This window comes from Pseudopipra pipra, chromosome 3 (assembly GCF_036250125.1).
Source record: "Pseudopipra pipra isolate bDixPip1 chromosome 3, bDixPip1.hap1, whole genome shotgun sequence".
Classification (NCBI taxonomy): domain Eukaryota; kingdom Metazoa; phylum Chordata; class Aves; order Passeriformes; family Pipridae; genus Pseudopipra; species Pseudopipra pipra.
The window spans coordinates 22,850,165-23,111,632 of NC_087551.1; the positions used below are offsets into that span (position 1 = coordinate 22,850,165).

At 40.7% G+C, this 261,468-nt stretch overlaps 5 protein-coding genes and 4 long non-coding RNA genes across 12 annotated transcripts; 6 read left to right on the top strand and 3 right to left on the bottom strand.

The window, feature by feature from the left end:
* The first annotated feature begins 29,529 nt into the window (after positions 1-29,529).
* On the top strand, positions 29,530-32,728 carry LOC135412491 (uncharacterized). Of its 2 annotated transcripts, none has more exons than XR_010429686.1 (3): positions 29,530-29,787; positions 32,261-32,374; positions 32,483-32,728. It is a non-coding gene; the product is annotated as an uncharacterized LOC135412491 (long non-coding RNA). The 2 variants fall into 2 exon arrangements; XR_010429685.1 differs by having other exon boundaries at positions 29,537-29,718.
* Positions 32,729-38,033: 5,305 nt separating this feature from the next.
* DTL (denticleless E3 ubiquitin protein ligase homolog) lies at positions 38,034-62,068 on the bottom strand. Its single transcript, XM_064648298.1, has 15 exons — positions 61,741-62,068; positions 61,480-61,605; positions 60,490-60,588; positions 60,102-60,163; positions 59,890-60,010; positions 59,354-59,419; positions 58,073-58,188; positions 57,322-57,395; positions 56,273-56,376; positions 55,191-55,295; positions 53,241-53,353; positions 49,559-49,648; positions 47,670-47,808; positions 43,057-43,919; positions 38,034-41,628 (listed from the first exon to the last, which is right to left on the bottom strand). Exons 1-15 carry the CDS (start codon positions 62,066-62,068, stop codon positions 41,539-41,541), a joined length of 2,496 nt encoding a protein of 831 aa, XP_064504368.1. The 3' UTR covers positions 38,034-41,538.
* INTS7 (integrator complex subunit 7) lies at positions 62,015-105,898 on the top strand. 2 transcript variants are annotated; one of them, XM_064648296.1, is made up of 20 exons: positions 62,015-62,152; positions 62,287-62,429; positions 63,216-63,362; positions 66,200-66,337; positions 66,809-66,855; positions 67,351-67,550; positions 68,937-69,059; positions 71,526-71,643; positions 72,577-72,711; positions 73,284-73,381; positions 74,030-74,269; positions 74,948-75,085; positions 75,803-76,009; positions 79,561-79,755; positions 80,554-80,657; positions 81,050-81,118; positions 82,208-82,340; positions 83,612-83,710; positions 84,498-84,683; positions 85,638-105,898. In XM_064648296.1, exons 2-20 carry the CDS (start codon positions 62,401-62,403, stop codon positions 85,923-85,925), a joined length of 2,694 nt encoding a protein of 897 aa, XP_064504366.1. In that variant the 5' UTR covers positions 62,015-62,152; positions 62,287-62,400; the 3' UTR covers positions 85,926-105,898. The 2 variants fall into 2 exon arrangements, with proteins under 2 accessions (XP_064504366.1, XP_064504365.1); XM_064648295.1 differs by having other exon boundaries at positions 62,021-62,152; positions 62,287-62,416.
* Positions 105,899-110,603: 4,705 nt separating this feature from the next.
* LPGAT1 (lysophosphatidylglycerol acyltransferase 1) lies at positions 110,604-176,362 on the top strand. Of its 2 annotated transcripts, XM_064648302.1 has the most exons (8): positions 110,783-110,841; positions 111,753-111,975; positions 137,628-137,746; positions 144,200-144,295; positions 147,318-147,591; positions 156,268-156,394; positions 166,012-166,118; positions 170,599-176,362. In XM_064648302.1, the coding sequence occupies exons 2-8, from the start codon at positions 111,948-111,950 to the stop codon at positions 170,748-170,750; spliced, it is 903 nt and encodes a 300-aa protein (XP_064504372.1). In that variant the 5' UTR covers positions 110,783-110,841; positions 111,753-111,947; the 3' UTR covers positions 170,751-176,362. The 2 variants fall into 2 exon arrangements, with proteins under 2 accessions (XP_064504371.1, XP_064504372.1); XM_064648301.1 differs by lacking the exon at positions 111,753-111,975 and having other exon boundaries at positions 110,604-110,841.
* Positions 175,243-200,963, bottom strand: LOC135411107 (uncharacterized). Its single transcript, XR_010428990.1, has 3 exons — positions 200,655-200,963; positions 197,817-197,880; positions 175,243-178,760 (listed from the first exon to the last, which is right to left on the bottom strand). It is a non-coding gene; the product is annotated as an uncharacterized LOC135411107 (long non-coding RNA).
* Positions 200,964-201,748: 785 nt separating this feature from the next.
* Positions 201,749-209,684, top strand: NEK2 (NIMA related kinase 2). Its single transcript, XM_064648281.1, has 9 exons — positions 201,749-201,916; positions 202,090-202,307; positions 203,395-203,632; positions 204,321-204,403; positions 204,647-204,773; positions 205,565-205,784; positions 206,754-206,808; positions 206,891-206,961; positions 209,404-209,684. The coding sequence occupies exons 1-9, from the start codon at positions 201,821-201,823 to the stop codon at positions 209,628-209,630; spliced, it is 1,335 nt and encodes a 444-aa protein (XP_064504351.1). The 5' UTR covers positions 201,749-201,820; the 3' UTR covers positions 209,631-209,684.
* Positions 209,685-215,374: 5,690 nt separating this feature from the next.
* On the bottom strand, positions 215,375-217,730 carry LOC135412492 (uncharacterized). The gene is made up of 2 exons (XR_010429687.1): positions 216,154-217,730; positions 215,375-215,960 (listed from the first exon to the last, which is right to left on the bottom strand). It is a non-coding gene; the product is annotated as an uncharacterized LOC135412492 (long non-coding RNA).
* Positions 217,731-229,427: 11,697 nt separating this feature from the next.
* On the top strand, positions 229,428-235,080 carry SLC30A1 (solute carrier family 30 member 1). The gene is made up of 2 exons (XM_064648282.1): positions 229,428-230,206; positions 233,601-235,080. Exons 1-2 carry the CDS (start codon positions 229,573-229,575, stop codon positions 234,509-234,511), a joined length of 1,545 nt encoding a protein of 514 aa, XP_064504352.1. The 5' UTR covers positions 229,428-229,572; the 3' UTR covers positions 234,512-235,080.
* An 18,242-nt stretch (positions 235,081-253,322) lies between these two features.
* LOC135411091 (uncharacterized) lies at positions 253,323-259,633 on the top strand. Its single transcript, XR_010428982.1, has 3 exons — positions 253,323-254,009; positions 254,558-254,727; positions 255,751-259,633. It is a non-coding gene; the product is annotated as an uncharacterized LOC135411091 (long non-coding RNA).
* Positions 259,634-261,468: the final 1,835 nt, after the last annotated feature.

Genomic DNA, 261,468 nt, shown 5'->3' on the forward strand with positions numbered 1-261,468 from the left:
CACCGGGAAGCGGCGGTCTCTGCTCCGCGGCGCTCCCGCCCGGGGAAGGCACCCCCTCCCTGTGAAGCCCGAGCCCGGGGATGCTTCTCACAGCGACACCGTTAAAGGGGTTTTGGAGCTGGAGCCGCGCGCGCCTGGAGTCGCGGCGGCGCGCGGATGCGTTTCGTGCCATGTTCCGAGTGCTCCCGACTTGTTTGGTTTTTTTTTTTCCCCCACCCTCCAGACACCTCATCGCTTTAGGTCTGCCTTACATCTCCGCGTGAATTTGGCTCTCTGAAGATCGGTGTTAACGCGGTGCTGGCTTTCTCTCACCGAGCCACGGTGAGAGAAAGGTCTTGTTTTGCGGGCTGGAGGCACAAAGTTACCTGGAACGAGCACATGCTGAGCTCCCAAGGAGTGAATATGTATGGGAGTAACTAATTCTTCTGGTTTGTACGGTTTATATGGTCCAGGCTGGAGGTGGGCCGTGAGAAATGAGAGTTGTGGCTGCTGTGGTGTATAAAAGTCGTGACTGTGTGTGCAGTACGTGGTTGCCTTAAAGTCTGACTTGCACTGCCCCATTTCCACGTACAAATAGCTCCCCCCGCCCCGATTTGAACTGCAAATGTGGGATGCCTTAGCTCGTAGTCATTCACCTAGAGATAAGTTTTATGCACATCAGCACATTTCTTCTTACTACGTAGTTTTAGGTATCAATTCAGCAAATAATTTTTTGTAGTGTTTTAGATACACACTCAAGTTTCAGTAGCTGTGGTAGGACATAAATACTGTCAGGTAACCATAAATGTTTGTCAAATGCCTTCATGACTTGGACTTTAATCATTGTATGTATAAACCATAAATCAAAAGCCAAAGGTAGATTATGGCTTTATGTGAACATAAAAGAAGTCTAAGACTGTGTAAGCCTGTTCAATAGAAACTGTTTTCTCAGTTTCCTTCTGTCTTTCTTTTCCTCTGTCAACACAGCTTATACTTTAACTTGCACACCTCTGGTCTTTTTTGCTTTTGGTGAGATAATCTTTCCTGTTTGGAAATAGATGAAGAATACTCTAAGAGAATTCTTTTCTGTATACTTTAGATTCTACTCTGGATGCAACATATCTAGAAATTATAGGTACCAGTGTAATACACTGTTATCTTTCTTGTAGGTGTGTAACTTTCTCTTTCTTTTTTTTAAAATATATTACAAAATCAATTTTACAGACAACATGGCAGTCTTTAAGCATTTCTCCTTTAAACTGCTAGCTCCTGTATTCATTGCAGTAAAGAAAATCCTTGCATTCCTTACCTGGTTAATTCACATTTAACTTCAAGGCCCACAGCTCCTGTTGAGAGGTCACTAGGGCCCAGCCCCTGGATCAGTGTGTCCCTCTGTTCCTGCCTGCCCTCCAGCAGCTGTCATTTTCTTCTGCACCCATTTTTAGAAACTGACACTGCCCAGTGTGTCCTGTATCCTGTTTATTGGCAACTCAAGCCTTGCTGCCAGTTCCCAGTATAAAAGAGTCTACCATAAAGTTTCATCAATTAAATATTGCAGAGTTTGTTAAGAAAGCCTTATATAAGCTCTAAGTAACGTAAAAATATTTTTCTGAGGTTTAAAATATTTTCTTCGAGGTTGCTTAGACTTTGGAATGGCTTCCATGCTGTTTGAAACAATGCTGTAAAAACCTGTTGGCAGTTGTAATTCATGACACAAAGACCTCCGTAAATAATACTTGCAATGATGGGATTTTCATGTCAACTGCACTGGAAGATATTTTCAGACCATATTGTCATATACTGTCATATACAAAAAAAAAAAAAAAAAAAAAAAAAAAGTGAAATCTGAGTCAGCCAAACAAAAAGAAACTGTTTTATTCTCTCAAATAAATAAAAGGAATTTTTACCCATTGAGTGTTGGTTTGTCTTTTTAATATAACTCTTCTGTTTCAGAAAAGAATGAGCAACATTGCTAGAGAGCAGCTACAGTTTCCAAAATGGAAATGGTAATGTTTGAAATAAGGTACACTTGGAAGTCAGTTGAATTACATAGATGTATGAAACCATTGGAACGTACAGACCTGCAGGACTGGGGTATTTGGAGAAAAAAAAGATGAAAGTGAGAGCTCTGACTGGCAATCTGAAACAACTACGTTTGAGAAGGCTGAAGATTTCCCTTCCCTGCTTTCTGCACATGCTGCTTCCTACACAGCTGTCTGAGCTGCTCTGAGTCAGCTTCTGAACCCCCTGGTTTTCAGAGTGTATTTAAAGGCATACAGTGATGATGCCAGGTTATAAGCTGCTGGCTCCAAACCCAATTCATAGAAGTCCAAGGTGTTCGCAGAGAATGTTGTGAATAGTAGTTTTATGCCAAGTTATTCCCACTCCTAAATCAGAGCCCTCAATATGCACCAAAGCATTGATTCTACAAAACCTCTTGCATGTGTCTAACTTGACTTGGAAGAAGGCTCATTATCATTCATGATCATTATTCAAAATGGAGAAGCAACATTCGGGAGCAGATTTTACTAAAAGTCACATTTGCAGTTCTTAATATTCAGTCACAGAGAATTATTTCCAGAAGTAGGAAATAATTAGCTTTTTTTTATCCAGGAGAGAAACCTTTGGAAAGGTGAACAAGAATATGACATATCATTATCTTGCAGAATCCTGACAAACTTGGCTTGCAAATGCAGTGCTTCCAGTAACATGTTGCTACTTGGTTTTTGCTTCAGGGAGTTACCTGGCTGCCAGCAGATGAGGAGTTAACTATAGCTCTGCTTTCCCATTCTTCTGTACAGATGCTTGGAGGCCAAGCTATGATCCAGCTCTTCTCAGAGAGAGTGGAAGAATATTTTAGTGAAGGGAATGTCCTAAGTGGGTGAACTCTCAGTCAAGAAGCTTTGTGGAGAAAACTTTATTTCCCTCACAAATTTCACTTACAAAGTGAAAATTTGTAAGGAAGAGCCCTGTTGGGGCTGCGACCATGCTTTTATTTACTACTGCACCACTGCAGCAGTTCTTCAGGGTATTTCATAGAATCATAGAATAATAGAATGGTTTTTGTTGGAAGGGACCTTAAAGAGCATCTAGTTCTAAATCCCCTGCCTTGGGCAGGGACGCCTTCCACTAGACCAGGTTGCTCAAAGCTCCATCCAAGCCTCTTCCAGGAATGGGGCATCCACAACTTCTCTGGGCAATCTGTTCCAGTGCCTCACCACCCTCATAGTGATGAACTTCTTCCTAATACATGATCTAAATCTACCCTTTTTCAGTTTAGAGCCATTGCCCCTGGTCCTATCACTACATGTCCTTCTAGTAAGTCCCTCTCCAGCTCTCTTGTAGACCCCCTTTACATACTAGAAGTGCTATAAGGTCTCCCCAGAATCTTCTCTTCTCCAGGCTGAGCAACCCCAACTCACTCAGCCCGTCTGCAAAGGAGAGATACCCCAGTCCTAGCTTAAAATACTTTCTGGGCTAAGGCTGTGCTCTTTCAAGCATGCATGGAATTAAGTTTAAGCACTTGGACTGTCCCAGTAAAACCAAGTGAGCTATTCACCTACTTCAGGTTAAATGGTATGTTTACATGTTCGGTGGTCTGCACTGGCTAGTCATTATCTACTGTAAGTGTTCCAAGTCTTAGTCTTCTGCTTGATAAATCCTTAAATAAATACAGCATTAGTTATCTCATGGCCATCTGTCACCTTCCTCCCAGAGCAGAATTCAAAATTCTGGGATTGGAACTCAGAGATTAGTTGGCAAGACCATCTTTGTAAGGGTCCTGAGTTTGATTTCCTTCAGCATACCTATGAACATGTCATTAAGAGTATTTCCAGGCAAAACTATATGTATGGGTGTGTGGACGCAATGGATTGTTAAAACTAACTCTGATTCATGTTGTCATTTTAAAAGCCTTTTAATTGAATCTTCTGTCAGACAATCCAATGTGATCGTGTTGCAAATAAAAAATGTATTTTATTAATTTTGTACACGCAGACAGATGTACACTGATTATTGTAACCAACAGTCCAGTAAAAATGTATCCCAATTTAACTCCGTAGTTCTGCCTGTGTCTTGAACTGCCATTTTGGGTGGGAACAGTGCTGTCTGAAAACTCAACAGTCTTTCTGACTCAGTAAGAAGCAAAGGATCCCTTAGGGGTACAGGTTTACAACCAAGCTTTCAGGATCAGTTAGCGTCTTTGCCATAATGACATTTCCTTAGCAAGAATCTACAGAATATGAGCATATGTGTATTTACTAAGCTGTTCCCAGTCCTGAAGATTTGTTTGCATTTTATATATAAAATGGGGAAAGATCTGCAGCAAGAGGAGTGGATTCATAGTATTTGTAAATATAATAAGTGGTACCTGTATTCACTGAAATGCAAAAAAGACACCAAACCGCACCAACCAACCACCACTGCCAACAACAAAAACACTGTAGCCTTTCCACTTTCGAAATGCTTTTGTCTGTGGCAAACCAGGCCTTTTTAAATGCCAACAAGAACTGTCTTCAGCTTTACAGTCTATAAAGAATGTTGAACACAGCATGCAGGAAATAAAAAGGAACTACTTCTGTTATGAAATGTTTGCATGTAAAAGAGAACACCTGGAAGCCTGAGTTCTTTCAGAAAAAATTCCTAATGCTCAGTGAAGGGAATTAAACAAACAAACAGCAAGGTTTATTCTGTCAGCTTCTCAGCAGGCTAACAAGAATTACTGCATGCTAAGAATCAGCTGCTCTTGGAAACTTAATGAATGTGGCAACCAGAAAAGTACAAAACGTGGCCAAGAGATGCAAACCAGATATACAGGCTGCAGTGAAGAGAAATGAAGAGGACTGGCAAAATCTATCCTTAAATCCAAGGTGGAAAGGCGTTGCTGTACCAGGGTTTCCAAGTACTTTGACAGTGAAGGATACTCACTGTAAGGAATTGAGTCTGAATCTAGCATTGTAATTCTGTTCACTTGTAATTCTATTCTCCTTGGGGAATAATAGCAGAAAAGTATTTTTATATTTACATCTGTCTCTGCTGTGATTTAGCAACTGGAAACAAAGAGCCAAGTCAGCCGAACAGGCAGTTCTCCACAGCCTGCTAGCAAGTGGGCTGGCACCCTTCGTCTGCAAATCTGCCCTCTCCAACCAGGCTTAGTTTCCAGCTATAGCTTTTCAGGAGCATTGTTTAACCTTTTTTTGCAAAACCAGAATGAGTGCTACTAGTGAGGAAGCGTCCTAAATATTGATTAATTAAAATCAATCCTTTCACTCCCTGGTTAATGAATGAAATGAAGTCACATGCCCTTCTGGATACTACTAACTTGTTGTATGGATTAGAAAGTTTTGTGTGCACTGTTTTCACCTTTTTAACTGTTTTCAGAGCTGCAAAGGAGACATTAAAAAGACTGCTGTGGTTTTTATGTAATAACATGATTTGCAGAGCTCGATCTTTGGGAAAAAGATTAAAAAGTAAGGCTTGAAATAGAGTCATATGTGTGAGTAAGCACACGGAAGAGTCTGACGTGAGCTTTAGAGAAATAATGTTTATAGTAATTTAATTGTTTGTCCTTTTCTCTGTAACATCCAGAAATATCTCTTTTTGCTAACAGATGCACTAAATGGTCTTTCTGGGATTTCAGAAGCATCTGCCTCCATGTTAGGACTTGTCTACCTTGGGGAAATGTACTGCCCTTCCTACAGCACTACAGCCATAGTGGTTGAATTAAAGCAGCACAGTAATGCCCATGATTTTTCCTTATGTAGATGTGCTCTTAGTCACGATGGTAAAGGCAGTGGAGCTTGTTTCTGCTCCAGTGAAACGTGACATTACAGCAAAAGCTTTCTCTCAGAAGTCACAGTCTAGAGCAGGATCCCAGCGCTTCCCTGCTGAAGGATGGAGCACCTTTAGTGACCTGACTTGCTCTCCTTCCAGTGGATCTGACACCACAATCACTAAGCACAGACCGTGCAGCCAGCTCACTTAATCCTACCCAGCGAACACGAGCCACAGTTTGCGTTTCAGTCTGTAAATTGTTCTTTTGTTTTGCAGGCTTTACTGAACACAGTTTTATTTCATGTGACTGTGCTATTTATGGAGGAGTAAATATTGCCGGGGGTCTATTTAAAAAGGCCAATGACCTGGATTTTTTTCCATTTGAATTATCTCCAAGAGTCAGACATGTTTAACAACTGATTTTTTTTCCCCGTGTTGCTGTAGACTGCAATCATTTCTAACATCTTAGATCAACACCAACTAAAAAGACAAAGATTTTGAGTGAAATAAAACTTCATGTAGTATGAATGTGATCAGACAGTATGCGACCTTACCATTTTTGGAAGAGATGAATTCCACCCTGATTTACCAGCTAAGAACACAGCATGGTTTTAACCTCTGATATTAGCCTTTTCATACTGCTGTGGTAATTTGAGTTCATAACTCTGGTTTGTTCCTTTTATTATTATTTTTACAAAACCAATTACCAACTGTGTTTTCACAAATTATGAATAAATAAATAAACAAAATATTTTCTTCTGTTTTTCTTGCTGTTCCTGCAATCTAAATAGCAGTACTCCTTTGCTATTTAAGAAAGATGAAGTTCAACTTTTCAAGGAAAGTAGTGCTGTATTTTCACTTCCAAGAAACAGCTTTGTGAATGAAAACAGGTAGCCAAATGTCAGGAATATTAGATAGGTTTGAGTATTCTTTGAAGATGAGCCAACTATATTTTTTAATATGTAAATTTTTTTAACAGTATACAAAGCTGAACACAGGATGTGTAATGGGCATCAGTCAACCTGGACTTTTCCTGTAGACATATTTGTCTTTATCCAGTCCTGTAAAAGCATGAAAAGTACAACTTTTTTACTGAATGTTGTTCAATACACTCTCTAGAGTTTGTGGTGTTTACCATGTCATTAAAAGGCTGGCTTCAGTGCAAAGCTGGCTTCAGGAGTCATAACCCACTTCTCCCCTGGAGAGGTGAAGCAGGTGGACAGGGATGGGATTCTCTCAGGCTGGACTTACTACCAAAACTGTCATTACACTTGATTGCATTAATTCAAAATTTTGTCTTTACTGGAGAAGAAGCATTCTGGACAACACTTAGATAATTCAGTGCTCTGATGATGCAGATGATGAACACAACTTTATTATTATTCTCTTTTGAACCACGCTACTCCATGGAGTACCTTTGCTATACAAGCTGCCATATATATATATATACATACACACACACACATACACAAATCCTACCAGTCCTGCTTAACCCATTGGGAAAATGCCAAGAAGCAATGGCAAATCTTCTTGTCCTGTTGATGTCTTAGGAAAGACAATTATTTCAAGGTGTCGGGAAAAATATTCCACATAGCGAGTCAAGCTAATAGAAATTTACATTGGTATTTCTTCAAATGAAACAAAACTGATTCCTTGGAAAAGGTGTTTTATGGAAAATAAAGCCTTTTTTTAAGTTTTTCCACTCAAGCCTACCACTTATTATTTCAACTTTCTAATGTTTTGTGTTCTTGTTCAAATATATGAGTTTACCAGTAGGTTATTTCACACTTTAAAAAGATTTTGTCTTCCTTGTGTCGGAATCGTTACCATAAGATGAACTTCTGTCAGTGACAGCTACAGCCTCCATTAAGATGAGGCATGCCAGTGCTGTTTCATTCTCAGTTGTAACATGTTTTCAGTTCTTGCTTGTATTACTAAACAAGAGTTTTCAGATTCTAACTGAAACCATCTTTCAAAATTAAGTTAGCTAAAGCCTTAATTAGCCAGTACCGATAAGAACAGATTGCAATGACTGCATATCATACTCCAGTCTATCTCTTTGTTAAAAAGCTGAAACCTTATAAGAAAAGAAAAAAATTCAGACTGTTTTCTGTCTTAATAGACCTCAGAACTCTCTGAGGTGAAGCAGAATAACCATAGGATAAAATAACCAAGCACCTGCTGTAATCCCTTTATAGATTATTAGTTTATATGCATGTCCTCCTACATGGATATCTCAGATTTCCCTTCCCTTTTTCCTTTCTTGTAAAGTCTGGTGGCCTAGATATTCTCTACTCAAGTTTTTGGAGACCATAGAACCACCAAAGTCATCAAATTTACATTAACATAAAATGTACTAATTTACATAATTAAAGACAAACTTCTCAAATGAGCCTGAAGGTCAGATTTTATAAATAAAAAACATAGATTTCCATTTTCTGAAATTAAGGTTTCTTTTAAAATATTCAGTTTCCCTTAAAAAAATAACATTAAAGAGGGTTTTTGGAAAGCAGAGCCAAGGTAGATGGCAGAAGTATGAGCTGATGTGTGAGTAAAGCTCAATGCTGTTCTAAGAGGATTGGATCTAGGCAACTCTAGAGGCAACTCATGATCCTGATCTCCCTGCCACAGTTAAAAGCATTAAACATATACTGGGAAAGGATTGGACTAAGATGATTCATACATACATACATACATACATACATACATAAGTATATATTTATATATTCTGAAATATGTGTACTTTGGACCAGGAAACCTCTGTCTCTTTGACTGTTCTATCGACCTGTATTAGATGTCTCACTGATTGCAGCATCATCATAGAATCATCATAGAGTGGTTTGGGTTGGGAGGGATCTTAAAGAGCATCTGGTTCCAAACCTCCTGCCATTTGGCAGGGACCCCTTCCACTAGACCAGGTTGCTCAAAACCTTGTCCAACCTGGCCTTGAACACTTCCAAGGATGGGACATCCACAACTTCTCTGTGTAACCTGTTCCAGTGCCTCACCACTCTCACAGTAAAGTAGTTCTCCTTTGTCCTGTCTGTAAAAAGAAAGAAACAAACCCAAACCAAACAAAAAACTCTATCAAAAATCAAATTAAAACCCCCAAATGCGTAGAAACTTATGAAATAGGAGAGCATTTCATAGCTGATAAATTAATGCAAGATCAAAGGAAAAATGATTGGATTTGTACCGGTTTGTATGAATTACTTTGTAGGCTAAAGACATTTCCCATGCATTTCTCACAAATAGTATCAATGCACCTGAGCTGAAAACTGATACAGTGTGTTAAAAAAAGGCAGAAAAATGTTAGATGTTCTTTCAACATAAGACTTGGTAAGACAGAATCTTCACCGATCCCAAAATACTTTGTCCCGTAACAAATTCAGCAGTGTGACCAAAAAAAAAGATGTTGTTGCACAGACAACCTTGTTGCTTGTCTCTAGCCTAAGATTTTTTTTGATTTTTGTGGCTTTTGAGAAGCATCACTAGTAAGTTCGCAAAGTGAGAGGTCCATTTTTTTAAGAACTGTAAGTACTCTTGCTGTGCCCTGAATTTCTTGTATACTATGTTTTTATTTTGTACTGGGCCCTGCATCAGGCAGTGCCCTGTGAAACCCATGTCTGCTTTTCCAGGCAAATTGAAGTGTTCAGAAAAAGAGAGGGGTGTAGTTAAAAGATGTCTTCCAATTTTATTCAATACAGGCATAGTCAAGTATTTTTTTCTAGGTCACTCTAATGGATAGAAGAAGGATCTCTTCTTATGATATCTTTTATTAATATTCACCACATTTCCAAAATAATGAGGACAAATTGATATACTAACCATATATATTTGATTTCTGTGATTGGAAATGACCCGTTCATACCTCTGAATATATGTCCTAGATCAAAAACTGTTTTCTGTCTTCCCCAATTTTTACCACAGAGGTTTCAGAGTATAGAAGTTCTTGGCTTTTAAAGATAGAAGTGTCTTCGCAGAAGTCCACTGTTCAATGTACTGCTGTCTACACATATAATTACTAAACACTACAAAACTACTGTGATTTGAATGTCTTTAGTATTTGTTTTCTCTGTCCAACAGAGCAGTAGGGATTTCAACCCCTTTCATTTCTGCAGCTTTATTACTTTTTGTAGGGAAAAATAGGATAAAATTTCAAAGTCATTGTCACCAAAGTCTTACTTAAATATCCATGTTAATTGACTTGCCTGGTCAGCTGCTGTTTGTGAGGTTAAAGTAGGCTCAGTCCTGCACTCTATCTTAGAAAAAAACCTAGAACAACTTTTTTAAACAACATTTATACTCTATTTGATCCCAGACATATGGGGTAGCCTCCAAGTTCTACACATCTAATGAATTTTGGACAATGTTATTATAAATGTCATATTTTTAATGTGGAACAGGCTGCTTGCTGACTGGGTCTATACCACATACTTGTCAGAGTGATGAAGAGCCATTAACCTTAATGGCTGTACCAGATAAAGTGGAAAGTCCTCAAACAGAAAGAAGAAACAGAAATTAAAAGAATGGAACTTCCAGAGGGTCTCACAGGGGGGAAAAAGGGGAAGATTTATGCATTCTTCAAAGGTTTTCAGTTGGGAAGAAAGACAATTTATTGATGCGGGAGAAAAGGGTTTTAATTATGAGACATTACAATGACAAAGAAAGTCACTCTGATTTTGAGGAGACGAGGTGAGATGAAAGCAGCCTGTAGATACTCTACAGGATGTCTGACCTATTACCAAACAAAACTGTGGAAATCGAGGCTGGGAAAATATGGTTGAAGTTTATTATTTTGTGCATGATTGTATACTTCTTTTATGAACTAAGTGCAGAGTCTCTTGATTTAGAATTCAGTACAGTCTGTATGGCTATGAACCCTGCTCTGCACAGACGCCCAGAGACTCACATGCAGCCTGATCCTACCCAGGCACCTACCTGAAGCACATAAATGTTAAGCCTGATAACCAAGTCTCTCTCCCTTCAGGGGAGCAGTATAGGCACCCTGTAGTGGAAAGTCACATCTCAAGTGAGCTGAATTGCTCTCTGGAGGCTGCCTGTCCCTCCAACACTGCTGGAGAAGCAGCTTACCATGACCAGAATCTGAGGTGCTCAGGTCACACTGGAGTGTGACTTGCTAAGAGGCCTTTGGCTTCTAAAGGCCAAAACACCTACAAAGCTGGAGCTATACCAAAGGATTAAGGAAAAATTCTTATCCTGAACTTCAAAACCTGTATATGCTTTGCTTCTCTGTGTCTGACTGCTCTGCCATTAGGAAGGGGTGCTTCCCAGACACTGGCTCTTTGTTTCTCACACTCGAGAAAGTGGTTGCAACAACCTAGCACCTTATACTTTTCAGAAGTAGTATAACGGGTTTGAAGATGTGCAGATGATGAGAAGAGTCTATCAGCAGCGCTTGGAGGAGTGGGATTAATTGGTTTATAAGTAGAATATTATAATGTTCTGTTCATCTGATTAATAATAAGCATGTTATTTACAGTATGTTTCTTTTGCTAGATAATGCAAAATGTTTCATTAATTTCTATATTTCACACACACACATACACACCCTTTTGTGACGATCCTGATTTCTAGTAATTGCTTTGGGACACTTTTTTAGCTCTGTCACGTTAAAGAATTTCATCACCTTCACCAAAGATGTACTGATTGACATCATTTGAAGATCTGAAAATTTCTTCAGTCTTTTTTGCCCGCCAAGGTATACTTAGTGTTTTACATTTGCTGTTTTCACTGATCATTGAACTCATTTAACTGCAAAAACTCTGTCACTGTAGGAACTGTAGCACTATGTGATTTAGGGTTGCTTTTACCTCTGCAGACCAGAGTTGAAATTCTTTGTAATACTTTCATAGGCCAAGTCATAATGGGTGTCTTTATTCAGATTGCATGCTGCTATTGTTTTGCTGCATCTGAACATTAATTTGGCATTCTGAGGAGTAAAGAGTTTTAATACATTAAGGTAAATTTTAATAACCTGGTAAGAAAGGGGATCTTCTGTGGTCCAGGTAATGGAAGCAATAGGAACTACTTTCCAATATACAAGCATATGCAGGTAAAGAGATTTTATTGAGTGCAGTTTGGTAAAAGTTCGTGGTTCTTTGAGGAGGGACAGAAAAAAACCTGAGGAACTGTGACAGGGCAGTAAGAAAGAGATCACTGCAGCTGCAAAAGTACCAATAGTCTGTCAGTGTTAGAAATAATTAAAAAAAGAGGAATTTTGGCCAGATTGCTATCTATAAAGGGGACTGGATTTGAGAGCAAAGTCTGTCTCTTCTGCTGCTTGATTCCTTTTGTGTTCAAGGACACAGGATGTTTTTCCTTCTTTATAAAGAAACAAAACTGAACAAAGTAATATTGGTTCCAATTTCTTCTTCTACGGAAAGTAAATTGTACATTACCAATTCTAGTTAGGAAAAGATTAAAAGAAGCAGCATGCTATTCTCATGGTTGCTGTCCAAAATCAGAATCTTTCCATTGCCCTTCTTCCTCAACCAGTCTAACAGGAATTGGTGATTCTGGGCTTTGCCAAGGGCACAAACCACATCCTCTTGCAGTCAGTACCATAAGGTGTGAGGCTTTCCTGGTGATTAGCTCTCTGCAGAAAATACTGGTGGGTAGGAGGAAGGCAAGAAAATACACATTTTTATAATGGTTTTAAAGTCAGAAAATGTTATTGTCAACTAACTGCAAATTGGTGCTGGTATGCTCATCAGATTTCTCTTACTGCTCCCTTCAGTGCTAAGGATTAATGGCTTCCTAAGATGTGTGTTCATCTCCACAAGAGAAAACACTGGAAAACTGCTTACGCTTTTCAGTTTTCATTTATTGCTACGTGTGACGTACAGGCCTATAAATGTCTGGTTCAACATAAAATTCCAAATAATTATAAGGCAGTAGGATTCTTTTTAAAATGTCTTTCAGAATGGTAATCTCCAGATTATATGAGCATCAGAAGTTATGTAAGAGTAGTATAAAGTTTCCACGCTATAATGTCAGTGTGATGCACTTGAAACTATCAGACATTAAATTATTGGCTTCTTGGCAACACTTTCTTGCAAACTTATCTCTGTTGCTGTGACCTTTAACAGGGATTTTTCTTCTGTAGATTAATTTTAAGAAGGGAACAACAAGCTGCACAGCAAAATGAATGGTAGGTGTCCCATGTCCTGCTAGTTAGTACCTCACTAACAACAGATATCACCTGTGAGTCCTTATGACCTCCCCTGTGCCTCAGTGTTCCTGTGGGCAGCATACAGATGGTGCCCCTAGTGATTCCTTCTCGTGCTATGGGTGTCCCCATGACAACCCACGTGCAGATTTACATGACATCCAGTAGAGCTTTTAACTTTAAGACCCTGTGGTTAAAACTGGCCAACAGACTCAGGATTTGTCATAGAGGTACATCTGACAGACAGGTCAACAAATGGTGTGATTGCATAAGTCTCATTTCCTTGAGAAAGCAGGAAAGGATTAGCTGCCATCAGGTTTTGCTGTGAGTAATAATAGGACCTGCATTTTGCATACTAGTACATCAGTCCGTGTGGAACTGGGGGTGGCAGCCGTGGAGACCTTGAGAAATGCCATGCTGGGACACAGCTGAATATCACTGCCCCATTCAGCCCCATAAAGCCCTAGACCTCCAACTTGACTGCCCTGTATGCTCAGCCCTGGCCTGAGCTACGCCTCACCCCTGCCACCCCTGGACACCATGACTGCCCTGGAGCCAAGGAATACCATGGGGCCTGTCCCTCAATTGCGCAGGGTCTGTCCCCATGGCTCCCTTGCAATTCCAGAGTCACATACAAGGCAGGTCCCAGCTCTGCTGGCTTCTGTAACCCTCCTAGTCTACACCCCAAACTCCTCCGTGGCGGCCAGGAAAGGTCATTAGTCTGTGGTTAATCCTTACTGTGTATCCAAGAGATACTGACTTTTCAGCATTAATAATATCCTAACTCTCAGATTTATCCCAGATTGTGGGACACAATCCCTCTGTGGAGCACAGTGACCCTCTACTCCAAGGCAGGGTAGGGGCATGGTTTGCAAAATGAAAAGGCATTACCAGTGATGGTCACAGTTTGTCTGCTTTACTGTAGTGCTGCTTCTGGTCTGAGAACAGAAGAAAATGAACATGAGATACAAACAATGCATGATGTATGGGGAAAAAATGTAGCATTGTTTGGAAAATAAGCTTACAAAACTTGTTGCTCTACTTACATAGTTAATTTAGTTTATCAGTTAACAAATAGATTTTTCAAATTTGCTGCTACAGCCCTTTTGCTTGTTATAAATTCCTATGACTCTTCATCAGGTGAAGTGTTCCCCTCGTAGTGAGCACAATTTTATTGCCATCATGAGTTTTGCAGAAGTCTTCTCTAGCAAGATTTGTTTTTAATGAGCTAGTAGGGACTACTTTTTCTAATGGACAAAGAATTTTAAAAATATAATTGTGCATGTTTCTTGTCAAGATGAAATTGCCAGCTAAATGAAATTGTGTGTTTCACACAAGAGGCACCAGTGCTCTGAAAAGACTTGTTTCACTTGCAAGGAATGTGTGCTCTTAAGTCAGACCTGCTAGTTATTTTAAACAAATGCAGCTCATTTAGGAAGATACATACTCTGGATACTGGAGATATCCCTGGTTTATGGAGTTGCTTTATTTCCACTATATGCATTGCAAAATGTATTGTAAGATTAGCAGTATTTGGTAAAGTTTCTAAATAACACAGCTACAGTGACTAGGTAAGAATCATTGTAAATGTCTATGCTCGACTTCTTGAACGTGGATGCTTGAATTTGCCTTTATGCATGACAGAAAACCACAATTCCGTGTACTAAGGGGTTGGTCTACATGTTCCACAGAAGATTCCTCAATCTAAACAGCCTCATCTGCATAGTATTATACAGTTGCCTACGCTAAACTAGATACAGTCACATATTCATAATTGTCAGTTTATCTTTGAATGATATTTCTGTTAAATCAGTGTGGACTTCCAGTGTGGAGCTTTATATCTTTTAGAGAAGCCATAATATATGTGGTAATTTTGATGTAAAAATCCACATTTCTTTTCTTTCTCTTACTTTATCTCTACAGGTAGCAAGAAGATAACATCTTTCAGTGCTTGCTACTGCCAGTGCCATTCAGGACCAAACACAGGCAGTAGTATTCCCACGGTAGCAGGAGCTAGAAGTCAGTCTTACAAAATATTTTCAAGGAAGGAAAATTGCGAGGTAATTAACTTTTAGATTCCTGTCATCGTGTCTGGGCAAGGCAGAAGTTAAGAACTGATAGCTCAGAGAAACTGTTTGCTCAGATATCCATCCACATCGATCAGTAAGAGGTTGCATCACATCTCTTTTGAAAGGAGAAGGTACTGGTACCTTCACAGCAAACCGTCACCATCTGTGAACTATAAGGATGGGCAGAAATGGGAACTAGATAGTATTTTTAGCTCTTAGGTCAGTTTGTTCAAAGTCCAGAAAATTTAAATGCAGATAGAAACTCACTATGATTCATGGTGTGCAGCCAGCATTAGTTCCTCATGTTCTAACAAGGAGCTGCAATGTTTAATATTAGATCCATTTTTATAAGAGAATAATAAAGCAGCTGGACAATAGTGATGTTCTGTAGTTTCCACTGAACACTGCTGCCCTTATCAGAGTATTTTTGTGATTTGGAAGAGTGATGTGAGTTCTTTTACCTTTTTTTTGCTTGTGTTTTTATTTGTTTGTTTTTGCTTGTGTTACCACCTTGCACTACTTTTATTTTGCTTTTACAGTGGCCAGTTTTTCTTTGTCGTTTATTTTATTTTGTGATATATCTCCTTCTGATAATCAGTTGACCTCACTTTTGTGATATGTCATTCCAGAGTGTCGCTTCAGCAGTTGAGAAGAAGTGTGAATTTCAACACCTCATGGCTGCAAGCAGGTTTTAAACAGACAAAACAAAACCCCTGTGCTGTGCTGGCTGTCTTAGTGTACAAGAACTGTACAGCAAAAAAAGAGCAGATGTGACTTCAGGGACCAGAAATGCAGATGAAGGTAGTGCACCTACTCACAGTGGTGAAAAGACTCCATCATATTGAATGAATATTGTAATCTTCTCACTGTTGATAATGTTGTGTAGGGAACAGTCCTTATCAAGTGCTTATCAAGTCCTTATATGTTTGCTCAGGTAGGAGAATTTAAGATCCAAAGCTACTCCTTTTAAAGACCTGGTAGCTTTGTTTTCCATGCAGCCTGCATCTGATGGCGGGGTTCTGAGATGCAGAACTCATCTAAGCATGCCAAAAACCCCTTGCCTGGGGGGTTTCTACTAAGGCTTTAGACTCCTGCACTTGTACACTAGTCATGCAACTTCTGCATGTGGTTATTTTCATCTGTATTCCAGAACACCTGCAGGCCCATTCCCCTGGGTGCTGGATAAGCCCACAAAAATATATTAATTATTAAATAAGATATATATGTCAGACCTCAATGCTTGTATCAATTAATACACATCTGCATGGATTCATACAAACTAATCCTGGACACAAAAGGTGCCTGAATTATGGATCTATGCTCCCTCTACAGTCAGTGGAGAGGCAGTTGATAGATGTGTTGAAGTTGCATTCTTGCAGCCCCTCAGTGTGGGGATGATTAAGTATTGATGCTTAAAGGCTCAACTAAACGTTTGGAGTCAAATTGAGTTAAAGTTTCCTCCTCTGAAATATGCAGTAAAAAGAGAGGGAGAAAGGTAACTGTGTCACCTTGGATGAAAGGCTAATTTGCTTGCATTGTGCAGGCTGTGTATGCACAGTCATGCTAGTGCAAACCAGGAATTTCATTGGAAAACTGGGAGAGAAGCAATATAGGAAGGATAAATGGGCACATGATTGTGTGACAGGCCTCCTAGAGTCACGGTCAGATGAAGGCAAAGAAAAAGTCAGCATGTCAGAGAAAGCTGTGGTCTGGGTTGTTCAGCCAACATCATGTTTGAGGTAAAAAAAAGGGGTTTGGTGCTGCTGTCTACTGGGTTTGAGAGGTGATAACTGGAAAATGGTTGGAGGCCGACTGAGTAATGAGGATGGAAAGGCCGAGTCCGTGCAAGGACCAATGGGGGATCGCCGGTTTGGGACAATGTAGAAAGATAAAAAGCAAGTTTCTGTTCTGAAGCCGGGGTGAGGACATGAGGATGGAAAGCCTCCCATTTCTGCTTGTGCTGGGACTACTGAAGCAGCTGGGGAGTCTGAAACTTGTACAGACGCTGCACCTCAGCCCATTTGTGAGGTTCCTGGGGCAGGTGAGCAGCTCTAGAGCACTGTCAGAGAGGCCAACAGGACCTTGGTGGGTGTTTGTTTCTGCTGTAAATACAGACAAACACATATCATGCCTGTTTTGAATTACCAGAGTACCCAAAATGTTTGCAAAGCCGTTGCTAATTGTATTAACTGAAAGCAACACATTTGATAATTGCCAAAATTGTAGGTAAACTATATTTTTTGGTTATAGTTTTGTTACGGTTTGTTCTGCTCAAATTTGAAAGGATGCTATTTTTAATAAACTCTTGAGAACAAATGAGCACTATGTGAATATAAGAATGAAAGAAATGAGTCATAGATTTGGAAGTAATCTTCTGCTGCTCGGGTCTGTTATTGATTTTTTGTATTCTTAAATATTTACTGTTTTTTGAGGGGCTTCTCTGCTGTGTGTGCTGAAGTCCACTGCAGAGGAGTGATTTATGGGGTCCAATGCCTTTGCACAGAGGAACATCACTGGCTGAACTTTCTGAAAGCTCAGGCTCTTTGTGTCTTTCACTGCACCAGCCTTTATCAATAATGTAAGCTATCTCAATTTTTTACATTCCTTAATTTGAAACTCTGAATAATGTTCCCTGTGTCTCATTTCTGAGCAGCCATTTATTTGGGTGACTTGGGACTACAGTGACATTCTGTTGGACATTCAAATCACATTCAAATGAAGTAGATTTCATATCTGCTTTAACATTTTACCTCTTAACCTCCTAAATCCAGACTGCAAGTTGTTAAGGTGAGATGAACCATTCCTGTATCTACTCTCATAATGAATTTCTATGGGTACAGCCAAGGTAAGGCTTCCCTCTAGAATGCCAGGTCAGGTTAAATATTCTAATAAAATTTCCCCTGCTCAGGGATGAACACAAACCGTGTGTAGAACTTATGTGCTACTCACACCCTCAGAATTTGTGGGGTTTTGCCGCTTAATGATACGTAAGATTCACAAAGCATGGTGGATTTAGTTCCTAAATCCTTGAGGTCCATTTGTGAATTGACATATTTGCAAAGAAAAGGAGGCTGGTGTCAGCAGCAGCTGGAAGAGACCAGCCACCTTCAGGCAGTAAGTTCACTCGTGAACATAAGGAGGGTTCTCTTGGTTTGTGGTTTCTTCTAATTCAGACTCTAGTTACCTTTTAAAGCTCAGCTTTCCTTGCAGCAAGGAAATTTTGGGTTAAAGTCAGTCCTGATCCATCTGACCGTTATCATAAATAACAGCCCAAACCACAAGTGTGCAGCCAGGAAAGTAAGAAGAGCCCAGAAATAGAGAGCCCCATGGTGCCAACAGCTCAGGAAGGTGCCTTGCAGACCCCTGGTCATGAACTGTGCTTTAAGGCATGGCCTTTAAATATGACAAAGTGCAGGTTCCTCCGTAAAAAGTCATGGCAAGGCCCATGCAGACTTTTCTCTCTGTATGTACAATAAAAAGAAAGGATGAAATCGCTGAAATATGAAGTCTTTTGCTCTGTGACTTGCTAATTTCAGTTTCTAGGCACCTCCAAGTTAGGAAATGAGTCATGTGGTTATTATTTACTCATCAGCTCTGCAGTTTCTGGTGTCTTAATCATTTTGGTTGTAGCTTGGAGTGTTACCTTCTTCAAAATAAAGGCTTGAAAGATGAGCAACTAATTGCAGTCTTCACTCTTTCGACTGCAAAACAGCAGTATGTACAGAGCTGGCAGCCATATTAATGCCTAGGATGAAGTGCTTTCCTGCAATGTTTAGAGAGATCCCCAAAGTAATTAGCCTGTAAGGAGATTTAGAAGAGATGCAGTCAGTAATACAGGGATATCCAACTACAAAGCCATAACCCAAGGCCTTCTAGTGCCCCTGTGCCTGGATGGACCTCAAGGCCTGACACCTGCAAAGCTCCTGGGGCTCAGTGGTGTCAGACCTGGTCCACAGAAGTGCTCCAAAACTGCCATCCTGTCTCCCAAGGGTTAGACGGCCCTGCTGTGATACATCATATTCTGTGATTTGTCTCTTTCTAAACAAAAAATGAAAAAAAAAAAAATTCCACTTTCCTGGTCCTTTACTGGTCTCTAATTTTGACAAGAAGTGTCTCTCACTGCATGACATCCCTTGCAGTCTAAATCAACTCACATGAAAAAGGAAAAAGTTTCATAGTGGCAACTACCTATGAAACACTTTCTAAGCTTGACTAAGCCTGTGGCAGCCATCGTTGTGGTATCTGAACACCTCATAAAACCTTGCCACAAGCTCTGATGCTTGCCTAGACATAGATTTAAGAAGTGTGATATATTTTGGGGCTATCTACAGTGTGAAGTGACCTACAACAATCTCTGACTTGCTTGTGCCATCTTCCTTCTTTATGCACCAATTTAGGAGCTCAGTGTCTTATTTGCTCTCATGTCAAAGCAGTGTGGTAGAAGTACACGCTTTTTTACAGAGGTTTCACGTTCACCCACAACTGCTGGTGCTGTAACTGTTCCTTTGTTAACAAGTGCTGTTAGCACACTGTTTGCTCTCTCTGTCACTGTCACATAACTGTACTGCATGTCGCTTATCCTTGGACTACTGCCCTTTCTATATGTGGGGTTTTTCAGTAACCATTAGACTTTCTCACTGCATATCCCAGTGTAATTTTTCATTCTCCTTTTTTTAATAGCAACACCTAATTGTCCCAGTGAAATTTAAGAGCTGCAGTTTGAATCCAGCATGCAAATCCATAAAATTAAGTTGTCCCTGCCCTACTTAAACAGCTTAAAGTGTAAATAAAAAACTAGCAGAGAAAGTTAAGCCATTTCTGTATTGCTACATTTCTGATGCTACTAGCATTTAACATCCCTCTCAGAACTGTTGGCAAGATCAAGAAGCTATGAGAGTGTTCATGCTAGTTCCAGAGCATCTGAGAAAAAGGAGAAAAAATACATTCATTAGTTAGCCAAAGAGTTTCTCTTTATTGCAAAATGTACACAAACTGTAATCCAAGTATCACACCATCATTAAGTCCTATCCACTTACCTACTTCATTAGTTCAGGGATTGTGTTGCTTTTAATCTTTGTGATCTGGGTCATCGCAGGATTCAGGCTGATGTTTGAGCCTGTACAGGGCTTCTGTTTCCTGCTGCTACCACTGTTTGTTTTGCAGTCTGTCTGTTCTCACTCAAGTCGAGTAAATATGAAGGAAGTCAGATTTTGAAGCCTGGCTGTTTTTTTCTTTAATAGTAACATCAGTTAAGTTCTTTCCTTGTTTAATCACTAGGTTGTTTAAATGACTGGCATGAAGTTATCAGGGATCGGAATCTCACCATACTCAGCACTGTGAAGCCCTTTGCTTCCTCAGCTTCCAGAGATAAAAGCTTGAAAGTGTTTCAGGTGAAAGCAAGTCTTCTTGTCTGGAGTTGCAGGTTAGTCCCCTGAGCAATGTTTTGCAGCAGCCTGGTACCTACCCCATCTGCAAGGAGGACATCACGAAGTGCAGGCAGCTCTCCAATCTCCTTCTGAAAATATAAATGCTCCTGCAGCTAACATGACCAGCAGAGACATCATCCTGAAGTTTACAAGGCCAAAGTGTTGCAGGAGAGTAAGGCTGTAGTTAACATAAACAGACAGTTCTCCATACTAATTTGTAAGAGATGATCCTGAGCTCTCAGACCCCTCTTCAAACTAACATTGCTAACTGTGGCATGAAGACATGTATTAAGAGGTGGTGACCATCTTCTCTTCAGATAGAAGATTCTCCACATTTGTGCCTCCAGCTTGTGACTGCCTCAGAGAAGGACGTGTTGGTGCGTCCACAGAGGCTGAGGTGATGCTGATTCCCTTCGAGAGGTGTGGAGGAGTTATTCCAGTAGTGATCTCCAGTGGTCAAGGGTAATTATGTTGCTGCAACTAGAGAAGAAGTAGGGAAGATAAATAAACATATGTAGGTACCTTATCCAGTTTTGTGGGGTGGCTGCTAATTTCTAATTCAAATGTCTGATAAATCTGAATGTGCAAGAGCCTCAGAGAGAATTTATGTGGGGAAAAACAAGGTCTGTACTTAGGAAAACCGTTTTGCAATGGAAAACAGGCTGGTGAGATCATCTGATGGTAGGAAGAAAACTACCTCTCTCAAACTGTATTAATTCCCTATCTTTCTATATGAAAATGCAGGAATAAACAGGTAACAGTATTGCTTAACACCCACCTGTCCTGCTGGAATAACTGGGCTCATGTTGGCCTTCTGCTCCAGCTGGTTTGTTAACCCATCTGACAGGAAAGAAGAGGAAGTGAATGTTGTCAGGAAAAATGGAATTTAGATGATCATACCTGTAGGTTTGATCTGAAAATGTTGCAAGAGGGCTGAGAGGAGTCCAGGCTGAAATCAAACCTGGATAGAGGTTTGGCAGCTGCAGCAGCAGACACAGAAGTGCAGCAGGGAAGGCAAAGGGGGATCGTGATAAAGAGATTCTCAAAGAAAAATCTTGGAAGAAGTAACAGAGAAATAAGCAAGTTCAAGTAAAGGTGAATTTAGTTGGGACTTACACCTAGCTGACACAAAGATTTTATTAACAAGCATAGGATTATTCTGTTGATATATATGTATCTATATAGAGCTGGTAATGTATGCACTCTGCATACAGAGCTGTAAAAAAAAGTTTGCCAGTATACCCTGTTTCACTGTGTGTAACTGGACTAAACTGTACCAGTATAACCTCTACCGTGCCAGAAAGGCACTATGCTACTCTTTGTTAGCATAATTAAAGTAGCAGAACTGGTAAGCACAGATGAATCCTTGAAGACCTTGGAACACTGTTTGGAGTCAGGTGGAGTTGCTGGCCTCATTTGTATTACATTGCTTTTTAAAAATATTTTTCTGTTTTGGTTTCTTACCCAGAAATATTTCCTTATTGCCATATAATCCCACTGAGAGTACTGTATGTACTTAATGGCATATGTGGATTTGTTTCTGAAAGGTTTCTTTTTTAATGTGCAGGGCTGCTGAAGCTTTGAAGAGAAATCCTGAATCACTTTTTTAATGAAGTGTGGAAAGCAAACTGTGGGAATAAGTGGACTTGGCTGGACTGTAACTTCCCTAGATCCCCTGGGAGTTCTGAGTGTCTGAGAGATGCAAGAGTTCAATGTTAAGAATATCTCAGAAACATGAAGTTCCTGAAGGAAATACTGATCATCATCACATGCATCCTAAACCCTAGCAGCTCCTGAGTTTTGAAGCATTTACACTGTACCTGCTGCCTCAAACGAAGTATGCCTGAAGGGAGTAGGTAGTAGTTAAAAGGAAGGAGTAGTATTCACAATAAAGTCCATAAATATTATAAGTAAAAATATGTTCTAAACCAATTAATAACATCAACGGTAATAACCTGTCTCAAATACTTTAACTTCAACAAAATGTATGGGGGAGGATTCTGACCTCCCTCATCCTTTGAGAAGGGCAGAAGCACCATTCTAAATACCAGGGAAAAGAATAGTGAAGGATTGTCATGCCTCAGCCCTTGGGAAAGATAAGCTAGATTCAGAAAGTATGAGAGGCATTTCTACGCACGTCAGTACAGAGAGAGGACATTTCTCTGAAACACTTGACATATTTTATCTGTTTAGGAGTTATAGCAACAGTAATCAATGAGATATTGGCTAAGAAACTTGTGAGTAATCTGGAGGATTTTAGATGGAGAAAAAAATATTCTTGGGGGCCTGCATGTGTGTGTGCAGCCATCTTTCTTTGAAGAGAATGAGAAATGTTTTTTTTCTGTGCTCCAAAAACAGTGCTGAAACAAATGGACCTTGTATTTGCTCCAACTAAAAAGGATCCTGCTTCTCTAAGCGAGAATATTTGGATTCTGCCTGGGAGACATGGCATGGCTTTGCATTCTCCGTGTCTGCTGAGTGCACAGCTGGATACCTGTGAAGTGCTGGGTGACCACAGACTCATTTCCATGTATACTACAGCATTCCTTTGGGAGGAGAGGCTCTTAATAAGTCTGTTCATAATGGACGTGTAAGCATGCAAGCTTTATTACCTGCCCCTGCCAACTCACCAGGAAAGTATGCCATTCCTGCACCGACGGATATGTAACCAGGGCTGTCTAATTATCATGTGCTGTGCTGCCAGAAACACTGGCTGGCTCTGTCCTTGGGCTTTTCACTGATGTACACAAAACAGGAGCCTCTCGCTCTCTTCTCTGAATTACTACTGATATTATTGCAGCCTCTGGAGAAAGGCAAGGACATATCAGGAAATAGTTGTGCTCACTGCTTATGAAGAAAATAGAGGAGATGCCGACCTACAAAGTCTGTGCCTGCAGTGTGCATGACATTTGAGGTATTCTAAAAGAAAACATATTGAAAAGACTTTCTGCAAACACCGTCCATTGTAATAGTTTAAATGGTAGGATTTAGACACAGAGGGTTTTTCTTTGCCTCTTCCCATGCTTGCAAACTAATGCTCTGAGACAGACCTGCAGTGTTGTCTTTTCAGTGCTGTGCAGAAGAAGTCTGATTACCAGCTCAAGAAGCAAAAAAAACCAAAAAACAAACAACAAACCCCCAAAACACAGCAAAAGAAAGCTGAGGGATTTAGCAGGAAAAGAGAGCACAAATTGCAGCCAAACCAAAGCCACAGGAAATGGAGTCTCAATGTAAAAGTAAGATCTAGACAGAAAGGGATTTGGCAGGAGAGAAACTGCTGCAAGGACTTCAACGAGAAATATAAGGCCCAGTCCTATGAAACTGTGCTTGTGATGAGTCTTTATTCTGCAAATGAATCCATTTGCATGACACTACTATAATTTTGTAGGTCTAGGGTCTCAGAAGAATATCATCTCTTATGAAATGGCAGCAATGCCAAAAACATAACAAGAGGTGAGAAGAGGGCAATGTATAGGGAGGAGGGATTGCGTACTTAAAGCTCTCTTTGGCTGGGCAGCAAGGATCATAACCACAGTGAGAGGTAGCAACTGTTCTTTTCCAGATGGATAGGGTGTTTGTTGGGAAAACAGTGCCTCTGGTTGTGACAAAAAGGGGTACGTTTCACATATGGTTATTTGCCAGTTCTTCTGTTTCCGTCAGGATACTCTTTGTGATGCTGGATTCCTTCCCAGCCTCCTGTAGATTTTGGAAAGTCTCCCATTCAGCTGCCATGTAGAAGGCTTTGAACTTAAAATGGGAAAAACCAAAATGCACCCAGTGCTGGGGGGACCCTCACAAATTTCACTTCATTTCTTTATTTCCCCATCAGGACCACCAGGAAGTTGACAGGTGTCATCCTGGGATTAGCACTGCTGACAGTGAGAAAAATGGGGTTTGCAGCCCAAGGTGAAAACTTTTGAAGATGGAGGTTTGGATGTTTAATTGTAGGTCAGCAGCTGGTTAGTTTTTAGGATGAAATTAAATCTCTTTGTGGAAAGGGAGGCACTTGCCCACAAGAGGTGTTTAGCTGTGCAGGGTCTGATGAAACGACACCTGTCCCAGAGCCATAAAAGTGTGTGGAAAGGCTGCAGAGAGACATACTCCATTACCATGGAAAAACAGTTATCACTAGAATTGTTTTTGTAAAAAATCAACCAACTACTTTCCCTTCAAAGAACACACACACTGCTGAAGAAAATACCATCTGTGCATGAGCTCCCCTCTGACAATAAATGTGTCTTAGGTCAGGAGAAACAGAACTGCAAACTATGTAGCTGAGAAGGACAAGCAATTAATTTAGCTCTGGCATACAGTAGGTAAGTCTTATATCAGTGAGAGTTGTGCGCAGCTAAATCTGGCTCAGAAAACAAACATAACTCTGGGCAGTTACTCGGCAAAGTCCTATCCTGCTTCATCCCATTTGGAAGCATAGTCATGGCACTGATATGTAATGTATTTATCTGTTGGTGTGTCTGGTGTTTGCATATAGGGTCTGAACTAGAAAGGCAAAGTGATACCCTGGGATATGATTAATATTGCCCGCAATATCCTTGCTACACCCAGAGCTGTGTTTACGTATCATAGCACATTTGAGATCCCCTTCTCTGTGGCCTGAGGAGCTGCAGAAAGTTGCTGGTGTGAGGCAGCACAACAACCCACTTTCTTCACTTCCTTCCTTACACTCTTGTGTAAGGTTGTGGTCACCAGCACAGGAGAAAAAATAATGCATGCTTTTTTTTGATCCCTCCTTTAAGGCTTTATAAGCTTTTTGCCTGATGTAATAGAATTAGGCTTAAGTTTGCTGGAGGGACCCTCACAGTTGCATGGACACTGCAGAGCTGCAGAAGGTGATGCAAAGTACTGCACCTCACAAGGAGAGGTATAGCCAGTCCCATACGTACCTCTCACAGCTTGCCTTGGGTTGCAGGTTAGAACAGCAGATTTCAGTAGTGATGTAAAAAAGTGTCCCATCATCTTACAGGGATTTCTTGCAACTTCAAAAGTGGCTGGCCCATGATAAAGGGTATCTCACTAATGAGGGGTTTGAGCCACACAGGAAATTTAGATGTCACCGGGCTGAGCACTCCATTGTTGTTGGGTTTGTGGAATTTAAACATTCAAGATAAGAGCTTTGTTCCTCTACAAAATAGGAGGAGGGAGGGCACGATTTTACAGGAATACAGCTATCCACCTTTTTTTCCCTCCAGTGCATTTGAGAAATAGATTCTTTCAGTTTTGTTTAAAAATCAGGTTTGTTGTCCTGATCAGAAAAGTGCCTTGTTACTAAAATTCTACACCTTGCACTGAGATAATGGGCTAATTTACAGACAGAAGGTAGTGATCTTTAAAAACTCATCCTTAAGAATATATCAAGTTTATTGACCCAAACCTATCTTAGGGAAATATGCTCTAATCTGTCTTTTCTTTCAATAATGTAGAAAAATTAGTAAATTTTTAGACTTGAAATGTTTTATTTTTTTCCTTAACAAGACCTGTCTGAGTATCTGAGTGAGGGAAGTATATTGCTTAACTTGACCAGTCCCAATGTGTTGTTCTGTATATATCTGACCTCAGTTCATAGATGTTCCTGAGAAAGCACGCACACTCTTGGCTAGATGACAAACACAGAGCTTTCCAGGAGATTTGTGGACTCATCCTCCATTTTGAGGATGCATCTCAGTCCATATCCTTTAGGAAACCTTTAAGTACTTGTTCTATCTCACCCACCCAGGGGTAAGCAATGCTGGCACAGCAGAGATGCTAAAGCAACTCGGGAAAGGGGTATCACCTACAATAAAGCAAACAAATTCATTAGATTATGTGGGATTTTTTTTCTGCTGGAATCTTCTCTGCTGAGTCACTTGTATTTGTGTAGGTATACAATATCCAAGAGTAGAAAAAAATCTCCACTGAAGAAGTTTCTGAAATATAACAGTAGACAAGAGAATTCACTCAGGGCAGTCATTGACAGAGGTTGCAATGTAGTACCCTGGCTTACTGGTATTTAACTTTCAATAACATGCATGGACCAGGTCCTGGTAAATGCAAGGATATCCTTTTGCTACACCAAACTGGGAGTTGTTTGAGTCAGCAGCATTGATTTAGCTTTATATAAACGCAGCAATATCAGGTGTTACGTCATGAGGGAGAGGATGATTTATTGATTTAATATTTTGATGCATTAACCAGAGAGGAGAGCCAAACTGCTGCTGCCTCTGGACAGATGTGTCAGAAGTGCCCTTTGCATTTTCAGCACATCTGTCCAGAAGACAGCCATTATGCCTTATGTCAACTAATCCTACCCCCTTCTCAAGGTTTTGTCTTAAACAAAAGTATCAGTCATGTGAGAGGTTTGAATACTTGTATTAAAAAAAGTGCATAATTAAGGACTTTCTGAAACACGCAGTGTGTCTATTTCAAACTACAAAGCATTTGAAAGATCAATGGTCAGGGATTTATGAAATGATTTATTGTGTCAGTGACCATTTAGATACTTCATATCAATGGATTATTTTTCTCTGTCACAGGGAGATTTGTTTTTATCTATGGCCAAAACCTGAAGTCATTATTAATTTTATTACTTAGGCAAAGTTCTTACTAAAGACTTAAGCATTTGGCTCAAGGCTAAATATTTCAAAGGAATATTTAGGACAGAAAACAGAAGGAAGATCTTTGTAAACATCTAAATGTCTCTTTAAATGGATTCAACAAACACATTAAACCTGTTACAATGCAAACAGAGAAAGGTAATTCTAATTCAGCTGTAATTCCCACCCTTCTTCCATGCCAAGCGATGGATCTGTTTACTCTTCATGAAGACAACTTCGTTTATGCTCTCCCAAGCGAGCCTTAGCATCTCCCCTCTTACCACCTTCATCAGAGGTCAGCCCTGCTAGCCTGCTTTACAGATCTGCTGTGATGCTTCTCATCTTGGCATGGGAAAAGATCTTGAATAGCCTGTATGTAAAAACAAATAGAGCTGTAGAGGCTTTCAAGTGTGCTGTCAGTGAACAAATGATGTGGTCACTGAGGGAGGCTAAAATGAAAATAAACAGTGCACAGATTTGAAATTGGCCTGCGGGCCCCTAGAGAAATATTGAAGGAACATAATGCAAACCTGTCAGCAAGCATCACTGATGTGTACTGGGCACATATATTCTCACCTAATTTAATTAGAGAAGTCCTATCTGTTTAAATACAGGGTACCAGCTGATTCCACAGGTATATTTGCAGGTTTAATTGGATACTGTTAAAATATGGAAGCGGCTTACCTGCAATATATTATACTTTCATCAGTCTTTAAATAGATTTGATAATTCCTTAAGGCAGGAATTATCCTTGGTTATGGAACACACATGGATGACAATTAAAAAGTTAGTAATGCATAAGAGGAGACCTGGAAATGATTGTAATTTGTTTTTCTGAAGAGTCTTAAAACTTACTTCTGCATACTGAGACCACAGAAGCTCTATGTTTGTACGATGGTGAGCTCTCAGATTTCAGAGGTAGGTTTTCGGTGTTAGAGTTTCCTCATGTAAATTACACAACCTTCCATCCTGAAAACACATTTACCCTCTCCATCCATATATCAAACCATAGAAAGGACATTATTCTCTGAATTTTCAAAATTAAAATAACGAACGGGAATGGTTTAGGAAGCAGCGACCTAAGTTTCACTCCATCCATGTTCTTGATAGCAAACCAGATGATTTTCTTGTGTATCTGAACCAGCACGAGGATGAAGCACCTTCACTTGATACAGCTTTAAGATTTTGAATTCACACTGTCCAATATGATCTATTGTCTGATAGCTCAGAATGCTGTTTTATTATTCCATGGTTGTATTCCCCCTAGTCAAAACATCATTACCTGAAATGACACTCTTGGCTGTTCAACCAGAGAACCAGTGTAGAAATACTAATTTAACTTCAACTGCAGCATGAACCTGAGCAGATCTCAAACACTGGTGCACAGATGTGAGGCAGATTCATCATTCAAATAAAATATGCATTTGTTAGGTAACCTCCTACTCAGAACAGTGTAAAGGCTATCAGCTATGTTCAGATGAGAATTTTTTCCTCTCTCATGTTTACCAAGCAGTTTTTATGCATATGGACAGTTGATTTGCCCATAATTTATTAACGTGGACAACACTTGCATATTTCAGGTATTCCAACATAAGTCTTTTCCATGTGATCTGAGAAAAATGGGTAGCAGAGAGAGATTAATGGTCTTCAACATGCAACTGCAATATTTAGTATACACTATGTATTGAATATTTTATATCCTTTTTCTCCCCTTTATAAGTCACAAGAGCAGGGTGTTGAAATGCCAGATTTAATTTTTTTTAAACTGCCTGTAATGCATAACTTTATTTCTATGCATCTATTAGCACAACTGCCAGTTTTTGGCAAGTGACTGGACCTATTCACAACATACAGATGCACGGAAGGGATTTCCCCACTTGAGCCAAAGATGAGCCTTTTGGGAACAGGGCAGGGGCTGCCCAACTGCCGTGTGAAGATGCCGGGCTTGCGGCTGCTCTTGGCCTGGGAAAGCAGTGCTGGCAGCAAGCGGTTGACCTCTCCATGCAGTAAAGGCAGCCAAGTCGAGTGCCCTGCCACCTGGGTTGGGTCCATAGCACAGTGATCCTATAGCTCCCAAGCGTGCTGTGCCTGCCCAAACGCACGCAGCCTGTGCAAGCAGCACCAGCCCGGCTGGGAGCAAACATGTCCAGCATGCTCAGTCACTGGCTGTACTGAGGTGCTTTCACAAGCTTGGAGGAGAGATAATAAATGAATTTGGTTTCCAGGGCAGCCTCTAGGTCACCTGTAATAGGTCACTCTTAACAAACAGCGTTGACACAGAGCTGGAACAGTGGCAAGTGAATGAAACTTAGCTCTCTCCTATTTGAGCAATGGAATTTATTCCCAGCTCTGACCTTGTGCAAACTCTGTTACCATATTTATCACATGGAAAGAATGACCATGGCCTCTGCCAGCACCATGGGCAGGAGGTCCCCTCAGCCAGGTCCTGGACACGAAGGAGCCAAATGACACATGGTGGTGGTGGTGGCAGAGGGAGGGAGGAGGGATGTCCTGTGGTCTCCCACCTGAATCTGAGGATGTTGTCACAAAAGGCTGCTGAGCCCAAATGGCACATTGGGCACAGAGATGCACAGGACGCTGGGCTTTGCTGCTCCCCGGGGTTTCTCTTCCCCCTCCCCTGGGTGCCTTTGGGTGCAGGAAGGCACTACCAGGAGCTTTGCCTCCAGAAAAGGGTGAGGAGAATGGGCCCAAAGCATCTCCCTCCACAGCGGTGCTGTTGCCCTTGAAGGCAGCAGGGCGAGGTGATTGCAACTTTCATTTCACCCTCACACTTCAAATCAGCAGCTGAATCTCTGATGCACCAGTTTGCAATGAGAGATGCTGTGCTCACTCTGCCAGCTTCTCAGAAGGCCTGAAGGAAGGGAGATTTCTGCACGAAAAAAAGTTCTTCCCTTTGAGTCCCCTGTGCTGTTGGGGGCTACTTAGCTACTCACACAGAAACTGCTGGCCCTGCACTCCCTTCTCTCCTCTCTTGCCCCTCTCTTCTGGGAATGTACTTTACCAGAAACAGTGACTGACCTCCCTGAGCATACAGGAAGCATCGTGCTAAAAAAAGAAAGCAGATCACGTGAGCAGAGCTAAACTTCCCACAAGGTGTAATTTTTCTCCATTTGTTACTTTAAAATGCAAATACATTATGGCAAAAAGATACAGAAGAAGTGTAAGAGAGCAGGGGAAAGCACTCTCGGGACCTGTCTGCTTTGCATTCGTCTGTCCTGAGCCTGAAGAGACATCTGTGCTAAAGGTTATTTCAAAGTAGCTCAAAGGGAAGGATTATTCTTACTTAAGGATTTTTGTTGATCAGATGTGATGCACCTCAAATCATTCACCTCTTTGGGCTTTATCTGAAATAAGTCCATGTTTTTCCAAGTCGTTGCAATGGAGGAAGGAAACCTGTTTTGGTCCAAGTGTAGGTTCTGGTAATAGCAGTGAGACTAAAAGCAAAGCCCAACATGCAGGCAGAGCAGTGCTGACACTGCTGCTTGGCAGCTCGCAAGGGCCCTGCTAGAGTCAGATGGTCTCCTGGGAACACCAGGACACAACTTGCTGTGGATGAGGATTGTGGAGAGGGATTCCCTGGCCCAAGCCTGCTTTTCTGTGTGGCTTGTGGCAGCACTGCAAGAACATGCAGAGTGAGAGGTTTTTTTAGTGATTAGGTACTTGTTTATTTGGGAGATATGACTTTTTCTAGAGAGCTTCAGCAAGCCTTAGCCAGTATAATAAAACATCCACCATAAAGAAGTCATCCTCTGAAGCAAACTGTAGTGATCTTTCCCTGGGTTTCCCCCCCCCTTACCCACAGTGAGATGCCAGAACAAAGGAGAGTTCTCCACTAAACACTTTTTTGGCTTCCCCAGCTCTGAGCCAGAAAGCCTCTAATTAATTAACTTTTCAGATTTGGGGGGCAGTATGTTTTCTTCTCATTCTGACAGTTACCCTGGAGAGGAAAGTGCATCTCCACAGATGTCCTTTTATGCAATGATTTTAAAGCATTCTGCACGTGGGAGATGCCACTAGCAGTAGATGAAACAGAGAAGAATAACTTTACAAAGGAGGAGAAACAAAGACAAAAATGTCAAACAACTTGCTGCTGGCCAGGACAGGGTTCAACTCCAGCCTCTTTTCCTGCAGGCATCCACAGGTGTATGGCCACCCTGCTGCCTTGGCTCCTCAGGGTGTGCCTGGCATGAAGCAGCACACGGTGTTGTGCTGGTGGATCTAATGACTCATCCACAGGCTTACCAAGCAAAATCACTACCTGTGATAAGGCTGAATGCAGATGATAGCTTCCTGCTACACATGATAGACACAGAAATGTAAGAGACTACCAAAAAATTGCAGCCACGGTAGAGGAAAATTTTGTTTTGTATTATGGCTTGGTGAGCAAGCCTTTCCTTTTTCTGTGGGTGTTTTGGTCTTGTTTAAAGGTGGGGCTGGGTGCTACTGCAAGATTGCACTTCCTAGCCATCCGCTTGCATCGTGACTGTGTCAAAGCTGCCCAGAGAAAGTAGAATTGCAGCTGAGATACAGCTGAGCAAGATTAAACTGCTCTTTTTGTTTGCACTGATGATCTTTTCCCTTGCCAGTGCACTTCTCCACATTCCTCTGGTGCACTTTAGAACGAGTAAGCCTTTTGAAATGATTCTTCTAGCACACAGAGAAACCACCTCAGGCAGTCATCAAAAACCCAGGCTCGATTTAAGTGAGGCATACTGGCAAGAAAGAGCAAAGGTGAAGCATTTTGCCTTGAAAAAGTGTGAAGCTGACTGTTGCTGTCTGCTGCAGAGATCTTGTTTAGAAACACGCATAAATACGGTCATGTAAAATATCAGAGAGGATGTTCATAATTCTACTAGCAGCACTTTCTTGCTAATGATGGTTTGAGGCTTAAATTGAACAAGAATAATATGTGGTTATTTATCTACTGCTTTTCTGCCTGTCCATTGGCTTCACATAACATTAAGTTCATCACTCCTCTTGGTATCAATTCCCCTCTCCATAATATGGCCCTTCCACTTATGCTGTGCTCTGGCCCTTCAAAATGCTTTCATAAGAAGTGCTATAGGTCTCTCATATTTAAAGATGAATATTGATTGTAGATGTATAAAAAATACATTGGCACTTAGAATTGAGCTAGAAAAATATGCTTCTAAGGTATCATTATTTTGCCATGAAAGGATGCTGCAGAGACTTACACATGAATGTTTGATATAGCACAGCATGACTTCGGTGGTGGAAAATGAGCAATGTGCAAGTGCATCAACACAGGGCACTGAGAAAGCAGCAAATGTTTTCATGCAATGATCTGTCTGATGATTTGACAAATCGGTAAGTTCTGCCTTTAAAATAACATAGAAGAATTTCAGAGGCTAAAATTTGAAGATGCTAGTATTTTCCTAGGTAAGATTTTTGGTCTCATTAATTCAACCTTCACAGTTTCCTTCAGTGAAAAAGTTTCCAGTTTGATGACGACAATGCCCAGACTGAATGCCAGGCCAGGAAGGCAGGTGACAGCAGTGGAAAACCAGCTACAGTTACACTAGGAGCTGCCATCAGTGGTACCTGGGATACAGAGACCCTATGAGGAAATGATCTCTCCGTGTGCTGAACCTGTTTGGAAGTGTATGGAAAATAAACAGCTTTGGTCATGCCAGGTTTAGTTGGGCATGCTTTCCCTTTCAACAGCTATTCAAATGCCAGTCTATTTTTAACATTCCAAATATTTTTACAGCATGGTTTTGGTGCGCGTTTTCCTACGGTAATTTGGAAGGACTAAGTTAAGGTTTTGCTTTTGGTTTTTAAAATCAAACCAGAGGCATAATGCAATACCCTCTTCAGCCAAGAGCATGCCAATGAATGTGATTTGCTTTATCCTAGTGGGATAGAGAGTGAGTATAAATTAGAATCTAACACCTGAAATACAGTGAGCAACACCTTCCGTTAGTGTAAACGAGCAAAGCTGTGGTGTCGGTTGAGCCTGGCTGATTTATACCTCTGGGAGTCTAGCCCGTTGCCTGTGCAACTCATATTGGCTGTGGCTGGCAGGTCCCAAAACAGCCTCATTTCCTGCTTCTGGATATAGACTTTCCCCTGGCTGCTCTGTGGGATTCAGTGGATATGTCCTGCAGAACCAGAGGTAACCCATCAGGGGAGTGCTTTCCTATTCTACCTGACCCTGTTTCTAGCAGGTCACCTTGGCATGAAAAATCACTCATCTCTGCAGGGATGTGTAGGGCCAGATTCTCATTTTGGCTCCCTGCAATTAACCCCAGTTCTGTTTACTGAGTCAGGCCTTAATGCTGAAATGTTCACTGGTGCCAAGGGTGCTTGGAAGACAAACTCCTGCTTTCAAACATTGCTGCAGAGCCTGCCTGGAAGCTCAGGGAATGAAGGCTCCTACAGGATTCAGGCACTCTTGAAGATGAGTGGGAAGGTGGGAACCAAAAGCTCCGATTTCTGATTCTGTCACGTCTTGTCTGCATTGCAGTGGTTGATGCTCCCCTACTTTGTTTAATGGTAATGCTACCATTTCGTTGTTTTATTTTTCACCAGGGTATAATGTGAAGCAGAGGTGATTTGGGTTGTGAGCTGTCAGTGAGCTGTCTGTCAGCCGTGATGGAGATGGTATGCCTTGCTCCCTGTCAGTTGATATTGCAGGAGCAATTGTGATGCTTTATTGGGGTTGTTTCATTGCGACACCCAACCCAGAACAGGAGACTCTGTTCTGGTGTTGACAAGTTTGATGAACCACAGTGATTTGATGGTAGCTCTTTCGCCTGGTCAATATGAGATTGAATTAATCTTGCTAAGGGAGTGGAGGTCACAACACTCGAGTGTGGCTGAGCAATGGAAAAACTGTCAGATGTGAGAGGGGAAAGAGGCCTTTCCACCAAGAATAAATCATCAGCAGGGTTATAGCATATTTGGTAAAGAGACTGAGAAGTTGAAGCAAAGCTAAAATACCACTATAGAACCAGAGGCGTTAAAGAAACCATTGTGTGCTACAGCTTTATATAATTAAATAGATGCCCTGTTTTGACCCAGAGGTGGTTAATCTTTGGCTACAGATGAGCCACTTTGTTTATAACACGCAAAGGCAGTCTGCAAGGGGCTTCAGTTAGATGTAGAAACCCTACTGTCGACATGAATAATACCTAATTACTAAGAGCTGAAGTCCTTACCAAGAAGAACATATCTTCAAATTTAATTCCTTTTGATCAGAAGGATGATCTATAGATAATCCAATTTTTTTTAGGAAGAAGAACCGGAAAAGCTGTCTATGAGCAGCTGAGAGTGCATTTTGTTGGGCACTGGTGGTGAAAGGATTTATTATCACAGTCCCAAGCACTTAATCATTGAGTGGAGTACACAAAAATAGCCAGGAAAGTTGCAGGCTGCACTGAATGGGTTGAAAGGTTGTGGGAACATATTCTGGCACACCCTTGTGCTGTGGCGAGACACATGATGAGGGGGAAGGGGAGGGTGCATTTCAGCGAGTCTGAGCAAAGGGGAATATACTCTTGTTTCCATATAAACCCTCTTCACTCTTTCACTCAGCATCATTTTGCTTCCTGAAGCAGAAATAATTTCCATTAGTCATTCAGGGTAACACGTTCCTAATGCATATAATGTGGAAATGTCTCAGCAGCTAATCTATGGTCCCGTTCAAATGCTGGGGAAAAGATTTAGTATATGACACAATTAAGTATTTGTAAACACAGACGACTTGAGTTTAAGAGGAACTTTTGTCAGCTGGAAAATAAACCAATACAGAATTACAACATGACAAAAAATGAGCCAAGCAGGGAATCTGCCTGTGGCTCTTAAAAACCCACCATCATTACAAGAAAAACCCACAGCCCATTGTTGGAACGTGTAGGAGAGCAAGTACCCCAAGGAAATTAGGATAAAGAGACACTTGGTTGGCTACCTGTGATATATATTAAGAAGCAGCCCATAAAGCCCAGTCATTGTGCCACAGTTAATATCAAGTTAGCCGCCTTGCTGCCAGCCCAGCCAAGGCATGAATACTAATGCTGCCCTCAGCTGCCACAGAAATTGTCTCTTTGCGTAAGAGGAACGAAGACCTTTTGTCCTTAGCTTGCTTGTGCCAGGACTAAGCCAGGAGCTCCAGCTGCATCTGCAATCAGACAGGCTCTGTTTAGCAGCATTGAACTATGCATTATATTTAAAACTCACTCTTCTCTGCTTCCCAGGGAGAAAATGAAAAAGCAGGCTGCACGCACGCCCTTTGGCAGGGGTGGCCCAAGGTGGTGTCCCTGCTGGGTGCACAGCAAGCAGATAAAAGCACAGCCAGAACATGCTCTTTGGAGCATTTCAGCTGTGTGAGCACAGTAGGGGACCCACAGGCCCCCCGAGAGGGGCCACGGAGCCACGCTGGAGACATAAGATGGTGGGAGGCAGAACAGGCAATGCGGGGCTGTGCTCAGAGCAGTGGAGGTGCAGGGATGCAGGCACGGCCTGGGAGAACCACTGGGCCCGAGAATACAGCGACTGCGGGAAATACCCCGATACCGTGGGCTGTGTGCAGTGGGAAAGTGGAGCAGCACAGTTTTGCACAAATCAGCAAGGGACAGAAAGGTGAGGAGGGCTCTGCCACCAGGAAGCAGGTGCAGCAGCAGCAGTCCCTCCAGCCTTGGATGGGCAGAAGCACGTCAACAGCCAAACCACCAGCTGTGTGACCCACTGCCAGAGCCCCTCTTTATGTCACACTTTCTACCTGATATGGCTGGGGGTGTTGAGACAAGAAAATCGAGAAATTAATTTTCATGCAGAAAATTTTTCCTGCTGCCTTCATGCTTGAGAGTACCCTTGATTTTGTTATACCACTCCCTCAGCAGCCTCACATCATTTTCTCGAAGACTCGCCTACTTGATGGAGTTACTGTAGAGCTGTTACTTCAGAATAGCTGTTTCTGAACAACTTAATGAAAAATAGGCTTATTCTGGTTAATCTTAATACTTGGTCAAAACTGACTTCTTTCCGGGAGCAGATTAGGTGAAATCAGAACAGGTGGAAGAAGAGCATTCACAAAGAGAAGGATCAGGAACAGCCTTCAAACTCACACTCTCTCTTAATCAGAGTGAATTGGAAAGCATGGACAACTGTCCCATTGCACAGAGGAAAAAAATAAGAGTATAAAGGTGTGGGTCCGATAAGAAGGTGTAGCATGGGCCTCCCAAGCCCTATTCTTTCTTCTAAGTAGGTAACAACTGAATGAATATTAGTTTCTCCTGTCAGTTGTATGTCTTACGCAATGCACTTTGTTCTTTTATACTTACGGTGATTGCTTTTCCCCTACTAACTTGTGCAAACATCAGCTTTCTCTTTATCCCTCCAGTCCTGCATCTTTAAAAATTGTATGTTTACAAACAGCCAGTTCCTTATGATGTAACACTTCCAATTTTCATATAATCCCTTTGTTGTCAACTACCTGCAGCAAATCAGTCTATTCAAGCAAACAAGCTCTCATTGCATTTATGTCAGCCCCATGTTGTTTTTAAGAATCCAACACATCTCTTGATCTCACAGTATACAAACTGTCACTTCCTCCATCAGTGAATCCATGAAAATCAGCAGAACAAAAATACCGGTGACACTGAATAATTCAGTAATACACCCTGACAATATCTGCTAAACTTCTGTCAACGCAGCCTACCTTGCTGTTGCTAGAGTGCACGGTGAAACTGGCTTTACAGTCCCATGGACTATTATTAGTCTGGGTTTCGGATACTTAACACCTTTTGCAAGAACAGAAATAGAACAATGGACCGATATTTTTATCATAATGATGTTACAACTAGAGGGATAAAGAGTATTGTGACATTTCATCACACTTGATGTAAGAATGATCAATTCCACTAGGTCAGCCTTGTCTTTGCTGCTTGGATTTATGTCCATCTCCTCTGCCACACTCACAAGACTCTGTGAGAGCACACTTACGAGGTAACCAAGGAGTTATATAATTTATAACCCAAATGAAAATATTCAGGCATGGTACAGAAGTGGGTGGTTGAAGATACTTTGCTGAACGATTCAGTCATTCCTTAGACAAGAGAGGAGAAGTAAACCATAAAGCTGAGTCCTTGAGGTGAAGGAAAGACACAGAGCAGCTCATATAAGTGGAGCTACTGCTGTAGCACCCTAATATGAAGGAATGAAGCACTTCTTTAGCTGTTTTACTCAAGTTTGAAAAATATTTTGGGTTTTGTATGTAGGATCTCCTTAGCTTGTGAAAGAGGATAACAAGAAGTACTTATCTCATGTTTAGGCTTTCTACAAATTGGATCTAATGTAGCAGAAATATCTTTAACCCAGATCAAAAAGTGAGTAATCTGAGCTAAAGGTAAAAGGCAAAGCTAAACAAATTCAAAAAGTCAGTCTTTTCACAGTATCTCAACACTAGAATAATTTATGTATGATTATAATGTACATGTAATCATGCAAAGCCTTTGAATCAAGACTGAACAACCTCAAAAATAAGAACTGCTGTACCTTAAGCAGAGTTAAAGATACCATACTGAAAAATTAAGACGGTATTTGGACTTCATTATACATAATGCTTTCTGATCTGTGAGTCTTTGTCTAGTTGCACAAGACTGGAATAATGGGTCTTCCTGTTTTGATCTAGCTGTACTTTTAGTCCTTGGAATTTTTCTGTAATGCACAAATTAAGATGGAAAGTTAGCTATTCCCAGTAGAAGAATATATAATTCAGACTGAGGCTTAAAAATGAAAGATGATCTTTGATTATAATTTTCCTCATAGCAACTGTGCATTATTCTATAAAACAATTGGCATGAAATGTTTTAAGGTATTTTAAAAGAAATTATGTACGGTCTCTTTCATGTTTGCTTTCTCCTCATCCTTGCTTTGCATTGTATTTGGCATTTTGTGTGGTGCAGATGGAGAGCACTTTGTTATGGGCAAAGCTGTTCTTTGAAAGACAACACATGGACACTCTAGAGTAGTAGGACGTATTTTATTTATTGTAGACTGGGCCATACATAAATCAGAGAGAGGAAAAACTGTGAACCTTAAGGTTCCGTTTTTCTGTGTAGAGAAAGTGATAATTTCCACTCACTTGGAACACTTGACATCAGGAGGGAAAGAATGAAATTTGCTTGTAATGGACCTGAAGATGAATTCTATTTCCCATTTTCTGCCAAAGTATTAGTGATGAAAAACTCTTAATATTTGACCTTGAGGAACCTCTTGAATACCCAGCTACCGAATGCTTTTGGCAAATCCCTGGCTGAAAAGCATCTATTTCTAAACAAAACTTAAGGAATTATATGCCACATACAGATAGCAACTAGAACATTTTTCAATGCCACAAGAGTGTGGTTTTCTGTGATCTCAGTAGTTAAGCAGTTTACAAGGTGGTGTGGACACTCAAAGGTAAGATGGTCCATACCGGAGATTTCAGCCATGTTCAGTGGCTGCAAATACAGTGGTGCCAGAGGAAGACTTAAGCACTTCCTGACCGACAAGAAGTGACCAACTCTACACATCAAGAGATAGTTTGACAGAATAGTCTGTTGGTGGCAAAGTTGTCCCCACATTCTCACTTCTGTACCCTCAACGGTTTCAGTATAATTAGCTGCTGATTCAGGGAACTGAGGCAATTAAATTTAAGAGGTTTTTTTGAGGTTAGCTTCCTCAAGGGACTCTTAAGTCAGTGCTGTTACCAGAAGAAATGCTTACCAAGGCTTGCTGATCATGCACCTGTACAGATCCTGGGAGTGCCTCTTCAGTTTTGCAAGCTAGGTTAGCTCCAGCTGCTATTGAACTAAGCTGGTTGACTGCTCAGAGCTGAGCAGTGAGAGGCATAACTTCCAACAAAGCAGTAATAACAACTGTTGGAAATAGCACCATCATTAACTGGTGTGGTTAGTCCTAAATTCCACTCAGCAGGGAGTAAGCACTGAGGACAGAGACAAGACGACAGGAAGCACTATCATCTGCATAGAAAAACCTACAAAAGGTGGGATTTACCTATAGACATAGGATTTGAGAATAATACCTTTAAAGGCTTAATTTGATTATAAAACATGGAGGTCAGAGTTTCTGTAAATCCTTTAGAAGGAAAGAAAAATTAAGAGGTATAGCTTGCTGACTCAAAACAAGAACTCAGTTCCTTGAATGCTTAGTTAATCAAGTTTCTCAGATAAAGACAGTACTGGTTACCTTGAACCACTTGGTGTAATTGTATCAGCAATTTTTCTATGCTTTTGCAATTTGATTTTATCACAATAAGATCAAGGCAGTTGGACATAGAAAACATGTTTCAGTTAATTCTCCTAGACTCTGAACCAGGTTGACATCAGCCTAAAAGGAAAAAAGAAAAATGCCTGGTGGTCCATAAAACAAGTTGTTCCGCTAAACAGGTACTATTTGAAAGGAGAAAATCTCACATCCCCACAGAATATTATTCATGCAAGTGGTAACCCATTAGTGTAAATCATCTCTAGACAGCTATTTATGAGATACAGGAGATAATGGTTTGGCTGCAAAACATTTCTGGAGAAGGAAAATATTATGAAAGAATGGAGAAACATGAAATCCTATTGTTGTAGTGTCTGATGACTCTCATGTACTTCAGTAGGGTTCACATCTCCTTATTCTGTAATCTGTTATTTACAAATTGCATGGAAGAATCCTGCATGAAAACCTAGTTGTAGGCAAGGGAAGTTGTACCATACACAGCTGCTCTAATAATTAGAACAGAATTAAATACCAAACCTACTTATTTTAGGTGATGTTTCTACTACTTCCATCTACTTTAACATCCAGAAGTAGGTTAAAGTTAAGCTAGTGGATTTTTTTATACTCTTGTTTTGCCTAAAATACTAGATATATTCAGATAATCACTTTTTAAAAATCCATTTTTTTACAAGAACTATTAAAAAAAATGTCTGAAGCACTATATTACCTTTCACAAGATGGTGGCTTGTTATTCAGTAAACAAGGAAAAGTTGTTCTGGCCCCTATTTGTACTTGAGTGCTTCTGCTAAAAGATGTAACTTAATAATAAGTACTTTTCTTTTTTAAAAAAAGCCCACTACATATTTACTTTCGCTTTCTAGCTGTAACAGACCTTTCACAAAAGCCATTTGCTCTCAAGTAATTTATTTCCTTGCAAAATACAATCTACCACATAAAACACAAACCAGCATGTCTCCTGATCGCTTGCAGCTACTACACGATTTGATGTTACTGTAAAGTAGGCATGAAAATCTGAGGTGGAAAACATAAGGTAGTTGGATCATATTCCCTTGAAATACCCCAATTCTTCTGCAGTAAAAAAAACTTACTAGGGATTCTAAGGTTTTGCCTTGTTTTGAAGTTCATAGGAACTATTACACCAGAACACAGAGTAAATGCTCCAACCTAAGGATCTTCTACCAGTTCCCCTTGGGAAAAGCATGGCTGAGGAGTTAGTGTCATTAACCAGCAGGACAGTGATCTCATTTCAGCATCAGGGATGACTTACAATGGTAAAGCATTTAATATTAATATGTAAACTCTCTCAAGTGCTTTCTAAAATGTCAATTGCCCCTCCCCCAATTTACAAAGCATTATTTTATAACTACTGTATTATGCAACTGTTACGAAGTTATGTTATAAGCAGTTACAATGCCTTTGCTACAGGCTGAATCTGTAAGAGCTGACTGAGCAATGGGCTGTTATGGGGTGCCTACTTAGGATACATCAAGCTAATTTTTCTAACACACCTTGCCAGTATCTTATTTCAGATAAACTATCGGTATCAAGAGTTGTAGTGCTGATGGTTCAAGAGGAAGTAAAGTAGGTAAATACAGTAGTTTCCAGAGTGGGAGAAGAATGGGGATAGCAAGGCAAGTACAGGCATTACATACTTGTTTATACTTTGTCTCTTCTTAGACTACAGTCACCATCAGATGGACATGAGGTGTTTAAAGTCTTTTAGATTTAATTAACATATTCCTAATTTCCCTGCTGGAAGCAGGCAGTCATTGCAGTACTAGAGGAATAACTAGAAATGCCATTCAGCATGAAAATGCTCAGATCTACCTCCAGTAAGTTTCTCTACATACATTTCAACACTTACTTTTCAGGAGAGTGTAATGATTTACACGCTATTCTTAAGTATAGGCAGTTTCAACAGCAGATTAGTAACAAACTGCCAGGCTATATGTGCCTGTCAACAATAAACAGCAGAGCTGTTGCTGTCTTTGGACTATAACAGTTGCCATAAACAGTTTAATAAACACTGTTTATTAAAAAAATACATATCTGAAGTCAGTAAGAGACCATGAGTAAGTATTGTATAGATTTTACACATTCAGCTGACTTCAACTGTTAACAGCTTTAAAAACAGGAAGACTAAAACCTCAAGTCTATGAATGTCTGACAACAAACTGTGTAATCCCAGTGCATCGTTTTTGGCGTTGTTAAGTCTGGTCTTGATACCTCAGTGTCAACATCCATCAGGTGCAACCGCCGCATGCTCCTTCATTCTGTGGCTTTCTGTGGAAGTATGTGCAGATCTTCCTCATGGAAACTGAAGTGGTTGCAGCCTAGCAAGAAACAGAAGCAAAAAACAACATGAAACATTTCTAGGTTAACATTCATATGCTGCAGGAGTCTCAAAGTCTCCCCTCCATCATTGCTTCAGTTTGTTCAGCTTCCCAACTAAGTTAGTAAATGAAAGGTTCTTTGCTACAATCTGTCTCACAGGTAAGATGCTTAATACCTACAGGAAACACTGTCTAAATCCTAGGGTTGTCCTACTGCCACGAGAAATGCAGTCCAGCTGCAGTTTCAGCTTCCCTATAGCAGATAAGAGAGCTGCAGATTTCCAAGATACAGGAAATTCAGTGAATGCTGCTGGGTACTCCCAGCACCTTCTCAGGCTATGAGCACAACACAGGAGAATCCCAAGATCTGAACTAGAGCATACTGGGCAGGAAAGGTAATTATCCTATAGTAATCTCTCTCCAGGGCAAAACTTTCTGTCTTGTGTTTAAACACATACAGCATAAAGCACAAGTAGTTGTAGGTTTCCTATAACCAAGACTTGGTACAGCCACAATACGAAGAGTCCAGCTGCTAGGAATAACTTAAGGACTAGTGGCTTAACCATGTCATATCTGATAAAAGTGTTGGAAAAGGTGAAGTCAGGTAAGAAATGAGATATCAAAATAAGCCTTAACTTCTAGCATCAGATATTCAATTGAGAGTACAACTAAAATTTGATGACTGAAAATTTACCTGACATTTACCAAAATACGACTCAAAGTCACCGAGACGAGCCAAGTTTGGTCTGTTTCAGAAAAATATAATTATAATTTCCTAGTTTGCATGTTAAAACCTCAAGCCAACTTTTTCAGCTGCTTTATAAGCTTAACTTTCATTTCAGATCCTAGGATGAGCTTTGTGCCAGGCCAAATCCTGCCCTCTCTTGTTTTCTTTTCCTTTGTTTTCTAGTTTTCCATTGAAGAAACCGAAGGCATTATTTAACACCACAGTTATAACATGGGTAATAAATTCTTTTGCTACCTGAGTTAGAATTTAGCTCTTTCCTCTGATGCTATAAGTGGCTTTCCAGTAACATAAACAGGCAGATGTGACTGTGGACACATACATAGCAGATCTGCCAGGGAAGGTGATGTCATTATTGTGCCTCTTAGAGCTGTGGTCAAAATGATGGAGACATTCTTCCAACATCTAGCTGGGGACTGCAAGGATCTCTGAGCTCCTGTGTGCCCTAAGTCCCTTTAAAATAGGGATACCACTATCCTAAAAATTCGGTTCCTGTATGGAGGGAATTAGCAGATAACAGCATTAATGTACCTGGTTTATTAGGCCAGAAATCATCCCTTTTGTCCATAGTCAAAGGGATCAGATAATTCTTTGAGTGTCCAAGGAAGAGAGAACAAACAAGGGAGGAGTGACAACTAGGGATAACTTCTTTCATGACAATTGTTGCTGAATGCCCTACTTACAGTTTTTGGTGAAGTGGCCACTGCCACAGACTCTTGTCTTTTGGCAACAGGACTGCAAGATGATGGGGAGCTGTCTGACGTGCTCTGGCTGCCAGGTCTGCCAATCCGTAGCTTCTCTCCCAGAGCAGACAACCAATTTTTTCTTTCAGGAGAACTATTCTCTTTATCTACTACCTCAGTGCCTTTCCCACATGGGGATCTGAAAAGATGGGGGGAAGTTTGAACACCTGATGGATTCATACGGCTTCCAGAAAAGGAAGGCTCTTTTGGGCTGTGGCTGGAGCCTTCGTAGTCATTACCCAAGTCAGCCTGGCTGAGACAGTCTTCATCACAAGCTTTTTGGTCTGGAATCAAGTGACACAAATTCAGTTTGGATTTCTTAGTTGCATGGTCCAGTTCAGTCACACAGCTACAGGCCTGCAAACACTTGTGCCCCACATCATCCTCCTTGCTGCAGTCAAGCCTTCTCTTGGCACGCTTTTCAAACTGCGTGTGTGGTGCTTTAGGAGGGCAGGCAGCTTCCAGGAGACCTTGGGTGACTTCTGCCAGGGCTTTTCTAGGAGAAGGAGCCTTTTTCCCCACTTCTGGAGGAGAAGAGCATGGAGTCCTTGTAACCCAACGTTTAATGGACATTTTGGAGGAAGAGATCACTTTGGGAGACGCACATGGGCTGGCTTCAGTCTGCTTGGCTGGGGTGGAGGTTGTGGCCGTCTGGGATTTGAGAGCAGCTGTCGGAGTGTTTGTTGACAGCGGAAGGTCTCCAGAATAAATGGGAGCACAGGCAGCCGGCCGTGGTGAGGAAATACATGCGCTGCCCACTGTGAAGGCCTTGGCAGGAGTATTCTGTGGGCTGGCTGGCTGTCCTGATAGGGGAGAAATAAGTAGTCTGATGAGGAACGCAGAACAGCAGATTAAAGACAGCCCTGTTATAAACCCCCCTTTCAACTAGGAGATGAATTCAGTGCTGACCCTGTACCTCAGACACACCATTTTTAACTATGAAATTGTATAAAACCCTCTAATTTCAGCTAGAATATAAAACCCTATATCATATTGATAAGTATAATAAAGTACATTTCTGCAATGTTTGACATCTATCCCTTCTGTAATGAGCACTCTTACATGAGCTGCAGCCACAATGAACAGAAAAAACAGACCTTCCAAGCCTATCTAGCCTTGTTGGAGCCTTGCACTGATTTGGTCCAGAAATGCTGGTCTCCACCTGCACTGCCATCTTTAACTGCTGCATAACTGAGTTGAGGGACAAAGGTACTGTAAGCAGGTCCTACAGCTAATTACAATACCAAGGAAGCCTTACACTACGATGCCCTACTATATGAATAATGCACCTAGTCAGGTGTTAATAGTTGCATATTTTAAAAATGTTAGAAGCGTGAGAACTTTCATTTTCTTGTCTTTTTGCTGGAGGATTTTCTGCAATGCTACATTAGTATGGACATGGTAGTTATTTACCACATCAAGGGAAATGTGAGAAATTCTTCACCTCATGAACAAGGACTTAAATTCCAAAGGAAATAAAATCTGTCACTGCAGTAAGTTATTTCTTTAAAACAAATGATACCCAAACAGATATTTCACAGTGGTTTTTGAGCTCATTAGCCAAGATGTAAACACCTCTGCTTGTAAAAAAGAAGTTCTGAACATCCAGCTTCTTAAAACAGTAGTCATAGATAGGGCCATAAGGACCTCACTAGCAACAATATGAATCATATAAAGCAAACATCTTGGTCTGCAGCAATATTAGAGGGGATTCTTCAAATTTTGCTTTTGGTTTTTTTTTTATTTCCAGCCCACTCCAACAGAGAACACATTAGTGGGTTTGTTAGATGCTTACTTTCTCATTTATCTAACTTGCAGTGAAATTAAACAGCATAGTGCCTTAGTTACTTTATGCTCTTCCACTGCTGAGCACAAGAGCACTAAACATTTCCTGTATACCAGTCTGAACTCCTCTTACACAGCATTTGCACTGTACTATAAAGCACTTCATTAGAACAACGAGAAGTCTAGTGTGAATAACCTGCCATTCTCTTTACGGTGCTGGGCTGTCTCACAAATAACATGTTCAGTGAGAGACTCTTTGATTATATACCATACTAAGCCTCTTTTGATCCTTCCTTTTACTGTATTAGCTAGTATCCAAAATACAAGTAGTGCTGCATCAGAGCAAAATTAAATAGGATCCCATATTAAAAGATCCCACATTAAAGGATCCCACTACAAATAACTTTAACACTCAGAATAGAGTTAAAGGCTCTTTTCCTGATAAACTATGCTACTTTGTAACAACTTGCTTCAATCTGGACTAAGAGAAAGTAACTGCCAAGATTGTTTCTCTTCATCTTTACTTTAATGAGCACTTACAAGACAATAATAACTCAAATGGGGAATTAGTTGCATTCAAAAATCTAAGCTCCTAGAGGCAGAAGAAAGTAGCAAGCTCAGCAACTCTTGACCCACAATGACCATTACAAATTCATATAGCAGAAATATTGCATGACTAGTTGAATATAAGCATTTTCAATCCCAAACCAGTCTGAAAGCTATGCTTTGGTCATGTTGGATAATGGAAAAAGAGCTACCCTGGGAATTGGATTAGTGTCATGGCAAGAAGCAAACACAAATTTGAGATAAAGAATATGAAGATCAGGCTTTTCTTTCCCAGACTGCGTGCATGATTCAGGCTTCTACTAAGACAGGTTCAAGCTGGTTCCATTTATGCTACCACTACACGTATTGTAAATACCTGCAGTCAATCTGCATCACACCAAAGCAGGTTATTTCAGATATTTCCTACGTTCTCTGCCACAAATCTCCTAGAGTGCTATTATCAATCTCCAGATTGATAATCTCCAAATTGTCCATGTACAGGTCTGCTCCAGAAATTTGGGTACTCAAAAATATAGAGAAAGTAGTACACCTTAGAGAAACCACAGAAGTATTTGCCAAAGCAAAGGAAACTCTGCTTGCTACCTTTGACGATATAGGTCAACAGTCAATATCCACCCTAATCCTCACAATTTGTTCCACAGAAATGGGTGGGGAACTACCTAGATTCATTCCAGCAGGTCTGAAACAGTACTTTGCTTGCCAGCTCTGAATCAGTCTCTGCAGATAACTCCCATATTCTAACAGCACGTGCTTTGTGTTCAGGAGCCAAGGTCAGCAGGAAGCCTGTTGTTGTGTTTGCAGTGTCTCTGTTTCCTCTTCCCTCCTGAGTTACTTTAATGCAGCAAGAGCAAGGAGAAATAAGTCATTTTTCCAGTATAATTGACAAAGGTGACTTGTAAAGTTTTAGTGTACAACTACTTTAGGTTCCATGCTTCTGGACTAGACCTATGCCTACCTCTCTTTTGCTGAAACTATCACACAAAGAGATTTTTGAGCCTTCTCTGAAACAGAGTGTGCGCACACACAAACCATTTACCAGCTATGAAGCAGATCTGGCACTCTCCCTCCTATTGTCCTGCAAACTTCCTGCTAGACTTGTTACTCACTGGCAAAAGGTTAGAGGTAATGCTATCCCATTAGTGGGATTTGAAGACCTTCAGCCTTTATTTGTGATAGCCAAGCTGAAATTCATTTGGAGCGTGGCTAGAAAAGATAGCTGGAATGCAGGAAGTCACACCAGCAGCTGCTGGGAAGCTATTGTATTCTTAGTTTCAGAGCTACTCTACAGAGAACTTCATCTTATTTCACTTTGGAGGGAGGGTGGTTATTTTCCTTTCACCTACTCTACTGCAATAAAATGCAGGTTTCAGACAAATCAAAGTAGTATTAAGATCCAGGATTCCATTCTTCTGGTCTAGGGTGCTACCCACCTGGTGACTACTTTCTCTACAGAGCCCAGATACATTTGCTAGCTGTGAGAGCATGCTGCATAGCTTGTCTGATTGCCTAGGCTTTGAGGAGAGGTACTGCATTTGTTCACTAGCCTTAACATGTGGATAGATGAACTGACTAATTATGAAACACTAGAGTCATATCATGATTGTCTATATGCATTTTTAAGTACTTTTCACTACACAGCATTAGCCTGCATACAGTCAGTACCACTGACTGAAGCTGAAGAGATACAATACCAGTCTCTGCAGCAAAGAAATCTATGCACAATTGAACTAGTGGGCAGGAGGAAACGGTTCAGAGTTCCAAGGCTATATGTGTGCTGTCAGACCTTTACTGGAAAAAAAAACCTGGAAAAAGCATATGATCTTACTGCTCTCGGTTATTAACTGACACTAAAAAAAAAGGTGTGACTTGTTGCTACAGTGACATCTCCTTTGGCTGTTCCATTATTGAACCCTATTGAAACCCACTGAAGATCTGGCTGCCTGAGAAACTGTATCAATGAATATTTGCCTTGTGGTCTGGTCATACAAACTAGGCCATACTTGTAAGCTCTTTCAGCCAGCTTGTCTTGTTGATGGCAGAAGTATTTACAAGTAGAAGTGTTTGTCTGGCTATATGAATTATTGCCTAATATGAAAAAAACCCCAGAAGAATAGTAAGATAAGCCAAAGCCTTTTGTTGGCAGAGAAAACAGCCAAAACTCAGAAGCCACATTGCAGAGCAAAATAGCTCAGGGACCTTACCTGCTCCATGCTGTTCTTCTGTTTTTTTCTGAGTGACCCAGCCCACCAAATTGATTTTTCTGGATGCTGATTTCTCCTCCTCAGGAAGACGTCGTAAGCGCCAAATCCTCACAGTGTTGTCATCAGAGCACGTGGCAATCTATGGTATAAATTGGTTTATATTAGGGTATCCAAGGCACATCCTATAGATGACTGGCCAAGTGAACTACAACAGCTATGTTTGACACACCATGCCAATATGAACGATGCTGAAGCCTGGTTGAGGGGGCACAAGATTTGACCATAAAACAAAGAAAATAACTCAGCTTTGTTTCATTAGCATACCAGAGAGCAGGATTTGCTTTAAAACACACAAGGCTGCCGCATTCATATCTTTCTGCTAGAGAAATCTCAGTCACCATCAATAGTTTGCCTTGCAGTGCTCTGCTCAGGAAGTCATGGCACATTTTGAGTTTTCAATCACTCAGAAGACAAAAGCAGCCATGCTGGTTTTTGCACATGCACCTCGTTCTCTGTCTGTTGCTCAGGACCTCTTCTGCTCAAGGACAAACATTTGCAGCTGAGAAGGTGACACTGGAAGGCTGTTGCCCTGGCCTTAAGCGCTATCTCTTCTGAGTCAGATGTCAGGAGTATCTGGCAGAGAAACCAACTCTGCTAGAAACATTGGTCTAGATTCCTGCCGCAGCACCACGCTCTCCAAAAGGATCTGTGGAATCTCAAACGAAGAAGCAGTAGGACCAATCTAGCCCACATTTTATGGCTCTCTTTAGACAGATTAGCTGGTGACTCAATCGGGAATCAGCAGAAAGTAAAAGGAAATGCTGTGGTGAAAGTTCACAGTAATCTCAATGGGAAAGTGACTCTACTCTGACCTTTGTCACACCGATGTTGTCCCTACAGAAAGCAACTTTGCCTCTCAAATCACTCCAAGCAGCTTCCTGACCTGTCTTAGCACCACATTTTCCAATTCATGCTTTGGCATCTGAACAATGGCTGACTATTTCCCCAGTGTGAATAATGATTTTAAAGGCTTAATTGGTCTGCCTTTCCAACACATCATGATCAGGATGCTGGGCTATCTCTAGATCACAGATTTCATCTAAAATGCCTGTTCTCGTATTGTGCGTCTTACACAACCAGAACAATTCCACATTTGCCTGCAAGACTTCCACCCTCCTACACTGCAATGCTTTTCTGAAGACCTGGTGCTGCCATGCAAGGTAGGGAAAGTGACTGACTGGCTTAACACTGTAGGATGAAAGAAACTCTGGCTATTACTACAACACTGTCCAGGATTTTTCAGGGTTACTTCTCGTTTTGAGCTAGGCCGAACATTTGAACTGATCTCCTACTGCAGTTGTTTTCCTTTTTGTAGTACCTGGTGAATAATTACTGACCCAATTTCACTGTAGGTTTTTTTGTCATAAAAACAGCTCAGATTTTGAAAAAAGGTCACAAATGAAAAGAGTTTTTTAATATGTTTTTTAAAGGGCATTCAAAACTTCTTGCCACTCTGTACAAGACTAGCAGATGTATCAATGGTCAGAAGGAAAGCAAGATGAAAAAATGGAACAACAAAACAAGCTTTTGGCTTACAGTTTTGTCTCTTATAGGTAGTATCATAAGCTCTCACTAATAGAGGTCTTTGTTGATTTGCAATTTTCTAGGAGTTTTCAAATAGCCTAAATTATTTGAAAATAATAAAAAAGCTCTGATACGCTGTAGTCATATGACAAGCTTGTATTACTGTCCCACAAAATGAACATTTTTAAAAGTTATTGACTGAAAATTTTCTCCTAAATAAACAAATACTGCTGCAATTTTGAAAGCGGATGTTACCACATCACATGTATTGTTTCATGGGAAAGACCATTTTCCAGGAAACAAACCTTAGTGTAGTCTGAAGGACACCAAGCAATGGAGGTAACTTCTTGAGAGTGACCGAGGAGTATCCACGGAGGAAGGCTGGGCTCAGAAACCTTAAAAATTCCATAGAAAAACAAGTATACAGTCAGAAGGCATGCAGCCTAATATACATCTCTAAGACCACCTGTGAAGCATGTAAATACTTTACATCTTCCCTGTATGAAATGCATAAATCAAACGGACTCTGGCTGTCATCATGATGCAACAAGTGTCAGAGCCCTAAGAATCAGTTCATGTTTCATTTCTAGAGGTGAAGCAGCTGGTCAGCACTGAGATGTACTGACTTGCCTGGAAACACTTGTTCAATTCCTGCTACACACAGGATTTCTGCCTCCAGAGTTGTCAGCCCAAAACACAACACAAGCATTTTAAGGTATTAAGTACCTCTACTTGTTCTACATAAGATGCCTAAATTTTGGGAAGCTCATAATTTGAATCAGGACAGGCAAATACATTCCCAATCACAAGTCAATGGATTAATAATAAAATGAAACTGCCACAAACAAAATTCTACAGATGAACCTTCACTGGCTTTGCACTAGCATTTGTGTGACTGTGCCTCCTCCAGCCAACCAGTTGCTCCAGAGATCCTTTTAAGAGTTCATAAAAAAGCTCTCTGAATTTTGCTCATTCAACTGATCTCCATTTCTCTTAGATTTTTATGAAGAATGTTTCTCCTCTTCTACAGTATTGCTACTTATCTTTGACTACAGCTCCTGTAAGTGACAGACAGAGCTGAAGCCAGCATTAAAGTGGCCCAAAGAAGAAAACACATGCGTACACACACACCCCTACACACTCACAGACATTCTATCCAAGTTTTCCTTGCTTTCAGCAGGCAATCCTTTCTGGAGCTATGAGTCACCATCATTGATGTGACATTTTAAGGGGAATTTATCAAGGAATTTGAATAAATGACTGAGTGAATGAACAGATCCTTTACTATGTGGGAAAAGGAGTAGACATTACATACATACATAGGTTTCAAAGGAAGATGCAAGACGTTGGGAAAGGCTTTTGAGTTACACACAAGTTTTTCTCTTGTGGATCACCTCCAACAAAAGCCTGCAAAACTGCAGTTGAATATCCAGCTTCAGATCTTAGAAGTTGTTCTGATACAAAGAGGTTCATCTTAATAGGACACTTTTTTCCCCTGGCATAGTAGACAATCACTGGACCAAATAGCCACTAAATGCCTTTGTTAGAGTATTCTCTTCTCTGCTAAAACATGCAATACCATGGAAACAAAATCCCTGTGTAGGGAACAAACAACAGGATACCTTGGTGCAGAGAACACCTTCATTTACATTTAATAGCAGTCTTGCTATACACCCATAACAGCCACAGTAGCTGTCCAGTAGCCACTGATCATTGAAAGGAATGCAGAGTAAGAGAATTACCCTTTTTGGGATGCAGTGGTTTTATGCTATACTAGTGTAAATTAACCAACTATCCCCAAGATATATTATTGTGAAGTGAAGAGGGACGCATAGTTATAGCTGTGTCCACTGTGTTTGGCAGAAGACAGTTGGTCAGTTTGCGCATGTCAAGTCAGGATTAGTCACAGCACATGCTGCTTTTTTTGTCTGATTTGACAGGATATTGTTGGGGAAGTGAGACCTACTGCAGAAAAGTTAAAAAGAGAAACCAAGGAAATGAGACTTTTTTTAGTTACTCTACTCACTGAAACAGCTGTTATATCCATTTTCAAGATTCAGCATAAAATGGCATATCTAGTTTTATGCACCATGATACAGAAGCACGTACATTCCAGTTCTGAGACAGACCAAAGCATAAGTTGATCACCTTGGAGTGATCTGTATCAAAGGATTGAAAGAACAATGAAAGTACACATCTATAAATGGTATTGTATTATTACCAGGAAGGTATCTCAGCTAGGTACCATCTTTGCAGAAAAAGCTCTGCTCTTTGCTTTTAAAATCTTATGATTGTTCAAGAGTCAGTTCATTAATCAATGAACTTGTAATTTACAAAAACCAAACCCAACACAATAAAGCAAGTGTGCATTGCCTGGAAGTGATTTATATATGAAAATAGACTGAAATAGCATCCTCGTCAGCAATAACTTCTACCCACAGTGTTATTGCTCACCCAAACACAAACTTAGCACTGCTGCTGCAAAAGTTTCTCAAAGAAATAATTTGAGTGGACAAGGCCTCTGCCTTTCATCCTTCTCTAGATCTGGAAAGCTAGCCCTCTTCATTAAGTTCCTTCTAACATTACCTGTTAATTGCACATGTAATATCTAACCGTGTTTTTTTCACAGCAAAATAAGTCCTCATCCCATGAAAAGATATGTATGTTTCAGAGTCAGTAAAATCTATCAACATTTACATTAAGAAGCCTGGGATAGGACAGATCTTGAAAGAGACAACTTTGCTGGAAGTCCCACTTTCCGACATGGCTATGAGATTAAAATAAAAGTAATCATCTGACGATTAATTTTATAAATATGTAATATGATCTGTCACTCACATGCAACAGCAACAGAAGCCTTCTGTATATTAATGCATTTTAAATGTGCTTAAATGCTTAAATTTTGAGATGTAATGACATCCTTGAATACTCTCAACTGTGTCCCAACGTGTGTTCCAAGAAAGTATCAAAACACTCGAACGCAGAATGTGCAAGTCAAGTTTGCACAGGCATTTTTGCTGAACTTGCACAAGAACATGAGGAAAGTTAAAATTACCCCACTTGGCATAGGAATAGTCATGCTACCACACTCCTGCTCCTAATGAGTAAGCAACCCAGCTACTTACAAATGTTCTTCAAATCAAAGAGGCTATATGCTCAAACTGCAGTCTCAGCAGGCTGACATTCTCCTCTGCAAGATTTGTATTTTACTTTCAAACTCATTGTAAAATGGGTAAACAAGTCAACATTCCCTAAAAATTACCCCAAACCTGAAATAGGCAGTCACCTGTGGTTTCTGTCTATTCTGCTTCTATAAGAAGTCTACTGTGTTCCCATATGGGTGTCCAGTATGGAGAACAGAACTCAAAGCATGCCTTATTCTGAGGTCCCTGCTATTATCTTGGTGACATTTGCATTTCCTACACGTCAGTGCAAGATGTCAAGTGACAAAGCCTCTCAGCTGTCAGACAGTGTTTTGGAAATTTGCTGAAGGCTCTGGCTGAGCACTTGCTGCAATACGAAGGCTTTAACTACTGTAAATTAAGCATAAGAAAAAGCTATGTCTGAAGCAAGACCTGGAAAAAGGGGAAGTGGGGGGAAAAAGTGCCCTTTAAAACAATTAAACTTTTAGGTTTCTGCTAATGAGTTCTATTGCTAAATATGAACCAAGAACTGTCTGTCTACTTGCCATAGCTGGCTGTATCAATAGGATTGAAAGAGGATTTTAATGTCCATTAAAACAGATTAAGAACAGCAACTTGCAATAAGCAGCAGCAATGAGAGATGTACTGATGGCAGGAGGCTACCTCTGTTTTACATTAAAGTTACATCGAGCCTTGACAGCAACATACACACTCTGGGCACAGTGTGCCAGGGCTAACCCCACGCTGCTTTGAGGAGGACTGGGAGGCAAGGAGTGTCCTCCGTGAACATGAAAAGCAAGAGCAGCTCCAGGCTGCATGCTTGGGTCTCACCCAATTGCCTCACCTTCCAGATGTATGCGTTGCAGTCACTCGAACCACTGACCAGGAACTGGTCGTCTGGGCTGGTGCTGGATTTGATGTAGAAGGTTGAATTTTGGTGCCCACTGAAAACAGCCACTGTGAAGAGAAAATTAAAAAAAGATGAATAAAAGCCCCACTCAGTGCACAGCCCTGGAGTCAGTTGCACAAGGAGTGCTGATCTTACAGGCTTTTCCTGTCTAGCCATGAATCCTTTGGAGAAAGTGGTTGCATTGCTCCCTTGCTCTGGGGCTCCTGTGGCAGGAAGTTTTTATTATTCTGCGGGAGCCCTTCAGGGTTCCCAAACAAAGCAGTGGCAATTTAATTAAAGCTTTAGCATGACCTGGATCACAAGCAGACTCAGACATCACTTGGGCTGCCTCACTACTCTGGTTCAGGGTCCTTGTCTCTTCCTCCCTCGGCTGCCATCACCAGTTCCGTTACATCAACAAGGGCAGTCACAAAGTAAGGGCCTTCTTCCACGCAGGTGGCAAATTGCTGACATTCCCCCCACTGGGAGGACCTTCAGAGCCAGCAGCTGGCACAAGACTCCAGTGTGGATCTAGAACACTTAGCCGCACCATGTCCTGTTCTCTCACTGGGGCAGGAAGGGCAAATTTCTCAGCGTAGCACCAGGTGGGGCTGGCACTTCCTCCTCCACCCTTCTTTTAGCAGTAGTTCTCATGAAGGAGACAACCCACAGACCCGAGGACACGTGGCTGCCTTTGTCAGTCTTTGAAAAATCCCTTAATTTTTTTTGCCCACAGATCTCTCAGTGCAGCAGTTACCAGACAGCAAATCCCCTCCTAAACCAGGCAGCAAGTCCTGTTACAGTGAGGATTTTCTGACGTCCCCCTCTGCAAAATAAAGCTGCTTCAATACTGGCTAAAAGCAGTTGGAACAGTGATTAAAGCTGGCGAGGGCGGAGGGAGGCACAACCTGCGGGCAGGCGCTGCCCTCTGTGGGAACCACCGCACACCGAGAGGCTGCACGTGTTCCATCCAGCTGGATGAATGGAGGTTGCTCCCTAGGTTTTATCGGCTGCACACAGAAGGCAAGAGCTCTGTGAGGAGGCTGAGGAGTGCTTTGGTGAGAGCCTGCTCCCGTGAGGGAACAAGCCAGTGAGCCCATTTCCACATCTTGGCAGTGGCACCCGGGGTTAACCTCAACAACCAAGCTATTAATATTTACTAGTTGCACCACTTCTCCACTCTGGAAGCATTCCCACCCACCAGACCACCTTCCTGAAGAGCAGACAGAAGGATACACTGTTCATTTAATTTCAGATAACTGAGAGACTGAGAAAAGGCAATGGAAAATACGTCATGTGTCTGGCTGGAATGCATGTAACAAGTTTTGCCACTTTCTGAAAAGCAGTCACTGGCCTATGACAAAGCAGCTTAGTGTATCAAAGGCTGTGGGCAATATTGTACATGTAAAGGTCACAGCTGCAGAGCTGAAGGAATCTAAAAATGCTGGGGATCCTTTCTCCCAGGAACTGTGGTAGAAGTTAAATTTAAAAGGCACCTTAAAATACCCAAATACAATGTATCAGGTGATCATTTTATGTAGATTCATATCTAAGAGTCTGAGAAACCTGTGACTGCCAGTAAGCAGAAGATTCAAACTTGCTTCAGGTGGGTAGCAGCTGGACACTGGCCATTCCTCACCAGGGAACTACAGCCAACATGCAAACTACCTTCAGTCTCTGGGTGAACCAGTATCTGCACTCATAAAAGTTTTTGTGCTGTTAATTTTGCGTGGATGGCTTAACACAAAATATGAATCTCTCCCATATAGCTTTAGGGATAAGAGCATGGAATAGGTTTCCTAAGTGTTGAACCTGGTCTCTGTCTCTCTAAGTCAGAGGGATAGACTTGCCTTTCTATGCTCTGTAATATCTATTTTTTGCAGCTATTTCCACAGATATGCTTACCTGGAGCGGTCTTTAAACTTGTCATATTGAACATGTAGATACTGTCATCAGTGCAGTTAGCAAACAGATTAGTACCAGTGGAATCCAAAACTAGGCTAGAATATCCTATAGACAAAGAGAGAAGTTCTTTGTAAGAAAAAAAATTTGGAAAACAGAAGTTCTCAAAGAAATGCCCAGAGAGTGAAATTTGGAAAGAATTTCTAACATGTATGAGATTGTCATTGGAAAGTGTGTATGTTTGACAAAGCACTTGCTGAAGAAGGAAAGTTTCTAGAATAACATCTATGTATTCTCATAACAATTCAGGGTGGTATTTAGAAAGGAATCACACCTTCAGAGCAGGCCAGTGATTTATTTGATGGTTTCAGAGAGATAACAGGAACAACCAGTTGTAGAAGCAGAGATGAAAAATAAATGGAAACCCTTGTGCTTTGATACAATAAGCTATCCTCTGATTTGCTAGTGATTCAGATTCAAGAAAAATCTTTCCCTGCAGGCAAATTATTTCACAACCAGCTCTTCGAGGATTTCCCTCATGTCCTCGGGACTGACACTGACCATTACCACATCAAGACAGTTGATTAGACAAATCATCAGGAATTACTGTGTGGTATCAGAGCACTGTAAGGCACTAAAGATACAAAGAAGACAGAAAAACATGTACAGGTGTGCTATCCTTTTTATAACAAGCAGCTTCAAGAATAGTTTGACTCTGGATGGTGATAATGTAAAAACCCAGTCCGGTCTGTTGTCTTTGGAAGATATAATGCAAAGAAAGCAGTTCAATTTGAATTTTACTCATGTATGAAAAAGATTAGCTAAATTCCTTATCAAGAGCTCTACTGTTCCCTTATCTCCATTTATGAAAACGTACTACTGAAGCCTTTGCAAGTTTTTATCATTGGTGCAATATAAAAGTGGGGCACTTTCACCCTTAAACTTGAAAATTTGGTATTGGCAATCAAAATACTCTGAGGAGTTTGCCAGTCTGATCAATAACTGGCTTAAAAGATAAGAGATGTCACTGTCACTACTTCTTCAATTCACTTTGCACTTCAACAAATGCATCTCCAATAACTTACCAAGTTTGCGAGTACTGGTTCCAGGGTAGCAAAAAGACTTGCAGGGCACCGGGTCCTGACGGTAAGCAGCATAGTTCTTACGCAAGTCCCATACTTTGATCACACTGAAATGGAAAAGCATGCACAAGTGTCTTCAACTTCAAAATTTCTCTTGCAATGCTGACTGGGCCTTCTAAGAGCACAGGAAGTCAAGTTGCTCATTCCTGAGGGGTGTCCAGTGCTAAGGAGACAAGAACTGAGCAGAAGCAGCGCAGAGATGTGCTGAAAGCAAAACAAGCGCTCTGCTGGATATGGACGAGGAGGCAGCACTGCCTTCTGTAACTAACACAAGATAAAACAAGAGCCTGCAAGCCAACTTTCTTCAACTAGTAAAAGGTAATACAAGGATGCCTTTTACTTCTGACATTTGTGAGAAGTAGTTTTAGTCTGTATTTTTAAAAATTAAGTCTTTCCCTTTTTCCCTTGCTCTTGGGGACCAAGCCTCTGCCATGAGCAGAAAAGTCAATGTTATCTGCCCCAGAAAGGCTCTGAGCACATGGAACCTGCTAAAGAATTGAATCCAAGAGGGTAATTTCCATGCTTATCAATGAGACAGTTTGCTTGAGCTCCAAGATGTTGCAATGGATCTGGCACCCAAAAGAACGCATCTTTTGTAACTCAAGGCAACATTTTCTCAAGCACGCCTACACATATCCAGGCACCAAGCACCCACTCACATCACAAAACAGCTGTATAACAATAGTCTATGTGTGGTCTCAGAAGTCCCTGAGAACAGAGAGAGAAAGACAAGAATTGCTCTCATTCTGCCCCATACCTAGGACACCAAAACGAGCATTTACCATATATGCACAATTTGTCCAGTGCTGCAGTCTCCAGTAAGGAAGTAAAGCAGCATTCAGCTTTGCCAATGCAAACTGACAGCGTAGCTGTTGATTTTACCTAGCAATAACTCTAGCCTTGTGCACCGAGTGATCTTAGAAAAAAAATCTCCTAATCTTTTTATGCCACTAAGAAGAGCACACAGACAAGGAAGCATCCTCCCTCCTTACCCATCAACAGCTCCTGCAGAGATAAGAGTGTGCTCGTCCTGAAGCAGCACCACAGTTACACTCTGCTGGAAATCCTTAAAAAAAAAAAGAAAAAAGAACTTTATTTTCTTTTAAGGTCAGCAAGATCTTGCTGCTTAGTTGAAGGCCAAGTGAATACTGAGAAAACCTCCTCCCTCTAGCCACGCAGGAGAACCTGGAAATACCAGATGTCATTAAGGACACAACAGTCCTTCAAACACTCCCACCAGGGAAATTGCTGCTGAGCAGTGAGTGTCTGGGCAGAAGTTTGAGGTTATACCTTTCAGGTCAGAGATAAGAGAGCTGCTTTTATCGCAAAGTTTAATAGATTAAATATTACCAGGTCTTATTCCAATAAGGCAGTAATTCGTCAGGTCACATTAGGGGGAGAAAAACACAGAAAAAAAATAAATATTACAACCCTCGTCATTTCCCCCCCTTCAAAATGCTGGCTATTCCTTTCCTCTCTGGGAAGAAAAGATGTATTTTCACACAGCATTTCACACAACAAAGTTGGCTTTGATGGCACATGGGTTGTTAGGCAACTAAACAAAGTCTAAAATTAGCCATAGCGAGTGACCATGACACAAAAACCTACTTCTGCAAAGATAAATGGAAGCATTTACCACATACAAGCCACATATTTCTCGCTATGTTTACTTAGGAAGACTTCTATGCATAACAGTGTCCCCAGAAGAGAGGTTTATGCTTTGTTTGTTCCCCGGATACCTACCACCAAGGGAGCAAGTCCTCTTAAGTTCTGCCTCTTCTTCTTAGGTTTGGAAGGAGTCTGCTTGTCAGCCACATTGTGTGCACCACTGATTTGTTTCACCTGCCTGTAAAATCCATCTGAAAGAAATCAAAGGCGTCTCAATTAATAGTTTCCATGCAATTTCCCTGTCACTTTAATAAAACAGGCATCAGCTTGGAATTAGTCCTAAGAGGTGGCTGAGACAAACCTTTAAAATCATTCATGTATTCTGAAAACAAAAATTGTTAGTTATATATGAAACTGGTGAGAATACAGTAAGCACCAGGAACATATAATGCAAAAAATTACAAAGGTCAGTGTAGCATGGACTCTGAAACTAAAACTGAGCAGGCTGCCTTTAGAAATCATTACCCCTGGTTTGGTTTTCAGCATGCATCTGGTCTGGAGCATTCAACTCATCCCAAGCAGAATTGCACTCACAGAGCTTTTCTACTCTATTTTATAATTTTCTATTTAGTCTTTTGTCTGCTACTTCTCACTTTATGAAACTTACTGCTTTACCAGAGTAATGCAACTTTCTTACTTTTTTTTCCCTACACGTTCCACTTCAATCATGTGGAGTCTCTCTTTTCCCCCACTTGTCCTTTTGAGGAGCCAGGGAATCTGGGACAGATGGAAGATCAAGACATGTTCTGGCAGTGCAGGCAAGGAAGCTGCTCTGACAGAGCAGAAAACTGGGAAAAAACATAAGGGCATAACCTGACTGGGGAAGGAGAAGCTCCAGGAAACAGAAAGAGAGGAGCAGAATGAGCTCACCCTTACATTTACAGTAGGTCTTCCCACAATATATTCAGTTGCTGCCAGCACTCACAAGCTCCTTTGCTTCTGCTGTTCTTGCCTTCTTTCCCTCTCTGGCAGAAGCCTTTCCAGCTTTTCTTCATCCCTCCAGATGGCTCTGACCTAAGCAGTCTCTCCCAGCTCATCTGTTTTTTGTGCTGTCCTAACAGGGATGTATTCTGTACCCCCTTATCTCCTTACCAACACACAGGGTATTATCAAGCCAGCATGTGTATCATGCAGCAAACCTGAGACTGTTACAAAGTGGAAAAATGCATCATACATAGAAGAGATACCTATTCCATCCCTTTACGGTACCAAAGCAGTAGTTATGTGACAATCCTTCCCTTTTACTGAAGTTTTGCCTATATCATAATCAAAAGCATTAGTCCAACAAGTGACTCTGAGCAGTACTTTTACATGAGATACCCAGCTTTTTTCATAAATATCTGAAAGTTCATTTACCTTTCTTGTTGCATCTGGTATCCCAAACCATGATGTTTCCATCTCTGCCTCCAGTACAGAAGACAGCTGAGAGGGAGAAAAAGAGTGCTATTAGCTTCCAAAAGTGTTAATTTAATTAACTGAATCCAGTACAATGACATCTATGCACTCTGGCTCTTCTGCCTCAACACTTGGGATACCAGTCCTAGAAATACGAAAACCAGGCCATTGTTTCGCCATGCTTTTTGACTAGTTTTCTTACTTTTCCTATTCTTTTTTTTTTCTAACACTCTAGAGAAATCTACTTATGAAAAGCATATTCACACACTTATGTATGGAACTAGATATTCTATCTTAACTTTGCCCAAGATCGGAAAAGTGCAGATGTCAGCATCACAACACCATCGAGTTCCAGCAAGTTAGTTCTGCTTCTCTGGCTGAGTCCCTCCTCAGTAGGCCTGTGATATCTGTACCTGTCAGTTTCCAAAGCCCTTTTTTAGCCCTTAAAGTACTTTGCCAGAGAGAAAGAGGAACAAACAGGGAATATCAACATTTACCTTTCTCAAATCTAGAAAAAGCAACTGACTTGAGGCTACACTGGTGACCTTTGCATATGCCAAGAAGCTCGCCAGCTCTCACATCCCACACCTTGGCTGTCTGATCTCCTGAAGCAGTGACCTTCAGAAGCAAAAATAAAAAGCTTTAGTCTTTTTCTGTACACAGTTGCCAAAGCATTAAAAACAAAGTTAGAAGGCAAAAGACTGCTTACAATCCTGTGTTCCCCTGGTACCCAGGCAAGGTCAAATACAGCATTTGAGTGAGCCTGCCATTCTAACAAGAAAACAAAAGTCAAGATTAGTTCAGTGCATTGCAGCACAATATTTTGCAGAAGACTAAAGGACATCAGACACTGAAATCAGAAATCTTGTCAACAGCTTGCTTAGGCATGAAAAACAACATAGAACAATTCACCTACTACTGCTGTTGTAAGAGCACATTCATGCTCCTACTCTGTTAAGAAGACTCAACAAAGTATGTGAAAGGATTTAAATACTGCCTACATTTATGTTTTAATGACTTGCAAAAAGCTTACTTTGATTCCAGTAAATCCCATACTTGTTATACCAAATGAAGATTACCTTCTACTCAACACTTACCTTTAAAGATGAGTTTCCTGGTAGCTTGAGCTTCAGTATCATAGAGTCTAACAAATCCTTCTTCATTTGCAACTGCTAGTACATGCTCCCAATTTGGTGCTGAAAATAAATTGAAACATAATATATTATGTAGCTAATTCATACTCATACCCCTGTTCTTTGTGAAGGGACACAGACTCTTTAAATAGAGTACATAGCAAATAGATAGCTGCAAAATAAACAGTATTTAGATAGCAACTTAAATATTCAAAATGCAGAAATATTGGCAAGCATTTTTTCTAGACGTTCCATTCAGGAGTAACTGTACATGGGCAACCAAATGGCTCCAGGAGAAACTTTTGAGATAGTGGCCTCTTTCACCAGTTGTAATCGTTCTCTAGTTATAGTTTTCTCTGTCTATGCTATGTATCATCTACAGCCTCCAGCAGTTTTCATGATCTGAGTTGGAAAAGCAGGAAGCTGCCTTGGAAAAACGTAAGAGCTCACGTTGAAACTAGAGTACTAAGAATGAAACAGTTTTGCCCTAAAGATCCAGGAGCTTCCATGTTTACTCCACTCAGTACATGCTCACCGTGGAGAAATGCTGTGTGTTATCAGCCTGGTGACATGCATCCACCTTTGGTTTCTACAAACTGTTCTCCATGCATCTTTTATCTATTTTGAACAAAGCCCAGTTTTTCACCTACGTTTTTCACCTCGCACTGTTACCAAGAGGACATACCTTGAAACAGACACAGCTGAAACAAAGAGGTATTAAAATAAACGCTTTGTAGCTGCTTCTTTAAGGGAATACTTTCCATCAGTATATATAGGAGCACCACGGTCCAATGTATATCACATCTAGAAGCAAGTGCACTTTTACCAGCTCACTTTAAAACAAGAAAAGTCTGAAACCAAATCGTGAGACAGAATCAAACAGGAAAAACAAAAAAAGCTGACAGCAGTGCCCACACCCTGGCCTCCAAAAGGGTTTTCAGAAGGTGACTTTACCTGTAGAAAAGGTGCAGCCGAAAGGAGGGACCGGCAATCCCGTTTCCCCATAAGACAGGTGATCATCTTCCTGGCTGCACTGGTAGCCATCTAAGAGATGCTGCAGGGGAAGCGGCGGGGAACGACCTGCAACGGGACAGACGGACCGTAAGCGCACCAGACACAGCCGGCTCGGGCGCCAGGAGCCCCGAGGCCGCCGCAGGGGCTGTGGAGGGGCGCGGGGGCAGGTCAAGATGAGAGCGGTCGTGCCGCGGTACCCACGGTCGGTGGTGGCGGCGGCGGCGGCGCGGCGGAGCAGCGCGCGGCACAGCATAGCCGGGCGGACGCGGCCGGTGCGCGCCAATACAACTCCCGCCAAAACGACCGGCCCGCCAAGCCCGCGGCGCGCCCTCATTGGCCGGCGGGGAGCGCGAGGCGCCGCGCCCTCCTCCTCTGATTGGGAGTTGGCGGTGCGGGGGGCGGGGCTTCCGGGCTGCCCTTTCCCGCGGCTGCAGTGGGTGGGGCGGGCACGCGCCTGCGCGGGAATGGCGCGGCTGCGGGAGTGCGAGTGCGCGTGCGCGGGGCCGGCGGCGAGGGGCAGGAATGGCATCCAGCGCCAAGTCGTTCCTGGCCGATGCGGGCTATGGAGAGCAGGAGCTGGACGCCAACTCCGCACTGATGGAGCTGGACAAAGGTGAGGCCGCGCGGGCTCGGGGTTGTCGCAGGGCCGGGGTGGGAGCTTGTCGCTGTGCCGCTTTGTCCACAGCGAGGGCGGAGGGAGGATCTGGGTCTGGAGGTATCTGCGGTAATTCCTGTTGTCTCGCTTAGGCCTCAGGTCTGGGAAACTGGGGGAGCAGTGCGAAGCCGTCGTTCGTTTTCCCAGGCTCTTCCAGAAATATCCCTTCCCTATTCTCATCAATTCGGCGTTCCTAAAGCTGGCTGATGTCTTTAGAGTGGGGTAAGTGCCATCGGTGAGTTTCTTTCCATTCAAATCTCCGGTCGGTAGGACTCGCTCTTGGGGACAGATTGTGCTCGATTGAAGTTTGCTTTCCCCATCTTTCGTGGGCTTAAGTGGCTGTGAGTGATCAATGACAGAGTTCCTTTTCATCTGTCCTGATTTGAGGATTCCCTTCCTGACTGATGTAAGTTCACTGGTGTAAGGTCTGCTTCACAGGCACATTCAGATTTGTAATTCGTAAAAAGATGAATGGTCATGTGTGTAAATTTTGTCTCTAAGTCATGCAATGTTAATAACAAAGCTCAAAGTATAGCTTTTCCAGGTGTCTGCTGTCTAAGTGATGTATCTAGTGGAATCGGAGCTACTTTGGAATAAGTTACAAAGTTAAATGTTAATGTGGAATCTTCACTGCTGTCTCCAAGAAGGGAAACAAATTCACTCACACCCGACATTGGCAATTAAGTTCTCTTGCCTTAGTCTTGGATTTGTTTTTCTAGAAGAACTGGATCCCTAAGTGTGCACAAAACAGGCATTTGCTTACACCCCTCCTCACTGGTGCCAGCTGGTTCATTTCCCTGGAATTGGGCCTAAATCTGACACTACCAGAACTAGAAAATAAAACACTAGTGTACTAATAGTCTCTTTTGTATTACATCAGTCTACTCAAACATTTCTGAAGCGTAGACGTTACCTTGTTTTAATTTTCTTTCAGAAGTTGTTTTAAAATAATTTTGTTTTCAAGTCCTTGAATTTTTGTTATAAAATAACCTGACAAAGAAACTTTTGTATTTTCTAATAGGAACAACTTCTTGAGGTTGTGTGTGCTGAAAGTTACTCAACAGAGTGAGAAGCACTTGGAGAAGATCCTAAATGTGGATGAATTTGTCAAAAGAGTTTTCTCAGTAATTCATAGCAATGATCCAGTTGCTCGGGCTATTACACTCCGGTATGTATTACATAAATGATCCTAACTTACTTCATATCTGTAGCTAATTATCATTGTGCTTGACTGGAACAACAAGGCCAAGTGCAAGGTGCTGTACCTGAGCCGGGGCAACCACCGGTATCAACACAGGCTGGGGAATGAAGGGGGTGAGAGCAACCCTGCTGAGAAGGACTTGGGGGTGCTGGTGGATGAGAAGCTGGACATGACCCAGCAATGTGCACTGGCAACCCAGAAACCCAGTTGTGTCCTGGGCTGCATCCAAAGCAGCCTGGCCAGCAGGGTGAGGGAGGGAATGCTGCCCCTCTACTCTGCTCTGGTGAGACTTCACTTTGAGCACTGCGCTGCATCCAGCTGTGGGTTCCCCAGCACAGGAAGGACATTGACCTGTTGGAGAAAGTCCAGAGGAGGCCACCGAGATGATTAGAGGGATGGAGCACCTCCCCTACAAGGAAAGGGTGAGAGAATTGGGGTTGTTCAGCCTGGAGAAGAGAAGGCTTTGGAATGACATATTTGCAGCCTTCTGGTATCTGAAGGGACACTACAAGACAGATGGTGAGGGACCTTTCACAAGGGCGTCTACGTAGTGATAGAACAAGGAGGAATGGCTTCAAACTGAAAGAATAGATTTACGTTAGATATTAGGAAGAAATTCTTTTCTGGGAGGGTGGTGAGGCACTGGAACAGGTTGCCCAGAGAAGCTGTGGATGCCTCATCCCTGGAAGTGTTCAGGGTGAGGTTGGATGGGGCTTTGAGCAAGCTGGTCTAGTGGCAGGTGTTCCTGCCCATGTCAGGTGCATTGGAACCAGATGATCTTAAGGTCCCTTCCAAACCAAACTGTTCTACGATTCTATGAATGAAATATAGAAGGCTTTTTATACATTGCTCATGGAGTTAAAAGCAAAGACATCTGTCTTTAAAGGGGGTGAATGATAAAGATCTGTGATCAGAAGAACAAGGTTATTAATCATGTGCGATGGTGAGAATTTTGTGGATGGCTTCAGGTAAAACAGAATTTGTGGTGTTGAAATTTTGTGTACTCACAAGAAGAAAACTGAACCTTGTTGTATGGATAACCCAGACAGTAGCCAGATGCAATATATCATATATTGCCTATGATATATTTAGACCAGGACCAAAAGGAAAGTGCTTCCTTGCATGTCAAAATAATTTTTGTTAACTAGTAACCAAAGCTTATGCGAACTTTGTTATATTTGCACCTGTTTTTCGTTCATCATTGTCCTAGAAGTTTACTACTTGTTGGTCTGATCAATAACTTCTAAGGAAGTGCTGTTGTATTGTCGATTGCTTTGGGCTTCCTAGGAATCAAATGGGAAAGCAAATAAAATAAACCTGTCTTTAATGTCATTGTCCTGCTGCTTTGGTGTCTGTGTCTCCAGCACTGTCCAACATCCTCATCTTAAGTGCATCTTCCAACCCCTGTGCAGGTGAATGTGAATGTGAAGAGCACTTCTCTTTTTCCCTTTATATTCTTTTTTTCTCTCCATTTAGAACTGTTACTGCTTTCACTGCTGAAAGATGGGGAGGCATTAATGGGTTTGATTGATTAGCTCATATGTCCACTTCTTTTTTCTTTTGATATTTCATTTGAGATTGTGCTTTCATGCTCTGGTCTCAGAAATCGTTAAATACAATGGGACTACATGTTTTCTTGTAGTTCCACTGTAGTATTCTAACATATGCTTGCAGTTGTTGGCTGGCATTGAGAGTTATCTTAGCAGATTGATAGAAGTCCCAGGAATCCAGTCTGTTTGAAAAAATACTTAAATTACTAATAAATTCACAGGATGCATCAAGGGAAACATCAAAATGGCTGTTGGTTCAGCAGTTTCTGATTAAAATCTTCTATTGATTTGGTTTTGTCCTCCTTGAATAGTGTCAGTAAGAAAGAACACGTAGAAAGAAAGATGTCCTAAACCAAAACTTTGTGAAATTTTATTGCTAGATAAGTGTGTGTAAATACTTGCACAGAACTCTTGCTAAAATTGCCATCAGTGTTACCATCTTGCATTCCTTCTCCTTTTAACTGGATTATGCTAAATATGTCTGAAGGGTATCTTTTCATAACAAAGTATAAATTGACTTGCAACTTTGTTAGCAGTTACACAAAAGGTATTGCACTATTCCTACTAATAACCTTATCCCACATCAGTGAAAGATCTTAGATAAATTATGAAAGTCAGATATTTGATTACTTGATCATAGTAACTACTGTAGAAACTTCTCTTTCATAGCATGTGGTTAAAATTTATGACTGTTCAGACATTTACTTCTGTACTTACTTCTGCAGTCTTAATTAGGAAGAGGGATAGAAAAAGTAGAAATTAAATTAGTAATTCTCTAAATGTGTTTTTATATCGCCCTAGACTACCACATTTTTGAATTTATATCTCATGGTGTTCTTTGTGTGTTTCTGAAAATAGCCATCAGTACATTTTAGCATTAAATCTGTTGTATTAATATCAGAGCTTGAATGTAAAAGCATCTCAAAAATGCTTATTCCTGGTGCCATAGTGCACTCTTAATTTTAAAAGAATTTTTGGTAAGTTTCTCACTGTACAATTTCAAGATAAGAGGTATCATAATGTAATTAAGTTTTTATCAAACCACTGACATAACCCTCATGACAAAATTTGTTACCATTTAATTATATGCCTACTTTTAGCATTTGCTTGTTTCTGTAATAGGTGTGGAAGAGCACACATACTTATAGAAAAAAATAGTGTTTTAACCAGTCATTTTACATTTCTATTTGGTTTCATCTTACGTTTCTTCGTGAACATCGTTCTTCCTGATTTTTCTGTGATTTGTTTCTGTAGGATGTTGGGCAGCATGGCATCTATTATTCCAGAAAGGAAGAATGCACATCACAGTATCCGTCAGAGTTTGGATTCCCATGATAATGTGGAAGTGGAAGCTGCTATATTTGCTGCTGCCAACTTTTCTGCACAGTCTAAGTAAGATTTTTTTTAATTTCATTAACTCATTCACAAACTTTACTATTTCCTTCTCTAGTGATAACAATGTCATTTACAGCAAAACATTTAATTATGTGCAATAATAGTATTGTAGAGAAACCTGAATACAAGTTTAACATTAGTTTTTTCAAAAATGGAAAGCTCATAAATATGAAAATTCAAAGTGGAATAGCAGCTTTAATCAAGGATTATTTTTCAGAAATTATATTAGAGACCAAAATGTAGTGCTGCTTGTCATTTTGCCACATTTTTTTGAAAGCTTCCATTTTATCATTTGATCATCCCCTTGTGCAGAGTTTCTGAAAAGACTTAGGTCTTGGCAGGCACTTTTTGGGGAAGGTTTTTATTGTTAAAACACAATGTTCAGTTGATTTTTAAATCTAATTTTTAGAATTTTCATTACTTAATTTTTGATTTTTCATTTCACCTGGTACTTTCTTTTCTCTACAGGGATTTTGCTGTCGGAATATGTAATAAAATCAGTGAGATGATTCAAGGTACATGTATATATTGAATGATAAAAGGGAAAAGCTTTAATTTCTCTGAAAATTCTTTATTATTCATATTTACATATTAGATACCAGAATGCTGTTGCCCTTGTACTCAGATAAGTCCAATTTTTAAATTAAATTAGCTAACCAGTAATCTAATGTCTGGCTCTTGTGTCCTCTTAAAATCTAAGTTCTCGAAGCACCTGTTTGGTACAGAATAAAAGCTTATCTACAGTAGGTAAATAAACTTACATAGACTTTCACAGGTTGCTTCAGATGAGTTAATATGTGTGCTACCTGCACTGAATCAAGGAGCAGCTTTCTCAAACAGCCATGAAAGTGCTTGATACTGCTGTTGTTACACACCTGTCCCAGAGATGAGCTATTTGAATCCAATGCATGTGTCTGCACAGTCTGTGTTCAGCACTGATAGCAATGTAGACATATTGTGTCCCTCAGCACAAGGACTGACACTCTGCCTGTTTCTTTTCCTTGTTGCAGGTTTGGCCACACCCGTGGATTTGAAGTTGAAGTTGATCCCTATTCTGCAGCACATGCATCATGATGCCAGCTTGGCCTCCAGCTCCCGGCAGCTGCTCCAGCAGCTGGTGACATCCTACCCCTCTACCAAGATGGTCATTGTTACTCTGCACACCTTTACTCTGCTTGCTGCTTCTTCTTTGGTTGACATTCCTAAGCAGGTAATTCTTCCTAATGCATTAAGTACCAAGTTCATTTGAAAAAAATTCAAATTCTAGATGGTTCTGTTTCCAGACAACCCCATCAAATACATTAACCCTTTTTTACAGATCATAACTTGTCTTTCTTTAAGTCAATTGGGATTGAAATCAGCTAGGATCAATCAGCATTCAGAAAAGCAAACACCCTGACTTTCTGAAAACATTTCATTGTGGCTGTAGAAGCCAGACTTCACTTTTCACTGCTGTATATTGCCTTGTGTTGTGGGGGTGCCTTTTGTCTTTCTTTCATGCAAGCAAATGAATATTTCAATAGCACGGAATGCATTTAAAATGTATTTCTTGAAGAACTTTGGGAATTTGAATCTGTTGTTTAAATTTAGGACTATACACCAAGTAATGGGAAAGCAGTGATGGAAAAGTACAATGCTTTTATGCTCTGGTAATGAGCTTTGTGGATGTGATTTATATAGCAGATCTGAACACAGTGACACTTGAGACTCATCTCACTAATCCTTGTAAAGTAGTCATGAAAGTCTATTTGCTTTATTTCAGTCCTGTACAGCTGTGGAAAGCTGGTATCTATCTAGCATTGATCTGTCTGAAACTTTTGGTATGGCTCATTTCTGTATTTCAGAGGATGCTTTTGATAGTACCGAATCTCAGTTTACTGAATTACCATTAGAACACTTAATGTGCTGCTTTTTTTTTTTTTCCTTTTAAATGGCTGTAAGCATGGAGATTTAGGCTGTGTTTCTGCAGCACAACAGCAGCCAATACTGCTTAAAACTGATGTAGTCATGGTGGGGAGGTTCATGCTTTTTCATGTCCTGGCTTTCCATGGTTGTAAATTTGCAGTCAATGATCGCAATAAAGGACATGCAGGCAAGTGTTGCTTGAATTGAGATAAATGCTTCAGAGGGTGTGGGTAGGGATTGGTTTTGTTTGGTTGGGGTTTTGGGGGTTGTTTTTGCAACTGCTGACATACAAGGTATGTCTGTCTTGCTATCTGTTAAGTGCAGATCGCACAGATGCCCAAATTAGCATCAAATGCCCAGAATACTGGTTAGCAGCATAATTACAACAGTATAAGGTGTTTACTGAGTTTCTCAGGGATGTTTTATGGTATTTCTGAGCATTGAAACATATCTTGAGGCTTCTCAGTTACACAGGGTTATGTAGAGAAGGGTACATGAACTAAGAGAGCTGGATGGTAAAAAATGCCAGACTGTTTTAGCTTGCAGTGGCTTCACAGCCACGTGGCAAGCAATCAGACAGATAGGGCAAGTTAATTTTGGTTGAGTATGCTCAATATTTCTTCAATAGTGCTTTTGGAAAGACTTCCTTCTAGTAGCATATCTCTTAAACAATGAATTTATTTCGTTGTAGATCCAACTTTTGTTGCAGTACTTGAAAAATGACCCCAGGAAGGCTGTGAAGAGGCTTGCGATCCAGGATTTGAAGTTGCTGGCCAACAAGACACCACATACATGGAGCAGAGAAAATATTCAGGTTTATACATTTTTAAGCTAAAGTTAATTATGAAACTTTCCAATTAGTTGTAGGGTTCTTTCTAGAAGAACAATTTGGGAGGTAAAGGAAGGAGGAACATGCATCTCCATATCCTTAAGTTAGGTGCCAAGCAGAGTGGCCAAGTATTAATGAGCGGTTCGTAGAATATCTTTATTGGACAAGTTGACACATAAGGATCAAAATTGAAGTATTAAAGATGAGGAAAGGCATGTGTAATGTAGTAGGCCTTTTTACAGTAAGGAAATAAGTTTTCCATCTGACAAACTGATCTGAGGTAATAGACACGAGAGCTGAATGTTTATATTAATCTTAAAATATAGAGTAATTATTAATGCTTTCATGTAACACAGAGTCTCTGGGATTTGTCAAAGCCAGTCATCCAACGAGATATACTTGAAAGGACAAGTGTCATTTTGACTTACTTTCTTAGGATTAATGGCTTATTTTCAATAGTAACCTTGTGACTCCCGTAGTATGAATGAGACCCTAGATGGTGTTTATAGTGCACCTGTGCTATTTGGGGAAACTATTGTTATATTGTAGATACTGTCACTGCCTTCTTTCAATCACAGTTGCATGTGAATATTTTTTTCCTCCTTGTCTTTCTCTTTTTCTGGTAGAAATGACTATAGAAAATAACTTTGGGTTAGATTAATGGAAAAGTAAATGGCAGAGGGTTACAGCTCTACTTTTTTCTGGGTCATTTTTCTTTGCTTTTGCTACCCTTGGAAGCTACTTTTGTTCTATGTTGTTGGAGCATAAGGCAGCTGGGAGGAAAAACTGTGTGGGTTTTTGTTAACAATCATGTGAGAAATAAAGCATGTTCTGCTTTGCCCTTGATTCTTAGAGATGATGATTTGGAGCGTGCAGAGGTTTTTGTTTAAGCTAACTGTTTTGTTCTTCATAATGTGTTAATACCAGAAAGGTATTTTTAAGGAATTGTTTTATGGATTGTTTTATGGATTCTTTGCAGTCAAAATGGTACTCTATACCATTATGTCTGGTCAGGAGTAGACATGGATAACATGGCTTTTGTTGTCACGTAGTGTCTTAGAGTAGATGTCCCAATGTTTGAAATGCACAGGGACAAGTTCCATCCATGTCAGAACTAAAACAGTGGCAGTTTGATATCAGAACTAAACCAGTGGCTAGGTTAAAACAAGACTAATTGTCTGAATTATCTGCTTGCTGAATGGCGTGCAGAAATAATAAGAATTTTTCTGCCTTCTGAAGTATAAAGTCAACATTTGGAGTTGGGAAATTTGTTCTCTATATATTAAAATGACTTAGTAATGTTTATAAAACAGGGACTGGAACAAACTCTCCTTTTCTTGTGGCAAGACCTGCTTCTTGTACCTTTTTACCAACAAAAGTTGGTTAGTTTCTTCAGCCTTTTGAGTCTGTCAGATGGGAAGTTTGGTCTTTGAGTTGTGGAGACTTCACTAATTGTAGACATCAGCTTTAGAAGCTGCTGCTGTTGATGTCTAGAGCAGTCCTTCTAACTGCAGAGGTAACCAGCAGTCTGTGCTCCATCCTGCTAATTCTGTGCTCCTGGCATTCTTCGAAGTTCTGAGAGGGAGTCTAATAGCACTGGAGTAAAACATCAGTGTCTTGGGAGACATTGAGACTCATTTTCAACACTAATCATTGTCTCTTCCTCTGTCTGCTGATGCCATACTATTCAATGGATTAACAAAGTACTAATTGGTACAAATTACAGATGTATTTAGAATTTAACCCTTACACCATACATATGCCTGATAAGAACACCACTGAGGTTTTTTTGTTCTGTGAAACTAATTCTGTGTTGTTGTTTTTCTTTATTCAATTACTGGATATTATCATTCAGCTTTGACACTCTCTGAGACAGAATGTACTTATATTTTCCATTTGTATCTCATATAACTGTCCCTCTGTTGACTAAAAAAGCAAGGCACAAAAGTATGATGGCACATTCTACTATAATTGAATTAAAAATAAAATACACTTTAGTATTTTTATCAAGGAACTTAAACTGTATTCTGCTGGACACCAGTACTGGTAAAGGAAATGATTTTTGAAACTTTGCTCTTCAGAGGTGTGTGTTTACATAAAACCCTGCAGATTGGTACAAGGCAAAATAATCAGTATGCCTCTAAGACTGGAGAAACTGTCTTAAAATCTTGTGTAGTATTCGATCAATGAGACCTGATAATATTTTTGCCACTGATTTTTAATTAGTAAGTGACTTATAATTGATGTTTCATACCATATAAGAAAGACCCACTGTCACTTTTCTGCAAGCCAGATCCTCAGTCTTCTAGAACAGTTGCTTGATTTTAGTATAGTATTTTCTGTAGGAAAATTTTGACTCTCAAAACTTTTCAGAGAAGTGGAACTACATTTTTAATACAGGTTGCTTATGGGACTTCTTATCTCTGTATCTTTTTTCCTGCTGATCTTTAGGCACTCTGTGAATCTGCTCTTCACACTCCTTATGACAGCTTGAAAATGGGCATGTTATCTGTTCTTTCCACATTATCTGGGACCATTGCCATTAAACAGTACTTCAGCAGTGCTCCAGGTAAGAAAAGATAGTTATCTTTGGCATTTCTAGTAGATTGGTTTTCTACTGATGATCAGTTGCGTCTAAACACTTTGTAGCATATTCTTAAACTATTTTTGAACTTCAGAATACTAGCTGAGAGTCAGACTGTGTTTATCACATGTAAACTTAAAATAGGATGCTGTATACCCTTGAATAATCATGGTCTGAGATTTTGTTCTGTTTTCTGAGTCCTATAGTATATGAAATGGGTTTTTACCTTTGAGTCTTCAACATTTCTTCATTTTACGATCAGTGTGTTGCCTCTCAAATGGCTGACCTGCATTCTGCTTGAGGTGCTTTGAAACCATAGATTTGCACAGTTCTTGAGTAGCAGGGAGGCTTCAGGGTGGGAGGGTGGGCTGGCATGTTATCCAGGTACAGTGAAGCTATGCCACCCTCATGGCAATGACCTGCAGCAATATCAGGTGAACCTTTCTGCCTTGTGACAATATTCCGGAGAAATAGAGTAGACATTTAAAAGTGATTCAAGGTATCTTGTTCTTAGAATTATCATCATACTGTTTTCTTTTTTCTTCCTGAAAGCCAGACAGCCCTAATGAGTATTATAAGCCCAACTACATCAACTGCAGAAATGGGAAAAAAAAAAATACATTCTCTTCAGTCATTTTGGCATGTCTGAATAATTAATATGCTCACCAGCTTTTTTAATCAGACATAATATTTTCTCTGATTCCTGAAAATTTCTCTGAGTCCTGAAACATCAGCCTTTAGACCCAAATGTTCTTTCTTATGCATGTCTAACTGCTGTAGTGTACTTTCATCCTATTGTTTAAACATAACAAAAAAATCTGTAGTCAATATAGTTGTTTCGTAGAAATGTACTGAAAGATCTGTGGTATGTTTATGGACTGTGCAGTTTTGTGTTCTGTTTGCCTTGTCTTTGTTTAGGAACAGCAGCTACAACTGCAAGATCATTTGATTTAGTAAAACTAGCGCAGGAGTGCTGTTATCATACTAACCGTGGCATTGCAGCTCATGGTGTGAGAATTCTGACTAATATATCAGCCTCTTGTCAGGACAAAGGTAAGTGAAAGCAAGGACAACAAAGTGGGTCTGTTTACAATCACGCTTATGCACTTAGCACGTATTAACTGGTCCTGTCTGTGAACCTGTCTGTAAATCTGTCTGATCCTTCATACTGGTTAGGGAAAATAAGGACTATAAAATAGTAGAAAATACTCTGTATGATGTTATGAATGATTGGGAAGATTCCATCTTTGTCTAATTAAGAAAAAATTACTGGGCATAGTAGAACTGGTCCTAAATAAATGCTTGTTTTCCCTTTTGCTGTAAGACCAGTGAATTGTTTGTCAACCCTTGAAAACAGTTTGCGCAAAATTCATTGCAAAAGAATAACAGAGCATTTAGAAACCTTAGTCCATAGGTTTATGCATGCTTTACAAATATCACAGTTGCTGTGACTGCTGAATAGTTACCTGAGGCATGGAATGGCAGATTTGTTTCTAAAGTAAGGTAAGGCCCAAGTATTAGGGAGATATTTATCTGTCATGACTGCAACAGCACTGCAGGCATTACACTGACTGTGGTAAGAAAACAGAATAGAGAACAAGCTAACTCTCCTTTTCTTTTTGTAGATCTTTTGCCTTTGGAGCAAGATGCAGTTTTTGGCTTAGAAGCTCTTCTTGTTCTTTGTAGTCAAGATGACAGTCCAGGAGCTCAAGCAACCTTAAAGGTGACATTACTCTTATCTTCCCCTAGCACAGCTGTAAGCTACAGTAATATCTTGTGTAACAGAGTGGCTGATATGCACCAGGTCCTTTCTGGTGGAAGCCTAACAAACTGGAGGGAAATGAAGATTTTTCTGGTTTGCCCATAATCAGAGTCCAGAGCTCTAGAGAAACTGAGCACAGCTATAGTGCACCATCTCTCAGCTCTAGAATAAGTGAATTGTTCTCAGAGGAACAGCTGTAATTAAACATGAACAATGGATGGAGGTGTCTCTGGAGGACAAAAGGATCTTGGAGAGAACTTGCTTTATGGGGATGGAGATGCAACGTACATGATTGCAAGGCTTTTATTATTTTTATTTTCCCACTTCAGAAACTGCTGTCAGTAGTTTTTCTAGTTATTTACCTGTAAAGGCTGGTGGTCTGACAAAGACTATAAACATTTCTTGAATATGTGATGTGTTTTTGTGCTGTGAGCTCAGGGACAAAGGCTTGGGCTCTTAGAAAAATCTTATCTTTTGTAGAGTACATGGTTTTGAAAATGCCAGATCTATATTTCTGCAGTCATAGTTGCAGAGAAGTAAGCATGCCTGGCTTTTTTATTTTTGAGTAGACATCGTGTTTGTTGTACCTGTTGAATGTGTGAATTGCAGATCACGTTAACTTGTATGGTGAAGCTGGTCAAGTGCCGTCCTCACCTGAGCCAGTCGGTGGTTGAATCCCTGCTGACGCAGCTGCAGAGTGCCCAGGACAATGCCAGGATTCTCATGTGCCACTGTTTAGCAGCTATTGCCATGCAGCTGCCTGTCCTAGCAGATGGGATCCTAGGAGACCTAATGGACCTCTATAAATTGATTGGACAGTCTGCCACAGATAAGAAACAGGAACTTTTGGTAAGGCCTCCCTTGTAGATAAATGTCTGTATATTCAACTGTAGATGAATTGTATTTAAAAAGGCAGCTAAAACATTTGTTATGTCCAGGTCGATGTGCCAATCTATAGCCACTATTTTCAGTTTTGTTTTAACTTTTGACTACATACATCAGCGTTTAGTGTAGAACTATTTCCTAGATGGAGCTGAACTAAGCAGTGTATTCCATTAGATTTTCCAGCAGGTGGCACTGCTTAGACAAACCTGGCTATTGAAATTATTGGGGTATCTCTAAAGTAATGGTTATAGGCAAAATGGCAATTAATCTCCATTTATATATGGTGCTCTGATGCAAAATGACTTAATATATTGTAAGTGAGAAAAATGCTCTCATCACATCTATTTGGAAAAGAATTTGAATTTTAAAAAAGAAATTACAAGCTTTCTGTTAGTTTATTTGGAGCATTTGAAATATCTCAGTTAAAAGGGAGAGTAAAGATTCTTTAAATGAAAGTTACTTTGATCTACAAGAAATACTGGGATGGCTGTAACTACTTAAAAGATTGGACTCTTGCAGTTAAAATTTATATGTATTCTTCAATGTAGTTTTGAGTCCAAAATAAAACAGAATTGACTTTTTTCTTCTTTTCTTTAGTTACTGAAATATAACTTTCTCCCTCACTCCACCACTCTCTATTAGGTTTCTCTTGCCACAGTGATATTTGTTTCCAGTCAGAAAGCTTTGTCCACAGAAATCAAAACTGTTATCAAACAGCAGCTTGAGAACGCCTCCAATGGATGGACAGCCTACAGGATAGCCAGGCAGGCTTCCAGAATGGTAAGTGAAAATATCTGGAGGAAAATGGTTTGTTGTGGTTGGAGGGATGCTAGTGATTTCTTTGAATTGGATGAGAAAATAAGGAAAATGGTAGGACTTGGGAGGAGGAAATGAATGGGGGTGGGGAGTAGAAATCGCTTTCTCTCTTATTTCCCTGGAAAGCTGATTCAGAAATATGCCATTTAGGACACTGATCCAATCAGAATGGTTTTTCACTTGTGTGTTTGAAGTATTTGAGAAGGAATTAAGTAATGGCCTGGCACTTTCTTGAGCACATACCTAATCTGTATTGTCTAACTGTTCTTTAGAAGGTTATACAGGTCATCCTGATGTGTGCTTCTCTTTCTTCAATATGAAGAAAGGAAGAAAAAGATCCTGTTTCCCTTTTCCCCTCAGTAAATTAGCAGCTGGGATTAGAATTACACAGAACCTAGTATGAGATGCTGAGGTAAAAGTAAATTTCAATGTTTGTTTCTCATCTTACTGAATTATCTTGTGTAAATAACTAGTATATACAGGCTGATATTTCCATAAAATTAGATTTGTGCTTTTATTTATTAGGATTGTCATGATCAAAGGTTTGAAAAAACTTTCACTGTCCTATTTTTAAGCTAGGAGTAGTTCTGGAGAGGTTACAGTTTTGTTATTTGTATTTGTTTTGTAGAAATCCACAGCCTTCTTTCACATCCCCATTTAGAAACATTCTTCTCATTACAGGGCAACCATGACATGGCCAGAGAACTGTATCAAAGCCTGCTGACTCAAGTAGCTTCAGAACACTTCTACTTCTGGCTGAACAGCTTGAAGGAGTTCTCCCATGCAGAACAGTGTCTGACAGGTTTGCAGGAAGACAACTACAGCTCAGCACTTTCTTGCATTGCTGAAGCTTTAAAGTCCTATCACAAAGGAATAGCATCACTGACGGTCAGCACACATCTACTGTAGTGGTGATGTTTGTGTGTACTGCAGCATGTGTTTGGTTTCTGTTCTTAAATCTCTGAAAAGTTTTAAAAGATGTATAGCATCTGCCAGACTCCTTTTGAGATGACTGCAGAGGTAACACTGCATCTTCAGAGAAAAGATCCTGTAACTCAGCCAAGTGTGATTAGCTAGATTTTACTTTGTTTTTCCTTCTTCCCCCCACCCCTCATTTCCTGCACTGATCAGATCACATGATATGTGACAGATCTTGTTTAAAGTTACAGCACTTAAAATTTTCCACTCTTTGTCTTGGCTGAATAAAAGCTATTGTAATAGTCAAGCCTGGGAATTTGTCTAAATTGGCTGCTATCTTCTAAAAATATAGAGAAGAATTTAATTGTCTTCCTCCCTCCTGTTGAGTTCATGTTGCCTTGTATTTGACAGTGTGATCTTGTGGAATCCTAACAACAAGGCAACACCAATTTAGAAAGAGAAGAGCAGACAATTCATCTTCATCAAATTGGCAGAATTCAGATGATACCTGCTTTTATGCAAATACTTTTCTGCTTCTCTGAAGTGGTAAAAATACCACATCTGTGAATGTAAACAAAAAAAAGCATTAATGAATAAGGACCTTCAGTTCTTACTGTGAAGTTGCTTCTTAACTAAAGATGATCCAGGTTCACACAATGCTTTATTTCATATTTTAGTTTCCATGAAGAAATCTTTATAGACAGTTTTCTTTGTGTATCTTCAGTGAAGCTGCTTTTTTTTCTCTTTTTTTAGTTACTGGCACTGTCTGGGTCATGACAATTCATATATAAGTGTTTAATAAAGTTCAGATATTACTATTTATTAATAAAATGTCCCTGAATAAGCAGAAAGGACATAAATTTTACACTGTTATCCTCTGAAAGACCCATTATTCCTGAAGTGTCTGTCTTTAACTGTTGGCTGAGTGAATAAGGCTTTTCATTCAGCATTTCAAGATTTCTCTAGCATGGAGAAGACATTGAGGGGAGGACCTCATCTAATTAGATGTAAATATTTAATACAGGCAGGAAAATAACTTGCTTGAATAAGTCATTCTGTGATTCAGGAATTTAATTACCCTCTCCCTAGAGTTTGGGACTGTTTCTCTGTTGAAGGGTTCCTGTCTTCGTCTCTGCTGACTTCGCTTCCTGCATGCTGCACATAGTGCTCTTCTGGGTGCAGTACCTTCCTTTTGAGTGGTTGTGGTCCAGAGGAGAAAGTACAGGTTTTGTAGGGTTAGAGGAGAGAAAATTTGGGTTTATTGCTGGTTGTTGCTGACTCGTTGCATCATTCTGGACAATTTCCCAACCTGCTTGAGTGTATCAGCTGTAAAAGGAGCCACTCGGTGTTTGCATCTGTAGAAGTCAAAGGGGAGCAAAGTGCACAGAGTGCACGATAGTCTTGCTGCTGAAGACTTGCTGTCTCTCCCCCCTGACTTCAGATTTACTGTTGCTGCTGTTTCAGTGCAGAGCACAACTCAGCACTGGTGATACCACAAACCAGTGGTGTGTATGATGAATCCTGTGTAGCTGTTCCTCTTTGTAGCTGGAAAACACTGCTGGAAAAATCTGTTGCAGATGTTTAGTCAGCGCAGTTTTGCAATGATGAAGCATTCAGACAGTGTCTGATCTTGTCGGAAAATTTCTCAATTCCTCCTTGATACACATACAACTGTCTTGCATTGCTGCCTGCAGAATGTTCTTACATCTGACTTAGTGTGCTTGAGGGAAAGTAGTCCCATTACTTTATGGATGAGAGTTGTATGTGGGAGGACAGGGACTTGTCATGAAACATATTGACCTCAGTCCTCATCCATCTTGCTGTGTATTTGCTTGTAGAGCTATCAAAAGGTTTGAATAGGACCTGCTCTTTCTGGCATGGAACATGTGTCTCATTGGAAGCTTTGTGCTTATTTTACACTGCTGGTAATCTAGAGAAGATACAAAACTTGAACAAAGCATTCATACAGCCATTGGTTAAGTGGCACTAATTCCAAATATGTTGATAGCAAGTGATGGTGTTCAAAGAACTTGGCTGAGCTAAAGAACTCTGTCAGTTTTGAAAAAGAATTGTGACTCATTTATTGCCCATGGCTATATGAGTAGCAGATAAGGTAATTGCAGTATTAATGAGACAAGCTTGTATTTCCATTTACAAGAATCAAGTCCCATTTGTGCTACTAAAAATGTCTGGATTTTCTGATACAAGTACTGGTACTTTACTCTCTTTAAAAGCATGTAGTCTCTGTAGAGCAATTACAGTGCAGTGGACCCTCTTCCACAGAGGGTTTTCTGAAACTACCCCTGCAGAATAAACTGAACGTTTTCAATTCAAAAGGGATTTTTTTTGTGCAAAAGCAAAGTGATAGATAAGAGAGGCTGAGTGGCTCAAGTGATGAAATAATCTTATTTCTTCAGTTGAAATCTAGCTCAATAGTTTAAAGTGGCTGCAGTCAGCTATGTTTCCTCACTTTAATCAGTAGTGGGCCAGTTCTCAGATGATGTGATGTTTTGTGAGCCACTAGTTAGCTGTTTCTCTGCCAGCAAAGAAATGGTTCTTAGTAAGGTTTTGGGATGGCTTATAACTTCTTGCTTTCAGAAGTGATATGCTGAGAAATAAGAAGCACTGGGGAAGATATGCATGAATTTGACGTACTTTCATTCTCTGAGTAAGAGAAAGTCCCAGTGCTTTGTTTTGCAGATGACTTTCCTCCCCCCCTGCAAAGAAAAAAGTGTATTCTTCTCAAAATCCAAGAGTTTAAGAAAAATAAGTAGTGGATTTTTGGCTTAAGTAGTATCAAACCTTGAGTGCTCAAATTTAGCCCCTCCTGGGTGTCCTAAGCTGTCACAGATGCTTCTACGAGTCATATAAGCTCTTAGGGAGCAAAGTTTCACAGAACTGTATTTTCTAAATAACAGTGGCTTGTCTACCCTCCTGGAGTTCTGTTATTTACTGTCCTTAGTTATCCCTGGATCTTGTCTCTTGGCCTTCATCAAATGCAGGGTTCAGGGCTTTCATAATGTTCCCATCCATTTCACAGTCCAAAAAAATCAAAGGTTATCACCCCTTCCTCTTGCTCTGGGTAACTTTAGCCAATTCTTTCTCTTCTGGCTGATGTAGAGAATCACTTTTTCAGTCCTTGCGTTTCTGTTTGACATCCAGTTCAATGTACTTTCTCTTACAGTAAAGACTATCTGGGCTAATGTCATTTGAAGCCTTATGACTTGGCCTTGGAAAAAGAGGAAATACGTGCCCTAATAGCATTGTAACAGCTTAAGTCACATTTATCACAAGGGTGGGATGCTTGCAATATGACTTAGGAATTATGTAACTTCTGTGTCATTTATATTTAGTATGATTTAAATTGAACAAACCTGTTAAATGTAGTTTTAAAAAAAGCTTTTAGAATTTGAACTTTAGGTTTTAGTTGTCTGATGAGACAGTTCAGTGACGCTGCAATGTTATTTTATCATTTTTTGCTTTTGACCTAGATTGCCAACATTGCTATTACTGTGTTTCAGGCTGCTAGTACTCCACTTAATCCTCTGAGCTTTCAGTGTGGATTTGTGAAACTCAGGATTGACCTTCTGCAAGCTTTTTCTCAACTTATTTGTACCTGCAACAGCCTAAAAACAAGCCCACCACCAGCTATTGCCACAACGATTGCTATGACATCAGGAAATGATCTCCAAAGGTGTGGACGCATCTCTAACCAGGCACGTGTTCTTGTTCCACTCTCACGCAGTTCTGTTTGGGACTCGGGTACCAATTTTGCTTCTCAGCAGTCATATCTTTCAAAAGAGCAAAAAGTAGCAGTGAAGTGTTTTGCTGAATAGTGGGCCTTGGCTTTCACCTGTAGCTATAAAAATGCCTGCCCTGTTAATATGACCTGCCTGCAGCGGGTCATACTCTGAAGCTGAGTGTGTGTGCATGTTTCTTGTACAGTCACATGCACAGCTTCCAAGGATGTGCATGTAGTGAGCCGCTCAAACTCGCAGCAAGGCCTTTCACACCTTGTCTTAAAACACCTCAGATACTGTGATTACACTGCAGAAGAATATATATACCTTAGGGTCGTACTGCAACTCCTTTTGGTGAGTGTTGGCAACTGCCTCGATACCATGAAAAACACCAGGATGGTTTGCTTCTAAAAAGCATGTAGTCTACAAGAAGGAATCAGTGGGTAGCCTTTGAAAGCTAAAGCAGTTTGATTTACCAGTAGGGAATGGAGGAGGTTGTTGCTGGAGTTTTTTTGTTTTGCTTTATTTTTAACCCAAGGAGTGTATGTTGGTGTTCTGTTACAGGAGAAATGTCTGTTTAATGCGTGGATAACAGTCTGTCATTTTGGTAATTTTCATCTGTGTGAAGAAGCAAGAACTTTATATTTTTTGGTGGAGTGTGTTACCTTATTCCTTCAGTGTTGTATGTTATAGTGTGCTGGTATTCTTAATGTGTAGTGTTTTGTTTGTTTTCCTTTGACTGGTGTTTTTGACTAGTAACATTCATCTCTGTAGATGAAACACTCAATGGAGGAATTCCGAAACTTGGCTACACGGTATGGAGATCTGTATCAGTCATCTTTTGATGCAGACTCTGCAACTCTAAGGAATGTAGAACTGTATCCTTTTAATATCTTATAATTTGTCCACTTGCCTTCTCATGTAGACAGCATGAAGCTTAACAATCGTCTTTTCTGTAGACTGCCACAAAGTCATTTTGAAGCACTTAAGAACATAAAAATCATGTACCAGTTGCTTAAACCTATTTGAAAATAAACATTACCACACTATTGTTTGGAATTACTTTATGAACAACTTATTACACAAAAATTGGAGCAGCACAAGACTTGGTAATTTCATAGTTCTTGCTCCATGTTTACTTAACAAGTAATGACTGTAGGATTACTTCACAAAAGCTAGAGAAACAAGGAAAAGTGCCACTAAATACACTGGCTTTCTTATTTTAGGTGCCAACTTTTTAAGCCTTTCAACTCCTTAGTGTTAATATCAGACAACAGCAGAGCTGCCTTTTGATTTCACATGCAATAGAAGCTCTGATTTTGGATCCAGAATCTGCAAGGTAGGTTTGATAGTTACTTCATGCTCCTTTTCTGATTATTTCTAAATCCTTGGAGCTTTAAGCGCTGGAATTGGAAGAATGTTTGGAAAGGTTTCTCAGTAGACCCTTCTAATTATACTTTGGGCAGGCTTAAGGATCTGTTGCTTCTGTGCTATACCTGGCAGGCTGGGGACTGTGTTTTGAGTTCTGCATTTTGCAATGATTTTGCTCGAGAGCACTATACTGGACTTGTCTTGAATATAGTCTTGCATTAAAGTAAAAAAGACTTTTAATCTCTCCTTTAACCAGCTCATATTTATCTTGTGTCATCCTGTGTTAGCTCCCCTACCTGTTGTTTGCACTTGTGAGTGCACCTTAGCTTCCTTCACAGTTGTGAAAATATATGCACTAAATTAGTTCAAATTTCTGATGTAAATCCATCACCTCTGATTCTTTTTCTAACAGTGAACTTATGTCCACTAGAAAATCACATTGAAGTACCCATGAATTGAATCACTGTTGTAAATCTCCCAGGCCGAGATTAAATGGAAAATACTGTGGATAAAACCTCTTAGTGATTTTGTAAATCACAAAGTGAGCAATAAAAGTGAGCATCCTAAGTGACTGTACTGCTCATTATGAATTAAGCGTTGCTTAGAAGCTGTATTAATCAAACTCATATGAAACTGGGTGTCTAGGAGATGGAATTGTATTCAAGTTGTGAGATTATAAACTTCCAGGTTTAGTCTTAATTCTGACTGGTATTCTTGCTTTTCTTTGTGTTTAAAAATGTTATAAACACTGCAGGCTTAAATAAAAGCCAGGGGAAGTAGGCATGCTGAGTCTGTTAGACCTGTAACTCCTTCAAGTGAGAGAGGGTGGGGACAGAAAGTGGTGGCTAAGCTGTAGTTTAGAAGGGTTTAAATGTAAAGAGCAAGTCTTACAGTGAAAAAAAATAGTAAAGAAACAGAGTAAACAGTTTGAAAGATATCCCTTAATGGATTTCAAGTTGTAACAGAGGATGGTCTTGTTGGGTCTGTTTGGTAGTGTGCCTTCCAGATTATGATGAGGAAAGTAAGTTAGACACAGTAAAAAGTTTTATTTTTTTAGTTTTCAGGAATATAGCTCAAATGGAACAGCTCATGTTGAAAGTGAATATGAAAGAAGAATGATGTCTGTATTTAATCATGTACTAGAGGAGGTGGAATCCCTCAACAGGAAGTATGCTCCTGTGTCTTACCTGGCAAGTAACAGTTTTATTTTAAATGTATATTCTGTAGGCAAAGGTTCTAAAAACCTGGCAACTCCATATATCTATGGGCATATGGCCAAGAAACCAAAAAGCACGCTCAGTTAATTAGCACAACCTCTTACTAGCACAAATGGTCTCTACAAAGACACACTACTTCAAAAATACTTCAAAAATGTTTTTGATAAAACACCTGTAACCTTACTGGTATGATTAAAAATAATCTTTTAAAAATTCTGATACTTAGAGCATAGCAGATGCTGACAAGATAACTGAAAGTACTGTCAGCTCTGTCAGACCTCTCGCCACACTCACATTCAAACACTGAAGCGCGTTCTCTCTGTTCATGCTCTTGTTGTGAAGGAATTCTCCCCCTACCACACACAGTGCTGGAGGGTCCAGCACTAGCCTAGCTTTGGTCCCAGAGCTGTTGGTTGTTGTACATTCACAACACTGTGTTTCGTGAATGTATCCTTTCTCTTATCAGTGTAGGTCATCAGAGGACACGACCTAAAGTGTGCTTAGTGCAAACAGCCAGGTGATAACGTGCCCATTTACAGGGCTGCAGTGGTTCTGTCTTTTACTGTTAGTGAACATCATAAAACTGAAGTGCATGTTAATGGGAACCAGGTAGTTTATTTATCATGCCTGGCTTCTGTTTGCCTTGTTTCTAAATTCAACAGTCCTTACCAATTCCAAATAGAATTGAAGAATGAGTCCCATAAACGGTAGCAAAGGTAAACCCTGTAAACTTAGTTGTCACTGGCTCTGTACCAAGGCAGCTGCGTGGCTTCAGCAGCTCGTGCTGAACACACTGCTTGTGTTCATCTGAGCCAGAAGGGTGGTATAGTGCAGCAGGGAAAGAAAGAGTGGTCAAGAGGCTTAAAACTTAATTATTGTATTAAGTTGTGATAGATTCCAGTCTTGTTTGCTTGGAGGGGAGTTTGTGTGTAATGTTTTTGTGTACGAGTGTTTCAAGCAGATCCTGCTCTGCTGACTCTAACTCTAGGACTGGAAAGATTTGTATTTTTCTTTTTCTTGGCCTCCTTGTTTCCAGAGCAGAATACCTTCTTCATAGAAAGCAGAACATAAACAGGCTGAATGTAATCACTATCACCATAGTGGCTGTTATTCTGTGACTGTATTAATATATTTCTGGACTTCTAGTGGAAATTACTGCTGTTTCAATACCTTGAGTATGTGTATTTTTTCCTATGCTGTGAATGGTATTTTCTTCTCAATTGTTCTGGCTCTGTTTCTTGCAGCATACAGCTTGTCTGTGCAATGCTGTCATTGCCTTGTTGAAGGTGCCCCTTTCATTTCAAAGGTACTTTTTCCAAAAGCTGCAGTCTACAAGTATCAAAGTAAGTACTGTTCAAATATGGCCTAAAATTTCTCTTTCCAGAGTCTTTATTTCATGAGAAAAGCCCTACTGAAGGCACAAAGCTTCAGTACTTTAGTGAAGATACTTAACTGCAAATAGCATTTGGGTTTATCTCTTAGGAATAAATTGAATACTACCATGTATGGTCCTTGAGAACCACTAGGCTGGGACTTCGATAAGTAGGATTCAGTTCTTTGGTTGCAAAGCCTTAAAGGCAAAATGTTGCTGGAATTTTTCTTGATTCTGAGTCTGCAAAGCTAAATAATGTTCTGGTCCCAGGAAGGCAGCTTTTCCTTTAAAAAGCTAGGTTTACTATTTTGAAGAAAATTGTGATATGTATCAGCTGACTGACAAGAATGACTATATATGACTATGGTCATATTTTTTTGTTTTACTTAAGTGCTCGGTTTTTTTTGGGGAAAAATGAAAGCCTTAAGTTTTTTTATATTTATTCTTATTGCATTTCACTTCTTTGTTCAGCTTAATATACTTACTTGCAGCTATTTTGGGGGAAGATTTTTTCCATATCTTTTGTGGAAGTATAGTAAATGAAACTGATATAAACACAATATCTGGTATTGCTGCTGATGTTTTTTAGTTAATATAATAAAAGGTCTCAGATAATTTCTGGTTTTCCATTTGCTGGTTTTCTTACGAACCTCTCCTTGGAAATTTTTCTTTAAGAAGGTGTCCTGTTTCATCCTTCTATTGTGTTTGCTTCTCTGGAGGCTTATAATTACATTTTGGTCTGTTTACTTGTGTTTCAGCTTGCTCTGTCCCCATCTCCAAGGAACCCAGCAGAACCAATAGCAGTACAGAACAATCAGCAATTGGCCCTAAAGGTGGAAGGAGTGGTTCAGCATGGATCTAAACCAGGCCTTTTCCGCAAAATCCAATCGGTCTGTCTAAATGTCTCTTCAGTGCTGCAGAGCAAATCTGGACAAGACTATAAGGTATGGATAGAATAGAGCCAGGAGGAGTCTGAAGCTCTTTTGCTGTGTTTTCACGTTCTTTTGTTTGACTCTGGTTAGCAGAATTTTCAGGTTGAAACAAATGGGTGGTTCTGTTATTCTTTCACTCCTGACAGTTGACATTCGAGCACTGGCCAGAGCCAGGCATAGCATCTGGAAGGGATCTGGGATTTTCAAATCTGCTATATGCCAATACCATTTTAAAAACAACTTTTCTTCCAAAGAAAGAGGCTTTGTGATGTTCAGAACAAGTCATAAGGCATCTGCTTGAGATCAGGAATACTCAACCTAGGTATATATCATATGGAACTCCACAGGACAAAAAAAACCCAGGAGCAGATTATTCTCTACCACATAGTCTCTAGAACTTACTCATCATCATTTTAAGGTTCTTTTATTTAGTTTATGGAAATCATGAGGACAGACTGTCCAAATTAAAGAGCATCTAAGGAGATACTAAATTTATTAATTATTTAATTTAAGGATATTAAATTTAACTCAACGGTTTTATCGAAGATTGCATGCCTGGAGTTTAGGTTCTGCTGATGTGTGGTATTTGGTGAAAGGCCTGTTCTGGTGGGTTTTGGGGTTGGGTTTTTGTTTGTTTGTTTGTTTGGGGTTTTTTGAGGGGGGGAAAAGGGGAAGGTTTGTTGCTTATGAAAAACAGAACTAGGAAGTGTGTAATGTTTGACTTGCATTACTCTGTGGAAAGCTAGAACCTCAGGTAGAAAAACTTGTTGGCTACCTTGCTTCTGTGAGTAGATGTAAAAACTCATCGATGAAAAGGCGTGTCAAGCTGTCTCAAACATGCACTGGTCTAGGAAAATTGAGGACAAAATTTTCTCTCTTTTTTCTTTCTTTCTCTCAAATGGAGAGCAGAAAACTTATTTTTGACAGGTTTATATGAAGTGACATTTTAACCATCTCTGTTCTCAGATTCCTATTGACAACATGACCAATGAAATGGAGCAGAGGGTGGAACCACACAACGACTACTTCAGCACTCAGTTTCTGTTAAACTTTGTGATACTTGGCACCCACAACATCACAGTAGAGTCCTCTGTAATAGATTCAAATGGTATTGTCTGGAAAACCGGGCCTAAAACAACTATTTTTGTTAAATCTCTTGAGGATCCGTACTCCCAGCAGGTCCGTCTCCAGCAACAGCAAGGACAGCCGCCGTCCCAGCAGCAACAGCAAAGAACTGCATACTCACGATTTTAATCCCCAGAAGTGACTGGTCAGCTGGTATTGCAGTTTTTCTTGGAAATTTTTTTTTTTTTTTTTGGAAGACCTACAATTATAACCTTCTCCTAGAAAGCCCCAGATGCCAATTTGTTGCTTTTTAAATTATCTGGGGTAAATTTGAACTCGATTCAGCAGAGGCAGCTGTTCATATTTGGAGTTGTGCTCTTACTATAAGAACTTCTACCTGATCTCTTAACTTCTGTTTACAAACCTGTTCCAGCAGGCTCCACAAACTATGATAGCAGGGGGCACTTAAGAGCTTCTTTGACTGTGTACTTTCTGTGCTGTCATTTTTTGAAGTACATAGGTTCTAATGTTAGGCTTACAGAACATCAGTAAACACTTTGGCTAGTTATACAGAACTGAGTGTAATACCAAGGTTGTATCTTTTAATGTGAAGGAATAGGCAGGAATATCCAGAGACTTTTATTTCTGACATTTCAATAGCAGCTTCCAGTATTTGACTGTTGTATGTGTATTATTACAATTCATCAGCACTACTTAATGCATGCATCTGGAAGAAAAAAATTTGTAGCTCACTTCTCATACCCAGTCATTGAAGAGGGAGGAGACTGCTTGAGGTGTTGCTGTCTGGAGAGGTCTGCAAGAGGCAGAGTTTTACAGGTGGGAACAGTGACTGTTTCTGAGATGATAGAGAAAATATTACTACATTGTTTTTAGATTTTCATGCATCTATATTTCTGAAGCCTTTCATTTAGGTGGGGAGGGGGTATTCTTTTAAGAGGGAAATTAACTGGCAAGTGGTCATTCATTTTAACTGCTTTGTTTTTTAAAAGGAATCTTCTATACCAAAGCCTTGTCATCTTGTGTACTCTTTGACCAATTTGCTAATCTTAATTGTTACTTTTGCACTTGACTTGAAAGAGGTTTTTGCCACTACTAGAAATTGATTCACAATAATTTTGGAAATACACTGCTTCGTACATAGTTTTCATGTTGAAACTCTGTCTGTCTTCAGACTCACAGGCAATAGATCACATAACATGACCTTCACCTGGTCCTCATAAATAATCTCTGCTTTTCGATCAGCAGAAAAGTAGAACCCACTTGAGTGAAGAGGAGGAGGGATGGCACTTCTTATAGACTTCACTTAGTAAATTGTTGGATCCCCCTCATTGCAGCAGAAATTTTCATTGTTATTTTCTCGATAAATTCCTAAGATATTTGTTATATGTTATTTGTTCAAATTGACTACACTGTAGAAGCTGGCTGGAGCTTAGAGATTTTGCCTGCTTTATATTCAGAGAATATAATAATGAATTTTGTAAGCTAGGGTTTCCTTGGCATAGTTGAATGTAGAATTTTTTTCTGTGTTTTCCCATAGTAGTTACCTAAGAAATCAACTTTCTTCCTTTTGGCTTGAGACTAACCAAAAAAATTAAAATGGAAGGGATCACACTAGATGTCATAATATCTTGGTCAGGCTGTAATCATAACTAGAAAAGATAATTGAGATGCAAGGTTGAAATAGAAGACTCACAAAGTTGGTGAAAAATTCACCAGCATCGTTCTTAAATCTGATTTTTATTTTGGGCAGGAGGCAGAAACTACCACTGCCTTTCAGGCTGACTGGGGAAAGTGGTGGTTTCTGTCCCCACTTTTGTGGCTCTATGCCTATAGTTTTGTGTGTGTGTGTATACATATACCTGTGTATGCACACATACGTACATGTAACATCTAACATCTTCATAAATTACTTGGATGCAGAACTGGAGGAGATACTAAGGAAGTTTGCAGATGACACAAAACTCAGAGGAGCTGTTGACTCCCTCAAAGACGGGGAGGTCCTGCAGAGAGACCTCGACAAATGAGAGGACTGGGCAGTCACCAACTGTATGAATTTCAACAAGGAAAAGTGCTGGATTCTACACCTGCGATGGGGCAACCCTGGATGTTTGTACAGGTTAGGGAATGGAAAGGGACTTGGGGAATATGAGTCAGCAGTGCCCTGGCAGCCAGGAGGGCCAACCATGTCCTGGGAGGCATCAGGCAAAGCATCACCAGCTGGTCGAGGGAGGGGATTGTTCTGCTCTGCTCTGCACTGGTGTGGCCCCATCTTGAATATTGTGTGCAGATTTGGGCACCACAATGTAAGAAGGATATTAAGCTATTGGAGAGCGTCTGGAGGAGGGCATTGAAGGTGGTGAAGGGCCTTGAGGGGAAACCATGTGGGGAGTGGCTGAGGTCGCTTCTTCTGTTCAGCCTGGAGGAAATTGAGGGGAGACCTCACTGCAGTCACAACTTCCTTGTGATCTCTTCTCTGTGGTGACCAGTGACAGGACCCGAGGGAATGGCCTGAAGTTGTATCAGGAGAGGTTTAGAATGGATATTAGAAAAAGGTTCTTCCCCCAGAGGGTGGTTGGATGCTGGAACAGGCTCCCCAGGGAAGTGATCACAGCACCAAACCTGACAGAGCTTAAGAAGTGTTTGGACAATACTGTCAGATACATGGTGTGACTCTTGGGGATGGTCCTGTGCAGGGCTAGGGTTTGGAGTCAATGATCCCTGTGGGTCCCTTCCAACTTGGCATATTCTGTGATTGTATAGCTACATCTAGTTGGATGGTCCAGAAAGAGAGATTCACCTGGTGTTTGTGTATGCAGTCTGTCAGATTGAAGATCTGAACTTTTTGTGGTTAGTTGGGTTTTTTCATTAAAGCTGTAGATCAGTGTCTTAACCACAAAATCCTCAGTATTGTAATGCAAAAAAACCCGAAAACCACAGAACTTTTCGTTCTGCATAATGAATGTGTGTTTCTTCCTCTCTTATTGACCAACATGTTGCTGGAAACCTGTGAACTCAGAAATTCCAGGACATTTCCATGCTGGGGAACAACTTTCTTGTAAGTCATGTGACATTCACAGTGCATAGCTAAACTTAGGAGGAGCCTAGTAGAAAAAAAACCTTATCTAGGGAAAGCTCTCCTCTGGCCTGAGGCTTAACTGTCTCTGAGCTGGTAAGATTAGCCCTGCTACAGTTGAAAAAATTGTTCCTTCTCCAAACAAGTTTGCTTGCCTGATCTGAGAGGCCTCTAGAACTCCAAGAACTTGTATCAGTTTTTGAAGCCAGGAAATAACAAAGTCTGAAAATCTGAATGTTAGATATGGGAGATTGATTGCAGGATGAGGGTAAATGTCTTCTGGCAAATTGCAGGTACTATTTATTGGAAATTAGCTTGTATAGGAAGGTCACTTGCTGTGCAAATATCTGTATTTCTAACAAACTCTGAAGGACTTCTTATGCTGGCTCATTTGCAGGTTAGTTATTTGTGTGTGCTGATTAGGAAAGACCCTGGACCTGTTAATAAATTGTCCTTTTATGTAAGCACAGTGTTTCACTTTATGTGGGGTTTGTAGTGAGGTTAATTCTTTGGGTGTGTGATTTGTTTGTTTTCTGACATTGTGTATTTTTATTCCTAATACACAGTGAAATACACTTGGCAAACAGAAACCAAGATTTGTATAGCAAACAATGACTCAAAATACCTACAGAGAAGTCAGGAAGGGTGTTAGAGTTACAGCAATATACAGAAAGCTGCTGTTGCAGCTATCAGCAGTGAATGTGATCCTTGACTATTAATAGAAGCAGGGAGGTTATCTTGCTTGAATCCTGCGTTCTGTTTCTGGTGCCTGTACTTGAAGATGTGCAACAAAGTATTTGGAAAGTACTTCTATGATGCAGACCCAAGTTAAATCTCCTTAGTGTTTCTCAATAAACAAAACAGTCGCTTCATCACTACGCGTAGCTGCACCCTGATAATGGAAGACAATTCAGATCCGTTTCACTTATTGGCAAAAGAAAGAAAATATTCAGTGGCTAGACATTGGTCTTGAGGCAGCTGCTAAGAATACAAACAACAGAAAGGCTTATGCAGAAAGCTGTGTCGTGATCTGGTCCTAATCATTAAGATATGCTTTCATCTAGCTTTGATAAATTGTTGGGCTGGGGAAGGGTGGAGGTGATTGAATTAAAATGACTGGAGGTATTGATAAAATGTGCAGTTCTGCATTAAGACAATAGTTACTGGTGCTTAGGCTCTATAATTTGACTTGACTTCTCCATGGGTGATGTAGCCAGTTACTCTCTGAAGTACTTACTACTCACATTCTTGTGAACATGTGCTCAGGCATACCAGAAAGTGTCATTTCTAGATTCCTGGCTAATCCCTTGCTCAAGGCAATGTGGAGCTCAACACAGAGTGAGGAAGGAATTTCCCCTGTCAGATTCTAACTTCCTCTGGAATTCAAAGTGTAATCTCCTGCTAAGGTCGTTCAAGTGTGTTTCATAAGTGATTCCCTGGAGTTGCACTCATCATGGGTATTCATGGCATCTTAGACTTCCTTTCCTGTTTCTGTTTCCTTGGATATGCCCTCATTTTACCTGAGTACTGAAATGCCTTAATTTAGCTAAGTTTTTTATTACTTGATAATGGATGTATGTATATATTTGACTTTAACCCTTTGAAACTGTGCAGGAATTGGACAGGTCTAGAAGCGTATTCAATATTTCTTTAAACATACACATAAACTTAAAGAATTATTTTATTTAGTGATGTCACAACTTTAGTTAAAAAACATAGACCAGTCTGTTGAAATAATTTATAGAATGAATTATATTGAATTCCTAAAATATCCTTTGAATAATATTCAATGTGTATGCGTATAGAGAAAGAGAGATCTCATGCAAGAGGTCGTACTGTCTCATACTTCTTCCACAGTATGGAAGCATCTTGCCTTCAAAGTAGCTACATTTCTTTTCTGGCTGTTGTGTTTCTGTTCACCTACAGTGCTTTGCTGTCTCCTTGGTTAGCATATTTACACGTGTCCTTTTAATTCTTGCCAGCATCTTCTCTGAACAATCTGTTCGTTTTTGTGCAGGTGTATTCAGGTATCTGCACTGTGCAGACCAAGAAGAGATGGGGAAAATCGAGGGTAGAGGGGGGAACCTAGGAACCCTGCCAGCTCTCAAAGCAGTTCTGAGTGGAACCCAAGAACTGGTAGTTCTTTCTGCTTGACTGCTGTTACTCTGTGTCCAGCACTGCTGGAGCTGCTCTTGCCTCACACATGTAGATGCCTTCGAGGACACAACCTTAAATGCTAAGGAAAAAGGGGCTTATCCAGAACCTTGGCTTATTGATCTCCCCAAGCAGAGCATGATAGAGACAAAAGCACTTCTTGAAATCAAAGGAAAACCAAGTATTATATTGCTTTTCTTACAAGGCACATTATGGAGTATCGCAGTTACCTTCTCCCCATGTGGATTTTTAAGCCAGGTGCTGCTTTGCGTTACCAGGAAACAAGCCTATCTTAGTGGTGACCCTAGATAGTTCATGGGTTGTTTGCGCTCCGAGGGACGCCTCTCTGACAAACAGCAGCTGCTCAAATTCACTGCTGAAATCACAGATTGTGTGTATTTCAGTGAGCACTCATCCCACTTCTGCACACTTTGGAAGGTTGCTCTGTTCTGCTGACAGCCAGCTGAGGAAGTATTGTCTTGGTGTTCTCATTTGCTTTTAGGATAAAGTCTTTACCTCTTGCTTGCCCACCTCAAAGCAATGCTATCAAAATTAAGGGCAGCTTGGCTGTATGTTAGTGAAGTTTACACTTAGCCTCAGCCTCCTGATCCAAGGATCTTAGCCAAGGTAAGAGCAGTGTTCAGACTTTTGAGAGGAAAAACTTTCTGAGATTAGAAAGAGCCTGTGACAATGTCTTAAACACTTTAATCTACTGGATACCTAAATAGAAAAAGCTGATTTTTCTTTTTTGTGATTTTTCTTTTCAGTGCTAAACAAGTGACCCAGTAGAGCAGACAAAGAGATACTGAAGCTCTTTTATTGTATAGATATATAACGTGGGCCAGAGCCATTTCACAGACTTGAAAAACATCCCTTCCTTCTTTTTCAATAGATAGGGAACATTCACATTCCCTCAGATTTGAGTGTGGAGTTCTCAAGAAGTCTTTTAAAACTGTGATTAATAAAAGCAGTTGTTTTGAAGGTCTTTTTAACGGGTATCAATGGTGACTACAAAGCTCCAAAGAAGACAGGATAAAATAAGAGACTCATTTAGGTTGACTGATTTAAAATACCTTTGTTTAACAGTTTAAGTATGTGGCTTGTTGGCAATCCATTTTATGGAGCCCTTCCTTGCTTCCTAGAAGCACTAAATTTAGGAATGCAGTTAATGTGAAATTAAGAGGCTTAACACACAGCTTCTAACTACAGGACAAAACCAAGGAGTAGCAGCTGAGCTAGAAGAGACTGTGATAAATATAAACTGAATGGTATGTGGATGGATGGACTCTGCCAAAGATGGTAGGTGAATCCTCAGGGTAGAGTTTCATGCTTCACTTAACACAGTCTAGGTGTGTGGCATTGCTGAAAGGGACTCTCTTGTGCTTATTCCCGACTCCATCTTTGCTCTTTGGATCAGATCACAAGTTTATCCAGTTAAAACAGTTCCATTTGTCTAGGGTGTTTTTTCAGCTGAATCACCAGGTTTGTCTTGACTGACTGTAAAGCAACTTGACCAACGAAATCAGTATAAGAAAGGCACTGGGTAAGACGTATGGTGTATCCCAGAGGTAATAATCAACTGTTGGACCGACTGACCCTACATCTGCTGTGTATTTCCATATTTAACACGAATCTGGAGGCAACAATCTGTTCACGTACATCTGAACTGTGGCATTTCTGCATGGCCAGCTCGGGAGGGCAGGGATCACTGCAGTGGTTACCAGCCAGCTGTCCAGCCTTCCTGTCTGCTGCGAGTCGCCACCCACGAGGGAGGTGACAGAAGGGAAGGAATGCCCTTGTGGAGCTGTGGCTGAGGCCAAGCCTGTGGTGTCAGTCTCTGCTCTGAGTAGGTGAGGGGTGCTTGAATACCTCCTGATTTGCCAGCAGTGCATGTGGGCAGCAGCTGGCAATTGGGAGCGATGACGGCTGTCCAACTTATCTTGTTTCACAAAATCCTGAAGCGTGCAGATGTCAAGGTTCTGATTTCAGGTATTTTAATTTTTCCTACGTGAACATAGTGTTATTCCTACGTGAACACTTGGAAATTTTGGCTAAAGCTAGGCTTTTATCACTTAGCCTTCAATACACTGGCACTAGTTTCATGGGTACATATTTGCAGAAACTGGTCTGTGCAAATGACAATGTCCAAACTAGATCATTGAGTAGAGTGGAAAAGCAGCATGGATGGACACCTCTCAGAGCTAGTCATCCACTTCAGAGATACAGGAAATTCAGGAGTTGTAATAATTGACAAAAAATGTTGTATGACCTCTTCAGAAGGTCTTTCCCTCATTTAATGAGGGAGGTACAAAAGCAATTATAATTAATTATGCTAATTATTGCAACTCATTAGTGAAGTTGTTGCTCTGACATGTTTTTTCCTAAGCAGTAAACTGATCCTGCCTGCAATGTACAAACTCTTATAGTGTGTTTCCTTTGTGTCTCTCTGTCACCAGTAGTGAATTGATATGCATTTTCACTCTTGCAGAGGTAAAAGTTTGCCTGACAGTCTTCTGTGCCCCGGTAGAGAGACACAGAACCTTTCCTTCTTTCTCCTGTTGTAAGGGTTTGCATGTTAGTGTGGACAAAGTCTTTGTGAATTGGGTAGGAATTTCTGAGAGCATTAATTCTAAATGCATCTGGGTAGTACAACCCACATAATAGATCCCCTGGAGAGGTTTGTATTTCTGTTAGCCTGAGTAAATTAGGTTAAGAACAAAAATATGCGCTGATTTTCATTTTTAGAGGGAGTAGGGCAGTACAGGAGAACCATAAGAATAGCTTGAAGGCTGTATGTTTAGTTCTATTTCTGATATTTCAGCCTGACTGTAAAAAGAGCACTTAGTTGTTGTGTTGGTTTTCCTTTTTAAAACAAAACAAAAACAGGTAACAACAACAAGCTTCAAAACCCTAATTCCTTATGCTTTCAGAGTTTTAGGAATTCACTGGTCCTATAAAAAAAATATTGTGCTGTTTTGTGGAGAGATATTTTTTCTTTTTGTATAGGAAAAAGGAGGACACAACACATGACTCTTGACTGTGCTGCAATGCCTCCAGTAGTTCAGCTTGGCAAGATAACAAAACCAGATCAGAACTTAGATGGCAATTAATGCTTTTGAGGGAAAAAAAATAAAATGTCATGCTGATTAATCGATCTTTTAAAACAAACAAACAAACAAAAAAAGCCCAACAAAACTTTTCTCAACAAAAACCAGTATTGCAGATCAGGTACTCATGTTCAGGTCTGTCCCTTAATGATTGAATGTACTAAATGGCAGATGGGAATGTTGATGATTCACTGAATATATTTATGTATATATTAAACACTACCTCACCAGAAAACAGCTTACCAAGAGGGTTATGGAATTTAAAATTTGTTTTCAGTGGAGCCCGTTCTGTAGTACAAATACAGTGAGCTCCTCCTGTGAAAAGACAGATGGGAGAGCCCTCTGTGGTGCCCTGCTTAATCACCTCAAATGTGCCTTTCTGCATCCCTTGGGCTTTGTGCTTTCTGGGCACTGCCCTTACAGTCATGGCTAATAACAGCATTTGCACAGGCTGTCCTGATTTCAGACATCTACTGCCAAGTCAGCCACTGTTTACCTGTGATGTAGTTTTTCTGATTCATGAGTTCTCACCTATGTCTGACCACTTACCTCCTGCTGGCAGAGATGAAAATATTCTTTGCTGTGAAAAACTGCTGGGAGATTGACATCCTCTTCCTGCTGTAAATCTTTGACCACTTCCAGCAGGTCCAAGGCAGCCCAGGGAGAAGTTGGCATTGACTACCTCAAATACTCTGCTGTGCAGTCTGAATAAATTTGAAAAATGCCACTTTTAATCTCTTGAGCTTTTACTTTCAGCTGCTTCTCTACAGTCATGATAGCCATAAATCATGTTTAGCATAATCTCATTCCTCATTTTTATTTCTAGTACTTGACTCCAGGAAGTGTGGCTTAAAAAAAATAAATTAAAGAACCAAATGTTCAGTAAAATATGTCCTTCCAAAAAAAATTGTCCTTTCAATAATATTGTTAGACAATTCAATTAGCTTTGATTTGGACTTTAAATACCCAGTCTTGGTGGACTGTGCCTGACGTATTTGGCCATTCAAGGAGTAAAGGAACAGCAGCATAGGAACTCAACAGAAGATTTACAAGCCAAGTGTCCACTTAACCTGTGGGTGGGAGTTGGGCAGCACTTGTGTGACTTGCAAGTTGACAAAAGTTAATGGCAAGTTAGTGATTTAAAAATGTATCACTGTAATTATCACTTGTTTTATTTCCTCATCTCCACCCTTTGGAAGTGGGAAAAAAAAATCAGCATCCTCTGATTGTGTTCACAGAAATTATTACAAATAATAAAGTTTCTTATTTAGTAAACTACAGTATAGCAATATTGAGATGACTGGGAATAAAAACATAATTGATTTTGTCTTCTACCTTTACTTCAGGAAAGACTCTTGAGTAGTGTTCTAAAGAAGCTGTGGAGCCTGGGTTAGTCATAGGAGTTTACCTGTTTGAGCAGTGATTCATTTGTACCTGCTCTTAGTTCCAGCTGTGCTGTTGGTAATGAAAAATTGACGGCTGAAATTACAGGAGAGAAGTAGAAAGGCCTTTGTCCAGCAAGAGAGCAGCAGTGCTGCCTGAGACATAATTTATTCACCAGTGATTTGGTTACTCAACAGTCTACATGGATTCATAAGCCATTCAGGAATCAGATTTCTAAGCAGAATGTGGACAGAAGTTTCCTTTAACGTAGGACAAATGCCCTTAAGACTGTACTAAGGTTGACACAGGGCACAGTATCTCTGCCATGGTTCTGTATTGGACTTCTGGTACATAATTCATGCTCAGCAGAGGCAGTTGAGACCATGACTCATTTGTGCCTCTCTAAAATATTAAACTTTCAGACCACTTCAATTCCAAGCCTGGCAAGATACACAACCTGATACAGTAAAATATTTATCTGTGTTGTCCAGACAATGGCAAAAGAATCTAGTAATTGCAAAGGATGCTACTTGTGATTAATGTCATTATTTAATTATTTTACTTATTATTTAAATATTCTACTCTACCTAGGAGTAGAAGGGACTGCAGTTGCATGGGCATTCTACTTACTAAAGTATGTTGGAAATGCATGAAAGTTTTGTATCTTTTCTTCAAGAATTTAGGCCTTTAAAGTATCTGTGCATGTATAAGCAACTGACACTCTGAAGGGGGATGAAAGAAAAGAGAAACTGGACAAACTTATACTTCTGTAATAGCAAAGATTAAAGATGAATTCTAAAAGAGAATTTGAGAAGGGCCTTGAAGTATTTGAGTTTTGGTGGGGGGGTAAATATTAACCATGCATTTCATAAAAGCACTCAAATAGCACGTTAAGTAATGAAACTACTGATTAAAGACTAATTTAAATGTTCTTGATGATCGAGTCTAATTTAACAGAATTTGTTCTTCTGAATTGCTAAAACTAGAACCTTGTCCGTAAGCATTCTTTTTAATCTAGCTGGTAGTAATAGCTGGAATTTAAATGCTTCTGTGCTTGTTTGTGTGTTACTTTCTTTAATGGCAAATCCAATAGCATTGTATCACAGATTCAAAATTTGGTTTTCTTGCATTTACATAGGCAGCTCTGTTGAACTCTGTTTGCAGACAACGGATGTACTTAGGAGTGGACTTAGCCTGGAACTGAATGCATGCAAATGGCTCTATATGTGAAACTCTAGACTGCACTGAAAAATCTGAGTATTCCAGCTCATGTTTCCCTGCATAATGAACTCTCTGACCAGTATGATCAGATGATACAAAAAGTCATCTTTGGTGTATACACAATACCTAGGTTCAGATGAACTGTTTTTAATGAGTAATTCATATTGTTTATCTTGTACATTCATTTCTATCCTTTCATTATGCATTTGCATACATTGTGATGGCCTTTTGTAGAAACACGGCAGGATTTTTGTAACAGTTCAACTGAAATTCAATGTGGACTAGATCAACTGTTAAGAGGCTTGGTAGGATCTCAGCAACACAGCTCACAGGGTAAAGAGCTTTTGTGAACAAGGGTACAGAGAGTTTTTCTGTGGTACTCAACACTTTTTCTATTGGAGCAGACTATTAATCCGTTGTATTTTGTACAGTTATTTCATTTGTCATCTGTTTTTAAAGATGGCGACCAGAGACAGTGTGAGGTTTTGGCATCTGCTGATCTCTGAGCTACAGGATTGCAAGACTCAAGTTGCAAGTCAATGTTTTTTATCTTTTTGTTTTGATCATAAAGTCAAGGAGTGGTGTTTTCCAAGGCCTCTGGCAAATACTGGTGAAGAATGACCGCTTCTGGGTGTGTTGGCTACAGCAGTGATTTGTGAATCTTCCTGACTTCCTGCAATGGTCTAAACTTCTTCAGAGTGTATTATTTAGTGTGTTTGAGCAACCTTATGTGAACACTTTGTTAACTTTTTTTCCCAGCAATCTACTGCCTTCATTCTGCAAATTCACAAGTGGATTCTACTCAGTTGTGTCATCATTCAGCTGCTAACTTGCACCTTTTCATCCATCTCCTTGAGACATAATCCATAGTTTCTAACGGGTTGTCCTGCACATCCAGTCCTTCCAAGTATACCTAGTGATTCTTTCTGTAGTTCACTTAAGTTATCTCTACAAAAGTTGTGGTACTTAGGAGTTTATGTCAGAGAGAAGGAGGAGCAGAATGAGCTACAAAATCCTGTGGCTATGTGTGGAGGGGCAGCAGCAAGGATCACCCTCGTTGCTTTACAGTCACTGACAGCCTCTGCCTGACCAGTCTGTGTTAGGGCTGCTCTCTTCCTTGCTCACATTTCACTGGGAAAATTTAGTGCCCAGGAGCAAGTGTTAAGGTGCTTTGGCAGCATAATGAAGAGCAGAGATTCCTCACCTGGAATGTAAGCCTTTCTGCTATAGATTTGGACACGTGTAATTTATGTTTGCTTGCAGTCCTAGATACTGCTGCTGCTGTCCAGGAGAGTGGAGCCCAGGGTATGTTTTTGTGGACTCATCAAATGGCTGATGTTGGTTTGGGTTGGTTGGTTGGGAGTGTTGTTTGTTTGTTTGTTTCTTAATGTATACCACATCCTTAGGGAGGAGATGATCAGTATTTAAGGAATGTAACTACTCCTATACTACCTCCACTTGGAGACAGAAGTTACCACAATGAGTGCGTGTTGCAGGGAGTGGAATGTGCAATATAATTTACATAGTCCAAATTACTGGCCTCCACCCCAATTTGAGACAGCAATAGCTGATGTGGAACTGGAAGGTGTCAAGCCCATGCTCCCACTACTCCCTCCCTTCAGGGAAGGAAAGAGTTTATCACTGGGCATGGTAGATACTCCTGCAGATGCTTGTGTCCAAGACCTTGCCCTGGCTAGGGTTGCTGTCTACTAGGTTGTCATCTGGTAATCTCAGGCACCAAAATAGTCTGGAATTATAGTACCACCCCATGGTATGTCCTGTTTCTTCACCAATCAAGCTTGAGAATCCTTATTAACATGTTGTAACAAGTCCAACATAATTTGTTCTTCAATTGTTGGTAGATTTTATTTTTGTGTTCATCTCATCTTCAGTAGCTTTGCTTTAGTAAGGGTCTAACTCCAGTCATCACTGAGTATTAACAATGGAAAAGAGGATGTGAAGGTGGTTTTGGGAGGCAAGTTTCCCTGCAATATACAAGTACAGAAAAAGAACATTGAATAGTAGGTTAAATACTTAATCCTACACTCTGCTGTGTCTAGCTATTTTTCCAGCATATTATTGCTTTGATCCATACTTATAGCTTGCCAATCAAGACACATTTTATGACAAGATAACATTTTACATTCTGGCTGTGGCTGGAACTTTCTGCTTCTCTGTAAATTTTTGGCCTAAAAGATTTGAATTAATGTCTTCTCTTTAGACAGATGCTGCCATTTAGAAGTGTTATCTAAAAGACATGCTATTAATTCTTGACCTCAATTAAGTCAGTACAAAATTCTCACAGCTGAGTGTGATAAGCAGTTATGGTTCTATGATACTGAATTTGCTGTGATGTATCATTTTATTCAGCATTAACACAAGGCACATCTTGCTTGATAATTTTTCAGAACCTTAGCACATCAGCCCGTTTTCTCTTCTCTCTCCTCCCCCTGCCCAAAATCTAATTATAGTGGCTTCCACTGCTGTCTCTCAGTCTTGACAATTATAAGTAGAAGCAAGCAGAAAGACCTGAGTTATACCAATAACCAGACTTTATTTATCAGTCTCAAAACTGCATTTAATAATGCTTTTTAACCCTCAAAGCTGGGGATGGATCCCCATCTGAACAACATGATGAGTGTCCTGGGATAAGTATGCTGCAGGTGCTGTGTCCTGCTCAAGGAGGCCATCAGACCAGGTTGTGCTCTTCTGCCTCCTCCTGCTCTGAGCTCTTCTGGCTCCAGCTTCCATTTGAAACCTTGAGGCTGTAGACTGGAGAGGGGAAAGCTGGGACCTTAGTGAAACCGTTCCATTTGAGACAGCATGAGGCACTATGCATAAAACACTGGTGGGTTGATGAGCTACAGCTTGGGCCAAATGGGATCAACAAGGTGAGGGAGATGTATCCAGAGGAGCTCAGTCAAACTGGAACTACTGAGGGCACAGTATTTGTACAGGGAGAAAAAGGGATAATAGTTTTGCAGATGTTTGAAAGGGGGATTATTTTCCACTTGCATCACTTACGTTTAATAAAGAGCATCTCTGTTGTGATTTTACAGGTTTTAATATTTTTTTTTCTAAATACTTAGTAGATTAATAAATCTAAGCAAAAATAGCACTACTGTTATATCTATCATTTCAAAACCTTAGTTTTGTTTCCTTCTGCCTTTTTGAAATGAGACCTAGGCTAAGCAAATCAAACTATGTAATCCCTTGTGGTCTGGCTGGATTCATCTGTGCCATTAGGACTGCTTTTCTTAGCCACAGTTAACAATGGTGTAATGGATTTTATAACATTTTATTAAGTTGAAATGCATCAATAGCACTAATGATAAACAATTGTGGTATTTTAGGAAGAACAATTTCCAGCACTTACTGCACATGCCAACCTATGGAGTTTTGGGGGAACGCTTGACTCTGTGGCGTGAAAATATGGAGTATTTGTCCTTTACAAACATGTTTGTGCTGTGGCACAGACTTAAGGAAACTGATCTTGGATGTCTGTGGTAAGAAGTATGTAACAGCACTACTTTCATATCTAGATAAAAGTTCCTGATGACGACTGTTGGCTAGTGTAAATCAGGTTGAAGTGGCCTAGCTGGGAGTTGCTGTGGGGAAGATGGGAAGGGGTTTTAATGTTGATGCCAATCATATGACATGGCAGATGTAATACTGCCTCCTCCCTTCCTCTCCCTCTGATGCACATTGGGGCTGTTCCTGGCTTAGGATGATAAACTTAATATGAAACTCCAACTGAGATGTATAAGGGTTTTCTGGAATCCAATCTTCTCCTACCTTGACTGAAAAAAAAAGGCTTTGTGGTGACCGAATTGTGGCCTTTCAGCACCTGAAGGGAGTCTATGAGAAAGACTGAGAGGGACTTTTTACAAGGGCATGTAATGGTAGAACAAGGGGGAATGGCTTCAAATTGAAAGAGAGTAGATTAGATATTAGGAAGAAATTTGTTACTGTAAGAGTGGTGAGACACTGGAACAGGTTGCTCAGAGAAGTTCTGGATGCCCCATCCCTGGAAGTGTTCAAGGCCAGGTTGGATGGGGCTTTGAGCAAGCTGGTCTAGTGGAAAGTTCCCTGACCAGGGCAGGGGAGTTGGAACTAAATGATCTTCCAGTCCAAGCCATTCTGTGATCTTTGTCTCTGGAAAGAAAAAAAGAAAAAAAAAGTAGGATACCTTTTAATGCATAACTGATAGTGTTATCTACCTTAATTAATGATTACTCATTAGCCAGTGCCAACAGTAGCTTTAACTGAACTTTTCCCAAAGGAATGATTAATTGCTGTTAACACTGGACATCAGTATTCTACATTCAGCAGGGACAGCAATAGTGTTTTTCAGCCAGGTAGTGAGACTGCAGAGGATGTGGGCAGTCTAAATGCAAATTATGGTGTAACTTCTCCTTTTGGATTTCCCAGCTTTGCATTATTTCTTCAGTCAGCTTGAGCTTGTGCAAAAACTGCATAACCAACTTGCAACATGGATGTATTCGTGACCTTCTTGTGGTAACCAAGTTAAACATAGTCTTGAGGAAGCTCAGCAAACAGTTGCAAAGCTGCACATGGTGTCATAAGACAAGGAGGTTGCATGCTGTGCTAAACTGGGGCAGGGAAGATGAGTTTTTTAATAGACCTCTGTCTTGATCGAATTTCAATGATGGTATTTATTTTACAATATTTACTTCCTGGAAATGTACAGTGGACCTTGGATCAGACCTGAATAGTTTGCCCCAAGTTCTTCAGTCAGCTCAAAAGGGATGGACCTTTGCACTTTGCACAGTGCTGTTTGAAGTCACTGGAATTCAGCGCATGGACAAATAGACTCCCCTACAAAAGCAGCTGTTTTTGTTACACTGGACTCTTTACTTTCTTTTTCAACTAGACAAAACACCACTTTCCTGAAACATCAAAATTAATTTTAGATTGCAGTGATATAGAATTCAACAAACACAAGAAGGATAAAGTAGTCTGAATACCTCTTTAATTTTGTAACAAGCTGTTCACTAGGGATTTAAGTGTGAGAATCATCTTAATAACAGTGATAAGTATTTATTTAGGGTTTGATCTACAAACATTGACTTGATGTTAAGAGTTTACCAAAACCCAAGTAGGTCAGTCTGGTAAATGTTGACTTGAAATAACCTTGAATGAGTTTGAAGAAAATAGGAGCTTCATCTGATGACTGACCACACAACATATGATCTTTATGACCAGGACCATACAGTGTAGTGCTTAATTTGCCAGTACAGATGGAGGAAAAAAAAAATAGAGATAAATTCAGGGCAGTCAAGTTCTTACCTTTTTTTTTTTAATGGCTAATCGTAAAACTGTGATAGCTAGAAAATTATAGGAGTCCCATCTGCCTAAACACAGGTTGGCTTCATCTTTGTGTTTGTACCATGCTTCCTTAAGCAAGCTTTATGGGCTTATAAGAATCTCACAAAGTGCAAACTTATATATAATCAGGGTATCATCATTGCCTGAAGTAATATGAGCCTGTAAATGTGATTGAACTAAATCAGTGTCATGGATAAAAGATTTCATAACCAAGCTGACACAGAGCTTAAAGATTAAATAAGTAGTTGGAGTAACTCTGGAGCTCCTTTTTTTTCCGAAAAACCCAAACAACTAAACCAAACAAGCCCCACACAAATCAAAAGCAAACACTCAGCTCAAACTTAGCTTGGTGACAGTAGTGTCAATGGGTGAAAAACACCCATATAACTGAGATAAGAACTCAGCTTTGCTGTGCTCTACTCAAGCGGCCCTTTGATTGGCACACACAGTATGGCAGAAGCACATCACGTACAGTAGCAAATGAAAGTGTTGCTTGCTGGCCATCTGGTTGCATCGTGGTGTATCTGTTACCCATCTTCAATAAGTGGTCTCTGTCTAAAAGTCTTCAGTTTAGTTTCAGTGAGAAATCAAACACCTCAAAACATCTGAATTATTCAGCTCACAGTTACATGCGTTGATATGGAAACTTTATTATGGCATTGTAGTAACAGGAACAACAGTGGTTTTCCTGTAGGGAGATATATGTATTTGTTTACTGCAAAATTGAGGGTCACATGAAAAATATCACAAACCTGAGGCTCAAGGCAATGTTCCTCTATAGTTAATGTTAGGTTCTTTCTTATCTTATACCCTTAGGAACATTGTAGCAAGAAAAGTCAAGTTAACTTCTGCCTCTTTAAGTAGATCGAAATATCTTTTGAGGGGATTTGCTGTTTAAAACCTAACTTTTCTTTTGAGAGCTAACCTCTCTTGTTTTTAAGATTATATTGATTTAGACTACTGTGAAATACCTTACAAGTAACCTTACCAGGTCTGCATATGAGTTACAGAACATGTAGCTGGAACAAGAAGGCTTATATTCCTGATATGCTAGACCAAAAGCAACCCAAAAAATTATGAGGAATACATCTTATGTAAAACAGACTGAGATAGAAAATCCAAAAATGCCATTGTGTAAAGGTTAGCAAGCTCTGCCTAAGTGGAAAATTATGAAATTTGCATATAGGTGGTAGAAGAAAGGGAGAGATGGTTACATCTGCCTCACCTTCTTGACTAACTGGGAAATTGTTCAAATGTGATGTATTCTGGTCTTTGTCTTTCTAACAAATGGTGAAGTTCATGAACAAAGATGAGTGTGCTGTTCTAAAGTAGCTCCAAACTCCCTTCATTTGGTCTTTTTATGTTGTAGAAATAATAAGTACATTCAGACATTAATCTATACAATTTCTTTTGGGAGATCAGGATAGCCTCCACTTAAGCATCATATGGCCTGGTCCCCTTCTGTAGCCTTAAACTTAACAGATACTGGTTATCACACTGCTTTTGTGCCATAAAGGAAATAAATATATCAAAAAAATAATTAAAAACAAGCCCTTGACGAATCATAAATAACAGAGTACTTCTAGATTTTAGAACATAATCTCCACCTGAAAAAGTTTATAAAATATCACTTTATATGTTCCCTACCCAGCAGATCTATTTTGACACTTGGACTCAGCAAACAACTGCAGAATACACGATAAACAAAATTAGCTATCAAATGGGACAACAATACATTCCCATAGAAAGCGCCCAACTATGTTGGCCGATTAAATTGAGCAGCAGTAATCCACCAGCTGAGTGCAATCTGAAGTGCAGAGGAGGGAGAATGCAGTACAAATCTTAAGATTTCTCAATGTATAACAATCCATTTTGATGTAGGATTTACTCAACGGAGTGATGGGACCATAGCCAGACCCAGGGTTAGAAGTGAATGGTCTTCTCTCTTTCCCAGTGTCCTTGATAACAGATAACATGTACACTGGTATTGAGTAGCTGTATCTCCTGTGTCATACGACCCCCTTGGCTGTGGCTTGGCTTGCTCTGAGGGCACCTCAGAAGCTGTGTGCCAAATTTTAGTTTTTACTTTATGTTGGACAGAACTTCAGGCATTACTTTGGAGTTGCCTCACTGGAGCCAGAGTTGGTCTTTTGTCTGTGTCTAACTGTAGAAAATTCCCTAGGGCAAAATTACAAATGCAATAATGCCTGGTTGTAAACTGTTTACTTGGTCTCATTTAGGCTTACAAAAATTTTGGAATGAAATATTAAATAGCTATTTAACAATCCAACTTGCATAATATTTAATGTTTCCTGATTTAAAAAAAACAAACAGCAACAACAACCAAACCACATTTGGAGTCAAACACTGCTACTTCAATTCTATTTTTATTTACTCAGGAAAAAATACATTTTGTTTAGTCTCTCTTACACTAGCAATAACTTTTTGTTTATTTGTTTGTGTGTTTATATAGATTGTTTGTTTAAAACCAGAAAAATATTTGTTTTTTGCCACCTTTTCCTAGAGAAAAAAAATGGCCCTAAAACAACTCAAGACCTTAACTTGGCATCCTTCAGTCTTGTTCAAATGAACACTATCTGAGATTGGACTCAAGTTAGTAGAAGGGCAAGAAAAGTTTGCATTTATCATAAGCCTGAAATTTTTGGTCACACTTGTGGCCTTTTCTTTGGGGCCTATAATTTTTTTTAATGTGAAAAAACTTAGCCTCTCTTCCAGGAGTTTAAAATATTAGAGAAAATGAGCAAAAGTGATAACTCTGTATGCTAGAGCCATGGGAACTAGTAAGGCTGACTTGTCTGCAGCTGGCTGATCTTGGGAAAGAGATCTGGAGCGGAGAGCAAGGGAAGGGAGCTTGTCAGAGGGCTGAGATTCAGTGTCAGGTCAGTTAAAGCCTTTTTACACAAATACAGGAATGTGATAAGTGTTGAAGTCAATGCCTTTTTAATATCTTCTTCGTATCACCCAGAAGTGTCCTTATAAGAATTAAAATGCAAACAAAAGCATCTTTGACCAAAAGGTTAAATAGTCTGATAACATTTACTTCCAAGAGAGAAATGAGAAAAGGAAAGTGGCCTGGGTTTCACATTTTGTGTGTGATAAATGGATGTGAGTCTTCAAAAGGAATATGCATCTGAAAGATTACTGAAAATAGATCTTTTAAAAATCGTCCTCTACTGTGGATGACTGAGAAAGAACATGAGATCAGCTTGCCACTTAAGATCAAGGGTCTTTGACAAGCATAGTTCCTCCTGAGGTACAGCTGGTAGAGATGGAGTGACTGACACTGTCCTTTAAATTTAAGAATTTACTTGGAGAATGGATGTGATTTTGCCTCTCATACAGACTACATGGTGGAAGCTGCTGTTACGGAATATTTTGGAAGGTTTCACTGTTCTTATGAAAATGCTTAATGTTCTGAAGGACAGTAATGCAAAAATCCTCCACACCAGAGTATTTGACACTGTAAAGCAGCTCAGAATTGAAGGTTAAATGTAGTAATTTTTTTCCAGGTCCTAAACCTTCCTCCCTTTTGTATTGTGTTTTGTTTTTCTTATCTTTTTTTCCCCCTTTATTTATTGCAGACTATAGAAAACATAGTTTCTTGGTGCTTCTTTAAATTGTTATTTTTCCAAGTCCAATGTAACTACTTAATTCACTTGAGATGCCTTCTGGATTTATGCACCCTTGAGTATATTCCCTATTTCATGTTAAGCCTCTTCCAACAGTCTTTGTTCTGCAGATGTTCCCATCTTTGTCGTTCTTCTTGGCAGTTTTGTCTACTTTCATCTTTTCTGTAATTTTATTTATTTTTTAATAAAATTTTATGAAATTCTCCAAGTAGCAAGTTGTTCTTTCCGAGAGGTTGGAAGCAGTAGTTGTATTCTGCTGTGTAGAATTTCTGACATTTCTCAGGCTATTTTCTTGTCTTTGCTCTCTGTATGACAGACCTTTGTGATTTTTAAAGGCAATTTTGTTTTTACTGTCATCAGCACACGGCTGCATCCCCCTAACCCTTTTTTCCCAACCATACAGCATCCGCAACTTCAGTTTGCTACAAGGAAAGCAAACAGGGAGAACTGATTGAATCTGGTCGAGACAAATGAGCAGCTTTTTATTTGCCAATCTTTGACCCAGACAGAGGTTCAAAAGAATTCCAAAACTCGCTGTTTCCTAACTCCAGAAACAAATCTTTTAGTTAATTGGTGTTTACAGTTTCAAGCCTGGATTTCATTATGGTTATCCATGCCTCTGTGACTCGGGGACTACTTGAATGTCTGCAGTGCATTTCCTCCTCACAGCTATGCTTGCAGGCAACTTTAATGCTACAGTAAAGTTGGAATGCAAATATATGCCATGGAAGGGTAGCGCGTGAGAATGACAGTGGCTGAGCACTTCTTGAAGTGTACCCAGAGATGAAAAACGTTATCTTCTTCAAAAGACTTTCAAGGAGTTTATGACTGAAACCTGACTTGAATCTTGCAGCCAGATACAGTGTTTAAATCCAGCCTGTATGAATTAAGACTCTTCTGGACTATGCAGTAACCCATCTACTGTTTAGGATAACTTGTTAAAGTAACTGAATATGCTAGATGTGTTTATTACTGTGTTAACATTCACATCTCAGTAATAATACCAAGTTTTCCCTTATTATTGGCCAGAATAAGCCTAACCTTCTTTTAATGTGTTTTTGGTCTGTAGGCTTTTCTGGAGGTGAGTGGAAGACAACTCCAATATTTACTTATCAGCTCCAGCAGTCCTTGACATCACTTAATCACCTAATTGTATCAATATTTGTATCTGTATCTACCAGTTAATAAGCACATTAAAATACATTTTTACAATGATCAATAGTGACATCCCTGTCAGTATTTCTATGAGGCTGAAAAGAAGATGTTATGGGGAATATTCAGTCAAAAAATACATAAACATTAGAGAAATTATTCAAAAGGCCACAAATTGAGAGTTGCTTATATTAATTTTTTTCCTTTTTTGCATGTATAATAATAAACTGACAAACAAGATCTAATGAAAACTTACGAAGCTCAGATGTTGAGGAATTGCTTCCAGAAATCAGAATTATTTTTTTTTTAAATAAAACCCCAAAACCAGTTGGGGAACTTCTGAGCTTCAGAGTTAACAGTTATTGACCAAATTAAAAACAAAACAAAACAAAACAAAAAAAAACCAACCAACCAAACAAAAAACCCCAAACAACAAAACCCCAAACCAATTCTGCTGCTTTGAGTTGTTTCCTCCTTTTTCTTCGCAGAAATGGCACACATATACATGTATGTGTTACTTTTTACTAGAAAGGATTCTTCAGAGGCCCAGACTGGAAGACAGAGAGTTGGGCTTCTCAAGATCAGTAAAGGGGTATTTTGTTGTGCACACTTCCGAGGACTTGGGTTGTCCATGTGAAGGCCAGGGAATGAGGAATAGGGGTGGGTCTTTGCTATGAGCTCATTCAGCAAAATGCTAAACCACAGCTTCCTAAGCTCTACGGCAGTCACTGACAAAGAATGAATGCTTTGTACGGCTGCTTCCCCATGTGCAATTCCTTTCTGCAGTATAAATTGCCTAATTCACAGTAGTTGTCTAACGTCATTTCTGCAGTCCCTCATTGGATGCATCAGATTTCAGAATAGTATTCCAAACTGTACATATTTTTTTTCATATTTTAAATCTTGGAATAATGTATAAACAAGGCTTCATTTGCTGTCATATGTTAAAAAAAAAAAAGGTATCTTTAATCGTGACCTAAAAATTTTCCTTTTTCTACCAGAGGATTTTGGAGCAAAATAACTTCAAGTGTATGCCCAGAGTTGTTGGCATGAGATATGGAAAACAAACAAACAAACCAATACCATCCTAAAACTCAAGTTTTACTGATGCTGACAACATTTCAGAACACCTCCAGCTGACTGCATAATGATTACTGAGCGCAACTGTCAGATATAACCTAGTAATAAGAATAACACAGACAAAAACCCCACCCAGACTTGGAAACACTTATGCAAGATGTGTCCTTTTTGTCAAAAAGGTCAGCAGTTTAGTTTTGTTTTGTTTTGCTCAAATAGAACATGATGGCATTATTTGGTTGTTTGCATTTTTAAATTCTTAAATTAAATTTATCTGCAATAACAATTTTGTTTTCTTCCTGAAATGGAGGTTGGGATTTAATTTTGTTGATGGTACAGTCATCTCTGAAGCCTCATTGTCTAGGAAACAGTGGACTAGCTTTACACATGGCATGGTTAGTATGTGAAAGCAAAATATTTTTCAGTCCACATTCACAATTTGAATTTTTTTTTTTCAGCACAAAAGACCCTCTAGCATATCTCCTTCTTAAGGTGGTGGTGTTTTTTTTCAGCTGCTGTGCTTCCTTAAGAACTCAAGCTGAGTTAAAATCATTTGCAGAAGCCATTCTGCTCAGTGTTATTGTAATAGTTGAAGTAAGCTGAGGAAAACAGCCTGGTCAGGCCAGAGAGGGCTGAAGGAGGTCTGGCAGTGCTCTTCCATGGTCTGTTCAGGCGCTACAGAGAAGGCAAGAGCAGACAGGCACAGCGAACAGACAAGAGTCCTGTATCGCCACAAGGGATCTTGTAGTTACACAGAAGGCAAAAATTCCTCACCCTAGAGCGGTTTTGTAAAGGCGCAGGTTCTCTGGATGGGGCTGCAAAGTCTCTCCCCACAGCTGCTTCTGCAACTGGAGGTTGGAGATCTTCGCAGAGTTTTTTTGGAAGTACATAATGATGTTTGTGGCTGCTGGGGAGGGATGAGAGAGAAGGAAGAAAGCTGGAAAATTTTATCTATAAAAAGCATGCACAAGAGACTTACGACTACAGGGACAAGACAAAATGTGCCGTTGCTGTCGAATCCTAAGGGTCTTCACGAGAGTACTGAGAGGACCTGTGACAGTGTCCCCTCTTCCACCTTCCCCGATTACCCAACTTATACCAAAAAACAGCCGCGAAAGGGAATGAAAGCAGTGGGTTGCCAAGTCGTGGGGCCGGGCCGTGCTGCTCCCCGGTCACAGAATCACAGACTATCCCGACTTGGAAGGGACCCACAAGGATCCCCGAGTCCAACCCTTAGCCCTGCACAGGACACCCCAAGAATCACACCACGTGCCTGAGAGCACTGCCCAAACTTCTTGAACTCTGTCAGGCTTGGTGCTGTGACCACTTCCCGGTGGAGCCTGTTCCAGTGCCCGACCACTCCCTGGGTGAAGAACCCTTTTCCTACTATCCAACCTAAACCTCCCCTGACACAGCTTCAGGCGGTTCCCTCGGTCCTCCCGGTCTCGCCACGCCCGGCCCCGGGACGGGCGCAGAAGCCCTGAGGGCAACCCCTGCCTCTGCCCGCTCCGCAGGGTGCGGATATCCCGCGAGCCGGCTTGGGATGAGCTGCCGGGGTTAGGAGGGCCCCGCTCCGGCCGTGTGTCTGTGTGCGTGTCTGTGTCCGTGTGTGCCCGTGTGTGTGAGCGGGCGGCCGCGGGGTCTGCGCTGCCCGGCGGGGGCGGTGCTCGCTGCAGCGCCGGCCCCGCTGCCGGGCGGTCACGGCGGGGGCGGGGAGCGCGGCCCCAGCGCCCGGCATGAACCCGCGGCGGGGGCACGGAGGCGGCGGCGGTGCCGAGGTACGAACCCCCGCCCCCGGCAGGTGCAGGGTCCTTTTCTTCCCCCGCCGCCGACCGCGGCACCGCCTGTCCTTGCGGGGCCGGGGCTCGGCGCGGTGCCGCCCGCGGAGCGCCGAGCGGAGCCCAGCCGAGCCGGCGGGGCGGGGAAGGGTGAGGGAAGGGAGGGGAAGGGAAAGGAAAGCAAAGCAAAGCAAAGCGTGCCAGGCCCGGCCGCGGGCGCGGGAGAACCGAGGTGAACCCGCGGTCTGCGCCTGCCCGCCCGGCCCGGCGCTCCCGCCTCCCCCGCGCTCACGCCGCCCGCCCCCCTCTCTCCCTCCGCAGGGAGCCGCAGGGCGAGCGGCGCTGCCGCGGCCGGGCCAGCCACCCCCGGGTCCATGAGCCGCCGCCAGCCGCCGCCGCCAGCCGGGACCGCCGCCGCCGGGCCCAGCTCCTCCAGCCCCGCCGCTTCCGCCGCCGCTCCGCCGCCCCGCCGGAGGTGAGTCCCGCGGCCGGGCCGCCGCCGCCCCGCGGGCCCCGGCTCCTGTCAGCCGCGCCGGGGCGGGGGGAGGCCACCGGCAGCCGCGGGAGCGCCCGCCGCCTTTCTGGGGAGGAGGAGGTGGGGGCCGGCTGGGACCCCCTCCCCGGGGGTGTGCGCCCCGCCGGGCAGCGCGGGCTGGGGTCCCTCGCAGCCCGCGGAGGGCGGGCGGCGCTGCCGGAGGGTCGTGCCGCATCTTCCTCGCCCCCCCTGAGCGGAGGTCGGTGCCTCCCCGGTGACTCACGGCGGAGGCGGGAGCGGGCTGGGTCCGGGGCCGGCGGCCACCCGCGCCTCTCCCTGCCCCTCGCCCCGCTCGGAGAGCGCTACCTGTGTCACCTTGTTTTCCCTCTCCCCGCAGGACGGTCCCGCGCCCTCCGCTGTGAAGAGCATGGCCGTGACTCTAGAGCAGGCCCGGCGGGTGGGCTATACCTGCCTGAAAGCACTCCTCAGGTTCGCTTTTATGGTCGCCAATAACCTGGTCGCTATTCCGTCGTACGTCTTGTATTTAATTATGCTGCAGCCTCTCCGAATGCTGGATAGTAAAAGCTTCTGGTATATCGAAGGAGTGTTATTTAAGTGGCTTTTAGCTATGGTGGCTTCCTGGGGCTGGTGGGCAGGATACACAGGTAAGAATGTCTCATTAATTTAAAATGTACTAATATAAAGATGTAAATAAGTGTTAAAACTGAGATGTTTTCGTATGGGGATGTGTAGGGGAATGTCTGAACATAGTGGATATGTGGGATGTTTTTCTTTCGGTTTTCTTACACAGATGCGTTGTGTTTCTGGGTTGAGATGCTGTGTACTGAAACGTTTTTTTAAACCATAACTAGAAACTTAATATGTGTTAGGGGTTTCTCAGTCAATATTTTGTCTTAGTATAAATGAGAAATATGATTTTTCCTAAGTATCTAGATCACTTTATTTTAGTATTTCGTGAAAAAGGTACATCTCTTCCAAAAACAGAGTTGATTTGTACTGTGCATGTAGCTGACAGATCTAAACTTTTCTTTATTAAGTCTGTGCATCTCTAAGTCGTCTTTCCTTAGAACTATCAGGACACAAGGCTAAGAAGTGTTACACGAAGTTCATGTCGGAAGAGTAGGTCTTCTATTCCTTGCAACAGCGACTGTCTTCTCTGCTGCTTCAGAGTGAAGGGAAACAGAGGGAACCTCTTTCATTCGAGTAGTGATACACAGTATTTCTCAACTGTATGACTCTTCATTTACTGTTAGCAGAGCTAATTACAGTATCTGTAGTGTTTTTACCCTCTGCATGCTTGGTTTGTGGTTATTATTAAACTTGGTTTTGCTCATTTAGTATTCATAGGCTCATCAAGGTGATGGACTGAACCGAAATATTAAGGAAGGCTCTAGTCTTGTCCTCGAATGCACTGATTTTCATCCTGGCTGCTGCACTTTGTGCAAGAGAAACAGCCATCAGTTCTTTGTATGTGCTTAGAAAAGGGAGGAAATTAATCTGCTGAGTGCTACATATGAGCAGGCCTCCTAAAATTCTTTCCCTCTCTTCTGCCCAGGCTGCATCTGCAGGTCTTGTCCATGTAAACAAGGAAAAAAAGGAATGGCAGCACGCAGCTCTGGAGTCTGGTCAGACTCCTGATTAGTCAGAAAGTCAGTGTTGACCCAGACGGAGCACTCTTTTTGTTAGGCAACAAGAGCTGAAGCTTCTGTGATAATGTGCCTTTTGATACCCTGTCCTGTGCCTTTCCGAGATGCACAAAGTTTCTGTGGATACTCTAGGTGAGCTTCTAGTTCTTCTTAAGGAGATGACGGCAGCAGCAGCAAGCTAGATTCTGGTCTGTCGGGCTAGAACTGTTGCAACGTTGCACTGCTTCAAAATTGCCTTGCCTGGTACAGCTCAAGCTTATCCAGATACGCTGTTTAAAAATCTTTTTATGTGTTTGTATTTGCTCATTAAAAGAAGTCCACATGGTGTTTGCAGTGGCAGGTACATTTGTAAAAGTCTGCTTTATGCCTTAAAGCACAAATGCCTTCCAGAAGGAAGGATCGACTTTTAAGGTGTTGTGCGTTTTATTAATTGGAAATGGGAAAGTTTAGGGGCATAATGGTGATGTTAAAGTCATACAGCTTATGGCCCCGAGGATTCACTGTGTATATTGAATGTGCTAGTTAAAATTCAAGCCATTGTCCCATGACATTATGGTTGTCAATTCCTGAAGGCAGTTTCCTCAGGGTACTTCTACCGCTGACTGCAGAACTGTGTGGTTTCTTTTGCCTATTGCTTGGAAAGTGGTCTTAGCATGATCTGCATATCCTGGAGTCTTCCTGAAGCATCTGTTGATTGGCGTTGCTCATGTATCTTGACTATTTGAAATCATTTGTTTTACAGTCTTGAAATGTCTTAGTATATTTGTTTGAGCTATCATTGACGAACAGCAACGCAGAAGTGTTTTATGGGATGGTGTATGGGTAAGGAGGCCCTTCTTTTTGCTTTTCACTATAAAGCATGGCTTTTGGGGAGGATTTTAAGCAAATGCTTGTCTGAAGTTTTAGTTTAAATACATTTTATTTGACCTGAAGACATTATTGTGTTTTATATTGAAAGCTACAAAATAGCAAGAACAGCTTATTTCTTTGTCCTTTCTTTAACCTCATCAGTGCTCACCACCAGGTGCAGAACAAACCTGGAAAGTGTATCTTTCTGGCTTCAACGTGTGTTAGCAGAGCAATTTACATGTTTTTTTTTCCAGATTGATAGATTTATACAAGACCGTCACTAGGTCCCCTCTTTTTTATATAGTATGACATAACTAATTCAGAACTGAAATTCTGCTTTGTTAGAGTTGGTGTCCAAGACTTGCAGTGGTGCATCTGAAAGAGGCGTTGCTCCAGGATTCTTCTGTTTTCAATTCCAAAAGCTAAGTCAAAGATAGGCTTTGGTATCTTCGATCTTTGCAAAAGTAAATACAAGATAGTAGGTATGCATGGGTTCATTGAAAAGATTAAAGATTTTTCTTTTGAGTAGCAGAGTAGTTGGTGAGGGCTTTTTTTGTTTGTTTGCTCTTTGTTAAGAGGGTAACCAGCTAAATAAGTTTACTTGTTGTTTAATTGGAAGGAGTGTTCTGCTTCAGTTGTGTTGAAGGTTGTTTTAGTTTTTTAGTTTATTTACTTTTTCCCTTTGCAAGCTTGGGTCATCTGTTGGGTAAGAAGTGACATAAACCATTCGTAATTTGGGACTTAAACTCAGCCTGCAAAGTAGATTCAGGGCAGACTTTTTTTACTCCTGTAAGTTTGTATGTAATGTGTAGGAGAGAGCTTGACACCAAATGAAGAAAATATGGTGAGTGCTAACTTATCCTTCTGGGCTTTGCTGCTGTTGTGTAATTGTTAGTATATTTTATTGAGTATAGCTGGAAGAGCTGAGGAACACTCATGAACTAGGTCTGCCCTTCTCTTCCCCACCCGTGCCTAAACCTGTGGTTTTGTGTTAGGATCATAGAGGATTTGTTACAGAAATTACATGATCTGTGTCCATATTGGCAGCTCTAATCTGTGCTTTTTGATAAATGTAGGTGTTTCTGTTTGCAGATGCACTTGATGTTATGTAAAGAGATAGCATATAACTGGACAAGCAAAATAAAGAAAGGAATGGAAGAGAAATTGTAGAGGTCACTCTCCTTTCTCTAATCTTTTTCTTCTTAAGATGCAAGTATGAGAGAGAACTTGGGTATAATTGGTTGCCTTTGATTTTTAAAGGGCAAGTGTGATAAATATCTGTGTTGTTCTCTTGAGCTCTGTAGTGCTTCTTATGAAAATGAAAACTGAGTGTCTTTTTATGAAGAATGTTCAGACAGTCTAGCAATATTATTTTATTTTTATATGATTTCAGAAAGGTCTTCTTATAACTTTAAGTCTCTTTTTTTAAAGGCTTTTTATATAAATGTATTGCTCTCCTAGGAGCTATTCAGTTAGGGCACTTGGAATCTGCATATTAGTGTGATTTGAAAGGCACCTTTGAATAATACTTCTAAATGTTTTCCTGCATTTGTTGGAAGATGCATTCTAAAAAAAGCAAACTCGAGAGTGCTTGTTCCTTTGTTGGCAAGTACCTTTTTTCTCCTGCACTGTAATTTGTCGTTTAATATACAAGTACACCAGATAGCACTAAATAGTGCAGCAGATGTAATGGGAGGGAGATGGAGCATATCAGTGGTGGTGAATCTCTGACGACCTTTTGCTCACTTACAAAACTAGTTTTACAGCAACCGTCTTATAGATTTGATCTTCTTTGGTCAAGTAACTATTGCAGACCAAAGTTTAATATCCCTGTATCTAATCAAATCACTAAAAATAGGACTGCTGGAGAGAAGCTTGCTTTGCTTGATTACACTCAAACAAACTGTTTTGTTGCCTTCTCCTGCTGTCTAGCTGCAGGAGTACGTGTGAGCCTGTGATAGCGTTGTTGCAGTATTGCAATTAGGAGTCTCTAGGACAGCAGAGTAATGGGTTAGCAGTGCAGTCCTGATACTCACTATGCTGATCTTCTACTTCTCTCTGCTCCACACAGTCCCACTGCAGGGAGCGGTGCTGTGTGCCCAGCCTGTGTCTCTGGCTGGGATAGGGAGGAGCTGGTGGAGAGTGAGTGTCCTCTGTCTGCAGCAATGTCAGCTCCTCTGCCTGTCAGAGCACCAGGGGAGAGGAGGTTACATGTGATCAGCAGGGTTCTGTGCACCTTGGGGAGGGGTTTTCTTGAGAGTTGTGCTTGGAATATTTCATACCCCAGCAGTGAAGAGGACACCTTGACAAAACCTTCTGTCTCAGCCTCTTAACGACGCACACTGTCTTGCAATAATGTTGGGCAGGTTGATGGGTCGTGGACTGATGAAAGAGTAATACTCCTCTGTTACCACACACAAAAAAGTCTTAATGGTGTGAGTATGCTTGCTAGTATAATGATGCAGTACTTAATTAAAAGTGAACTAATCCTATGGTATTACTATTCCATGTCAGCCAGGATGGTGATTTTAAAAGAGTATCTGTAAGAATTGTCAGGTTTTGTCAAGTGAGGAAAATTTCCCTTTCTTCCTCCTTTGTTATTTTTCCCAAGCAGAGTAAAACTGAGATTTTGATTTTTAGTTTTCCCCCCTCTTTTCCCCTCAAGTGATTTCATTTTAATTGAATGGTTTATACATATGATTAATATGTGACCACTCTATAGTTTTTCAGCAGTCATATTTTTCTTTTGTCCTTCTAATTCAAAATCTCGTTTCCATTTTATCAGCCAACAGCCTCAACTCCTCTGATCTTCTAAGAATGCAAATATTTTTGTCTTCCAGAACTGTGAAAGATACAGGTGGAGTTGCTGTGACAACACTTCCTCTGTGCAGGCAGCATTCACTGTCTGCACTGCTTCTCATGACAAGTCGGCCCCTCTCCTTGGGCAGGAAGTGCAGCAGAGGCTGGAGGACAGCAGATGAAATAAAGTAAATTTTTTGCCCCAAATAAGGCAAAAGATGTTATTTCAGGAGACATATCTGTGCCCCTAACCCTGACATTGATTCTGCCCTCCTCAGTTCCTACAGTGTGATTTTTCACTGGCAGTATTTTGGGTTTGGGCCTGGTCACTACTGTGAGGACTGGGCAGGGAGAGTTACTGAGGAAACAACTTGTGTTTTTGAGGTCAGGCAGTGTATGAAATGGAGAAACAAAATTGTTCTTATTTATGTTTTCTTTGAATGTGCAAAAATACCTGATGTGACTTAGTACATTTGGGTAGCAACGTTTGGGTAGAAACTTAGTTTATGCTGTGGATATGTGTTGAGTTTTTAGGCAATCACTGACTTAAATGAAGCTTTCTCTGATGTGTAAGTTATGCTGAGATCAAGCAGGAATCTTTGGATTTATTTTGATGTTTGTAAGAGGAAGTTTATGTGTAATTTGTGAGCTGTCTCGATAAGAAAAGGTCAGAGTTGAAAGAGCTGGGGACATCAGAGCAAAGGCTCATTGTGCCTTTGAGTAAGAGGAGGTAATGAGTGCAGTGAACTTCGTGTCAACTTCTTTGTGCAAGTGATATGTCTGTAAAGAGTGCTATACAGTGACCCTTGTCCTTTTTAGTAACATGTGAAATCACATCAGGAAATTCCCATATCTCCTTTTTGGAACATGAGTTACCATACTTTTTTGTAGTTCATCTAGTGTCAGCAATGTGTCAAAAGCAGTAAAGCTTGTCTGTCATTTATCATTTAACTGTAAAGGATCATTCCAAAAGATTCTGAATTTTATTTTCAGAATGATACTGCCGTCTGGCACAAAACTCAAGTTAGAGCACACACTGTTGTTTTTGTTGTTTGTTGCTATTTAAGTCCTTTCTGCATTTTTTTTTGTTGGTGTTTTTTTTGTCAATTGGTTGGTTGGTTGGTTTGATTTTTCTGTTTGGGTATTTTTGTGTTTTGTTTCTTTTTTGTTTGTTTGTTGATTTGGTTTGGGGTTTTTTTGTTTGTTTTTTTTGTTTTTGTTTTCTTTTTGGTTTTTACAGTCTCTGCTCGTGTTTCACCTACTCTGGGTAATAGAAAAGCTATTGCATGCATACCAAATGTGTCACATCAGCGATAGTGAAGATAAAATTACTGATTAATACCTATACAGAAAGGTGTGATTCTATACTTTGAGGTCCAGGAATGGCTGTGGGATGCTTCTGAATTAACATATTTGCAAATAAAAGACAGACTTTTAGTAATTTTGGGTTCTATTCCTCCTTATGGCTGAGTGTGCTATTTTTAGCACGTGTTTTTGTCTGTCCTGGTTCTTCTAGGCCTTTGTTTTTAGCACATTTATTCATGCTAGTCGTCTTCTCCCGTTGTTACTGATTGAGTACCTGAAAGGATATGACTAAGAATACTTGAGAGATGTGTCTCTGTTCTCTGTACCTTTTCTTATTCCTTCTCTTGATGGTAGGCTTTTAAGAACCACACAAAGTAATTACAGGAAAGCTCTTGTACAACTCTGATTGGAGAAGCAAAGTCTTAGCGGGTTAAATTATTTGTCCACAAATTCCTTGCAGTGTATAAAGAAGGAATTCTTTTTTCACTTAAACAGTGTTATCATGTGTATATTGAAACATGTTAGAGGTGATGCCTTTATGTCAGAGATGCAATTTCTCATTCTCATTTAACGTAACTGTTCTAAAGCCTAGAAGTTCTAGCACTTTTCAAGAAAACTGAAGAAAAAAATTAGAACGTTTAATATGAAGAAGACTTATTTTCTCTGACATTTTGTTCGGGGAAATTACTTTTTTTAAAATGAGACTGAAACAGATGAAGAGAATACACCACTTTCCCTTTTTCATTGGGTGTGGGACAAAGGACCTTAGGTTCTTCCTTGCCAAAGATTAGTTTGGCAAAGTTTTAAGCTGCTGAGAAATGGAAGAGTTGTGCAACCTTAATTACACAGGGTAGTTAGTAAATCCTTTATGGAATATAATCCTAGTGGTGTAACTTTCCAGTGTGAACTGAGCCAAACTACAGCTCCAAGATACATAATCTGCTCATGTTTGTTACAGTGGGATATGATCTCTGATGACATGTCTCTGGTGACATGTCAAATGTGTGATTGCATAGGCATGTAATTGCACTGCTGTTGCAGTCAGCACAGTTGAGATAATAGTCCAACCACTTGTGTTTGCAGCGACTGATATATAAGGCTAATACCTAAAAATGTTCTGTGACACCAGTGGGGGATTCTGCATATGGGGCTGTTCCTGTTTTTTTCCTCTCCCCCCACGAGCATTCAAGCAGAGGGTGCCACTGAAGAAAGCCAGTCCCAGCCTTTCAGACTCATCCTACCACCATTGCTGCAGTTTTATTGGCCAAGTGTTTAATGATAGTGTTGTGATCTGGATCACGGTCCTGATCCACACTAAAACTACCCACCCCCTTTTTTGCTGGGTTACACAAGAAAACACAGTTCCTAACCCATTTCACTTTGTGGATGTGGTAAAAGAAGGTAGGTACAAATAGCAAAGGGAAAGAGGAAGGAAATGCATCTTTTGGAGACAGTACCAACTTTAATGTATTTTTTGAGTTACTGCTTATGGCCCAAATTCAAGAGAGCAGCCCTATGCAGAATAGGGCTTTTGTATATGAATAAAATGTCAGTGAAGTAGACTTCATCATCTTTTCTTGCTATTTAGTTATAACTGGTTAATGTTTATACTGGAAAAGTGCCTTCTGCCAAGTTCCTTTAGAGAAAAAAACTAAGCTTACAGTGAGAACAAAGGACTATGATAAATTGAAGACTGGTTGATAAAGGAATAAGATGACCAGTGTTCATTTGATGAAAGCTTAGCAGTGGGGTTCATATGAAGTTTTGTATGTATACTATTTGAGTTTATCAGCTACAGAGACAAATATAAAGAACTTCAAAAGTACTTAAACTGCATGAATAGCCAACAAAATGCAGAAGTTGTTTAGTGTTGAACAATAAAAAGTAATAAACATTTAAGTAAAGTAGCAGTTTAAGAAAGAGATGAGTGTCATGGTGGAGAGCTTAGGGAAAGTTTTGTCTCAGTGCACAACTATACCTTCTGTTATAAAGTATGTAAAGATCAGAAGGGAGAATAATACTAAAAAATATCAGTGGTTCACCTTCACACTTCAGTGGTTTTTGTCTTGATTTTTCTAAAGCTGTTGAAGAATTAAGAAGGATCTCTAAGAGGGTCATCAGCTTCATTAGTGCAGGCTGAAATCAAATCAGAACCATTTCATTCACAGCTGGACTTGAAGCAGAACTGAATTGGACAACTCAGTGATTCTGTTTCCTGGGCAGAATGAAGTGGAAGAGTCACAATCTCCTTGCCTCTGTGTAAAGAAGGGGATTTTTAGTGTCACCATTGGAAGGTAGAAAATTGCAAGTCTTTAAGATTTGATAAGACAGCAGTGCGTAGAGTTTTTATTTGTTTGTAATTTTTTTTAAAATACTTTCATTATGGCATTTCACAAATACTTTCCAAGATAGTACAAATGGTGTTACTACTTTTGATTCATACAACGTACTCTGGAAACTTCTTGTTTAACTGTTACAGTTTTAAAAGGTACTGTCCCTGTTTAAAGAGTTTAATAGTTTATAGCTTTGGGATTCATCTCAATTTTGTGATTTAAGTAAAGGAGTAGAGGAAAGATTAGTAGTTTTATTACTGCTTCTCGCTTGTGTAGAACTAAAAATAGAAATGGTGGTCTGAAAGCAAGGGCCAGAGCTGCTGCTGTTTGGGAGGACATGGTATAAGTGCTTGTGGATGTGGGGTTTTTTGGTGACAAAAAGGAGGATTTTGACTGTTTGTTGGGTTTTATTTTTTTAATTTGGTTTAATTTGTTTTCTAGCGTCCCAAAGTTACAAGCATGTGGAGTCTCTGTGGAAGTCATAGTGTCTGTGTTTGCTTACCAGAACTGGGAGAGAAAAAAACCCATCAACATTAAGAACCTGTACTTTTGGTTAATTTAAGCATCAGTTGTGTTTGAGTGTGTTGTTTAGGGTGGGCCACTGAACACCATTTTAATGTAATTTTGTTACTTGGGTATTTTATTACCTATGTAGATAAACGTGACTATGTTTTAAGTATAGTTTCCCAGTGTGATTAAGCTGCTTGTTTAACAGCTATTCTTTCTCTCACCTCTCCCACACTTCTGATTTGCTTCCTTGCAAATCTGTCTGTGATTGAGCATATGGTTCAGATTTCAGGCACAATGGTGTTCTCCTGAGTTTTGTGAAAATTGACAGCTGAGCAGAGAAGAGACCCAAGTTTGTGCCTCAGCTGAGGGTAGCACAGGCAGACTCGGACTCTGTGTATCTTGTTTGACATCTGCTGCTTGCTCAACCAGTGCATCGATGATTTAGGGTTAGCCACAGTGCCAGCATATCTTGTCCACCCTCTTGAGGAGAAGGTGGTTAGACAACAAATTTTTGGGAAACCAGGCTTTTCTTACTTCTGCTTCTGGAGCAATACATTAATCTGGCAATGACAGATGGTGCTGGAAGCAGAATCCTTTCCCGTAGATGATGTTTAGCCCACCTTGCTTATCACAGCCTTTTAGATCCAAAGGGTGTATGCAGAAAACTGTTTAGTCTTAGTATTAGGAAAAAAGGCTAAGTGGTAAAAGGAATTTAAAATATTGAGGTTTTTAATGCTTTCTGCTCTATATTAAACAGGAGTTGATGTAGCCTCCTAAAAGAAGGGCTTAAAGGACATCAACCTGACTGAAAGTTCATCCTAGTTTTGGCTGGGTTGCTGTTAATTTTCCTCTTAAAACCACGACAAACTCTCAAGAAAGAGCAGTGATGCTCAGATTACTCTAGGCAGGTCAGAGTCAAAATCATTTATGAATATGACCCAGGGACGTTTAGAAACATGAAGGTCAAGGTGTATTTGAGTATATTTGGGGAGACCTGGGAGAAAGCTATGGTGTGGGTCGTAAATGGGAGTCTGCCAGGAAGTGTTCTGTACCACTGTGTAGCACACATGAAGGCATTACCTTAGAAATGTGGCCTCCTGAGTTTTGTACTTGAACCTATTGTGTTTTGATATGCATAACTATATATAGATGGCCTGGCAAATCTTCAACTCTGGTAACTGCCAGTTTTCTTTTCAAATGCATTCTTCTTTCTCATCCATTTTTATTTCCTGTGTTTGTCTGTGGCATAAAGTTCAGTTGTTGCTCCTGTCAACAGCATTACTTGAAAATGAGTATAACTGTACCCCTTGTATGTACTAACACAGAATGAAGAACCTATGAAGTTCAGGTTACATTTGTAAAAATGCTTTCATATGCAGGTATGGTTAATATAAATGTCTGTTAAACATCTTGCATGTAGTGGATTATGTGAAAACAAACAGATGAATATTTTTTTGTATTTGGAACTCTTCTATTTATATCATCAAACCTAATACTTTTGTCTTATAAACTAGTAACAGAGGAAGGGAGTGTGACAACAGCAAAGGCCTTTGCCCGGGTAATTCTTCTGTCTTGGTTAACACATCTTGAAACACTCAAGATCATTTGATGTCTACCTCGGGCTGCTGGAGTTTGACAAGATTTCTACAGGCTGGAGAAGCACTTTTGTTCCTCACCTATTTCAAAGGGAGAAAATATTGAAACATACCTCTTTTTTCTTTTATTGCTTACGTTGTCTGCAAATGTTTTAACAGCCTAGTGAACTTTAAAAGCTGAAATGCAGAGCTGAGTTCATGTAGCCATAAGTGGCATCACTGCGTCACTGTAGGAAGGCAAAGAGTTATTTGGGTGGCTGCTGTGGGAAATAACTAGTGGGTGGCTTCCTCCCTTCTTTTCCAGTCCCATTACCACCCTTTCCTGATACTTTGCAAAAAACATGTGGTAAATCTGAGTGTCTGGTCACTCACTGGGTTTGCTTTGGGGCAGGGGTTCTTTGAAGAGAGCATGGAGGATTTGGTTGGATAGGTAGAATTTGATGTTTGAACTGTATTGAACAAAGCTCTTACTCCATGGGAATGCTAGACTTCTGTAGCCTGAAAAAATAATTCTTTTTTTGCCTAGTTTTCTTTTAATCTGAAATAAAACTGATTTGTAAGACTTTGGGCAAGAGCTTCAGGATTCAGCCAAGGCACTTGTAGCCACAGATCATAACAAGTTGCATGTAAAGTGGTTACAGTGCCTACTGTTGCTCACAGACTTCAGAGTATTCACATTCATCATTTAATTGTAAAGTAGAATTTTGAGTCATAATATCTTCTTTCATTTGTGGCACACTTGCTGTATTTGAAATGGAGAAGCCCATTTGCTGAGTCTTCTACAACTCCGTTGTTCAACCCCTTTATGGGTGCTCTCCAGAGAAACTGCTCTGCATTGAAGTACTGTTTTTATTGAAGTACTCAAGTCTATTCTTTTTCTTTTTTTTTTGTTCCCCAGCATTGTCTGCTGTCATTTTTACTGTTAGTTCCCAATGTATAGAAAAATTTTTTGATTTGAGCTGTGGATTTTTTTTGAATTTGAGGAGCAAGAACAGAGAGAGGAAGAGGAGCCTCAATTACTGCCATTGAAGCAGCATGTTTCACAATTGGAGCCTGGGTATTTAATTGAAAGGTGCATTGAATATTAGTCTGTGCACTGAGGATGAAGGGTAGGTGTTGGAAACATCCATTCAGAATGTTTGAATAAATTTGTTTGTATAGAGTCTGACCATTTTCTGTGAATTTCAGTAGCACTTTTTACTAACAGTAGTGACTGTCAGCCACAAATCCAAGGTATTTTTTACAGTTGTCAGCAGGTGTAAGAGGATTATTTGTTTTGTAATAGTAACAGATGCTAGAGAGCTAAACTTTTTTTAAAATTAGGAACAGTAAACTTTCTGCTGCTGCTTTGAGGTACATCAGCTAGAACAATATAATGAGGAGGCTGTTTTTTCCTGCTAATTACTTAATTTGTGATAGCCTGAGTGTGCCATTAAGGCATCACTTCTGGTTTTATGATGATGGATTTCTGCTTACCGTCAACCTGAAACCTGGCAACACAATTTTTAAGAGTTGCTGAACTGGTATAGGATAACTTGGGGTAAATTTAATAAGAGGCTTTGTTGCTTTGAATCATTGGTTGTGTCATACCAACAGAAGTAATACTTAAGTTCCCAGCTAGAACTTGCTGTGACCTCTTGTTTTAATAATGGGATTTGCATAAACAGAAACATAAAACTAAATAAATATAGGATTTTGCTGTTATATTTTATTTGCATCATTAGCTTCTAATTGGTTGTTGATTAAATTATTTGATGAAATTTGTGGTGACTTAACATCATTTTCCTCCCGGCCTTTATAAAATCCATTATTTGAAAAAAATTAATGTAGTACCTAAAAAGTCAAAGGGACAATGTTTTCACAGTTCTTGTTCATGTTATAGCTTCTGTGTTTTAAAGACTGTTATTGTAGCATGGATGAGAAGTTTTATAAAGTCCTTGAAACCTGATGGTGGAAACATTTAAAGCTTCTTTTAAAAGGTTTGTCGTTCTACTTTCTTACATCAGCATCCAGTTATTTTTTGATCCTTTGCAGGCCTTTCATTATTAAGTTTTCCCTTCCACACTGCAACCTGAAAATGTCTGATGAGTTGGTCCTGTTTTGTGGTATATGGCAGTGCTGTCCCGCTGGAACTGGAGAATGGTGCAGAGGTGCGTGGGTGGAGAAGAGAGTAACGCTGCAGCTCGTGATTAGTAGTCGGTTTTATTGCTTGAGGATAATTGATTTTTAAATTACGCTACATCTGCAATCTCAGTGTTCTTATGATCATTCAGGTGCTCAGTAGCTCTTTTTTTCTGTCCAGACTTGACTAAGTTGAAGAGGTTTGGATGTTCAGTGTCCTTCAAGAGGAGACAAGCTCCTCAGTTCTGAGGTCAGTGTAGGGAGACAACAAATAAATGCACAGAATGGCCTTTTGCCTTTCCCATATTGGCTATTTAATGGAGATAATCTAAAAGTAAAGGGTTTTCCAAATACATCCGGCACTACTTTTGTGTGGTGATTATTTGTACTGTACCATGAGCTGGGCTGAAAAACGTCAGCTGTAAAACAAGACATCATCAACAGCATGTTGTAGTAACTTAGGCAGGAGCTGAGGAATATTATAAGGTAACTGCAAGGTATCTGAACTTTCTTTAGATAAACAGAAGGTAATGATCAGAGCTGGGAAATAGGGGTGGTCTTACCACATTTAGTATCCTAATGTCCAGTAATAATAGTATTGTTAGTTTTCTTGGCTTGAACCTTCAGCCAGTGATTAAAGTCATGCAGTTTGCTTCTGTTAGGAGGAAAAATAGATGAAGATCTGCTTAGGGATTTTTTTAATCAATATGACTTATTAAAGGATATATGAAAAGTCATGTTTTTCTGAGCCCACTTGGATTTGAACACTTGGAGAACAGTTTCCTTACTCAGTAGTGTAATGATTTTTTTTGTAACCTAGCATATCTTTTAAAAAGCAGAGTCTTAGTTCTTAACTGTAGTCAGTCTGGCAGCTTTTCTTGATATGCACCCTTTTGGCTGTAACCCTTGCCTGTGCCCTCTCCTGGTGGTACAGTTCTAGAGCTGAGTAGCTGAATGACTGGGGGCTGATCAGGCTTTTCACCTCACCATGCTGTTTATTTAGGGATGGGATGTAGGGAGAGATGAATGCAGTCTGACTTGGAGTTTTAGCCAAGTTCCACATCTTGTTTAAAGAAAAAGTAGTAATTTCCTCATTTTCAGTCCTATTACAGTTTTCTGGTTATTGTATTTGATAACCCTCAAGGCATGTCAGAGGATTTAATGAGGATCAGAAACACCTTCAAAACCTGTCTACTATGTAACTGCACTAGAATAGTATGTTTTATCAGTTTCCTGTGAGAAATTGCTCTCCCTCTTTGTGCAATCCAGTGCTGATTTTCTGCGTTCTGTATGTGTTTTACCTCAAAGAGCCTCTTGGGTAGTGCTCTGAAAAGTTTGTGGTCCCAAATTATGTAGTAACTTAAGATGTGCAGTTAAAAATGTAAATGAGACTTCCAAATAGTGTCATTTCATTGCTGGCCAGCCTCTCCAGTCCCTGATAGAGTAGGTAATAACTAAGTTAGGCTGAGTTCCTCTGCTGTCCCCAGAAAGTCTTGGTATGGCATGGCCTTGGGATATTTGTTGGAAGATTGCTGCATATGTCATATTATTTCTGCAGCTGTGTTTTTTGGGAAAAACATCTGAAAATCTTCAAGCTTTCCTGGTTTTCTTGAAATTATATGGGAAGCTTGCAATCTGCAAATCTTAAAAGGAGAGGAAATGGCCATCTCTTCCTGAGTTCGTTGCTATATGCCAACAATTACTTGCTCTTTAAAGCCCTACTGTCAACTGGGCTGACTTGGGAATCTAGATTAAGTGAAAGCAGAATCTTCTCTATGGCTAAAACTGTGGCTTTCCAAATACCTCACATTTATCTTTTCTTAAAGAGTAAAACAACAAGTTTTGCAGAACTTTGTTGTGCTAGAGCTTGCTCCATCTTGAATAACAATTAAAATTCTGTGCAGTCTTTATCAGGAGTTCATTTTGGGCAGCTCAACAGTTGTCAGTGCATATACTTAAATTTTTGTAATAAATTCCTTTAAGTCTTATGTATTGCTGCCCAGAACCTACAAGGACTCAAATCTGTCCACTTCAAAAGCAAAACATCTAGTGTGGATTGCATCCCCTTATTTACCTATCTATGATAATAGATGATTCTTTTCTTTATTTCTTTATAGCCATCGGACTCTGGTTATGTCTTATTTTCTTGAAACAGCATTTCAGATTTTCCCCAATTATTTATTAAAAGGCTTCCTTCTGCCTTGTGGATGCATTTTTTTTCAGTGAGTCTTTGTCCAGTTTCACGGTTATTCATATTGTTCTGGATGACACAGTACAGACTCTATCTCTGTCACATAAAGAAGAAAATTAGATTCCTAACAGAATCCTGTGGTGTTGCAGTGCACATCTCTGCATAAGGAGCTGAGCAATTGAATGGAAACTGTGGGAATACTGTGTTTCTGTGCACTGACTTCTTGATTGTTAGTTTTGGCCAGTTTGCACCAGGCCAACTAGTTTACATCAGGATTCTCAGAGTTAAGAACTGAGGCTTTGAAAGAGATAGTTCTCTGTCTGGAGGAAACAGGCCTGCGATTTCACAAGCCATTTGCTCTGCACAGACCATTACCCTAATGGGATTTTTCACACAGTTGGTTTGGATATACTGGTTTTTGGTGTTGATTGCACAATCTGAAAAGTACCCCTTTACTTAGAGCCACAAACCTGGATATATTCTCTGGGCATTGTTTCTCCTGGAACCTGACTAAGAAGATCTGCTTTTGTCCCGTACCTTTTAGCTTTTTAAGGCTCTATGATATGGTATGTGTACTTTTTGAGCCACCTTAACAGTTATGGGAGGTGAAGTACCTTATGAATGACTCTTTTTTGGCATCAAAGGGAATTTGACATCTGGAAAGACAAGCAACAGGATCAAATTAGTAATGCATACCATTGCCAGTGACTCAAAAGGAAACTGTAGTAATATTTATTGTATTGTAGTTTTTGATATTGCCTCTGAGTAGTTTCTGCTGTCTAGTCAGTTGATTCTGCAAAGACAGCTCAGGTTACTGCTACAATCTAGTACTTTAACTGTGAGGATGAAGGTGTGCTTTCAGACTGCTCTCTTAGGGAGAAAATACTTTCTTTAATTTACTTTCCCCAAACAAATCCAAAGCCCACTAAAAATCAGACAGCAGTCACCCTGTTCCTGCCTAAATAATGGCTCTGTAGTCTCTGTGACACGTGGCTACGAAATTTTTATAACAAGGATGTTTATCTTTCTCTTATACATTTAGGCTTAGAAAGAAAAGAAGAGTGGAGGGTTGCACATTTTTAATGTGCTCTAAACGTATTCTTTAAATGAACAACAACTTTGTTTCAAAAAGAAATTCATATCAATTTCAAAGGTAACCTGGGTGACTCGTACTGATTATGCTTTGCTTGTTGGGCAAACCAGACTTGCCCAGCAGGTCTTCCAGCATAGCAAACCACAGTTCTATAAGGATTCATCCTGGTCCAGCTGGTGCCTGCTGCCCCATCCTGCTGTCTTCTGATAGCTCTGATTGTGCTGGCTTGCCCCTTGTTTTTTTTTACCAGCACAGATGGTCACATGATGTTGCAGTGACTCTTCTGGTTCTCAAGTGTAAGAGCAACTTAGGTAAATATTTTAGATAAATATCTGAGATAAAGATAGTAGGGGAAATAATTGAGGCCTTCACACTTCACATGTTGGGGTCTTTTTTGTTTAGTTGTTATTATTCTAGGCTTTAAATTTTATGTTTGGGTAGGCGTCAGTAGCTGTGTCTGAGTGTTAAATAGTAATTTGAATGTCTTGGTGTTTGAGTAACTAAAAGTAGCTGTTTCAATGTAGCTGTTTACATGCATCATGTTTGACATGCAGACAAAACAGTCTCAACAGAGGAATTTAGTTTGCCGTGATATTTGATAATATAGCTGTAGATACAGATAAATTTTATATATATAAATATATAAATTAAGATCTTTGGATCTTTAAATGAAGATATCAAGACTAGCAGTGAACACAGTGGCTTATTCTGGCAAAAAAATACATTGTTGCCTCAAGTTTCTGGTGTTGGTTACAGGTCCTGTTTTTGTGCCTGAGTTTGATGATCCCAGATGAATCATACTCTCCTTCTTTCGTATTAAGGTTTGAACTGTCCTTCAGATCTATGTCTTTGCTGCAGTTCTGCAGCAGTAAAACAGAAAAACCTTGCCAGTTTATATTTGCAACATGTGCTTTGTGATTGTAAAGGCTGTTCCTTTTCATGCTGCAGGATGAAACTGTAGGTTTTGTTGCAGTTGAACATATCCGCTAAGAAAGAATTCTGTTAGCACTGTGCTTTTCCTCCTGGTATCAGGCTGTCAGAATTGTTTAGGTTGGAAGGGACTTCTGAGGATCATACAGTTGAATCCCCTGCTCAAAGCAAGGTCAGTTAGAGCGGGTTGCCCAGGTTCATGTCCTGTTAGGGTTTGAATAGCTCCAAGGATGGGCACTTCACAACCTGGAAAAATGTTAAGTAAAAATATTTGGGGTTTTTTTCCTTTTTGCCTTGTGTTGAAGTGGAATATCTTGTATTTTTTTTTGCCCCTATTACTTCTCAACCTGTCAGTGCATACTACAGGGGAGAGTCTGGCTAAGTCATCTTTATTCCTCTCTCTGCACCCCTGTCAGGTACTGATACATGGGTACGATTCTTGCCCTGGAGCCTTTTTTTCTCTGGGCTGAACAGTCCCAGCTCGCTCAGCCTCTCCTCACATGAGAGATGCTCTCGTCCCTTACTCATCTCAGTGGCCCTTTGTTGGACTGTAGTGGTTTAACCCCAGCCAGCAACCAAGTACAGCACAGCTGCTTGGTCGCTCCCCCATCAGTGGGATCAGGGAGAGAATGGAAAGTGTAAGAGCTGGAAAACTCATGTGTGGAGATAAAGGCAGTTTAATAGGGTAAGCAAAAGCTACACACACAAGAAAAGGAAAGCAAGAAAGTCTTTCACTCCTCCCCCTGTGCAGGCAGGTGTTCAGCCATCCCCAGGAAAGCAGAGCTCCATCACGTGTACTGGTTATTCTGGAAGACAAACGGCATCGCTCCAAACATCTCTTTTCTTCCTTCTTCCCCCTACTTTATATACTGAGCATGAAGTCATATGGTATTTTCTGACTTGAATCCCATAGGGAATGAGTTCTCCAGCTCATGCAACAGATGGGAATTTTTTGTAAGATACCAGTAGTTTTTAAAGGGAAAATAAAGACAAAAGTGCCATAGCACTTTTATTGAATTGTTCTTGTCTATTGGTGTTTGCTGAGTCAGACCCTGTTTGTCAGCTCTGTTCCTGCTTGCTTCATTGCACAGCAGTAGTGATGGGGCAGATGAGTATTAGTCAAGTACTGTAGTAACCTGCTGGGTTCAAGTTATTAAAAATACAGAGCCTCAACCAACTGTTATTTGCTTGAAAGGGTGATAAGGGTAACAATAATAGCAAGCTTCATATTTGTAGCATTTTTTCATTACCCAGCTGCACTGGTATGTTTTTTTTATCAGAGAAAATGAACTCTTTCCTCCTCTGACTGCTCCTCTGTAGTACTTAACCTTTTACAAAGAAATGTGCTTGAAATGTTGCAATGGTGTTGTATTCCAAAATTCCTGTTTTCAAAGTAACTTTTCTTTTTAATTCTAGGAAAGCCAGTCTGTTTCTCATAAAACAGTCATAGAGATAGAATTTTCTTTCAGCTTAGAATATGTTTTGCATTGTAACCGTAGTTAAATTATTGCAGTTTCAGTGTACAGTAAACTGAAAAGGACTTCTAAGATATCAACTTATGCAACTTTGATGTTGGACTAACCTCTTGTTAAGAGTAAGCATCATCAGTGTTACAGGTGAAACCCTGAGAATTTGATTCTTGTGTTTTAAAACAACGGAAAAGTATTATGTGGATTTAGTATATAAAGTCACATGCTTGAGTGGTGAGAATCCATCTTCACTTGTAAAAATTATTCTTGTAGATAAAGAGGCTGAAATGCAGGACCCACTGCCTTGTCTGACAAAAAGAGTCTACTTAGGCAAGTGCTGACCTCTTTGTGTTGAGGGATTGACTCTGGTGTTTCCATCGTTGTCTCTGACCTTGGGGTTGAATCACAAAGTGCAGACTGGTAAAAAAAATTTTATGTCTTGGTTCTTCTCCTTAAAATTTTCAAATCCACACAATCTGTTTGAGGACCAATAAAACTCCATGGGACATTTTTTTCATGCCAGTGGTCTTGTGGCCCTGTGATTGTTGTTTATTTCCATGTAAAATTGTGCAGTCTCAGTAAGCTGCCAATCTTGTCTTTGTAACAACTTAGCTGAGATCCTTCTATTCAGAGTTTCTTTGATTGTTTGTTTTACAAAAATATGTTTCTTTGCGTCTGTCATTTATGGAGCTACAGCTTTTTGGTCATCCCCAGCGTTCAAAAACTTTTAACTGGGAACAGGCAAAAGTTCATCCTTAGCGTACATACCTTTTTTGGTTTATGGTTATCTTAAAGACAGTCCTGAAAACTTTGTCTTTCTTTGATGTTGAAAATAAACATTTTGGAACATAAGTTGATGTTGTTTCTTTCCACACTGTAACTAGGAAAGACCAAAACGGTACAGAATGTCAGCTTTACATACAAGCTGAAGTGATAGCAGTTAACCTGAAGGATATTTACTGCTGGCTCAGATTCCTCTGCCTTTTTAGGACCTTGGTGACAGTGTGCTTCTAACTAGGTGATTTTTGTGTGCGTACTTTAAAACCTGTCGGTATCATTTTTAACTTTCAGGCCTGACCATTTGATTTGCAGTATCCCTTAAAAATCTGTACTTGCAAGACTGCCCTCCCGTTTTGCTTCTCCTTCCTCTAGGCTTCAAACAAACTATTTTTTTTGTTTGTTTGTTTGTTTCTGGCCATTATAACCTCTGCAGCATGTGAGGTATTAGAGCATTAGGATATTAGTTCATGAATGCATTGATGTTCCCCTGGGTAGTTAATGTATTTTATCTGTCATCAGGGAGGAATGTGCTGTACAGCTTGCTCCTTCTGCGAGTGGTCTGACTCATGAGCATGAGGTACTTCAAAAGGTTTTCAGCACTCCATCTCCTTCTTCAGTCTTGCAGTTGCTTTTCTAAGAATAGAAGCAGCAAAACAGACAGCGGAGTTCCTTCTCAGCTGCTACAGTTTGTGCCCAGTATAGTCATGAAAGCTGACATCAATCACAGTCTTCATGTCTCACAGTTCCCATTTACCTGTGTGACTAAGAACACTGTCTTGTACTAACTTTTTGGAAGCAGTGACCACCATATGCAACTGGGGTTTTAGTGCCAATGATTGAAACTGTGAGCTGTGGGACATTTCAAGCAGTGTTATGGGAGCGGCATAAAATAACGGATAGAGAGACCTCCAGCAAAATGTGGAGGGTATGTCCAGTGCATGATGTGTTCTTGTAAGACTTAAGATACATTGGAACTATTCCTTAAATATCTGCTGTGATCGTAGCTTGTGTATTCTGTTAGATTCTGTTAATTTTAAGAGTTTTCTTAGCATATAAACCACTTGCCCAACATAATTGCCAAGAGCTGAAGCTCTTGAAATGTTATTGCCAGTACTGAGGGTGGTGGAAGAGGTTTGCTTCCCTGAAGGTGAGCTAAGGTTTTGCTGAGTATTGATTCTCATTCACATATGGGTAAAAGGAGCCCTCTCTTCAGCCACAAGAATCATCTCTTGTGCCTGTGAGTTATGGAACTCAAGTAAACTGTACCCCTGAGGTTTTGAACATGCACTCCAGGAAAATTAAGTCAGTCTTCAAAAACAGTCATTACTAGAACCTGTTTCTAAAAGGAATTGCTGTACTTTAGGAAAAACAGGATTCTTGGAATGGTTATAAAGGTGACAGAGCCCGGGCATCTCTGTTGTAATTGTCTCCTGTTTTTAACACCTCTAACTGTTGGTTAATTGAATTAAGAGTATGGGTTAACTTAAGGAACAAATATTGTGACTGCTAAAGTCCTCTTCTCCACAAAGCAGATCTGACTGTAAACTACAGAATGAGAGGGTGGAAACTAAGAAGAATAGAACTGAAAGCAAAAGGAAATTGTGTTGTTTCCTACAATTAAGTGTGGAGGTGTGCAAAATGGTTTGCTGCAGAAAAATGGAGATGGTGACTGGGACATCTTAAACCCAGCCTTGGTTTATTAACATGCACTGTAAGAACAATCTCCCTTTATTTACAGGCTTCCCTTCCCTAGCTGCTGCTTCTACCCTGACTTTTCTGTTGTGTTTTTCTTGATGGAAATAAAAGGATAAAATTTTCAGTGCAGGTCTGTTTATCATCATAAAATTTGAATCAAGTTATCTGTAAAAGATGCTCTTTTTGATATCAAAATCTTGTTTGAAGCTACATATTTATTATTGATATAATAACCTAAAGATATGTATATTACAATAGCATTGAAGTTGACAATACTTTTGTTAGGAAGGGCACAATTTTTAATAGCGAAAGGATAGCATGTTAAGTGAAGCTGTGTTTACTGAGATATGATATTGTGTGTATGTTCTTCCCTTCCTTTTCTGTGCTGTACTTTTATTCATTTTCTCTATGTCTTGTGTGTACTTAGAGACAAGAAATGAAGTTTTCCTTGGCAGTATGAATTTTGGAAGGAATGGTTGGGATTGGAAGAGCTATTTTTCTCTTTTCAATAGTGTGTGTCTGATTTTATATAGGTGTTTTAAAATACCTTCTAAACCTACAGTACATGCTTAAGAAATGTAAAAAAACTGTAAAATGTAACTGTATGCAACTTTGCTTAGTCCTTTTTTTCTTCTTTTTTGCTGTATGCAACCAATTTCCAGAGATTTAACCTTTTTATTAAGGGGAAAAAACACCTTTAGCATGTCTTTGTCTTTTTTTTATTTGTTGTAATGCAGTGTAGTCATCATGGTAAGTAGTATTTAACCTCTGGCATCACTTCTGGGATTTCTTACTGCCAACTATCAAAGAATCCCATCTACAAAGGAGAGACAAATGAGTTTAACAACTGTACATAGCTGCTGTAGCAAAAACATGCTTTGACGAGTCATTTGTGAATAACAGGAAAGCAGGATTGCAACTTGCCAGACATAAATGATTGAGTAAGAGGAGGAGTGTTTAAAACATAGAAACCTGGTTGTCATGGGTTGCAGTCACTATTAAATACCTAATAATAACATTCCTTCTGTTAGAAAGCAGGCTGACTCTTGAGGAAGCAAAGGAGTCTGTCTCTCAGTAATGCTGTTTATTTGTGGTACTGTTCAGTTCCAAGTGTTACCAGTCTGCAGCTTCTTGGAACAAACTTTCATGAAGTCTTGCATCATGGGTGCAAGTGATTACAAGTGATCAGAAAAAAAAATAAACTAAGGATATGTTTAAAAATGCAGGGTCCTGCAGCTGGGGAGGAATAATCCCATAACACCAGCACAGGCTGGGGGCTGACCTGCTGGAAAGCAGCTCTGGGGAGAAGGACCTGGGGGTCCTGGTGGACAACAAGCTGTCCCTGAGCCAGCAGCGTGTCCTTCTGGCCAAGAAGGTCAATGGTGTCCTGGGGTGCATTAGGAAGAGCGTTGCCAGCAGGTCAAGGGAGGTGGTCCTGTCCCTCAGACCTAGTGAGGCACGTCTGGAGTGCCGTGTCCAGCTCCGGGTCCTCAGTACAAGAGAGACATGGAGCTCCTGGAGCTGGTTCAGTGGAGGGCAACAAAGATGATGAGGGGACTGGAGCATCTCTCTTATGAGGAAAGGATGAGAGGGGACCTCATCAATCTATTTAAGTATCTGAAGGGAGCATGCCAAGAGGATGGATCCAGGCTCTTCTTGGTGATGCCAAGCAGTAGAACTAGAGGCAATGGGCAGAAACTGTTGCACAGGAAGTCCCACCTGAATATGAGGAAGAACTTCTTAACTGTGTGGGTGACCATGTGCTGGAACAGATCACCCAGAGAGGTTATGGAGTCTCCCTCACTGGAGGTATTCAAGAATTGCTGGGACACAGTCCTGCGCAATGTGTTCTAGGATGACCCTGCTTGAGTGGGGACGTTGGACAAGATTGACCCCCTGTGGCCCCTTCCAGCTTTACCCATTCTGTGATTCTGTGAGAAGTTCTAGAGAGAAAGTTCTTAACTTCTCCAGTTTCTAGGCAGAGTTGTGAATATTGTGTTTACTGAAATCCCTATGGCAAATGAAGTAGATATACAAATCAATTATATGTTAACATATACTGTAACTTTATGGTGATTTACCCAGCTGTTTTAAGGGTTTGGGCTTTTTAATAGTTGTAATTAGAACGCTTAAAGACTTCCCGTGATCTTGCCAGAAAGTATCAATCTTTTAAAACCCAATGGATTTTGAAATAATAAATTAGGACTTAAGTTGTTATGATGCCAAAAAAATGTATGCCAATTCTTATGGTACAGACTGTAGTGAAACTATTGACTATAACAAAAAATTCAGAGCATTTTTTAAGTTTTAAAATGCAGTATGCAAAATGAAGTTTTTCCTATTAATGGCTAGGCAGTTACACAGAACACTAGACTGCCATTCTTGCCAGGTATATCCAAAAGTATAAAATAAATCTACTGAATTGTTAGTTAGCTGAGTAGTCATTTGCCCAGCCTAGTGGCGTACTGCAATTAAAGTGCTTGAATATTTATTCAGAGCATCGCTTGTATGCACACAGTTACATTAAGAACATGATTACAAAGTAGCCAAGTGTTCTGAGAACTCTCAATAGCTACATTTAGATGTCTAATAGTTCACTAAAAACATGGAAAAAACTTTTATTGCGTTTATTTTCTTCATTAGGCTCTGCAAGGATTAGCTTGTAAAAAGCTAAATCTGCAGCTCATTATATGAAATATTTGCTTGATGTTTTAGATCTTGGACTTCTTGTTATGAGAGAGAGGGATAAATATTTCTGTCTTAGGGCTCATGTAATTGCAAGTATACTTGTCTTCATTCTTTCCCAGAGAAGGCCTTTGCTACAACCCTAAGTCACAAATCAAGTGTCTCTCACAGCTAAGTCACTTCTGTCTTACCATGTTAAACTGATTTCCTGGGCTTTCCTTCCTTTATGTTATTTTACTATGTTAAACTGCATTTGCAGAAGTCCAGCTATTGCCAGGCTGTTGTCACAGAACTGGTATCATTATAAAATACGCTCTGGCAATAAAAGAAGCTGTGGAGGAATGTTTGCTGGATTTCAGACCCCCAAATGACAAATATTTGTCTTTGAAGCTTTTTTTGTCTGGTTACAGTGGAGCAAAGCAGAGTTGCTGGTTCTGCTGCCATGCAGCTGAGGTTTTGATTTGAATGTTTCCAACTGCAGTGGAAGAATGTAATAGCACAAGTATTTCTTAAAGCAAAAGATTCTCCTTTGGAAAATTTCAGTGTGGTGAGAAAATTGAAGACAAGCATTTATTCCTCCCGCTGATTTTAAAGGGACACTGTGAACTTAAAATTCTAGATACTTGAGGGTTTGGGTTTTTTCTTCTTTAAAAAATTATAGTAATGGCAGTGGTTTTTCTGCATACTTTTGTGGTTTGCTGTTCTGTTTCTGATCCAGAAATGCTCTGTGAAGGACTTGCACAAAGTGATTCTTTTCTCCTTGATAATCAGGTCAATCAATTGACCATAAAGCGTTATTAAGCACAAGAGACAGCCTGATTGCCTGAGGAGAATTGACAGAGGGAAAGAAAAGAAGCTAGAGGAGGGCTAGCTGATTCACTGTGATTTAATAACCTACTACTTGTCAGCTGAGTGGCAGAAGTTGAGCTATTACCCTGGCTGGTTGGTAGATAAAATGAATTGAGTAAATCAATTCAAGAATTAAATCAAACTTTATTTTTCTTTTACCTTGCATTTGGAGTGGGACAACAGAGCCCATCTTTTTTCTTACTTGTCATCTGAAGTTTGTTAGTGCATCGTAAGCTGGTTGTGGATTTAACAAGAGTAGGTAAAATAGACACCACAAACTTTTTTCCTGTGTTTCTTTGACTGGGGCATATCTGAAAGTTTCAAAGTCAGACATTGATCTTCACCTAATATGTTAAAAGTGTACTTTTTTCTAGCAAATTAAGCTCCGTAAGGTCTACTCTTCAGTTGTTTTCAATTGAGTGCTGCTTCTCATGGCTTACATTGTTCAGTCATGAGCTTTATTTTAATCCTTCAGAAAGTTCGATCTTTGAATCAGTTTTGAAGATTAAAAATAGTTGCTTTTTAAATTGTTCTAAAGTTGAAATGATTAGTACTATAAATTGATATGTTCCAGGGAGGTATCTATAGTAAAGTATTGCATTTTTTTTCTCCGAGTGATCTAGAAATAAATTAGTTTTATTTGGAAATAATTAGGTGTGAGAAACCTGATTTTGCACATGCTTAATGTATTTAGTGCTTAGTTTTTATTACTTTTAATAAGACACAGTTCAGTAAGAAGGTTGGATATTGGCTGCTTAATAAAGACACCGAAGCAATAATTTCAAAGTCAATATGTGGTTGATTTGTTTTTCTTTAAAACAATTCTCATTTTTGTCTTAGTTTCTTGCCCTGTGGGATGCTGCCATAGCCAGATATGTGAAATACTTGATAAGGGAGGTGCACAGGCAACTATGACTGCCATGTCAAAGCATTTTCCAACTTCCATAGAGTTAGGCCATCAGAGGAAATTCACACATAGTGAGAAGGAGGCATAAAGGAAATGTCCAAGTTCATGTTGAGAAAAGTAAGGAAGGATCTGTGCTTAGCTCGCCTGGGGAAAGGAAAGGAGGTTGACCATTATGGAATGAACAGCCCTCCTCGCTTTCGTATCTCTAATCTGATTTTATCTACCTGTGACAAAATACAGCATTTTATTTTTTTGCTTGGTGTTCAAGTCTCAATTCAGTACTAATTTGGGAGCCATTAGAAAGTAATAGAAGTGGCCATTTTCAAAAGTGTGATGGTAATTGATTTCTGCAAGAATAGGGAAGCTATGCATGGATTATTGCTTTTTGTTTTGAGTGTGTAGCCTATTACCTTTGCATCAGTTAAACCATGTATTAAAAGACAGATAGTAATGAAGTAATTGTCCTGTGCTGAGAGTTGTTCACTGCCTGGAAACCTGTTAATAACAGTACAAAAGATTCAGTAGTACAGGTGAAATATTTCCTTTGTTGTCAGAACTGAAGATAACAGCCAATAAGAACCATTTAAGATACTGAACAAACACAGAAAAATAACTGTATCCTACATACGTGGACAATGCATCTTACTTTTGGAACTTCACAGAGTTCCTCTGCCTGCCCATCCTTTCCCTTTAGCTGTCATTGCAGTAACCACCCCTTGTATTGAAGAGACCCAGTCTCTACTCACTTGTCTCTTTGCCCCAGTAACAGCATTAGACGTATTTTGGTCTTTAAATTTGCAACATACACTTTCTAGTTTTCCATCCTGTGTTCTTTGGGAGGCAGTCTTCTCTTTCTCCACTTGGTTACTTTGTGATGATGGAACTAGCAATTTTTAACCCCTCTTCCTTATCTCAGCATGGTTTTGCTAGTCAGTGTAAATGTTGGATGATCAACAGCTGTATCTTTGTCCTGTCATCATTCTTGCCACTGAAGCATTTGGTCTCTGGTCTACGAAATAGTGACCAATAGTTTCTGTTATCTGAACAGCATTTTCTGAACCCACTTTCTTGCCTTTAGCTGACTTGGTTAGATTTGAATGACTGAGTTTGTTTAATGTAGCATTTTAAACCTAATGACCCAACTACGGATTTTTTTGGTTTGCTTTTACTGGAGCTGAATAACAATAGTAAGTGTAGAAATGAAACAAATCTGCTAAGTTAAAAAAAAAACCCTAAAGCAAACAGCCAACAAAACCCACTTTCAACAACAAATTCTTTTTTTTTTTTTTTTTTTTTTTACATCTAATGAGGTGAGATAGATGAATATGAAAGCTGGGTCAAAAGCTTATGTAATTTTGAGACCCTAAATATAGAACGGTGTGATGACACAAAAAGATCAATCTCCATGCACATGTTCTGATAGAGTATTTTTGTTTTGTTCTTATTCTGCGCATGCAATTTAAAACTAAGCTGGACACCCCCCTGCTTGGAAAAATGGTCTTGCTAATATTCCTACCTGATGCTATGTGCCAATTTAAATTGACATGTAGCATGTAGGTTTTTTATTATAATTGTCTGGGTGTGGGGTCTTTTTTTATTGTTTTGTTGATAGTAAAATTTCCCTGTGCTCATTGTAAAATTTACCTTTTTTTATTTTTTTTTATTTTTAATAGTAGTGGAATGGGGTGATGATGTTAAAGCAGTATCAGAAGATGAAGCCATGGTGCTGGTGAACCATCAAGCAACGGGTGACGTCTGCACTCTGATGATGTGCCTTCAGGATAAAGGCACGGTAGGCTACAACTGGGGCATGGGAGAGCTTCTGTGTGTGCAGTCTGTTCCCTTGGGAATGCTTCCATCTGTGTGCAGTACTGATGGCTGACTTGGGGGTGTTAATCCACCAAATAATCTGAAGGCCCTGAGTAGGAAGCTTTTTGTTTAGATTTGGTCTAATGTGACAGCCAGTAGCTTGGATCAGGTCTTAGACCGTAAACGTTGTTTTTGGAGAAGGTCAAATACGAGCTAAGTCACTGTGCATCCAGTCCAGGTTAACATAGAGGGAAGCAGATCTCCTGACAGGTAATCACGTACTTGGCTTTTTCTTCTCACCTCATGCCCTTGTGCAACTTATGCCAACTTTCCTCAACACAACACAGGTCTACCTTCTTGGTTATGACTTCATTTCAGCATGGATTTTTTCTCAAAGTTAGAAGCAAGTTGTGTATGGGATTTTGGTAGCAGTGAGGGCATCCCAAAACTAAGCTAGCTAGCTAAGTCCAGAATTGCTTGAGCTCTTATTTGACAAGCTCTTAAGCATTTCTTGGTGAGAAGTGCAACTAATGTAAATGGTTTCATGCTTTGCTGTTGAGAAAAGTCATGTCTAAGGAGTGGAAACTAGAGTATAGGATTTGAACAGGAAACAAAATTTACGTATAAATCAGGAAGAAGGGGATTGTGTATGATTAGGCTACAAAAGGAGGAAACATACCTGGCAAGCTGAAAAAATGCATCAGCTGTATCTTAGTGTTTTCTTTCTTGCACCCATACAGTGGAGAAACAAGGAAACAACTTCTTTTTGTTGCATCTGCACAACTTGTAACTGACACTATTTTTCTGAGCACATATAATATAGATTATGTATATATTGTATCTTGATCAGTGATTTATTGTTTTCAGGAAGTTTTAGAGATCTTACATATGACAACAGATTTAAAAAAAAAACTCCAAAAAAACGAAGTCAACAAAGAAACTATGAAAATGTTACTCAGGATGGAGCAAAGGCTCATTTCTTTCTTTCTACTATAGCCTAGAGCAGGCTGTTTTAAAAGTACTTTTAATTGCTTTCATTTCTTTTGGAATTGAGGAAGTTTGGTATATATGGTATTCTATACTGTACCCAAATGCGTAGAATGACAGAATAAACTCTTTAATTCCCTTGAATCAAAATTATGCATAGGACAATCTTGTCATAAAGATATCACTGTAAGGGTGTAGTCCTGTGGGTACGTGGTTGCGTATGATCTTGACGGTTCATGTCCAAGGTGTTTCAAATATCATAGAGCTTTATTAACTCATGTGTGTACTCTAGGTTGTATATATAAATCTAAGTCAAATTTATCCTGGTTGACTCCATAGCTTAAGTTTCAGTCAAGACAGAGTAAGTTTCACTGAATGTAATACATGTTAAAAATGGGGCAAGGCGTTGAGATCACAATAATGTTCACAATGCAAACTATTAGTTTTGTGTTTAGAAAAGCAAAACATTGTTAAAATCACTGGTTTTCCCTTAAATAGTTGTAAACATTGCTCTTGGAATGTACATGTCCAGAGCCTGGTATAGCTTTAATGGTTTTAGTTAATAAAGAAATAAAACAATATGAGCTTCAATGCATGCTTAGAATATAGCGTGACTAGTACAAGTGGCTAAAAGTAATGAGGAAGATTAGGATAGTTTATCCTTGCTAGAACTTGCTAAATCAGATGGTTTTAAATTGCTTGCTTCGTATTTCTGAACAGAAGAGAATTGTCTTGTCTTAGTGCCTGTGAAAGTACTGGGTGTGTGTGTGAAAATAAAGCTCCCTGTCCAAAAGGAAGTGGTACACAGTATTGCAACTGCTTAAATTAATCGGTTTTCTTGAAATCCAGTTTAAACTTAACATGGAGTCTTTCACAAGCTTGATACTCATCTGTTAGTAGCAAGACAGTAATTTTCAAGAATTATTTTTCTTTTGTTTAGAAGAGTTAAGCTGCACTAGTTCCTAAATACTTTACCACTCAGACAACACTTTTTAGGTCTCAAAGCATTTTCAGAGGTGAAAGGCTCACTTTCATTTCACACAGACGGGCATACTAACAAGTACAACAGCACAGCTTAGCAAAGGTGGCCTCTCGGCAGTGATTCTGCAGTGGCAGACATAGGGACATCCTTCCTCCTGTGGCAGTCCAAAATTTCTTTTGCTTGCTTTTGCCAGTCAATGCAGGCTGAAAACAGATATAATCTGCTTACTGTTTATGCTGCTTTAAAAAAAACAAAAAAAGTTAATTTAAGACATCAGAAGTGTTCGATTTAAAGTTCTGTGTTTTTTCTGTGTATTGAGGACTGAAACAGTCTTGCAGCTTGACAGGGTTTCCTAAGGATCATGTCGAGAACTATGATGGTGTTTTTTTCCAGTGTTTTATAAAATGTTACATACAAATGATAGTGCAGGCTATCTGTTTTAAGCAAATTTAATCTTTCTAAGAAGTAAGCTAAAATACACATGCTAAAATGTATCTAGTCTTTCAGATTCACTTATGTGAGTAAAAACCCAGGATCTCTTATTAGGGAAGTGGAACTTTTAGCTAAAAGTTAGAATTTTTGTGGAAGGATTGGACTGGTTTTGTTTGGTTAATACAGGCTACCACAAGACAAGCCACACAGTAAGGTTTCAGGTGAACCAGAAGTGAATTAATTACACTTTTTATACAGTTCAGGAAATGGTTCCAATTTCTTTGTGAAAATAAGTGTTAAACCAAATTTAGTGAGTTAGTTGTGGTCTCATAAACATTAAAGGTTATGTGTTTAACAAAAAGAATTAGGTTGAAATGCTGCTATTACTGCTTTCTGACTGGATTAGGACTGATAAATGAGGCTCTTTTTTTCTTATTTGGAACAGAAAGCAGTGCTAGGAAGGGTGCAGTGGAGACAAAAAAGTAGAGCTTGCAGCTGTTTGAGTGCAGATTTCAAGACATGCATTCCCAGGTTTCATTGTTAAGTTAGAGGTGCTTGAAAGATGAAAGTCAGTCTATCCAGGTTGCTTCGTTATGAAATCTGTGTAGAGGGAAATGAAAGTGAGTCTGTGAATAGAAGGCACCTAGATTTTTTCCTATAATTGGTAAAAGCTTTTTCTACCTTCTGAACTTATTTAAGCAGGAAGGATGAAAGAAAAAGGACCTTAAATGACATCCAAAAATTCTTCATATCCGTAAACAACTATGAATGTGCTCAAAACACTTCTGAATGTCTTTGCTTAAACCTCCTTGAAAATGCAAGTGATAAGAGACTCATCTGATAAGCGTTGTTTCATTCCTGAGGATACTAAATAGAATAGTCACCACCAGTATCTTGCAGTGTCCTCTATTCTGCCCTTGGTGACAGAACAGAATGAATATCCATTAATCTAGTTTGCCTTTTGATTGCAAACGAGATAATTGTGTCCTATTCTTTGAACTCCTTTTTGATTTCATGTCTTAGAGTTCATAAATAAAAATATTTCCTCTTTGTGCTTCTTACTGTCAAGGCTTATAGGCAGATTTATTATCACTGGATTCTGGAGTTTTTCGCTTTGTAGCCCACACACAGCAAACTGCCTGTATGTTTTGTCTTAATTATAACTTACATGTGACATTTATCTGTGACACAATCATGTCATTCCTTCTCAGAAAGACTGAGGAAGTCCAGGGATGCTAGTTAGAAGTACTGTGTCACCTAAAATGTGGTGAGTTGGACTTCAGATTCTGAAGAGCAGTGATCGACTTTCAGGGTAAACCTACCATCATCTAAAGAAAAAGACAATAAAAAGTGGTATGGTAGGGGAGAAGCCCTGGCATTGCTGGGCAAGAGTTCCTCCTCCAGGATTTTCATAGAACATCTAGGAACCAGTGTTGACTCCTCAAAAGACGTTTTCTTTCAGAGAAGCAGATAATTAAGCTTGCTTATCTCCTCCAGTAAAATAGATTATGTTGGTGTAACTTCTGCTTGATATAATAGAACAACAGTTGTCAAAATACCAAAGTAGTAGATGAACACTGACAGACCTGAGTACTGCTGCAGGCTAAATCGTAATTAGTGAAACGTTGTTGATGTTTTTATCCAAGGATATGGTTCCCTACACCAGCCTGTCACCATTGGGCTGATGCGTGGGCATAAACTCACTGTAGTGCCTTGAAGAGCAGTAACACCTCTCAGTGATGCCTTTTTTTAACTCTTGTCCTTAGGGTACACCTTTTCTTTCTTTTTTTCCCCTCCCTAAGGCATTTTAATTTACTGAAATGGAAAGAATGTGAATATCTGCAGAGAAGAATTGTTGCTTTAAGATCTTGCCTTTTATTTTCCGCAGGCCTGGAGATAGCTGTAGGATAAACCATTTCCCCAGTATTAGTCTCCAGTGGGGGATTGTGTCTAGGAAACAATTTTTCTTTTGTCACTCACAAATACGTAGTGTGCCTTTGTTCCTTTGGATGTTCAGGAATACCATAGGAATACTATCTACTAAGGAATAACATGGGCATACAGGAAGCATTGGCATACTAGCATGTCACGGAGAAGAGGTGAATGCTTGTTTCCAAAGCAGAACCTTTCATATCTTTGAGAGCAGTCCTTTTCTCTCTGTGATTTCCACATATGCTAGAGGGTCCAGAAATGGGTGCTTTTGCATTCAAGATCTGGTACTTGGTAGCATTAAAACAAAAGTTAAGATCATCTTCATGTGCTCTTAGGTGAGGCTAGATGGCTTCTAAATGTGACATTCAGATTTTGCTGGGGCATCATTTTATGTCTGAGGCTATAATGTCTTACAGGTTCTATGACAGGTTTGCTCTTACACATGTGTAAAAACTTCACTTTGCCGGACATCTGACTTCAGTTTTTTACAGATAAGTAAGAGAAATGGGCTATGTGACAGTTACCTTTCTCCAGATATATAACGCACAATTCACTTATAGCTTCTGTGGTCAAAAGTGAGAATAGGTAATGAGAACACTCAAAGAGATAATTAGATTTCTCTGGAAGAAAGACTTAACAATACATGCAGTTCTAGATAGAAATTGCAAATTATAGAGCTGCTTTTACAAAACAGAATTCCTGCATAAAGTGTGATCTGCTTCTTTCTACAAATTCCATGTAGACATATGAAGATGTGGAAACAAGTAAAACCTCACTGTATCAAACTATTTTCTTAGAAATACTTTGAAGGCATGGATGTGGAGTCTGAGTATTCCAGTTACTGTGCAAGCCTCTGGGTGTTTGGAGAGTACACTCAAGTAGTAGATGTAATTGACTAATATATAAATAATACATTAGTTTTTCTAGAGGAAATCTTCATTTCTTAGTCTACTTTCTTTCTGTCTTTGCTTGAAAGTATGTGTTGTAGGCAACTGAAAGATGCAAAGCAGAAGGTGCCTGAATGATCATCTGACTACCAGCGAAATGTTGCGGTTCTTCATATTATTTTTTTTATGATGATAAATGGAAGAGTACTGTGTTACATGACTTCAGGTGTCACTTAACTTCAGTCAGTCTTGGTGTGGCCTCCCAACATAGGGAAGAGTAAAGGCAGCTGGCCTAGTCCATGACTGAGAGCGTGTAAGAGACGCTGGATTTTCCAATTTAGGAAACCTAATTCCTACCCCTCTCAAAATCTGCATGTAGCATAGAAGGGAATAGAAGGGAATAGAAGGGAAAGACCTTGTGAGAGGGGAGGCTTTTCCCTTCTGTTGCTTACTTCACTGGGAGTAATTATTGTGTTTTAAATCTCGAAGGATTGAGCAGGTAAAGAATCTGCCTTTGCTGTCCTGCAAGAAGTAATGGTATAAGTGAATCTAGTGGCTCAGCCTTTGCTTTTTGCCTTCTCACCGTGCTGCTTGGCTGAGACAAGGAATAGGATGTAATTAAATTCTCAGGGATGCATGTGGCTGCTCTACCATGAGAGACATTGCTAATGGCATGTGGGCTGTACAAAGGTCTTAGTGAATGCTGCTGTTCAGAGACTGAGAGCATATGGAGCACATGCACATCAGAAGCGTGAGAACAGCATGACCTTATCCCCAAAATTGCCAAGTACAAAATAACGTAAGGAAACTTGCCTGTGTGGTAGATGTAAAACAGTTGGAGGTTTCAAATACAATTGTATTGTTTTGTGTACTTTAACAAACACTGAAAATGGTTTTAGCTTGCAACTGGCTTAAAATTGTGGTGGTGTGTCAATAAGAAGCATTACACTACCTGTGTGAAAAGGTAGAGTAGAAATAACTAGCATATGGCTAATGTTTTAGAACTCTGTGTTATATTACAAAAAGGCAGTTATTTAATCCTTCTCTTGAGGGAGAAGTGTAGCACCTGTGTTGCTCTATACTTTGGAACATAAAGGACTTTATTCTATATATTTGCTAGTTTTGTTGCTGTTGCAAGAGTGACAAGAATGTGAGCAGAATAGATGTAATTCTCTGCAATTGATATTTACTAAACTTTTTTTTTTTTACTTTTCAGGTTGTCCGTCAGATGATGTGGCTGATGGATCATATTTTTAAGTATACAAACTTTGGCATTGTGTCTCTAATCCACGGAGACTTCTTTATAAGACAGGTAAATGGAAACACATAATAGTGCTCTGATTTATCCTTATATTTGGAACATTGTGGTGTTGTGGGACTTACTTGTTAGCGCCTGGATGGTTTGCAGGATGAAATAACTATGCTTTGAAGTTTATATTTGGGGAGGTCTTCATTCGGAAACTGCTTTATTTTCCAAGCTAACTTTATTATTTGCTTGGACACGAATGTCTATGGAATCCAGTTGTGATGGGAGCCTATTATGAGAGTGGTGTTCGAGGAAAATACATGGACAGTACTTTTTGTCTCTGTGTTTCTGAGCACCTGTCGTTGTCGTCACCTCTTGTCTTTCCTTAGGGATCTTGAAGCCGTGCAAAGTCTGGTTAAGTCCATGTTCTGACTGTCAGTTTCAAATAAGGAAAGGCAGGACTGTCCCTTTTGGTGGTGACATGGTAATGGACCAGTTCGAGGTGGTGATGGACCTGCATAAATAGTAATTAATTTATTTTTTAAGGTTAGTTATTTTTTGAGCATCAGGAAAGAATGTCTGTTGAACTCAGCAAGGGAAGTATTGAGTGAAAGCCTCAGATTTTTTCATACAGTCTGGGCGGGGTTTTTCGTTGTTTGGTAGCCTGTGCTCTAAAAGTAGAAACTTGGATAATGATAAGCATGAACCTGCTGCAGTCTTGTATACTAGATACGACAGTTCACATGTTTTTTCCTCTCCTTATTTTTATTTGTCTGGACATAAAATGTATGGGCAGCCAGAGAGAATTAATGAATTATCACTTTGCAGAGAAGGAGGAGCTAATTTTCTCAGAATGAAGTAAAGAAATACTTAATCAAAGCTGTAGGCAGACTAGAGGCATGGCTAGAAAACCTCAGGCAAAATTAGGTAATAAAACAAAGGTCTCTAGAGGTATATACAACTGTATACTGTGAGAATATGGAAAGGAACAGGATGTGACACTGTGTAAAATACAAATCTGTTTCAGTAGTTAGAATTCACAAGATGCACATTTTGAGGTACACACGGCTGTCAGCTTGTAGTTGTAACTTCTGAATGTAGTGTTGCAATTCCAGTTAAAAACCCAAGCCATTACTGAGTGGCAAAATCTAAGGCTTTTCTTTATTTTTGTAAAGTGGCTCACATATGCAACATCAGAAATAAAATTATGTCATCATGAGTCTAAATATAAACCAGTTGAAAATAAAATGTTTCTTGGCTTTTAGTTAGCCTTTGGGTATAGCAAAAACAGTTTAGGTGAGTAAGTAATGGTCCTTTGCCTAGCTCTAGAAAGGCCCTAGTAATATTTGGATGAGCAAATACTTCGGTTTTTTCCCTATAAAATATTATAATTTGATCGTGGTGCAGTGCATCCTGTTTGTTAAAAATGTACAGTAGCCTCATTTTCATGACCAGAGCCAATGGCAGTTTTAGGAATCCCTCTGAGGTCGACTGGAAGTTGAGTAGTGTTTTCTCCCGAGACTGTTGGTAACTTGCCGTATTGGTGGTACAAAAGCACATGGCATTCTAAAGAGTTTGTCAGCAGCCTGCTACTACCTGTCTTCTTTCCTATAAAGGAAAGATGGCTGAGCCTGTTCCTTGTGATGATGATCAGCTAGCCATGGTCTTCAAGAATTGGTTGTGTTAAGGAGCTGCTTCTACTTCTGTATGAATTACTTCCTCTTCTTTCTGGAGAGTGTATTAACTGCTTTTTATCTTCCAGGGCTCCTCAGTGTTCCACTAAATATGGTTGCTTTTAAACATTCCGCTCTTTTCAACTATTCCAGTAAACTTTCCTCTATTGCAGCAGCATCTTAAAGCTCAGGATATTGGCTAAACCACAGTTTGTTCACCAGTCATATTTGTTAGTTTTTTTTAGGTTTTGGAGAGTTCTAGTATCTAATGTGAAAAGTTTATTGTTCACTGCTCTTTTCTTGACTGTTATGCTATCCTGGAGTCCTGTGGTCTGATGAGAAAGGACTGGTTTAACTGAGGAACTTTTGTATTGCTCTTTAATTGCATTAATATGAGCAGGCAGAGCTTTTTACTTCCCTCTCATGAGGTAAGTTGGAAGTGAGACTTAAATCTAGGAGAAACACTTTCACAAAACTCATCTTCAATAAAATATTGTTTCTTGTTGCCTTTCACTCAACCCCTCTCTTTCCTTCTTCCTTCCTCTGCCAAAAAAGCTCAACCAACCACCACAGAGTGCAAGGTTTGTGTCAGTTTTGTTGACATTTCAGAGAATTAAAATCGCCTCTGCTGAGGAGAGCTTTCTTTGGACTCCTGTGTCTTTTGACTGATTTGACAAAGTCACTTCGGAGCACTCTGAAATGATAATTAATGTAAACAGATTCCTCTGAAAAATTGGGTAGCTTGCTCTTGGTGTGTGCAGAGATGGGAAGAGAGAAGATTGTTATTGAAGATATTTCTGCAGTAATTAAGAAATGTACTTACTGTCTTAAGTGACAAAGTTGTGCTAATAGATCAAAGAGGAGAAATGAATGAGTCGTTCAAGCAGTGCAGATGTGAGTGAAATCTGTGGTCCTGCCATGGTAACTGAGCTGAGGCCTGGTCTGTCCGTGGTACCTCTGCAATTCTGGTGTGGGATGGGGGACGGGAGAGGTGCACGGGAGACAGTGTAAGCAGAGACATTGTTTGGCTTGCAGAAATTACTGATTAAACATAGACCTCAAAGTCATAGCTTGACCCCTAGACTGTGTTATAGAATTCAGTTTAGGAAATTCAGCTCTGGGCCCAGTAACAATGAGGGAATTCTGTAAATACATAAGTGAAGGTCCCACATACATTCTGGATGTCACTCTTGCAGAGAAGTCATCAAATCAGGAGCTTCATCTTCAATTTCAGGGGCTTTTTGTCAGCCTTTCTGTAAAGTGGCATTAGTTTGGCCACCAGGATGTACTCAAAGGAGAACATTGTCTTAGGGGCTTGTTTGTATCTATGAAAAGAGAGAAATCTTAGAAACAATATGTCTGGTGTTATTACTTTTAAGCATTCATTTTATTTAGATAATGTTTTGTCTTTGTAGGGAAGAACACACCGTGACCAGCAGCTTGTGTTACTCAAGGATCATCTAGAAAAATATTACAGGAGCCGCAATCGGAAATGGATTGTTTTATTTCCAGAGGGTGGCTTTCTTAGGAAAAGGAGAGAAACAAGCCAGGCATTTGCCAAGAAAAACAATTTGCCATTTCTTAAACATGTTACCTTGCCAAGACTTGGGGCAACACAAGTAATTCTGAAAACCCTTGTAGCACCACAAGAAAATGGAACTCCAGCCGGTGGAGATGCTGTGATAAAAGGTAAAGACCACTTCACTCTTCTGGGTAAAAAACAAATTGAACGTCAAAGGTTTGAGTTAAGAAAAACATTGTGTTGAATTGGTCTCTTCAAATGTCAAATACATTCAGAATGGACCATTGTATTTTATATAAATGTTTTCATATTTACTTTTAGTTCTGCTAACTTTATTTTTGACCTTGAGAAAAAAAAGAAGGAATGAAATTTTACTTTTAATTTGATTTATTCTGTGGTGTGGCTGCGTGAATGCGTGGCTTGGTTCACATGATGGGTAAAGCAGATACTGGAATAGGTCCCCAGAGTGAGCAAGAAGATGAGCTGCTCCTTTCAGCAAGATTGATGGTTTGCGCTGCTTTGTGATAGCATGGAATGATAGTAAAAGTATTTCTGGAATATACTATGTTCATATTTTTATTCCTAGCTTTAAAAGTTTCTTTGCATCCAGTGCTGTATACTTTATTCCTCCTCTTGAACTATTTTCTATGGAGTTCAAGTTATTCTCTTCTCTACAGATCTTTATGTTGACTGTCCATATTGTTACTGGAGTTAAGTCACTGAGTACTAGATTTGAAGGATTGTTTTGGCTGTCTTATGTCAGAAGAGTTAGGAGGGAATAAGGATATTCCTGCAGCATTATTGTTCTGGGGTGCCTGGGCTAGAGGAGGGTATAGCTGGGATATAAATGATGCCTGTAGTTATAGGACTTGGTGCTTCTAGTCTCTCAATTTTTAAAATTAATTTCTTGGCACGTTCAAGACCAAGGTTAGATCTTAACTTAGTTGTGGATTTCTGTTACTTATTATAGAAACAATGGATTGGGGGTTGTGGTAATTTCTTATCGATGAGTGGTGTTGGTGTTTCCATAGCCAAATTCTGATAATTGTTTAGTGATTTGAAACAAAGATCCATACTAATGAAGCCACATATGCAGAGGACTTCGGGGGGTTTTTCTGTCTGAAGTTCAAATTTCAGGGTTAGCAAGAACTCTTGTACAGAAATTGCTTCCAGATTTTTAATTTTTAAGTTATTCTTGTCAACATAGGAAATAAATTGAGATGATGTTCTTGCAGGAGTGAAGGTAGGATTTAAAATGAACTGAAAAATCAAGCTGTGGAATGCATCAGACTATTTCCTGTCAGGCAATATTCAGAAAAGAAAGGCTGAAAAAGCTGTTGTCATTAAACATTTTAGGTTTAAAAGAGAGAAACTGAATACCCCAGTCCTTGTTAAAAAGTTTTTTGAGGAGAAAAGTTTGGCCTGTTCCTGTTCTGTTTCTTCCCATCTCAAAGGCAAAAAGGTATGAAAAGTAAGAAGTTCCCCAAATGAATTACAAACCTTCTGGTTCTGGAAGGAGACCAAAAGCACTTGTCAAATACCAATTTTGTTTTCCTACTCTTAGATTGCTATCAACATAGCTGACCATCAAACCTGGCTTTTTTTTTTTTTTTTTTTGAGTAGCATGATTCAGACTCCAGAGAAATGAGCACTTGATTGTAGTTGACCTAACTGGATACTAAAATAAAGGAATTATCTCAGAAATAAAAAGGAACCATGTCTGTTCATCCTGTTTAAAAGACAGAAGAAAAGCTAAGTGGACAAAATAGGAACGAAACGTGTGGGTTTAGCTGTCATTTACTCATAGTAATGGGCTTGAAAACATACTAAAAAGGATGAAAAAGAAAAGTGAAAGTAAATTTTATATGCAAGGAAAAAGTAATGTTTGATAGGTAATGACACTGAGGTATTTTGTCCTTTCTTCTTTTAAGGTCACAAAAATGTTTCTAGCATTGTAAAACTTCCCTTTCAGAGATGTATGAAATGTAAATTCTTGATTTGTATCTTGTATAAAACATTCTTCCTCTAATCTTCTGCCCTTCAAAGGCTTTTACTGTTCTCTCGCCACATCAGAAAATGTTTGTGCAGTTCAATGAAATACAATTGTATAAATTAATAGGGTTATGTTTTAAAGTTAGAAGCCTAACAAGTTATTGATCATCTTTACTTTTAATCTCTTTTCTTTCCCTTTTTTTTTTAATCACATGAAAAACCCAGCTCAGTGAAATCAAGCTTGCATCCTCTTCAGGTTACTGTTGTTGAGTTGTGGGTGCTGGAGATAGATGTGGTGTATACAGTCAGGGTTTTGCCAGTGAATTCCATAGTGACTGTATATAAACTTTTTGTGCATTGTTACTGTGCTGCCTTGCTTGGGAAACGGGTTCTTTGTCAGTAGCATGGCACTTGAACTTCATGGTTCGTTGAAAACATTTTTCCTCTGCACCACTTCTTTTTGTGCTGTATTCTGGCTTACTTAACAGTGCTCCTGGTGTCCTGGGTTACCAAATTATTCAGCTTACTATAATAAGCTTTCTTCTCCATTATTTGTTATTCTCTCTGTCTTTTTGTTCCCACCAAGCTTTATTGATACTCATGGGAATTCACATTCCTCTCCCACCTGATTTTAGTTAAATTGATTTATAGATTAGAGTAACTCCTCATCAAAAATTATGTTCCCTTCCTGTGGAGTTTCCTGGGTAGCTGTGTTATGATGAGTCATGGTACACAGTTGTGGTGTTCTTGACTGCTGTCATTTTATTAGTACTTAATTCATTTTAAATGATCCTTGCAGCTTTTATACCATTCTACTTTCTGAGCTGAAATTGAGTATATACTGGGTGAAGGAAGAAAAGATGACAAAAGCAACTGTAATAAAAGATGATTCATTCTTAATATACTGTTATGCTGCACCGTATGTGGCACAAACCAAGCCAGATACAGTTGTTTGATCATGTCACACCCCAGCTCCTCAGCCCAGCTGGCTTTTGTTTGTCACATTTCACTGAAATTGTGGCCTTCAAGTGGTAGTTCAAGAATTGGGCTAATTGTAGCTCAGTGTTACATCATCTGTCCTTCTATATGGTCTTTAATCTGATTTATGTCATCCCTTTGGTAGAGGTGGGTTTATGTTGAGAAGTGTGAGGTTCAGTAACCTCCCCAAAAATTCATAAGTCTAATTATGCTACTAGTATTCTTAATATCCAATCCCCTTTTCAATTTATTTTTGTACTGGTTATAAATTTGCCACAGTTTATTAGCGGATTCCTCCTCTGTAAAGTAGGAGGAAGAACAAATGTTCCTGAGCTACTATTTGATTATTCTTATACTTTAACTGATCAGTTCTTTGTCATTGGCTTTTCCAAGGCAAGCAGCCTTTGTCTTAATTTCCTCCTCCTAACAGTTTTCATTCATATTTAAAGTCCCAAGTACTAGTCTTCATCGGGGTGAATTCTGACTTTTTACTAGTAAATTCTGAATTAAACAACTAGAACAGTTGTTGCTTTTGCTGCCTTTTGAAACTCTTGTTTAATTTAATGAAATTATATAATTTTATTCCTAAATAAATAGAAGGATGGGAAAACATAGGAAAGGTAGTACTATCACTTGAAGGCGTGACAGGTTTGAAGGTAAATAGTCCAAAGAATGTAGCTAAGTGATGTCTGTCCCTGAAAAGAGAGTATAAGGTAGTTCTGTGGTGTCTGATGAGAGCATCCCTCTGGGCAGATGTGCAGTGCCACCCAAACAAAGCACTGCTCACATTCCAGAAGATGATGTTAGTGCAGTATAGAAATATGAGCAGCATAAAAATGCTTATTTTTATCATCACCTTAACCCTATATAGACCATCCTCACCTTAGCCCTGTAGGAACCAATATGTGTGTTTGCAGGGGTATTTTATGGTTTGTGGGGGTTTTTTTGTTTGGATTTTTTTTTTAGCAGAACACTTAGTCCCTTACATGGTTGCAAATACAGCGTTTCTTCAGTTGATAAGAATTAATCTCCTGAGCTTTAGAAGTAGCAAAATGTCCTAAATGTCAAACAGCTGGCAATTCAAAGGAGTCTGGAGAAATTCTTCTTCAAAGATAAACATTCTGGAGCTAATTTTTGATCAATCTTGCTCTAGTATGTTTTTTTAAAACTTGTTTTATTTTACCATGCAGCCATTTTTTTTCTGATAACAAGTTGCTATGAGCTTGATTAGAGCCATATCGAAATCTTATCTTACTGATTTCAGATACAGCAGAGTACATTCAGTTCTGATGCTTTTTGTCAGAGGAATTCCATTTGCCCTTCTGCAGAGCTGGACACTGAATTCAGAGGAATTCCATTTGCCCTTCTGCAGAGCTGGACACTGAAAATAGTTGATTTTATTTTTTTTTTAAATCAAACTTTTTGATTTGCTGTTGTATGAGGAGTATGATTTGAATAACATGTAAAGCTTTTTTATTTTTTTCTGTCCTGGAAAAAGAGCTTCTTGTTTTGTTCCAGGTGATTTGTTACGGCAAGATCTTGGAATGATGAGTAAGATATTCAGTCTGAGAGTTAATCTTTGGAGAAAAAAGTTAATTCTGAGGTCAGTGATCCAGCTGATCACACAAGGACAAGTAGAGAACGAGGGACAAGTTACAAGAATGGATTGCTCGGCAGGGAGGAGGCAACAGCCTTTTTTGGCTGCATTCAGGGTGATGCAAGTGTTCAGGAAACCACACCTGAATAATAGTGAGTGGTAGTAAATATTTTGTTCTTCAAGTGCAGGCTGCAGTCCTCAAGTTCACGCCTGGCTGGTACATCCTTTTCCACTCTGCATGCAGTCTGACAGTGTCGCACCATCTAGAGCTCAGCTGAAGGCAAAGTTTCCTGCTGAAATACATCTTTATAACTTGCTCTTTTTCTCAGTGGTAAACACTGACAGTCTGCTGGAGGGTTTGAGGAGTTCTGCACATGCTCTAATCCATTTTTTAGCATTAGTTGACCCCAAGGAGTAGTAACCCCAGGGAGGACATAGAGAGAATGAAAAGAAACTCTGAACCACAATAAATCTGTGATAGTAGACAGTCAAGTATCTACCCTGAGAGGATCATAGAGGATGACAGATCACTGAATGTCTTAAAGATACTGATGATAAGTTGCTCGTTAAGTAAATTTGGGCAACTTAATATCACTGAACCCACAGCTAGAACAAAAATAAAGAAATAGCTTTGAAGACTTGCCTCTGCTGGTGATTTAAAAAAAAAAAACAACCAAAACCAAACACAACAGAGCAAACCAAAACCCAAACAAGTTAGGAAACTGTTTAAATTTTATTTTGAATTTTTTTTTCTTTTTTTTTATCTAGACCAGAAAGCTACTGTTACATGTGATTGTTCAATCTTGTCTTAGCACTCATAAGGCAAGTTTGTACCATTCATACTAAGGTACATTATTACTGTGTGGTTTGGATGCAATTATATAGGACAAGTGCTTGTGGGCCTGTTTTGAACATTTATGTGCTATTTAAAGAGAAACAGACTGTTAACATTTTGAAGCATTTTGAGAAATCAAAGGCCTCTACCTGTGCAAAGCACCTCCACCAGTGGCAAAGCAGACTAACACCACAGAAGAAGAACTAGTGCTTGGAGAGATCAGCTTAAATATGGTCTCTGCAGCAGTTTTTTCAGCAGCCAGGCTGCTCAATCTTTCAACAAGTACTAGAAGCTTGGCAGAGGGAGTTCTTGAGCAGGTATACACAGCTCCCTGTTTTCTCAGCTGCAAATGCCAGACCTGAGATTCACACCATACTAAGTAATGCAGCAATTTTTCTGGTTTGAGCTCCTGTTAATGTGCTCTATTTAAAATGTAGTAGGGTTTATTCTTGTTCAAAGGTCTACTTAGGCCTGAAAGCAGCATCCTTGGAGATATTAAGGTCCTACCCCTTTGTGTCTTGTGCACTTGTCTGTTTCTTTTTCAGTTTCAACATCTGTTAGAGCTTCCTGGCTTTAAAATAAATTTGCTCATGAGGAGGGTGCAACATAGTACAACCCCTCCAAAAGGACATCAAGGTTTACTTCAAAATTAATTTTCTTAAATCCTTCGTGACTTAAGTTTTTTTGGCAGTCTGAGATCTTGGATGATTATGTAAAGCTTATTTTAAACTAGAGCATGCACAAATAGGCTTGTGACTGTGATTTGATAGCACGTGGAGGTAGCTGCATTAAGACCTGCTTGCTCTAGAGGAGGATCTGTAGAGGCTGATGTTCCCTTCAGAAATTTTATTTTTTTTTCTAACCTGGGGTTCCTGGGCTGTCAGAGTTTTTTCTCCCCACTCTGCCCTGAAAGGGGTTGGAGGTGAGTTTGGAGCTGGTCTGAGGAATCCTTTGCAGCAGCTCTGCTCCACAAAAGCAGAAGGTAGGAAATCAGCACAGCAGAGGACTGCAGGAGTCTTCCCATAATGAAGTTCAAACCATTATCCACTGAAAGAACAGCTTTAAGTACAAGCTAAATATTTAATAAATTATTTTAAAACACTTTACTGTAAATAATAAGATAATGTGTTCATTTCATCTGGCACTTTTTAATTGCAGTTAACGATCTTTGTTGCTTACTCAGACAATTGTCTTTATCCATTCTTGCTTTACATCTGGGAAAATAATAAATTGAATTACTTTGTTATGAAATCTATTTCTAAATTAATACTTCTGTGGATTTACTTTTAATTTCATATTGGCTTTTCTCTGATTCATTGCTACTTTTAAAATGAAGGATTCTGTAGTTAGTGCTTTGCTTAAGAGAGACTTGACAAGCACTCTGTCATGATGCTGGCAAGCTGGAGCCTCTAATGGGACCTTGTGTTCTCATTTCACGTGTCTGTCAGAGTTTTAAAATACTGTATTTCCAGAAGGTAGCACTGAATGTCTCAGCTTGACCTGTGTAGCTTGCCCTTGGTCAAATTTTTGAATGGCATGTTGCATATAACTCATAACCTAAATTTTAGGAAATGCTGTCTAGCCTGACTCAAGTAGTACATGTGCATTTGTAACAAAGCAGTACCACTCCATTGATGAGTAGACACCATGAAAACACCAGCTGCTTGTTAAAATAATTGATAGATACATGTGACAGTATTGCTGTAATTGTCTTTTCACACTTAATTAAATTAAATGCAAATTAAATTAAATTAAATGCAGGTAGAAACTCGTAAGTCAGTCCTTGCATGTGCATTCTAGTTGAAATTAATAAAGGTGGCTTTTTGAGTGCTACTCAGACTGTGTGTTGCAGATTTCGTCATAGATCTTCTGTAAAATTAGAGTGGTGACTCTGGGCAAGACCAAGAATCTGTCTAGCCCAACATCTTGTCCATGGCTTCAAGTGGATTTCAGAGGAAGAGTGTGAACACAGCAAACATGCATCATACTTCTCCCACATATTCTCCTAGCTTCTGACTGTCCCCTGTGTGATAGGTTTCCCAAGCCAGATGGGAGTTTCTGCCTGGTTAGTTAACCCTCCAGTGGATTTCTTCCATGTACTTGTTCAATTCCCTCTTGAATCCAAGTCTTGACATCCTTTAACAAGGGATTCCCCACAGTTTTATTCTCATCTGCAGAAAAAATTGTTTCTCTGTTTGCTTTGAAAACTTTTCCTTTCGGCTTAATTTTGAATACGTCTGTTCTCGTATTGAGAAAGATGGTGAACAGTCAATCCCTGTACATTTTCTTCATGCTGACAGTGTTCTTGTCAGCCTCTCTTATAGTTGTTTCATAGCTATCTCAGCTGCAGGCTTGAAGAGTATTGTACTTTGTACTAAAAGCTGACACTTCTTATGTGCTTTTGCCAGTGGGTGGCTGTTTTTGATAGTCAGCTTTTTGAATGCTTGAAGATACTGCTGGGTATGATGTAAGCATATTGCTATACTAATGTATCAAGTGTGATTAAGTGAGCATTACTATACTAGTCTGAACATACAATGACCTCAAATACAAGGCAGCTCCAGAATAGATATAAAAATTGACAAGCTAAACTCAAAGCGTCTTCTTGGCGATGTGCCCCTCTTTCCTGGTTTGCTTTACAGATCTGCTGCTCTCCCTCTTTGCAAACCTGTGGATTGAAGACATGCCAGAGGGGTGTAGTGGATAGGTTGATACATGACCTGAACTATTGCTGGTAGTAACCTATATTCAGATTTAAATTTGACTCTCCTGAATAATCTTCATAACAAATATTTTCACCTCCTTTGATCCTTTTTTCAGTTTCTAAATATGTTGGGCAGCATATGAGCATGTACTGGTATCAGGCTTTCCTGGGATCTTGTGGGTGCAGTATCCTCTCCATTTTGAAAACTGACCATCTTCTGTTCCTTGCTTTCTTATCGTGAATACACAAAGTGGTGATTTTGTCTTTGTGCCATAACTCAGATTTTTAAGAACCTTTGAGGGATCTGCATGGTTGCTGCTCCATCAGTGAGCTGCAAGTGCGAGTTTTACAAAGGCCCAGGTGTAAAGGTGCTTGAAGTGCAGACCAAGAGGCTTGAATGTTTATTTTGGAATTTTCTTTTTTGGTGAAGGGTGGGAAGCACCTAACTTTGGGGCCAGCATATCACATGACTGTACTCATACGCTATAGTACTTGTTCTGTTTTGTGTACTACAGTGTGTAGGAACAAGAGAAATAACCATGAAAGTAAAATCTAGGTCTGACTGGAGTTTCTAAGAGTATTTCTGTGCTCTTTAGTGAAATCTGAATTTGATTTTTGAAGGTCTTATTTTATTTGTGCCTCATACCTCATAAAGTAATATAAAAATGGAATAACTCTCAAATAAGTGACATGCACTTTCTGATTACCTTTAATACTCTGTTTCTTTTTGTTCCTAGAGAGCAAAGCAAAAGGCCTCCAGTGGGTGATAGATACAACTATCGCGTATCCCAGAGGTGAACCTATAGACATCCAAACTTGGATTCTTGGCTATCGACAACCAACAGTCACACATGTACATTACAGGTAGGAAATAAACCTTCTACTCTTACACTGAGCTCAAATATTAAAAAGCAAGTATTCACAAATTAGTAGCATCACGTTTCAGGATATGGGAGATCAATAGCAATGAGAGTTTTTTTTAATGTGTCTCACACAGGTGGTCAGCTCATCTAGACACAGTCACGGGGACTATATTTGGAGGCTGTCATTTTTTCCATTGTAACATTAAGGTGCTGATAAACCCAACTTGATTTTTTTTTATTTTATTTTTTAATAATGACAACACATTAAAAATCCCTGTTGTTGAATAAATAAGTTTCCTATGAGATAATTATATTTAACTTTCTGACAAAGAAATATCAGTTTTTTCACTCAAACCATACTCCTGAGCAGAGCAACACTCTGGAAAAAGTAGCAATGCTCATTAACACCTAGAATGGGAGATTATTAAAACTTTTCTCATCAGTAGTTTTTTGTCTCAAGACCTAAACTGAGGGAGAGAAAAGTTACATTTTACTTTTGGTTTGCAGTTAATTGCAAGTCTGAAATATCCAGAAGTATTTTAAGACTTTTACCATAATAAATAAGTTGTTGCATTTTATCCCAAAATTATATTATTCTGTCTTATTCCCTTTTGTTGATTTGGGGAACTTTTAGACTTTTACAGTAAGCTGTCAAATATCCTAGTGTGGATCCCCTGGGTGGCAGTTTTAAGTGGGAATGCCCTTCTGCAGCATCACTGTTGTGTCAGTGTTGTGTGATGCAGAGTGCAGGCTGCTCACTGGAGCTTCTTTCCACAGCCGTGTTTAAATCTGTCCTTACTTATTATAGAAAGCTGCCTTCCAAGTTTTTCTGAAGGTGAACATACTTACACCCTAATTTATATAAGATATCATTTTATCCATTATGTTTTATTCAGGTCACCTTAGTACTCTCTCAGATCTCTAGGATAATTTCAAGTTAGATGTACTTAGAATTCTACTAAAGAATATTTCCAAAAATACTTGCTTTAAAAACAAGAGAAAGTTATCTTAACTTGAATTAACTTCCTACTTCTAAATATATATTCAAACCTATTTCTGAGCACAAGCATAAATATGGTGCAACCTTCCATAGAGTGAATTTGAATGTTAAAATTCTTGCAGTACTGAAATTCTAAGAAGAATATCAGAAATTTATTGTTGCATGTAGGTTTGTTGTTTTCTTCCAGAGGGTCTAAATCACTGGTTTAGATGGACCAAGCCTCTCTATTTGATTATTTTATTTTTTTTAATAACCTCTAGTTGTTTCGGTTGACCTTGTAAAAACATATGAAGTATGCCCCAAATGGAAACTCGTGCAGCAGCATCCTCTGAAGGCCAAGTGCAGGGTGTGATACCTCTGAAATGAGAACAGAGTGTCTTGGTTTTAACTGGAGCTTTGGCTGACTTTCCGGTCCTGGTGATTCTTTAGGCAGATACCCTCTCAACTGCAAGGGCTTTAGTTGGATGCAGGGTAGGAATTGGTAAAGATGCATTTAACAAAGTGCCCTGGCCCTGACAGTGGGCAGTAGCAGCACAGGCGTGGGAGGGCCACCTGTGTGCCGTCCTGTCCTTCTGCACGTGGACACGCGGGGGCTGTAACCTGTTCTAAGCAGACCTTGCCTCTGGAGCACCCTTTTGGTAGGTGCTGATGGGCCTGGCCTCCAGTACTCCTCTTAACCTACTCAGACTTGTACATGACACAGCTTCACAGTACTGACTGTGAGGGTGGCAACCAGGACCGTCTCCTTTTTGATCATGTGAAGTTCTCCTCCTGATGCCTTCAGTGGGAGTATCGTGTTTCCCGTGTCCTGCCAGTGGTGGATGAGTTGTTCCTCAGTTATGCCCTCTGTGATTTTACAGAGCTTGCTCATATCCTGCCTTAGCTGTCCCCATCCCTCCTCCCAACACAGTGAAACAACTTCTTACACAAAAGCCTTTCCCTCATTATGTTGTTACTTTTGTCTGTGCATTTTCTGGTTCTGCTATAACTAGTTTGTGAGTTGACTGACATCCTGAATTCCCCACACTGATTTCAGGATCACTTACCAGGGTAATAATAGCTAATCTTAAAGGCTGTAGCAGTGCATGTGTAACTGCTGGTGCTTTTTCCTTCCTCAGGGTTCATTGCCTTGCATTTATTGGTATTTAATTTTATCTGCAACTCTAGTCTTGTCCTTTCTCTTTGACTACTCAGAATAATTCTATACCAGAAAAGTCATACCACTCTTGTATCCTTTTTTTCCAGATTTGATGTAGCATCTTAGCATGCTAAGACCTTTCAGTGTATCTGGAATTAGAGCTGTAGTTTGAAAATAATACAATGAATTTTTACCTTCAGTGTTTTTGACAATAACATTTATTTTTAGATATTTTTGTGTGGCTTTAAAAATATTTTTCAGTTTTACGTAAAGGTTATATTTATCCATGGCAGGATTAGCAGATAGCGACTGAACAGCATGTGTTCATAAATTTACTCATGTTGCATCATCTTCTTCTTTTGCTTATATGGAAATTTTCCTGTTGGATTCCCTCCAGGGCATTACAACAACTGATTTTTTTTCTTATTTTTTCCCAGATCACCTGATCTTACTCATTAAGGGTTATTTTTTAGTAGAGTACTGTGAGTGTTGGGCACTTTCAGGCTTTTGACAACTTCAAATCATGTATTGATGACTTGAACAGAGTTGTTGGTACCACTGTGAACCTGTGAAGACTGAGTATGTGCCTGGGAAACTGGGAGTGGTGGATAGGGAAGAGTAGGGAACAACCATTCTCTCATGGAGGTATATCTGATGTTAAAGAAAACCTTACAGCTCTGCTGTCATTTTATTGAACCTTCTCCAAGATTGGGAAGATGGGAAATTGAAGTCTAGTGGGCTGACACCAATTCCTTAGAGCTTATTTTTGAAAACATAGGTATGGGCAGTAGAAAACTGTCTCTCAGGAGCTTTGCACGTGTGCCTCCTAGGTATTGTCCTCACTTGTCCAGAAATACCGTGATGTCTTGAGCCTGTGTCTGTGTCACATCTCAGTCAGGAGCAGTTCTGGAAAAACAGCAAACCACTTTGTGCTGGTTAAGCAGTGAGTGCAACCAACAGGTGTACTTTGTGACCAGCTACCTGATCCTTGTCATGTCAACCTCCTTCCTCTCGTCTCTGCCACTTTTGTTTGGAAATGCAGAACTACCTTTTAATGTGCTGGAAAGTGTCCTGGGAAGCTTCTGTACAGTGTTTCTCTCTGAGAACTGGTCAAGCCAAGAGTGGAGGATGATGCACTTCATCTGTGTAGCTGTACAGCTTGACCAGGAAACCTAAACTACTTCTTTAAGGTCATCTTCCTTGTGGAGACCAAAACATTGGTGTAACAGAGCCATTAGAGTATGTGGGATCGTCAGCTGGGAATGCCAGCACTTGTTCTGCAGGTCGCTATTTCGAGGTGGTTCCTCAGTAGTTTTTAATTTTGGTTACAATTGGGTATTAACTAGTCTTTGCCCTTAACAGTGTAGGTGGGGATTAAATCAGTGACTGAGGTCTGAAAAAGCTTGTGCTATGCTGGGCCCTGAGATAGCCCTTGTAAAGTTGGTGCTAAAGTTGATGTTAAAGAGTTTCTTTAATTCTTTGAAACAAACTCAGTTAGCAAAGGAAAACCTGAGGTAAAGTGGACTTCATCTTTAAAAAGATGGAAACTTTCAGAGGTGTGTTTCTGTTTTTCTGCATTTTGACATGGATGTCCCCTGAAATTTTCATTAAATGTATATCGGGTATGTCTGGCTTGTTGTTATTCTCCTCTTTTCCCGAATTTGGTGCAATAAAAATAAAAATTTGCTCATCATTTGAAATTCAGAATGTCTTGGGGAATTACATTTTAAATAAATTTTAAGGGTAATTTTCAAATAACTGGGAAGAGAGCATACTGGTTTCTCATCTGTCCTTTTAACTAAGTTATAGGAAAAAAAAAGTGCACCCCTTTGGAAAAAGTAAAGAATAGTTTTGTCAAGATGCCATCTCTACTGTATGAGAGGAAATTCAGGATTTAAACATGCTTATTCCCTTTTAGAGTAGTCCAGAGCAAGGTACTGATGTATGACAGCAGTGGGGAAAAAAGGAACATTTTCTTCCCACTCAAACTGGAGCAGAGGAGATTGTGGAGCTGCTTTTGTTCTGGTTCTCAGTCAGTCCCTTCTGCTGTGGCCCTTGATCACAACCTGTCTCTTTCTGCTTTAAAGACTTTCAAATCTAGTGATTTCCTTTTCTCATAATCTGTGCCTTTGCTGCAGGGTTATTTCTTTTTCATCCTACTGGGGAGCAACAGAGAAGTGTAGAGAACAGAGCAAGCAGCCTTATGCTATCATTTTTAGATGGTTTTCTAGCTGATGAAAATGGCATATAAGGATCAGTTTAATCCAGTAATATTTTTTTCCAAAAGGTTCAATTTTGATAATGAGTTGAACCTTGGTTTTCAAACTTCAATTTTCAGTACAAATGCCATGTTTTTCAGAAGTTCATAATTAGGCTAGGCTGTGGCCTGATTTTCCTCAGGATGTCAAAAGAAACTTCCCTAGAAAAAAGAACATTTGCCAAGTTTGAATCTTCAAAACACAAAAGTGTAAAAACTTTACCCGTCTAACTATTGAATGACTTTTTGGCCCTGACTGACTTGTCTCAAAACTTATTGGAAAGTGCTGCAAAACTGGATTTGCTCTCAAGGAAAATATCTAATGAACTTCTTCCAGGTCAGATGTTTCTGGGATTTTTGTGGGAGATTTCTATCCATCTGTTAAAGCAGTAAGCACCTAAGAAAAGGGCTTGAAGGTGCAAAGCATCTCTAACTAGAGGCATCACTATGAGACCTGCCTCGTAATAAGTCTGTTGGAAAGATTTGTTTCCTCTTCTCTGATGGTTTAGCTTTATGCTTGGATCATTTTGTGGTGTGTGTTGACCCTAAATTCAGACTCCTTATGCTTCCACTTAGCAGAAATAAGCTGAGTGGTTTGGTGTCCGTGTAGCAAGACCTTGTACTGGCTACTATTCTCAGCTCCACCATTTCTTCACCGTGACTTAAGTTTGGGGATTATTTCTTTTCTTCTTACACCGAGCACTTCTTTAGTCTAATTGACTTGGTGTTTCTCAGCTGGTCTCCAAGTTTCTCCAATAGTAGGATTTCCCACGTCCTGCAGTTCTGTTGCCAAAACCCAAGAGTTAAAAATTGGAAAAACCTTGTTACAAAGATTATTTGATGCACAGCATCCCCTCAGGAATGGCATGGGGTTGGGGTTTTTTTTTGCATTAGCTTCCTGCCGAGTGATGCCCTCAGATGACCACATCCTTCTTTGGCACTGTGTGACGGGGATTGTGGTGTAGCAGCCGCGACGTCAGAGCCAGCCCGAGTCACCTCTGACGCAGAGGGTGCTGTGTCTGTGCCGTGTGGAAGTGCCTCGCTGTTCCCAGCTAACTCAGCCGTCTTTGTGCCGTAACGCGAATGACTGCTCTGTCACCTTTCTTCCTCGTACCACTTTTTGTACTGTGCCGCTCTTGAAACAAGCTTTCAACTACTGAGGAGGTTCTTTTTTTGTGTCCACGTTGATACAGATTTATTGAAATAAACGAGGCTCCGAGCTATAAATAAGATGAAATACGTCGTAGTTGTTGAATGAGTTCTGCAGAAGTGTCTGTGAAGGGCATCCCGTTTGGCAGTATATTTTAATACACTTTTTTACGCAAGTGACTTATTTTTGGTCATGCCTGAGATCTACCAACACCCTTCACTGTCCTGAATTTATTTCGAGTCATTGAAACAGCAAGTAATAATATGATTTATAAAGAGTAACAGGTAATACAGAACTTGAATTCACAGTAGGACAGATGAGAAAAGGCAGGTAGTAGTACTTAGTGGTATCTATGAACTTCAGAATTTAAATACAGAATCAGAGGTTGTTTCTCCAATAAGGACCACTTAAGAGAGATTGTGTTTCTGAAAATGCTGTATTTCTGAAAATTATTTGGTATCTTCTGAAAAATGGCTTATCAGTAGCTAATTCTCCACAATTTCATATGTATGCCAACACGTCTTGAGCAGTTACATCTCCTGTTTTTTAAAATCCTTTCTTCTTTCCTGGACTGTCATTTATTCTCATATGTTCTGGTTTGGGACATAGATACAAATTTGTGTAGTGGTTTAAGGAAATCATCGTTCCTCACCTACCCAGAGTGTCCTGCAGTTGGTGTCACCTCTCAGCTGCTGGCAGGGAACCTCCAGCCAGAAGACGGTGCTTCATTACTGCAACAGCTCTGCAGATTCTCATTGGAGTACATCTGTACTTCTACCACCACTTTTAACTTCTCAGGGTGCAGCCTGTGGTATCACTGCTTTTAGCCTCTTCCCCAATTCCCCTGATGATAGCAAAGCAGCTGTTCCTGTGATGAGAAACAAAAGAAGGTATTTCCATTCCACTTGAATTTTCTGGTCAATTTATCTTATCCAGTGCTATTAAATTCCTTGTTTGCCACACTGGGAATAAAGATGCTCTTATTTTCATGCAATGTGAGGTTTGTTTTGTCCAAAAGCTGGTAAGATTCAAGAGCCCAAGAGATTCTAGGAGCTTCAGATCCTACACTCTGACCTTGTTTCTGGCCTAGGCAGTTCTATGTGATGATGACATTTTATTTTCCTGAGGAGATCAGCAATCTGTTTGCTTCTAATGGCGTTCCTGATGTTGCATACTCACAGATGGGGTAGAGCCAAGGTGATGCTCATGCTCTGACCACATTGACACCTGTTTACACATTTCATTGAAAAGAAGAAACTGTTTCCTGCATCTTTTAACATTAGACCTGGCAGATGTCACATCCAGTGGCCAGGGATGACTCTGCTCCAGTCAGAGAGATGGCTCTCTGCAATTGTTTTGGATTATCTGTGTCGAGTTTTGTAACAACAGACTTGCTCAGTTACCTTTCCTGAACCCAGTCTCCTTAAAGAGAGTGTTCTTTTAAAGCACAGATGCCAGCTGAGCCATCTGATGGGCAGAGAATGATGATATCAGCAGTATGTCTAGTATAAATACAGGGGTGTTTAGCATTGCCTTGTCTAGCACAGAAAGGGCTTGTTTCCAGAGTTTGAGGATTTTTTTTTTTTTAATATTTAATCTCTAATTTAGCTCAGTCATTAGTAAGAATGTTCTGCCAGTAAAAATAACTCTGAATAATCTAAAAATACATTTGAAGATGCTTTTAAATACACTAGCACTTACCATTGCTAACTTGTGGAAGCCAGTTTAGCTTTATTGGAAAACCAGTTGTTTTCCACTCTATTAATATTAATTTAAACTGGGTGTAACAGTGATTGCTTCTTAAACTTTTTAGCTACAGAGTTTATATCCAGAGATTCAAGTGTGATGGCACTATTATTGATTCCCACAAGAGCCTGGATGGATTCAAGCAGAAAAGTGATGTGCTGTGATCCATTAGTCTCTCACAATACTGGTGTCCCCTGTGCTACTTTGCTACTCCGTTGAAGTGCCAGCTCAACACTTGTGGGTATCTTGCAAGGTCATATGATAATGTTTTCAGACTAGAAGGTACATTCTTGGCAAAATATCAGGCTTAACTAGGTGATTGAGTTGTAGAGTTGTTACCAATTAGGTAAAGGAGAAGTGAAGGCAGAGGTGAAGAGTATCTACAGTTTACCATGGAGGCTGCATATGAAGCCAGGTAACCCTAGACTTTTGTCCTGAGCCCACACACACATTCTGTTAGTTCTCAACCATCTTAAAACTTGCGTAAGCAAGCATCTGTCCTTCAAAAATATACTGTGAAACACAATATTCAGTTGCTGAGCCTTTTTATCTCTTCACAACAGATAGGCAGAAGAGAGTAAAAATAGTGCTTGGCAGCTCGCTTCTGTTTGGGGACACGGAGTAAGTCTTTCAGAGTGTTATACCCTCAACAGAAATTGTCCTTTCTCTGTTGGTGTGTTTTTTACTTGCCTCTACATGTTTTAATTTTAACCTGCTGTAGAACATCTGGGCTTCAGGATAAAACAGTTCTTTTTTGCCTGTCTTTGTCGTTGTTCTTAGTATGCACACTAAAGACTAGAGCTGTTTACTGAACTGGCATTTCATAGCATTTGTCTTTCACCAAAGACTTTTCTTCAAATGCTATTTTATCTGAGATAGCAGTTGCTAATTTCTGGTTTCTGAGACTGGCTTTACTGGAGCACAGAGAAGTCCACAGTGTGAGGAAGATGTAGGTATAATTGCTACAAAGACTACAGAAGTAGCTGAGTTCATGTTGATACCATAGATGGTAAATAAATTTGTTCATCTCCTTATGTTGGAGCTCTCTCTGTGTACCAAAGCACCATTATTTTTAATTCCCTCATTAGAGCAATGCTTTGCTGCTTATCTCCCCCACTTACAGCGTATTTTTCCATGCATCATTCAGAAGAGAGGAGGGACAAATGACTTGGCAACAGGGGAAGCAAAGATGTTGAAAACTGTAACAGCAACAAAAGCATTCTTAAGAAGCATCTTATTTTGGTAGTCTAACGTTCCCATATCTGTTCAGAGAGTGCCTACATGATTGTGGTGTTACTTCAAATTCTTTGCAGTATAGTCAGTCAAGACTGTTGAAAATGAAATGAAAATCTACTAAGGAAAATAGAAGCGTGGTGTAGATGACAGGCTAGGTGGGAGCTCACCTGGGAAGAGAAACCTACAGTAAAGGTCTTGCATTTCAGAGTATGAACTTTTCAGGCCAGCCTGATACACAGATGTCTTCTGCACTGGCCTCCCAGCGCAACACAGTGGATGTATAAGTTCGTGTATATATCAAAGGGCACTTAGATTTCACAGTTACTGTAAGACTTGAAAAAAATCCAGTGAGGTATGATGGGTTATTTGGGGGTTTCAGTATGTATGTACCTCAGTGAATTCTGGCCTGGATATACGGTTTTCTAAGCAAACAAAGTATTCGGCATGGAACTACCAAAACATCAGTAATTCTTCCATTGGTGTTTTCAAAGTAGAGCAGCAGTGTTTGAGTACAGTTACTTATGTGGTCAATTTTCAGTGTAAAACTCGCCTTAAAAATTTCAAAGAAAGCTGCTGGCGTCCTTTGAAAAGCACAGAAAACATGTTTTCTGGGGTATGAAAGAGCTGTTGGTACTTAGTGATGTCATTTTGTGGCTTCTGCTTGTTGAAATGTTTCTTCAAAACTGCAGATGAATTTTCTCAGTCTTTTATTTCATTCAGTGTATGAACTTCATTGCTTCTCAGTTTGGTTTTTTTTTTTTAGGGATAATAATACATACAGTGTGGTGGTATTGTATAAAAAAAGCCCAGCAACTTACTAGCTTTTATCAAATGCTGTAGTACATTATTTGATAGAGACTAATGCCTTTGTCTTCTGTGTGCTTCTGGATGGTAACCTGGAGTATTCCAGTTTTGTATCCTTAATTCCTATATGATCTGTGAATTGGAGGAAGCATGAACCATGCAGTTAGACTTATACAAAAGTCTTGTTCTCTGTGTTTTGTGGAGGGCTGGGACAGAAGGAGAAGAGCTTTATTCTTCACATGCAGAATACAGTTTCCAGCTTTAATTTATGTTTGTTTCTTTGGTAGGATTTTTCCAGTTAAAGATGTACCTGCAGAGCCTGAAGCTCTCACAAACTGGCTGTATCAACGATTCATTGAAAAGGAGGACCTCTTGACACATTTCTATGAAACAGGTAGGATGATATCTGACAAAGAGAATTGTTCTTTGCTAATGACTTTTCTTACAAGGATCTCAAAATGGTGTAAGAATGTGTAAGCATTCTTCACATGAATACAGGAGATATAATTTTTACTACTTTTTATGTGGCAAAGAAGTGTGATTAAAAAATTATCTATGAAAGGTGAATTACCTGAGTAACATTAGAATTAGGGTAGTGTTTCAAGACTGTCAAATTCAAAGCAGATCTAAGGAAATACTTTTTTTCTGCAATAACATAAAGCCCAGCTGTGAACCTTGCTGCCATGAGATTTTATGGAGTGGAATAATTTAGCAAGATGCAAAGAGGTAGTGACCATTTAAATGTATAGTAAAAGTATTCAGAGCTTATGTTAAGTTTGGAGGGGATATAAAACCTTCAGGGTTCAAAGTTTTTGACTAAGAAGGATTAAATAATATCCTTGTGTGAGGCAGGTTATTTTATCTGCTTAGTGTGGCTGTTTAGCCTGTTCCTCTGACACTTGCTGTTAGAGAAAGCTGATCAAAATTGTCTGCAGGTCTATTCCAAACCCATAGTCCTCTTCTGTTTCATGTTAAACTAAACCAAAAGATGCTCTAATTGGAAGGGTCTGTGAGAATGACATCACACAAAGTCTGTGGAGCCTTGTTCTACAGCCCTGTGCTGTCAGTACTGGCCTCCTTGCTGTGAGGATCACTTCTGTCATCATAAACTTTCAATGTTAATGTATCAGTGCAATTTGAATAAACTTGGGACATTAATAGCATTACTTAAGGGATACTGGCAAATGTGATTTAAAATATCAGGTAAATATTTTGAAACTGTAGCTGGAGAAGTTTCCCCAAGGCTCTTTTTTTCCATCCAGTTGATACTGAAGTATGTTATCTGCCCTCCAGTGGGGAGGAATTGAGAAAATGTGTTCAGGATAAAAAATAGAGGAATTCATCACAATAAAAAAAGAAAAACGAAGTCCAGAGAGGAAAAAATTGAGTTTTATTTCAATATACAGGCAAGGAAGTTTATAAAATATAGCCTGTCTCTAAAGGAAAATATTCTCTTCATTAGCAAATCACAGTTGTTGATGGAGGAAAGTGTTCAGTCTTGCAAATCAGCTGTGTTTAATATTCCAGGGTGACTGTGTTAAACAAAGATGCTGATTCTATCAGATGATTTATTGCAAAGGCTGCTTTAATTCAGTTTTGAGTGCTTAATTTGTCAATCAAAATGCTTAAAAAGATTAATAGAATTCTTTAACAACCTGGAGTTTTATTTTGTTTTATGAAATTCTGCTGTCACTCAACCATCATTGATGGCAAAAGTCAGACCTGCTATATAAATTGCATCCAAATGTATATATTGGACTTTATTAGACAAATAACTTTGTGAGTATCTTTAAAAATACAAGTGTAGTCCATACATTTTAAAGAATTATTGTTATTAAGACATTACTTTATAAATACCATTGAAATAAGTCAGATCCGGAAAATCTAACTAGTCCAGAATTTCAGAGAGTATAATGAATATAATCAGATTTATTCATGGAAATGTACTTCCAAAATGGGATAATTGGTTATAATTTGCCAGTGTAATCAGTATGAATTAATAAGACATGTTCTAAATGTAAATTCTATGACATGGACCTTATTAGGCATAAATTAGCATAATTTAAAGTTACTGCCATTTATGAATGAAGTTGAGAACTTCCTTGCATTGCTTTTGTTGGCCTACTGGAAAAGTGTTTTTGGAAACCCCCTGGAAAAGTCCTGAGGCTGAATGTGAGGGGAATCCCTGAAGCTGCTCAAGAACCCTCTTTGTACTGATCTGTTATATGGTCACAAGTTGACATGGTTTTAAGACTTAGTGCTGTTTCAGTATTTTGATTTTATTTTATTCTTATTCTTATTTTTTTCTTATTTTAAAATACCCACTGCTTAGGAACGTGTCTCTGTTCATGAAGCTTATTTCATAAAGCTGGAATAACATTTAATGCTACATGAAACTTTAAAAGTTTTCATTGACAGTATCATTAGTAGGAATATATTCTTTTGGCATATTTTTATTTGGGAAGACAAAGAAACAAAGCCTAAAGCACCTTTTTCCTTTTTGCTATATTCTTAAGTGTTAAGAACTTTAATTGTCTGGGGAAAACCTGTAATATTAGACCTCTTGATATTAAACCCCAAAAAAAGTATATGCCTAAAATTTGAAATGAAACCATCTCATAATTTCTTACAGGTGTATTTTACACATTTCATTTATAAAATTAAAACCATTTAGGGTTAATAGCTGTAGGTGTAAGTAACAGACTCATATTTTAGCAGCTTGTAGGAAATTTGAATTGGCAAGTTCTTGATTTCTCTGAAGTGTTCAGCAGGATAACCTTGAATATCACAGTAACACAAGTGAGATTACATTCATCAGGACAAAAACACTTGGGGACTAATTAAAAACAAAATTAAAAATGCAACTATAAACTAGGAGTAATTGTATACTGGAGTCATTGTGCTCCTCATTCACTATGAATCATAGAATGATTTGGTTGGTAGGGGACCTTGAAGATCATCTAGTTCCAATCCCCCTGCCACAGGCAGGGACACCTTCCACTAGACCAGGTTACTCAGAGCTCCATCCAACCTGGCCTTGAACACTTCTAGGGATGGGGCATCCACAGCTTCTCTGGGCACTGTGTTCCAGTGCCTCACCACCCTCACAGTTCTTCCTAATATCTAATCTAAACATGCTCTCTTTCAGTTTGAACCCGTTCCCCCTTGTCCTGTCACTACAAGCTCTTGTAAATAGTCTTGCCCTGCCTTTCCTGTAAGTGCTCATAAGCCAACTGGTGTGAGGTAACTAAAAAAGTAAGCAGTGTCATCCTACAGGGCAACAGGAAACACTTCTCACTGTACCAAATCTGAAACCTCATCTGGACATTCTGCATACATGTCCGTCATCCCTGTTCGAAAAATATGAATTGAACTGGGAAGAGGGAAAGATAATAGATGCCAAGATGATTAAGGGGAAGGAGTCATCATTTCTGTGAAGGACAACTGAAAGTACTTGGCTTGTCTCAGCTGGGAAAGTGAAGGATCAAAGATACGAGTTGACTTGGGAGAGGGGAAGGAGACAGTTGCCATCTGTATGTACCAAAGAAAAAGGAAAGTTATTTAAACCAGAAGTCATTGTCTGTACAGAAAAACCAATGGGCCATAGAAGTACAAATGCAGTGTAGAGTGGACAAACAGAACCTTGCCGTGGGAATAAATGATGTGGCACATCTGCCCATATGTGAAAATGTATATCACTGAGAGGGGTTTTTTTAGGCTTTTTCTTAGTTAGTTGTTTTTGGTTTTGGTTTTTATTTTTATTTTTATTTAAGAGCATTCATGGAGGAAGAAAAGCTTTGTCTTAAATGCTTGATTGCAGTTCCTTCAGTGATTGCAAATGTGAAGCACAGAGATAAGTTGCTGATGACATCTAATTGCCCAAATTGTGTGGTTCCTGAGATTAAAAATTGACACTGCTGTGTCTTGACTCTTTGAATCATTAATTTCATGTTCTTCTGTGAGAAGTTGAGACTCCATAATGCTGCAGCAAATACATAATTTTCTCTGTGTATTTAGAGTTTTTATATGCACTGTTCAAGATGAACAGCAACAAAAGTGGTTTGTATCATCAAGGCTTTGTGCATCTCAGTAAAATGTAAAACAAATTATTTGATATGCTGATGTAAATATATGCAAATAGCTCATAAAGCTATGATGTATTCAGACACATTTAATTTAGTGTTGCAAATCAGAAGAAGCCAAAATATGGAAAAATTAAATTTTATTATTGTCAGCTGTATCTCTTTCCAGTCTTTCCCATCTAAGCAAGCATTTCAGTAAAGTATTTCTGGAAAACTCCATGGCAAATTACAATGTTTCCTTAGTCTGTATGACTGACTGGCCAGTGAATGTTCAAACAACATGTGGAAGCTGTTGTTTAAAAAAGTGTGTGTGTTTATCTGTGGGTCTTTTCAAGAGGAACCTCAAGAATGTCTGTGTGTTACTTCTTCACAGTATACAAACCCATCACCGGGCAACTGTAAAATTTGATATGGAATCCATTCAATTTGATCATACAGATATTAATAAAACTTCAAAAATAACTCCCTGCAAACATTGAGTACAATGAGGACTGCTGCTTCTAAGGAATGCTTTGAATTTTATGTTTAAAGTTTCTAAGGAAATAAAAATTTTTCTTATTGAGGGTTTGGTTTTGGGTTTTGTTTTTTTTTTTTTTTAATTTTATTTTATTTTCTTGAAGATAAGCAGTAATACTGGAGAATCTTTCACAAGTTTTAACAGGACAGCACATAAGAAACTAATTAATCATTTGTGGGCACTGTTGCTGGGACAAGCAGTGGTGGTAAAGAGTTGTGCACTAAGGCTGTCGTTCCTGTACAGAAGCATTAAATGTGTTTTCTTTTCTCTTCTAGGAGCTTTTCCCCCACCGAAGGGTCAAACAAAAGCTATTTCTCGGGAGATGACCCTCAGTAACCTGTGGCTAGTTGGCATACAATCACTTGCATTTTTGTCAGGCGGTATGTGGTACTGCATCTTTCAGTATTTGTACCATTGCCTATTTTAAAAGTGGAATGGGACCTGAGGACACAATGGGAATCCAGGCTCTTGCAAATGAGTATCATGTTGTATGTGCAAATGTGAATATTCAAGAGTAAAGGAAAATACTGGATGGACTTTTACCTCTCTTTGGGGGAATTTTAAACTCCACTAAAAGTGAAGATCAGTAACATAGTGACCTGATGATGTATTATTTTAAGAATTGTCTGTATTTTTAAAAATGTATACTCTCACCCACACTTAAGCAAATTCAGCATTTGGACAAAAGGTGCAATCGTACAACCACCGTAGAAGAATGTCTGTGACAAGAAAGCTTTGTCACCACAAGTATTTCTTGGCATGTAGTTAGAGCTCAGAAAATTCAGCAACTTGTCTCTTCAGTAGTGTGTACAACATTGGTGTGGTAGAGATTCCTCATTTGCACAACTTGTACTTTATTGCAACTCATTGTGCTGGAGTCAAAGATACTCGACAGAGCTGGTGGTGGTGTCTTTTTGGCTACACAGCCAGCAGTTGTTGTACTAGATACATTGATCTAAACCCAAGACCCAAATAAGATCTAGTGTCAGGTCTGTTTTGTGAGGAATTGGTCCTCAAAAATGCATTGCAGCATTGTAGTGTGATTAAAAGCTATCCACGTGTGATTAATCAGCCCATCCCTGCTGTGGTCTTACCATCAGCTCTCCCAGTTCCGTGTGCTACCAGTATCTCGTATTGTGAGGAAACTTGGAAAATATAAAGTCACTTGGTTAATTTTCCCTCTTTGTTCAGAATGCTTCTAAGTGATTGTCATCAGTTTTGAAAATGCACTTTTAAAGGTAAAAATACAGTGAAGGAAAGACATTAAACTTAGGGAATAGAAGAAAGCTTTATTTGTCACACATTGGAAGCCAGAGCGATTCGAGCTGTTGCTGAAGGTCTGCTGGTGTTGCTGGGGATTTTTAGCCACCTTTGTATTTTGTATACTGCAGTCCAACCAAGGTGACCTTTGAGTGGTTTATAGAGGCCTTTTTCTCCCTGCTAATTGCAACAGCGCTAAATATACTTGTGGGAGAGTTTTTAAATAATTCAATGCCAACCATCTTAATGTTTTGCTAAGGAGTAATAGAAGAAAAACTAGTTTCTTAAAAAGAAAATATAGGTATAATTGCTATCATAAATCTATAGGAAGATACTACTGAAAAAAAAGTATGGTAATTATTCTGAATAACTACATGGAGGACAGTATTAATTAGCTCACCATTGTGCTAAAATCTTACTGAAAGAAGATGAGTTGAACTGAAGGGCAAATGGGAACAGAAGACACTTTCAGATGTGTAGCACAGGGTACTTTTGAAAGGATGCCTGTGATGTACAGCCTTACTTCTGGCAGGTCTGGTTGGCATTGTGTTTATGTGATTATACAGAGATTTGTGAGAACTGTTCCTAAAATAAAACTAATCTGTCTAAATACAAGCAGGGTAGCCAGAACTTCAGATGTTGGCATACTGCCTTTTACAGAGTAATTTTGTTGAGAACAAAGTAAGCCCTCAGTAGTTTTGGCTCTGAGCATGCAATATTGATTCCCCTTCTCACTCCCTCTGCTGCTACATGAATCACAGTAGGTGGTGTGCAGCATACAAAACCTAGCCAGTGTTCCCTTTCTGCGGGGGAGCAAAGAGCATACCAAAACACAAGGCAATGCCAATTTCCCCGGCTTTGTGGAAAAATACCTTGTCAAATATGCCACCCCTGTCCTCACAAATGTAGCAGCGTAGCTGCACCAGTGCATCCTGGAGGCAAAAGATATTAGTTGCCAATAACTTCATTGTTTAAGGCAAGATACTGTTTCTAAATAGCATCTCTTTACACCTGAATTCTGGTGTAATGTAAAATCCATTAAAGAGAGGTAGGTATGCCCTGACAGGGAGGCAGTCTGAGGAGTATTTGTTTTTTTGTGTTGCTCTTGCTAAAGTCCAGCTGATGGAATGAATGTATTTAATCTGCTATTTTACAGAAGGGTGTTGGGGCAGCCCAGCACCATTACCCTGTAAGTGGTTATTTCTGCTGCACGTGGGACTGAATCTTTAAAACTGCAAAACACAGGTGGGAAGCTGCTTATTACTGTCCTCCACCAGGTAGTTTGATCAGAACCACAGATGGCCATAGTACAGCTCGTTTTATTTTGAGCTAGGACAGACTGGAGTGATATAAAAAGGGAAGTTTATATAAGCAGATTGCACAGCAGTTACTCACATCAGGAGATTGTTCTTTACAGACGCTGTGAACTCCTTTTAAGAGCATCTTGTTTTTTCAAAAGCAGTATTTTTATTTTTTTCCCAGTGGGTTGCAGTCAATAGCGAGTGTTCACGTGCTGCCTAAAGGAATTAGTAATGCGCAATAACGTTTCAGATAAGCATTTGATTTATCTGGTCCTGTTTGTTTTCAGTTTGTTCCTCTATAGTTCTTACTTTGTTTTCAAGCACTGATTTCAGTCGTTTCAGTAGGGTGAGTAAATAGTATTTAGGTCCTAGGCTTCTTTCCTGCCTGCACTGGAAAATGTGAAGAGCGCCTGACTTGTGTCTCCTCATGGTTGAGTTGCTGTAGGTGACAGTGGAACAAAACCATTGTTAAGCAACTCCAAAGTACCCTCCCAGCGTGATCTTGGATGCTGCTTCATGAAAGAGAATAAATTGGATTGAAGTTTTGCTATGAAGGGAAAAACTAAAGTGGATACAATGTCTAGGAAATTCTGTGCTATAAATACCGTGCTGGTCCAGACCGTGTGGAGCTTAGCAGGCTACTTTGTAAAACATGAATTCCTGTCGGTCGCAGTTCAGTTCTACCTTCTGGCAGTTGGCTGGTGTTATGGATGTAGAGGGCATTTTGCTGCACCATCCATGGGGCTTCCTCCTCTGCAGAGTTCAAAATCTGTTTGATGGAAATTATGTTAATGAACCATACAGTTGATCACAAATGAATATGACTTTGAATTTATATTAAAGGGAAAAAATAATGGAAAAATGTATAAAATGATCAAGAATGAAAAATTCACAGAAAAAAGTGCTAACTGAAAGCTGTTGCACACAAAGTGAGAAGAGAGCAATTTGAGTGTATTGCAAATAAAGGTGATTCTCTGCCAGGGTTGCACACAAAACATCTCTACATTTCTACATTTAACTGTTCATAAACAAGTTGTTACAATTGAAATTATGTAAGTCCTCATGGTTTAGCTTTACTGCTCTTTGAATTCTCATTATGTGAAAAGCATCTGCCCATCCACATAGAGCAGTGTTTCTTCAGTGCCCTGGGGTGAGTGTGCCTTCATTATGGGTGTACTTGGACTCCATGTATGGTTCTGTCTAGTTTTGCAACTATGGTGTCTCTTGCAGGAGGGATTTTTATTTTAAGTTGCTCTCACCAGATGCTGAAAAGTGAGATTTCAGTTCGACTCGCTTTACTGGAAAATTAAAAGCTTCCCTCTCCCTCCTCCACCCCCACCATCAAAAATAAGATGCAAAAATCGTATTGCAGTGAAAATACAGGCATCACTGTGGTACTGTTCATTATTCACTTGGTTTGCAAATGATCTAACTTTTTTTTGTCTGACACTGCCATAAAGTGCTGTTAACTTTTTTCACCTGTTTGTACAAGACAATAACAGATACCGATCACTGTGTGTGACAGGATTCAACTGCTCCGCTTTGCCTTGACAAAATTTTGGGACCAAAGGTACTTAAAACTGGGATTTCCAAATCATGAGCCCAGGGTTGGGTGCATTCTCTTGACAGTCAGCTGGAGATTTTGTGGTGATCTGAAACAATCACATTAAATAATTATACATCTGGGATTCTGTATTGTTTGGAAATAATGGAGCCATATGAAATAAAGGGTTGTTTTGCAAAATTGCATATTTGATAGTTTTTACACTTCTTTAAAAAAAACTCAAAACAACAATTGGAAGAGCAAATGGAAACTGTACTCTGGTTTAAAATGTCTGCATACATTATGAATGCTTCTGAGCAGCTCTACTTCTTCTGTAAAAACTGTAGACTACCTGGCTGTGATACAAAATAAGTCATTGAAAGGATTCTATGTATTTTAAAGTTAGACCTTTTATTTTATCATGGGATAATGAAGTAATTATTCACTGAACAGCTGTCCTATTAAAGTGAGTTAGTTCCTTAAAATTACTCTACCATGATGTTCATATTGTATGATGTACAGGGTTTTTTTTGTACCAGTTATTTTCTCCTCCAATTTTCTCCTTCCCTCCTGTGTTACCTGTGTTTTTATTTCATATGATAAAATGGATGCGGAAGCCTGGAGGGACTGTCAGTGGTTCTGCAGAGGGTTGGTCATGTTTGGAATTATTTTGCTGAATTTATTTCATTGGATTTTTTAATAAGATCTTTTCAGCAGCCAAGATGTCTTTCAGAAATGTAGACAGATACCAGAAGCAGCATTTCTATGTGAAGATTATTAGGTTTCTTTTCCTTCTTTTTTGTGTGTGTGGTTGATTTATTTTTTTTTTTGGTCAAGATTATTTCATATGCTTCTAATCCTTAATAGATTAGATTATTTTCTTTGGTTATATTTATTGTGCTTATAACTAATAGATACACACCCTTTATTGTGCTTACCATAAACACAACAAATAGTAAAATAACACTTTGGTTCACTACACAGCTGCAGTGTTAATTTGTGATAGATAACATTGTTTGTTAGAGCATTCATGAGGAAGGACAGAGAGACAAATGTTTCTATGCCAGAAGTGGTAATGGCAGGAGTGTAGCAAGAGGGAAGAGAGGGGAAAGCAGCTTCTGCAGCCCCGCCCTCACTCACTCCAGCGCCCTCTGGAAGCTGTGCCGGTGCTCAGGCTGCGTAATTTCTCTGCAAGTCACTGTGTAGCAATGAATCTTTAAGTTTCTGAGTTGAGGGCATGCCAAGAGCAGAACCTGAGACCCCACTGACCCTGCATTACCACCATCCTAAAATGATGTGACTCCAACCTCGTTGCGAGCAAGTCCGTAATTACTGTGAGATACGTGTATTTTTAAAGTGGTCTGTTTTTAAACAGCTCTAGCTAGGCAAAGCAATATCAAGTGGAACAGCACCATTCATTCTGTGGCCCTGGCATCTCTCCCTAACAATAGCTCTTAGCTCCATGTCACCTTTTATGTTAACTGCTGGTCTGCAATACTGCAATGTGTAATAAAGGAAAAAGGAACTCCTTGGAGCATCATGAGACATCTTGCACAATTTCCAAAACAGCGCCATGGTTGTAGTGACGTCTACCTCTTTGTTTCCCTTCTGGGTTTTGTCTTGTTTTTCTGTGTGGTGTTTTTCTGTGAGGGGTGGGGGGAGTCGGGGAGTGGGAAGGAAAACTTGAAATCTCAATATTAAGACACTGGTGGAGGATCCAGTGCTTACCAGCGGTGTTGTCATATTGAAAAAGCCATTGTTTTTAATTCCTGCCTAGTATGAAATGTTTGTTTTAAAAAATCCTTCCTGCTGGAAAGAAAAATGTATTTTTAAAAAGAAAAAACATCCCTCTTTTGGCTATGAGAATGTCAGCTGTATGAGTTGTGACCATATCATGACATGCTGATCAGATAAATAAATTTTTATCTCTCAGGACTCTATTGTATTTTTACTGTTCTGGTAACTGTCACAGCTTTTCTGAAAGGATGTTCTTCATTTATAAATATCACTAATTTCAGCTGAGACAACAAATAAAAAAGGTCATGTGCTTACTCTGGTTTACAAAGAACCATTTCGTCTTGGTTTAGCAAAAGACGTTCATCCTGTGAAAGATACTGAATTCACCCTGGGAAAGGTACTGAAAGGCTTGCTACAGGTAAGCTTAGGGCACGGGGGAATTGCTGCAGTTGAGTTCCAGTTCCAGGTGTTTCTCCCCCTTCTTCTCCCCCTTCCTCCCTGAGGGCTGCTGTGAGCTTTGCATATACTCTAAAATAGAGGTGCGGAGAGTACGTAACTTTCTAGGTGATTGTAAAGGAGAGACTCCTTTTGAAAGAAGTTGCAGAGTAAGGGGCAGAATGGAAGAATGGGGCTCACTGTGTGTCACCAGTCCAAAGTGTGGATAAAAATGGGCACCTGAGGTGGTCAGACATGTTACATGCTGCAGTTATTTTGATCTCGAAAGTAAAGAGAAGGTATCTCCTGTTAAAAAAGGCTTTCCTGTTAATATCTTTATATGTCTTGAATCTGTTAGTACTTGAACTTCCCATATGTCTTTAGGTTCTGTGTGGAATAAGGAAGAAGTCTCTTGGTTTGGTTGTCCTTTTAATGTCAGTCTGGTTTTGTACCAAGTTAGCCAGTTGGTTTGCCTAAGACTTCTCCGTGAGTTTGGAGAAGTGATACATCAGGAATTTCAGAGCAGCTAGTGGTAGCATCTAGTGCAGCTGTATAAAGGCTACTGATATTTTTGCTTAAAAATAAATCATAAAGTTTGTTGTAAATGACATTATTGTGCAAGTATTAAAGTCTGACAAGAACAGATAGTGAATTTATGAGCACTAAAGTGGTAAGGAGCTCCCTGAATGGTGATGACATGATTTTTAAGTTTACCTTGGAAAACTGGGAAAGTTCCAAAAAAGTGGATGTTGTGACAGGGATCAATAAGATCAAACTCTAGGTCTGTGCAGTGAGTAAATAATAAGCTGACCTCAGTAAGGCCCCTCTACATGGCTTTGGGAAAAAGCAACTCTGGCTTTGCTAAACAAACCTACAAGACTAAATGAGATGGCAGATGTGGCTGATTATTGTATGGCAGAATTGATTATTGTATGACAGTATAGTTGAGGGTTTTGTAATCTCACTTGAGAATCTGAAGGGGAAAAACTAAAAGGTCAATTTATATTAAATTACTTTTGGAGAGGAAGTTTTTCATTCACAGTGGACTAATTCTACAGATCTGTTCAACAATGTACAATATTTTCATAAATGACATGAAATAAAATACAATTTTTTTTATCTACTAATTTGTTATTAATGAGGACAAGTTGCTGAGTGGCCCAAATCACTTAGTAAAGTGTATGTTTGATACTAACCAAAAGGGAGGTTCATCTGGCCACAAGGAATAGATGTCTCCCAGGAAGAGAAATTATCCCAGAAGATACTGACATAGAAATAAATAAAAGGGCAGATTTAACCCTTTAAGCAAATAGACCAAGTAGGAGCAGAGAGTAGTAGGATTTCCCTCTGCGCATTAGTGAGACCGTATTTTGAATATAGACTCAAAATGGCTAGGCAAGATGGAAGAGAAGAATTTCTAAACCAATGTTTCCCTCCCAAGAGTCTTGTTGTTTCCAGGCTAGGCATAGCTGGCTGGCTTTGAGCTGAAATAAAACACTGCTCAGTCTCTTAGCAAGGTTTTCTTCACCTCTGAGGGGTGGCTGGCTGCTCACTGCTCCTTCCAACTGTTTCCTGTGATGGAACTGCACACTCCCAGCTCCGAGCTATGGCTCTCTAACTCATTGACTTGCTACACTCTGGACCTTCTTTTTTTCACCTTTGCCCCACAATCTTAGTTGGTTTTTATCCACTCGAGGAGCAGACACCATCACACAAGACGCTAGAAGCCCAAACTTCAGGTTCAGATGCAGTGGTGTTAAACACTCCTGCTGATTAATTTCTGTCTCACCCTCACTTCCCCTCAGCAAGGCTGTTCCCTTTGTCTTGCACACATCTCTCGTGAGGAGGAGGTGACAGGTACAGTGGTGCTGTGAAACCCACAGCCTACCAGTGCTTTCCTCCAAGGTGAAGCTGCTGCGTTTTCTTCTCCCTCCACACTTTTAGAAACACCGAAGATGCTTTTGTTGTTCTTGTGTTCCCCTATCTCTGTGTTTCTCTTAGGCTGACACACGATGTCTTGCTCATCAGCAAGTATTTGAAGGGAAGAAACCCAGAACTAGTAGATAGGGGCTGTCCTTCTGCACCTCTGTCTTCAAGTGCACAACATGTGCATCCAGGAAAAGAAAGAAAACTCCCTCCACTGGACGAGACGGTAATTTTCCTGCATTGAAAATGGCAAACTTAAAATCTGTAGAACAGAACTGATGGCTTGGGTTTGGTTTTGGTTTGGTGTTTGGGGTTTTTTGCCACTGCTCTGACTAAATACTCTCTTGCAGCTGGCAAAAGTAGTGGAACATTTTATATGCAATGCTCTGCTGTTACACCACAGCCAGTGACTTAGAGGACCTCGCCTGACAAGCGCAATTTTAAGAGCCTCCAGAGCTGAACCTTGTATCCTATAACTAGGGTGGGGTTGTTTTTTGAGGAAGGTTCTAAGCCAAAACTAACAACAAAAATAGATATAAATAGTATTTAATATAGTAGAGTCTTAAAACTAAGCTCTGTTAATTGCCCACAAGCCTGCAGTAATGTTTGCTGAAATAATGCCGCTTAACTAGTGCTGGATTAGTTTCTGTCAAATAAATTTTCTCCTGCTTCTGTTTATTCCAATGTTCAGTACTGACTCCATTGTCACTTAAGATTGTAGCTGATGGGTTTTCCTACTCCAGCAATTCCCGTACAGTAACACTGATAAGGTGGGGTTTGATGTTTTGTGTTTGCACTGCAGCTGTTATCTAAACAGTCAGAACATCAGTGTGTTCTGCAGGCAACTAAGTATTTGCTAAGTGGACAGAAGGACATGCATTTGAGGGCAGTTACTTAAGGTTGCCTGTAATACCTGCCGCTGTGTGCCCCTTGCACAAGTCTCTCTGTTGTGCTGAGAGAAGGATCTAGATCAAGATCAATTTTTAGCATTATTCATTGAATAAAACTCACACACACACAAAGTGAAGCTGTACCAACACAAACTCTAAAAGATCCCAAACTGAGCCAATTAAAGCTACAAAGGAAATCTGGAAAAATTTAGTTAAGTGAAAGAAGAGAGTCTAGTCTGCTTAGTTAATCCAAGAGTTAAGTAAAATACCATTATGTTCTGTACAAATCAGGTGTACTCAGCAGGTGTTTTCATGGAATCCAGTTGGGAAAAAATTACTAAATATGCAGCAGTTCAGTGCAGAATAAAGCCAAGCTCAGGATGAGGAAGGGAGGGAAAGCCCCAGCTTGGGCATGTGTTTGGTTCTCCATTCCTCAACTCTTGAAATCAGAACTGTTGTCTTAAATATTTTATTACAGAGCTGAAATAGAAGTAGATACTATTTAGCCTAATTACAGTGGGAGGTTGTGACCTACATTATGCAGGTAACAAGACTAAATAATTGATGGGCTTTGGCCCAAAAGTCTATGAAACTTTTAATTTTATTAGTAGCTAGATGGCAAGTTTGTTCTTTATGCTTTTACTGTCTCAATGCAGTGTTTCTGTTTTCTGCTCTAGGCTTACAAACCCTGATTTTGCAAGAAATAGCAATAAATACAATGCTAATTTTTCAGAAAACTTCCTAATTTTCATCTTTGAAGTAACTATTAAAGTGCCTTTCTTTATTATGTAAACAGAGATGAATGGAGCTGCATAGAGAATCAGGCCCCAGATATGTCTCAGCCATTATCCTCACACCCAGAATAGCCAGGACAAGTGCCTCAGGGAGAAGTGTAAGGATCCCTGGAGTGGACAAGCCTTGAATAACCTTGCTATATACAGGAATTTTCTTCCTAACCCTTCCATTAGAAGTTGGCTTATATTCTGGCCCACTGAAATTTATATTCCCTGTTTTGTTTTGCTTTTACTTTGCCTCCTCAGTGTCAGGATTTGGGGTTTTTTTTGTTGACCTGATGATTTTTGAGCTTTGGGAGGTTAATGAGTCCTGCAGGCCACTTAGAAGCTCTGTCAAAAGTCCACTTTCTTATAGAAAAAGCTTCATTCTTTATAAATGTTCTGTTTTCTTATTGGTTGTTTGTTCTCTGTTGTGTTATGAGAGGTTAAAAAAAAAACCAAACCCTGATGTAGCTTTTTTTTTCCTACCTTTCCTTGTTTTATATACCTCTGTCAGTCTACCATGACTGAGTATTTCTCTGAACTATTTAAATTGCTGTTCTTGTTCTGGTAGATCCATCACCTGCATAGTTAAGTTCCTTCTGATTTTTATTATAACATTCAGAGAATTGATTGCCCTATCAGTATAATTTATTTAAATACTTATCCATACAGCTTGATGGTGAGAGGATTAGATTTTGTAATGGATTAGTGATTTCCTGACTCCAGTGACACATATAAATCAAACAATAAATATGTTAGCACCTACAGCAAAAAAAAAAAAAAAAAAATCTGCCAATAATTTTCTATTTCCTGCATAAAAAATGCACACATTTAGATTTATTGCGTAGTGAAGAAGACTAAACAGATAAAGCTGTTCTGTAAGGTAAAGAGAGAGAACAGGGAAATTGCTTCCTTGATCCTAACGTTCAGGTTAACTTTTATAAACTTCTGCTGGTATGTCCCTGAAATCTCTGAGATTCAAGGAGCTGTTGTAGAAGCCAACATGCTGCTAACCTGAACCAGAGCCACCGGTCAAGAGCTCTTTGGGGAACAGCTCTGTCTCCCTAAAGGATCTATAAAAAGTTGCCCTCTGATTTTTATTTGTGGCCCTTGTTATATGTTATATATATATATTGGTTATATGAAAATAAATACAAAATATTCAGTCAAGCCAAAGAATCAGGATATGGAGAAACTCCATACAACCATGCAAAAGGCTCCTGACCTTTATTTTCTGGTTTGCATCTCTCTAGCACTTTGTTTTGTAAAGAGGTATTGTATATGCTGTGTATGGTAATGCAGGCAGCACAGCCAACCTGAGTGTATTAAGGGTAGATATCACAAGGTCAGAAGTGCCAGTTGTACTAATTAGTACAATCCTGACTAAGAACAGTTATATGACTTTATTTTTGATGAGCACAAGGATTATGGAAATTTAGATAGAACAATAATCTATTTTTATATGGTATTTTGTAAGCTCAGAAGATGAATCTGGAATAAGCTGCACAGTAAGACAGGCCAGAGCTGTAGCTAAATTATCAAAACTGCAGGAACAAAAAGTTCTTTACAGCACTGCATGGAAGTCTCCAGGTTATGGCAATAACCCTTACTTGGTATTGAAAGTATGTGTTACAGTGACAAGGTAATGTACAAGTGTGGCACCTACCTAGGAAATTAGCATGATAAGATTTTTTATTCATTTTTTTTAACACTTCAGTGTTCGCAAGTCAGAAGGAAAAGAAAATACATTTTGCTACTGGTTAATTATACTTAGTTCTTCTAATTGCTGCATCTTCTGCTCTTGAAGGTTAAGAAGGCTAAAACTGTTAAAAGAAAAAGAAAAGTAACAGCAAAAAGGAGCTGTAGAAAACTGCAACTTTTAAACAAATCAGTCTTTCTCTATGTTACAATCTGACAATTGGGGTTTAAGCTTAATGTTTTAACTCCATCAGGGATTCTTTGGAGATACTTTGTGTTTGTAAGGAGTGAGATACCCTGCCCGTAAGTTGGTCAATTAGTTGTCATTACTGTCTGTGGCACTGGATTAGAGAATGCCCCAAGGCAGCACCACCAGGTAGCAGTTTCACAGGCTACAGGCTGAAGGTGAACCAGAACAAACTCCAACAATAAGGCTCCTTTGCATAAACCTGACAACTAAATAAGCTACAACTGAGAATCTGTTTCGGGTTTTGTGATGTGTCCTGTCGTGATTGGGCTTGCATTGATTTTTAATTATGATTTGTATAAAAATACTTAAAAATTAATTCTTACATAATTTTAAAGCATTGTGCCTTTGTGAAGGGACTAGATGTTGTTAATCCAAAACACTTTATTGAGCACCTCAGTCTTTCAGAATCAGGATACAAGATAGCACATAGACTTTCTTCCTAGAAAGAACAGGGTATTTCAATTTTTTAAAAAAGGAAAATGAAAACAAACCCACTTTGAAATGGGAACCTATGTTCTTAGATCACTGCTGTCAGTATATGCCTCGAAGATGAAGCTGAGTGTCAGTTCCTCCAGGCCTGGTCCTGTGATGATGTTCTTAGGGCTAAATTAATGACCAAGCACTGAGGTACTTGCAGGAGCCTTGGGCAGGTGTTTCCGTGAGGAGTGAGAGTTGACTTACATGCTTATGTAAAATAAATGTTCTCTGTATGGAAAGTCTCTGCACTGAGATTTGCTTACTCTCTTTCCTGCCTTGTGTGCTGACAGCTGGTAATTAAATCAAACATCAAAGATGGTGTCTCCTCTTTGCCAGGAAGACATTTGCATTGCTGAAAAACTGGAGGCAGACAAAAGCAAATCAGTGGGAAAGTCAAAACAACTTTTTACATCCTGAGAGATGGGAAAGGGGACACATAGCTTATAAAGGATCATTAAATCACATTCAGAAAGGGATGGGGATAGAAAGCCAGCTTGTTTCTTCCACCTGGGATCTCTCCATAACTACAACCTAGCCTGGAACTTGCAACCCACACTAGGTTAAGTGGGTAAGCCCGGCATCTACAGTTTGTCAGCTTAATACTTGCCTTTGAAAGTCTCCAGGATTGGGTTCAGAAAAATAAAGTGTGACTGTTTCTCCTGTCCTCACAAACCTTTATAAATTTTTCCACTTTTCACACTTTTTATCACTGTTTTTATCCCTACCTGAGCAAAGTCACATATATTTTTAGGATGACTGGATCTCATGAGGGCACCATCTCCTTGGATAGGTGATTCAAAAAACTGGCACACTCTGGTAGGTGCCTGTATTCCAGTACATTTTCCAGGGAGGTGAAAAGATAATGAAGTGCACCCCACTATGCTACATGAGCTGGTTGCATTGTTTGCAATACAAACATTGGTGTGGACAAAATATTTTCTGGTTATTAATTTTAGCTGAGAATGTGACATTAATGTCAGCAGAAGTTAACTTGGGTGTGATTTAAATTGTGCTGGTTTCGGTCAAGTAAATCCCCATGGTACTAAAAACTGGTGATTTAACTTTTGGATTGCTATTTCATGCCCAGGATCCTGTTTTAGGTTGAAAACAAGAAGTTTAAGAGCATGTGGAAAAACTGAAGTTTAATGTGAAGGATAAAATTATGGTTTCAGCTGTGCATAAGGCTTTAGGCTGCTCACTGGCTATTGTTTATTCTTTGTAGTCCAAAGAGTTGTCACAAACATAATTGCACAGGCCATCCTGTCTTGACTTTGGGCAAAGCCCACTGTTTCCTTAAGATGATAAATCTCTGCTAAAAACATCCCAAATGCAAAATCCTTCTGGAAATTATCTGCCACAGCTAGAGAGAAACTTGCTATTTCTCTCTAATTTTCATTTCAAGGTTGGAGAACATTTCTTAAAAAGCATCTTGTAGCCACCAGCTGCACCTGGATTGCTCAGTACCCTCTGTGTGAATAGTGCAGCCTGACAGTATTACCTGGCCTGTTGTGGTTCGGCAGAGGCTCAGCTACCTCAATCCTTCAGGACACTTCCAACTTGCATCACCAGGGGAAGTTTCCAGTACCAAAATGTTAAGAGTACTTCATCCCCTCCAAAAGGAGATATATAAATAAGAGGATTATTACATCTGTGCTGAGATTTTTGGACCTGACTTGTTTGTTATAGAAGATCTTTCAAACTGGTTGCTGGCATTAGTTTTCTCTGGTGATGTAGCAGGTTACTAATTATATTACATTCGCCTGATCTCTGGTAGATTTGTTAAACTGACTATCAGCCACATTTACGATTTAGGCCTGGGCTTCTGGGGCATTGGTTTAGCATCAGTACCACTTGCTGTGCTATGCTGGCCTGTTCCAAAAAGGAATTCCTCAGACCAGTAGCTGCAGGATCATGAGCTGCTGCTCTCAGTGACTGAGAGATTTTACAATAAATGTTTCAGCTAAATAGCCAGTGAGATGCTGCTTTCTTATCAGCCTTACTTTCTCATTGCCCACATGTTGTCCTAGAGCTGGGGAAGAGCTCTGCTGACAGCATTCCCTCTGGATTTTTAGCTGAGTAATGGCTCACACTTAAGCCTCACACGAGGAGAAAGCTCCCTTACTTATCTCAGGACTGCACTGGTAAAACACAGAAAGTAAAGAGATGGAAAGGTGCTTCAAGGTCATGTAGCAGACCTACCAGAAAGACTTAGAAAGCTATTTAGAGATTGCAATTTGCTTTAACATTTACATAAAAGTGGAAAGAAAAGGCTATAAGTGCATGTGTGGCAAAATGAAAAAGAAGAATGGCATTTACAGCTGCTTAAAGTGAAGAGTAAAGATGATGTGAGGGATGGATTGCATTTTTGCACTGGACTGGAAAGTCTGTTCTTCCAGCTTTATAAAACATTAATTCTTATGTTTTTATTGTAAGTCATTCAGGTACTAGAAGAAGCATTAGTTTTGTATAGAGCAAATGTTAGGACTAGCAAATGTGTTGAGGTTTAATTCCTGTTTTCTGTTGTATAATGGCCTTTTTTCAACAAAAGATGTATCAGGGAGGGAGTGAATTTCCAAGTAAATGCCCAAGGCTGAAGCTGGGCCAGCTGATTGCCTCACTTGGGTGAGATGCCCTGGGCTAGAGTACTGTTCAAGCACAATCTCTCAAACCAAGTCACCTCTACATCACTGGGCAATGTTTAAAACACAGTCTGCAATCAGCTCCTGGTGCTGGTGCAGTCTGTGACAAGCAGCCTCTGAAGCTGCCCATTCATAGCAGTGCCTCTCCTCTCTGCAGTACTGGCTCCCCCCAGGTTCCCCAATGGATGAGGAGCACTGAGCTCTTAATTCACTTTCTTTATCTGATTTATCTGTGGCAGATGCAGAGCCTACTACTGCACCTCTCAGTTTCTCTGCCAGTGGTGACCACTACATTAAAAACTGTAGATTGGCGGTTTGCCTTCAGACATTCCATTCAGAGTGTGGCATATTGATTTCAACAAGCCCTGAGTTCAGTCTGTGTTTACACATCAGGCCAAGAACCAAAGCAGCAGGGAGCGGACTAATAGTGCTCTTTATATCTCACTGCACTGCTCCGAGGAGTTTCCAAATAGAGCTAGGAGAGTAGAAGAAAAGTTCAATGAAACAAAAATACACTTCAGGACAAGGGTCTGGTGAGCTCATCACTGAAGATGAAGTTATGGGATGAGTACTCAGTATTCGCCTTGAGGGGGGTTGATTGGCCATTCAGAAGAATTAAATGCCCCACCCTGCCTTCTTCTGAACCATTCCTTGTTACCGAACCCATAGTATTTGCATCACAATTTGTATCTTCCTGCCTTTTATTCTTTTCTAATATAAGTACCTTATTTCTAGTTTGTTCTCTCTGAAAATCTGAAGAAAAATAATTACTTGACTAAAGCAGGTAATTTGAATGTTAGAGTTAGGAAGCAGCTTTGTAGAAATAATCATAGGATCAGTAAGGTTGGAAAAGACCTTATCTACTTATGTACAAGCTTGCAGTGGTTTAGTTAAACTGGCTCATGCATGTGCAAGCACACTTATTTAGCTTCCAGTGTTCCTCTTAAGTCTCCAAATGCACTAGTTGTAGTGTTGTAAGCACTACATGAACTGATGCTACTGTGTAGCTCTGTGTGTAGACCAATTTCTCCCTTTTCTCTCTTAAATCCATTGCTGCAGTAGAAGCACCCCGAGTTAAGAGTTTTTATAATGGTGAAATAGCCTGCTCTGACAAACTATATCAAGCTTTGAAACAAATTAGCATAATCAAACATAGATGATCTCATTCTTACTTTTAGGAAGAATAAGAACAATGCCTTAAGAAACCAGGCCACCTGCTCCTTGGATCCATTTTCATGAGGGTGTCTGTTCACATCTCTGATGCAATGTGTTAACAGGAACATTGATCCCTCTGAGCATATGCCTCTCGTCCTTGCTGACTAATGTACACTAATAGATACTGTGGGTGATGCATCGTTATGTAATTGTGCTTGTGCTGCAGACATTGAACCTCCCGTGACATAACAGATCCTGTATTAAAGACAGAAGCAGCTTTATCCTAAGTATTATTGCTAATGTGAACAGACCTAAACATGAGCAGATGCACTGCTACTACATGCAATGTCAGGCAATAATTTTCATTTTAAAAAGTGTGTCTTGTTTAATTTCTTCATAGAGAAAAAATGGATCTTTGGGTTCTAAAGATTTTGTAGTTTAACATCATAGACATTAGTGGTGTATAGAGTTTGTATTAGATATCTGTTAGATTAAGCTACATATTTTGACCTTGACTACTGAGACCTCAATTATTCAACCCTTCCGGTTATTATAAAAGGGGTCAGGTCCTCTGATGTCTACTAATTAAAATTAAAAACTAAAATGTTCCAAATTTGTCTGAAACCTCAAAACATATTTAGTATTCCAGCAGAGAGAAAGAGATTAAAAATGTGAAAAGGAGGGAGGAAAAGAAAATTAACGTTCCAATTCATCAGAGTGCTATTGATTTTGACACTGAAATGTTGGAAGCCATTTCAATACTTTAAACAACACATGAGGTCTTGTGGTCAGTCCACTGGACTGGCTTTGGCAAAGACTTTAAAGCCGTGCCCCTCTGGCCTACCAAGTGACTTTGCCTCCCTGTGCTTTTGTGTTCTGTGCTGAATAACATTGACAAAAGCCTTATGGCCACCCAAACCAAAACTAGCAATTTTCTGCTAGTGCAATATGCTGAATTAGCTTGTGGAGGGATCAAACAAACACCAGATTCTGTGATTCTGTCTACAGTGCAACTACAGAGGTTAGGTAACAGGGTCAGTGTTTCCTGCTGGATGTGACCAATATGACTTTTGCCTCAGAATCAGAGGACCAACACCTCCATTTCAAATGAGCTTTAAACTGGAGTTCTGCACCTTGTGGTGTATCTTCTGGGCTTCCTCTTTTCTTCTTGGATGTCCCATGCAACCATGAACTGTGTCCTCAGATCCTCTAGACACAGATACCTTATTTTCACTCAAAATTACAATTTATCTTACTTTGATTGTCACTCCAGTACACCACTACTTTTCAAACAATGAATATTAGAGGACATTGCTATTTTTCACAAGCAGTTGAATCATAGACAGCTAAAGCAGCAATCTTCATCTGAATCTTTCATTTTAAAAATGAAACCTTTCATTGGAGCTGACTGTGTGAGCCAACAGGAGACAGGATTGATTGATATCACAGGGACTGTGCAGAAGTCAGTGATCTGTCCCACTGAGAAGCACAGAGCAAGTGGTCATGCCATTATTGAAGATACTGAGCTAGAGCTGACAGTTTGGAGCAGTGCAGGCCAGCACATCTTAAGCAGAAGAATGCAGAGACAATCCTTGTAGATAAGAAGTCACATAATTGTATGGTATGTTTTTTCCATTGAAGACATTAGGAAAGGTCTCTTGGGAAAAGAAATGTATTTTACTAGACTTAATAAAAAAAAAGACACTGTCACTTCACACAATCTTGCCTGAGTCATATTCATATAGTTTCAATGATCTATAGAAAGTTAAGAATCCATTTTTAGATTTTTTTTTTACACACTATATGGCAGCAAAGCGAACAACAAGGAGGAAGTTTATCATGTAAGGAGGTGATTGAAAGGCCATTTCTACTAGAGACATTAATGTAAGAGAAAGAAGAAATTTTGGGGTTAGTATCCCCAAAAGTTCCTATTAAAAGTCTAACATCACATCCATTTAAATTTTACCCTTGCTCCTTTGCTTCTGAGGTGAGTCCTTGGCCACATCCAACTGGACACACTAGCTTAGCACTTAACCTCCATAAACAACATTTTGCATTGACTGAATTAATTGAGATGAATAACATCCATACTGTTCTGGCACTTTCACAGTAGCACTACTCCCTTTTGGTGTATGTACAGCTGTAGGCCTTCCTGAGTGTTGCTGTTGGCTTAGGTAAAAGCACACTCAGATAAAAAAACTGAACTTACCTGTGACCTTCCTGTCAGTGCTAATGTTGTAAGCACAAATGCATGTCACTATAATTCTCCTAGAGAGGAAGATGTATTAAAATAACTATTTGGACTATCTGCAGTTAGCCAGGCCAAAGAACAGGTTTCTCCTATTTTTACCTACACTTCTTTTGTCAGCCTGTGACTTAATGAAATACTGATCTTAAGACTGAAAAGCTAGATTCAATTGTAAAAAGAACAGCTTTAGAATTAGGGTCAATATTTTATATTTTCAAGGCATTAGAAATGTAGTTTATTGATATATGTAATTTTTCTTTGTGAAATTTATAGACAAAATTATGGTCTCTATCCACTCCATTGTATTAGCAATTTGCAATAAGATATGCTATAGGAATGTTGAATTATCGCCAAACCAAGAGGTTTGAAAATTGAGAATGGTTATATTAAGATACAATATTATTAAATCCCTATCTAGAACATGAAAAAAGATTCAACCCTGTCATGACAACATAGGGAAATTATCTTTAAAACGTGAAAACACCTTTAGCTTATTGTATTGCATTTTATTGCCATAAAACAGAAGGTTGTCTGGGAGTCTTGATATTGATTTTCCAACCCACATTAGGGTTGCGAGAAACATCCCCAGTTTCCCAAGGAGAGAAGATTTTTGTGGTTAATCCATCTGTTCTTACCCTGACCCATAGCTTCCAGGCCTATTGGCCATCCTCAGCTATATTTAAATCTTGCAGAAGTCTCAAGTGTGACCCTAAGAGGGTTTTTTACTGAAAAAATGATAGCTGCATGGAGGACAGACTTCCCATCTTAAGTGACCCCCCTGAGAAAAAGGTAGGCAGAAAATAGGTATTTTATATAATCTGGTCAGCTGGTGGATGGCTGCAATGTGTGCTGTGCCTGCCCAGTGGGCATTGCAGGGAATAGGCAGCAGAGCTACTGTTATGGGCAGGGAGCAAAGTTTAGGAGCTAAAAAGCTCAAATCTGTAGGAATCCATAGAACAGCTCAAGAGGATTTATCTTCTACATTTCTTTCAGGAATAATTCTTGGCTCATGCCATCAATTATTACAGGATAAATGTATGAGAATATTAACAATGGAAGCATCTCATTCTTCCATGCTGCAGCTCATCAAAAGATCAAAATCTTGATCACTACCTGTGTCCTGAGAAGCTGGTAGCAGAGCTCATTTAATTCCAGAGAAACAGAAGTGACACACAGCCTCTATGCCTGACTTGCCTGTGGCCACACAGGAAAACCAGCAGGAAGGGTTTGAGTAAAAACAAGCCTCCCTGTTTGTAACAGCAGCATGTGGATAACTGATGTTCCTGTTGTCCATGTTTAAATGAAAGGAAGGAGTTACTCATAACTGGAGCTTACTGAATGTGTTCTGGTTGAGCCTACTGAAATAATTGCTACCTGAACTTGGCAATCGTGTTGCTTATTAGGTTAGACCAAGAAGGCAATACTGTTACTCCTGTAGAAGTTACATTTACAGAAGCCCCCTGGAATCATCTTGTTTCCTGAATCTTTCCAAGTATAACACTCAAACTGATTTTTTTTACATGACGCCTTTTTATTATAGTTGCTGTAATACAGGGCTAGTTGCTAAAATAAGCCTACACTAGTTATTCAGAGTGAAGTTAGAGATGAGGCACCTATTGACTTGAATGGGGCTGAGACTTCATGTTCAGACCTTGGTAGAATGTTAAGTTCTGATTTTACAAATTCAGCTGCTAAGATATTGAAAGGTAAGGAAATTTCTTTCATCAGCTGGATAGGAACCGGACCATGTTTTTTTGTAAAAATATAAATAACCCTGAAATGTTTTCTGAGCTAAAAGGAAGCTATCAGGGCAATGAATTAGGAGCAGATCAGACCAAACCCTGTTCTCCCCAACCCTTTTACCTGGCTCTGCCTTGCTTGCAATGCTTGTCCTTGCAGATCTTGGCACTTTTGCCATGTTTGGGTTCCTTCAGTAGCCAGCTCCAGCACCTGTCTTTAGCTTGGTTCTCCACAGAAAGGACACAAACTCATGTACAGCAGGTTGGGATCAAGGAGAGGCTGTGCCTGTGACACTGGCAGTGAGCCTCAAGCAGCTCCATGCTGTGCCTTCTGTGGGTAAGTGTACAAGGCTGAGTGGAATGCAAGTTCTCTGCTGAGTAGGGATATCTGGCATGGCAGGAGCCAGGCTCACGCAAGGAAGGTTGAATCACATTTCATTTTAAAAAGGGGAAGAGAAGTCAAAGGGAAGTGAAGGTGTTTTGAGTGTGGTATAAAGAGACTGCTGCTCAGTTTTCTGCACCCTAGGCCATTCATTATTTCAGGACTTTGCCCTCATTCTCAGGGTTGCAAGACCTAAATTACTGTGTGTGTTTTAATACATCAAATCATTGTAGATCCATTCTGATACTGTGTGGTGATTGTAGCCAGTCATGTCTGGTTTTTTGATTATGTTGGTCTCAGTGCTATTCATTCTGCATTGATACCTATGTTAGAAGAAAAGGAATTGTGCATATTTCAAATTTAACCTGCACTGCTTTTTCTAGCTATGTACACAAAATGCATCTTTTTACCACCAGTTTGTTTTGGGCATTTTAAGCAGAAATAGAATTGTTAAGAAAATAAAAAGCATTATTGCTTAGATATCTCGTGATTTGAGCAAGGTATCTGACCACAAGGTCTCCAAAAATCCATTCCAGCCAAAATTAGTCTATGATTGTACACCTGACTCCTGTTTAGAAGGAATTGCTACTTCCCGTGGACCTGTGTGTGGATGCACTTTGTAGCCCCATGCTGCTGGGGCTGTTTTCTGTCTCCAAGCTGGAGTATCTAAAGAAGGCAAGTCCCAGGTTGCTGCTGTGCCTAGACAGCAGTGTATACATGTATGCATTGTATGTGTTGGGTTATCCACTGCTCAGAGATTCCTTGTAACACCAAAAACTTGAAGGGAGGATGTGGGGGGGGGTGTGTGAAATGAGGACAGGATGATAATGTTCATAGCAGAAATACCTTACAGTAATAGTTGTCAACTCCATTACTGTCAAATTAATTCTGAATTGTTGCCCATCATACACTGTTTAGCTTGAGGGAAGTGAAATGGTGGCTTTGCTTCCATGGCAGAAATGAGAGTAGCTCAACCCTCTGAGGAGCCTGGCAGAGTGGCAAAGGAAATGTCAAATATCATCTGGTCAAAGAGCGTTTTTAAAGTCCTCCAAGGAATAGTCCTTGCTCTATACACTTTATCTCCACCAGATATATGAAACAGAGGGAACTTTGCATTTAGGAAGTATCAACTTTCAGACGAAGTTTGGATGTTTGGAGTTGAGGCTACATTTGGACTGCGCCAATGTAATTTGGTTTTACAGAACAAATCTGCACCTCCAAGCAGCTATACTTATGATTTGAGAGTAGCAAAGATCAGTAGATGAGACAACAGACTGAAATTCAGCATTAGCAGGCTTGATTTCTGGGTAAACAATTAACTGGGCATGTGACACCAGGCAGCTCCATGGTATTATCAGCACTCCTTCTCTAATCCAGCACAGTGAGAATCAGTGCAGCAGACCTTTTAGTCCAAACTAACTGTCTCAATATTTGCACCCTTAAGCAATATCTTGACATGTGTTTACGCACTCCGATAAATGAGATTGCATGACTATCTATGGGCATTAATTATCTGAATAATTGAAAGAATATCTATTTAGATGCCTAGTTAGCATTAAAACGCCCAAAGAAGTTTGTTTCTACCTTTGTAGTGCACATACAGTGTCTAGAGAAAGGAAAAGATAAGCATGTGCTGAAAACAAAGGAAACTGATCCCTCAGTGGACCTTAGTCACTTATTCCCTGGATGCCTTTCTATCAAGTTGCTGGTATGCCTAAGTTTTGTTTCCTTCTCTCACTTGAAGATCTACAGGAGGTTTTTTTGGACCCCCCAGCCTACCAGACTGAGATTTGATCAACAAACATTGAAGGAGACACTGGGAAGGTGCAGCACAAGTTTTGCCTCTGTGAGCCAGGTAGAGGTCTTGAGAAAAATGGTAACGGTACTGAAAGAGTTTAAGATGATGGTCTTGTCTAGAAAGCACAATGAAGCTGAGTGCTACCAGACCTGTACATTAATGCCAGACCTATCTTAGATGTATGGAGGGGGAGATAATGATTAGGCCTTCTGATCTATTATGTTACCGATGAGAATGCTGCTGGTACTGAGAGAATTAAATGTTTCAGAGTCATATGCTTGAGTTGATTACACAAAACCTGGATTATTCTCTGGGGTCAAACAACTGCTGTTGTTGCTTAAGGCTTCACAGATTAATGGTCGTTGTACATCTTGCAAAGTTACCTTTAAATTGCAGTCAAAAAGGAACTTAGAAATCGTGATGACAGTCTGCACTAATTACTCTGTTTGTGTGGGTGCAAGTAGGTGCAAATATTTTGCTGCATATACATTCTATATGCCTGGCTAAAAACAGAGCAGGACCCTCAGCAGGTACTGGTGAGAAAACGGGTATTGGGAGCCCAGGTGTAACTGGTAGGGTAACCTCAAGGAGAGAGCAACCCCTGTCGTAAACTCACCTGGCACGGAGTTTACAGACTACGGATTTTGCTCTCTCCCTTGCTTTCTTCCCTGGCCTCATCGCGGTGGCTGTGTGGCTCCCTGTGGCCAGAGGGAGAATCGCTTTTTCTGTGGTGAGCAACCCCCGGCGAAGATTTTATTTGCAGGGTCACTTTGACATAATTCTAGGAGGTGGCATTGTAACTTTTGACTGTTAAATGCTTCAGTCTTATCCATATAAAGCTTTGAAGCATGACTAATTAACATAATAATCACCTCTCGAAGAGAACACATTAACTCCTCGAACTCTCAAGATTAAAAGATCAGAGAGAAGGTTGGAAGATGCTGAGAAATTGAATTAGCAGCTTCTCAGTATGGCAGACAGTAAGGAACTTCATGCACTCGTGTGCTAAGGGACGAGCACCATGCCCCAGAGACCCAGGCAAAGCTGCTGTCTTCTCTGGGATTACACCATGTAGGTACTTCTCTGAAGACAAAAGGGAATGAGCTTTGGAGAACTCTGGAGCCCTGTATTTACTCAAAGTAATATTCTGTGAATCAAATGATCTAATTAACTAAACATGCATTTGACCACAAAAAATGTTATTTTTAGCTGACCTTGCAAACCTGCATCCAGGTTGCATCCTTTTCTCCCTGAAACTCTGCATCTATTTCTAAAAAATCCCCCTGTTCTTTCTGATTTAAATCATCAGTAATGTGTGGCTGCTCTTGAATTTTGATACTCAGAGCCTGTAATGTCTCTTCATCCTTTTTAATGATGAGATAAGCTGCTAACAGAAGTAATCAGGTTCTTTAAAATTGTACCTAAGAATGCAAGTACAAGTAAAGTTTTCTTTCTCTTTGCGAGTAGAAAAAGAGAGAACAATTACAGATCAATGCGACCCATAAAATTACATTCCAATTTGGATTTTTATTACATATTTCCAGGCTTCAAGCTAAGTTCAAGATGATACTGAAATCACTAAAATGGAAACAAATAAAATAGTCTCTGATTCTAAGTTTCAGCCTTTCCAGAACTGAATGAGGTCTTGTAGAAATCATATTTCACATTCAGAGAGAAGGTTTCTGTGGATTTAGGTATCTGTCTGTCGCATACCACAATAATTGTTACCATCCTAATTTTGCAGACTTGGGGACTGTGGACTGCCTGAGGTGTCAGCAGCCACTACTCTTAACTGTCTCTTTTATACTGTAGCCACTCACAATAAATTGCCCTACTGTGTAGCACCACTGCAACATTTTGTCCCACTCTCTCTTTCCAGAAGGATGGTGGTAATCTGGAAGAAAAAAATACACCAGTAAAGGCTGCACAGATGGTTCTGTAACAGCTGATAGGTAGCTGCAGTTGCTGATAAGTATTTTGGAGGTGACAGATAGCAAGGGCAATGAAGAATTACCAGCAGCATTTAAAGGGACTCTGACAGGCCACAACAGCATTTAAAGGGACTCTGACAGGCCACAAAATAATCCTGATGAAATACTTAAAAATTTTTCCAGCACTAAAACTTCTTAAATGGGAGTAAATTCCCCCAAAGAGAGGGACATCTCTCTCTCTCTCTTTTTTTTTTTTTTTTTCAGTAGAAGTCTCCTAACTATCTTGCACAAGCCTTGTAGGAAAGAGCTTGGGTTGTAACAGTAACCACAGCTCCAATCCAGTTGACTTTTGATGGAGTGCCAGTCATCAGTACCAACGGCAGAAGGGGCTTACTATGGAGGCTGTTTGACACAGCAGGTAGATCTACAGGGAAAAGCCTTGGCAGGCATGAGGCCAAGGACATCAGCTAGTGACTCTGTTCATACCCGGCTTGGAGACCAGAACTGTGGCCCGCTAGCTGAGAATGGTGCCCAAGGTATCATGCCATGCACAGCCAGGGCTCAGGAGCCTGTGGCTGCCTGGAGTCCTCTGGGAAGGTTGTTACGCAATCATGGTTTGAGGCTGAAGACCTCACCTCTTTGCTGTGCTACCAAGTTTAAAATCTCAGCCATGCATCTCTCCCATTTTCTGTTGCAACACATGTCAACAGAAGCAGGAGAGAGGCTGTGTGCCACCTGGACTTGCTAAACAGCCAGACTATCCCAAATTATTGGATGTATGATTAGACAGTTGTCATGAAAGATCAAGAACCCCTTAGATCTTGGGTACATGTGAAAAAAAAGAAAGGAGTTTGTATAACTTAAACATGAGAACCTACAGCCCTATTAACATCAGTTGGAGGGACATTCTCTTGGTCTTGACATACCCAAGACTGTGGCCTTCTCCATAATCCCAGCAGGTTGACAGGGTGATTGTCACATTGAAGGGCATGAGGTTTCTAAACACAAGGGCATCCTTTAAGAACAAAAGGGGTTATGGTTGCCCTACCTCTGGAAACCTGACATTCAGCGGAGGTTTTTAAGGCAGTTGGGCCTTTCAGCAGCAGAAGATGTCTATACAGCCAACATCTTTTACAAAGACATTTCACCAGCTTGGAGGCTTTCATGGTGGGCCTTGGGGTCTTTCAGGTGGGTGAGTCATTCCATCAACTTTTGTCTGTCCCCAGATGAAATTCATTCCTCCACAGAAAAAGTCTCTAAACTCTGAGACAACATTAAGGAGTGGGAGCAAAACACAGGCTAGCCACTTTTCCTGTTTCCCACTCATCCTTAGCAGTGGGTTTAGCACAACATGTTGTCAACTGGTATGGCAACCAGACATGATTCTGAGATAATACTCTCTCAAACATTAAGCAGTGAGTGACAAGGACTGATGTTGGTTTAGGATGCTACCTTAGGAGCTTGTCCTCACTTGAGATTCACAGTCATTCCTGATGCATTTAGCTTCTTTAGACAGCTCTGCTCTTTTTATAAGTGCTCTCGTTCTGTTTGAGGGTCCACTCCATCCACAGATAATTGAAGCATAGCCATCTGCCATCTGTGACTGAATTATATCCCTATTGGACATTTTACTTAAGCACTCTGAGGTGCCTCTAGTTTCTGTTGGTGTAGTCCAGCTTTTCCAGGAAAGGCTGACAAAAGATATTTTTATTTGGATATAAAACTGCCCTGTGTTGCAGTGACTTTTTTCCCCTGTGTTCTGTCACAGGGCTGAGGGAAAATAACCAAACTGAATAGGTAATCCCCTGGAAAGTGATGTCAGTCCTGAGTAGAGATCTTTCATGCAGCAGGTTCTTCCTCTGGTCACAGATATTTCCAGGTAGCTTTTGACATTTTCTGTTGTTGGATTTGCCAAGTGCCAAAATAACTCCCCTCTGAAGATGACAGGAACAGCTTCACTGACCTGGAAAATCACGATCTGTTTCTTCTCTTCCCCTTGGAAAATTAGCCTTGAACTTCCCATGCTGCCACCAGTAGCCAAGTCTCACTGTTTGGCAAGTTGTGGTAGGTAACATGAATCATAGTGCTATGGCCTTAGTGCTGAGCCTGCTTAATGCCTGTGGCTATATAGAAACTGCAAAAGTTCTCCAGTCCATGATCCCAGGTGTCTTTAGTTTTCTCACTGAAGCATTCTGAGCCTGATTTCCCTGTCCTAGCCTCATACCTCGTCTCTGCAGTGAGCTTAATGTATATCTTGGCAACACATCAGTATCCTCTGAGAGAATAAATCAGGCTGTTGCTACAGGATGGCATTCAGGATCATGGGTGAAGAATAGAAAAGTCAACTACACTGCGAGTATTGGAGAATCCTACGTTAAAGGGCTGTGCTACTCTTAAGAAATGGCCCAACTGATTCCCACTAAAGGCAAACAAATTTTTGGTTGCATAAGATACATACATACATACATACAGAGGGAGATAGGTAGATAGATAGATATGTTAGTAGAGTTCATATGCTCCCCTCTCTGAATGCAAAAATGCGTCTTTTCTACTCTCCTTGTTCTCCTCCTCATTAATTCTCCTGCTGTCAACTTTTCGATTTTTTAGTCCTTCATGTAAAAACTTGACCTGCTGTTGAATTTATTTTATGCTGGTTTATGTTTTCCTCTTTTAAATGGTTTGCAAAACCATGGAGGTACAGCTGCTGCAACAAACTCCCTTATTGAAGCTTGCCTTGCTGCACACATTGCTTTTGGACTCTCGCTTGGCTTTGAATGCAAACATTACAAAAGATGAAAACTATCATGGTCTTAAGCACTATAATTAATGCTGCTAATTTTTGTTCCTTTGCTGTCCATTGTCCACAGCAGTGTTTTGCAGAATTTCTTCAATGAACATGTTCCTTGTTTCCCTCACAAAGCAATAGAGGAAAAGTAGTGAGAAATGTTACCCTCTGGTAAGTTTTAGAGTCTTTCTGTCTAATATGCCACTATTTTTTATGGTTTTGTTAATCCTATGTATGAGTTTTGACATTAAAGTCAGTAACCAGAACAGTAGAAAAAAAATGGTGTCATCTGTGTACAACAATCCTGGGTAAATTTAAAATTTCTGGGCATGGACCAAATGAGCGAAAGTGAGGAAAAAAACCCCAATGTGCATAAAGACATGTAAGCACAAATGCAATTGAATATTAAAAAAACTCAAACTACTTATGTGGAGAAAATGAGCTAATATAAAACACATCTCAGTCACTCCAATATTTATAATTCCTCTAGTTGTCATGTAAAAGCATTCTTAAGATATCTTACCTTGTTAATATTAAGTACTCAATTCCTCCTTTTTGCTAGAAGACTTGGGCACATTTCTGAGAACCTGAAATATGATTTTACATGTCTTTCATCTCTTTGAACAGAAACCACAAGATTTTTATCAGCTATTTTTCTTATTATTTTTATAAAGAACATATATTTTTCATTATTTATCATCTGTCTGGTTTTATTTTCAATACTTTTCCTATTGAGCTTCTTTAAGGCTTCTGAACTTATGCATTCTCCTCTGATGGGAAAGCAAAAAAATAGCTGCCAGAAACATAACTGAATTTGCTACAATACTTTACTATACTTTTTTGCTATCTATCTGTATAAGTATACTGTGTTGGGCTCCCACAGCAAAGTGTTAGCCATTTATTCTTACCTATTTCCATGTGCAAAAAAAAAAAAAAATCTTCAGAGAAATATCAAATTGCCTACCATATTATTTATCTTCAGCTTTTAATATTTTGTCAGATAACTAGGCCCTGCAATAAGGGAAAAGGTACTCCTTAAAGCATAAAGGAGAGATGTCACCAAAACTGACAAACTTTGGTGGAGAACTACAGAGCAATTTTTTTTTGTTTAAGTTTTGGGAAATTATATGGGCCATTTGATGTAAAAAAAAAAAAAGCAGAATAAAATATTAGAAGCAATATTATAAGTAGGCTATTGAAAACTATTTGGTGGCTTTCAAAGACCTGAAGTCACTACATGTATTTTCAAGACTAGAAGTCTAAGAGTTGCTCCTGAACTAGAGACCAGAGTTGAAAATAAAATACCCGACAGAAGAGGCCTCCATTTAAAACTCAGTGTATATTTTTTGAATAATTGGTATCTGGGTTCACTTATATGGCCATATGTGAGAGAAAAAAAGTGCTATAACTCTTATAAGTGTGAAAATCAGACAGAAAGAAAATGGAATGCCTGTTGAAAATTTTAATGACCACTTTTAGAAATGCATTTTTCTCAGAATTAGCCAGCTCTTAAAAATAAATATAATAAAAAGTAAAACTACGCTGCTGCTGGTTTTTAAAGCATGACATTTTGACATTTCTGTGATGCAAACCAACCTTTCTAAGGAAACTTTCAAGATAGTCCCTAGACAAAACACAGTATTGAAAACCTACCCTATTTCTTTTGAAATATAAATAGAAGGGCTCCCATTGATAACAGTGGGAATGCATGATGACCTTTTGCTAATTTGAAGGTACAGAAGTTTGAAACAGATATCTGAAACCAGAAATTAAGCTTAGAGCTGAATAATACATACTGTACTGCTTGTCCTTTTTATTGTATAATGCCATAATTTATTTACTATGCTAATGGTGTATGTGAGGATTTTCTTTTAAGATAATTGAAACCGGTGATGGAAATGAACCCTTTAGATCACCCTGTTCCTCATTAACAACAAAACTAAAATGTCTTTACACTGTATAATTCATTTGCTCATTTTTTCCTGTAATGAACAGACATTATCTACAGATAGAAAGCTATAGGATTTTTATAATGGACAGCAGGAGCTTTTGTGCCTCCTGATGATGAAAGTAAAGGTTTAGATTTTTCTAAAGATTAGTAGAAGAATACTGCATAAATATTCAGTAATAGCATGACAACTACTCCCCTCCAACCTATTTCAAAGCCTGAAATAAAATTGGGAAATGATCTGGGCTGTGTGGAGATGCACTATGAGGAACTACTCTGTCCTGTTGCTGAACTTCTAGGTCAACAAATACAACTGTTCCCTTTTGCATCTCATTCAGGAAAGGTGTCCCTGCACACTACAGGGGGTTTGGAACTAGATGATCTTTAAAAGTCCCTTCCAACCCAGGCCATTCTATGATTCTATAATTATACAAGTGTGTTACAATTCTTTGCTGAAGAACTAGGAGTTCTAGTTTCAGTCACAGCCACTTCCACATGGAGAGAGATTAAGTTGAATCCAGAACTGCACCCTGGCATCACTCCAGAATTATCATAAATGATGCTAGAAAATACACTATATGCTTCTTAAAATTTCTATAATATCATTAGTATATTGAGATGTTATTCAGTGCCATTTAATGTAACCATAGTATTTACTGGCTCAATGTTAGGATATGAACCCACATATTCTTGTTTTCAAATTTTGCATTTTAAGCCATTACATTATTGGGCTTATTTTCAACAGGAGGTTTGGATATGGTATAACACAAGTGTTCATATGTGGTGTGACAGTATAGCTGCCATAAGTTTTGGAGTTTTCAATTAATGATTTCTTGAAGAATCATGAGGAATTTTCCTCACAGTTTTAAAGGACAATTCTCACAGAACATGCTGAGTTGGAAGGGACCCACAAGGATCATTGAGTCCAAACCTTAGCCCTGCAGAGGACCATCCCCAAGAGTCACACCACATGCCTGATAGTATTGTCCAAACACTTCTTGAACTCTGTCAGGCTTTGTGCTGTGACCACTTCCCTTGGGAGGCTAATCCAGTGCCCAACCACCCTCTGGGTGAAGAACTTTTCTCTGATATCCAACCTAAACCTTCCCTGACACAACTTCAGGCCATTCCCTCAGGTCCTCTCACCGGTCACAACAGAGAAGAGATCAGTGCCTGCTCCTCCTCTTCCCCTCACGAGGAAGTTGTGACTGCAATAAGTACAGAAGAGATTGATATTTTAAATAGTTTGAGGGTTTTTTAGCACTTCTCAGTATTAAAAAAACTCTGCTAAGATCTTCCAATGTTCTGTTGCTATCTGTTCAATAGAAGTAAGTTTTTCAGGAAATGTTACTTTTGATGGAAAAAAGTGTATTTTCCTGAGGAGCTATGAGGATATGAGTTATTTATTCATACCTTCAGGCCTGGTGGTTTATCTGATCAGGAAGAAGGGAAGGAAAGGGGAAAAAAGGGAAAAAAAAAGGAAGAGAAAAAGGGGAAAAGAGAAAAAAAGAAAAAAGAAAGAAAAAAGGAAGAAAAAGGAAAGAGGAGAAAGAAAAGAGGGGGGAAAGGGAAAAAAAAGGAAAGAAGGGAAAAAAGGGGGGAAGAGAAAAAAAGAAAAAAAGAGGAAAAAAGAAAGCAAAAAAGCAAAAGAGAGAAGGAGAAAAAAGAAGAAAAGAGAAAGAAAAAGAGGAAAAAAGAGAAAAAAGAAAAAAAAGAAAAAAGGAAAAAACCAGAAAAAAGGAGAAAAAGGAGAAAAAAGAGAGAAAAGGAAAAAGAGAAAAGAAAAAGAAAAAGGAAAATAAAGGAAAAGAACAAAGAAAAAGAAAAAAGGAAAAGAAAAAAGAAAAAGAAAAAAGAAAAAAAGAAAAAGAAAAAGAAAAAGAAAAAAGAAAAAAAGAAAAAGGGAAAAAAGAAAAAAGAAAAAAAGAAAAAGAAAAAAGAAAAAAAGAAAAAGAAAAAAAGAAAAAAAAGAAAAAGAAAAAAAGGAAAAAAGAAAAAAAGAAAAAAGGAAAAAGAAAAAGGAAAAAGAAAAAAAAGAGAAAAAAGAAAAAGAAAAAAGAAAAAAAGAAAAAGAAAAAAAGGAAAAAAGAAAAAAGAAAAAAAGAAAAAAGAAAAAAGAAAAAGAAAAAAGAAAAAAAGGAAAAAAAAGAAAAAAGAAAAAGAAAAAAGAAAAAAGGAAAAAGGAAAAGGGAAAAGGGAAAAAGAAAGAAAAAAGAAAAAAGAGAAAAAAGGAAAAAGGGGAGGAGAAGGGGAAAAAAGAGGGGGAAAAGCGGAAGAACGGTGTGAGGAGGGCGTGCCGCAGGTGCCCCGCGGGTGGGGCCCGACGGTTCCGCGCAGCTCTCGCGATGCCCTTGGCCCCGCCCCCCAGCGGTAACGGCCGTACCCGTCCGACCGCGGCGCGTGCTGTTTACGGCGGCGCAGCCAATGGGCGGGCGGGGCACGCGCGCGGCGCGGCCAATGGGCGGGCGGGGCGGTGCGTTTGAACGGCGCGGGCGGTGCGGCGGGTCTGCGGGGCGCGGGGCGGGCGGGCCGAGCCGGGGCCGAGCGGGGACCGAGCCTGCGCCCTGTCTGTGCCCGCCATGCCCGGCCGCCCCGACGACTACGAGGTGCTGCTCACCATCGGCGCCGGCTCCTACGGGAAGTGCCGCAAGGTGCGCCGCAAGGCCGACGGCAAGGTGAGGAGGAGGAGGCGGGGGCAGCGCGGCTGTGCCGTTGCCGCGGGTCCCAGCCCGGCGCTGCCGCCTCTCCGAGATACGCGAGCGCGCGGCTCTGGAAGCCCCTCTCTCTTCCCCTTTCGAGGCTCTGGCCGGCGTCCCAGCCGCTCCGTAAGGTGTTTCTTCCTCCCCAGATCTTGGTATGGAAGGAGATGGACTATGGCTCGATGACAGAGTCAGAGAAGCAGATGCTCGTTTCGGAGGTGAACCTGCTGAGAGAGCTGCGGCACCCGAACATCGTCCGGTATTACGACCGGATCATCGACAGGAGCAGCACGACCCTGTACATCGTGATGGAGTACTGCGATGGGGGAGACCTGGCGAGCTTGATTGCCAAGTGCTCAAAAGAAAGGCACGTGAAATCTGTTTGTGGCGCGCTTGGAATATCTTACACGAGGTGTCTTGGCCAATCCAGAGAGACGGGGAATGCATCTCAACCTCTGAGCAGTTTCGGGTTTAACCCCTTGGACCCAACAACTCTTCTCAAATGTGAAAAGTTTTGTACAAAATTACAGCAGCGTTGGGAATTGTGCTATTGAATGCACCATCAGGCTGGATGTCAGTGCTGAAATAGTAAAAAAAAACCCCAAAAGCCGAGGTCTCTTGTGAGGCAGAAGCTGTTGAGGGGTTTCTGGCTATACATAGGGTTGTAAACATAAAGAGCAAATCCTAGCTCTTGTAGACAGACTGCTTAGCCTGTGGGTTCTGGCTTCCCTGTCAGTAAAACTACCTGGCCCCTGTGTTTTATTAAAACACCAAAATACGTGGAAGGGAAAAATAATTATGAACGGTGTGAAAAGCTACTTTATGTACTTGCATATAAAGCCTGGGGAGACATCAAGTTGATAAGGCTTCACCTTGGTCTAATTTTAGACTTAGGAGCCTACTAAAGTATAGTATCAGTTTTCACATTTCATGTTAAAGAAGTACATGACTCCACCTCTTACTTTGTGAGAATAGTCTAAAATAGTACCACAGCTGCCCAGCAACATCAGTGTTTTCATTTCAGGAAGGTTATATTAAAAACCAGCCATTTCTTGGCTCTGTTATTGGATGTTGCTTATTATAAACAGCTGACAATGTACTATTATCTTAAGTGATCAAGGGACTGATACCATCACAAAAGGATCAAACTGATATTTGTGTTGAAAGTAATGAAAATGCTGTGTATACGATAGACTGTTTGGGCGAGGAAGGAAATGCTACAGGGGTTTTGCAACAAAAGTATAAATGTCTTTCAACATAGTTGCAGTAATTTAAAAAAAAAAAAAGTCAAGTTTGAAAATAGAATGCATGGATACCTGTTGCTGATAGTGGTTGTTTCAGTGATGTTTTATAAGAGGCGTGTTAGAAAAGTTACAGAACTAAGACTGACAGCAGCTACTTGAACTGATGTACGTTCAAAAAATCTGTTTGTTAAAAACATTTTCATCTTCCAGGCATTTCTTGGAAGAAAGCTTTGTTCTCCGAGTATTGACTCAATTAACATTGGCCTTGAAGGAGTGTCACAGACGGAGTGACGGTGCAGTCACTGTGCACCGTGACTTAAAACCAGCAAATGTCTTTCTGGATGGCAAACAGAATGTGAAACTTGGAGATTTTGGACTGGCTAGAATATTGCATCATGATACCAGCTTTGCCAAAACATTTGTTGGAACTCCATATTATATGTCTCCAGTAAGACCTCCCTTCTATACCTTATCTTCCCTTTTGCCCCTCCAAGGTGTGTTTTCTACAGTGTTGATTTCAGAGTCCATGAATGTTTGGGACGTTTTAATGAAGACTTACTAGTTTGAAATGCAGGTGACTTTTTTCATAGACTGTATATGTTCTGAACAGAAGGTTATTTTGCAGTTATTTTCATCTCCTTTCTTCCCCACATAGTCAGCTGCCTTCTAATTAAAGTTACTCTTCACTGTGTAAGTTTTGTTTTGTTCTTGGGATATTACAGGTGTTGTAGTATATTGAAAAGGAACAGGGAATCTAGAGAGCTTTTATGTTTTGTAGTGCTAAGGTAAAGAGCTTAAGTTACCTCTTGATGGTAGGATTTTAATTTGTAGTGAAATGAGCAGAAATTACTTATTGCCCTGCTATAGTGCATTTCTTGGGGAAAAGATTAATTTTGACTGAAATAGAGTTGTATCGACTAAAGGTTGGTGCAACATGTGAGTCTTCTGCAGTGGAGTACTGCCACAACTTATTAAAATCCTGCTAGTATGATTGAATGTGGAGATTAATTAAAATGGAATCTTAGAAGTAACCCCAGTAAGTAATGACTTGATTCAGGTTTGAATAGTAGCTGACTATCCTGCATTAGTGGAACACTGTCTTCTTTAATAAACCTAAGACTGTTCTCTTTCCTTAGGAACAAATGAACCACATGTCATACAATGAAAAATCTGACATTTGGTCTCTAGGATGTCTTCTGTATGAACTATGTGCTCTCTCGTAAGTATGGTAGTGTGATAATGAATATGGAAACATAGTTGTTAATGCAGGTATGATTAAATTTTGTATAGATGATAGCTTAAAGGTTTCAGGGTCTAGTCCTAGATTTTTATTTCTGTATTTGTCTTGACATTAGGTAGTGAAAACAAGCCCTTGATTCCAGCTTTTTAGTCTGATACTTTTTTTCTGAAAATACATTCTGTGAAACCAGGGGAAGAATCCAGAAAAATTTTTCTTTTTCAGGCCTCCATTTACAGCTTACAACCAAAAGGAACTGGCAGAAAAGATAAGGGAAGGGAAGTTCAGAAGAATACCGTATCGTTACTCAGAGGAGTTGAATGAACTTCTCAAACAGATGCTGAATGTAAAGGTACGAATCAATTACTAATGTTTGCACCTGGAATTTGAACTAATACTGAAATACTAAATTTTCTTCTCAATTATGAAACAAACCAACCTGAAGCACTGGTTGCCATCACCTTGTCACTGGCAGTGTCACTTGTAGGAAAAGGAGGGAGGAGTTGTGCTCTGAGTCCATGGGAAAAAAGGGAGCAACTCAAGCTTTATGCCAGGTTCACAGGATGCAAAAAGGCTGCCTCAATATTGGCTTATACAGGATTTCCTAAGAGCCTGCTTACTGAGGTCTTATAATTTCAGGGTTAAAATGGTTCTAGTGTGTTTGGAAGTTGGAAGGGGTTGTTTTGTCTTCATTTTGGGTTTTGCTTTATATGGCTAATGTATAGCTTGCTCCCCACTGCTGGCATGAGGGTGTTGAGAAGAATACTGCATGGGTGCTTGTTACAGCTTGTTGTCCCAAGTCTCCAGCAGGTATGGATCCTTCAGGAATCAAGTGACAGGCAGAGATGCAGAGTGGTATCTCCAGAATCTACTGACAATTGTCTCTGTAGGCTCACCCACCCCATTCAGGCTCTGAAAGGAGTGGGTGCCTGGGCTGGGAGAGACAGACTTGTGGCTCTGGATCTGAAGGCTAGTAACAGACTCCTCCCTTAGCTTTTGTCAACTGCTTGTGCTACCCCTTCCTAACTCCATTTTTTTCCAACCTCTTCACTGTATAATACCTCAGCTGGTCTTGCTTGGGAATCTCTGGCCTTAATGTTTCTTGGTTACAGATGGAATCTATTGGTAATGTCTTTCCTTTAGGATTATTGCCGACCTTCCGTTGAAGATATTCTGCAGAACCCCTTGATAGCAGACTTGGTGACAGAAGAACAAAAGCAGAATTCTGATAGAAGATGCTGGAGATCGTGGGAGCCAGAGAAGCTGCAGTACTCGGATGCTGCAGCGAATGAGCTGAAGCGGAAGGAACAACAATTACAGGAGCGAGAAGAAGCCATTAAAGAGAGAGAACAACGTTTGGAGCGTATGATTTTCTACTTTGGGAAGGGGGGGCAATGGGATTCTGATTCAGTTGGGGGAAGGAAAGGTAGACAGTTTTCACAACCCTCATTTTAACGCACTAGGATATTGTACTCCTGCATTCAATACTAGAATTGTGTCTAAAGACCAAAGCAAGAATGCTTGGGGCTTACTCATTCTGTACTAGGGTTTTTTTTTAAGTTACAAAGATATAATTGGCAGTTTAGATATGGCAGTCTGGTTTGTGAAGATTATTAAACATGAGTGGCAATTAGGAAAGTATACAGAAAAATAGGATTTGAATATATTGTTTCTCACTGTGCCATGTAGGTTGCTTTTCACCCACTGTGTAAGTTAGCATTGGCTGTACTAACATGTAACCAAAGGTGAGCCTGATGTTGGAGAAAAACATCTTTGAGTAAACTGTAAACTTTTATAAAAGCTGCACTCTGCAGGGAGCTTACCTGTGAATCTGTATAGATGGTTGGTCCTCAGGTGCTGGGATTTCCTGCCCACATAAAATGTCTTTGCATAGGCAGTAGGCAGTAGGCTCTGCAATACAGTTTTTAACTATATTTATTTTTTTCTGAGCCTGAATGCCATCTGCTGATGTTGTAAACAGTGTGTTTAGTTATAGCTGAATTATAGTATCTGGCATATAAATATTTAAATCTGGTGTCATGTGTGCCATGAGTTAATGTGCAGAATAGAAAGCTGCTCTGGCTTTGTTGTTGCAGATATGTCAAAGTTTGGGAACAAAAGCATGCCTGGCATTCCCGCATACTCATCCAGTGCTTTACTGGTGCACTGATAAAGGTGTATCTACACAGCAGTTACCTTTGTTTAGAGCCATAGAATCAGAAATATGTGTGCAGCTTGCTATTGCTGCTGCCTTTTCCTGCAAGAAAAACCCATCATGCACAATCACTCTAACATTTTAACACAACATACTATCACATATTTCTACTTCCAGAGAGAGAACGGGAGCTCTGTGTGCGAGAGAGACTGGCAGAGGACAAACTTGCTAGGTATCTTACTAACCTGTAATTGTCTATATTAGAAACTCTACAATCTGACAACAGAAAGCTTAAATTTCTCTTTCCAAAACAGAGCTGAAAGCCTGATGAGGAGCTACGATCTCCACAAGCAGCAGCGGGCGGTAACTTACGCAGATGGTCCAGGTATGCAAACACGCCAGAATGCACTTGCCCAGATAAATGTAGGCTGGTATGACCAGAAGAATGTCCCTGATGCTCAACATCCTGTACATAGTCCCATCAGGGCAACACAAAGCCCAATTATTGCTGCATGGTTGGGAAGAGACTTTTGATTTTCTGCTTTGCAAAAGGACTTCAGGAGTGATGCTCAGTCATAGGTCTTTGAGTTACTACTGTTTGCACTGCAGTCTTTTGCTGTTTTGGAAATTAGGTTCTTGTGGCAAGCTAAGGGAAGTGCCTTCTTGTAACCCAAACCTTTCTCAGAGCTGTGCTTATTTTACATGTGAATGTCTTTTTATAGACCTTCGATTTAGTTAATTTTAATAAAATTGTGTATGTCTAATCAGTTCAACTTTCATTAAACTTCCAAAAACTTCAGTGTGGGAAATATTATTTGTTGCAAGTGACCCAGCTGTGATTGGTGCATCGTACAGTCTATAAAGAATGCAAACTGCTATTATAGGAAAAAAACAGATTTGAAAATGTGCTATCATGCTTCCTGCCTCCTTTTAGTCCAGTTGGTTTTACAGTAATATTTGACACTGACTTTGGCATTGGTTGTTCAGTCCTCACTATCATAAGAGGTACTATCATCTGTTCATTGCACCCATCTTTTACTGTTAGAAATTATTCAAGTCTCTAAATGCATTTTGAAGTAGTGGCAGGAATAGTGAACCACTAGGTCAGAAGTAGTACTCTAGAACAAAGACAGATGAACACCCTTTAACATGAAGCAACACTCTCTTCCTTTAGTTTGGTCCAATAAAGCAAGATAAGCATATCCCTGCCTCCAATACGAATAAAACTGAAGTGGATTTTTTTTTTCCTAAGTGCCTATCACAGCAGGAAAGAGCACAAGTAAAATGCCCCTAGAATTGAGTGGTACTTGAGCTATTTCTAACATTTCTCTCAACTTTGAGAATTCCACTTGTCTCTCAACATACTGTCTGACTTGGATATGTTAAAGAATTTAGTTTGAGAATAAACTTGCTTTTGGCTTTTTGATGTTGCATCTAACACTGGATGACTGAAGGCAAATGAGCTTCAGCTCTTGCTTCTGTTCTCTCCTGCATCTCCCACCATTTTACAATAATATTTTGACCTTATCAGGAGTTTGTAAGGTAGATAAAACTACTTTGGGCAGTTAATACTTCAAGATAGTGCAGAAAAGTAAACATAGTTACTACAAGACTGATCAAATCTTGCAGTATCTGTAGACCACTTGGTTTGCTACTCCTCCAATTCATTCCATGGTGCTCTTGCAATACTGTTTCTGAAATTCTCCCTGTTCTTGTATAAATGGATGAAGTGTTTCTCCAGTAGGGTACCAAGATCACTCGCTTATCTTCAGTTGCTCACGTTACTATATTTTTCACAACTGTATTGCCTCACACATCTCTTAGATCCCTAATTTCTCCTTGAAGTGTGTGGCTTACTTCACAGTAAAATGGAATACCAAAAATTCTGTTTTTTAAGACAGTGACCTAGACACTATCCTATTTTACAGGGATTTTCTAATTTTTAGAAAGTGATTTAATGTTAAAACAGATCTGACTTACTGCTATGAAACTATAAAATGCTAAAATATTCACTGGCTTCTTCAGTTCTTTCTTGCTCTTTTGTGCTTATTGCATCCTTGCTGTAGCCTAATAAATTGAAAATTGGGGCTTCAACAGTGTTAAGATTAGAATAGTTAGAATTTTGATTAAATAAAAATAAAAATCACACCTTAAATTGAGTATTGTGAAGTTGGCTCTTATGAGAGGCAACTCAGCTGTTATAATAGCTTTATATGGTAGTCTTTGTACTCTCGGGTCATTATACCTGCCTTTTGATTGTGGCATGCTGTAGGTTGCACTATGAAAATTCCTGTTCCAGAGGCTGCAGTGAAAGTAACTTCTTAATTTTTAATGCACCTGAACTCATTACTCATCAAGTCAGAGCCTAATTTGTACCCCACTGGCTTAGTACAAAGACAGAGTTGGAACAATGTGGGTAATATAGAAAGATCATTGGACAGGTTGGGTCTGTCCCTGCTACAAAGGAAACACAATTTCTTTTCAGTATCTGAGAGCCTACTTCTCTATTTTCTTTTGGAACTGAATTATGTTACTGTTTCATTTCTGTCCATCAGAAGAAACATCATGTCTTTTCTCCTTGTGTCAACTAATATTCCCTTTGGTGTTGGGATGTGCACCAAAAAACTACTATGGCATATATCCATCTACCACAATAATTTAAAAGTCTTGTTTTAATTTTTCCTCAAAAAATAGAATTTTTGCTCTTAACTGAAATAAGTTTAATTAGATCACTCAAAGCCGTAGGAAGATGACATGGGCAACAGGGGTAAATTCAATAAATGCTGGAAGGTGCATTAATTCAGTACTTCCTTTTTGATTTCTTTAGATAACCCACTCCTGCTTCCCTTTTCTACAACCAAGAAGAATGTACCCTTTGATGGAGGTGAAGAGAAAGCTGTGTCTCCTAATAATATGGAAAACTATCTGTTTTCTAAAGACAAAAGCTCTGATCTCAAAAAACGTCTGTATGCTGCAAATCTACGAGCTCAAGCACTGTCTGAACTGGAAAAAAACTATCAACTAAAGAGCAGACAAATCTTGGGCATGCGTTGAAACTGTAACAGATCTGTTTGTCTTTTAAAAGATGATTAAATGTATAGGAAGATCCTTGTGCCTCCCTCTTTTAAGCTAGAACCTACTGAAAAATGATTTTAACAGTTTTTGTACAAACTCTTAGTTTGTGACAGGTAGTTTGTGATAAAAGCGTAAGATGTTATATTATGAAAAAAGGTATTATATACTAATTGTATTATTAAAGAGAAAGTATTTTGGTCCTCCTGTTTACCCTACATTACTCTTCTGAAAATATAAAGAATGAATATATATATAAATGATTTGTTTAAAATCTGATGTGAAAAACTTCAGGTGGAAAATGTACAGAGTTTTGCAAGCTGTAGGTTAAAATGATGCTTTATGTAATGCACAGTTATTGATAAAGGAAATATTGATATTCTGTAAATGTGGAAAAACAGTGACTTTTTTCTGCGCTTGTAAATGTTTTCCAGAAAAAGAGCAAAAAGATTTTATGCTGTCTCTTCCTACTAAGTAAGTGACCTATCAAAGCAGGCTACTTTAAATGTAATGTCTCTGACTAGTGAGTGTGATAGGTCAACATAACTTAAATTATGAGTTTATATTCCTTCTGTCTGAGCAGTTGAATCTTGTCCATTGGTTCCTTCAGGGCATGGCATTTGAAATAACACCTTTGCTTTGCCTTGAAACCCTATTAAAAACTGATTCCCTAAGACTGCTGTCCAGGATGGGACACCATCCTGGATATTAGCATCTGTGTTTTGCAGAGGAGCTGTTGTGCTTTGAATAGTAAATCCTTATTTTCTTGAAGCTTATGAGGTATCTCCATTTTACCCTTAACAATTCTCTGCCAGAGTAGCAGTTGCTCACTTAAGGTGGTGTAAGTTTCATGAACTAACTCAGACTCATGAATTTAAAAATATCCCTTGAAACTGTCATGTCCAGCATATGTTTTATATAAAGATTTTTTTTTTTCTCTCCCTATTGAAATGCCACAAAACATACATTCTTAGAAACAGTTTGTTTTCAAAACATTTTCTTTCTTTATTGGGCTATGGATGTTATCTAAAGAGGTATTCGAGATGGTTTTTACTTCATAAGAGAGAATCTTGTTTGAAACATCAATTTGATTTGACATACTAGATGATCTTAAAGGTCCTTTCCAACCCAAACCGTTCTATGATTTGCTGATGGACAAGTACTTGTGTCACCAAACAATAGTTCTGCACTAGCTGATTCTTAACCACCCAGCAGAACTTACCACATTTGCTTGCACAGAGGTTACTATTTTAGCCACAACCTGTTCTTAAAAGAATTAGAACAGGACCATTTTATTTGCTAGTCTAAAATTGCCACCATTCTGGTGGCCATTCCCCAGCAGTAGGTGTGGTGGACATGTCTGGTAGGTATATATGCACAGCCAGAGTAGTTGTGCCATGTGGATCAGTGCAGGTTTCCTTCTGCATTTTTTCATATTCCTGAGGCTTCTCCCATATGTGTGGAGGATGAATCCCTGCTTTCTCACCCTGTTTGTACACTCGGATTTTTCTGTTCTGTGCCTCAATCAGAAGACCTGCAATGCATTTCTACCAGCCTTCATGTGCATGACCTTTATGAGGGTATAACTCATAAAACATTAAAGGGTAGGATATGCAGTGGTGTGAGTCCAATCTGAAAAAATATGTATGATGCAAGAATGTTGCATACTTTGTTATCTGTAAAGTTGCAGGTATCAACTAGTGAAAGGAGGAAACCAAGCAGCCAAGAAAATAAATTAATAAGTCCTGAAAGGTCCTATCCATAGAATCATAGAATGGCCTGGGTTGGAAGGGACCTTGAAGATCACCTAATTCCAACCTTCCTGCGATGGATAGGGACACCCTTCACTAGACCAGGTTGCTCAGAGCTTTGTTCAACTGGGCCTTGCACACGGCCGGGGACCATCCAGAGAACATCCACAGCCCCTCTGGGCAACCTGTTCCAGTGCTCACCACCCTCTCAGCAAAGAATTTTTTCCCTAATAACTAATCTAAACCTATTCTCTTTCAGTTTGCAGCCATTCCCCCTTGTCCTATCACTACATGCTCTTGTAAAAAGTACCTCTCCATCTTTCTTGTAGTTTCCATTCAGGTACTGGAAGGCCACAATTAGGTCACCCTGAAGCCTTCTCTTTTCAAGGCTGAACAATCCCAGTTCTCTTAGCCTTTCCTTATAGGAGAGGTGCTCCTTCTCTCTAATCAACTCGTGAAAGGTCTGGTGTCTGCAAATGCATTGCTTTTAACAAGATCGAGGTAAGAAAATGGCTTGAGAGTATTTTTCTTTCCTCTTGGAACATAGAGATTGAACAAGTAATTTCTGCATTTAAAAGCAGAGCAATGCTTGCAGCTTTCCTCTTCCTTTAATTCTCTGGTGACCTCAAGATGGCACTGTTGGCTTGTCTTTGCTGAGTCTCTTTTTTATTATATGTTGGTCCAACTTTTAACATCTGATTAAAATATGTTTTTACCTGTTTTGTTCTATGCATGTTGCTTCAAGATCCAGATTTTCTTAGGACACGGATGCTTTAGTACTTGCTGGTGCAATTAATTGTAATTATCTCCAATTTGCCAGTTTGCAACTTTTATACATGTTTCATAAAAATACTTGAATCAAAGTCCCAGTTAACAACTACACTATTAGGAATACAAAATGCTACAGAGAGCGCAAACTGTATCAATCACAATGGCAGTAATAACTGAGAACAGCTTAAGTTACAGCTGTAGCATTAAGCTATTTAACTGCATTACTTACAATGTCTTCTTGAAGTATTATCACTCTAATATGAGAAATGCAGTGTTTCTTGAGGGTTTTGAAATAAGAACTTCATACCACTCTGTGTCAAGCATAAGGAAAGGCATCCTGGAGATGGTCTTTGCCCTTGCGGAAAAATGTCAGTTTCAGGATTCCAAAGCAAAAATCTTGAAAGAACAAAGTTGTTTTTTGGAATAGAATGTGTGTAGCATTGGAATTGCATTCAGGATGCAGTTTGCAAAAATATTCAGGAAATAGAACATTCATAAATAGAATATTTATGCGAAAAGTGACTGCCTATAGAGTGCTTGCAAAACATTGCCATCGTGAGATGGATATACTTAGCTCTTAAAAGAGAAAGTAAGTTTGTACATATGGATATGGTACAGCTTAAGCCTTACAGGATGATAATAAGGATGTACACCATTATTATGGTGTACACCATTATTATGTGGAATGTTGTGAGATAAATTAATGTTTAATACAGATGACAGGAATTTTAATAATATGATTAGTTGTGAGCACCTCTGAAATTACAGAAGGTTTATATGCATAAGAACATTGTTTAGCTCAAGGGTAGTCTAGAGGGGAAGTTGCATCATCTTTGAAAATTCTGGACCAGTTTCCTGATTTTCAGCCTTCATGTGTGACCTTAATCAAGATCCTGTCCCAGGCCTTAGGTTCCCACGTGTGACAGGCTTGTCACAGCAGGGTGCTCAGAGACAGCACTGGGATGCTCTACAGGTCTGCATTTGGGCGGAGTTTTGGTGACAGTGGTATAACCACTTCAGTTTCCTACTTCAGATGGGTGTGCATTTAGTAGGGAATGGAATATACTGGGAAAATAGTGGTGACTTACTAAAGTAATTTACTTAATGATTAGCCTGGTCAAGTGTCCTCTCTGCAGCCAGTTGGACAGTCCATTCCATGTGACTATAGTGCTTGAACAGTGTAAAAGTGCTGGGAAGACAAAACACTCAGAGAAAATCAGACACAAATATAGAGGACCATCAAGCTTAGTAAAAATGGGAGATGCCAGCTCCAAGTCTCTGTCTCTTTGGGTCCCAGTGGCAAGTGCAGCCTCCGCACCCCAGGTGGGTTTTCTCCACGGTGCTCATTTGAGTTCCTCCAGACGTGGTTGATGTTTGGCTGTTGCTCATTTCCCAGTCCAAGAAAGGGATGTGGAAAATATGTGGGAGGACCACGATGCCATCAGTGGAGCTGATGCTGTTCTGGAGGTCCAGTACCCCCACTTCTCCCCACACAGAGGTGTTAACAGAGTATAAGTGTAATAGTGGATAAGACTTCTCAGAAATACCATCTTGCAGACAGAACCTCCTATTCTCTTTCATATTCTTTACCTCCCAGAAAAGTTGTAAAACAGCATTTCCAGCTTTTCACCCAGCTTTAGGCTGATGGTTGCTTAGGGTTGATGGTTTAGCCTTCAGTGTTTGCTGTAGTTTGCCAGGAGTTTACAACTTACAGGGTATTGCTGTGGTCCAAGGCCTATGGTTTATTGATCCCTGTACTCTCAGGCCTCCTGCTATTTCATTTAAAGTTCACAGCCTATGTTTAGCATTTTGTGGTTTGCTAGAGAAAATTATAAACTCCTGAAAGATACAACTCTCAAACTCTACTCCTGAAGTAAAATTCGTAATCTCCAAGGTTCATCTCTCTGGGGTCTGGTTCAAGGCCTGGTTTGGGCTGCATCCATCTGCACACTCAGATTTCTCAGGAACTTGCTAAGTTGTTGGATAGAGCTGTGAGGAGGTATATACTGTAGGATAGTGCAAGATAGTGGAAGCACAGAAACTTGAGCTGGAATGGGGCTGTATAGTACCTCAAGGCCTTGAAAAAGAGCGTTCATGGTGGCTACTCATCCATAGAAAATGTTGAAATAGTAAAAATAGTGAAAGCCTCAGCAATTTTGAAGGAAAACTTGAGGAACTGGCAGTTAGCATCTTAGAAATGTGAGGAGCAGAAGCCTATCCTGCCCTCATTGATAGCCGCCTGGACAGCGGCAATTCTTCAGATTTCATTGGCATGATCATGGGGAAAACAGGCAGTGAGGATATTAACACTTATCCTGCCAGGCCAGGAAATCCCAGTTCTTGTTTGTGTGCAATGATGATCTATTTTATACTCTGAACATGTGTAGCTGCTCCTTGTATGCTGCTTGCACACAGCAAAAGTGGTCCTAGAAAAGCTGTCCCACAGCTGCATGGTTATGCAGCACCTCTGAGGCCACCAAGGATTGTTGGAGGGAGTGCTCCTGGGATCTAGTGGATTACTGTGGGGTTCCTGGGGATCATTTGGTATCTTTGGGGGGGGGGGGAGTGGGGTGGGTGGAATCAAGATGATACAGGGATCAACACCTCCACTCCACGCAGTGTTTTCTCCTGCTGTGTGAGGGAGCACATGTTGATTGATACTGTGACTCCTCTTAGTTTAGCTAGTGAAGCCCACAGAATGGATCAGACACTGGAGTGAGGGAAGGGGTGGGTGGGGAGGGATCAGATGTGAACCCAGCATAGGCATTTCTCTCTAAGAGGGGCTCCTGGGGAGAGACTCTCTTCTCTCCTGACATTCCCTTTCCTCCTTCAGTAGCCGTATTCCAATCAATACATACTATAGTTTATTTGATCACTTTTATGCCAGGGAGCACAAAGACCTAAAAGTTAAGCCTTGCTGGAGCCCAGCCACTTTGGGTGGGGAAAGAGGAAGAGTTTGGGCAGGGTTGAGCTGAAATGGCATTTTGCCACTTCTAATTTCCTCACAGCTTTCACAGCAGGGCAAGATCTCCATCCCTGGAACCCACTCACCTTTTGACTGCACGTGTGCCTGGGTGGCATTTCAGGGCCACTGAAGTGGCTGCTGCAGTTTGAAACAGGAGCTGCTGCTTCACTTTTTGTGTTGCTTAACCCCCTCCTAACTGCAATGAAGCTGGTAAGGACACAAAAATATTACCCTGGAGGAAGGGGACCAAAAGTATAAAGTTTATTTTTGACAGTGAATGAAGTGTTTCCTCCTCATAAAGAAAGATACCCTCCTCCCACTCCCACCCTCCAAACTCACAGGCTGTGTGATGATGCTTCAATGTGATGAGGTGTTGGCACTCTGGGGAGAGGGAGATAAACTGAAAACTGATGGTCAGTGAGAGAAAGATCCTGTCCACCCTCTACCAGGTCCACAGTGTCCAGACTCCACTGGTTGTGCTCAGACCTGCACCCAAGCATCCCAGTTGATTCTCCATTTTGGAGGAGAGTAGGATGTGAGGAGAACATGTGCCATCTCCTCCAGCTGACCATGGGAGATCAACCTCCTCAGTAGCTGCAAGAGTGGGATGCTTGTGTGCCTGCTACCACCTTCCAAAACCCGTTATCCCACCCATGCCATGAAGCCGGGTACCCACCCCGAGAGACCCACTTCTGGAAGAGGAGCTGATCCCGGATGATGTCCTTGTTCATCTTGAAGAGCATGTCCCTGCAGATCATGGCCAGGGTAGCACTGGCAGCTGGTCCCAGCACTTCCCCATCTGTCCAGGCACCAGGTAGAATCTTCCTTTAAAAAATAAATAAAAATGCATGAAAGTACATTAATAACAAAAACTGGAAAAAATAAAAAAAGGTAAAATGTTATCACTGTATCAAGGCCCAGGGAAAAGCTGTCCACTACATGCAAGGAATAACCCCACCCACAGGTGGGGAAAAACCCCACCTTTCCCTCCCCCAGCCCAGCCCAAGCCCTTCCTCACCTGCAAAGCAAACTGGCCTGCACACAGGTTCAAGACTCCTCCCTCTACCACTTCCACGGGTGGATATTTTTGTCAGGCTGCCTCCCCCAGTCCCAGTCCAGGCCAGGATGGGCGGTGGACACTGTCGGCAAGGTGGGAGCTGGCTCCCATTCCACAACATCCACACCCTCCCCCTCCAAAAAGCAATTTGGCAGCCAGCTGAAAAATTAATTCCATCCCTCCCTAGCAAAGAGGGGAACCTCTGCTGTCTGGCCAGGCTGGGCCCTTTGATGCCCGGGATTGGGAGCATCCCCACACTGAGTATGGACTCATCTTGATTTCATCTGGATGTAGAGTGTGTCCTTGAGGAAAGTGCTGCAACCAAAGTCAAACAGCTTTGCTCTGCCGGTGGCCACCTGAGGATGATGTTCTCCAGCTTGATGTCACACTGCAGGATGCCACAGTTGTGCCCTGAGTTGCAGGGTGACCATGATGCCATTGCGCTGCGAGGGGGATGTTTCCCCTTTTCCAGTCTGTGGGAACTTCACTGGACTGCCACGACTTCTCAAATATGATGGAAGTACCTAGCCACTTCCTCTGACACTTCCTCCAGGACAGGTGGAAGCATCTCATCAGCTATAATCCCTACTCAGTGCTACTGAGTAGCAGGGAAACAATCTGGTTTTCTTTGCTTCTTAATACCATGAGACGTGGGGAGCTGTTACTTGCCGGGCTCCTGGATCCTACTGTGCAGGGGAATGGATCTCTGCTGTCTTCTGGGGCAGGTGAACATCCTCCAATCAAGAATGCTTGAAAATATCTTCCAGTGATGGCCTGTCCAGGGGATGCATAGACAAATATCTGATAAGGTGCTGGCACTCTGGGGAGAGAAACAAGAAACCACCAGTCAGTGGGAGAAGGCTCCAGTCCACCCTCCAGCAGGGTTTGCAGTGCCCAGTTATGACACTGCAGGGTTTGCAGTGCTCAGAGATATGTCCAGTCTCCCATTCGATTCTCCATTTCGGAGGAGAGCAGGATAGAGGGACATGTGCCACCTCTTCCAGCTAACCATGGGAGACCAACCTCCTCCATAGCTGCAAAAGCAGAATGCTCGTGTGCACCTCCAATCTCCCAACACTGTTATTCCCCCCATGCCACAAAGCCAGGTACCCCCCTCGAGACACCCACAGCAGGAAAGAGAGCTGGCCCCAGACAAAGTTCCTTTCAACAACTATGATATGCTATTTAACTCTTAATGCTCTTTAATTCCTCCTAAATTTAGAGTTATTAGTGAACATGTTAGGATATACTGTATACAAACAATTGGTACAAAGTTGGAGAAAAACTGTGTATGTTTTGCATGGATTTATTATTGTTATTATTATACAAATGTGTACTACCAAAGACATGGTCAACTTCAGTCCTAGTCCAGTATCCCACAATATCAGGCTGTGAATGAATATTTTTGAATGATCTTACAGTAGAATCACCAATTGTTCTCTTGCAGAAAATCAGAAGCATCAACAAGGAAAGCACTGAATAAAATCAAACCTTTGCAATGGTAAGGACAGCTTTCAGTATATGCAAACACAGAATTGTCTCCTACTCTCCTTTTTAGTAACCAAACCTTCCTGTCCTTGGCAAATTAATAATAATAATAATAATAATAATAATAATAATAATAATAATAATAATAATAATAATAATAATAATAATAATAATAATAATAATATTAATAATAAATGCATGAAATAAGCATTAATATAATATATAATAATATATGTAAATATATAAAATATAATGTCTAATAGATAATATACATATATAATATAAATATATAATATAATAATGCATGAAATAAATGCATGCACTAGACATTTCTTAACCTGGGAGTTAATCTAAGGAAACTCATATTTAGGATTTGTGTTACCTGGCAGTGAGGTTTTTGTTGGTTTTAAGCATGTAGTTAGCAGGAACAAACCCATGCTTATATTTTGTCTTTGCACACCTGTTGGGTCCTTCACATCACACCAATGCAGGCCACTTGGTGAAACTGGAAATATCTCCATGGCAACACATACCCTTTTAATTTTATTACTTAAATTAAGCCCAGTACTGGATGAGAAGAAGTTCACTCTGAATTAACAGGGGGAACTTGTCTCTACATGCACTCAGTGCTCTGCTTTCTCACGTAGGTTGGTCAGATTAGTGTCACTCTAAGTGGTTACTGCTCTGAAAAACAGAGGAAGGATAATTTTAAGTAATTTTATGTAGATTCCTGAGGAGGAAGCAAAGGATAATATTTGATATACTTTCCTTTTTTTTTTTTTTTTTATTTTGTCTAAGCTAATTGTCTTTTGGTACAGGAGGGGGAGCGGTTGTTAAAAGAACAGTAGTTTATTTCCAGGTACTTAGGGTTTCACTGTAATTTTTATGGGATGGTAGAAACACTAACCCTAATTTGAGATCATTGGAAGCAAAGGATTTCCATGTAATTGCCTTTGCAATGCGTGTGTTGTAATTGGAAATTATAATTTAGTACCCATTTCACAATTACATCTTCCTCTGTGATTTATGGAGAAACCTTTTTTTCAAAATTTGGGCTTAGTATCATAATAAAAAGTCCATTGACCCCTTCAGCTGTTTATTAGGGTCAACTCTTTGCAGTGTATTACTTCTGAATTTTCTCTTATATTGATCCTAATTAATGTTTTATTTATCTACTTTTGAAACATTTCCAGTACATGGACCTGAGTGACTGGGGCTGCTCTTGCCAGAAGACACCGGCAGACAGGGAATGGCCAGACTGCAGGGTTGAGATACTGAGGAATGAGTTGGCTTCCCCACAACCTGAAACCTTTCCATTGCTGCTGGCTAGGTTTCAAAAAGTCAGTTCACAATTTAGACAGGAGTTTCTGATGTGAGAATCTCTGAGTCAGGGCTTAAAGTTATATCAATACTGCAGCTCCTAATTAACAACCTTTGAGCAATAATTTGAGAACCTGTCCTTGAGATTTTCTGTAAATTTTCTTTCATCTCCCTTAGAGCATTTGTGGAGGACAGGGGATTCCCAAAGAACCTGTCCTTATTCACAAAATATATAACCTGCTAAGAACTATCCTACTAAAAGCTGCTGATAAATGCATTTCCTCCACTCGCCCACTGATAAGTCCTCTAAGTTTCAGGCATGAGTGACATCAGAAGAATGACAGTGTTGGTGCTCTGCAGCTCTGGGAGACATCTGCCATACGTCAGACACTGACAAACTGAGGTTTGCAAACTACTAAGGAAAGTTGCTACAGTATGCAAAGCTAGGGCAAGATTATTAGGTTTTGTCCTTGGGTTGTAAAAGCTCTTGTGGGAGCCATTGATGCTATTGTGGCCTGGGTTGTGTACAAAGTCCTGTCTTTTTGATTTAGAGTGTTTATTTGTTTCCAAATCTCTTTCCCCACCATTCCTCATTTCTACTCTCCCCAGGGATGATTCAGTGGAATAAAACCACATGAGTGTAACACCCATCCAGCAAAAACACTTGAGGACAGACTTTAAACTGAGCAAGTGTTTTATTACTTCCTGAAGAAGGTTTTTACAAAGTGATACCCTTGTGTTTATTACAAATAATATGTCTTATAAACAAATAATTTTAACTAAAGAGAAACCTGTAGAAACCACCCTCACTGCCAAACAATCAAGTGAAGCTGGTGGAAGAAAGCAAGAACTTTGGAATTAGAAGAAATTACTAAATCTAACACTGCCTATTACTTGCTTTTGATTTTCCCCTCCCTCTCACTGTCTTTGTTCCATCTTGACTCTCTGCTCCATTTCCTTTGTATTTTTCAGTCACCCTTTTTTTTTTAATCTGGAACAAATAAAACCCAGAATATTACATTGTTTGTTTGACTGCTGTGCTGGGAACTGTTTAGAGGGCTGAAGAACTCAGTTCACTGAAACCATCAGGGTAAGCAGATAGCAGCACAGAAATTAGTGTGCTCAATGCAGGCCAGTATTTACTTTGGGTATCTGCATATTCTTTTGATGTGAAAGGAGTATTGTACTCTTCTCAGTGCCTTGCCACAGAAGCATTTCTCCAGCAGTAAAACTGAAAAAGCAGGTTTAATTATTAGCTGTTTTGCCACCTCGGTGACTTCAGCAAGCTGAGTGCAGACTCTGTAGATCATGGCACTCAGGCACACCCAAAGGCTGTGCAGGCAGTCTTGAAAGGAAGAGCTGGAGATTATCATTCCCCTCAAAAGGCTCCATCTCTCCCAGATAAACACCTGTGCAGGAGTGAATGTAAGGAGCTGGTTGCCATGCTGCAGGCAGCAGGATCTCCAAGCACCCATGCTATCCCACTGACCCAGAGGGTTCCCTTGCTGGGTGGAGCAGATAACAAAGAAACATGAAGCAGAGCCATCTCCAAGTTTGGGGTTACACTGAGGCATGTCAGTCAGAGGGTACAGCACTGAGCTGCTGTAACTGGTTGCTCCCTCCCACAGGCAGGCTGAGCACTGGGCTTTGGCTGCCAGAGAGTGATGTCCACGTGCTGGGACCTGTGTCACCATCCCAAACAGCACAAACAGGCTGTGTGACACAGTTACAGCAGGTCAGAGAGAGACTAAGGAGGCCAGGAGGACTAAGGAGGTCAGGAGGATGCTATGGAATGTGGGGATAAGATGAGTCACCTCAGTAGAGAGAAGGCTCACTCATGCTAAACACCCTGGTAGGAAGTGCTGGGCCATGTAGCATTGCCAGACTGCCCCTGCTGCCCTGACTGCTAGAGCAGGACAGAGTCAATGCTGGGAACCCATCACATATGGCTATGGCAAACTATAATGACAGAGATCAAGCAGCTCTTCCTCTCCCCCCCCATAACACTTCCCAGCCTACATGCTACCTGCATGTTGCCATACAGAAGATTTCAGGAGGGGCCACGCACATGCACACCCAAATCTTTGTTCACTCACGCAGAGTGTCCTGAAGAGCAATCCACTGATATGGCTGCCTCCCATGGAGGACTGTGTCAGCCCAGTCTGTTACAACTCCTTGGGGAAACATGAACACACAAACACTATTGGCTGCCTCTCTGTGTGCTTATATGCTGCAATCGAGTCTCTATGAGTCTGAAACATCATATGGGAAACATTTTTCCCACTTAGGATTAGGTACAAAGGTGTTTGATATAACTACTAACAACACAGAAGCTCTGAAGACCAGTTTGTAAAAGATCTACTAATTCATAGACTTTTAACAGTAATGTCTTTATGTATTTTGATAGCATTTATGGTGACTTTATATCACTATATAAAGTGATATAAAGTGATAAAGTGGTGTAAAATACATGTACCTGTGCATTAACAACACTGGTGTGCTATGAAGCTGCTCATCAAATAGGCACGTATTTTGCTTATTTATATATTCCCCTGTTTACAAGGAGAATATCTTTCTACAAGGAAATTTCCAAGAAAGAGATAGGCTCTGGTTTATCTAATTGGCAAAGGCACAAAGTATGCCTACTATATGTGGCTAATAAAAAACTGAATAAGCATATTCCTAGAACTTCAGTTGGCACTGTTCAGGATCCTAAGGTTATACACAGTTTAACTGCAGCTTTTTGCACAAGAGCTTGACAAATGACAGGAAAAAAGACCTTTATCCCCACAGTTAACTAAACAGATAATATACATTGTTAGTCAGTAAGGGAGACGGAGCACGTATTTCACAAACAGATTACTTGGAAACTTGACTGACAAGTCCTTCCTGGGACAGCCACGGTAACTGCTGTGTTTGATCATTGCTTTGTCATCTCAGCAGTGATAGAAATGGGTTCCCTCCATTGGCTCTGCAGCTACTGTATGTAGCACATCATTTAATCCACCCATGCTGATGTGAACATTAAGATCAAAATATCTGGCTAGATATAAAGCAGGTCTACACAAACGAAGCTTGCAAGAAGCAGTGTTCACAGTTGCTATTTTGCTATGCAAATAGCCATTCATAACGAACTGTATAGGATCAGCTTGTAAGATTTAAATGAAAGTGTTTTGAAAACCCATGCCCCAAGTGAGGCTCCTCCATGCTTAATCACCTACACAAATGACCTGCTTTCCAAAAGCAGCCACCTCTTGTGTTTGCTTCTGAGGGAACTGTCGACTGCCCAGGACTGATTAAATGAAAACACTTCCTCTATGCCTATGAATTTTAGCTTGGAGACACAGCTTTGAACATCACATTTGTAATATATTGCTGTAAGTGTTAATATTAGCAGGACAGACCACTAGATTCTACTCTTCCTTCTGACATTATTCAGTTTGTGACATTAAAGAGCTCACTTAGTTCGTGCTTTAATGTACGAATAAGAAAAATCCTTGTTTTAAAATGGGCAGAACTAACACTTGTGGCAGGAGTCATCTCATTAGCCATTGACCTAATCTCCAAGCAATTCACACCAGACTTTCTTTATAATCCACGACAGAAATGCGCACTCTAAGGATGGGATTCATCTAATCAAGTACACAGCACTGTAGGAGGAGATAAACCACATTGCAGTCTCCACTGACAAGTGTGATTAGATCTCTGCTGACTCTGAAGGGAGACTCGTGATCTGAAGATGTTTGTGTGTCAGCTGCCGATTCCCAAGCATGAATCCCTCCATTATTGTCCAGTTGAGGCTGTGGTTTCAGGATCAGCATCAGCTGTTGCCAGTATACGGTCACACACTTTTCCCTGCCCCAACCGCACGGTTCTGTGTGTCAGCTCTAGCAATCCTGCAGTGCGAGGTAAATAGGATTAACTTGCTGAACTGGCTGAAAAGTAATGATGAAGAAAAAGAATTCGGTTTTGGTTACGCTGTCAGGCAAAGCCGATGCCCCTCACATGCCCTAATTTCTAGATCTGAGGCCTGATTGGGAGCAGGAATGTAATTCTGAAAAGGAATTGTGGTGGCCCTTTTTGGCACCAGCTTTTATTTGGACCAGCTTAAGTTGACCACAAAATGGCCTCTGTGGAAGGCAGTTCTGAAAATGAATAGATTTAGTTACAGAACATGAAGTTAACATGTCTATGCTTACTGCCTTGGGATATGATTTGACAAACATCAAATACAATTGATCCTTCAAAGAGGCCTTCACGTCCCTGTCCTTATATGAAGGTCACATTTGGTGTCTGCGAAAAGGAGCGGTGTCCAGCAGGTCTCAGAGTCAGGATCGCAGCACATTCCAAATAAAAGCATCAGCATTTATTGTGAAATAAAGTGAAATTCATCCATGTCAAGCTGATGTAGTTAATATCTAATACACAAATGGTAAAATGATGAATATGCTATTGCTCAGCCACTTGAACGACTTTACATAAAAAAGACTTTGTGTCAAGACAGAAGGGTGCAGCTCTTGCCTGATGTGTGTTGTGGCAGCAAGAGCAGCAGCGATGTGTGGGTAGGCGAGTTGGCTGGAAACACCAGGAGTACCTGGATTGCTGATGGAGGGTGAGCCTGAGGCTGCCCTCCAGATCAGACCTGTTGGTGCCAGGTCAGAGTGGGAGCCCATCAAAGTGTGTTGCACAGGGGCCCCTGTGCCTGAGCATGCCCTACACGTCCTGTGCCACCAGGCCCTTTGCTGCAGGCAGGCCTGTCTTGCAGAGCAGAAATTATAGGATGTGCCATATCCTGTGCTCATGGCTGTGCCAGGAACCACCCTGTAAACTCCGTATATACACAGCCAGCGTGACAGCTTCCATTCCGGTTCGCCCGGGGATCTTCCTCTTCTGGGCCAACACTGCTCTCGTACCATGTTCTGACATTGCCTAGTTCAGTCCCTGGCACCAGAGTCGACTCTTTGCACAATGTTCCCTTGATGTCACTGAGTTCTCAGGAGACACAGAGGTGTACTAGCATAGCCCCATTTGTCAGGGCAAAATGTGCCACCATAGGGCACTTCTTCTTTGGCAGCATTACACGGAGGTGCTCTGCACCCTCGCACAATTCAAAGCTGCACTTGTTGAACTAGTTTTGAACTGACTTTTCCAATGCCACAACATGCACGTTTATGACTTCCTACAGTATTACATGTTCTTGTAGGTACTTACCTCAAAGGATCTGAGTGATCTTTTTCCAATGAAAGACTTTTAGAGATCCTACACTAATGAAATCCTTTTTCCTAGAGTGACAGTGAAAATCCCTGCCCCGATAACCAACTCAGATGACAGAAAGTATCGTATGTTTTCTGACAGGGCCTGATACTGAAGATAGGTGGAACAGGTGCTACAGTGATTAGCACATATCTCTCAGTGCCTGTCCTTGACAATTACCCATTAATACATTGACACTCATTGCCACAGCTCCAAAAGAACTGGCTTGGATTACAGGGAGCAATCTCATGTTCTTTCTAAAGATAATAAAAAGCAGAGTTAACAATACGATTTATTAAAATGCCATATGAAAGATAATTTATTTCAGTAACAATTAAAAATGTTACCAACCAATTGGCTGAAAAGAATATTTTTCATTCTAGAATTCCATATTAACAGAATTTTCCTGTCCCTGTTGAATCATTGTTACTGTCTTTCCAGTAGAGAGCCACACTATGTGCAAAAGTGAGTAACACCACAAGTTTCCCTGACTTTTTTCCTTTAATGATTAATATGGTGGTGATTTTTCTAGTAGGATCCACTTGAGCCTTGAGCATTGGCTGAATAAGGTATTAGCTCTAACGAATACCTTATTAGTATTAACTTAACAGCTGATTAGAGCAACTGTTTTGCCTGCCTAGTTGTGGATTTTAAGAAAATACTAATTGTCTCATAAGCAGACAAATTGGTAATCAAAGCAGACAGGACATGGTCTTAAGTCCACCAGAAAAAAACAACTGTTTATTAGAAAGAGTTATAGATTGGTTGTGCAGTTAATTGTGCCAGAAGTCATGAAGCAGTTAAGAGGTCTTTGAATGCCATTGGATCAAATGAATGGCTTGAGAGTAAGAAAGCAAAATAACTGAAGTAGAAAGACCAAAACTGGACATAAGAAAGGCATATTTTAAAAACCAGTTGTTTCTTTATTAGGGCAAAAATATCTTGGAAGGGAAAAAAGTGGGCTTTTTAATCTGCTTTGCAAGGTTCAGAAGAGGTGTAGTGGATGATCTACTGACCCCCTCAACTTGTCTGGAGTTCTACTAATTCCAAAGAGCCCGTATTTCACAGACATTGTAACCATGTAGAAGAAGAAATCTCTTTATAGAGCAAGGTGTCCTTCATTTCCTATCTTAATGCCAATTATAGCTGTAGTCTTTCTTCACAGGTCACAAACAAAAGCATATAAGCTCATGCTTAATTCACCTCTGTTCAAAGAAGTCCTTTTAATTAACTGCAAACACATATCTAAGTCCTTTCCTTGATAAAACTACTTTCCTGAATCAGGACATAACAGTAAATTCCACACAGAGCAATGTGAACAGTAATATTCACTTTTCATTTGTTCTGTTTTTCATCACAAGGAACAAACTTGTTTATGTAGGTAACTGGACAGTGAATGCTTCTGTGGCTTTGGTGTTGCTGAGTGGACCTAATTTGAAGAAACCTTGAAAGGACATCTACCAGGGAGAGACATTGGCTGCAAGAAATGCAGCCTAAAATGAACACTGACAGCCTTGAAGTGGAACAGACAGATGGAGTCATGTTTGCCAGAGTCCCACTAGCCCTCATTAAAAGCAGACAGGTCTGATGACTGCACAGAAAGGGGAAAAGTTAGGTGTTAAAAGGAGGCAGTGTGCTCTGTAATATGTGACTGCATCAGTGGTTTGTATGCAGGGTTTCACCTTTTCCAAGTGGAAAGGCATGGAGTGATGAAGAGCCCTCCGTGGTGGTGATCTGTCCACTTGCAAACCTGTGCAGAAATTCAAAGGAAAAAAGCAGTGACTTTATTTACTCAGCAAATATGCTGAGTAATAGCAAAACTCCCAACCAAAGTCCTGTTCTTCCTACAGTGCTCAGCTGGCTTAGGAGAGCTCCACAGCACTCTGTACAATACATTTCCTCTCAGAACAGGCGACAAGCAGCAGCTTTCTGTTGAGCCCTGGCAGCTGGTTCTGGGGTGGTATGAAGCTGTGTGGCAGAGACCCAGAGTTACTTCTCCCCTCAGAACACAGAGCATTTATGATAAGTAAACAAATTTTAGATGGGTCCTTCCACATGTGTGGATCAGAAGCTGAGCCGAGAAAGAATTGTGTGAGTCACAAACAATGCCTGGAAGCCTAAAAAAGAAAACACAACAAAAACCCCTGAGTCCTCCCTACTTTGAAGACAAAGTATTCTCCTCAAAAGCATAAGCAGGAACAAAATGTTCTTCTGTAACAAACCATTTATGGCATCATTAGCTACCATTATCAGTCACTTTCCCATTAACCTTAAAATTGATAGTGTTGCCAGATGGGCAGCCCTAAATTTAGGAACGATCCCTGGTTCTCTTGGCTTTTGGTGTATGATAGTAGAATGGAAAGGCCTGGAAACAGCAGCATGCAGCACACTGGGTTATGAGAAAGAGTCGTAGCGATGTGTGGGGAAGTCATAGCGATGTGAACTCCTGTGTGATCCAGCTGCCGGTCTGTGCCTGTCATGTCCAGCAGCGGGACTGGGCTGCCACAGGGGAATTATACGTTGAAGCCCCTGTGTTTGAAGGCCCTGGAGACAATGGTGGCTGACGGGTAAAACTACATGCGCAGCCCTATTCCTCGGGGAGCAGTGGAAGGCCTGAGGAACACTGTTACTCCCCACCTGAGAAGAAACCATCCCCTCCCATTCTCCTAAGGTATATGGTCCATGTCTTGTGGCTCTTGGCCCCAAAAGGAATTCAGCATTCAGCCTGGTATAGTGGGAAGAAAAGCTATTCCTGGACATGGATAAGGATCAAGAGCATGCCATCCTGTAAGGGGAAGACTGCAGCACACGGATCAGTGTATGGGTATCCTTGAGCAGATTACGAAGTCTCACAGTGAAGAAATGTTAAAAGGGTCACAAATTGATCTGGACATTGTTTACATACCAAGAAAGGTACCCAAAAAGCTTTAACTCCCCTCCTCAAGTCAGGCAAAGCTCTTGACACAGTTTATGTTCAGTGATGGTGAATTTTTATTTATCAGGGTGGTACTGATATCAATATCCTGTTTATTTCCCTCAGGAGGGGACTGAGTACTTTTAATCAAGAAAACTATGATGACATCACAGGAGCAACCAACTAACAGCTTCAGTAATTCCTGAGGTAAAGCCAATGAGAGATATTAAACTCCTTGTCCTCCCTGCCTTCCTATCTAAATTCCATTGGATTAACACCAATCCCTGTAAAATGATAATCCACCTCATTAACAGGCAGTAAAAAAGGTTTGAGCTGTACCAGTTTCTTTGACCCATATATCCTAAATTTGAGTAATTCTTCCTTGCCAACTTCCTTGCCTCCTCCTTGTGTGGGAGTGAGGAGGAGAGGACACGGGCATGTTCCATTTCCATATAATTGCCGGTCAGCTTCCTGATTATTTACTTCTTAGTAAGTGACATCAGGGCATACGGGAAGCCAGGCAGGGGAAGAGAATGTTATAGCAATCTAATTGCTGACTCTCTTTACGACAGCCATTAAAGCATTCCCTGTGGGTCCCTACCGCTATGCTCCAGAGCAGACCTGGATTTTGACACAAGCATGATCTCACAGACAACAGGGTTCGGGGACACAGGTCAGTAGAGCAGTGCCTGTGATGCCCAAGCCACATCTGGCACGCAAGACAGGTTAAGTAAATGTGAGGGGGTGGCACACACAGATTAGAGCGGTGTGGTGCTCAGATGTGGGCTCACGGGGACGCTGCCGAGCTCAGGGGAAGCCTGACCTGAATTACTGCCCTCAGTTATGCTTGTTGATAAATCTTGCCTAGTCAAAATGTGAACACATAAATCTTTCCTTGTCAAAATGTGAACACCTTCTGTCGTTTTACTAATGAAGTCAAGAGTCTTTGCACAGACACTAGATCACAATCCCTTTGGAATCTCCAAGTGTAGCAACAGGCTTTTGCAGTCTTGCTAGATCTTCCTTCTCAGGGCAGCATTTTTCTTCCTGCCTCTGTGTATTCACACACACAGCTACACCTCTACAGCTGCGAAGAGCCATGGCTGGTTGTTCCATCTCTCTCATTACGGAATATTCTTTGGCACTCTTTCTCTGGCTGCCGTGATTGTTGGCTCCCTTGGAACACAGTGGGCAAAGTATGAGCTCAGCTCTGCCTTTTTGTAATTCTTTGTGATTATATTTTTATGTGTTTTGTTGTTGTTGTTGTTGTTGTTTGTCTGGATGTCTCAAAACATTTTCTTTCCCTTTCCTAGCCACAAGCGTAAGAAGAGACTGAATGTGGCACTCAGTGCCATGGCCTAGTAGCCAAGGTGGTGTTAGGCCAAAGCGTGGGCTCTGATGATCTCAGAGGCCTTTTCCAACCTAATTGATTCTGCGATTCTGCAATTCTGCAATAAGCCAAACAGTATCCAGGGACTGACCTTTCAGCATTGATTTTTCTCTATTATTATATAATTATTATAATAATTATAATTATAATATTTAATAATTACTTAATAACAATTATTATTGTATATTATTCTATCGTATTATGCAGCTTCTCAAAACTTCATGCAAAACTCCTCTCTTCTCTCCCAGTTTTTTTTAGTAGCTCATCGGTTATTATTGATCACCTTATGAGATGAATGAGTGATTCATCTCACTGTCCTCAGTGGTACGAATGGGAGAAAAATTAAACAGCAAAAAGGGCTGCACAAAGAGCCAAACTTCACTGAAAAAGGGCCAAATCTCACAAAATTCACTACCCCACGCCCGTGACGTCACAGCGCCCCCTCAGGCGCGGCCCCGCCCCTCCCGGCCCGCAGGGGGAGCCCCGCCCCCGGGCGCGCGCCGGGCCGGGGCCGTGTGAAGCGCACCTTTTGCACGAGTCCCGCTCGCCGCGGGCGGGGCCTGCGGGGGCGGGGCGGGCGGGGAAAGCCGGCGGGCTCGTCCAATCGAAGCGGTCGCTCCCCGGCGCGTCATGCGTGGCACCGCCCCCTCTGCTTTTCCAGGCATGGGCGGCTCAATGGGCGTTACCGGGCGGGGCGGGGCCCTCCTGTCGCGAGGGAGCGCAGGCCAATGGCGAGCGGGGCCACGCGCGGGGGCGGGAGGGCACGGCAGGGCGGGGGGGGCGCGGCGGCCAATGGGGCGAGGACGGGGGCGTGGCCGAGGCGGCGCTTGGGTTCCGTGTGGAAAGAGTGAGGGGGCTCGGGTGCAAAGTTTGCTCGCCCGGCGCCTGCGGAGGGAGCGGCGGCGGCGGCGGCGCGGGGGGAGCGGAGCCGAGCGCAGCCGAGCGGAGCGGCCGCCCGAGCGCCCGGGGCTCCCACCGCCCGCCGCGCTCCGACCATTCCCGCCGGGCAGCCGCGATGTGCGGGGGGATGGCGGCGCGGGGTCCGGGCGGGCCGCGGTGCTGGCAGAACCGGCGGGCGCGGCTGCTGTGCATGCTGGCACTCACCTTCCTGTTCTTCGTGGTGGAGGTGGCGGTGAGCCGCGTCACGTCGTCCCTGGCCATGCTCTCCGACTCCTTCCACATGCTCTCGGACGTGATGGCCCTTGTCGTGGCGCTGGTGGCCGTGCGCTTCGCCCAGCGCACCCGCGCCACCAAGAAGAACACGTTCGGGTGGGTGCGGGCCGAGGTGATGGGCGCGCTCGTCAACGCCGTGTTCCTCACGGCCCTCTGCTTCACCATCCTGCTGGAGGCCATCGAGCGCTTCACCGAGCCCCACGAGATCCAGCAGCCGCTGGTGGTCATCGCCGTGGGAGTGGCGGGGCTCATCATCAACCTGCTGGGGCTCTGCCTCTTCAACCACCACGGCGTCGGGGGCCACGGGCACGCCCACGGGCACGGGCACTCGCACGGCGCCCGGCAGCAGCACCCCCGCGCCGGCCCCAAGCCCGAGCCGCCGCCCGGGGACGGGGAGGCAGCGCTGCACCGCGAGGAGACCAGCACCTTGGTGGAGAACTGCAGCAGCTCCAACGGGGTCAGCCAGGAGAAGCTGGGTAAGCCCCGCGGCGCCGCTGCCCCATCCAGGCAGAGAAAAGCGGGAGGGGTCCTTTCCCCGAGTAGGGCGGTGGCATCCTGGTCACACCCGGCGCGGGCTGTGCGGGGACCACCTGTCCCCCCTGCTGGGGAAGAGGCTAGAAACTTTCTTAGCAGCGTTGTTGGGCTCATGACTGTCGCACCTCTGCCTCGCACCTTTCCTTCAGATGCCGTGAGCTGCATGCTTGTCTTGCAGACAGGTCAGAGTGTGAAAGTCTTGGGATAAAGCGGTGTGCCGTGGGAAAAGTTGGTTCTGCTAGGGAAGGCACATGACAAGCGTTTCTTGCCTAGCGACACGAGCTGTCACAAGACGCTGCCCTAATGCCATCCGAACTGGCTGCACATCAAATGGAGCGCGGCTCAGCGCCTTGGTCCTGGCTCCTCCATTGGAGCAGTTATCAGCTACTTGTCAGGTACCTGAGAAGCTGCTCTCCACCCTAACGCAACATGCTGAAGTATATTCCACTGCAGTAATGTTGTACGTCTTCGTGGCATCGGTATTAATAGAAGTCTTGGAAATTGCCAGTCAGAACTGTGGAAGTCGGAATGTGGAGCTCACTGGTGTCAGAGCACACGCATGGTGTCTTGGAATGAGTTTTCTTTAGCTTTCTAAAGCATGCATCTTCCCACTCAGCTTCACACAGACACAAATTTAAAATCTTCCCTTCCCTATTGTGGTCAAACTGTCTGTTCCGTGGGTGGGAATTTCTTGGGTTATTTTTTGAAGGATCCAGAAGCCTGGATTTTGAAGCTGCTTGGTTGAAGCCCAGGTCCTGCATGGTAGAAGAGTGAAAGGTGTGCTACTGCCACTTCTCTATTCATATGGCATCCTTTTTCACCTCGAGGAAGGGGCTTAAGACTTCAGAACCCATGTCTCTCTCTTTCAGTTTCAGGGTGACATCAATGGAGCTTTAATTGAGCAGAGTAAACTTTGCTACAGTTTCGTTTTTTCTGTGGTCAGAGGTTCCAGTATACATTTGAGAAACTTAGCAGTTTCTGTTTTTCTGACTCCATGTTGGCTTTGGAAAGACAGGTTTTGCAGGAGGACAGGAGAGTTTCTCTGAATACGCTACACCATTTTCTTGACCACATAATAAGCTCTTAGTGTTGGTTTAGTTCCAACAAAGATATCCTAATAATTAGTTTCAAACAATGTAAAATTCCCTTAACCGTTGGTCTGATAGATATCTTGCCTTCAGAATTATTCTTACATGGTGAAAAGTTGTGCTTTTAGCCAAGTTTTGGACTAGTTAGACCAAAAGATTACCTTATAGCATGAATTTAAAATGTATACTGTTTTGAGCTAATTTGTCTGGAATGTCTCATGGATGTGCTTCTGGCAATAACAAATAATTTGTTGTGGGTGTTTAGGTGGTAATAGGGCATAATTTTGGTCACAGTGAAACTTTGAAATAAGTTTGTATTTCCTTCTGTGCCCTGTCATGATTATGTAATGGATGGAGTTATTCATAGTTTACCCATGGAAAAGTTACAGGTAAAGGTGATTGGAGACTTGGAAGAAAAGGTGAAAGATGTATAGGTAAAGACTAGGGTGGTCCTGTGCCTTCACTGGAAATTGCAAAGAGGGGTTGTCCCTGATTTCCTAAGGTGGAAGTGGAAAGCAAGGGATAACCTTAGGGGCTAGTCCTGCACAGGCATTTTTGTGTATACAATTTATGTAAAGTAATCAGTTTTTAGTTAGATTTCAATGAGCGTATTTCAGATGCAAATGTTTTAACCATTTGCCATTAAAAAAATTCTCAAGAGCTTTCTGGAACTGTGTTCCCTGTTACCCTTTCTTATAGACAGCTCTACTGACTTTTCAGCTCTCCTTTATTCCAAGCACTTGATGTAGAACAGAGAATTCCTATTTCCTTGCTTCCATGATGGACCTTGAGGTCTGAACTCTGTAACCTGAGATATTTTTCTCTAATTTATTGACTTCTCTGGAAAGTTACAGGTCCCATGTTCCATAACTCCTAGAGGTAGTGTGGAAAATTTAGCTGGAGCTTTAGGGCAGAAGCGGGATGCATGAGGTAATGAGCCTGAGGCTTGGAACTCGGTGCTCAGCTGCCTTCTAAGAGCCCACCCCTTCTTCAGAGAGGAAAGGATTTGTGCACACTTTACCATTGCAGAATTGCAGCCATGAGAGCAGAGCGGCAGAAGCTGCAGGTCTTATTAACGTGTTAATGTTTACAAAGCTCTGAACTGAATAACCTCAAAAGCAGTAAGAGCTTGTTGTCTCAGTTTGTCGGGCCAGGGGCCAGTGCATGTTGCATTTCTTTAGCACTGGAAGTGTCCACGGAAGAACTTTTGAAGTAAAGCAAGAGGTTAATCATGTAAAATTCTTTCAAATTTAAACAACATAAGATGATTTTCTTTCAGAAAACGTGATATGTATATTTGTTCCCCTGGTTAGCTGTATTGGAATGGTAAATAGTGCAGACAGTCTTGACAAAGAAGAGCACTAAAATGTTCGTTTATGGTTTGCACAGTCCATGACATATGGCATTGGACATCAGAAGCTGTATGTCACTTGCATAAAAAGTGTAATTTTGGTACTTATTTATTTATTTATAAATTGCTTTCTGAAATATAAATAACACTAGTTCATAGCCACTGAGAGCTTCAGAGATGCTCTTAAACTGTCCTATACTCAACTTAAACTGTCCTATACTCAATACTGCTGATAAATTCTGCATTTCAGACCTAGAAGCTCAGCTGATTGTCCTGTTGGCTCCATGCGCCATCTCGGAAAAACTTCCTTTTCCTTGAATTCAGAAGCCTTTTGAAAATGCACTTCTGAACCTGAAAAGAAGCTGCTATACAGCTGTATTCATACAGCTTTTGAGCTTCTGGCTTCAAATTGTAATACAAAAGAGCAATGCAGTCCTATGGTTTGAGATTTTAGCAATGTGATTAGTCTTCTAGTGTTTCAAAAGAGGGAACTAATGTAACTAACTGAGCTACTTAACCAGCTTTTTACATATGCTCTGTAGTTCTGCATTTTGTTTAAGAAACAAACAGTGAGTAGTCAAGTGGTTAAACAGCTGGAAAAGGTGACAGTAGTTTTTCAGTAGAATAGATTAAAACACGGTCATCTTCATTCTTTGCCACTCTACATCTTTAAACTCCATGTAGAAACAGTTGCCTTTTAGACTTTTTAGATCACTTACTGGGACAACTGAATATTTCTCAGACAGAGAAAATCTTGCTAAGTGTGTGGGTAGAGCTGCTTGCTTTTCAGTTTCATACTCGATGTGGCATGCTAATGTTGGCTATTATTTTATAAAGAATTACAGTAATGTGTAGTATTACAGCATCTGCCTAATGGTTTTATTGTTTTCTTGTCAGGTGATATGAAAGATGACATGGCTGACCTACAAGTGAACGGGAATGCTGGCCATTATCCTCTGGATGAAGAGGAGGTTGAAGAAGACTCTAGTGCGCAACTTAACATGCGTGGAGTTTTTCTGCATGTTTTTGGAGATGCCTTAGGTTCAGTAATTGTGGTAGTGAATGCCTTGCTCTTTTATGGGTTGTGGAATCCATGCCCTGAAGATGGGCCTTGCTTTAATCCATGTATCAATAATCATTGCATGGAAAATGCTACTTTATTCCAAACACTTGGGAGAGCTAACAAGTCTGAGCAAGAGGGCATTACAGTGGCTGGTCCTTGCTGGTTGCTATATTTAGATCCTGTCCTTTGTTTGATTATGGTCTGTATACTCCTTTACACAACTTACCCATTACTTAGGGAGTCAGCCCTTATACTTCTGCAGACTGTTCCCAAACAAATAGATGTTCATTCTTTGAACTCAAAGTTACGTACCCTCGAAGGAGTTGAAGCAATCCACGAATTACACATTTGGCAACTAGCAGGCAGTAGGATCATTGGCACTGCTCACATCAAGTGCCCTGACCCTTCCACGTACATGATGGTGGCAAAGCGCATTAAAGAGATCTTTCATGACGAAGGGATTCACGCAACTACCATTCAGCCTGAGTTTGCCAGCGTTGGCTCTGAATCGGGGAGAGGGAAATGTGAGTTGCCTTGCAGGACTCAGTGTGCTCTGAAGCAGTGTTGCGGAACAGGGGAAGATAGTACTGCAAAGAAGACAGAAAAATCTTCATCACTTAGTATTTCTTGTTCGGAAGTTGTCATTGAATTTCCAAAAACGAGGAGGACTAAGTCGGAGAGCATCCCTTCAGTGAAGCTAGAGGCAAACACTGATCAAAATGAGCAATTTGAGTCATCTTTGTAACTCCCCGAACGGTGCTACCTGAGTTGTGGTAACTTTGTCAACAGCTGTGTTGCAAGAGGAAGAGACAGATGTTTTGAGTTGCAATTTTGCCAAGTAGTGTAATTGCTGAAGTCCTTGTTCTTGTCATATTGCTAAATATAGAATGCTTGTTTTAAAGAATATAATGTCACTGTCATGATACAATGTGTTTGTGTTGACTTTGTTTGACTGAGACAGACAGAAAGTGCACCTATGCTGTAACAACTTCAGAAAACCAGTTTCAACATTTCAGCAGAGACACTTTTTGCTGTGCTTCAAATTAAGATTTTTTTTTTTTAAGTGAAAAGGTATTTGAGGGATAAGCATGTAGGAACTCGATTTGTGTTACATATTTCTTGGACCTACTTTTTCCTTTAATATTTGATTTGTAGATGTTTTAATATATTGTTTATTTAGAAGCCCTAAGAAAACCAAAGTTCATAGAACATTTTAAAAGAGAAAGCTACTAAAAACTGGAAACCACTTTGCAGTTTCACATATTTTTCTTAAAGCTATGTAATAATAATAAATGTGAAGGCTTTTCAACTGAATTTATTGCATTTTTTGAAGAGAACATCCTGTGATTGTTAGAAATTGTCCCCACTTCTTTTGGTAAGGTAGCAAAGTAATTGAAAACAACAGATGTGAAAGGGGTTTTTTCTACCAGAATGGAAGTTCAAGCTACTGTATACTGCTCTCTGATCAAGATGTGAGACTGATTGATACAGTAACACATACTTTCATATTTTGTGTATTTTCTGGTGGCTTTTCTTACTTCCAAGTTGTATCTTGGAAGTCTTCAATATTTAAAGAACCCTTGACTCACAGTGCTGTGAATCAAGAGCTGGAGCTTTATATTTAACTGATGCTGAGTTTACTAAGACAAAATAATTAGTTATGGCAGTAAGTACGCAGTCGGGGAACGTCTGCCAAGCACGGACAGTATAATTTGTGCTTTCCAGCTCAGACAGCAGCTTCGCAACAAGTAACACAGTGGTGCGTTTTGCTTCTAGTTGAGTGGAAGCACTTGCAGTGACTACAGTCCTGGTCCCCACCGTGTCCTCAGGAGCCCTCCAGGACTTTTGAAGAAGTGGCGCAGGGAGCAGGATTTCATTCACTGTATTTCACACTTTGAGGTGTTTATGTATCACATAATTTCACTTATTAAGTATCCAAATCTGTGGTTTAAAATCTTGACTCAGTTAATTGACAACTGGCTCTAAAGAAGCTGTTACAGTATGCTGCCAACTTACACCTTAGCAGAGGAGAAACTGGTCAGTGGGCTCTGTGAATTTGGCAGAGACTAGGTGAGAGTTGAAGATAAAACATATAAGAAATATAATCTAAAACCCCAGCCCTTTTGATCCACTCTCGCGTTACATACAGGAACCAATGTCTTGTGCTTATTTGACTCTCCTATGCTCAAAACTGGAAAACAACTCAGATCTTCCATTGTTTGTTCTATGACTCTGGACATGATAAACACTTTGCCTGAGTTTCCCTGTCTTAAAATGGGGATAATACCTACCTCACAGGGGTGTTGTGAGGCTTAACTCTTGTGTGAAGAGCTCTGAGATTTGTTACTGGAAGGCACTGAAAAAGATTAGAAGATACTAGATTACATAGTGTTTGCTACTTCTACAAATGTATGGCAATATCTAGGCACAACCAGAGGGAACTGAGTATAGTTTTGGCCTTATGAAATTCTTTGATGCTGTGGTTTTCAGGTTTTTAACAGTATTTAAATGTAGATTTTTTTTAAAAAAAGAATGTTTTGTTAGTGAAGGGAATGTAGCTTTGCCTCCAGATACAGAACACCTTGCTAGTTTGCATTTCTTACATGTCTCATATCGTAATTGCTCCTAAATAGTTCAGAATAGTCCTGCTGCTCATCGGACCTGGATTGGCCCAAGTCACGTCAGTGGTCTTACCCAACCTCTCAGCAGAGCATTGCAGTCAACTCTCGATTATCCATGGGTTGATTACCAGTGTTGTGTATTAACTGTGCAGTCTGCAGAGCCCGGACCAGCCCTGCATCACGTGCTGTGCACTGGCCAAGTGCTGTGTGCCAAGGCATTGGAAAAGCAGAGGCACTCAGCTGGTTCCACAGGAGCCCCTCTCACAGGGTGTGTTGGCCTGGGTGCAGCACAGCACCAGGCACTTGTTTTGCCTCTTGGCTGCTCAGATGCATCTGCAGGAAGCTGCAGAGTGTGGATAGGTCGGTTCAGCTTTGCGCTGGTTTGGGGATGTTGGTGCTTCACAACCACCAGCATTGCTCCCCTTTTTCTGTGTTTATGCTTGTTGTACAGTCTCATAAACTAACTTAAATATGTTAATATAGTATTTATATATGTTTTTGTTTTGTCTGAATTATCTTAACTCTTTCTTCTGTTACCTGTATATGATCTAGAGTTGACTGTTAAATGAGATCTTGTATGAGACTACATTTGCAGAATATGCTACCACTGCTAGTATACTACAGAATATTAAGCAAGTAAATTTTGAAAGGAACAAAGTACTATTTTTTTTTTTAAAATGTGTATCCTTGCTTTTTATGGTAAACTTTCACTAATTATTTTGATCATTAGTTTAAAATTGGTCTCAATCATTAGTTGAGGTCCTGCTGTATATCTCTAATGCACCATAGTACTACTGCTCTTTAGTTTATTTAAAAAGATACCAGCAAGACAAACCATAGTAGCACTGACTGTGACTTCTCTCCTGTTGCTATTATAAAAACAGAGCAACTATTAAGTCATGACAGTTGCCATCGCTGGTTAACAGTCTCAGTAAATGCATCTGGATAGATGAAGTTGTAGTCACTATTCCATTTTAAACTATTTAATCTTTTCTTTTTGAGCCAGAAGTCATATTTTTCTATTTCTGTGTCCATTGCAGGCAATGGCTAGCTTAAAAGACAAAAAGCTCTCCCCCTCATTATTTTAATTACAGGATGAAGATGTGATGATGATGATGGTGATGGGGGCAGAAGGGGGAGTTGCGTGGTCTCTCTGTCATGTGCTGTGTTGCACGTGCAGCACCAGCTGGTGTTGATGGGGCCCTTTAGTCTCTTTAGCCTTCCATGGCAAATTCCCTGAAAGCATATAGTGAGGTAAAGGTGGTGGCTGGGCAGCAGCAGGAACATAATTTTTCTGTTTGTTCTGGCTGTATGAGACCCGACTGTAGCCCACTAGCTTGTGATAGAGCTTGATTTTTTTTTAACCTGATCTGTTGAGGTTATACAGACTTGATTTGTTGTGAAGATCACAGTTTCAGAATACTGAGATCATTCAAAAACACTGCACAGTCTCTCTTTTTTTTTTTTTTTCCACAAAGCATGGAACTAGTGAATCTCATGTAAGTGAACACTGCAATGGAGGGGGAGCTAATTGTATTGTGTATCACATTCCTAAATTTTTAAAATAAAAAAACCTATGGAACACTGATTTTAAGGAAAAATAAGTTTGTACTTCAATGTCTAGATTGTTTAGGCTTCTGATTAAATGTGTCAGAGATGTACCAAACGTCACTGGGTGAAATATTTTACACTTACTATATGTCTCATCCAGGAACATGCTGTTTTAGAATCACTTCTTAGATTATATCTGCGCCTAAGGTGCAGTGCAGAACTAATTCAGACACTCAGTGGGCTAGCCACAGCTCCATCAAGCTTCCTTTGTAGCAGGGTAAATCGTTTCTGTGGAACCCCTAATAATTTTAGCTTGGTTGCTTTAAACAGCCATTCTGGGCTTTCGGTGGTATCTGTTGCTGCTGCATCGCAGTGTGCGGTATGGACAGACACAGAGTTATGTAAAAGAACTCGCCCCGACTTGTGACTCCCCAAAAGTCACGGCAGGGGCTCACTCCTGAAAATTTCTGTATTCTTGAGCAGTTTCATCGGGCTGACGAGTACTTACTTGCATGCAAAGAATTACTTGTGGGAGTGAGTCCAAAGCTTCTGACAGTGCTTTTACAGAGTGAAAGTACCTGGATTTTATGGATGTATTAAAATCAGGACTATTGTGGTGTTTCTAAATTTGCTGCAGAAATACTGTCAGTTTGATACAATTCCAGGATTTATTCCTTTCCCCCGTTCTTAAAAAAGTAAGGGAAAAAAGCTCACTGAGTGTCCTAAGACTTATTAACAAGTTTAGCTAAACTGACATTGCTGTTTGCTTCTGAAATCAGGCCATCTGAATTTATTAAACACTGCTTGGTAGAGTTTGGGGAGGAGGGATAAAGATTCTTGCCATTCTCATTCCCCTGCCCCCTGCTTTGGCTGCACTTTCTAATCTCTTCAGCTATGGAGAGACCTGGGGGGACAGAGGGGGTGAATTTTTTACCTAGATGTTCCAAGTTCCACATGGAGGGAATGGGAAATACTGCTAACTATATTTAAAAGCATATAAATATGCTCTGACTATTTTAGTTTCATAGCATAGCATCAGTTACACCCTTTTTAGGTATGCATTTAAGTTGTCAGCTCCATAGCATCTCTGGTTTTTTCTTTCTCAGCTAGATGGAAAGAGGTGGATGCTCCAATTGCTTGGGCTAAAGCCAGACTTGACAGTTTTCTAAATCAAACATAGCTTTGCTGATAACAGAAGGGTCTGATTATTCCTTGTGACCTTTTCTTTGTGTGGTTAGCTGCCCGTGAGGTACAGCACCATGTTATAGCAGGCTCACATTTATATTTTCTGCATTCACTGTGTGGTCTAATTAGTTGAAGAGCAAAACCACAAAACTGAAAAATATCTTTCATCTATATATCTCCAAAAAGCACATGGGATTAATTTGGCTTCTTTTTTTTCATGTCCTGGATCCTGTTTCTGAACAATGTTAAAATATAATTGGCATAGCTTGTTCATTGATGATATTTCTTTTTGCCTTCTTTTAAAATAAATAATAATGTTCGGGTTTTTGTTCTTTTTTTTTTTTTTTTTAAGTATTAAAGCGCTGAGAAAATAAATGGAGCTCTTGAATATCAAACGCTTTTAGTTGGGATTTCTTTCTCAGATCAGTTCCTGGGAAGGAATTTAACTGGTTGGAATGCACTTTCACCATCTCACAGAACCTCAGAAACAAATGCGAAGAAGCGCACAAATAGAAGAGGAGGTTAGTAAATGAGTTGTGAAGTGCTGGCCTCCAACCGTCTGGATTCCAGGTGCAATTAAAAGAACAGTTGCTCAGTTCTAGTATCATGTGCAGAGTTAATTATGCAAAAAGCATTTTTTTTTCCTGTAAGAAAAACAGCTTCTGAAAAGAATAAAAAAATCTTCTTGTCCTGTTAATTGGCTGTGGTTAAATATCTAACGTAAGAGTCAATAAGGTAGGCTTCCTAATAGAAGTCTGTACTATTCTGTTTAATGTCTTTGGAAAAAAAGCTACTTTAGAGCAGAAGATGCTTTGGTACTTTTCGGCTTCATTTGATTTCATTCAGAAACACTGCAGTTTGTGAAGTTTGTTGGGAGAAAAGGACTGACTGCGGCTGCCAGCACTAGCACTGAGGAGGGCAAGATGGTTACTAATACCTGCCTTAAACTGTTAATGAGCTTGCAATGATGAGTTCATTTTGGAGCCCTTCACTGGTGCAGCTTCAGCAGCTCCTTTTACTGCTTCAAGGAAAGGTGATCCCATATTATTAGTTATATGCACAGGAGGGTGTGTTTGGATGTTCTGTAAGCACTGCATATGAGCTTGAGTTCTGCCATTTTCCAAAGCTACTTCTACCTCATTATGAAAAGATGGATTTAAACTTAATATGAATATCCTTTATGAGACATGCTGTTCTGGCAATTTTAATTAATAGAAGGGAAGCTTCAGATCTGTAGCTTACTTTTGCTTTTACACCTACCTTTACTCATGTCATTCCTAGACCTCCTACCCCAGATAGTTGCCCGACTACCTCGAGGACCAGATCCTGCTCCCAGAAAAACAACTCCTTGCTGTGTTTGCTTTGGAGGAGCTGATGCCACAGGAGAAGGGCAGGATGATAGTGAAGCTGTGTCTGACCCCAGGCAGACAAGCACTTTCAGCAGGCACCTTCTCAGTCTGATCCATCCCAAACCTGGCATGAAACCTGTGCCACTGAAACTTTGGTTAGCATTTTTGGTTTTGGTGTTGTTTTTTTTTGGTGACAATCAGCGCAAACCTTAAACCAGTGCTGAGACCAAATTGCAACACCACCACCCCCCCCCCGACATCACCCAAGCTCTGTTTCTAGTTACAGCGTTTCTCGGCTTCCCAGCATTTCCCTTGCACCAGCTCCTGCAGCTAAGAATAGCCATGGTGATGCTGTGGAACAGGATGTGCAACCTGCTGGGCTTCCTGCATTTGTGCTTGTGTTGCTGGCCTGGGTTGAAGCCTGTTCTCCTCATCTTCCCTGCTAGTGCTGCTGGACTCACTGGGTGAATTTGTTAGATTTGATTTGTTGGATTTGGTTTGCTGTGGGTTGGCCCACACTCGTTTCAGTTGCCTTCTGCACTATAGGCAACTTCATTCTGCAGTATAGGCAAAACCTCAGCTGAGTGAAATATTTACTTGCTGCCAGCCTTTCGTGCTCCAGAGTACATCTGCTGAGTGTAAGCGGATGCTGCTGGCCTGCTGCAGACCTGGATTCAGCTCCACGGGTTGGTTTGATGTTACCGTGTGATCCTCCTCGCTGAGGGTGCAGCGAGTGCAGCACGGTGAGTCTCTGCAGGTAACTGGGTCAGCGCCGCTTACCTGATCTGGGTGCTCATACCCTAGTTTAGGAGTGAACAACACTCCCACAGATAGATGCTGCACATATTGCTATACCCTCAAGATTTTTTCATGAGTCAGTGTCAAGTGGAGACACAGCCCATTGTTCTTATCCTGGGGTGCTCTGGGACTCTTCCCCCAGTCAGTTGCAGACGAGCATGTTTTCCCTTGAGAAAGGGTTTACGTGAATTAGCAAAATTTGGGGGGATAATTTTCACTTGTGTTTGTGGGCGTGTGGGAAGGTTCTGACCCAAGCGGATGGGTTTAGTCTGTGTGCTTCCAGCTGAGCATTAGGAGCAGTTGGATTTAAATATTAGGTAAAATCTAGGCTCAAGCAGTTCATCCTAAATACCCATAACGCCAGAGTCTTAGACTTCTATGTCATGCTGTTTTGAAGTGATTTGCTCTTTTCACATTGCTGTTCAAAAAAAAAAAAAAGAAAAGGAGGGAAGAATTGTGTTTAATTATCACAAGAATTATTAACCAGCCTGGGTAGGTGTGTTTCCAGTTTGTCAAAAATCTCCCTGCATGCAGGAGATGCACAGTAGAGACACTGCCGAGTTAGTCGGCAAGCTATCGCTAGAAAGGAGGTGTTTGGTACATATGCTTGAGCTTAGAAATGGAATGACACTTGGCACCATAATGTCCCAGTTATCTTTTTCTGAAGGAGTAGGAAAACTACAGAACTAAATATTGAGTCAAGCTGCGTGGGTAGAGCTCCTGTGTCAGAACCGCACCGATGTCACAGTCGCAGTGTGACATCACTAGCTGTATGTGAAAAGCTCAGAGCATCACCCAAGCTGTATGTGTTATTCAAAAGCTCGGTAACATTTGCTGAAAACTTTCATGTTTGTTGTTTTTTTTTTTCTCTTTTCCCATTCCCTTAATGCAGAGAGGTTTAGCCACACAGCCAAGGGGAGACGACTGAGTGTGACATTGAATGGCCCTGCAACACTGTGTGCTGCTCTGAAAAGTTATGTGCCATTGAACCCAGAGTTTGAACGCCATTGCACTTTGTGTGCCCTTTCTAAAAGTATCTGCAAAACCAAGGAATGTCAAAACAATGTTTCTCTGTTGAAAGGTGGTGAGATACTGAAGTGCACAGCTTCTGTGGTTGCCTTCTGTGGTGCTCTTATTTGCTGGCCTCTGCCCGGACAGTTACCTTGGCTATTACTGTGTGTGCATGCAACAATTAGTATGGCATGGAAAAAGAATGGGACAGGCACTGAAGTTCTTTAGATATTTTTTTTTTTTAATAAGAATAGAAAATCTGATCTACAAGATTTTTGCCAAATTTTCTTTTGGCTCTGGTAGTATCAGGAAGGCAGATCACTTCTCCTATGGTGGTCACTGGTTAGCAGAGAGCAAATAAAATTATCAGTGGCAAAAAATGAGCAATGGAGTGTGTATAGGTTTTGCTTTTGGATTGGGTATATTTTTTTTCCTCCTCCTGCAGCTGTTTCAGTGAGGGTAATGATGTTCTTTGGCCTTCCTCTATAGCTCTGCAGTCCTTAATAACTTATTACTGTGAGACCTACACGTGGTGTCTATGGAAATCAAAGTTAGTGAAACATATGGAAAAAAAAGCTTAAACAGATCACAGCTGAAACTGAGACCTTAATCTTTCTGAGACTGAGAAGGTAGCCAGCACAGCCTCAGCAGTTATATCAGGAAAGGGTAGTGTGAAGTACAGAAATGGTGTAGAAAATCAGGTAACAGTAGTTTTGTTTCACACCCGAGCAGATGAGAAGTAGTCTCTCTCTGCAACAGAATGCAGCTTGGCAAAAATAGTCTTTGCATAGAGGCTTTGTTGCTGGCAGTGGTTAAAACCCTAACAGAGCAGTATTTCTCCAAATGACTTAAGGTAAACTCAAATGTAGAGAGTCCTTGTGCAATGTGAGAGTTCCCCTTTTGAAACAGTGCTTTGGAGAGAAAAAGTCATTGGTCTGGGCTAGGGCAAAAATTAAACAAGATAAACAAGGGTGGACTGCTGTCATCTTCTCCTTTATCTCTAACCTTAACCTTACATTGCAAATTTGAGGTTAACGCAATGCAGTGGGTCTGCAATTACTGAAACCAGCTATGATGAAGGTTTGAAAGTTCCTCTAGGTAACAGCAATATTTCTTATGCTTTTAAAGTTCAGATGCGAGTATTTTTTAATATTACTAAATATTACTAAGGATGTTTTGAAATTAAATAATTATTTTTCCTGATAAAGCATTTCATAAATGATTTACTAATTCTGTATCCTTGTTTCCAATCCAAGTAATTCACAGGACATAGGAATAACCTTCATTTTCAAAAACCTGTCCTATTTTTGCTAACACTGTGGGTTTTTTAATATCAGCTAGAAAGAAAGGAAGTTTCAGTTAAGAAAAAGTTGAATTAACTACACAATTTTGGTAGCAGGTCACTCGCCACTAACAAGTACTTAAGCACTGTTTAGAGCTCTGAATAGCTGTAGAACATGTGAGAATAGGGACCACAGCAATAAATTAGGGTGGAAAAATGTTTGCTTGAACTTGACAAAGAAGAAGCTGTTTCAGTAATACTTAAGAAAATGTATCTGTTCCTAAGTTGCATTATAGCATCCTGCAAAACTAACTCTTCTAGATACTGGTCATGTAATTATAACTTTATTCCAGAAAACCAAATTAGGTCCTATCCTATGCATTGATTTATCCAGCCAGTGAAAGTATGGTAGGAGGACAGTGGAGAGTGTGATAGATGCAATTCTGGACTGTACCTCACTAAGCTACACCTTGGAGTGCATGCATTTCTGCTTTTAAATAATGTGAGAGTGTGTTTGGGGTTTTGCACAAATCCAATCATCCTACTTTTTTAACAACTTTGTTCTGACAGGAACTTTGTTCTGACAGGTTCTTTTTGAAGGAGGATGTTTTAACCAAATTGGCTTCAGAGTGCCTTGCCATGACAATGCCTCCAGGGGCCACATGCTGGCTGGCTGAGCCAGTGACAAGATCTGAAAATGTGGAAGAATATGCTGAGGATGAGGCTAGAATAATTCTCAACACCTTTAACGTTTGTTAAGAAAAGTTGGGTTCTTGGTTTGGAGTTTGGTTTTTTGTTTGTTTGTTTGGGGTTTTTGTTTTTGTTTTTGTTTTTTTACTTTCTGCAAATGTGACTAACCCCAAACAGAGTTGCTCATATTTAGAGGAAGAAAAGATTAAGATTCACTGAGGTGGTTTTTGGCAGATCTAAGATGTTTACTAAGTAAATTGAATAGGATGGTAGTGGTTGTTTCAGGACCCCTCAGAGTGTGTTTTCCATCTCCTAGCATCTGTGATAAGTAGACTATGAATAAAAGAGCCTGCCCTGGTACAGTACTGGGGACTCTGGTGAAAAAGTGCTCTCTGTTCATAGCACATGCAGGGCCCTGACCTCTGCCATGCTTTTCATCCATCAAATGTTGCTAGATAGTGTTTAAAGAAATACAAAAGTACTCTCTGAGACTAGAAAATGTGACTGCTTTCTTTGTAGAACCTGTGGTTCTTTGAATGGTCTCGTTTGTCTCCATATGGACTTCAATTTCCCCAAAAAGCTAAAATTTCAGTTTAAGGATGACCTCAAAAATAAGGATGGGGAGCGGCTTGTACAAATCTTGAGAGGCATCCAGCAGGAGTGCAGCCGTGCTAGGGAAAGAAGTCATCCTCCCTTTGACTTCACCCCAAGCAGACCCAACCTGAGGAATGGAAAACCAGCAGTCCTCCTGCGAGAGGCCTGGATTGCTGCTGGCTAATCCTGTCTGTGCTGCACTGATTTTAGGGCCACAGCATACAGGAGAAGCAAGGGCATTCCTGCCATGAGCTGGGACATGTGCAGGCCAGCTAACTTTTGCTCCAAGCAGCTCCTGTCACAAAGCACCCATCCAACAACAAATGCACACACAGTGCTGTCCCTCAATGTTTAGAACTTCCACTCTCTGTATAGGAAGGACCTCTAAATCCAGCTATGAGAGGCGTAGGTGTAAAGGGAGCAATGGGTTGGTAGAAACGGCACCATCTCTGATACAGGGCTACCACTCCAGTCGTTCTGGGATTAACACTGCTACTGAGTTTAGAACTGATGAATGAATTTTGAAACATAATTTATGCAGAAATAACTGCTTAAACCTGGTTACTACTTCTTTCATTGTGCAGGTGGCTTTTCTAGGTTGTCCATTTTTCCACAATGACTTCTAAGCACTGCTTGGGCAGGGGTTGTCCCCTCCCAGCGGAGCACTGAGCATGTGGGTAGGGATCCTCCAGGCAGGGCTGCTGGATGCTTCCTTATCTGGTAATGGGGAAAAACACCCACCACTAGAGAGTTTGCAGTGCTTCACTAAATAACTAATAGATACTGAAGTGTCCAGGACTTTGGAATCACATGGACTCTGACTTTTCATGCAATGCTCTATAGTGTTTACAGAATCACAGAATCACAGAATATTCTGAGTTGGGAGGGACCACGAGGATTATTGAGTCCAACTCTTAAGTGAAGGACAAGGTTAAAACTACACCTACTCTTAAACAAATCTATACCATAACATGGAGGGAGAAAGACAGACAGAATTAGTACTACTTCCTTCTTTAACAGGAGTCAAGCTGAGATAGAGACAGTTTATAAATGTTTTCGGTTTAGCTTTTTTTCCTTTTGCGCTTTGTGTGACTTCTTGTTAGAAGGCTGAAAACAGACTTCTGTTAACTTTTGATTATTAAAAAACCAAAAAGCAGTCTTGGAAAGAAATTGGGGTCTGAGAACCCAGCAGGGTAATGGGAAACTTAATAAATATCCTGTTGTTATAACATCTGTCATTTTAGCATTAACAAGCTCATGACTTTAGCTGTTGTGTGATCACAGCTCCACTCTGCAGATTAAGGGAAAGGCTGTTAGACCTTTAAAGTAAAAGCTTTCTGCCCAGCAGGATGCTTTAACCTCTTGTATCCTGAAGCTATTTAGCTAAAGAAGCCTGAAAGTGATATAGAGACAGACTCCTGTGCAGGTCAATTAGGAGGGATACAGAAGCAGTTGGACTCAAGGATTTTCCTCATTTTGTTCTCTTTGATGTCCAGAAGAACCAGAAAAAAAACCCAACCAAAACTGAAAGAATGTGTGTGTGGGGGGGTTATTAATTTTTTTTTTTATTTGGTCACACATTGGTTTTCTTAAAGGTTGTAGAGAAGAGATTTAAGATACTATCTTATTAAATGAATAAACATCACTGGAGCAAGACTACAGTAGATGTCCATTGCTTGTAAGGGAGTAAATGTACATCAACTGCAAACACAGTGCGGCATTTTGGTTCATTTTTAACAGGCCTGTGTAAGGACCAGAGCAACTGTACAAATACTGAACTCCATATAGCCACCTGTTTCTGTGATTTCTTTAGCCTGTTGACTCATATTTTTCTTTTCTGGAAGCTAAAGAAAATGCCTGCCATGCTGAAAATGCTCCTGGTTTGGTTTTAATCTCAGACGAAGTTCATCCAAAAAAGTTCCACAGTGATAATATTTCTGACTTCTTTATTTTTTCCTTTTATGTGTCAGGTGGTTAAATGAGAGCCCTCCACAATCTGTATTCAGTCAGTGTGACAAAAATACAGTCAGCATCGCCTCCTCTGGTACATGGCTTCTCACACGGGGAGAAGCAGAGGGGCTTAAAGAGAGAAGTCTTGGTGCTCAGGAGGAGTCCATAGCATGTCAGGTGCAACCAAGACCCATGGTTTTAGAAGAGACTATATCCATCTTGTCCCAGAGCGTTCAGTTTTCCCAGGGTATTCCCTCGTTGTCCTCCCTCAGGGCAAGGAAGCACCACATCCAGCTCACAGCAGCCTCCAGGACACCTGCCAGCCTGCTGAAGTATAGGGGGATCACATTGTCTCACAGGATGGAGGGACAAACCACCACGTTCACGTGCTGCTTAGATGCTTCTAAAAGACCCAGAGGAATCAGCCGCACTCTCAAGTGCTTCCAAGCCCCTGTGTACTTTAGAGGCCTACGTCCCAACCGATTTTTCATAGAGTTTAGGCTCCTTAACTTGTATTTGGCACATTAAGACTCCTTAAAGAAAGTTTGTTCGCTTTATACAGGACTGAGATCGTCTTGGAAATGCTGCAAGTCTGTTTGGGGAAAAAAACCTGCTCATACAGCAGAGATGCTATTTTGTGTGGCATGACTGGAAAGCCCAGATGTGATCTGGGGCACTGGGGCACCCAAAGCCCTTACTCATCTCGTTAATAAGCAGATGTTTACCTTTGTGCGCTTTCAAATTCTACTCCTTTTAGTGATGTATAGGCATGAGCAGGAATCTGCATCTTCCCCCCAAATTTTGATAATACCAGCACAAACATTTCAGTAGCTGGTGATGATTTCACTGCAGAGAAAGACTCAGGGGATGATGGCTTTTTTTTTTTTTAATGTTTTAACTTCCCAAAATAGTTACAAAAAAAACCCTCTGACTACAAACCACTTTCCATTTTAAAATGCTTTTGTAAGTGAAATTATAAGTTCAAATTCTCTCAATGTTTCGAGTAGAACAAACCATTTGGACCCCAGTAGCTTTTGCTAATGGCTTTCAGAGATGCTAATATGTAGAAAGTCTGTTATTTGCACAGTGCTAATTAGAACCCATTGAAGAATAAGAGAAATTAATCCCAACAATGCAGTTCAACTGTAGCACTAAGATCTTGCAATTAAACTGTGCTGTTGGATTATGCATATTAGCACATGAATTACTCTTTAAATGATAAATGTTGAACCAAATAATTAAAGCTTCTGGGAAGGGATAATCAGTAAGGTCAGGCTGACAAAAGACAATACTTTTCTTTTGCAAAAACAAATAGAAGTATGGCTCGATGAAAACAAAACAAATTGTTCCCTGCAATTGCCAGGTTAAGACGCACTTCTTTTTGAAATAACAGTGGCACCTTATGCTATTCTTTTGCCTCTGAAACCAGGCAAAAACTAGAATAATCAAAGCATTGAGGAACGCCTACCGGATTTCCAGAGGCGGCCTAGGAAAACCTATGGAGGCACTAATTTACGTCTTTCTCACTCCAACAAAGAGGGTGCTGGGAAGTTCAGAGGCTGGCTGCGTGGCGGGGAGCACGGCTGCGCAGGGATGTTGCTCTCCGTTTGATGCCAGCCCGGGCGAGCACAGCCTTGCCGTTAACATTTCAGTCTCTCGCTCCGCTGTGCCCGGGCTTGTGGGAGCCAGCTGCCTCCAGAGGGGCTGCACCACTGCAATCCTCGTGCTCCACTGCAATCCCCGTGCTTGGCCTCAGTTCTTGGGGATGGCCGCAGTCACCTTGCACAGCTGCAATCCTCGTGCGCGGCTGCACTGGGATGGCCCTGGACAGGTGCCAGGGGGCAGATTACAGAGGCTTGGCCGCCCGTGCAGGGGGACAGCCCCGCACTTATCTCACGAAGCAGCCCGGCACCACCCTGCCTCTCCCCTGGCCCTGGGCAACCCAGGGATCTCTGTACTTGGGCTGGAGCAGGCTCTGGCCAGCAGCAGTGTGACAGCTTGCCAGCCTCCATATACAGTGGCAATTTCCTGAGCTTTCCACCACTGCTCACTCACCCAGGAGGTTTTAGCCAGCCCCCTGCCCCATGCCAATGAAAGACTTGGCCATTGCCCACAGGATCAGCCCCACTTTCTCCTGCTGGTGGGTCCCTGTCTGGTGCTTCCCCACAACTGCCCTAGAAGGCATCAATCCTGCCAGTGCCACTCTTCCTGAGTGCAGACCACAGAGGAAACCAGGACAAGGGGTTTTGTGGCAAATGGGGCGACAGCGAGGCTTTCTGCAGGGCCACCATCCAGCCCCCACGATGACAGTGATTGCCCCTATGCTGTTAAAATGCAATTTGCTGAAATGAAACCTCTCTGGCCACATGCACCCAACTGCAGCGTCCAAGAAGTGCTGGAATCGCCGCCACCACAAGAAGGTGGCAGCCACCATTAGCAGGAAAATTCATCTTTTACAAGAGCTGCAATGAGCTTTTAACTAGGTTTTAGGGGTGGGAAACAGCTTTCCTGTTGGGTAAACCTTAAGAAGGAAATAACTGGCTCCAAACATCCAGGGGCGGTGGGAAGTTGAGAGTGGAGTTGGCTCTGAACTCCGCAGCTTGAGCTCCTCAGTACAATGCATCCAACTCCCGCGCGTGGACAAGCCGGTGGCAAAGCTGCAGGGAGCTGCCCTTATTTGTTTGTTCCTACGGCAGAGGCAGAGACAAGGGCCCTGTTTTATGTTCCTCTGCAGGAAGGTGATAAAGTGCCTGGGAGCTGCTGGAAACCATTCACCAATACATTCAAAGGGAAAGGCTGTTTCACACGCCTTGGAAGCTTGTGGCAGCTGAGGGATGCTGGAAGGCAGTGAAGGCGGAAGCAGCGCATCACACACCAGTATGGCAGGAAGCACCAGAGCAATTTTTCTCGTTGGTTCATTGCTTGGGGTTTTTTTTCCCCCTCAATGATTTTTACTCTGCCTGTGGCTAGGCAATCAATATCTCTTTGCCAACAATAAATATTCCAGGCTTTTAAATGGTGATGTATTCCAAGGTGAAACAAATTAAGAACGTGATCGCTGCCCTCTTGTACTCAAACTAATTCTGTTGGTCCAAATGGAAAGTCAGAGAGAGATTCCTGAACCAGGCTCTCCAGTGACAGCAGATCTGAATGGGGGGAAACCATAAGGTCTGGCTTCGGCTGTCAACTCTGTCGCTGATCTCTCTTCTTTCACTGAGATGAGCAGAATTCAGGGGAGCTGTGTGAGTACTCTGCAGGCTGAATCCATCAGGGAGATGCATGCAGCTGAGTATCAGCCTGCCTGGAGCACCACAGTGCCCTTGTTTCCCTTGGCAGAAGGCTGCAGAGCTGGACTGGTGTGCCAAGCACAGCCCAGGCTGGACAGCACCAGCACAAATACCTGTTCCTGAGGTGCCACACTGGCAGGGACTTGAGCTTTGACCTCTTGGTGCAGTGGCCAGCCAGGGAGCATTTCCCAATCACCTGCTACTAAAAGTAATCCTTCCCTTCCAATACCCATCCAAAGAGCTGGAGCCCTGAGAAGTCAGTCATGGCTGTGACAGCAACTGATCCTGGCCCGATATGTCCAAGGAAGAGCAGATTGGCTTAATCAAATGCCAAGGAAGTGATCTGATTTGCTTCTGAAGTGGAGTTGGATGATTTGGTGCAAATAAATTGTTACAGGATACATTATTCTCTTTGTTTGCTGAGATGGTGGAAGGATTGTGTAGCGACTGCTGCTGTGTTCCTCCTGCAGTGTCACTGCTGCTTGAACCCTGCAGCAGAGAAACTTTATAGGACAGTTCAGGAAACATTTGACTCCATTTCCCAACTCCTACTACAACAGCTTTGAAGGATTAAGATGACTATGGAAGATGAAGGGCAAAGGCACTGGGCATTTTTTCTAGGAACCAATACTGTATAGCAAAACAGCCAGCCCATGGCAGGTGGACACCTCACGTCAGCGACTGTCAGCCCCACTTGTTCAACCCCCAGAGCTGTCACCTCCAGGTCCCATGCTCCTGTTTAGGTGGATGAGGATCCATGTGGATGGACTTCTCCCTTTCCCCTTTTTAATTTGGGGAGGGGGGTGCTGCTGATTTAAGAGTAGCAATAGTGCACTACTTGTGCATTAATCCTCATCAACTTGTATGTGCATACAGGCAAAGCATGATGAGCCTTATTTACCATCAAAAAAATTAAATCCTCCCAGTTTCAGGTCACCCTGCCCTGGTTTTGTAACAAATCTTTTCAAATCAACAGCTATTTCTTTTCAATAAGCTAATAATAACCCTTGCAAAGCCTATGAATCAGCAAAAGGCTCTCCACAGCTGTAACTGTCAGCATAACAGGAGCTAATATTGTGGAGGGGTGAGTGCTGAGGAAGTTTGAGCCCTGGCCCATGGTAAGTCTTAGGCAGCACTTGCTGAGCCGGACCCATCACAGGGCTTTGTGTCTGTCCTAGCCCACCTCCACCATGCTTGCAGTTGTCATTTGTGAGAGGAGTGAGCAGTGTAAGACCAGACTGCACGAATAACTACCAAAGTCTTTAATCATTCTTTCTGTCTAAGGAGAAACCTCTGGATGCCAGATAAATGCTTTGTGTCTTCCACTATAACATAAACCAGCTCTGAAAAATCTGCATTGGCATCTGGCAGGAATATCTGGACCGTCACAGATTGGTCTGCTGCTTCTCATCACAGAACTCAGCAGGAATTTTGTCACTTGCTTCTCTGGACCAACTCTGCTCCTTGGCTGGCAACACCTTCTAAGGAGAAGTGGGGTCTGCTGTGAAGGGTATTTGCAGTGGGAGTCGCTGTGGAGGGGGCCTGCTGAGAGAGCTTTTGGCCTGAATCCCCTCGTAGCCCTGAGGCACGATGTTCATTTTTTTCCCTCTTGGGTTTTGCCCAAGGCAGTTATGCAGGTTTGCTGCTGGACAGCAGGCATTGCAGCATCCAGGGCCCCAGGGCTGGGGATGAACCAGAGAGATAAGCTATCTGTGAGCAGAAATGTGCCTCTAGCCCTGCACACCTTGGAGGCAAAGGGAGAATTTCTGAAAAGGAGGACACACCAAGGGAGGGGCTGGGCAGCACATGCCTTTTTTCTCACCCCTTTTCCATCGGCACCAACTGCTGGGTCCTTTCGGAGTCAGGCTACAGAATGAAGACCCATCAGACCCAGTGTGGCAGTCCCTAGGTGACAAAATTATAGAGATTTATGAACTGATGAATGTGGGATACTTCTGACACCCTGCCTAGGGCCTAAACCCTGAGACCTTCTAATGACCAGGGCACTTGTAGCTTTGCTCTTGTAGGTCCTGTATCTGAGTACCCTGATACTCCTCCACATGCTGTGAGATTTGAAATGCGTACTCCACAAGCCAGTGTGCTGTTCAAGAAACCATGGTTAGGACGATTTTTCCATCCTCCAGCACAATTTGGAGCATAACTCTTGTGGGCTGCAGTGAAACTTCCAGGCAGGTGAGGTGGCTGAGCCAGCAGAGGTGTTGCAAGGTGTTTTTGAGTGCCACTGCTGCAGCAAACCCAGTGAGCAGCCAGTGACTCAGGTCTCTGCTGTATTCCCTAATGAAAGCCTGAAGGATCTGGTGTCTTTGTGTTAAACACCGCAGCTCAGGTCTCCACTGTTAGGATCTTCCCAAGGTTTTGTGTATCTTGGTGTGTTTAGATAACCAAACAATTTTTTGAGTGCTCAGATGAGAAAAAAACACTGGTAGCAGACTCCTAGGAGGCAGCACCATGGGCTGAGTTAAAACTCCAGGCTGTTTTGTGTTACACTTGTTGCAAAGGGAAAACCCAAGACCACTCCATTGTCACCATACCCTGTGCCCTAGTTCAGAATGAACCTGCCATGGATGAAAAATAAGAGCTGGAATGGCTTAACAAACAGATCTGTAGCTGAGCAGAGTCTGCTTCCACCATGCCCTGCGGAGTTTCTGTGAGCCCAGCAGCTCCCAGGATGCGTTAATAAGCGAGTTGCAGCATTCCTGCTAATTTAGCGTACTGACACTCAGCACATCCCTGAGAGGCTGTAAGGAATGAGCTGCATCCTTTTGCTTCCTACACTGCTGGTTTGGTGGTACCTTTTATGTCAGGTCTGAGATGGAAAGAAGCACCTGAGCACCTGGAATTTAAGACCATGACCCCACTATGAGTGTTACACTGTGACCGCAGTCTTGACAGCTCCCTCTTTCGCCCAGGTGCTTTTAGGTCAGATGTGCTGCTCTGCCCGCAGCTGGTTCAGCTGCCTCAAGGTCTAACTCGCTGCACTGTCTGCTGCTTTTGTTTGCACAAGTTTTCAAAAGTGTCACAGTGGCCAAACCTGATGGATTGCCTGCCTGCCTTGACAATCAGTTAAAGCGTTTGTTTGGGCATATCAATTCCTACTTGTGTCCTAATATTTTAATTGCTGAGTTCAGGCTGAAAACTGATTTGGGGACCTCTCTTCGGTATTCCCTGTTCCTGAAGTGAAACCACTTTGTCCATACATTTTTCACTTTCTTATATAAAGGAAAATAGGATTTCATGTTTGAGGATGTGAAGTGCTATCGTGATATCCAGCAGGTTGGTTTAATGTGGAGCCACTTTCTGTTGATGGGCAAGAATACACTGCTGTTTGTTATTCTTAGGTTTTGACAATATTCTCTTACCGTGAGGAATGATCACTGCCAAGAAGAGATGAAGACATGGCTTAGCTACAAAGAGGAAGTACAAAAGGCTGACAATCCAGGAAACGTACACTGCAAAAAAATCACACAGGGGAGGGATTCTCCTGAGCTGTGTGACTGCTGGGTGCCCAAAGGCAGGCTAGTGATTTCCTTAAAAGGCACCCACATAGATTTTGTTTCCCTGCAGTGCATGCACATGACCCCATGGTATTTCTGGCAAGTCCCCATCACGTGCCTGCCAGCAGCTGCCTGTGTGAAACATGACGAGCCTGAAGTTTTCCTGAGGCACAAGCCTACAGATATTGAGGTGATGGTCAGGAGCATCATTCCAGAAGCCCATCTTAATCAGGGCTAGACTCAGAGCTGGCATTTCTCTCCTCTCCCAAAATCACCAGATGAATTTGCAGGTGCGGTCAGACCAGCTGGCATTGCCTGGCACAAGGCAGAGGGCGGGAAGGAAAAAGGACCCGGTGCTGCCGGGTAACGGCACAGCAGGTATCTCGTCTCCTCCCACTGCTGCCAGAGAGGTGGGTAATTACCATATCCATTTTAGAAATTAAGAAACTAAAGCATGCATAGGCGGAAGGCTAGAGTTTTAAGACTATGTGGGTGTCTGAGATGCAAATGGTTTGGGAAACACCACGTTGTGCCTGATTTGCATTTGTAGGCAGCTTGTACTAATCTGACCCAGAGGGCTGTGTGTCAGCGTGCAGGGAACATGAGCAGTGGCACAGGGTGAGCTCCCCACACTCCCTCGCTGGGCATTCCTCGATCCTTGTGGTGCCTGGGCTAGTCATCCTCTGCCTTTGGACCTGCTCCAGGAACAAGTGCTCCAGGTTTGGACCTGCTCCAGTGCCCTGAATGACAGCAATGATGGGATGGGATGGGATGGGATGGGATGGGATGGGATGGGATGGGATGGGATGGGATGGGATGGGATGGGATTTCCCTCTTCACCTTGCATGAGCAGCCCACAGTGGCAGCCTTGCAGATTCTCCCAGCTTCTCCTCCATGCTAGCTTTTCTCATTCAAATAAAAATCTATTTCAAAACTCAACAAATTTATTTTGCTTCAGGATAGGAAACCTGCTGATTTTGCCTGCTTGAATATTGCCCCTATGCAGGCTGGATGCTGCATATCACCTGCCAGGTGCTGTTGATGCTCCTGGGCAGAAGGCAGAGCCGATGCCTGCTGCTTGCCTCTCCCAGTCCCTGCAGGACTTTGGACGCTCCTTTTTATGATGATGTGAGTGTTGAAAACCATCACCTGAGCTGAACTGCAAAAGAGTGAGGGAGTTTACCTCCGTGAAAAAACAGATATAATTATCTGTAACAGACTCAGCAACTATGTATGCAATCATTTCTTCCTCAAGACCTTGGTACACTTGAGAAAAAAAACTTCCTGGTTTCTGTGCAATGGAGAGTGTTGTGATGTTTTATCATTAATGAACCACCCTGTTGCTAACATTTATTTTCCAGTTTTCAGTACACCTGTGGCATTATTTTCTCTAGAAAAACAGCTAAAGTCCAGCTCAGATTTTTGGGGGGGCTTTGAGAGACAATTTTGCTAAAGGTCAAGAGTACTTTTTTATCTGCAGCCAAAGGCTTTTCCCTTCTTTCTCAGTCAAATTGGTGGGTTTCCTAACTTTGCCATGGTTCTGAAGTCCACCTGCAGGTGTCTACTCGACTGTTTCTGTCGGAGCATGGTCCTGCCATTTTCCAACAAGGCATCTAGATAGACAGCAGTACTCTTTTGATGTGTTTTTTCACTTTTTTTTTTCCATATGAGCAAAGAAACAAAGATCTTCACTCCCAGTGCTGGGACTTAGATTTATCTTCATGTGTCAGGAAATGTAAGGTTGCAAAATGTTGGATGTTTTTTCAAAAGTCTTTAGCATAACAGTGATAAAAATATTCTAATTGGCTTCCTTGTGTTGTGTGACCTTACTACAAAATTTGAATGAGAGTATCCTTTCACCTATGGCCACTTGCGTCAGACCACTTCTCAAGGTCCAAAATGCAAGCCCTTTTTCTACAAGTAATACTAAGGTGCTTTAAAACCAAACCAACCCAAACCAGAAAGCAACCCTGAAAAAAATAATTCCATTTTCCTTTTTGGGAAAAAAAGGTATTAAAACAAATGTGTGAGCAATGTGATGGAAAAGCACAGCCTTTGTGTGGGTTAGGCTTCTGCAGCTGAAATGCCAAATTCTGTATCAGAATCATCATGCCAATCCTCTCAATCAAAAATATTTGGTTATTTCCACAGATAACGGATGACATGTTTTTATACCCCTCTACCCCTGCAACTGGAAGGGGACTAACAGTAGTAGGAGCCCAGGAGGAGGCAGGACTGCCAGGGTAGCAGTGCCATGGGTGTATGAGAAGTACCATGCAGAAGAATCTAGAGCAGCCAGCACTGCTGCCAGTGCCAGATTGCACAAGTCATAATGTGGGAGCCTCACATCAGCACAGGGGCTGAAACAAAAGGACACCCTGTGAAACTGGAAGTTGTCAGAGGCTGATGTTCAACTGGGCAGTGGGATCAATAGAGGAGATCTTGAGAAATGTGTGCTGCAATCTCTAATATTTCATCCCTTATCGGGTTTGAGCCAGCGTGTTTTGTGGCACAGTTAATGCCGTGAGGCAATGTGCTTTCAGTGATAGTGTGTTTTAGTCCGGTGACCTCGTTTTTGTTAAATGTCTTGTCTTGGATCTTTTGCTATTGCTAATGTGTGTTGCTACAATACCAAGAAGATGCCAATTAGAAAACCAGTGCAGTCATTTCACACGGCTTTCCCCAGCTCTTTTCCTAGGATTCTCCAACCTTTAAAAACAAATACAAATAAGCTTAAATACTTCATCCCTGGGGCAGTGGATCTTTTCAAGATTACCTGTCCTGCAGGAGCCAGTGTCTGCGCTACATGAGTTCAGTGTCACTTTGGGAGGGTCCAGAAGAGCTGGCATTCACCTCTTCATTCACTGTGCTGGCATACAGAGGTGGTTGGGCAGGATGAACTGTGCCCTGGGGACAAATCAGTGACCCTTGGCTCAAAGTGGCCTTCACATCTGTCAGGTCCCCTGCTATAGGTAAGAGGCCATGGTAGGGCTGGAGGTGGCACAGTTGCCTGGAATGGAAGCCCTGGCCACAGAGAAGGGTTCCCCAGGTGCACATCTCTTTCTGGGTATCATGAAATGAGTTTTTGGCACTGGCCCCTTGCTGTCTTAATGCATAGAGCTTCTGTACTGAGAATAGGGACTATATTCACTGCTGCTCTTTCTCTCACCACTTCCCTCAGCAGTCCCTCCTGTCTTTGGAAAGTTTTTTTACCCCCCTGATATTTAGCTATATTTCCCCCTTGCATTTCACATCCATCACTGTTTTTTGCTTCACTCTTTTTTTCACTTTGTCTTGTTCGGAGCCTTTCTGCATGGACAGAGGGGCAGAGCTTGCATCTTCCCTCTTCCTTGCCTAGGGCATGGTTTACATCTTACTTTTCTTTCAGTTTCTGAGTGAATTTACTGCCAAGCAATAGTGGGTGAAAACTCACAGCCCAAGAGCAGTTATGTATAGCTCAGTATCAAACTGTCGTAAATTTACTTGCTTTCAGAGTTTTCATTAAGAAGGTGATGATAGAGCAGTGAACACACTCATTGTGGGAGCTCAGGGTCAGAAGTTGTTGCAACCCCCTTCTCAGGAGGAAAGATAAGCATAAGCTGAAACACCCAAGCTGCAATCAGTGGCAGAACACCACTCCAGGAAGCATCACACCTCATCAGAGGGTGTTGGCTTTCTAAGGCACCTCAAGTGCTCTGCCAGTGTAATTAGTAGTGATCTGAATCAGACATCACTATCTACACGTCTGTCTACAATGGTGACGTTTCCTCATACATCTGCAGTCAACAGCAATTTTGAGGTGGATACACTCCCTAGCCCACAATAATCACCTGCCTTGTGCTCGTTGTCACTCTGCACAGGAGTGTTTGTCCCAGATAGATCCTTTTGTTGTCCCCACATTGCTCCTAGATCCCAGGCTTGCTGGGGGAAGTGACACAAAAGTGAAGGATAAAGCTGGAGGGAAAGGTGTTTTGTTTAGCTGCAACGAGTCAGGCGTTGCCTCTACCAAAGAAAAGAACAGGTTTTGATCCTGCTGTTTTTATTTGTTTTAAAGGAAAAAGTGGGCAGTTTATTGGGTGCAACACACTCACTTCACTCTCAGCTCCCGTGACTAGGTAAACACTTCCCAGTCAAACCCTTACATCTCCCATAAAAAAAAAAAAAGCTGGAAAATTGGGAATATAGTGTTGTTCTGTCATCAAAAAACACTAATAACATGCAGCATGAACTCTGCCTTTTCTCTGACTATCCTGTAAAGTGCTGTGGCTTAGACATAGCAACAGTCGGTCAGGTCCAGACACTGCCTCTCGCTCCGAGCGGCCAGGCTGAGGTCATGTCTCAGTTCATTTTATTTTATTAATTTGTTTTTTAATTATTTGCTTTCACAAAAGGCTTGTAACGCGTGATGGAAGGAGGGGGAAAATTCACCACTGGAGCTTTGTCGCTCCTTGTGTGCTGCCTGCAGGAGCCGTTCAGAAGCCAGGAAGGGGCCACAAGGGTGCAGGAGCCCCTCGCCTCTGCAGTGTCAGACAGGGACAGTCCGCAGGCCTCCTGAGGCCCATGGGAGCATGTAGGTGGGAAAGGTAGAGCAGGGAGATGTGGGGAGGAGATGCTGGCAGGAGACAGAGAGGAGGGTTGGGAGCCTTCCTTTCCCAGAAGGGAGCTGTGGAGATGCAGGCACTGTGGAGCCAGCAGTTGGGGCAGGACAAGGGGTGTGGGTGATAGAGAGGGAGACGCAGACCGGTGATACCTGTTTGTGCTACTTCACCTGTGACTGCCCGTGCAACTCTTCAGACTTACCTTTGTGCTTCATTTTTTTAATCAACCTCCAAGATCTCAATGTAAACTTGCTTGTCTTACCCTGGCTACGTCCAGTCCTCCTGTCTATACCCTCTGTGCCAGCCATGCTCTGTCTCCTTCCCCAGAAAGCTCACTTCCCTCTGCAAGGCTCTTATGGTTGTTCACAGTAGAAGTGACCACTGGCTTCATCCAGGCTGCCTTTCCCCATCTCACTTGTGTTGGATGAAGTGTGGGCACCTGCACACAGCAGTGTGATTTAGTTCAGCCTCTGATATTGTCACACTTTCAGGATGATGTTTGTCCACATTGCAGGAGGTGGATCAACATGTGCAAGGTATCCTGCAGAGCTTCCCAAGCTTTGGACAGTTGAATGGTTTAGTAGAATGCGGAATATGACAATCCTGTCCTTGGGTGGGATGAGATTCCATTCTCTGTGACTTGTTCTCAATATGGACTGTAGTTACCTGCAGTGGTGGTAGATCGGATTTCTTCAAGTACCTCCTGTCTTGCGTTTCAGTTGCTTTGGCAACTCATCATGACGATACACCACTATGGATGGGCCATGCAGACAGCATCCCAAGGAATTTCTCAGATGTAGTCTCTCTTGGGACAGGGGATGCGGATGTCTGGGCACTGGGAAAAGGCAGTTAGGAGGAAGATGGTGATGTCCTTTGTGTGAGTCATGAAGGCTTCCAGCTCTGTTCAAACCCCCAGGAACCACGCCAGAGGTGACAGACTTGGGCTCCTGGCCACCAGCTGGAACCTGGCCTCACCTTTTCACACCATGGAACATCATTCGCAGGCGAGACCACAATGGGTGACCGGCTGATGGTCACCTGCAGACCTATGGGCACCTGGCCCCATATGGAGATAGTGCCAACAGAGAGCTGAGACACCAACTTTCTGTGCAGAAGGAACTGACCTGCTACAGTGTCCTGAGCTGTAGCTTTCTCCAACAAAATCACAGGAAATCACTTTTCTCTACCAAACATGACACCGGGAGATGCGATGTTGGTAGGCATGCTGCCCAGCTCCCAGCTCCCAGAGTTCCTGGCCACCAGGATGACTGCCATGATGGTGATAATCCACCTTGCCTCATGAGAGTGGCTCAGATTACAGCCAGAGAAAAGACATTATTGGCTGCTCCGCTGGTCTCCAAGCCCAAAACTTGTTACCTGCTAGGTACTCCTATGTGACTCATGACCACAAAAATAATAAAAAAACTAATGGGTAAGCTGGCCCACAAGGTGTTGCTTGCTGTTTATTGTCCAGGGCTGCTGAAGGATTTCTACTGTACAATTACAGCCCAGCCTTAGCAGCTCTGCCAGTCCGTACAGTGCTGGTGAGTGGTATATGTACTTATTGCTTCTATGAATGTGACTCCAGAAGATAATTACATGCACAGGAAGAAGACAGGATAGAAACCTGATTGAGAGGATAAGGAGAACCTGCCTTGTGCCACTGTTGGATTGCATGCAAGAGCCCAGTACTGTCTATAGAGAGAAGAGTTGAGATACCATCAGCTACTCCTGTTATTACACCCCAGAATTCATCAAGGGCAGAAGACAAAGAGCCAGTTAATTATTTATGACATATGCCTAAAAGGAGATGGCAGGAGCACGCAAAGGGCTATTTCATTGTTTTTCAGCCTAGTGAGGCTGCTTGGTTCATATTAACCAACTCTTCTTCTTTTAAATCTAATTTTGAAATTTGCCAACAAACTCTTCCCCTCTGGCATTGGTCAGGCCAGCAGTAAACTCAGATTTCTGCTCTCCTTGCTTAATTGATACCTCCGATCCTAGGGTTTATTTTGCCTGCCTGCTCCAGCTTGTCTCAGGACTTAATTGCAAGGTCTCTGGGGGAGGGCTTGTTCTGTGTAACAGGCTAGTGTTCTTCGAATGACACAGCTTTTTCCCTTCGGAAGAAGCTGATTCATTGACGTGGAAACATTTTGCACAATGGTCTTCACTTTAGTTAAATTTCCAGTTAAAGGAATTATCAAAGCAACTCATTTTGATATGGGCAATTTCTCTTGTCTCATGTTGCAGTGTGGCGCACCAGACCTACCTGGCAAGCTGGGGTCTGTGCTTCCCTGGAGGATGTGAGGGATTGTGCCCAAGCATGGGCACAGCCGCTGTGGCCACGGTGGTGGCACAATCCTGTGTTGCATCTGAGAGTGCGTGAAACCCCTCTACCTTCAGCAAGGCTGGGAGCTGATGGGTACAGTGCTGAGCTCCAGGCCAGTCTCCTGCACTTCTCAGAGGTCCACCTCAACCATGGCCTTCTCCTGGGACCTGTCATGTGGTCCTCAGGTGCCCTTTTCATCACGTGAGCAGTGTCCGTAGGCCAGTGTAACATGTGCCTGCATGTTTTCCTCTGCTCAGGAATGGCTCTTGCTTTGCCTTGAAGCATTTTGCAGTAAGATTGAAGCACCTCCATCCTAGTGAAGGAGTGTCTGTCTTACTGTGGATTCATTTCTTCATGAATTAATCGTTCTGCTCTTGACTGTACCCCCTTTTTTAGGCCTATTCCTCAAGAGCATTTTCATTTTTTGTAACAGGAAGTTTTTAATGAGCACATTGTTGTTGGGATTCACAGAGTAGGCTTTGTGCTGCTTCTGAAGAAAGTACATTTGGTAGAGATTATTTTTCTGGAATGGTTTAATGGAGAGGAAACTGAATGTGTCCCTACAGTGGTTTCCTTTCAGGATGAAGCTGCCAGAAGGGCTGGAGCCAAAGCCAGCCTTGACCTCAGCATCTGTGAATGCTTCAGGAGGTGGCTGAACTGGTAAGCAAGGCTAACCTCTTCACGAGGAGAGACAGTGGCTTGCAAATGATGCTCCCCAGTCCTCATTCCAAAGAGGTCAGCTCTGCTGTTCTCCCTGAGCACCCAGGAAGGGTGTTGGTATGTCAGCATTAGTTTTCTCCTTGTGCAGCATACTTTGTTTGTTGTTTTTTTAAGCAGTTCCAGCTGCAGCCTCTTGGATGGGCAAGGTGAGCAATGTGCTGTGGAACTGAACATGATGTCAGACAGAGAGGCTGGAGTGGCAAACAACACTATGAATTCAGC

Excerpts from the sequence above, each read along its gene's own strand:
- LPGAT1 (XM_064648301.1), top strand. The coding sequence starts at position 110,604 with ATGGCCGTGACTCTAGAGCAGGCCCGGCGGGTGGGCTATACCTGCCTG. Across the intron at positions 137,747-144,199 it reads GCCTTCAGGATAAAGGCACG|GTTGTCCGTCAGATGATGTG; the intron begins GTAGGCTACAAC and ends TTTACTTTTCAG. Across the intron at positions 156,395-166,011 it reads GTCACACATGTACATTACAG|GATTTTTCCAGTTAAAGATG; the intron begins GTAGGAAATAAA and ends TTTCTTTGGTAG.
- SLC30A1 (XM_064648282.1), top strand. The coding sequence starts at position 229,573 with ATGTGCGGGGGGATGGCGGCGCGGGGTCCGGGCGGGCCGCGGTGCTGG. Across the intron at positions 230,207-233,600 it reads GGTCAGCCAGGAGAAGCTGG|GTGATATGAAAGATGACATG; the intron begins GTAAGCCCCGCG and ends TTTTCTTGTCAG.
- INTS7 (XM_064648295.1), top strand. The coding sequence starts at position 62,062 with ATGGCATCCAGCGCCAAGTCGTTCCTGGCCGATGCGGGCTATGGAGAG. Across the intron at positions 63,363-66,199 it reads GCTCGGGCTATTACACTCCG|GATGTTGGGCAGCATGGCAT; the intron begins GTATGTATTACA and ends TTGTTTCTGTAG. Across the intron at positions 73,382-74,029 it reads GAGCTCAAGCAACCTTAAAG|ATCACGTTAACTTGTATGGT; the intron begins GTGACATTACTC and ends TGTGAATTGCAG.
- DTL (XM_064648298.1), bottom strand. The coding sequence starts at position 62,068 with ATGCCATTCCTGCCCCTCGCCGCCGGCCCCGCGCACGCGCACTCGCAC. Across the intron at positions 59,420-59,889 it reads TTTTTCTAGATTTGAGAAAG|CTGTCTTCTGTACTGGAGGC; the intron begins GTAAATGTTGAT and ends TCTCCCTCTCAG. Across the intron at positions 47,809-49,558 it reads GTCCTTCAGACTACACTAAG|ATTGCCACGTGCTCTGATGA; the intron begins GTTTGTTTCCTG and ends TTTATACCATAG.
- NEK2 (XM_064648281.1), top strand. The coding sequence starts at position 201,821 with ATGCCCGGCCGCCCCGACGACTACGAGGTGCTGCTCACCATCGGCGCC. Across the intron at positions 201,917-202,089 it reads GCCGCAAGGCCGACGGCAAG|ATCTTGGTATGGAAGGAGAT; the intron begins GTGAGGAGGAGG and ends CTTCCTCCCCAG. Across the intron at positions 206,809-206,890 it reads GCAGAGGACAAACTTGCTAG|AGCTGAAAGCCTGATGAGGA; the intron begins GTATCTTACTAA and ends TTTCCAAAACAG.